This window comes from Callospermophilus lateralis, unplaced genomic scaffold, assembly GCF_048772815.1.
Source record: "Callospermophilus lateralis isolate mCalLat2 unplaced genomic scaffold, mCalLat2.hap1 Scaffold_113, whole genome shotgun sequence".
Lineage (NCBI taxonomy): Eukaryota > Metazoa > Chordata > Mammalia > Rodentia > Sciuridae > Callospermophilus > Callospermophilus lateralis.
In genome coordinates, this window is record NW_027511570.1 from 2,512,334 (window position 1) to 2,800,691 (window position 288,358).

Below are 288,358 nucleotides of genomic sequence, written 5' to 3' on the forward strand. Positions count from 1 at the left end.
GGGGCCTGCCATTGAGCTATTGTTCCAGGGGAAGGCTCTGGGTCACTTTTGCTGCCTTCTTCAAGTCACAATGACTTTTAACTGGCAACATCTGACAGTGCGGGAGCCCCTTGCAGCCCTGGGTGAAATTATGATAACAAGAGAAAAAAGCTATTACTGCCACCATGCTTTCATTATGCAAATGATATGAAGATAGGCTGCGTGGATCGCCCCTGGCTAGGCTGTAATCTCCATGCAGTGATTATAATGTGTCAAACTTAGTCATTTTGATTATGACATGTTAATTACATGCCATCCTCATGTAGACATGAATATTACTCCCAGTCAGACAAAACACAAATTGGGGCCATTGTTAGTTGGTTAGTTGTGTGTATGTGTTTTAACTTTTTTTCTTTTATTAAATGGATTAAAAGATTTAAAAGATATATAATATTGCAAACTAATTAAAAACTGGCCAGATCCTCTCTGCTCCACTGGGTAGAGACAGTCTCACTTGGAATTTTTGTCCTCTGGGACTCTTGGCAAAAATAGTGTTTCCTGGGAAATAAGAACCTTGGGTTGTTGGGGTGGGGATAGGAGGGGATCTGAGCTGGGGTAGGAGGGGTGGGTTAAAGGTTAGAAGGATGAAAAGTTTAAAGGTTAAAGGTATCAGGGGGTGTTGAAAGCCACAGGCCCAATATGGACTGGTAGAAAGAGTGGAGGAGGCTGTGGGGATGATTGACAGGGATGACTGGGCCAGAAGTGTCCCTGAGGTCACTTCTCCTTTCACAGAGGATGAGAATTGGACCCAGGGAGTAAAGGGTTGTCCAGGGTCACCCAGCCAGTCTGAGAAAGATCTTGGACATGCCATTGCTATGTGCTTCTGTTCCCAGAACTGCCGTCTCCTGGGGCAGAGGAAGGGCTGGTTTGGCTTAATGGGAAATACAATATCACCTCCAAGTGACTACTGAGAAGGAACTTTTTGGTCCACATATTCATGGTCAAAATCAATTACAAACTTCCCAACAAGGCACCCATGCTCCACCATAGTAGTTTCTATTCCACTGGTCTTGATCTCTTCTCTGCTCATCTCACCTACTCCTTTACTTCTGTAAGAGTATTTACTACATGAATGTCCTCCAAACACACCCAGAATCTGCATTCTTTTGGACTGCCACAAAACCTGAAATAATAATAAGAACCAGCACGCACCTAGTATATTTTTTATGGATATTTATTTAGTGCATTCCAGGTACTATTTCAAAAAATATATTACTATAATTAGCTTCACAAAATTTTGATCAAATATTTTTTATTAGTATTTTCATAAAAGAGATGAGAAAACTGAGGTACAGACAGCTTGATCCAGAGCAGTCTGCCTCCAGAGCCAATGCTCAATTTTTAGAATATGCTGCTTCTCTGGATTAACATTTTCTTTCAATCATATTTGTCTCTCAAGCCCACATCACATGGTTTCTCCCCCAGGAAGCTTCCCCTTCTGCAGGAGATTGTGTTATTATTCATAAAAACTTTCTGTACTCTCCTAAGGAGATTTACTCCTCCCTGTTCTGGTGATGGTGGGTCTGGCCATGGGTCTTGCTTTGGTCATCAGTGTGCAGAATGCCACTCAGGATAGAGCACACTCAATGAAACATGAGGAGACATGACAAGGATCACACATAAGCCAAAGCTTTAACAACCAGTTCTCTCTCTTCCCTCACTCATGACAAACAGGGATGGCCTAGGTAGAGATTGACAGCTTGGGTTCCAGAATGAAGATGATGTGGAGCAAAGTGCCTGTGCCCTAGGTAGGGTGAGTTAGAAATAAGTCAGATATATACCCATGTTACTCTGGCAAGCCACAGAGAGTTGGGGATCATTCATTACCCAGCATGACAGAGCCATTTCTGACTGATACGCTGGCTTATGGATCCCCAAGGAATCTCTCCCTGCAACCGTCACTCCTGTACCTCCTGGCCTGCCCTAGCCCACATGGTTAGCTACCCTGTCACATCTTTTCCCCTGATTATCCTGTCAATGCCTTGACATTTCATTGAGTACACATGCAGACAGACCAAGGGCTCTGGTGGTTCTTTTCTCCACCCTTCCTCACCTTCTTAATAACCATCTCTTCTCAAAGATGCTCTCGTGATTTTCTTCCTCTGTACATGGGTTGCGGGGACAGTGGGAAGTTTTGCCTAGTGTCAGTCTTCTCAAGGATAGGGGTAGATATTAAAGAACAAAGAACCCAACCACCAAATCCATTCCTAAGTCCCCTCAATGTCCCTTCATGGCACCCCGACCAGGTCCATATCCAGCCTTAACATCTAGGGCCTATCTGCCTCATGCCCCAAAGACAGAAGCTGGGCCTGACCTCTCCAGGTGTCTCCTGGACTCACAGGTCAGGCTTGGTGTTTATAGTTGAGGAATGATCACTGAGGAGCGGGAATGGGGCTGAGACCGCTGATATCTCTGCCACCCGCTTGGGAGTGCTTGAATCCTGGATCAGGACTAGGTAACAGCAGGGAGATGCCCAGGATGCAGATTTAAGAAGAGGCCACATAAATGTCAACTCTGTGTTTTCTGAAGTTTGGCATGCTAGGTGCTTCTCCTACCTCTCCCTAGTCCCAGCTCTGTAAAGGGATGCTGGAAAGCATAGGGCTGCCATCTGAATAAATAAAATAGGAAATAAGATGTGGATTGAGGGATGAAGCTAGGACTTCCTGTCAAACACCTCCCCCAGCATCTGGGAGGCACAGGCCACCCACTTCAGCTTGTTTGGTTGATATTGGCTTTGGACCTACAGCTGTCTCTGTGGACATGCATAGGGCTGGCCATAGCATGACCAGCTAGCACTTTATGGAGGGTGGTCAAGGAGTGGTTTGAACAATAGGGTGCAGCCTAGGGCTCCTTAGGGGAGTTCTGTGGGATAAGAGAGACTCTGAGAGGGAGAGGCCTGCAAAGCTCAAATACAATGATATTGTAGTTTGGGGGGCTGGCTTCGGGATTCAGGTCATTGGTCACCTCCCCCAGAGTTGTTTTCCAAAGGATACTCCCTGATCTAGGGAGAGATGACAGAAGGTCTTTCACAAACTGAGAGACCTTCTGACTCCCATCTCAGGCCAAGGCCTCTGGTCCTCCCAACTGCCGCCTCCGGGTGCTGAGCTCACCAGCCACGCCCACTTGAGTGGGCACTCCCTGGGGCAGGCGGTGGCTCTCTCTTTCAGAGCTCTGTCTTCAGGGTCTAAATCGGAGTCCCCTGTACTCGGAGCCCAGAAGAAGAGCTCCCTCCCAGCCCCTCTGCCAACACCTTCACGAATGTTTAATATCAAGTTAAGATCGGGGAAGGGAGAAGGGGAGAAAAGTTAATTTAAGGGGAAAATTATCTCTGTTCTCTGCTAATGGAACCTGTAAATTAGGGCATTTAATTACCAGAGACAATTTGTTCATTTTGGATGCTAATATTTACATTAGCAACTGCTTTGAAAGCATGAAATCTGATGAATTGGCAAAACACGTTTACTCTTTTTCCCCAAATCAATCAAATGAGCTGGGATCAGGCTATTTATAAGTCTAGTTAAGTCTATCTCCCCAGTGAGGGGTCTTCTCCTCCCACAGATGCTCAGCTTCTCACCTAGATACTCGGTACCAGAGGACCTCAGTGGGAGGGTGTTTGATCTATTTCTATATTTAATGACACATTTCATCATAGTGGAGCAGAGCATTGCACCACCTCTTTGAAATTCTATTTCCATGATAATCCCTTCCGTTTGTGCAACCCCTGGTGGCTTCCAAGGTGTTCTGATGGAGAAGAGCTCACCTCCAGTTCCCGTTGCTGAGAGCCCCTGCTTCAGACTCAGATACTGACAGCTGCCAGGTTTGGATGGCCCTTTTCCTAAAAGAACCTGGTTGGTAGGGAAGCCTTCATTCAGGAGGAGAAGAGGTCAATGATGGACCCAGCATGGGCACCCGAGTCCACCTTTGGAGCCAGGACCTATCTCCACCTTCTCTGAGGCTGGCCTTCCGGCTCTGGGTCTGGCTAGTGACCTTGACGGTAACCTATCCTAGTCTGACTTTTACTCACCTGATTCTCAAGGGGTCTCCCCTCCTCGGCTCTGGACATGGAGAGAGGTGGCAGAGGCCTAAGACTCATTTCCACCCCCTCACTAGTCATTTCTCTACTGCAAACCCTGAGCCTGGACTCACTGGTCTTAGGGCTGGGAGGGGGCTGGAGAGCTCCTCTGCCCCAGCCCATGATGTTTTGGGGAAAGTTCCTGGAACCCAGGGAGGTCAGGAGACTTGGTTCATTTTGTACATCTGCATGGGTGTGGGGGAAGGAGTCTGTGGTCTCCTGTTGTCATGGATCATACACACTCCCTTCAAAAGGCTGAGCCCCTGTCCTGAGATGGGTGTAGACAAAGGCTTTCTATGCAGAGGATGTGACAGACTCTTAGTCCAAGCTGGGGTCTGAAAGTTTGTGTCTTCCCAAAACTCATGTGTTGAAATTCTAATCCCCAAGGTGATGGTGTTAGGAGGTGATAAGGTCGTGACAGTGGAGGCCTCTTGAGTGGAATTCGTGCCCTAATAAAAGAGATCTGAAGGAGCTTATTCACCACTTAGCCATGTGCATACACGGTGAAAAGATGGTGGTCGGGCTGGGGATGTGGCTCAAGGGGTAGTGCGCTCGCCTGGCATGCGTGAGGCCCTGGTTCGATCCTCAGCACCACATACAAACCAAGATGTTGTGTCCGTCAAAAACTAAAGACTAAATATTAAAAAAAAAAAAAATTCTCTCTCTCTCTCTCTTTAAAAAAAAAAAAAAAAAAGATGGTGGTCTATGAACCAGGAAACCAGATACCAACAGGAACTTTGATCTTGGATGTCCCAGCCACCAGAGTTGTGAGAAATCAATTTCTGTTGTTACAAGCCACTCAGTTTATGACATTTTTGTTATAGCAGCATGAATGGACTAAGGCATTCTGCAAGGTTCGCCTCCCTTGGAGAAGCTTTCACTGCAATTACTGCCACCCTTTTCTTTTCTTTTTTTTTCCTTTTTTTTTATTGGTTGTTCAAAACATTACGAAGCTCTTGACATATCCTATTTCATACATTAGATTCAAGTGGGTTATGAACTCCCATTTTTACCCCAAATACAGATTGCAGAATCACAACTGCCACCCTTTTCATGCTTCGCTCCTAATTTGGTCACACAAATCCCCTCTTACTTCAACAAAGTCCCACTGATATATTTAGATGGGACTTGGTTAAAGGTATGAGAATAAAGAAAGGGGAAGAAGGAAATGAAAATGAGATGATGTAGATATGACTCAGTTCATTTATCTTCACTTAGGTCCCTTGACATGGGCCCTGGTCTCCCTCCCAGCCACCTCCATGCATCAGAAACTGGACACAAGTTTGAACATGCCTAGATTCCTGAAATGTTATACCTAGGAAAAGGAAAAGCCCAGAAGTAGTGTTAGGAACTTGCTCTCTGACTTAGAAATTGTGAATCCATATCTACCAGGGATTCTATCCTCTTTGTAATGCACTTTTCTGAATTTCAGAGTCTGGAAAGCTAAAACCTACATTTCTAAGATACCCTGGCAGCTAGGGTTTTGGTTGAGAATGACATTCTGTCCACTAGACATACTTGTGTCAGGTTTTGAAGGTGGGACTAAGGTCAGGGAAATGTTCCTGAGGTTTGGCTAATGCTTTAGGAAACCTGGAGTAGAGGGACACCTTGGGCTGCTGAGCAGAGTTGCAGGTGCAGACACTACTAGCTCTGAGGGCATAGCATCTGCTGCAAAGGCAGTGACGGCCTCCTTGGCCTGGACTGCAACTACCTAAGTGTGCACTTACATTCAACTGGCCTGCTGTGGCCTCCTGGCTCCCACTTTCCATGGTAAGTTCATTGGAAATGGTTGTGCCAGCTCAGGGTATAATTTCTGGAGACCCAGCCTAAAGCACTCTTTTGCCTAATAATGTGCTACATATTTGTGTTCCAATTCATATTTTCACACTCTAAGTGAAAACACAACACTCCAACACTGAGAGGCTGTGATAACAAGCATTTCTCATAGTATATGCAGTTTTGAGGGTTAGGAATCCAGGAGCAGCTTAGCTCAGGTCTCTCGAGGTTGCGGTTAAGGTGTTGACCAGGGCTGCAGCCATCGGAAGGTGTGATGGGCTTGCAAGTTGTACTTCTAAATTCACTCCTGTGGCTGTTACAGGAAGCTTTAGTTCCTTGCCATGTCAGCCTCTCATGCCAGCTCTTTCCTCCAGAGCAAATGGCCTGAGAAAGACAGAGAACCGAAGGGGAGGGGACAGACAGGGAGGCTATAGTGTGTTTTATTATCTGGTCTCAAAAGGACCATACCATCTCTTTGGCCATATTCCATTGCTCACATGGTACAACCTTGGTATACTATAAGAGGGGATCACACAGGGCGTGAACTCCAGGAGGTGGGGTCATTGGGGACCATCTTGGAGACTGCTCCCACTCATACTTTACCTTTTGGGGGCTGTGTTATTGTGCACATTTTATATACTGTATGGACAGCACACCTTACCCACAACTCTCCTGACCCCTAGGCTAACAGTGTGGGCTGACCAATAGATCCAAGTATAGAATTCGGAACTTGATGACCAAAGAAATGACAGATATTTCCATTCTTTAAACTTTACAAATTAGATATTTTAATTGCTTTTGTGACAGGAAGAAAAAAAAAATTCTAAATCTGAAATAATATTTAAAATACATTCTTGAGCCCAAGGAGTGAATTGTTTCATTCTGACATGTCTGTGCCAGGTATTGAGTGACCCATTGTACCCTGTGACCTTGGGTCTCTTCTGCCTTTTCCTCAGACCAACTCTGTCCTCTCTGTTAGCTTCTCCAGGAGGCAGAGCACAAGTGATCAGTCCATTAAGATAACTTTGGAACCACTTAAGATGGACTATTTCAAAAGGTACCAAATTCCCTGATCTTATAACTGAACTATTTAACTAGATCATCTTGTAAAGAGAAAGTGCGTTAAAAATACCAGTTAATTACTTTTTTTTTTAATTCCCAAGGCACAAATAAGTCCTAGTTAACTGTCTTTGCACATTTATATATTTAGACATCAGGGTAAGACTCCATCAGTCACAGCGAGCCAAGAGGCACAGCAGCAAAGGACAGCAGGCTCCAAAGTAATGAGACTGGCTTCTTTAGCAACTTGGAGATTCTCACCTGAATTTTGTGCCACTTAACATCACGTATTTATGCTGAAAAACCCAAGGAAGAAAACGCTTGATCCAGAGCCTTCACTGTTCTTTCTTGGACATTGTTGATCTAAGTAATATGGTGCACCTTGGTTGGAGGTGTCAACACTTGAAAATATTAATTAAGCCTCTGTCCTGCCTTGGTATGCCCAATCAGTCAGACTCCATGGTGGGTTCAATTTACTCCTTGGAAGCAATTAGCTTTAAAGAAATCCCAGGGAGTAAAACTTCAATAAAATCATATAATCTTAGAGCTCAAAAAACGATACTCTTTCCCCCTCTCTGCATTTGGACTTTAGAACTGACAATATGACCAAGGGCATACATTGAAAGGGCCTCTAAAATCCATCACATTGCATCAAGTAAGTCAGATGGAACTGGTTTTGATGGACTTGTCTAGTATCTATTTCACTTTTAGAGAGACATTTTACTTTTTTGAAATCTAGTTAGCTAGGCATCCAAAATATTTGGAAACCAGTATTTATTGAATTAGTGAGTAAATGGTAAGACCAGCCAAAGTAGGTTTCACCTATTGATGCACAGAAATTCACGCCCTTGGTGGATGAGAAAGACTTAGGTCCTACCTCAGTTTCCAGGTATTTTTTAATTTTTATGCCACTGAGGGAAGATCCATTATCTGGTTTCTACATAATCTATAGTTGAGAATTGGTGAAGTGGGAAGAGAAGTCACTGCCAGACGTAGGCATAGACAGCAGTAAAGCAGAAAGGAGATGTCCACACGGAGGAAAGAGGCAGGACGCCACCTCAAAGACACATGGGCATCTAGGTTTGGAAGGCAGGGCCAAACAATATCAGCCAGTTTCTTGACTTTTGAGGGAGCTCTGCAGCTCAGTACTCACAAGTCATTTGTTAATTTTCATCCAAAGAACATTTAAGTGCCAAATAGCCAACACCATGGAAATGAGGCTTTGTGTCAGGTGAAATCCAAGGCCTTCTAGCTCTGTGGTTCTGCAAATGTTGAGCATTCATGTGGAAAGCCCAGGGCTATTGTTCAAGTGCGTTCCTTCCAAACTCATGTTGAAGATTCAGTGATTAGGCCACAGACAGACTAGTGCCTTCTAAAAATGGCTTCAAGGGAACACTCTCCCTCTCTTTTGCCATGTGAGGACACAGTGTTTGTCCCCCTTTTGACCTTTGTATTAGAGATGCTCATCAGCCACAAATAGTTTTCCACCTTTGGGCTTAATCATTTCATGAATTTTTCTTGGAAAATTCTGCCATCTGAAGGTGCCACTGTGAGAAGGTACCATGGATGGAACAGACCCTTCCCAGATTCCACACTTGGCAGCCCTTTGATCTTGGACTTCCCATCCTCCAGAACTGTGAAAAGAGAAAAGTCTGTTCTTATGAACTCCCCTGACTCAAATATTTTGTTATAAGCACAAACATTCTTTGAATTTATTTCCAAGTGCCACTAAATTAAAAGCCCAACTCACGTTTGTTCTACTCTGAAAAGGAGGCAAGGATGCTTCATCTGCTTTAGGAAGATTTCCTCTCCATGAGGGTACCCAAGTGAGCTGTGCTTCTCTGGACCCGCACTCATGGAGCAGCAACTTCCTGGAGAGACAGGAAGTGAGACAAGGTCATTTACGTCTGTAGAGCACCTGGAATAATGTAAGCTGAGGAACTGAGTTTCAATTCCAGGGTTGGAGAACAGGAAGACAGTGGGAGAGTCAAAACCTCCTGGGAAGACAGGCAAGAACCTTCCAGAACAACAGTGGTAGCGCAACTCAAGGCCTTGATGGAATCAAGGAAGTGGCAGCCCATGAAAATGGAAGCACCAATAGAGGTTCACACCCCTTTTAATATCAGGGAGAGGGTTAGAACCACTTTCCATGTGGTAATCCAACCTTGTTATACCAGGCAGCATAATTTGACCTCTGGAACTTTGAATTTGTGTCATTATAAACCTTGGGGCATGATATTCTCTTGAAGTGTCTAGATTTCTAGATGACTGAATGCAGTTTGGGTTTTCCTGAAAGATTTTATGATGCACCTCTGGGTCCTCCACAAATGGCAAGCTTCTCCCAGAGATAGAAGATCTCTAAATTGGAAGAGGTGACCAAAAACAATTGGTGGCCCCTTGGTGCACCTGTTATTCATAACACCTCCATGGGCACATGCCTGGGTCCAGCACTATCACCCTTCACCAATCAGAACGAAACCTCTAGGTGTACCAGGGAGAGCTAAGGTTAATGAGTCAGGACAAAGATGGGATGGATATTTAATCTCCTAAAGAACAGCTTTCCAATTTCAGAGGTGGAACCAAGAACTGGCTCTCTTCCTCTAAGTAAGGGGGTCTTAGAGTACCACCTGGCCAATGGGGATGAGGGCAGGTTTATTGCGTTTTCCTGCGAGCCTGGACTTGTTCAGAGGAGGAGGAGGCAGGGTCAGGCTGTGCTACAGAGCGTGGACACTGAGCCAGCTGACCACTCACAGGCTATATATCCTTGGACAAATTCATCTAACTTCCCTGTGCTTTAATTTTCTCTTCTGGACAATGTGGCCTGTAATAGGATCTATTTCATAAAGGTGTTGAAAAGGATTAAATGGGTTAATGCCTGTAAAGGTTTTAATATAGCGTTTGGCACAGAGTGAAGTGTTAGCTGTCACGCTGTCACTTGGCCGAGGGGATAATAAGAGCTATTACAGCTCTCAGTCTTTTATGGAAGATGCGGAACTCTTTTTGCTTCTCAGTATAAGATGGAAAAGGAAATGAAAATTGATCTCTATTCAGATGTTTCTATACAGGTGACAGGAAGCCCAGAAATAAGCAGAACCAGCAATCCTCTGTTAGTCACTTGAATTCAAATTCAGATTCAAGACTCTGACTGGAATTTGGCCAATACATCTAGCCTTTATGACGTCAGGGTAGCTCTCAGAGCTCAGTACTGTAACATGCAGTTCATGCCCATTAGTGGTACTGGCTTTACAGATTGCACTTGGCCATGGCAGAGACAAGTGGTAGGTGACCATACTTTTTATTAAAGGCAAAAAGTTTCCCCTCCAAGTTCTAAAGCTGAGCCCCAGGGTCAGGACCTGAGTCATATCCCAATTTTACTCCTTTGCAAATCAATCTGCTGATGCTTACATCTGTACTTAGTTCAGCAGAACATTTTCCAAGAGTCATTGAATATTAGACCTGGGGACTCAGATGAATGAGACACACTTGCTCTCAAGCTAACAGCCTATCTGGGGGAGATATGAATCCAGAGGAGGGGCACCTAACCAGCCAGAAGAGATGGAGGAGTTTTTCAGCTTCTCAGTCTTCAGCCCCTTCTACTTTCCCTCCCTTAACTGTACCATCTCTCTACAGAAAAACTCTTTAAAATCCTCCTCTATTCTTGGTTTCCAATTCTCTCCTGTTCTCACTTGAATATGCCCCACAAAAGTGTTTGCCTCTTCTTTCCACTAACTCTTTTGGTCAAGTTGCCATCTCTCTAGATCCAACAGCCAGTTCTCGGTCCTCAGTTATTTGAACTCTCAGTCGCATTGAATACAGCTGATCACTCTCCTGAAAACACTGTATTAGTTAGACTTCATCACTATAACAAAATACCTGAGGTGGGTAAACTTATAAAATTGTGAGCTTATCTGGCTCACAATTCTGGAAGTTCAAGGGCATGGTGCCTGCATCAACTAAGCTCTGAGCCCTCTCAGCTATATCACATCAGGGTGGATGGCCATGGTGGGGTGTGGTAAGAGGAAGCTGTCACACCTGCAGATAGGAAGCAAGAGAGAGCTGAGTGGGACGGGACTCCGGCATTTATTACAACCCTTTTATGAGAACTACAAAGGGGTTGCATGTGTACCACCTTATTCTCTTCTCAGGGCAGGACCCCAGTGACCTTGCAGTGTGTCCCACCTCTTAAAGCTACCATCACCTCCCAATATTGCGACCATGCTCCCAACCTCATGAAACTCTGGGGGACAAAACACATCCAAACCAGAACAAACACGTTCTATACTTGGCTACCAGGACACCCTGGGTTCCTATTTTTCTTCCCACTGTACTGACTGTTTCTTAGCCTCCTCATCTCTGTGAGCACTTGGTGCTGGGACCCCAGGGCTCAGCCCCTGCAGCTGTCCTCCAGCTACCCGTACTCCTTGGTGGTCTCACCCAGTCTCATAGATATGCTGAGAGTTTCCATTCATTCATCTATTGATGGACACTTTGGTTGTTTCCATCTTTTTGTTATTATAAATAACGATGCTATGAACCTTAACATATGGGTTTGAGTCCTTGATTTTAATTCCTTTGGGACTATATCTGGACATTGAATTACTGGGTCATTTGGTCATTTTGTGTTTAACTTTTTAAGGAACTACCAAACCACTTTCTGTAGAAGTTGCACATTTTTACCTTCCCACCAACAATGTTCAAAGGTTCCAAATCTCCAGAACTCTGCCTACACTTATTTTATGGTTGTGACAGTCACCTTCCTTCTTGCTTTTCCTTGAAGTGGTCAATGTTCTCTGGTCAGGGTCCCAGGCACTTCCTGTTCCCTTCACATGGAATACCATCATCAATCTTCTCATCTCCCTCATATCTTTGCTCAAAAGTCTTCATGTCTGCCCTCCTTACTTCCCCATCCTGTGAAGGCAAGAATTAAAAATACTAAATATATATATATATATATATATATATATATATATATATATATATATATAGTCATCACTCTATCCCAGCGTTCAGAATAGTACCTGATCCTTTGACAATCACTGTTGTCAAAAATAGTTACAAAAGGAATGAATGATGTCTGAGCTGAGACTTAAAGGAGGAGTTGGGTAGGCCAGGCAGAGAGGAGGGGGAGGGAAGAGGTTTTCCATGGAGAAGGAACATGTGATCGCCATGAATTGGATTTGCTTAATGAGCTGGATGAGGGTCTCCTGGAGACAGAGACCCCACAGTCACCGAATGTATCATAAGATTTTCTTTGCTCCCTTTCAGTTGCTGTTTGCCTCCCCTACAAGCACCATGATTTGCATATATGCTGATGAGTAATCACTAGATTCTGCTAAGTCGTAACAGTGTGGATGTTGGTAATCAAACGTACCCAGGCAATCTTGCGACAGAGGAGAAAGTCTATGGAGGTCTATGATTCATACCTGGGAAGAGACCCACAGGACAATGTTATCCTCATTGCTAGCTTTATTTTTGTGTGGTGCATGCAGTGAATATTCCCTGTGTTCCCCACCATACAACCCACTCTCTTCAGCCCTGAATGTAGGAAGTTTAAGCCCAAGATCCTACACAGTGCTAGCCTCCTGTTGCCCCCAAATTAGAGTGAAACTCCCCATCAGCACATGGACGTCTTCCTGACCGTCCTGGTGCTGCTTGGTGCCTGTGCCTTGCTCTGCTGCTCCCCAGCAATGTGGAGCCCGAGGGAGGCGTGTGGGGTCATGGTGACGTGGGTCAGGGTAAGAGTAAGCCGGCGATGATGCCAAGGGCTTGAGGGAGGGTCCTGCTCCCTCCTGATGTTCTTTGCTTTCAGCTCCACCAAGTACCAGCTGGGTTGGGGACTTGGTCAGACCTAAGGACAGGTAGAAAATGGTGGGGGGAGGAAGGGAGAACAACTGCTATCTCCAGTCTGTTATCTGAGCCCAAACCTTGTTGGAGGGTTCTCTGGGCTTCCCGAGGTGCTTCCTGAGTGGAGCTTCTGTGGGTGCAGGAGCGTTCCCTAGGATGCCCAGAGGTGGCCCTCCTCCTGCCCCTCACACTCCCACAGACAGGGCAGAGCACGGATCAGAGTGAGTTCTTTCTCAGCAACCTGCAGCCACCCCTACTTCTGGCCTGACCCATTTTCTCCACCTACAATGTGACTCTAATAATCCCTGCTCTGCTCTCCATCTTGCCTAGAGGCTACTGGAGTTCATTAGATTAAAAAATCTATAAACTACTTTGAGTACCTTGGAGGTAAGTGCTCTATAAGTACAATGTAATAATAATAATGCTACAATAATTACCTTGATTAATTTATGCATAAGACAGAAAAAAAGATTCTTAATTAAGAAACATTTCAACAGCATGAACACAGGCCCCATATATTGGAAAGTAATACCACCAGCAGGGACTCTAACTCCGGGCCAGATCGACAAGGATAATGAGCCACCCATCCTCACTCCAAGTGCCCTCTGAGTGGTTTGTGTGATGGGGGCCTGATTGCTCCCTAGCCAGCAGCCTGCAGAAGCAGGTGAAGGCGAAGGGTTTGGTGTGGTAATTACATATAACGGGAACTAGATCACCTGATGGGATACTTATTGGACACTGAGTAATTACGAACCAAGGGTAATCTGGTCAGTGACGTTAATAAAATGAACGAGTTTAAAAATCACAGTCAAAACAAACATATAAGGAATCATCTGTGAGCAGAGGTAGATTGCAGGAGGAAGTGACCCTCCATTCAGATCCCCATGAGCTACCTGGGAAGAGATGTGTGCTTTCGGTGCTGCAGGTATTTGGCAAGGATACACTGGAATGTGGATTGGATCCAGTTATGTCCTCGTTGGCCATAAAGTTCTCCCAGGATATAGCTCTTCTCAGATAAGGACAGGCAACATACTTCTAGAGAAACGAAAGAGTAGTTCAGTTTCAGGACAATCCGCACAAAGCCTATGACCCATCTTCTCTCTTTTTAGCCAACAGTCAGTCTTCCCAGGCAGAGGAGTGAAGTGGGCCAGTCTGCAGCATTCAGCATGGAATGCCTCTGCATAGCAGAATCAGAACCAAGCTGCTTTAAGATCCCCTGGTGCCTGGGTCATCCATGTTTGCTGCAGGCGGTGCCCTGGACCTGGATCAGATTTACTATGGCTAGGGCAGCAAAGGTGATTTAACCCAACACAGTGTGCTGCAGGAATTCAGATGCCCTATTCTAGGAGAAGGAACTTCTTGGAGGGCAACCATGGGTGGTGGCTGCAGCCCCTCCTTCAGCCTGTCCCATGCAATCTCCAGCCCCTTTCTCTGGGGAAAACTGAGGATCATTTGGAGGCTGAGATGAAAGAAATGATATTCTTCTTTTAACAGCTAAGCAGAAATAGGCAAGTCTACCTACAGGGGGTCAGAAATGGCTGGTGTAGGGAAAAAAGAACTATGTGCAGTGTGTGTGTGTGTGTGTGTGTGTGTGTGTGTGTGTGTGTGTTGTATAGTCTCCTAGGTAGAGAAAGGATAGACATAAAGCTGCAAGATAAGATTCAAAAAAATAATCTTGAGGTCACACATATGTGCTGTTTATTTGGATTGCTATCTTAAATATTTTCACTGAGAAAACTGGCATTTCTGTATTTAGGAAAGGGGTCATTTTGAACCTGGAAGAACGAGCTGGGAATGGGTCCAAGCAGGATACAGCAGTGGGGGTTTTCACAGACAGGCCCAGCAGGAACGCTCTGTGTGAAAGGATCAAGCAGCATCACCTGAAGGTGAGAGGAACACAGGATAGGAAGGTGAAGGTAGATCTGTCTTTTTAAAATTTAGGAGGGCCAGTTTTCCCTTTTCCTCCTAAGGGACAAGGCTTTTGATTACTCATGGCCCAGAGTAAGTTGACTCCTTGGAGATGCTGCAGCATGGACACTCCCCCGGCCCTGCCTGCAGCTTGGTGGGTGGGGCCCTTTGTGCAGAGCACTCACACCAATCAATCCAACAATCGATACATTTCCTCTGTGCCAGGCACTGCGCTGGCCAGTAGGTTACAGGAATGAGATGCAGCACTGATCAGGGGGCACTGTGCAATCTATTTGGTGAATATAAGCCGTGAGTGGCGGATTTCAATAATGTTCCCAATAGTTGGCCATTCCCTGTAGCCACAGCTTCCCTGTCTAACTTTGCATGGCCCTTTTATCACCTGCTCCACTACTTGACACTAGGCTCAATCATGTGGATAGCGGTGGCCAAGGAGTTGCTGAAATGGATTTTGGATCTTCTCCCTCTGTCCTGACAACCTACCCTGCTTGGTCTGATGGAAGACAGAGGTGTGTGGAGAGGAGCTGAGTTGTCCACGTCATTCAGGTTGAGGCCACTAGGCATCTGGCCTCCAGATGAGAGTGCTCAACTGAAGCCAGAAGAATCACGCGCTGAGCCCTGTCTCAGTCTTTGACCTGCAAATTAAAGAACCTGGCAGGTCAAGTTTGGTTGTTTCAAGACATTGAATGTTGGGGATGATTTCTCATCATTTTTGTGTGATTATACAACTATGAGATGATGTAATGACTCTAGCAAAGACGGTGAGTCTGTACAGCCCACAGAAGTCACTGCGCAGGAAGAAAGGCAGCTGAGCTGGCCCAGCTGTAGCTAGGGTGTGACCTTGGGCATGTTACCTCTTAACTTGGGAACCTCTTCTGTTGGAAGAAAGGATAGGACTCGATCTGATCTTACTAACTGGGGCTTAAGAACTGGTCCCAGGGGACCTTTGAACTATATGAAATTTCATGTGCTTTGGGGAGGGCATAGTTTTCATGGGAGAAGATCAGTCCATGGCTTTCATGGGATCCATAAAGGGACCATGAGCTCAAAAGTCATAACTCCTGGAGGAGAGGCCTTCTTTGGGTTCTCTGGCTCTGGCTCCCCATGCTGGGCTCCCGTGTGGGCAAAGCACCCCAGAAGCTAGGACTGAGCTGCCCTGTGAGCTGGGGCAGGCAGGGAGACTTCCCATCCACCAGCCTCTGGTCTGGACTCCAGCCACTGTGGCTAGAGGCTGAGTCTTGGCCCATGATCCACTTAACACTTTAGCTCAAGCGGAGGCCCAGTGGCTGATGTGACACTGGGGAGCTGCCCTTGAGATCCAGGTCCTTCCCACTGCTCTCCTCACTTCTCCCTCTGCCTGCCTCTGGTGGACCAGGGCTGGATGGCCTCTTCTCCACGAAGCCTTTCTCCCTAGCCCTCTTTTTCTGCTTCCCCCTTTGGGCCTGCCTGCTGCTCTGAGCCTCCATGCCCTCCAGTCTATGCTGACTCCTGTAACGTCACAGAGCCCAGCTTGATTATAAGCTCGTAGCCCCATAAGAAAGCTTCTCAGGGGACCTCACAGTCCTGAGCACAAAACAGTAGCTGGCCAGGGTCCTGGGAAATGCTGGTGCCAGCGTCGGCTCTCAGAAATGAAGCAATCTGTCCCCCCTCACCACCTTCAGAATACCCTCACCACTCTCTAGACGTTCACTACCCAGCTCTCATTCCAGACTGGCCCTTTCTTTCTTAGGTGGTCCTCTGGTCAAAGTTTCTCTATTCTTCAAGGTGACAGATGAACTGATTCTAGCTAAAGTGTTAATGGTTAATAACTGTAACCCTCTCCTGAGTACTAATTTTGCATATGAACTCTAGTTTTTAATGTTCTCCTCCATAGCAGCGAGCACACATTGTGATTCCTGACACAGGCTGGTGGGGATACAATTAGGGCATGGAGTTCATGGTGCTCCTTAAATCACACTGCCCAAGCCATTTGGCATTCTGTTCTACATGTGGTCTTGGAGAGGCCGAGAGGCACTCCATTTTATTCTATAAAGACCACCTCCAACTATGGTTCAGCTTAATCCTTATATTTTCTAAGTCACCTAGAATGAATGAGTCCGTGATGTGGACCTCTACTGCAGAGCTGGCGTGTGTATGAGCATGTGTGTACTCACGCTAGAACCAGGCCACAAACATTCTTTGTCTTTAGTTTATTATTGTGTTTTAAAAATGGAATAGAATCAAATCACATGGCCTGAGGAATTCCCTAAAATCATCTGGCCCAGGGTCCTGTCTTTGATCTATGAAGTCAGTTTTATCATTTAAAGATCAGGCAAGTGATGCTCTGAAGGAATGCAGGACTCGTCCCTCTCCCACTGCAGGCAAGAGATAGCATTGGACCTGAATCCAGGACACTGCCTTCTGTCACAGGGCTTTTCTCGTCACAGAGATGTGGTACAACTAAAGGCCTTCATTGCATTTTTTCTACTTCTCAGCTTTAAGCCATTAGTAGGTACCCATGAATTTTCCTGACCAGTGTAGAAGCCTGACACCAGGCAGGTACGTCCAAGTGTGGCTCGTATTATGCAGTGGGGTGTTGTGAAAGAGTTATACACACGTTGCATCTTTATAACCTGCATTTTATCTACACAACCGAGAGAAGACAGCTAAAGAAATCCTCTAGTGGCCACCCCAATAGGCTCATGTGTGTACTGTTCACGGTGGTTGTAAGAAACCTATTGTGCTTTAGCTCACACAATCAATCTGGGGCATATTCAGGTGTGCAGTTTATATTTTTCCAGGATGGCAAAGCTCATGAATTAACATAGGTATGCACCAGATCCTCTGGCTATAGGATACATCCTGGCAAAGGGAGCGTGGCGGCCTGGGGTCAGCATACCCGGGTTCTCATTCCACCTCTGACCCTGACCTGGTGACCACCTCTCCCTCTCCAGCCCAGGTTTCATTATCTGCTGAGTGAAAGGGCAGCCTTGATTACTTTCTAGGTCTTCCTTCCTATTCTGACATCACAGACTCCATGAATATGCATGTGTACAAAATGGCCCTCAGCCACAGGGATAGGGACTTGGCTTGTGGAAATTTGCATGGAACTGAAATCAAAGCTTCAGCTAGGGAGCCAAAGCTCCAGGAGTGGAATTTCCAGCGTCATCTTTGTGACAAGAAAGGGGACAACATTTAGGGGGTGAGAGAATGAGATGTGCCCTGGAAAGAGGCACATCCCTTGGGTTTGCAGTCTTGCCGAGGCCAGGTGCTCTTATCCACTGGATGTCTATCCTGTGCATGTGGGGTCTGCACGTGGGCGTGTGTGCACGTGGGTCTGGCAGGTGCCTAGCACCCACCTTGGGCTCCAGGTATAGACTTATGGGGTCTGTGGGCTCACTTTTGGCTGGCTATTTAGTTTTAATGCCCAAAACCAATTTTAAATAAAATAAAGGAATCCCCCTAAATATTCTATATGGAGTTTTCTTTATTTTAGAGGGACATTTCAAGACTAGTTTCACACAAGTTTAGCCGAAAGGGAAATTAAACTCTACATTTAAATGGAGATTACGCACAAAGGAATCCATTAGTTTCAATATTTCTCAGCAGGAGGGCTCAGAGTTATTTAAATAAGTTTAGATATTAAACCTAAAGTAGCCATTAAAGCAATGTGGATTTGTTTGTCTGTTTTTTTTTCTCCCCCAGAAATCTTTTTTTTCCAGGTGACTGAAAAAATCTATTGCTTAACCGATTGAGGATATTTTTAATGCATTAAAAAAAAATCCAGGGACTTTTTAATATCACGCTTCCTTTGAATTTTTAAGTACCATACACAGTGTACTTATTATAGCCTAGTGTCATCTTTTGGACAGATTAAACTGTGTGTGTCTTCCCTTCCCCGCCCCCGTCCTCGGCAGACCAGCGCTGTTATAAACACCAGCATTAAACACTATTGGCTATGGAAGAGTCTTTGATTGTCATTGAGATTATTTTAAAAGTTATTTAGGTCCCCCTGTTACATCTCTGCAAACCACTGAGAAAATGTTGCGCTAGGTTTCTCTTTGCGACATTTCTTTGGGGATTCATAAATATTGATTGTACCGTAAAAAATTGATGGAATCTTGAAAGAGACTGCAGTCGAGGCAGCTGGGGAATTCACTCAATTTTTCTCAATCGCTGCAGTCTATAAAAAGAGGAGATTTTGCAAATTGTTTCTCACCTTGTCTTTTTAGTATTTAATAGCTCTCAATTCTATAGCCTCCTGAACCACGTGCCAGGCATGTTTTCTATCAAAATGGAATCAGGCGTATTCAATGGGAATTAAAAGGTGGGAGTGGACTCTGAATGGCTTAACCTCCATCCAGTTCATCCTCTTCCCCCTTCTTCCTATCTTTCTCTTTTTAGCATCCTGCTGTTCTGCTCCTATGTCCCATGGATGTCCATAGGATGCTCAGGAACATCCCTTCTTACTTCCCAGGGCCCTGATGGAGATGTCTCAGAAATAGACACCAACCTCCAGACAACCGTTAAGCCAGGCTGCATCAAATCACACCTAGGTCTCTCTCGCTTATACAGCAAAATCCTCTCCATCCTGGCATTCAAAGTCCTTTGCCCATTTAGACCCCAATTATCTCTCCACAACTTTCCCTCTGGAATCTTCTCCCCTTGCTCACAAGGGAGAAGATTCTTTCACACCTACCCCATGCATTTCTCCTTCTGAACCTTGGTTCATATATTTCCATCATAACTGGAACATCCTCTTTACATTCCACGTCCTGGAATGTCCTCCTTCTGTGGTCGGCAGAATAAGCCCCACCAAATGTCTCCAGTCTAATGTTCAAAAACTGTTTATATGTTAGTTTATATGACAAAGGGGATTTAAGATTGATAATCAGCTGACCTTGAGATAGGGCGCTAACCATCACTCTCTCATTGGTCTACTATAATCACAAGGATCCTAGAAATAGAAGAGGGATTAGAAGGGAGAATGAGAGACGGCAGTAGGAGAAGAACATCGCCCAATATTGCTGTCTTTGCAGGAAAGGGCCATGAGCCAAGGAAAGCAGCTTCCTTTAAAGTTGGAAAGGAAAAAAAAAACAGATTGTCCCCCGAAACCATTAAAACCAAGCCCTGCCCATACCTTGACCTTAACCAGGGAGCTCCATGTTGGACATTTGACCTACAGAGATGTAAGGTGATATATTTGGGTTGTGTGAAGCCACTAAGTTCATGGTAATCTATCCTACAGGCAATCACCCTTCATCTCATTTGAAAAGTCCATTTTTCCATGTTAGATAACAATCACAGACTCCTAGGATAAAGGACCTTCATATCTTTGGGAACCAGTATTCAGTCTAGCGCACCTGATTACAAAAGAAGGGGACTTTGCCAGATCCAGGCCACAAATAATCAAAGGCTGGAGAGGAGATGAGCCTGGTGCCAAGTGACATTGAAACCATTTTGTCAGGTTCAGTGTTGGGGTTTCTCTGGGGACAGGGGACATGACATTGATCTTATTGATCTTGAATTAATCAGCCATGGAATCAAGTGCAAACTCTCCTTTTCTTGGCCACCTAATTACTTTTCTCTTTCTGTAATGAGGAAAGTGACTTGTCCAGTGACTTGCCCAACATGATAAATGGCTAGTTTATAAATCACATGTGGCACCAGAATGTCCTGGAAATGATCACATCCTCTTGATTCTCCTTGGAGGGGAATATCTATGACCTCTAGTACCATCTTTGATGGGAATCCATCTTGATGACAATTCCTACCCTGCTCCATCAAAGAGACACATTATTAAAGAGCTGCTGCATGTGATGTAGAATACTCTGGTCCTATTACCCTTCAAAAATTCCATGCAAGATTTTTTGGCAAATGAAGAAATCCTTTTTTTTTTTTTTTTTTTTAGGGAAAGGCTTTGGATTCCTGAAGAAGTCCACATTCCAAAAGTTAAAATCAAGGTCCAGGTTTTCTCTGAGGAAAATAAGGAGAAGGAGGCTCTGAGTAGTTCGTTTATAGAGATGCCTGGAAAAAAATAACTTCATTCATTCATCCCTCCATTCATTCATTCATTCATTCAGCAGTTATTTTCTGTGAGCAGAACTCCAGGAAATGAGGAGATTGGGAGAGAAAAGAGAGGATGAGGCTGAGTATGGAGGATTGCTCTGACCGTGAGTACTCACATACTTTGCCTCTTCAGAATGCCATAGTCATTATCTCTCTCCTCACCCCAAACATCATGGATTGGGTGTATGTTGGTGCAGACCCCTGTCCTGGGGTTAGGGTTAGGGTTAGGCCTCTGTCCTCATGGAGCTTAGAGTCTGGGAGAGTGGTTGGGACTGCCCTTGGAGGGTCTGAGCAGCAAGCCCACAAGAGAGCCTGTGATTAGGAGTAAGTGGCCCTGGGTGTTGAAGTGGGAGGGCTCTTACGGGACACCCATGGCCCACAGGGTGGTTGGGTTCGTAGGAGAAATAATGGGCTGTCAGGGGAAGTGGACTGGTTTGGAAGGATGCTCCAGGCAGGAAGAGTGGGATAATAAGCAGAGAAGCAGAGTGGAAGCCACACAGATGCAAGGCCGTGAGGAGTCCAGTCAGGGAAGAAGAGGCCAGGCTTCCGATCCCTGGGTTTTCCTTGGAAGTGGCCTTGCAGTTGCAGCCCATCTCTGCACCAAACCCTCTGGGCTCCCAGCCCTGACTCATTAAACCAGGACAAGTACGTCACTTCTAAGGTACTCCAGGACTAACGCTGTCCACCTGAGCTCCAGGGAAAGGTGGTGTCAAGACAGAGTCCAGGTGTCCAGCCCTACCCTTTCCTGGGCCGTGGCACCCAGCAGGGTGTGAAAAGGCATCATCACAAGGACCAGAAGCCCAAGGCCTCACCCCACCTGTTCTGTAGAGATGGTACAGCAGGGCGATCTGGTAGGGCATTTACCAGGCGATAAAAGGCCGTGAGATCAGAAGCCCATGATCCCAGAAGCCCTGCTGTAGAGGGGAGATGGCACCAGTAGCCACTGGTGCATGGCACTGCTCTCGGACTCCTGCTGGCTGCAGAATCAGCTCACCTCTAAATTTCCTCACTATCCAGAATCTTGGCCCCTTCGGTTCTCATCTCCCCAGCAGATCGCCAGTGCCTTCCGACCAGTGCCTTCTGGATTGTGTTTGGCCCTTCTCGCTGTGCTTGGCAGGAAGTTTGCTCTGCCTCCAGCTACTGCCGCCTCCCACCAGGAAGCAGCAGACGCTTTCCCATCTTTGCTTTTGAAGGATATCTCCATTGCAGGAATGTTGTGTTGGCAGTCGTTTTCTTTTAGGATTTTGAATATACTGTTCCCTGTCTTCAGGCTTACATTATTTCTGCTAAAAAGTTGGCACAAGTCTGTTGCTCTTTGAAGATAATATTCTTGCTTTTTTTTTTTTTCTTTTTCTTTTTTGCTGCTTTCAAGATTTTCTGTGCTCTCGTAGGCTGGTTGCAGTGAAGTGAATTTTGTCACCATGTCCCGAATGGCTCCTGTGCTCTGGTCTGCACTTTCCATCCTTTTGCATCTCCATGCTGTCTTCTGACCCAGCCAGGCTTCCTGACCCCTCATTTGGCACCCTCAGTGTGGCTACCAGACTTTGTGCTTCCGGGTCTCCTCTAATCCTTTCCTCCATCCTCAGATCCTTCTGAGCTTTCTAACGCCACATCTGACCATTGTGCTCCTCTGCTTAGAATGTGGAGGGATTTCTTATTTTCTATGGTGTAAGTAAATTCATAGCTTTTGAAGGATATCTCCATTGCAGGAATGTTGTGTTTTTTCACTCTGTCTTAGGACTTATTTTAGTCTGTTTTGTGTTGTTATGAGAAAATACTTGGGGCTGGATACTTTACTATAGAAGAGAGAGAGAGAGAGAGAGAGAGAGAGAGAGAGAGAGATGTATTTAGCTCACAGCTCTGGAGATTCAAGAGCATAGCACCAGAATCTGCTTGGTTCTGGTGACAGCCTCTTGGCAGATGGCATCACGATGATAGGAACACATGCAGACGATACACGTGGTAAGGCAGGAGGCTAGAGGAGAACTGGCCACCCTTGCTTTATAGCAACTTGTCCTCCTGAGAACTAACTTGGATCAGCAATAACTACATCAGTCTCTTCAGAATGGAGAAGAGACTCTTGAAGTTTCCACCAGCTCAACATCACCACACTGGGGACAGAGCTTCCTATACATGATCCTTTGTGGTCACACTCAAATGACATCTAAACCATGGAGGACTTTGCATCTCTTTAGTCTCATCTCTCGTTTTCTAAGTTGGGCCTCATACTCCGAGAACTCTGAAGGAGTTCCGATTCTTCCACGCCATTGCTCTCTCTCCTCCATGTGTTCCCCTCCCCCATGCTCATGCCTCTCTCTGGAGGGCTCTTCTATCCGCTTTACCTGACTAAGCCACACGGGGCTGCATTCTTTCCACCCAGCTCAGTGGTCCTCACCTCCAGGAAGCCTTGCCATCTCCCCTCTACTCCCCGTCCCTCCTATGTGCTCCCATAATACCTTTGGATGCCTCTGTCATCATAATAAACACAAAAAAACTCTTTGAGTGTCTGCCTTCCCCTCTAGAGTGTGGTTACTTTGAATCACTCTGTCTTATTCATCTTTATAATTCTCATGCCTAATGCCTTGCCAGGGACATAGAAGGTACTCAATAAACATTGAAATGATGGCTAATAAATAAATTTGTATGGCAATTCCTTTCATTTCACATCCTTGTTTGAGTCAGTAGTATTACTCACATTTTAGGACTAATTGTGAAAGATAAAGTCCTGCAAAACTCCTCCTCCAGACCACATCTGTCCAGGGAAGCCCACACCAATTTCTCTCTTCCTTCTCTTTTGCTCGTCAGAGTGCTCACACCTAATCTAGCCCTTGATGCTATGTGGCCTCCTACTGTTCTCTAACTGTAAAACAGGCAGAAAAAAAAATCAATGCGCCAAGTGTTTTCTGTGACATTTTTTCATGGGTGTAGTTCAATACTATAGCTTTATTGATTGAAGGCATAGAAATGAGTCATTAGAAAAGACTGTTTTGACTAAATATTATTACCCCATTGTTGTTCTAGACTGCACAGCCTACACCTCCCTGGAGGGGCTCTGTGGGTGGGACATGGACACCAGTTGTACCAATGAGAAGGCAGCGTGCAGAGCGCCTGCTGAAGATGGGCTGGCCAGTCAAGCAGCACAGCCCAGGGGCGGTTGGGAGGTTGGGTCTAGCTTACTTGGGAACTGAGCAACAGGAAATGCAGTCCCAGGCATGGACAGGAAGCCTGCTGCTGCCTAATAGCAAGGCCCTGAATGCTTAGCCAGGGTCCAGGCTTCATGGTGCAACTGTCCTGAGGGGAACCAACAGCCAGACTGCCCAGGACAGTCCTGGCAACTGACTTTGTAGTGAATGCATTGTTGGCAGAAGACATCTTGGCTTGAGGTTGAACGTGTGAGGCTATTGTCCAGTGGCCCAATCAGAGGATCTAGGGGATGACAGAGCCACTGTGGGCAGACACTAACCACAGCGAGTTGTGAAACAGATGAGAAACCAAGAAAGAAGGAGATGGGGAAGGTCAAAACCCCAGAAGAGGAGGCCAAGATGAGAGTGAGGGGCTGATGGCTGATGTGGAGCTGAGGGCTCTGATCCAGGTGAAGGGCAGGTGGACGGTCTGTGGGCAGTTTCCCAGGAAACCCTGGGGCAAGGGAGAGGCAACCAAATGCTGCATAGGCCAGCCTCTGGTCAGGAAAGTCAGCAGATGGCCAGATCCCAGGAAGCCACAGAAAGCAAATGGGCAAGAAGCAACAGACACATGTGCCCTTGCTGACAGAGGTAGCTCTCCCCAGGCCTCAATTCCAGAGCTCCCGGTTAACCTCCCAAGGGGCAGAGACCAGGCCAGAGTGGTTTTGTAAGATCCTCCCTTCAGATGGCAGCAGGTAATCCAGGCAAATGGCATCTGAATGGGGAAGCAGCACAGATCCTGCCACCCACCTGTGGCTCGGGGCCCACGCAGCACAGCCACCTTGGAAATCTATGGCGGATGCTATCTTCTCTCTAGCTGATTGAGGGGCTTTGGGCTGTTCTGCAGCCCAGGGACCAGGAGAGCGAAGGCTTTGGGGGAGTGTCTCTTGCTGATAAAGCTTCTTGATTGCGTCTTAGTGGGCGCCTTCCTGCACATCTGACCAATTTGCTAATTCCTGGCCTCACTTGGAAAGCTTCCAGCTCATTTTCATGCTAGGCTGCACAGTTCTGCCTTCTTAATGTCGTCTTAAAGTTGTATTAAATAAACAATGGGTATAAAATCAAATTAATTATTGGACACTCCATGCTATTTAATTTTAAGGCTCCCATTTTGCTAGTATTTCTTCTCAGGACAACAAGGCGTGGAGTGCCAGGCAGCTGGACGGGTCCCCTTTGAACATGTCTGTAGAGGAAGGAGAAGAGGAAAGGGAGGAGGATTAAGAAGACTCTAAGAGGAATGTGGGTAGAAGGAACCTGCTCTTTATTATGGGAAAATGGTTTTTGGTCCGATTTCTTGAGATCCTCCAATCATGTGGACAGCCAGGTGGGGAAAGGATGAATTAATTGTTCAGAGAAAAAAGACAGTGAATCATCCGTCAGGCATTCTGTCTGAAGAGTCCTTGAGTGCAGCTGCTGAAGTTCCTTTCCTGAAGAGACACAAGCTGGGCTATTTCCACCTGCACCTCTCCCACCTTCTCTGGTTCTCAGATTCAATCTCTGATCATTTTTCATTGAGTGAGCATTTCCTCTGAGCTGTGCTGGGGATGTCTCAGTAAAAAGGCAGACGGTGCTTCCTGGCTTTCTGGACCAAGCCTGTCATTTTACTCCCAACAGGACCCTGGGCCTTCATCTTTATTGTGGAAGATCTATTTGTGATCTTGTGTTTATGTGTCTTGAGTATTTAACAAATGTCTGTCTCCTCTCTTTAAACTTCAGCTTCCAAGAGGAGGGAGGCCCTTTCTCTTTCCCTTGCTGTTGAGCTCTAGCCGTTGGTACGTGACCTGGAATATAGTGTCATGTGGTAATTATTGGGAGCGGGGGAAAGAAGGGTGAACACAATCAACAGGGAGGAAGCAAAGAGAAGGGCCTTTTTCAGTAGGCCATAGCCCTCCTGGAACTTGGTTCTTGGTATTCTATAGGAACCAAGGAGAGCTTTCCCCAAGAATCTGGAGAGAGTTTGGATTCCCCAGTGGCCCACCATTTCCAGCATTTTCCTGTGCAAGGTTCATGTCCCATGAAACCCATTAGTTGAGTTGGCTTTGTAGTCTGTCTTCCTAATGAGACCTCTGCTCAGGACTACAATTCTGTCTTCCTCCCCAAGGTTCTAAGCTTCAGGGGCAGGAATTCACTTCCTTTTACACCTGAAACTCACACAAGTATAATTCTGTCCTGGGAATATGGTTCCTTCTGCTTCTTCCATTTGGAGAAGACTCTTTCCCCCTCATTCAAATTCTCCCAGCTTCCCAGGCCCATCTTAAACTCTACATCTCCTTTGAAGTATTCCCAAGATGCTCTAGCCAATAGTTCGCCCTTTCTTCCAAACTGCAAGGAGCACCTTAGTATGAAATGTTCTTGCACCTTGTCTTTAGTTTTACTATGATTGGTTATGACTTCTCTGCTTGCCGAAGTCATGCGTCTCTCCTGTCTAGAGCAACCAACTCTTCCTAGTTTGCCCTGGACTTTCCCATTTGAGCACTGGAAATGCTACATCCCCGGAACCCCCTCAGGCCCGGGAAAACCAAGACAGCTGGTCACCCTTACCCTTCCTCCATTCTGGACTACCCACTTCAAATCTTTGCCGAACAACAGTCAACTTGGGATGTAAGTCTCAATTCAAGAGTCACTTCCTCCAGAGAGATGTCCCCTCCTGGGTACTGGAGAGGTCTACTTTGCTTATGCAGTCACTGTTCTGCAGTGTTCCTCCCAACCATGAATTCCTCTGGGTCATGTGTTTTGCATCTCATGTGCCCAGAGCAGCATCTGGCACATAGCAGGAGCTCAGGAAGGAAGGGTTGGTTGAGAAACAGGCATTATAGGTTGTGTTGTGTCCCTCTCCCACCCCAAAGATGCTGAGGTCCTAAACCTGATACTTGTGAAGGGGACCTTACTTGGAAACAGTCTGCGGGTAATCAGGTTGAAGATGAGGTCATTCGGGTGAGGTCTAGTCTAATATACTAGTGTCCATTAAGAAGGGGGACATCTGGACAGAGAGACAACACACATAGAGGGAAGATAGCATGAAGAGGCTCAGAGAGAAGATGGCCTAGCCCATGCTAAGGAACATCTGAGAAGCTAGGGGAGAGGCTTGAAAAGGGTCCTACCCTAGCGCCTTCAGAGGGACTGTGGCCCTGTTAGCACCTTGAGTTTGGACTTTTAGTCTCCAGAATTGGGAGATAATAAATTTTTGTTAAGCCACCCACTCTGTGGCAACTTTTAATTACAGCAGCACCAGGAAAAGTTCACTAGAGTTCAATAAGGAAATAATCGCATCCTCCTTACAGGCACAAACCTGCAGGGCAGGACTCCAGCCTTTGCTGCCCCTGGGTGAGATCTTTGGAAGTCAGTCTTCACTGAGTCAGAATGACCTAATTAAAGTGTTCAGTAAAATGATGTTTAAACACCCCAAATCTTTCCATTTTAGGTGGCTGAGCACCCTGGATTGGAGGCAAGTGGAGTCGGGATCAGCTTCTCTGGTTCCTTCCATCCCCACCCCCAACCCTCACCTTGGCCCAGAGGCACTACCTAAAAGGTAGGACAGGGTGAGGGGTGGTCACACTCAGAACAAAAGTTACATGGCATTTATTTTTTATTTTATTTTATTTTTTTTTTGCTGTCTGGAAGCTGTTTCATACTGACTTTCACTAAGTTGCACCAGCTCTTCACTTCCTGCTCCCTGCTGGGCTCTCAGGTGGTTCTCTTAGGCAGAATCTTCTCTCTCCTGCTCACCCACACCTGGTCCAGAGAGTGCAGGGGCTCTAACCAGGTATGCTTCTCAGCTTCCATTACCCTGCAGGAGACACAGCATCTTGTCTTGAGATGGCTCTGGTGTGTGTTGCCCACTGGTCCAGTGTTCGCCACTTCCTGGGTTTGCAGCAGGCTCGAAGCCCCTCTCCCTAGCCCTGCAGTGAAGGGGAGACACCTCCCGCCTGCCCCGTGGTGTGGGACTCAGTGCATAGCCTCAGCTCTTAATCTCCTAAACAACCTTTGCCACGTCAAGGCCTCTATGCCCTTGAGAAGTGAGAGGCTGTGTTCTGCATGGAATAGTCTGTGCTTCCCTTTTAAATGTGGGGCCATGTCTCCTGGGCAAGTGGGCCCCCTAAGAGACACCAGACTGGGTGTGGACAGCATGAGATGCATCAGACGAGCCTGCCGCATCTCATGTGGAATGTGAAAAGGGATCCAAGAATAAGGGGAGCTGCGAGAAGGTACAGGAACCAGGTGGAGGCTCTCACTGGGGCAATGTGAACACAGAAATGACGGTGAGTGGGATGAATCGTCATCCATGAATATAAAAGGATGCGTGGGTCCAAGCATGCTGAGACCACAGAAACAGAGTGCTCAGAAACGTGTCCCTAAAAAAACCAAAGGCAGAATGTTTTCGCTGAGATGTGGATGGTAATCCACAATAAGGGAGAGTAAGATTAGAAGTTCATTGGACTAGACAAAGGGGAATGAAGAGAAGGAGGGGGGATGGGAATAGAAAAGACAGTACATGAATCTTTCCTATGTGCACAGCCACAGTAAGGGATCCTCATTGGAACAAGTTATACTGATTCTATGTATGTATAATATGTCAAGATACACTCTACTTTCATGTAGAAAGAACAAATCAATCAATCAATCAACCATATGAGGGTTAAAAAAAAGAAAGAGAGAAATGTGTCCCTAGTATTTCAAGTCATTTCCCAAGTGTCTTGCAAGAGAGGGACTCTCACTTGATCCTGTCTTTACCATTGGAGAAACTGAAAGCCAAAGATGTAGTGACTTTTCCAGAATTACTTAGTCATCTGACTACCCAATGACAAAATCAGGAACAGACTCCATGCCTTTTGACCCAGGTGCTCATGGCCTTTCTAGGCTGGGTGGAAGTGACCACCACAGTTGGCTTCCACCTGCCCACCTCTCCTGGATGTGCCTCTGCCTAGTGGGGAAGCCCCATCTCCTCCCCTGAGTCAGGTCACTCTTCTGGGTAGAGCGAATGCCCTTGGAACCACCCTCAGAGGATCTGACCACTCTCCCACCTCCTGGTCCCCATGCCCAAAACTTATTAAGCAGCTGCCTGTCACCTCCACCTTAATAAATAAGAATCTCTTTTCAGCTTCTTTGTCTTCCTCACCTCAGGGCCCACCTCCTGTAACCACACTGTCAATTACACCTCATGTCTTGCAAGGCCAGAGCTAATGAAAAGCAATAGAGAATTCACTGCCTTTTAATGAGGGAAACATGGCTTTTTACAGGGAACAATTTATTGGACCAATTCCCCCCATCCATCACCCAGGGGAGTTGCTGCCTTTTTGTACCCTGCGTTTGTTACCATGTCAGGCACTGTGTAAAATTGCCAGCCAGGCACCGAGGGTGAAGGCTCTGACTCAATTTATAGGGTGACATCTCTAATCTCCCTCCTCAGATCAGTAAGTGATCCTGGCAATGATATGCATAGAAATTAATTACTCTACCCCTCCTGCTCCCCCTGAGTATCCAGGAGTAGGGCAGCCTCCCAAGGCCATAACAGCTGGGCCAACTGTCCATTGACCTTCATCATCCCTAGCTGTTTGTCCTGGCAGGAGGACCACATTGCCCTGAAAAGATATGGGAAAAAAATGCTTGGGAGGAGACCAGCTTGTGCTGTTTTAAGTCTTGTTGAAGGTCAAGGGCAAATACCAGGTCCATCACCATTTCCAAGGGAGAAGGAGAGGCTGGGGCTGCAGGAAGAACACCCAAGGCTGAGATTCATTCTGCCAGCAATTTTCTTTGTGACCTTGGGCGTAGACCTTCATCTCTAAAGTGAAGTGTTGCAAACAGCTGCTTGCTCTGATGCTCTGCAGAAGTGAAACTCCCCTCCACATCCAGTACTACCTTCTTGGAATAATATATCAAACTACTCTAAGTCATTGGATTTTAGGTTTGGTGGACCTGTGTGACCTTGACGGAAACCCTTTAATTCTCTGCACTGAGTCATGTGGTTAAGATCTAACTATTTCCAAAGGTGGCTCTGGTGGGGAGAGGGTCAAATGAAATACAGCTGTATTAACATATAAGATCACATACTTTAAGTTCCAAATGCAGGGTTGACTTGGAAAAATTAAGAGAAATGGCCATTTTGTGACGTACTCACCAAGAATCCTTACTTTCAAGTATTTTCCAGTTTTTGTTACTTTTATGTCTCCTTATAAAAAGATTTGGAAGATATTCCTTTTTCTTTATTTTCTGAGGGTTTATGGAACAATGATATTGTTTCTTCCTGTTTTTTTTTTTCATGGTGAGAAAGTTTTGTTATACTACTGCCATTAGAGACCCATCTCTATGTGTCTTTAAATATCACTTAGTAATAATGTTAGTTTTACTAAGCACTATTAAAGTACCATAGCTGGATAGATCACTATTACACCTATAGAGATTATCAAGGCAAAATATGCAAAGTAAATACTATTGTCATTTTATGGAGCTAAAAAAATAAATGAACTATTCTAAGCCACTCTGTAAGTGAGGAGGACAGATTATTTTTTAAATATCAGATTTCCTGAGATAACAGTTTGCAAAAACTGCATACATTTTAAGTATACAATGTGATGAGTTTTGACAAATGTATTTGTCAATGAAATTACCACCACAACCAAGAAATGGAACATATCAATGAGCCCCAAAGTCTTCTGCTTTTCCCCACCCAGGTTCTACTCCATCCTCAGGAAAATACTGATCTCTGTATTGATCACCAGTTAGACTGATCTTTGTATTTCACAACATGGAAATCATACTGTGTATAAATATTTGTGCCAGATTTTTTTTTTACTCGGCATGTTTTAAAAAGTTTATTCATTTTAAAATGTATTTTAATGGTTTTTTTCTTTTGATTGCTGAATGTTTGTCCATTCAACTCTTGATGGAGACTTAGGTTTTCGTCAGTTTTTGATAGTTGTGAAAAAAGTTAATATGGACAATTGTGTGTAGGTTTTTGTGTAGGTTTTTGTGTAGATATTGTAACTTTTTGAAAAATGTCTCAGGGTTTTCCAAGTACATGGTCATGTTCTCTGCCAATAAAGGCACTTTTACTTCTTTCTTTCTAATCTGTAAGACCTTTATTTGTTTTCCTTACCTTATTGCATTAGCTAAGCTGTCCAAACACAATTTGAATAAGGGTGATGAGAAAAAATATTTTTGCCATATTTCCATTAGTGGGGGAGAATCATACATTATTTCACTATTAAGTAGGATGATAGCTCTAAATGTTTCATAGATACCCTTTATCGTGTTTCTAGTTTGCTGAGAATTTTTAAAATCATGAATGGGATAAATGAGTGTTGAATTTGATCAAACACATTTTCTGTATCTGTTTAGATAAACATATAGTATTCTTTCTGTTAACATGATAAATTATACTGATTTACTTTTGACTGCTACATTTCTGACACAAAGCTCACTTGGCATGATCTATTGCCCTATGTTGCTGGATGCAATTTACTCATAATTTATTAGGTATTCTTGTAACTGTGTTCAAGGCAACTTGTAGTTTTGTTTTCTTTGGTTTTGGTGTCAGGTTTAATGGTTTTCTCATAAAATAATTTGGGAAATATTTTTTCCTCCTGAATTTTTGAAAGGGCTTGTGTTGAATAAGTATTGTTTCTTCCTGATATTCTCTTTGTGTTTTGTTTGATCTTTCAAATTGCTAATTAATCTCTTTGATGGGGTATAGGACTCCTTAGACTTGTCTGTTTTTTCTCTTCAGTCAGTTTTTGTCATTTGTCTTTCAAACAATTTTTGCATTTCATGTAAGTGGTTGAATTTATTGGCATAAAATTACTTCTAATAGTCCCTTATTATCATATGGGTGTGTACAGTATTGGAGCAGGGATTTTAACACAATGCAGTGTGATGCCAGAATTTATGCTATTTGTGCTTTGCAGCCCTACTCCTGCTATGAAATGCAGGTTGTCCGGAAGGGTCATATATGAAGTCTTTCATATATAAAGAAATATCTTTACTAACAACTGGAAACCAAAGGAAAACCAGGTTTCTGGAAAGAAGCTTGTGTATATGTGTGCAAGAACTTGGGATCAAAGAAGCCAAAGAATTGAACTGAGTAGCTCAGGAAAGGCAAGGAGAAGGAGGGAGTAAAAGTTTGTTTATTTAAAGTACTTGAGGCATACACTTGGACCACATAAACATTCTAAGGTCTTATATGCTGCCATAGTTTGGATCTGGGGATGGGAGGGGGAGAGGAGAAGATACTGTTCTGCTGAACTCTGCCTAGTGCCCTGGGTTACACTTGCTCCTGTGGTATATGTCCTGGATGATGACTGAGTTTCTTTCACAGTTTCCTCTCTTGTTTCATTGCAAAACTCTCCTTTTTATAATATGTGCTGATAGCATGCAGCTTTAATTTGACACAGATACATCATTTCCTTACCCAGAAGCCATCTCCTTCTATCAAGCTGCAGAATTTGCCTTCTACCACAGAAAAGACCACATTTGCTTTTCCAGCTTCCCTTACAGCTAGGAGTGGCTCTTGAGTAGTTTAAGTACAATAGGCCCCCTTTACCTGTGGGGATATGTTCTAAGGCCTCCACGTATGCCTAAATCTGCAGATAATACCAAACCCTACCATTTAATGCCTTTTCCATTTTAATATTCACTGTGGCTGCAACTTTTGCAATTTGAGGTGCAACAGCAAAACTAGCACAAGTTTCTTTTTCTTAACAATTTCTCAGAGAGATTTATTTCTTCTATAGATCTTAGCAACCTTAGCATACAATTTTTTTCTTTCCTTATTAAATGGAGAATTTTCACCTAAAAGAAACACTTCACAGCTTTTTCTTTGTCATATTCAAATTGCAGCATTACTACTCTTATGTGTGGGCGTCTTTCCTATATAAAATAAGGGTTACTTGAACACACACAGCATACAACAACTGATAACTGAGACAGCTATCAGTAAAACTCATAACTGAGACACTCATAAATGACTAACAGTGTGGATATGCTGAATAAAGATGGATGACCTGGTTAGGAAGGAATGAGATTTCATCATGCTACTGAGAACAATCTAAAACTTAAGAATTGTTTATTTCTGAATTTTGAAAAAATATCTTGGATTAGATAACCACAGGTAACCAAAATCCCAGAAAGTTATACTGTGGATAGGGAAAATTGCTGTATAAAGAAGACTGTTGGGAGACTTCTAGGGGAAGATTTCTTTCTTCTTCCTGGTGAACCATCTCACAGTCCACTTTTGAATTCTTACACTTCAATTTGACTATATGAGGATGGAAAACCTTGGAATGCAGCAGTTCTTTTGGGACAATGAGCCTACAAAGTTGAGTTTGAAAGCCAATATACATCATGACAGACAGAAGGACAGAAAGAACCTGGGCACCTGATGATTTTATTGAAATCTCTGAACCAGCCCTGGAAGCAGTTACCTCTGGGATTATTGACATAAGATGGTAAATTTATTTTTAAGCCACTTTTAGGTAGGCACCTCTCTTCAGCACCAAGATGTTTTTAAAATCTGAAATATAGGTACTTTGATCACATAGCAATTCAAAAAAAAAAAAGATGGCCCAGAAAATGCTTTTCTTAATATAATTTTAAGATTATGAGCACAATGAAAACATGAATTTATGTGTTCTCCTAGAGATCTTTAGGATCCCACATAAATATATTCATGATCCTGATACAAAGACCCCAGTACCAGAAACATAAAGTGCAGGTTTTGAAAGCAAGAATCTTGTAAGATGGTGGGACATTTGCAACATGCCTCCATTTGTTATTGATATCATCCCTTGCCACTTTTTCTAGAGAAATTGGCAGAATAACCCCTAAATCACAAGGGGATTAGCACTTGCAGTGAGGTGGTAAGAAAGAATGACGACTTTCTCTTGCAAAGGCAGTCTTCTAGAGAGAAGATGAGCACAGAGGGCGAGATGAAGGTGGAGAGCTGCTGCTACTTTGGGCAAACCAACAACCCTGTGCAAAGGTTTGTCTGTACAGCCATCAAAGTAATCAGAGAAATGCAGAGAACTGAAAACTAAAACTGCAATATGATACTATTTCAAAATAATGTTTAAGAAACTAGTACAAAAATAAAGAAGTCTGATAAAATCATGTTTGGTGAGAATGTGAAGCAATCCTAACTCACACACACTGCTGGTAAGAAGGTAACTTGCCTAACCACTCTGGAGAACAATCTAGCAATATCTAGTAAAGCTGAAGACTTGTGAACATTTCCACCTAGAATCTCATCTCCTGGGTCTACACTCCATCTATTGCCAATTGTGTGTAAGGACAAGTGGATAAGAGGGTTCATAGAAGCACTGTTCATAACAGGGGCAGTTGGAACTTCTTGTTATTCTTCAAGAGGGAAATGGATCAATAAACTGCTGTGTGCTTGCACAGTGGAATAGTACACAGCACTAATGATGAACATGGCACTTCCTGGCTGTTGTGCAATGGTGGAGACTGGCAGAAGATTGTGCATAGCATATTGCTATTTATACAAGTTTAGGAACCTGAAAAATTAGATGGTGCACCTTAATAGTGTAAAGGTTTACATGAACATTATAAAACCAATTTCAGGATAATTCCTACTTCCCTGGTGGAGGAGGCAAATGGGACTAGGAAGAAATACACAGGAGACTGCAAATGGACCTGTTTTATTTCTCAAACTGGGCAGTGGTATTGGACTTTTATCATCTCTACAACTTTCTGTGTAGGTGGATTTTTTTCATTAACAGTATTTTGAAAGGAACAGGAAGCAGAGAAGCAAAGGAGATTCACACGGGGAGAAGCCCTGATGCTTGATGTAGAAAGGTCAGTGGCCAAGGCAAGAGTCTTGGAATGGGAGACCCACGTCTAAATCCCAGCTTCTCAGCTTGCCAACAGTGGTGTGATTTAAAGGGCAAGTTAATTAACCTCCCAATAATCTGGTTTTCACAGGTGCAAAATAAGAATAATGATATTTACTCTTACCTGATTGTGGTCAGTTCAGTAATTAAGTAAAATATTTTAAGTACCTAACACAGTTCCTGGCACAGTTTTAGGGAAACTCTGTATTTTCTGGCTTATTTGGGACACTCTTTTAATCTCAAAATGCCCTGATTTGGAGGATCAATAATATTTTCACCTTATGCATTTAAATACTCAATGCAACCCATTTAATCCCCCTTTTGGTTTTCAAGTCTGCAGAAATAGCAAGCAAAAATCCCCCTTGTCTTTCCAAATGCCCTTCTTACCCTATCTATTCAGTGGGAAGTCCCAATGCCCCTCCTTGCTACAAGCTCTGAGTACCCAAATCCACTGGATTCAATTACTATAGAATTCCTGCTCAAGTTCTATTAAGCCCTAGGAGTGGAATAAATGGTCAAGTGTAGAATTTAAGAGTAAAATAGAGCAAAAGTTGTATGACAAAACAGCAAAAAGTGTTGAAGAAATCAAATGAAAATTTTTATCGAGTACTTACTATGTGCTGGGATTTTTTTCTAAGTCCTTTGTAGGTAGTAAACTCATTTAACCCTTACAGGTAAGGAATCTGAGGTCAAAGATTTAGTAAGTGTCATGAACCAAGTTATACTGACCCTGGAGTCTATTAATTACCATGATCCATTGCTAAAATCTCTGTTACAAGTAGCAGGATTGAGTGATGATAATTTAAGAATAATTACTCTAAAATGCAATGTTCAAATAAGGGTTGTCCTTCACAGTAGCCTGATGGAAGGCTACATGTGTAGATATAGGATGCATGTGTGTGTGTGTGGACTTTGCTCAATGTAACTAGAATCTTCTTTGGGGGTTCTCATCAGTATATGGGCACACACCACCAAATCTCCTCAGTTTTCTTGTTTTTAAAGATGGATTTGATTTGGGGGAGGGAAGAAGACAAGTTCATATGGAAATACAAATGAAAACCACAATGAAATACTACTACAAATGCATTAAATAGATAAATTAAAAATACTGATGGACCAAGTGCTGGTAGAGATGTGGAGAAACGGGAGCTCTCATGCATTTGCTGGTTAGAAGGAAAACAATGGAAAAACAGTTTGAACGTTTCGTATATAGTTAATAAGCTTATACTTACTAAATGATGTAAGAAAAAGGAAAACTTATGTCTACACAAAAGACTGTGAAGTTTTACAGCTGCAAACTTCCCATCAACAGGTAGAAGATTAAAACATCGGTGATCTGTTCAGGCAGTGGAGTACTACTCAACAAGGTGAAGGAAGCACAACAGACACAGGCAGCAGTAAGGCTACGTCAACAGCCTGACGCTGAGTGAAAGAAGCCAGACACAGAGGGCTTCAAATGGTCTCATTTTGTCTTTCCATAGGCTGCTGCTATCCCTCTTTGACCTATGGGGACACTGAGGCAGAGAGCACTTAAGTCCTAGTCACATAGGTGGGCAGTTTTAGAGCCAGGATTTGATGCTAGTGGCCTGACGTTGAAGGCTGAGTTCTCAGTCACTGTTCTACGACCATGAAGGCTTCTGCCTGCCACCGCCCCTGTGCCAAACACGCAGACTCCTCTCCAGCACCTCCCCACCCCCAAGACACCTGGCCAGTTGTAACGGAGATGGAATCAGATTTAAGAGCCTCTGCTGATGGATGAAGGGTGCAGAGCGCTTCAAGCCGCAGTGCCAGTGGGATGAGCCCACTGCCAAGTGCTGGCAACCCAGCCCGCCCTGCAGCTGAGCCCACCCGAGTGATCCACCTCCACTTTTAAATTCCATCAGGCAGGAGGGGATCAGTGACTATGCCTTTTAGAATCTGAGTTCTGATTGAAAGGACAATTGGGAGCAGGCAGTTTGTGTCCTTCTCTGTCTGAGAACCTTTCTGTTCAAAGTACCCCAGGCCTGAGCGAGGGACTCCTGTCTATGAAACCATAATGCCACATGCTTCTCTCTGTCATAGCTGTCCCTTCACCCAGTGCCACAATTCCTATGTGTCTGTTTTCTCTGAGAAGTGGTGGCAAAGAGGGGTCTTACTTCAGTGTCTGGCACATCATAAGACAAACAACAGATATATATATATATATATATATATATATATATATATATATATATATATAACAGATATATATAAAATAAAAGGAACAGATATATCTAAAATAAGAGAGGTATACAAAATAAAAGGAAACAGGATCTCTTCACATGTTAATCAGGTTTGTGTTACCATAACAAAATACCTAGAAAATTAACTTAGTAAGGGAAAAGGTTTATTTTAGCTCAAAGTTTCCTGTTGTTTTGGGCCTATGGTAGCACAGTACATCATGGCAGGAGCATGTGGTGGAGGAGAACTGTTCACCTCAGGGAAGTTGAGAAGGAAAGACAGAGAGGAAGGAGCAGGGTCCCATCATTCCCTTCAAGGACACGCCCCCAGACACCTGACATCCTTGCACTAGGCCCCACCTCTCAAAGTTTCCACCACCTGATAATTGGCTGGGAATGGAGCCTTCAATAAATGGGCTTTTGGGAAACATTTAAGATCCAAACTTCCACCTTACTCTGTAATTGGCCAGCCAGTTAATAAACAGATTGTTTATTAATCAACTGTTTACTGTTGTGCAGTTCTGTGGAGGATATATGTTAAGGAATTGTTCTTGTTCCTAGAATCTACTCATATATCTTATTATTAGGAAATGAAAACCAGAATGTGAAGTGGGGGCACGTTCAGTACTGAGAGTGGCCCTGCCAGTAAGTTCTAGCAAAGGAAGGAGCAATGGTGCAGTCTGAGGAATCCAGGAGGTTTCCCTTTGGGACATGCCTGTGTCCTGGGCACCAGGGATGGGATGGGGAAGTAATTCAAGGAGTGATTTCCCATTTCTTCAGCCAGAATAAGTCATTCCTAACTGGATATAGGAGAGCTTATGGGCATTTACTGTGTCTCCAACTTCTGCATGGTGGAAACTGAAAGGTCATTACTCTGGTCAGGCCACATGGTGACTTTGGAATCTGTCCAGGAAGGTTTACAAATGAGTGAAAGTTCATGGAGAGTGACTTTGTATTGACCAGAGCAGGTCAGGCTGCTACAGTGTTCCGACCCTGGAGCCACGAATCATTCTTTGGTATTCTTTGTTCTACACACCAGCCCCTGACCAGGAGAGAGTACCTGAAGTCTGTCTAGTTACTAAGTTCAGATCCAAAACCAGCATCTTCAGGTGACAGACAGTTATTATTGCATATGTTGATATGATTGTTTGGGGCTGGTTACAAGTCATCTCTTCTCCCCATTTCCACAGAATTCATAATACACAATGACAAGTAGGGATGAGGCTAGCACAGCAGTAATTTTCACTCAAAGAATAAAAGATACGTGGCACCCATGATTGTCTGGTCTATAGCGATGGTGGACTCTTGCCTGGTGGGGCTGGAGAAGACACCCACCTCCTCCTGTCCTGGAGGAAGTTCCCTAATTAGAACTTGGTTTCTCTCCAAGGGAAGAGTTCTTTGTTCTCCAGTGATCTTGACTTTACTTTCTAAACTGTCTCTTCTTGTTACCCTTCTTTGTTACCTTCTTATTCATGGCTGCTTCTGAAATAGGAATGTGGGAACACCTGTCCCTTGGGTGTTGTCTAACTTTCATAGCCCTCTTTCTTATCATGTGAATTTAAAGACTGCTATAGTTTGGACATGTCCACCAAAGTTCACGTATTGTAAGGTTAAAGCTCAGTGTAGCAGGGTTGAAAAGAGACTTTTTATAGGTGATTAGGTCATGAAGGCTTCTCCCTCATTGAGGATTAATGTCACTATTGTGGGAGTGGATTTGTAATCTCAACAGTGAATTTATTAGAAAAATGAGTTTGGATCTTTCCTGCTCTTTCTCTCTCACACATGCTCTTTTGCCCTTCTTCTTTCTGCCATGGGATGATGAAGCAACAAGAAGGCCCTCACCACATGTAGGGACTAGGACACCATCAAGGTCATTGGGACTGAGCTTCCTATTTAGATGGACCCACTAAGAGTCTCCAAGTATATTCACTAAGTTTAATAAAACTTGCTGCTCATAGTGATGCTTAGTCCAAGACGTCCTTGCAGAATGCTGATTTTGTGGGATCCTGTCCCTCCTCCCTTTGGGTAATTTTATCCCCATGCAAATGAGTGAGATCCTACCATTTGAAAACCCTTCCAATTATGTTCTGTATTCCCCCATATAGTTCAGGCTGGCTTATTTAATAACTAAAGCCTCATGCAGGTTGTTTTGGAGACTGAGCTTCTCTTATAATTTTGGAGCAGTTGAAATCAAAGTCTTCATAATAAAAATAATATATGCTTTTAGCTGATTGCTTACTACATGCCAGGTGCTTAATAGACAAGTCATTTAATACTTGAAATAATCTCATGAGGTAGCCATGCAATTAGATGAATAGTTGAAGAAGAGATGATTTAGGTATGCATAGTAACTATTTTAAAATAATTAAGCAACAGTGGGCTGTCATATGGGAGAGAGATATATTCACTCTGAATTGCCCCTTAAAACAGAACCAGAACCTCAACAGACTTGGGCTTAGGAAGAACTTTATAATATTGATGACTAAGGTGGTCCTAGCCAGCTCACCAGGAGGCAATACCACCCCAAAGAGTATAATATCACTTTTTATTCTTGAAGGGCAGAGGATGAGGAAATGCAGCTACATATCCATCCAGTTTTGCTGGCATGTTTTCACCAATTACTTACTGAGGCTCAGGAATTGTACTGGGTATTATTTAGGAAGGTGACTTCAGATCCTGTGAGCCTATGATCCTGAACTTTATTGTGGACCCTCACATTGGGACCCTGGTACTCCCTATCACAATCTTCTTAGCACATCCTCTAGAAAAGTCTATTTTGATCAGCATTCTTAAAAGAAGCCACATTTTTAGGTTTATCTAAATTACAAAAGAAGTTCTATTAACCCACAAGTTTCTTCCTCTTGGATGAATGACAAAAAAAAAATGGAAATTTGGACAAAATAAGAATATCAGGTTATTCTTAAAGACATTACTAGGGACTAAGGATGCCCTGAAGTGGACGTCCTCAGAGATCTTACTTAATGAACTTAGGAAGTTCTTTGTAGCACATTCTATTCACAAACGGGCTTAGACATTTCCAGTCCTGTTGGTGGGACTTCTCTCATCAGCAGATCAGCATCTGTAATTGTTTCTTCTATTCCATGTCCTCGTATATTTGGGAAAGCCATGCTTCCTCTATGACTACAGTCTCCTCGTCTGTGATACAAGGGAACTGGGGGAAAGGATTTCTAGGAACCTGCTCAGCTTGAGGAGACCATGACTCTATGATTCTAGTTACTCATTCAGCAAAGGCTGAAAAACGAAGTTCGTTCTGTTTCTGGATCATTACTTCTAGTGTGGGGGAGGCTCAGGGTCACATAAACACATCCTTTTAGCGATGGTCCTCAGAGCAGCATAATGTTCAGTTCAAGGACGTGCATTGGAAGCAGTGGTTCTTTGGTCAAAGTCTTGCTTTGGGGACCAAGGTATGGTTGACCATCTGGGCCAGACTCCATTTCCATGAAGAACCCTCCTTAGACAACTTCTGTCTTCATCAGCCAATGGTATTGACTGGAGAGGAGCAGAATTGGAGAAGGCTCCTGAGAACTTGACGGAGGTGCCATTAAAAAGCTGACCAGGAGGGAAGAGGAAGGCTGAGGCAGGAGGACAGGCTCTGGCCCTTCTCTCCCATGAAGAGCCTCTGCTTTGACTGCATAACAACCACTGTGTTTGTGTGTGTTTTTTTTACTTGTTCTCCCATCAGATCCACTGTCTGAAAGGAATTCTACAAGCCTCTGTCCACTGGAGCATCACATGTACATGATTCAATTAACCTTTAAGGTGACTCGGGAAGTTTGTGCGATGGGAGAGCCATACCTTAATTGGCAGCCTGACACAGACAATAAAGTTTGATCAGATGAAGAGGCATTGGGGATGTCATTAGCATCCTCTACTGAAGAGTATGTGGTGTGTAAAAGTTGTTTAATTTCTGCTGGAGAAGGAAAGAAAGGGGAAAACTGGTTCATGTTTCCTGCATTTTTTGCTTATTAAATATTACATTTTCCCATCATAAACATCAAAAAGGCTTAGTATTTTGGTGTGCATATAGCTCCCAACTTCATTTTTACTGCTCTGTAATCCACCAAATGATCATTTTCCTGTTATTAAAACTTTGCATTTTGCAAGATGTGTTTTGAAAAAACAAATATAAATAGAGACAGATGGAATGATTCCTTTTCAAGAGTTTCACGTGGAAGAAGTAGACAGAAGATTGTGTGCTGGAGAAAGGTTGGAGAAAGGCAGCCAGGATGTTTCTTAGACCTCTCCAAAGGTAGAAGGTGGGGAAGAAGGACTCTGGAAACCAGAGAATGAACATGAAGCCAAGGTTCATACTCTTATTCATAAAAGCCTTAAACCTCAGATTTTCCGGGGAAAGTTCCCCAAGTGAGGAGAGCGGAGGAGAATATTACATTTACAGAATTTCTGTCATGCACATGTCTCCTGATTCTGACAATCAGTCCTAGGAGTGAGATTTTATAATGCCACTTTTCTAGATGAAGAAATTAAGACAGAGAGAGTTTGCAAGTCTTGTTGATAAAGCCAGTCAGGGGGCAGCAAGGCTTGCATTCCATTTCAACTCTGTCTTTTTCTGTTCCACATTAGGAAGAAGAGTGATAGACGGCTTCAAATGCAATCTACTCTCTGCTTAGTGAAAACTCTTCGCTATTAAGTGTATCATTTTCCCATTTCCCTATAAGAGACAAAAATGCCTACCAACTTAATTTATGTATTAACTAATGTGCATTTAGAAGAGCTTTGAAATGAGTAACATGCTAAAAATGAGCAATTAATTTTCACTCATGCAAAGACACTTAAAATTAAATAGAGACAGACCAATGTAGGTATGATTATCACTGCTATGCTATAAATTCTTCTGAAATCAAACAAATTGTCATCAAATATAGAGCAAATGTTCATTCTGAACAAAATACCCTATTGAGAACAGGGATGGGGGAAGGCAGAGGAGGAGAAAAACATTGTACTTCTCAAGCAGGGAAGCAGAGCAAGAACATATGAAGAGTCGATGCATGTGTGATGTCCACACCAGTTCACACGCACACACAACCATGTATGCATACACTCCCAGACATACACACAGAGGCACCCCTTCCTTTAGGCCCTTGAGATACACACTAAACCAGGAAGGTAGGTCTGTGTACACTTACTGAACTAACAGACTTGAAGGGAAGATAGCCCCTAAACAAGTGTAGCGAGGAGGGAGAAATCAGACCAGGAGGGCTTCTTGGAACAGGAGGGACTTGGGAGTTCTGGGTGTCTCAGAGTTCTGGGTGTCTCCAGGCAACAACTAAGTCTCAACATTTAAGCCTCTAACACCAAGAGTGAAGTTCGTGCTCTCTACGGCCTTCTCTTTCACTCCATGACACACTGGCTGTGAGCCTCATGGGGTGCCACTGACCAAGGAAAAAGGGGGAATGAACGAACTTCATGTGTGGGGTTCTCAAACCAGAGAGCCACTGTCCTATGTCCTTCCCTGTCTTCACCACCCAACTCACTTTCCCAGCTGGACAGCTCCCCAGGTACCTGGGACAGCTCCACAGGTACCTGGGACAGCTCCCTCAGAGACCTGGGACAGCTCCCCAGGTACCTTGGACAGCTCCCCCATGTCTCAGCAAGCCTCAGGGAGCACCCCTGCACCCTGCATGCAGTATGTCCCTCAGCCCACCCCTGCCAGGCTTTTGGGGCCCTCTCACACCTGTGCCCATGGGACAGAGGGCTGCAGACACCATCACCTGACCCTTGACTATTTCGGCTGTAACTTCTGGAGACAGTGCTTCAGTAAGAAAGACAGATGAATGATTAGAAAGGGAGGGATTTAAAGGAGAGAGGGACAGAGTCAGTGCTAGAGGATTTGGGGGTGGTTTTGGGTTGAACTAGAAGGGAGGGACCATAAATTTTTACTTTCATTTTAAAAAAATTCCAGGGTGAATTTGATGGGTAAGGACAGAAAGCGCTCTCTCTACTCTTAGATACATAACTTCTAAATCCTTAATTCTCAGGTTCCACTCAGATTTATTCTCCCCTGATTGAAAACACAGGAGCAGTTTGGATAAGCAGTAACTGAGCAGAAATAATGATGATGGTGATGATGATGATAATAAAAATGATGATAACAGAGGAGAGGATCATTTATAGAGCTTTTATTTTCCATTTTTTGTCTTCTGTCTCAGATGCACATTAGCTAATTGCTCTTTCTGGCATCTCTGAGAGGTAGATAAGAATTAGAATCCCTTCTCAGGAAATACCTAGTTTATTAATGACCAAGAAGGTAGGAGATAAACTGTTTAGTCACTGGCTTTTCCCCTCCAAAGTCAATGCTGGCCCATCCCTTGTAAGAGTCACACTGGAGGGGGACAGGGGATATAGCTCAGTTGGTAGTGCTTGTCTAGCATGCATAAGGTCCTGGGTTCAATCCCCAGCACCCCCCCCAAAAGAGTCACACTGGAGCCTGATTCCTGTGGTCTCTGAGCCAACTATGGCACACAGTGGGCTCTAAATGGATTTTTTTTTGGTGACTTGGCTAAAATGCTGACTGATAAAATGAATTAAATAAAGAAGAGCCCAAGGGGCTTGGCAGATGCATCCCTGGGTCTTTCAGATACTCAATACCTAGTTTTGGGATGTTTCTAATCATCAAGGTTTTAGGGTTAGCACATGACACCTCCACTAGTCAGTCTCTAAGACTGAAATGCCATCATTTTCAATAATCCTCATCTTCGCTTTAGTTGAAAGGGCAGGCCCTGGGCAGAGGGAGATTAGGAACAATATGGTGATAACAGTGTGTAGTACCCAGTGCTCTGATTCTTCATTTCTCATCTCTGTCTACCTAAGATGAATCTCTAACCACTTTGGGAAAGCCAAAATGTCCCGGTCTCCTCTTCCTCCTCTCACAGCCTACACCCACCTCCTTCCTGAATCCAGAAGCTCAGCTCTGTTCTCATTGCTCTCATGATCAACACACAGGAACAAACAACCCAAAGAACCCTTTCCAATTGTTGGCGTTGCTCCCAGCTGTTCCAACAACAGAGCAGACGAGGTTCTTAAAGTTAGCCCTTATTATGTCCCATCTGTGAATTGGGAATAATGAAAACTGCTCTTTGGGAATTCTGCTTGAATCAACAACAAATATGCAGTTACCTTTTTTAAATAAATCCTTAAATAGAAGAAAAAAAAATAGAATCTAGGGTCTGCAGGGGAATAATAGGGGAAATATTTGCTCCTCAGAAGCCTTGAAAATATCTACAGTCTGCCCTATTAGGAGTGTTTCTTATTCTAGAGTGCCTTCTCCTCTATTGTGTCTCCTTCTCTTAATGACCCACTCTTCTTTCAAATAATATGATTAGCTAATCATGAGCTAAGGAATTAATGGCTATAATCAAACTAAGATGTAGCTCATCCAAGTAATCATTTATGTTTGAATGCTGTGTTTCCATAAAAAGTCCATGGCTTTTTATTTATTTATTTTTAATTTAAAATTAATGTTTTAATTTTAATTTGTAATATATGACAGAAGAATGCACTACAATTCATATTACACATATAGAGCATTTTTTTATATCTCTGGTTATATACTAAGTATATTCACACCATTCGTGTCTTACTACATGTACTTGGGGAAATGATGTCCATCTCATTCCACCATCTCTTTTACACCCCTTGCCCCTTCCTTCCCCTCCCTCCCCTTTAGCCTATCTAGAGTTCATCTAAACCTTCCATGCTTCCTCTCCCAACCCCACTATGAATCAGCCTCCTTATATCAGAGAAAACATTCGGCATTTGGTTTTGGGGGAATGGCTAACTTCACTTAGCATTATATTCTCCAACTCCTTCCATTTACCTGCAAATGTCATGATTTTATTCTCTCTTTTTTTGCTGAGTTATATTCTGTTGTGTATAAATACCACATTTTCTTTATCCATTCATCTACTGAAGGCCGTCTAGGTTGGTTCCACAGTTTAGCTATTGTGAATTGTGCTGCAATAAACATTGATGTGGCTGTGTCCCTGTAGTATGCTGTTTTTAAGTCCTTTGGGTAAATCGTGGTTCCATTCCTAATTTTCCAAGGAATCTCCATACTGCTTTCCATATTGGCTGCACCAATTTGCAGTCCCACCAGCAATGTATGAGTGTGCCTTTCCCCCCACATCCTCACCAACCTCATTGTTTGTATTCTTAATAGCTGCCATTCTGACTGGAGTGAGATGAAATCTTAGAGTAGTCTTGATTTGCATTTCTCTAATTGCTAGAGATGTTGAACATTTTTTCATATGTTTGTTGATGGATTTGTATATCCTCTTCTGAGAAGTGTCTGTTCAGGTACTTGGCCTATTTATTGATTGGGTTATTTGTTATTTTGGTGTTTAGCTTTTTGAGTTCTTTATGTACCTTAGAGATTAGTGCTCTATCTGATGTGCAAGTGGAAAAAATTTGTTCCCATTCTGTAGGCTCTCTATTCACCTTACAGATTGTTTCTTTTGCTGAGAAGAAGCTTTCAGTTTGAATCCACTCCATTTATTAATTCTTGATTTCAATTTTTGCACTCTAGGATTCTTATTAAGGAATTTGTGGCCTAATCTGATATGATGGAGATTGGGGCCTACTTTTTCTTCTATTAGATGCAGGGTCTCTGGTTTAATTCCTAGGTCCTTGATCCACTCTGAGTTGAGTTTTGTGCATTGTGAGAGATAGGGGTTTAATCTCATTTTGTTGCATATGGATTTCCAGTTCTCCTAGCACCATTTGTTGAAGAGACTATCTTTTCTCCAATGTATGTTTATGGCACTTTTGCCTAATATAAGATAACTGTAATTATATGGGTTAGTCTCTGTGTCCTCTATTCTGTACCATTGTTCTACCAGTCTATTTAGGTGACAACTATTGCTCTGTAGTGTAGATTAAGGGGTCTGGTATAGTGATGCCACCTGCTTCACTCTTCTTGTTAAGAATTCTTTTGACTATTCTGGGTCTCTTATTTTTCCAGATGAATTTCATGATTTCTTTTTCTATTTCTATGAGGAATGTCATTGGAATTTTGATTGGAATTGCATTAAATCTGTACAGAGCTTTTGGTAGTATGGTCATTTTGACAATATTAATTCTGCTTATCCAAGAGCAAGGGAGATCTTTTCATCTTCTAAGGTCTTCTTTAATTTCTTTCTTTAGTGTTCTGTAGTTTTCATTTGAGCGGTTGTTTTGGGGATTACAATATTGATATTTAATTTTTCAGTCCATATAGAGTTAATATTTTAAAACATCAAATAAAACAAAAAAATCTTATAGCCACCTGGGTTCCCACCTTACATTATACTTGTGATGTGAAATAGAGGTGCATGGGTTGAAAACCCCAATTACTCTTATGCCCTTTGCTTAATGATCATACATATTTTAAAGAACTTAAGGGAAGGTCACTAATTTGTTATATTTATCCAAACATTTTCCATTTCTATTGCTCTTCCTTCATTCCTCAAGTCCCAAGTTTCCCTCTAGTATAATTTTCCTTCAGCATGAAAAACATTTTTTAAAGAAGCATTTCCTTTAGGTAGTCTGCTGGCAATGAAATCTCTTTAACAATTTCCCTTTGTCTGAGAAGGTATTTCTTTCACCACCATTCCTGAAGGATGCTTTCACTGAGTCGGCAGTTCTTTCCTTTCAGTCCTGTAAGGATGTTTTCTTGTGCTCATGGCTTCTGATGGAAATCTGTTTTTATTCAAATCCTGGCTCCCCTGCATGTGCTGCTTTTCTCTGACTGCTTTTCAATTGTTTCATTGTCTCTGGTTTTTAGCAATTTGCTTATGATTTATCTGAATGTGGTTTTCTTTTCTTTTTTTTTTTTTTTTTTTTTTTCCTGTTTGAAGTTTCCCTGACCTCTTGAATCTGTAGATTTATATCTTTCATTGAACTGGGGCAGTGTTAAAGCATTGTTTCTTCAATTTTTTTCCTGTTCTAATCTTGTGCTCTTTTTAAATTACATTCTAATAAATGTCAACATTTACTATTGTTCCACAGGTCCCTGAGGCTTTGCTCATTTTTTATTGATACTTTTTTCTCTTTCTGTTTTTAGATTACATACTTTCTATTGTTCTGTCTTCAAGTTCAGTTGTTCTCTCCTCTCTTCTCTCTATTCTGCAACTGAACCCATCCAGTAAATTGTTTATTATAATATTCTATTTTACAGTTCTAAATTTTCCACTTGTTTACTTTTTAATAATTTTAATTTTTCTGTTGGGAACGTCTATCTTTTCAATCCTTTAATAAGCATGGTTATAATTACTTCTTAAAAGGTTTTGTCTCATGGTTTAAGGGTTTATGTATCTTGGCATGGATTGATGATCTTTCCCTTGAGAATTGATTACATTTTTATCACATTTTTCTGGTTCTTCATATGTCAAGTAATTTGGAATTCTGCGTTTTATACTGTACCTCTGGGATATGTTAAAAAAATCCTCAGAGAATGTTGATTTTATTTATTGTCTGGGTACATAATTGAATCAGTTGTGTTCAGACCCCAAGTTCTGTCTTGCCTTCTATGGGAGAAGTTCTAATGTCCGCTGGATTGTCATATACTTCCTTGGGTCTTCCCCACATGTGTACTTCCAGGGAGAGTCTGAGACTTGGTGGCAACATATCCACTTCAGTCCTCACTTCCTTTGAGGTTTTTTCTGTACCTGTGCAGTCACTCAAGACTTGTGCAACATTGTGCCCAGGATTCTGGCATTCTTTTGTTGAGTTCTCTTCTCTCTGTGCTCCACACTATTCTCTTTCATCATTTGGTAACTTTCTAAGCCCTCTGGCTAGACAGACATAGACTGTCTCAGAACTCGATCTGCCCATGGTACTGCAGAGTTCCCAGCAATGGAGGATAGCCTGACGGGCAAGCAAAGAAAAAGAGAATGAGATTTTCTTTATATCTTTTAGACCACATGGCTACATTTCTCTGTTCTTCTCTCTAAAAAGTTGGATTTTTAGAATTTTAGATGCCCCAGCTGCTATCTTTTTTGCAGTGTAACTCTTAGACTGGGGTTCCTTCCAGGGAAGAACCAAGAAAGAAAAAGAAGCACAGAGTTCTTCCATACTTTCCTGGCTGTCCTGCCAGAAAGGCAATCATGTCCTGGGTCCTCACCCAGCATTCAAGGCCTCCAAGATCTAGTCCCACCTTCCTATTCAATCTCCTGAAGCTCCCATAGCCTCACATTCTTCTCTAAGCATTCAGTTGATGTCCATGGAGGTTAAGGTCTTATGCAGGTCCTGTGGGTCAAAGCTCCCCAAACCTAGCTCTCATCTGAATCTCCTGAGACCATCTTAGAAATACAGATCCCCTACACCCCCACAGTCTAATTCTTATTCTTTTTTTTTTTTTTGTACTGGGGATTGAACCCAGGGGTACTTTACCACTGAACCACATTCCCAGCCCTTTTCATTTTTTATTTTGAGTCAGGGTCTCACTAAGTCATTTAGGGCCTCACCAAGTTTCTGAAGCTGGCCTTGAATTTATGATCCTCCTGCCTCAGTCTCCTGAGTGTCTGGAATCACAGGGGTGCATCACTGTGATCAGAGATAGGAAAGTCTAATTCTTAAGGGGGCACTAGGAATCTGTATTCTGAACAAGCTCCCCAAATGATCCAGAGGCAGCCTTTATAGAGTGGAGGGTGGCCATTTACAGAAGCTTTCCTATGAACAGCAGTGGAGGAATGGGGAAGTAACTGGAGGAAGGGCACAAACAAGGCTGAAAGAAATGGCTTTTCATGACAAGGGACATTTGTGGGATCCAAGGAAGGAGTCACGAAGGGAGAGTTCAGGTGAGAGGGAGCTCCTGATGGTGTAGATCTGGGTGTGGAGGCTTCTTAAGGAGAGGAGGTGGGACTGGAGGGAAGGTAAGGAGGGTGGGAAGACCCCCAAGAAGCCTGAGGTGAAGGTGAAGGTGAAGGATGGGGAACAGGGAGCTGAATTGGTAGCCAGAAAAACTCAGAATGGCCTGAAATGAGCGTTTACTAGGACCCATTAAAGAAAATGCCAAATAGCCCTGTGGGCAGAGCTGAGACCGGCAAAGAAATCTGTCTTGTGAATTTGATAGTCTGGAGCCTTTACTGACTCAGGCAACCAATGAGGCAGCGGGAGAGATTGACTGCGAAGGTCAGAGGGAAAGAGTGCGCCGGGGTTGGGGTGGAGCGGGGAGACCAGGTTCCCATGTAGAACCTGGTTGTGTGACCTTGAGCAGGTCATGTGACCTCTGGCCTGAATCTCCTCACCCTTCAAATGGAGACGCATCTTTACAGGTCTCTTCCCACAGGGATCTGATGGGAAAGTGGGTTAAAAAGTTTAAAAATTAGCCTATTGATGTCAAGTTCATAATTTTTGTTGTTAATACTCCAAGAAATCCAGTGTTATCTCCTAAAGGTTTGGGCCATGTCAAACAGGGCATTCTAGGGCAGGGAGAAAGCACTAAGCTGTCATGTCCTAAGACACACTATTTCTGGTGACAGTGATCCATTTGATACATAGCCTTCCTGAGGCAGGGTTGCTCTGTGATGGAATTTAAGGGTGTTTGTCAGAGTTGAACAGACCTTCTTATAAAACTGGTTGGGGGAAATGTGCTCCGGAAACAGCAGCACCAAGATAAAGATGTGTGTATTGGTGGTGGCCTTTCCGTAATTGTCACGTCTCTGATTATTGTTTTATAATACCTTGCACGCTCCCCCCATTACCGTTCCATTTTATGACGATGTTAATATACAGATGTTACTTTAATCTGTTTTTTAATTTATCTCGCTTATCCCACAAGTACATTTTCAAGTGATTCATTTATTGAGTAGCACCTCATTTATTTTAAAAGTATTTTCTTTTATCACTGTGAAAGTGCTAATGACATTTATACATGGCTTCTCTTTCATTTCTTGGAATACTTGTTGTCCTTCTCCTCGGGGCCAGGATTACATTCCTGTCTTCTGTGGTCGAATTGCCCGTGACCTTCTGCAATCACCACAGGCTGCAGCGCATCTATGCTCTTAAAGCCCCCCTTTGGTGGAAAGTGTGGATCCCGAGACCAGGTCAGGTTCCACATCTGATGAGAGTCAAACTCATGTCAAACATCAGCCCCTGTCAAGCATCTTCCAAGTGAAATGCACTTTTAGCCAGTTTCTGTTCTGAGAATATTCAATTGTGAAGTTGAATCTTCATTGCGGTGCAGGCCTGCACGTGGGAGCTGAGTATTTGGGGTGTATTTACCCATAAGGGGACCCAGTGGTGGCCTCCACAGAGGCCGTGCAACCCTGTGTATCCTGTAATCACTACTGGCTCTTGCTCTCTTAGGTCCAGGGTGACATTTCCATTAGTAGCTGGAAGTTGTGCCATAGCTCTTGGCCAGGTTCAAACTGATATTCCAAAAAAATGAATCATTGTCTTTTCCTCTTCAAGACCCCCAGCCCTCTTGGTGTCTATCCTAGTCTCTTTTGTGCTGCTTGAACAAAAGATCAAAGACTCTTCTCTTTTTTTTCATGCTGGAGATTGAACACAGAGCCTCATGCATATCAGGTGGCTACTGGAACACTGAGCTGCACACCCTCAGGCCTTTTTATTTCAAGTCAGAGTCTTGCTAAGTTGCCCAAATTTCTGATCCTCCTGTCTTAGTCTCCTGAGTACCTGGGATTATAGATGTGCACCATGGTTCCTGGCTAAGAATAGATAATTTAAAACAAACAGAATCTGTTGGCTTGTGATTGTGGAGGCTAGGAATTCAATATTGAGGAACTGGCATCTGGTAAGGGCCTTCATGCTGTGTCATCCCATGGTGGAAGGCAGAAAAGCAAGAGAGCAAGATGAGGCTGTTTTGAATTAGTTTCTTCATGTTTTTCTATCAATGCAGTTGGAAGCCCCTGTCCCCAGCCATTACCTACAACCCAGACAGAATAGCACCAGCAGGGCTGCCTGCCTTGTTGCCAGGGGTAGGATTGTGGGCACAACTTCAATAGCAACCACACTTTGAGAGTTGAAGAGTTTTAGTATTTACAGATCCCATAACACCTGCACATCTGGAGGCCACACACTTGGAGGCTGGGGAGTGCAAGCAGGAAAGGCTACACGCTAGGGAATAGGATGTTGTCACTTTAAGTTCCAGGGTAAAATTATGAATGGTCCTTTTGTAGGAAGAAGCAGGAAAGTGGAGAGAACATTCTGCATGCAGGAGCGATACCTTGAAATTCTAGTCTCTGGCCATCAACTTGAGACATTTGAGTGTGGTGTACAATTGGAAAATGTCAGGGGCCTACTTGTGGCATGAGAAAGTTCAATTAGTATTTGAAAATATATTTGGAGGCAACATGAAATGATAGACCTTCATTACAAGAGCCAGATTCATGCTTTTTTATGGAGCTCACTCCTGTTTTAACCCACGCCGTGGCAACGGTATTGATTCATTCATTTCACTCTTAGGGCCTAATCACTTCTCAGTTCCCAACACTATTGCCTTGGGAATGGAGTTTCCAACACATGCTTTTGAGGGAACATGTTCAAACCACATGAATGGCCCTCTGGGCTTTCCTTCTTCCTCCATGCCCCAAGTGATACCATATTCTGCAGACCCCTCCTGCTCAGCCCCTTGGCTCTCTCTCTTTCCAATTTCTCCTGGCCTTGACCTTGGCCTCCCCCTGCATGACTATGGTGGCTTCTTACTATTCCAGCATCTCTAGCCACCAGCCTGGCTCCTTTTCCTCCCTCCTACAGGCCAGGGTGTGGTTCTGAAGGAACGCCCGGTCCCCCCTATTGCTCACCAGCCTTCAGCAGCTCATTTTTCTTACAGGAAAATATTCAGTTCCTTATTCTTCTATGTGGAGCCCCCTAAACACACCAGCTCCCCTTCTTTCTTCTCTAGCTTTGCATCTCATCAGGATTGGCTTGCTGTTCCCACAAGCAAGGAAGAGAATCGCTCAAGCCACCCCAAGTTTGTTTGTGGTTCAGGTCACAGTGGGTCAGTAGAGGTGGTGTCAGGAGCAGTTTTCTGGGTCTCTGGCTCCCAGGTTTCTGGGTCTCTGAATCCTTCATTTCCAGGCCATTGGATTCATCTCTTCAGACACATGAAGGGAAAATAGAGTGTGAATTATGTGTGTGTAAGGGTGTCTCTCCTAGAAGTGGCACTTATGCCTTCTGTCACATTCCATTGGTGAAGACCAGTACATGGCCACCCCCAACTGTCCTGGCCACTAGGAAATGTGAGTAAGCCCAGATGACCAGCAGAACACAGAAATGGCCAGCAGCAGGGCCTCTGTGCACTCCCCACAGCTGCCACATCCACTCATGTCTGCCCTCTGTCTCAAACATCTGGAGCTTTTCTTTTTTCTTTTTCTTTCTCCACCTCCAAGTCACAACCTGGCCCTGGAAATGAGTGCAGTGAACTGACAGCCTGGGGACAGCCTTGAGGTGAAGGTGACATGTGGCCTGCAAACAGACCCCAAACCTCCAGCAAGACCAGACAGGCGGCAGGTACTGGACACTCAGGACTGCTCTCCTCCTGTCCTCATTTATAGCTCACCTGACCTCATTTATTCCTCCCTGATGAGGAATTTGAGTTTCCCAGGGGAGGGACAGCCTCCCTCAAAGCTCTTGGATGGCCAGTGACTTGGGTCAGAGCAACAGAGTTCTCCGTACACTGAGCACAGTGCTTGATGAACCTCAGTGGACTGACATCATGAGTTCAGTGCTTAGAATAGTTGCATGGTGAAGCCCAAACCAAAAATGGCTCTATCAGCCTAGATCATGCTGGAAGAACTCCTAGTGGAATTAATTCCCCTGAGATCAATTCCTCCGAGAGTTTAAGATCTCAGTGGCATTTACCAGGTTTCATTCCCAGTCTTGGGGTCCCTGCTCATGTGCTAGGGCCCTACCATGCAGGTAGGAAGCCTGCTGTGCTGCACATCAACATTTTCTGAAGTTCTTCTACTCTCAGGATTCATTCAGCAACTTCTGGCTGCAGGAGCCCATGGCATCTCTCATGCTGTGAACGAGACTCTTTGCTTGGTATTGGTGAGCTCACCATTATCTCTCCTCATAGATCAATGGCTTCCACCACCCAAGCAGCAACCACCCAATTGCATAAACCTCATAGTTGCTCTTACTTATTCTTCTGAAGCCTCAGATATTTCTCCAGTCTATCTGTCCCCTTCCACTGGGATCCTAAACCACTTCACCACTGGTGTGCAGCTGCCCAGCCACAGCATGCCAGGGGCAGTTCATGCTCCATTGATAAGCAGACAAGAGGTCCTTGTCACAAGCCAAATAGTGATGCACCTACTCCAAAACCCTATTTTAGATCTAATCCTGAGGATTATGGCTGCTTAGGGTGGATAGCCTGTGTCTGAGGTGGATAATGGCATGTGGGAGGCTGATTGGGGCGTGCTCTTGGGAGAAGCGAGAAGGCAGAATCAGGCAGAGGAAGTGGCTGGCCTGGAATGTGCTGGCAATGAAGGGAAGTCTCAGCTGACCCCATAGAGATGGCCCTTTGAGTCATCCCAAGTTAAGGCAAGGGGGCTTTTGTGTTTCCATATTAGCCAGTTATTCACTGCACTCCCCCAGGAAGGAGCATAGCCTTGGGCATGGTAGCACCCTGCACCAAGGTCAATGCCCAGCGAGTATCATTGAGTATCACCGTTGTGAGCCATCAGTCACTGATGACAGCTGGATGATGGACATGTCTGTCTTGCAAAGAGCATCTGGGCAAACCAAAATGTCCACTACAAATACCATTTCATGGTAAAACAAATGGGATGGGTGACCAGGTAGGCTCACATTCGCAGGACATTTGAGCTAAAACATGAGGCTTGGAAGACATTTCCCAGCGTCGCAGCTCCTCTGCAGCCTTCAGACCCTGCTGACCCAGCCAACAGTTCTCTCCTGCTGACACGCTGACACCTTGGTTTAATGGGTGAGAGACACTAGCCTAAGGATGGCGGCTTCCTAGAGGGATGCAGAGACACCCACTGACACAACCAAAGCAATGTGAGGACCAGAGGCTTCTCTCCCCAGAGAGTTTACAACTTCAGGCTCATTTCTCAGTATGAAAAGAAAGATGCTGCTCTCTGACAAAGGGATTCCAAGCATCATTAAGCTGGTGTGTGAGGGTTATGGAGGGATACGGGGGCTGGGGGCCCTCCCAGTGCTTCTGGGGTCACGCCATCTGCACTACCCAAGCAGAGAGCAGGGCTGGCAGACAAGGGTAGAAAGAGGCCCAGACGGTGCTCAGTGTTTGAGGCTTTGGTATATTAAAAATGAAGGCATGCCAAAACAGGGTTACAGAAAATGTGCGTATTTAACAAATTATTCCCTACCACACACACCCCTACACAGATAAGCACAGTGACTTTGTATATGGCCATGTTAGGAAATACTGTGAGAAGCCTTAGTTTGCGTTTGTGTGAGAATACAAGGCCTAGGCCAGGCGAAGTCCTGCCTGTATTCAAGGAAGGCAAAGTTCAAATCAGTGGCTTCCAGTTCAACATGGGACACACAGAAGTCCCATTTGAATGCCACCATTTCTACAATTGCTTTTTTTCTTGCTGTGTGTATGTCTAACTCTTCTTTTTCCCCCCTGTCCACTCACCCAACCAACAAACAAAAAAGCTTAGTGTTGAGCATTTGAGTCTGAGAGGGCTGAATACAGGCCCCAGGCCCTAATAGAAACAAAAGCCAGGGGGCCATTTGGTGCCGCCTTGATCTTGCTGTCACTGATATCTTCCAAATGTATTTGCTATTTGCTCCCGTGTCCCTGCAAACCCCTGCTGTTCCCAATTGTCCGTTGCCTATTAGGAATGGTTCCAGCCAAGGTATTTTTCCCCTATTTATTTGCTTCTTTTTTTCCCTGGGAACTTTACTATGCATGAGTAACTGGCCTGTGATGCTGCTTTTGTTTGGCATTTTGCATTTGTTAAAAACCAGTCATCTGCATGTTTTATAAAGCTGTGGGGGTCTCTTCCCATGATCAAGGCTGGAAGCACTCATTTACATCTGGGGAAGTGATGGCCCCAGATAGGGGGGACCCATCAAGTGTGGGTTTAGGGAATATGTCTTCAAAAAAAAAAAAAAAAAAAACCAAAAAACAACAACATCAAAGCACTTTATATTCATTGCCAGGGTTGTTCACTAATAGAAACGAGCCTGCCTGCCTTTAGTACCTCAGTGTATTCCCTTTTCCCAGCCTGGGATGTATTTTCCCTTCCACTCTGCTTGTCAAAGGCGATTTCTCCTCTGGGAAGCTCTTCCCAGTCACTTTCTTTGGAAATTACAAGCCAGTCAATTCAGCCAGCTTTCAATGATCTCCTCCTACGTGCCATGGACAGTGCAAGATATTTCTGGGATTTATTTGTAAATAAGAAAATTCCTCAGCTCTCAGGAGCTAATGTGGAAGAAAGACCCACATTATTAGGACGAATCATTAGTACACTTGGAGGACATTGTGCAGGAAGATTAGAGGCAGGAGAGAAGCAAATGCCAACCTCTGTCCTCATTGTCACAAAGGAACCAGACAAGAAAGAATGTGCGGTCCTTCTGAAGGTGCTCCAATCTGCCTTCTGTCACTCTTTCTCAAACATGTGGCACCTGGACTGGCCATACCAGAATCATGAGAGATGGTGGGCACAGTGCATTTCCCTAGATTCATGGGGTATGCATTTTCTCCATGGGTAATTTTAAGTTTGAGAAATGCTGCTGTGAAAGATGAGCGCCATTGGAAGGTTTGATTTGATTTACACTGGTACCTGTTTATGGTTAATACTCAAAATGTGCACTGATATTCAATATGTGCAGTCCCTACCTCCACAATTGCCATCCACCAATCCTCTTTCTACCCTGGAAGCAGCCATAAGTACTAGCTTCTTGGGTGTTGAAGTATGTGCTTGGCATCCAGTCACTGGGTATTTGGTCTCAGATTCCCTCCTTGCCTTCCTCTGCTCTCCCCAGGCTCCCCGGGCTATTGCCTTTCTGCTAACTTTCGTCCATGGAAGACTCTGGAAAGTGCTTGCAGGGCAGGAAAAGCAGACAAGGCAGGGAGCCAGGTTACCCTGCTCTCCCCCTGCTTCAGGTAGCACCGCTGGCCCTCTGTTCCTCAGTAGTTGCTGCTGGGCATGCCTTTGTTCAGCTCCAGACCATGGCCCTGCCTCCTGAGCTGTGATCCCTTCATCTCCTCCATCTGTTCCTCTAGTCCTCCTGTTCTTGACCTCATTGGCCCCTACTTGTTCTTTTGGCTCATTCTACACACTCAACATGAGTTTCCTGCATTAAAGCTCCTCTGCTAAATTGTCTGGATTGGGAAGCTTTCCTGGCTGGATTCGGCCTGTGCTCCCCCTCCCCACTTACACACACACTTAAAAATATATCTGGTGGATGGGCACTAAGTTGTTTCCAACAACTCTTCCTATGAGAACAACTAAGAGAGTGAAACAAAGTATTTTTTAACAAAAAAACAAAAGCAAAAATATATCTTTAAAGATACTGGAGAGAATCCAAAGCACTGAGGAATTCCAAGGCCAAATTTTAGGAAAGAAGAGCCGAGAGAGAGTCCAGCAGACTAATGATGCTTCCCAAAGTAGTGATGATGAAGAGGCCAAGAAGCTGAACAGAGCTTGCAACAGACTCATGGGGCTATGAAGTCAAAGGGGGAAGTTCAGAGACCGTCAAGGAGGAAATGTCTGGGTTTACACTCAGCTTTCAGGTTGAAACCCTGAAGGGCCATATCTTAGGAGTAAAGGTGAAATAACAAATAGGCCAGTTCTCATAGAGAATGAAGTCCAATTCTGAGTCATCATATTTCTTGTTTGCACTAAGATGATTTGGAATTGCTAATGCTTCTTCCCTAGTTGCCCATCAAAACAAAACAAAAGTAAATCCTTTCTGGAAGAAGATAGCATCATATAACAGATCAAATTACCATCATAAATTCTCATATGCAAGTCTGACACTTATGAAACATAACCAGGCATATAAGATGAAAAGACATGACTGAAAAATCAAGATAAACAACAGACATTAGAAATAGACTCAGGCAGCACAATTACCAGACTTGGATTTTAAGCCATTAAGAACAATGTGTTTAAAGAATTAAAAGATTATTTTCATAGAAGATTAAAAGAATCAAATGGAAACTCTAAAACTGAAAAAAATGTATAAACTTGTTAAGGTCTGTAAACAAGTCAGGATGGCACCTGTTATTTTGCCAGAGAAATGTTAGAGTCTGGCAAAATGCCAGAGGGAGTGGTTTGTGAAGTAACAAAAGCGAGCCATTAAGTGTGGAGATTCCTTATTGGTTGACTGCTGTATCTATTCAAAATATGGCTTTTATTGAATGTGTATTACCTTCAAACTATTGTAGAATCAAAAGATTGTAAATTGAACCATCATAACTTGGGCACAATATGTGTTTTTACAGTAGCAACAGAAGACTAAATACTTGGCTCTCCTCTGCCCCTTCTTCAACTGCTTTATCCAATTCGGTGTCACTCCTTCTGTAAATCTTAAATTCCTTCAAGAAATAGGAGTGGCTTCGATCTCCAAGGATTCCTATATCATATCATGTCTTTGCTTATCTCTTTGCTGAGCCAACTGTGCTGAAATTTACATTATTTCATACCTCCCTATACCACTAACTAGAAAAGTGTTTATTAGAGTTGAGATTGTCTTTGATTTATTTTTGTTTCCCCAGAAACAAAAACAGGACCTGGTTCTTAATATGAAAAGAAAGGACAGATAATAGGTCAAGTGAGGTTATGACTCTGGGTTCAAAAAGCCACATCTGGTGAGAGGAAGCACTGGGGCCAGAGCCAAGTCCAGGCCTCATCCTTAGAGGCTGACTCAGAGGAAACCGGATACTCCCTTGAGTTGAGAGCTTTGCAGTCCTGTCTTCCTGCATTTCTTTTGGTGCATTCTGCGTCTCAGACCCTATTTTCTTTGAACAATTGGAGAAACACCTCCCATCAGCTCTAAAGCATTAGTCACCACCTGTCTGTTGCTTAGGTGTTCAGACCAAATGGTGAGCCTCAGGCTGATGGATCCATTGGCACATATGTATTGAGCACCTGTTGGTCCTCAGCAAAACCCTACTCTCTGGAGGGGACAACAAAACGAAGTCTTGGCTTTTAATTACTGTGACTTTATTCCCCAGGTATAGAGGCATATTATAACCAGACGAAAGCAGATGACCAAGCAGGAGATAAATGACATTTGAAGTCAATAAGCCAGAGGTTGGAGTCAAATGTGAGTCCCAGCCATGGGAGATCAGAGTCTAGAGGGGCAGAATTCTGAAGGCTTTTGCAAAATAGGTCAGACTGGGCCTGGCCAGCTTTTTCTGGGAGCTCACTGGGGGCTGCCATTGCTACAGATCTTGAACACTACGAGTTCAGTTATGCTGTGACAAGAGAGATAAGGTGTCTGATTTTGCAGCTAAGTGCATTCATTCATTCAATCAATAAACATTTTGGAAGCCCCTAATATATCTAGGGATGGGGGAGGGGTAGCTATAAAATGGGAACACAAGTTTGCAACAAAGCTAAAGGGCACTGTGTGGCCACTCTGTGGAGCTCACACTGTCATCCAATCTGCTTATCATCTAAATAAAATCCTACCCTAGGTGTTCAATAAATAAATGTCTATGGATGGTTGGAGGGGTGAGAGATCCATCACCCCCAGCTACCAAGGATCAAGAGAAGCTGCTTGGAATAAGAGGCCTCCTCACTTGGCTTTGAAGGACAGCAGAGCTAGAGACAGGCAGAGATGGGGAGGGTGGTTTGTGGTTCTCCTTTGCAATTTGGGCAGAGAACTCAGCTCTTCAAGGTGCATATATTTTAATGAGGATTTATTTTCTGCATTGTTAAAGCTTAATGGTTCCCTCAAATCATACTGACACAAAGGGAAGGCAAAGCAGTTCACCAAACAACAGATTTTGCCCTGAGCAAAGGCACTTCTCCATGCGTGGAGACAGTCCCCCACTGTTTCCCAAGAGCCAGCGCTGGCTTTGCAAATCAAACAGGAGCCCTTAAACAAAGCATTTCCCTTCCAGCAGAGGAGTAAGGAAAGGATGGGTTACCCCAGGACAACACCTGCAGGAGTGTTACACTAATGGCAGCTGTCGAAGCCATCTTGGGCCCACTCCCAGCGAGCACCCAAGGCCAGGAGGGTTTTAATTACCTTTATGCTCTGGTTCCTTGCCTGATACCCTGTAAGTCAGATGTGTGCTACTTACTTATGAGATGGAAAAAATAGATAGACTAAATGGACAATTGAACGGAAAGATAGATGAAGGTCTTTCTGTTTTGCTGCTAAGTGATTGGCAGGTTACAGGCATTGTAAAATGTCCAGTTCTTCTGCTGATGGAGGTGTGGTGATCCAGGTATCACCACATGATACCCGGATGTTTGAGCAGATCATCAGTTAGTGACTCTTGCAGGAAGCCTGGAGTACTAGAGTGGTCTGATGCCTGGAAATCTGAAGTTTAGTTCTGTGGATTGTGAATGAGAAGCCCGACATCAAGGGATGCAATCCAGGTGGCCGGCATGTGGCTCTTCTCCCAGAAACTGATTCTACAGAAGGTTACTGCTGCTTCCCAAGACTGATATTTGTTGATGGGCAGCGGCTGCATTGTGTTTTGGTCAAAGCTCAGTGGGTTCTTCTCGGTAATGGCAGCAGCATCCGTTCATAAAAACTTATAAAGCAAACTAACATGAATTCATTTACCCAAGAGCTCAAGTAGTGTCATTGTCAAAAGTCAGCAGCAGCAAGAGTGTGAGGATGTAGAGATCTGAGCCTCTTTCGCCTTAGCAGTGACACCAAGGGTCCTGCCCTTGCAGAGCTGAGTCTATGTGAAGGGATGGGCGGGGGGTCTCCAAATGAATATCCTTCTTTCCCAGGCTGCTCTGTTTTGACAGGGGGTGGGTTGTGGCACAGAGAGAGAAAAAGGAGGTAGCTTTTATGTTCTAAAGAATCCTACAGCATTTCCCCAGTCCAGGCAAGGAGGTCCTGGCCCTGGACCAATTTGGGTAATTACACTTTCCCTTTGCAAATTGATCCCTGGCATTTGCATAGATGGGGTGGGTGGAAGCCCAGCCACTTTGGCAGGCTCTGAAGGTTCCCACAGGGCCTGGTTCATCCCCCTCTTGGCTCTTCTGCAGAAGGCCCTGTTCCCAGCTACCAGCACCAGCTGCTCTGCCCATGGTGGGTCACCCTGTCAGCTTAGGGAGGTTTTTAATCTAATGGCTTTGATCAGGGATGAGATGGCACAGGGGAAAGACCAGAAGTGACCATAAGGAGACCCTGACCACAGTCATGCACTAAGTGCTACCTGAGCCTTCCATGGCTCAGCCTCTACTTCCTCAACCCTAAAGTGTAGAATTGACTCAGACCAGTGGTTTCTACACCTGTTTTAGTTGTGCTTTAAATTTTTTTCCAATAAATATTGTTTTAAATATTTACATTTAGAAAGTCATTATTAAACCAGGGGTCTTTTTAGAGCATGGTGCCCATGTCCTGGAAGCCCTGGAGGCACCACGACAGATGGCCCTTGCCTACCTGAGAAATCGGCATGGCCTTTCAAGGCAGAATTCCTGGGTTCAAATCATGGTTCCTCCATTTACCCATAGTGCTACCTTGGAAAAGCAAATTAGCCTCTCCCTCCCTTCGTTTCCTCATCTGTGAAGTAAGTATATGTCCACGTTGAAAGGTTACCATGAGGATGAAATAAATTCATATACTAGGAGAGTTTGGGACAGTAATAATAGCTAGCACTAGCTCTTGGAGGCCAGTTTGGTGTGATTCAGTTATAATTACTCATTTAAGCCTCTCAAAAACTCTAAGAGATGGGTGCAATTGCTGTTCTCAGGGTGAGAGAGGTTAAGTCAATTTGCAACAGTCACAACGGAGCAGAATGGGACCTAAATCCAGGCAATCTGGGTACCAGAGCTTGGACCTTAATCCTGTCCTATCATAAACACTCAGTATTATCAGAAGTTCTTTCTAGCCCTGGTTTCATGGAATTCTTTACCCTTTAAATGATATTTAAATATAAAGGTCTCAGGATGGTGTCTGTCATAAAGAGGTGAACCAAAAAACTTAAATTGAGACTCCTCCTCGATCTCCTCTTAGTCTCAATGCATGTTCACCTGTCAAAGCCAATCATACTATGCCTTTCTGCAAAAATATACATGGATAACTGCTATGGTTTAGATATGAGGCACACCCCAAATGCTCATGTGAGAAACCATGCAAGATTGTTCAGTGGTGAGAGGATTAGATTATGAAAGTCATAACCTAACTGGTGGGTTCATCACTGATGTGGATTAACTGGGTGGTAACTGTAGGCAGGTAGGGCATGGCTGGAGAAAGCTGCCGGTCACTGGAGGTGTGCCCTTGGCTTTATATTCTGTCCTGGTGAGTGGGGCGCTGTCTCTCTGCCTCCTGCTTGTTATGTCCTGAGCGGCTTTCCTTCTTCATACCCTTCCACCACGATGTTTGCCTCACCTTTGGACCAGAGCCATGAAGTTAGTCATCTATGTCCTGAGACCTCTGAAACCATGAGCTTCCAATGAATTTTTCTTCCTCTAAAATTATTCTTTAAAATTTTTTTAAATTTATATATGACAGTGGAATGCATTACAAATCTTATTACATATATAGAGCACAGTTTTTCGTATCTCTGGTTGTATTCATAGTACACTCACACCAATTCCTGTCTTCATACCTGTACTTTGGATAATAATGACCATCACATTCCACCATCATTAATTACCCCATGCCCCCTCACTCCCCCTCCAACCCCTCTGTCCTATCTAGAGTTTGTCTATTCCTCCCATGCTCCCACTCCCTATCCCACTGTGAATCAGCCTCCTTATATCAAAGAAAACATTTGGCATTTTTTTTTGGGGGGGATTGGCTAACTTCACTTAGCATTATCTTCTCTAACTCCATCCATTTACCTGTAAATGCCATCATTTTATTCTCTTTTATTGCTGAGTAATATTCCATTGTGTATATATGCCATATTTTTTTAATCCATTTATCTATTGAAGGGCATCTAGGTTGGTTCCACAGTTTAGCTATTGTGAATTGTGCTGCTATAAACTTTAATGTGGCTGTGTCCCTGTAGTATGCTGTTTTTAAGTCCTTTGGGTATAGACTGAGGAGAGGGATAGCTGGGTCAAATGTTGGTTCCATTCCCAGTTTACCAAGAAGTCTACATACTGCTTCCATATTGGCTGCACCAACTTGTAGTCCCACCAGCAGTGTATGAGTGTGCCTTTTCCCCACATCCTTGCCAACATTTATTGTTGTTTTTATTTTTGATAGCTGCCATTCTGACTGGAGTGAGATGAAATCTTAGAGTGGTTTTGATTAGCATTTCTCTAATTGCTAGTGATGATGAACATTTTTTCCTGTACTTTGGTCACAGTGATGAAAGCTGATTAAAACAATAACTTAAAAGATATCATCTCACAATTTATTTGTGGGGAGCCATTCATTTTCCCCCACCTACATTTTCTTTCTCTTTCTTTCATCTCCTCCTCCATCTCGAGAATTTAAAAGATCCCATGATGTCTTAATAGTCGATTTTCCAATCTGTGCCCACCAAGGACTGTGCTCCCCTGGAGGACAGACTGTGCCTCCTTCTACATATCCCTGCAACTATGTACAGGGTGGGCACAGTAGATGTCCACTAAGCATGAAAGAAGGGCATTGGATTTATTAAGATGGTGGTAGGTTTTAGATCCAGTCTAAATAAATGAGAGGGAATCATGGAGACCCTCAAAAGACTCTAGCTGGATGCCACAAGCCTGGGAGCGAGCCTGTGGGTTCTGAGAGGGAGGACAGGTGGCCAGAACAACACCTATGAGAGCCAGGCTGTGTGCAGACCCAGGGGGCGGTGAGGGACTGGACCCAAGAGACTGGACCCAAATGCCAAGGGAGGATGACAGAGATGAAGTGGCAGCCAGGAGCCCTTGGAAAAGGCAGCAGCTTAGATGGGGGGAATATGGCAGCAGGAGGCATGGGAGATGGGGCACCAGGCTTTTCCATCTCTGAGCCTAGAAGTGTGGTGGCTCCTCTGCCCTGTGGGGGTGGTGGTGGTCCCACCAGGGATGGGAGTGGGAGCTGAGGGTGGAAATGGGAGAGGAGCAGGGGAGTGCTGTCCATCTTCAGTCCCGCTGTCAAGAGAGTAGAGAACGGCCCATTTTAGACCATGCACAGACAGAAGGGGAACTAAGGATGACCAGACCTGAGATGCACAGGGCCCCGGGAGTGGCCAGGGAGGAACCACTCAGGGAGAGGTTTCGGGGCACTTGGTGACCAACCTCCGCTGGCCTGTGTGAATGTGTTTAGGGAATTGTGTTGGGGATACTCTGATTTGTACCAGACTTATCCCTCCAAGGGGTGGTGCTCATCTGCCTGGCTAATAATGGAGTCCATACCTGATTTGAGTGTGCCCCAGCACCCCCAGGGTTGGCTCTGGGGCCAGGCACCGGCCACCCTCTTTCCAAATCAGCAGTTGGCTGTGTGATGTGCTGTGGTTGCCCAGAAGCTCCATTGGACAGGCCCTGGCAGGCAGCTTCAGCTCCAGCCCCAGGATTCTTCACTTTCCATGGCGGCACCTCCTCCAAAAGCCCACCATGTCCTGGACTTGGCCCTCCCTTCTTTGGGTATGTGCTGGCTCCGCCTGACTCTTGTGACACGCCTCCCTTCATCCAGATTCATGGCTCCAGCACCTCCGCCCTCTGCTGCCTGGTTGTTGGAGGGCCAAAAGCCCTAGAGGGTGCTTGGGCAGCAGTAGTAGCCCAGTGCCCACTCACCTTGGAGTCCTGTCCCCGCTGTCAGGAATGTCACTGCATGAGGGCCCAGCTTGCTCCCATCTCTGCACAGTCTCACAAATGACCCATCCCCTCCGTGATGAGAGGAAAATAATAGGGAGCTGACATACGGTCTCCTCACAGAGGCCCTTGAATCAGGGCCGCAGAATGGCTGTCTTAATGTCGCCTGTGTGTCACTCGTGTTCTGCGGTATGTCACCGTGCGCGCGCACACACAGGCTTTCTGCGGGAGCCCCCGACTCAGTCTGTCTATTTCCCTTTTATGATCACTTTCTTTCCCTCTGTAAAGCGGTAGGACGGGCCTGGCGTTCCAGGAACTGCTAGCAAGTGGTCCTCCAAGCCTCGGAGCCGGCCTCTGCTGTCCCCATGCAGTGCGAGTAATGGGTCCTCCCAGGGACAATTTGCATAAAGGATAAATAAGAGAAACACAATGTGAAGTTTATTCATTTTTAAATCCTGCAGCGTTTGTGATTGAAGGCCCAAGCTCAGATGTTTGCCGGATGCGTCCCATTAAGACTCGGGGTTTGTCTAATGCCTGCTCTGCTCCTGCAGGGGGGGGTAATGTGCCCTCCTCCTCCACACTGGAGGGCCGTTTCCACAGCCTCCTGCGTGACAAGGGACGGGAACAGCGGGCTGTGTTCCCTTCCACCAGGCCCCCTCGCTTTAATTTGTTGTAACAGAGCCAGCACATTAAATACACAACATATTGATGTTCTTGAGAACCCTGGAGGGTCCTTACCCTTCCTTGTCAGAAGAGCCTGGCACGCTGGGAGAGAGAGGAGATGTGTTTGGCACGCATATGAGGTGGCGCCTCAGGCAGGCAGGTCACAACCAACTATCTGTCAAGAGCTGTACCTTCCCAAAGGCTGAGAGTGGGCAAAGGGGCAGAGGTGCCATTGGGCATGTCTCAGAGCAAGAGGGGACATGTACAGACAGGCTGGCACCCTCAGCTTCAGGGACCTCGTGGGCACAGTAGTGGTCTATGGACTAATGACAGGGAATGGGAGGAAGGAAGGAAAAGAGGGAGGATGGAGGGCGGGAGGCCACTTGCAAATGGTACTTACCTGGGCCTGACCTTCCCAGGTCAATGTCAATCAGCACATTCCCAAGACAGTGCATGAGTTAGAGGAAGCTGGGCAGCTCTAACTTTTGTCATCTTTCTATTCAAAATGCTCTGGGCTCCGGGAATCTGGCAGGGCAGATCTGGATGTTGTGTTGTGCATATTTGCTACAACAAGAGATGCAGGAAGAATAGAGGCATCTCCTCCAGCAAATCTACCATGTCCCTAACAGCACGTCTCCCAGGATTGGAGGAAACTGAACAGAGAAGCAACAAAGCATTCAGCCCACTCTGGAAGGTCAGGGCCTGACATTAACTTTACATTCTTTTCTTAAGGTGGCAAAAATGCTCCAAAACTCTGGGGTGAAATGAATAACTGTTGAGCACTTAATTTAGTCTTCTCTTGGCAAATGTATCCTTCTAATAGTAGCTACCATGCACACAGCAGTTCTCCTGGGCTGCTGCACAGGTATCTTCCAATTGTCACCGTTTGAGGAGTTATTTTCAGGAATCTGAAAATCGGAGAATTTAAATAAGTTTTAGAAAATCACAAAGCTAATGACTGGTTGGACTGTAATTCAAACCCAGACCTGGTTTAGTGATGATGACTGGGTTGTGAGTGGCCCCAGTGAAGGTGATGGTAGTTGTATTGATACTGGTGATAGTGGTGGTGATGGTGGTAGAGGTAGACTTGGTTGTGAAGTTTGTGTTGTTGGCTCTAGCAATGATAGTAATGGTAGTGGTGCTGGTGGTAGTTACAGTGATGATAGTGGTGGTGGAGGTGGTAGTGGTAACTACAGTGATGGTGGTGATGGTTGGTTGTAGTTACAGTGATGGTAGTGGTGGTGGAGGTGGTAGTGGTAACTACAGTGATAGTGGTGATGGTTGGAGGTAGATATAGTGATGGTGATAATGGTAGTAGTGGTAGTTATGGTGGTGGTGGTGGTGGTAGTGGTGGTGGTTGTAGTAGTAGTTATGGTGATGGTGGTGGTAGAGGTAGTAGTTTTGCTGCTATTGCTAGTTATTGAGATGATCTGAGTTCTTCTGAAGAAAACATTAATAATGACTTTAAACTAATTAGTCATAAGATTCCTATCAGCAGCAGACATTTGCACCTGGCCTCTCAGGGGTGAGCAGGGAATTCACCATGATCTAGAAGAGAATCACATGTCTGAGTTTGCCCTGGAATCCAAGAGAGCTGGGCAGATTGGGCACATGGGCTATGACCCTGTACAGTGCCACTAGGGGCTCTCAGAATTTTTCAATAAGATCTGGCCAAATAGAGAGTTTGAGAAGCAGTAGGAGAGACCCCTACCTTCTGAGTCTGGCCCCACCCATGACCCCAATGTCATCTGTCAGCCACTATGTCCTGGAAATTCTACTATTAGCTCCTGGTTTTAGGTGCTTAAGCATTTCATTTTCCCTGTTTGAAATGCAAATGTCTTTCTCTTGAAAATTCTTTAGGGGCATTAATGATAGAGCAAATACTTGGTCTCTGATCAAAATCTGTGTCAATTCTGATTAGAATACAGACTTAGAGACCTCTGGCTCTGGCAATCCTAGTCCACATCTCCAGGGAAGGATTGCAGGTTAAGTTCTTCCTGTCTGTACAGGGATGGATTCCTCACTTCCAGTGAAATCAGAGAGATGGGCTGGGGACAGGGAGGAGGGACATGGTAAAGATGGTGCTCAGAGCAAGGGGAGTGAGCCCAGGACATATGCCTCTGTCAGTGTGAGCCAACTCAAAGATGGTTGGACCGTCCAACACTCTCTGTATCCAGGGTGAACCTCCTGGTCCGTTGCCCTGGTTTCTTTATTTCATTGCCTTAACAGGCCGAGGCCTTTGGTATCAGACCTACAAGCAGAAGAACAGACTGCTCCCACAAACCAGTGATATAGGGCACAATCACAATCTTTTTACAAACTAAAAATTAGTTACCCTGCATAGCACTCTTCAGTTTGCAAGCACTTCCAATAAGAAAACTGTGACTCGATTAATTTGATCCTTTAAAGAGCCCTGAAAATAAAATTGTTGTTACTATTAGTCTTCCCATTTTACAGATTTGAAAATGGAAACCCAGGGTTTGTCCAAGGTGAGGCAGCGAGAATTAGAAACTAAGTCATTTTATTCATCAAGTAATTACCGACTTCCTGCTCTCTCCCAGGCACTCTGGTAGGTATGGAATAAACACTAGTGACAAGAAAAAGTGGGTTTTCATAGTTCTTGATTCCTCAAGATTTCAGTTCTTTTCAAATCACTGTATATCCATTATAACAAAAAGTGTCAGGCAAAAGTCTAAGAGCAAATAAAGAAATACAGAATTGCTCAGCCCAGACCCAAGAACACTAAAATGTTCTCCTCCTGGGCCCTCTCAGTGTGGAATGAACAGCTCAAGCCTCTCCATTTTGGTTTCCTAAGCCAGCACAATCACTTTGGTGATAATTCCAGCAAGAAAAGGTTAAATTATGCTTGGCAAATATTATTTGTTATGACAAGCAAATATGAAATAAATTTTGATAAGACTTTTATAAATGAGTATTGAAAAATGTATCAGAGTTGAAATATTGGTCCTTGAGCAAAGTCATCTGCAGGGGCCACTCTGTCCTTGGGAATGCCAAGGACAAAACTGGGGGGTGGGGATTAGAGCCCCATCCCCATGGGCAGCATAGGCACCGTCACTCTGGAAAATAACGCAGTCAGGCTGACTGGGGTATACAGTTGTCCCACCATTGCCTTTCTCTAATATAATCCTGCCCATCCCCCGAGAGCCAAGGGCTGAGGTCATGCAGGTCACACAAGGGAGTGAGCTCTGAGGCTCTCCTCCTCCTGTTTTAGGCCTTAGCAGCTTACAATAATCTGTGGTGGGAAGTGGAAGAAGCGCAAGATGTTGATGAGTGGTCAGAGGGAGAGGCCATTTATCTTCCCTGGATAAAAAGGTGTCTTTAACTCTCTATCAAGGAGAATGCATTAATTCCCGGATGGAATGAGAGCATCATTAAAAATACAGTTCCAATTAATTCACTGTGCATGCTTTCCTGAGTCAGAACTGAGCTGATTTGGGCTTTTTTTTTCATGGGCCTGGTGATTGTAGGGGATGGTCACTCACTGATGGACCTACTAATTGTTGGCCCCTTGCCCTGGTGGGTTGTTAATGCAGTCCCTGTGTGTTCCCATGCCAAGGAAGTGGATAGCCACTTTACTAACAAGTTGATTGAGAGATTAAGGGGAGGAAAGTACTTGCTAGGAAGGGGCACCGATGTCCTTCCAGGTAGATTTCGAGCTATTTTGGGGGTCTCATCACTGATTTCCTCAGGCTCCTGAAATCATCTTCCTCATTAGCAGATTTGGGAATGGGGAGCAGGGGTTCCCACAGAGGTGTGCAGACAGGTGCCAGATCAGAACGGGTGAGCTTCGAGTCTGAGGTCTCCATTCTTGGGATGAAGGATCTTCTTCCTGCACCCATTTACCCACTCCAGGCGGAGATACTCTCAGGGAGTTGAGCAAGTAGTCAGCCACTGATGCTCAAGTTAACATTTCCAGTGTCTCTGAGTGTCACTCAGCCAGTGATGACTTCAGATGACATGTGCCAGGGGTGCTACCTCCCCACTGCACTTCTGAGCGAAGGAAACACATCAGAGACAGGAAGGATGGGCATGGGACACCTTTTCTAAGAGACACAGCAAGGACTTGGGGCAGCCTCTCTCATAGGTCTTACTGCAGTAAGATCCCCATCACAGCAGGTGTGACAGGCAAGTGAGTGACCTCCCTGGAATATTAAATCATCCCTAAGACTAACTATGACTCATGCAGTACATCACAAGTATGTGTGTGTGTGTGTGTGAGAGAGAGAGAGAGAGAAACACAGAGAGAGAGAGAGAGAGAGAGAGAGAGAGAGAGAGAGAGGAGGGAGGGAGGAGGAAGGGAGATTGAGTCAATACCCAAAGCCCTCTGGATACCTGAGGGCTGTTATTTTATAAGCAACCATCAAAGGTGTCCATTTCTAGCTTGCTTTCCAGGAATCAGGATCTGTTATGGTTTAGATATGAAGTGTCCTCTAAAAACTCATGTGTGAGACAATGCAAGAAAGTTCAAGGTAAAATGATTGGGTTATGAGAGCCTAAACACAATCAGTGCATTAATCCACCGATTAGGCATTGATGGGCAGCAACTCTAGGCAGTAGGGTGTGGCTGGAGGAGAGAGGTCACTGGGGGTGCCTCGGAGTTTATATTTTATCCCTGGTGAGTGGAGTGCCCTCTCTCTCTGCTTCCTTATTTCCATGTCCTGAGCTGTTTTCCTCTCCCACAACCTTCCGCCATGATGTTCTGCCTCCACTTTGTACCCAGAGCAATGGAGTTGGCTGTCTATAGACTGAGACCTCTGAAATTTTGAGTGCCAAATTTTTCCTCCTCTAAAATTGTTCTTGTCAGGTATTTTGTTCACAGTGATGAAAGAGCGTACTAAAGCAGACCTCTGGCCTCAATGCTCACTTCTATCTCTGGCCACATTACCTGAAACAAATGTCTTCACCCACTGATCCTCAGCTTTCTCATCTTTAAGATGGAGACCACAATGATATCCTTAGCGTTTGTTGGATTGTTCGGCTCCTAGTCCTTTTGAGGTAGAGGACAAAGGCTACCAGCTTCCCCAGCTTGCCAGAGTCCCACAGGGTGAGGGAACCATATAGACACTTGACAGTGAGCTCCTACCTGGTCTGGAAGGAAATGTGCTCATGAGAGGGCAATAAGGAGCAGAGTTTCTATATGAAGATGTATCCATTGTAAGGTCCCTTTTACATTTAAATTTCTGATATTGTGGATATCAGGTGATATAGAAAGCTTCAAGTTCATTTGTCTCATCATTAGCACCCCAAAAGTGATTGTGCTTCTTGGGACAAGATTATGTGCTCTGCCTACCTCACAGAAGGAATTAAAGAAGCAAATGAAACTGAATATTCGAAAGTGCTTTAAAAAGTACCCGACACTACTCAGATGCCAGTATTGCCATTTGATCAGTAATCAGTTTGATTTCTGGAGTCTTTTTTTCTTTTTTGGTTGACTGAAAAAGATTTAACAGTTTCTAAAACCATTTTGTTTTCCTCAGCCACCCTTTGCATTGTGCATAAGTCACACAGTCTGTATTTGCTAGATCAGTAGTTTTCAAACATGAGGGTGCATTAGAATCTGGTATGCATGTCAAAACAGATCTGAGTTTCTGATATAGTAGGTCTGGGATGGGCCCCAAACTTTGCATGTCTAAGTTCCTAGGTGCTGCTGCTGCTACTGGTCCCAAGACTATACTTTGAGAATCACTGGTCTTTTTATTTGATACATTGAATAGTTATACAGACTTTTCATAGCTTGATCACTTCCAAGATACCTCACAATATCTCTATAAGATGAGCCCAAGGTCACACAAATTAGGGGTGCTTTACAAACACCAGTCAAGGGCCTAGAGACTGGACTTGGTGATGTACTGAGGGCCTCTCAGCCAATCATGGCAGAGTGGAAATTAAACCAGGATTTTTCTGGACTTCCATTTCAGTGCCCTTCCCATTGGGCTGGTCTGCCCCCTACTGGCTAGTTGATGGAGGCCACTAGTCCCCAGAGTTCAGGCCAATGACAAGCTGTAAGGATGTCCCCATGGTTCAGTGCTGTGGGCACCCTCTGGTAGCAGGGGCTTCTGAGGCAGCTGCTTGGGCAGAGGAGTGTAGTCTGGGAATGGTTCTTGCTGTCTTGGATTCTGCAGGTGGAACTGTGCTATCTCTTCCCTTCCTAACACTAAACACCATGCCAGGCACTTTGTCTAAAGTACTGGTACTGTGCAGGGAGCCTAGGCCCTTGCTCCATGGCTTCCCTGGATGGCACCTCTTTCTGCCTCTTCCAGCCCTCTTCTCCACCAGGCCTCGTTCTTGGTCTGCAGAGCCCAGTTTTAGCACAGAACCTTGCTAAGCCAGTTTATTGCTCCTCCTCTCACATTTGCTATCCAATCAAGTTTCTTGACACCTAACCAGGTTCTTCCTAATAATCTTCTATCCTTTTCTCACCCTGTCCCCTGGCTATGCATCTCCACTGGTCTCTGTTCTAGTGGGCTTGAGTTTAGTCTCTCCCTACTGCAGTAGTCTTGAATAAAATCTGTCTTGCCATTTTTAACTAGTATCCAGGAATTATTTTTCTTTCTTTCTCCTCCTCCTCCTCCTCCTCCTCCTTCTCCTCCTCCTCCTCCTCCTCCTCTTCCTCCTCCTCCTCCTCCTCTTTCTCCTCCTGCTCCTCCTTCCTCTCCTCTTCTTCCTCATCCTTTTCTTCCTTCTCTCTTTCTTTTCTTCTTCTTCTTCTCCTCCTTCTTCTTCTGATTCAACCCAGGGGTGCTTTATCAAAAAGCCACATCCCCAGCCTTTTTTATTTTTTATTTTGAGACAGGGCCTTGTCTAATTTACTAAGGGCCTTGCTAAGTTACTGAGGCTGGCTCTGAACTTGTGATCCTTCTGCCTTAGCCTCCCTAGCTGCTGAAATTACAGGCATGTGCCACCACGCCCAGCTATGAATTATTTTTCTTTAACATCAGAGATGCACTTGCTGCTTCTCCTCTGTACCCAACCCAGGCACCACAGAACAGGAAAGTTGATAATTTCAAAACTGTCCTGAAAAGGTAATGACTTATCCATATAGTCTAAGAATCCTCAGCTCTGAGGTGATGGGCATTTTGTCTACACCATTCTAAAATGGCTTTTTGCCAACACCCAGGTCTGCAGGCCATGCTGGCCCTGGTAAGGGGCTACAAATCTTCAACCTTGGTTAAATATCCCCTTCCTGTGGTATATGGAGATCCAACTCTTTCCCACCTACTGAGATCTAGGGTCCTGAGAATCCTGGGTAAGGCCAGCTCAGGTCCCAGAGAGGGGCTGGCAGAGCTGAGTCTCTGGATGAGATGAGTCAGGATGGCTTTGAGCCTTTCTGAGCTGCTCAACCAAGAACGGTAGGCAGTGTCAGGCCTGAAAACCAATGAGTGAGCCATAAAATCAGCTCTAAGCACTGAGTTTTCTCTGCAAAGGTGCAGAGAAAGGCTTGCTCTTTCAGCTGTAATTTTTTGTCTTCCTCCCTTCTCCTTTCTAAATTCATAGCAGACTCCCTGGGCTGAGCAGGTTTGTCTGCTTCGATTATTATGGCGCCGGCTGCTCCTGGATGCGTGTGTGTGTGTGTGTGTGTGTGTGTGTGTGTGTGTGTCTGCGCGCGCACGTGTGCACGCGAGCGCGTGTGTCTGAGAGCGTGTGTGCGTGTTTTCTCCAGAGTGACTGGTTTGTGCTGTCATCAGCCGTTGTTTTGGTAAATGGCGAGTTAAACAGATATATCCAAGCATAAAATCTAAAAAATGTTCCCTCTGGGCTCCCGGGGGGTGTTGTTTGAAATCAACTACATATCAATTGAGCGGCGGCGAGCGGATCCGATGATAAATTCCAGTCCACAGACGCCTTATAAATTACATTTTTTTGTTCGCGATCTTGCCTCATCTCGGCTCCCCAGAGGCCCTTAGACTGAGGACTCTGATTGTGTTGGAGGAACGTTTGCTCAGCTTGAGCGAGGCCATTAGCATTGCATGTGCCAGTCCGTCCCTGCGCTCCCCACCTCCCCCGGCCCCCCCCACCCGCCCCTTTAACAAAATACAATATGTGCCTGGTAATTTTTCTGTTCATTATCTCATTGTTTTCTGTAAGTACAAGGTTAGATTGAATTACTGCGGGCTCCGCTGTCTATTTGTAATTCTCCTTCCATGCCGAGCTGCTAATGAATGGGCAATTTAGTCAATTCTTTGTAACGGCTTCTTCTGTGCGTCAGCCACTTAATTACTCTGAGCCTTTCTCACTGCTGCTTTATTGCACGGAAAGTCGGGGCTGCTTGGAGGGCTTGGCAAGGGATCTCCAGCTTCCGAAAAGAAAAAGGAAAAAAAAAAAAAAGGGAAAAAATTGTCAGAGGCAACCAGGATTCTGCATCCTCAATGCTTTCCGCTGCACGGGCTGGAGGAACGTTCTGTGGCCTCAACCTGCAGAGCCCTGGCTCATCGGCAGGAAGGGGTTTATCTCCCTCCTCTGCTGACAGCTCTGCTTAATCCTGGCTGTGGCAGTCCCCGTCAGGATGGCAGGAAGGTGTGGGCTCTTGCTCAGAGAATAGCCTTCTAGGGGGTGGCCCTGGTGTTTGGAAACATTATGATTATTAGTCAGTTTGCTACTTACCCATCCTCAGCATCTCCAAGCTGAACCAAGGGGCCTGTTCCGGTGTTGGCCTCTTTGCCTGGGTGCAGAGCACCTCGCCCTGGTAACAGTGGGAACAGGGTATGTGTTTAGCATCCTCATTCAACAAAAAGGGATGCCCAGTCTGGGCACGTGAAGGGCCTGACTGGGGTCAATGAACCAGGTGTGGCAGAACCAGAGCTAACACCCACGAGTCCTGTTTTCCTCCCACTCCACCCTGCTGCCCAAGGGGACACTTCAGATATTGTCCTTCAGTGGGGGTGACATGTTGCATGGTGGATATAAGACTAGATTACGCTTAAAGAGAAGGGAACAGATTTCCCCACAGTTACTGGGAGGCTAAAAACCTCAAGGAACTGGGGACTCATGTAACAGAGCATCAGGTTATCAAGGGGTACCTTTGGGGACATTTTCCATGCTACCAGGATATTTCCTTGTGACCCCGAGTTAAGATGCATGTATCATCTCTTGTCCAAACTAGGACACATTTGAAAATGAAACACAATGTAGTGGGTCATCACACTGGGGCCACAGGAGTAAACTGGGACTGTCCAGAGCAAACCCGGTCATACGGTCACGTGCTCTGGCAAAGGAGGATGTTTGAGGCCAATGGTAGCAACACTGGGATGGCCAGTGGGATCCACCCGCTGAGCTCACAAACATTCCCTGCTCTTGCACACCATGGTGATGTATGTGAGCTGCAGAGAATCTCTATGTCCAGAATATGATGGATTCAACACACCCTGAGTGTGCCCTGCCTCAGGAGCAGACACGTGAGGATGGGTGACAAGTTCCCCTGGTATTTTGATCTGACTATCCCCGCAGAAGGGAAGTGAACAGTTCTCAATGTTGCCAGTCTCCCCAAACAGCCTCCCGAAAGTGCTGGACCCCCTCTTAGGAAGCTCTCGCCCTCCTTTGGGGTTGGGCTGACTTCTACCCTTCTTTTGGATGTCGGCTTCAATGCTTCTCCCTCTGGGAAGCCTTCCCTGATCTCTCAGATCACATTAGAGCTCCTTGTTATTCTATCTCATGACATCCTGTGCTTTTCCTCTCCATCACTCACCACAGTTATAATTGAATTATTTGTGTGATTATGTGCTTGGTGTATCTCCACCCCGTCCCTGACCTGTCTGCATGAGGCCCTCGATAAACATTTGCTCAACATTTTTAGCATTTAAACAGCGCTGTGGTTTACAGAGTGTTTTACAAGCTTCATTCATGGAACCTCGCAACATTTTATGTGACAGGTACTATTGTCATCCCTGTTTTAAAAATGGAGAAACTGAGGCCAAGAGGTTAAATACCTTGTCCTGGGGAGGCAGTCTGGATCTCTAATCTGGAAAGGGCAGATTTGGGAGCTAGATGATGTGACCTCCAGGTTCGGCTCTGTCTCACATCAGCAGCATGCCTTTGGCCAAGCCACTGAGCCTCTGGGCCATGCTTTGCTTACCTATCCCATGGAGCCTCGATAAACCTCAGACTTCTCACCATTCTGTCACAAGTGGCAAATGAAATAATGTTTCGTGCAACTGTGTAAAATGCCAATGGGCTCTGTGAATGACAGGTGTGAGTGTCGGTTGAAAGCAGCCTTATTGTCACCTTCCACCTGGTCCCGCTGTCCCCTCATCCCCACAGACACGAATTGCTCCCATCTCCACAGCCTCCCTCAGGGGCTCCAAGTTGGGATGCCCACTTCCTTCCCCTCTGTTGGTCCCCCAGGGCCAAGTGTGGAACCTGGCACATAGAGATTTAGGGAAGCTTGCTAAATGGAATGGAGTCGGCTGCCCTCCGGGGTCTAGCTCAAGCTGCCTCCTCTGCCTGAAGTCTTCCTGGGTTGCTCCAGCCCTTTCCAATCTTGTCTCTGAGCTCCGTGCTGCTCATACAACCCACAATGCATCATGTGGCACTGGATGCTAGCCGGGCTGCACCTGTTTTCTCTGTCAAACTGCAGGGTGGTGAAATCAATCTAGTGGGCTTCGAGTAAGAGGAGGAGGAAGGAAGGAGAGGAATAGAAGTCACAGGAGACAATGCCGGGCCGGGGGAGGTGAGGGAAGCTCAGGAAGCGCTTGTTTCAGTGGGATCTGGGTGAATACCCGCAGATGCACACAGCTGCCCTGCTGGATCAGTGTGGCATGTGTCTCCATCCAAGGCTGAGCCCACAAAGGCCTGTGAACCCCGCTGGGGCGTCACCCTGGTGTGAGCATGCCTGGAGGGGCAGGGGCAGCCTCTCTTACACGGTGGTTGCTCACCCCTGCTGTACTTTTCTTACCCACAGATCTAGGTTGAACCATATATATAGTCCCTGCAGCCCACCTACCTAGGTCTCTGGAGGGACAGAGGGCGTTAAGATCCTCAGTCCTCCCTGGCCCCAGCCTCTCACTACTTCCCTGGTATCTATCCACTCCAGAGGTTCCCAGGAGGATGCTGCTGCCACACCTTCCACCCTTAGGTGCTTTGGCTCTGCTATGGGTTCTCTTCCAGAAATTTCCTCACCTCTCCCTTGGGTTTCTGGGAACCCTGCTGCAGGCACAGACAAGCTATTCTCTCTCTCTTCTTCCCTCCCCCTGCCACAGGGGAGCACTGAGTGACGTCCTAAAGCTTGCTGGGTTTTGCCACTCTGACCTCAGTTTCCTCATCTGTTGCTGTATTCTCCCAGGATCTTGGGAGATTCCAAAAACAGAAAACATGCAACAGGCCTGGCACAAAGGGAACACTCAGGACTATGACAATAGTGCCTGTCCTCCCTGCCTCTACCCGGGCCTCCTCTCCTGGCTTCTGGCTGTAGCTGGGGTGGGGCAGGGAGGGCTGGAGGGTTAAGGCCTGGGCTGCTGTCGCCTGGCCTCCTGGGGTCCAGCCTAGCTCTCTGTGTTCCCAGCGTCCTCCCTGGGCCCTGCACACAGGACCTCCACTCTTCCTAACCACGGGGGCTGGGGGGTTCAGTATGGACTTCACAGGAAGCAGTGCTGGACACATTCCCAAGTCAGGGGGCAGATGTGTCCTGTCCTTGTGCTGTTTACTGTCTGAGGCTCCTTAGCCATGGGAGAGGAATCAGGACCAACTCTGGTCCTTATTGAGCTTTCCTGTGGGATGACTGCAGTCGACCACAGAACTCTCCTGTGCAGGAACGCTCTTCTAAGCATATAATGTATATATATTGTAAATTAACTCACTTTATCTTCCCCCTGACTCTAGAAGGTGGATAACTTTTAATCCCATTTTACAGATGAGGAAAACTCACAAAGTTCAGAACTCCTGTAACATTTCCAAGGTCACCCATTAGTAATCAGTGGAGCTTTGATTCACACCCGGCCCATCCAGCTCCATCCCAGAGCCCAAAGGGAAGGAAGGCCCAGCCCCCTTCAATCATCTTTTAGATGGAACTAATCCTTCAAGAAACACCCTGGCAAAAAGCACAGACCAGCATGTTTTCCAAATGTTCCTTCCCTCTGACATAATTTTGAGACTCTAAGGACACAATGCGGAGTGGACACCACGTATGGGGAAGGCTTTCTTCACAGTAGTGTCCTAATAGAAGGAAGGAGAGAAAATCCACCTGCCGGCCAAAAGTTGTCCCATGTCATCCTGAACACTGCTTAGCTCAGTGTGGTGCTTGTCTCACCTTATGCACAGCTTACTGTAACAGCGACTGTCTGTCTGTCTGTCTTCCTAATGGGCACTCTGGTTACCGAGGACAGAAACTCTGTTTAATCCATCCCAAGTCCTTATACTTAACAAGGACTCACATATGCTGTGCCCTTGATAAATATCCATAGAAAGAAAACGTGACGTGGCCGAGTCTGGATGGTGGATAATGTTGTCTGTAAAATTCTCCCACCTTTGCTACACATTTAAAAGTTTTCATGGTAAAGTGTTCGAGGGGGAAAAAAAGAGTAGAATCTGAAGGCAATGTCTAAACTGGTGATGACAATATGGAAAACACGTGGAACATGTTTGTATACCTGTGGAAAGAGTCAGGAAACAAACTAAGATTACACCTGCAAGAATTTATCTGGAAAAAGTGGAGGAAGGGAAGGAACCTAGAGAATGTTGGGGATAGGGACACCAGGCACAATTTTAACACGTCTTATATTTCCCCTGTTTTCCATATCCTTTGCACTGAACAAGTTTTATTTTTATAATGAAATATAAGCTATTTTTCTACTGCGTGTCCTCAGCCCACATTTCTAGAAGAAAAACAAAGGTCCCCATCTTCAGGAAAGCCAGCACATAAAAACAAAGGCAAACTCAAACTCCACGGAAAAGTCAGTTTACGGCAGGATTTCCAGCAGTGCTGCTTTCAAAGGTCAGCCCTGCTTAAGACGTGACAGAGGAAAGAAATACTTTCTCATCTGTTGCTGTATTCTCCCAGGATCTTGGGAGATTCCAAAAACAGAAAACATGCAACAGGCCTGGCACAAAGGGTGATGGCAGGCGGTGCCAGGGCCCTCTGGTTGGCCTGGAAGGAGCTGCTTCCTCCTCAAGGTGAGTCAGCCCTCCCCTGCCCATCCCCAGGTTTAGAGCCAGGTGACCTGAGTGAATGGGTGATGGATGGTCCAGTCCTTAAGAAGAATTTCAGACACAGAGGGTGGGTCACCAACTCATCCTATGTCCAGGGATGACCCTGGAGGAGAAACTCAAAGGTGCTGTCACTCACAGGTACCAATCTTGTCTAGAAGTTGTCCCTCCCTGCTCTGAGCAGGCTCTCCCTGTCTCCCTCTCGAAAGCAGAGGCTGCATTTGGTCATTTTCACACTCTCGGCTCCTTCTGTCACATTGATGCTGTTGTTGCTCATTGCAGGTTTGTTGATAAATAAACAAAAGAATGGAATACTCGTATACTAGAATCCATATCACCAGGCTCTGTTTTAAAAATAAAGAGATGTCATTCTGGGAATGGGAAGACTTGAAGCTTACATCTAACCCAGGCTCTCTTTTCATACCCTTTCCTTATTTACAAGAGGCAACTCCCACTTTACAGATGGAAAAACTGAGACCCAGAGAAGGGATGTAACTTAGAATTTCACATATGGAAAGCATGAAGGACCCAGAGATTCCCAATCATCTTTTAGACTCTCTATTATTATATATGAGGAAACTGAGGCCCAAGGAGCCCGAGGCCCAAGGATGATGGCACAATTCAGCAGAGGTGGGGACAAGAATCCAGCTCCTAAATCACAGTTCAGGGCAGCTTAGCAAACAGAGCTTAAGCAGCCCTGGTACCCAGCTCCAGGTTCCCATGGCAACTATGCAGAACAAACCATCCTCTTGGAGTAGCGTTGACTCATTCTTCATATTGCCTTTCTTTTTCTTTAAGGGAAAAAAATCACTCTTTACTCTCCCCAAATAGACTCATTATGAAAGGAAGAGACTAGGAAACTTTCCATAGAACAGGTATCCAGGCAGGAAATAACAGCCTGGCTGACCAAGGCCTGGGGAGGTCTCTGGATTGTGTATCTGAATGGGATTAATGGCTTGGAGAAGATCACTCTGGAATCTCTGGGATTCCTTGGCTTAACGAGGCTGCCCCTTTCTGCATGTCTTTTCTTGAGTAATAACCGCCCTTAAATAAAAATATTATATGTATCTGGCAACTCGTGTTTCCCAAATATTTTATCCTTACTTACTTTGTTTGATTCTGGGACAGGTAGTACCATTTTACAGGTGGGGAAATTGAGGACTAGGGAGGTGTAGGTCACAGACCTAGCATAGTATCCTCGGCAGATGGAATTCTCCATCTCTGAAGAGAGGCCAAGGGGCGCATAACTGGTATGTATCAGACATTTGCAAGGCACCCCGGAAACCTCAGTGGGGGCTCAGCCACCCAAAGCTGGGGACAGTAAGCACTAGTTAGTGATGAATTGAAATTCTCACAGGTGTTTACAATAGTCAGAAGAAGCACATTTAGTGTAGGGTGCAGGGCACCTCGAGGGTGGCCAGGGTGTCTCTCTAAGGGGTTGGCATTGACCTTGAGAACCAAATAGTAGGAAAGAGGCAGGATAGGAAGAGTGAGAAGAGGAAGTACTTGGAAGGCAGAGCATGTGTGGCCCCCTGAGGAAGAGGATGGTTTGCATCCTCAAGGGGGTGACTGGAGGCTGAGGAGCGAGCAGCTTGGATAGGGAGGGAGAAGGGCCAGAGGGGAGCCTGGAGGGGAGACAGGGGCATCATTATTTTAGCCTGTACAGGCCACATAAGATGTGAGCAAGGCATAACTACTCTTTCTTGTACACCCAACCTGGGGGCATTCAGGCACAGTCATGAGTGTGCATGACACAGACACATAACCACACATGGAAATGAGTACATGCACAAAAGCACAGATGTGCCCTTCCCTTAAACACCTCGCCATCTGCGCTGAGACACACTGCACACACACATGCGCACGTCTACATCTGTACACGCACATTCACATTCACACCAAGGCACAATTCACTTCCTTGTGCCCAAGCATGCTGTTTCATAAACACACGTGTCGATACACACATGCTCACGTGCCTGTCACACATAGGTACTGCATTCGCACATGTACAGCCCACAACAGGCCCAGCTCAGATGAGCCCTTGGCCACAGATAAACTTCTCTGCTGGTTGGTTCTCATCTTTCATTGGAACTGACACATTGATAGCCCCAGTTTTTCTAGGAAGTGACCTTCACGCTGGCTATTGATTTCCAGTGGCTATCAGGCGCCTGCCACTGGAGTGACAAGCCCGGTCAGAGGTCAGCCCTTAAATAAAGCTTTTGGATTACTAAGCGCCAGCCACTCCAATGAAAATGGAAATTGGCAGCCCTGGCTGCCTTTTATGGGGTGTGCTCCCGCTGGTGGTTTTCAGTCCTGTGTGACCCTCTTGTTCCTGCACCACAGGTCTGTGGTGCTGTAGATGCCCACAGGTGTCTGTTGTGCAGGGAGGCTGGCCTGCAGGCTGTGGCGGGGTTGCCAGGGTCTGAAGCGTCCTGCATTCTGCTTTCTAGCGATGCGGGGGCTGTCCCTCCAAGCCTGCCATTCTCGTAACAGACAATTGCCGCAGGTGCAGGTGAGTCACTTCAAGGTCTCTGGCTGGTGGTATCCATTCTCTGGGCCTCAGATTCTCCTGCCCCTGTCCCATCCACACATACTAAATGTTCCCTTTTGCAAGGCCATGGTCCCGATGAGAGAACTGGAGGCAGTGGACATGCGCTGGGTTGTGTACGACCCATGCAGGAAGAGGGTGCTGCTGGGATCCGTGTTCTCACACATCACAATTACTAACCACAGGGCGCCACTTAATTAAATCACATGCTGATTTGATGACCCAGGCAGTCCTCCAGAGTGTGGCAGCATATTGGGGTCATATGGCAAGCAGAGGCATGAGCTTTGAAGGGGCTGAAAACTTTTTGGCTCTCCAAAGTTTTGTCTCTGTCTCTCCTGCCAGATGGCGTTCACCCTGTCTTCACATCCTGTGATGGCCTCGCAGCTGGACCACAGTAAACTAGCAGCCAACTACCACCCAGAAACCTGCCCTGGGCTCCCACTCCCATCAGAATCTTCTTTTCCTGAAGTTCACCTTCTCCCCACCTCCTCGGACCCCCATCTGTGTAAATGCCAGCCTGGTCTGGCCTTGTCCACCAACCTCCTCCTCCCACAGCCCTCCCAGATCCTTAGCCCACACAAGCCAGAGGGGTCACCCGATACTTTCTGTTGGGCTTTGGAATGTGTGTTTGGCTTTACTTCTGAACACGGATGTGAATAAATTCCACTTCCAATCTAAATTACCAATACAAAACCTTTCTTTAAAAATCTGGCTTGGGAAGAGCTAAAAAGGCAGCCAGCTTTCTTTTTTTTGGGGGGGGAGGGTTCCAGGGATTGAGCTCAGGGGCACTCGACCACTGAGGCACATCCCCAGCACTATTTGGTATTTCATTTAGAGACAGGGTCTTACTGAGTTGCTTAGCATCTCACTGTTGCTGAGTCTGGCTTTGAACTCTGGATTCTCCTGCCTCAGCCTCCTGAGCCCCTGGGACTGCAGGTGTGCTCCACTGCGCCCAGTTTAGCTGCCAGCTTTTGAGTACCTCCAGTGCCCCTTTCTGGCTCTACCTGTCATTGGATGAGCTTTGTGGACTATGGACAGTGTGTTCCTCCAGTACAGGGGTCATTAAATGAAGTTTGTATTTCCTGGAGGGAGGATAAACAGAAGTTGAAGACATCTACAAGTTGGCAAAGGAAGTGATCCGTTCAAGGAGCAAGCGTTTCTGATAAACCTTGAAACTCAGATAAACTGCCATGTTAAGGGAGGAGCCCAGGTAATCTGGTGGGTCCATAAACCAGGCCCTTAGTCACAACTCACACCCAGAGCAAGACCTACTGCTAGACGGCAAGTGGGGCCTGCGATTCAGAGAAGGGGATTGAGAAGAGCTCAAGGTCACACAATTTATGTGTGGGTGGACCATTTTACTGGCTTATATATGACCTAGGATTTCATTCAGAAACCACAAAACAGATCTGGAGATAGGCAGTCTTGGGTTGGGCTTATTTTGTATAACACCATGAAAGACCTTGGGAAATGTGTCACTTGTTTCCGGAGAGGATCTGGGGTGACATAATTAAAGACATATATGTAATTGTTAAAATAGCAACCATTTGACCATATTTCTAGTCTTTTTAAATTCAAATAATTCTCTTTTACAGTGACGGATTCTCCTGGCTTGCATAGGCTGGGAAACACCTTACTTAAAGAGCTCTACACCAACCTGGTAAAGTAACTTAAGTGTCACAGAATGGCATTGCTTTGGGTTTCTCGGCCCAGGATCTTTGTACAATGAAAGCATCCTGTGGAGGCGCACTAAGTTCTCCCACCACCCTGGGTCCTATGGATAAGATGCTATGGTGGGGTGCAGGGGTTGCTGGAGAGCACTAGGTGGGTTCCTGAGATTAAAACAACAACAACAAATCAGGCATGGGGTCAGTAGAAACAATAGGACGACATAATCTAAACACCCTTTGCATCAGACCAAGAGTGCAATCAGGAAACTCTCAGGACCAACCAGCTGGGTGCCCAAGTGAACCAGGACACAAAGTATCACTTTCAAGAAAACTGGATCTTAAACCCAACGCTGTCACCTCCCAGCCAAGTGGCCTTGAACAAATCATGTCCCCATTCTGAACTGCAGTTTCCTCACCGGCAAACAGGGGCCCACCATAAGATAAATGGTGTTAGGGTTTGGGCCACGCGGTGTGCGTGGGCCTCCTGCACTCTATTTGCACTGCTCAAAAAATGGCTGTTGTTCGGGGGGGCTTACAGGTCTGCCAAGGTTTACCTCACTAGAGCCAGCCATCATTTTTCTAAGGGGGTGATTTTGTCCCTCTCTCCAGGGAACGATTCGTCCATGTGTGGAGTAATATTTTGTGGTCACATCTGGGACAGGCATGCCACCGGTGTCCAGAAGGTGGAAGCCAGGCTGTTCAACATCCTAAAATGCACAGGACGGCCTCTTCTGCCCAGAATCATCTGCTTCAAATGGCATTCGCGCCAGTGCTGAGAAACCTGAAGCTGGGCCGCCCTCTCTAAAAGGTTATTTTCTAGTCTGGCTTCCCCTTGGTGGCGCAGCACAAGGGCTTCTGCAAACCTTCCATTTCCCGAACACCACAAAGGCTGGGGGGCTGCAGTGGGAGCTGCTGCCTGCCTCCCCTCACCCCGAGGCCACTCAGCCAGATGGCAAAAGGGTCAGCGGCAACCAAACATCTAATGACGTGTGACAAGTGTGGCCAGACAGCAGGCCCAGGCTGGGCCCCCTTCGAGGCCACTCATTGGGCAAGGGGGACTCATAAATAACAGCACAGTGACAGCCCAAGTCTTGCTCAGTGGGAGCAATGGCGCTCTACCCGGCTCTCAGACCCTGGGGCAGGCTTTTATGGGACAGGGTTCCAGCAGGAGGGCCAGGGCTGGGAACAGAGACAGGGCGGAGGACCCATGTATAGGGAATGTGCTGGTGAGACATCCAGGGGCTTGTCCCTGCCACATCTGTCCTGACAGTGACTGCATTAGCTTTCTCCTTGATGGTGAATCTAATTTCTGGCCCATTGCAATTGGAGGCTCCAAGGCAATCAGCCAGCAAAGCATTGCCATGGGAGGGGAGGATGGTGCTGAACTTGCCCATCATCTGAACTTGAGTCCAGAGCCCCCTCGATTTACTAAGTGCACTTGAGCCTCCATCTCCTCATCTGTTAAATGGGGGTAGTTGAGCCGCAAATATGCTAATTCATAGGAAATTATGTTCCAGGCAATGCATTAATGGAAGGGATGATCATGATGGTGATAACGATTATGATTATGATTATTCAACCATTGGGGAGAGAAGAATTTATATTTGAAGATAAAGACATACCTTCTAATGCCCTAAAAATATTAATCAGTTTTTAGGTTTTTAGGCAGTTTCAAATAGGCTCTTTGCAATAATAATAGTAATAATGATTCCTATATTAAATAGCACTATCATTTTCACATTTATTTTTCTCAAGCCTCATGTGGCTTAAAATGGGACCTGTTTCCAATGATGCGTATTCTTCTAAAATAAAAGTGGAAAAAAATGAGCAGCTGGCATGCAGATCAACTCTGCTTTGTTATGTATTAGCACCCCGGTTTACATGGCAAACCCCAACAGAAATGGGGCTGGTGCCTCAAGGCACAGCATTAGGGTCCAGTTTTGTTCTTTAAAAATTGCAGACAATAATTCCTGACCTGAATCTACGCCATGTCAGTGAGACAGTGCTCTGGGAAGCTCCGGGGTAAGATTCCTGTGTCACTCCACAAGGGAGTCTTGGCGTTGAGATCACTGACTTCATCACCATTATTAATTACTATTCTTCAGGATTACGACACGGCAACCTCTCTGTGAATGGTGTTTGCATAACTTCTGTGAAAGTCTCTGGCTAAAACTGTTGAAGACACTGACCCACTGGTCACTCCTTCTGGAATCTACGCTGCTGCTTAGTCCCTGCCCCCTTCTTTTATTTCAGGCTGGACTCGAGAGCGGGCCCCTCCTGGACCAGGCCCCTCCTGGACCAGGTCCTGTGTGTCTTCTATAGAAATAACTCTCTTGGCCCAAGACCTCGGATGCCAGTTTACAGCCAGGAGCACAGTTTTGCAGAGAGGGTTATAAATCAAAACCTGGGTCCTAATGAAACTGCTGACACAACGTTAACTGTAACAGAATGTACCCAGGCACTGCTCAGAAGAAATCACAGGCACAGAGCAGCATTCGAGGTACCAGGGCACTGAGGGGGCCAACCTCAGCCTCCCCTTCTTCCCTTCATCTTCTGTCCTCCTCCCTCCCACCCTGGCCCCCTTTTTTTTCTTTTCATAATTCCCATAGAATCTCTGCTGCCTTACTCTGCCAGTCTTCTGGGCTTGAACCTCTTGGCTGAGTGGCAGGGTCTCCCCAGGTGGTTCCTGAGGCAGACACCATCTCTTGGTCTCCACAGAGGGCCACTGGGGAACAGGGCAATGGGGCAGGGCTCCACTGTTCAGGCAGCAGAGGATGTTGAAGACAAAGCCCTGGGTTCAGATAGAGCCCTGTTCCAATCCTGGCTTATCACTCACTGACTATTTAACCTTGGGCAAAATAGGTACCCCCTCTAAACCTCAGCATTTCAATCTGTGAAATGGGAATAACAACAGCCCCTGCAAGGCTGTTGAGAAGACTAAGTGAGGTGGAGGATGTTGGGTTAACTGTCCCAGTCCAGTCGGGTGAAGGGAACAAAGGATCAGTCAGGACCTGTGCTGCTGAGGACCTTTCTGGCTAGTTTCCAGGGGAGTCCCTTACCCAGACTGGATTTACATTGAGGCACAGAGAGTCACTCCTACATTATCATTTCAGAAACATGAAAAAGGGATCTATCTCAAATATCTTTGCCACTGATGTCATCAAACCCTTGGCAAGTCCTCTGTACGGAAGTCTTCCCAGGCGTGTCATGATGCTAGGGTCGGATTGCACTCTCTCCGGCTCACCTCTGGAGAGGAATGCCAAGAGTCTTCAGTCCCTCAACATCAGAGGCTGAGCTCAGTGTGCAGGGACTTCCACAGGCAGATCTTAAAGTTACTGAGATCCATCCAGCCGAAGTGAATCCTCAAGCCACTGACCAAGTGGAGGAAAACCCCACCTCCCCTAAATCTTTTCCCAGGACCACCCGGCTCATTGTTAGCTCTCCTCCTTTGAACTCCTTAAGATTTTACTATTTTTATGACTTATTTGGCCCAAGAGAGAGACAATACTTTCTTCAATTAGACTGTCAGCCTCTTGAGGATGTGGAACATGCCTGTGAGTTCTCGAAATCAGGTCCTTACGTCATCACTTTAGCCCAGGGCTGATGATCTGCGTGTCTTTCTAAGAGCAAACTTCTTTGCTGGTTCACGTTCAGTGTTCACGGAAAGTTAGCTGTTGGTCTGCTCCACTTTCTGCTCACATTTCATTGTCCAAGCAAGTCACATGGTCAACAGGGCAGGAATATATCATCTTCCCACCTAGGGTAGACTCAGAGAGAGATGGCAAAGATATCAATCAATACAATACAACCTATCACAGACCCCAAATAGAATTTTCTACAAAGCTGTGGTTCTGTAAATATTTAATTGGGAAGATAAGACAGAAATATTTGAACACATTTTCTGGTGTGGTTGTTAGGTCTAAACTAGCCAACCAAATGTTGGTATAATGGTTCTTATAACCAGCAATAAATTGAAACCAAATAAGCAATCTGTCCTGAGCATGGTTGAACCATACTAGACAGGTCTGGTTCCCTTGTGGGAATGCTACCATGGTAAGCATAATTAGACTCATACACGATCCCTCTGAAAGGCAGGTCTAGTGTCAAAGAGTGGGGTGGTATGCTGGGCGGGATGACACACGCCCGTAATCCCAGTAGTTTGGGAGCCTCAGGCAGGAGGATCTCAAGTTCAAAGCCAGCCTCAGCAACTTAGTGAGGCACTAAGCAATTCAGTGAGACCCTGTCTCCATATAAAATATAAAAGAGGGCTGGGGATGTGGCTCAGTGGTTGAGTGCCCCTGGTTTCAATCTCCAGTCTCCCCCCAACCCAAAGAAAGGGTGGGGTGATGCTATAGGGAGGAAGACTTTGTCTTTATAGAAGAAAATGTCCTTAGGCCTGCTCCACGGGACAGGAAGACAGTATCTGGATGTCTTTGGGAATGTTGGGGGTGGGGTAGGTGGAAATTCCTTCAAAATTTGGAGCAGAAGCCCAGGGTTGACTCTTAGAGGAATATACATTTCAGCTGTGGAGGCAACACTCACGGCCAAAATGAGCAGGAGTCAGGTGAGACAAAAATGTGTGAAATAACCTAAAACACGTGCAGTGAGTGACAGGCAGGGAAAGGAGAGGCACGGGTTTCCTGGAGGAGCTGAGACTGCAGTCTGGTCCTAAAGGGCAGGGTGTGCAGGGATTGGGTGGGGGGTTGGAGTGTGGGAATTGGAGAGCTCAGGACAAGGGCCTGGGTTGGCGGGTGGTCCCCCCTCCCCCTCCCCCCTCTGTGGTGCACAGGGTCCCTGGGGGAGGAAACACAGAATCTGCACCTGACTAAAAGGAGCCAACGTCTTCCAGACCTTTCTCCATTTCTGGTTGGCATCTTATTTTCCTGCAAACTTTTTTTTTTCCCTCTTCCTTTTGACATTCTGGCTTTTGTTGATATAACCTCAACTTCTTGTTTCCTTTCAAAGGTTTTATTCCCCAAATGAGGGAAGGAACTTTTTCCTGTGACACTAGGTCCTCAGCCAGTCCAGTTGTCTTTCCAAATCAGGCAGGAGCTGGGGCGGCTGGGGGCGGAGGAGGCTGGGCAGAGGGCAGGAGCATCAACCACAAGGAGGGAAAGCGGCTGCAACTGATGAGGGTCCCCGAGGTGATTTGCAAATCTGCTGAAATCCTGAACAAGCTTTGACAGAATGGAGAGCTCCGTGTTAGGGACATTTTATCCTCTTGATATCAAAGGAGATATGCCGGGGTGTGTTATTACAAATAGAAAAATCAATGCTGAGACACACACATCTGAAATTTCATTTTCGTCCAACCACATTTTCAAAGAAGAAAAAAAAAAAAGAAAGAAAGAAAGGCAATCGCTAATAAAAATGACTCCAGAACTGGAGGATTTACCAAGCCTGAGCAAAGGACCGGCTGGGACCCAAGCCCTGACAGTGAATAAATCTGGCTGAACCTTAGAGCCATTTCCTGCTCACCTTCCCAGACCGTTCAGCCTGGCCCCACAGCGTCTGCGGCACAGCCTCCTGACCTGACCCTCTTACCTCCAGGGTCCCCAACCCATTCCCGCCCAAATGCCGGTCAGGCTCCCAGAAGCTGCCTTTCTTGCTGACTCCAGTCCCCCCACCCCAACCACACACCACACTGGGCCACAGACCACATGGAAAATACCAGAAATATCCAGAGGCCTCTACCATCTTAAAGGCGGGGACTTAGGAATCTTCTGAGTAGGGTATAAAAGTCAACATCCCATAGACCAGCCAGGAAAATCAGTCAGATGCCAAGGAAAGACCCCCACCCTTTCCTCATGACCTTGGAGCTATTTCCACCTACCAGGCCACTGCTTTCAGAGATTGGCAGGGGACAGACACTTCTAGCAGCTTTCCATGAAATTTCTTAAAATCACCATCCCCGGGACTCCTTCCCAGGTGTAACCTTGTGTTGCTGATTCTCTGGTTTATGGTCCTGTTTCCCATAAGGCTGCAAGCTCTATGGGGCTGGAGACAAGGCCTGCTGTTGTTCTGTGCTTGGCACATAAAATGCACTTAATAAACATGCAGGCTTGTAATAGGGTGGAGAATGACCCTGTGGCTGTGCTTGAAAGCAACCCCAGCTATCTGACAAGAAACAGCCCAGTTCTGGACAGCAGCCTCAGCCTTGGGGCCTAAACTAGACGGAGTTTGCTGGTTCACATGGTCATTTGATTCAGGAATGGCCACCTCTTCTATTGGTCAAGGAAAATGAGCCAGTAGACTTTGCTCCGTTTTAAGGCTTCCTACATGAAATTCTGGCTTGCTTCCTGAAAAAAAAAATCCCCCAAAACCCCAAACCAAAACAAACATTGGTCAGATGGTGGATAAGAATGGACAGCCAGGCACACATGCCCACTCCCAGGGGAAAAAACACAAGACTCTGAATTTTGCAACTGACAGAGTGTCAAGGATCAATTCATGTCAATTTCTTTAAAGATGGAGAAAGGGCAGCCTAGGGTCACAAGCTAGGTTATCCCATAGAATATTGTGCCCATATGTGGACCAGTGTTTGAAATCCCTGAACCCCACTCCTGAACCCTCTACTGTGCCTGAAAAGAATCCTGGAGCAAATTCCCAAGAAGGATCGAGCCTGACTGTCATGCAGGCTCTTCTCAAGAGGTTCTTGGAGTGGTCTTGGGTGGGAAGAGCAGAGCATCCGTAAGCAGTATTTTGCCGTCTTAAAGAAGTATAGCTTGCGGCTGGGGATTTAGCTCAGTGGGTAGAGCGCTTGCCTCATATGCACAAGGCCCCGAGTTTAATCCCCAGCACTATAAAAATAAAATAAAATAAAATAAAAAGAAGCACAGCTCTTGTTTTCTCTACTGACTTTACTTGGTTAAAGGCCACTAGTCAGAATTGGGAAAGGCTGACTCCTAAAGAGAGAATTCCCTGTGAGCTGTGTCCCATGTTCCCACAGATTTCTTCCCCAAGTATTTCATAAAGGTTTGAGAAAACAGTCTAAGCCAGCCAATATGTGCAATTCTGCCTGGCACAGGTGACAGTATTTAAATAAGCTTTCAATAGGAAGACAGAGTCTCTTCGGACTCAGTCTGTGATGTAGTTATCAGGAGGAGAAATTTGCAGAACCCATTACCTGCCACTCCTTCCCCCAGGAAATCCCTTGTTTGTGGAATGTGAATCTCTCTGGCTTTCCCCGGCTTTTTCTCTCTGGATTGTCCTGGGTAAACATCTGCCTCGCATTGCGTGCTTGTAAGAAGAGGCATTTGTGCCGTTGATTGTTTGGAGGTTTCTGCAGAACATGTGTTCTCTTTCTTCTTGCCCTCTCCTCTCCACCCTGCCAGCTCCTTCCTGAGCAAACAGCCCCCCATGTGGATCCTTCAGGGAAGAGATTCACCACCACCCACCTGCTCCGCCTTGGGATGGAGAGTTGTTCATAGTAAGGGCATCATTATATATTCCATAAAAATTCTCAAACACCCCTCGCATGCAGAATGTTAAATTAGACATGTTGAACTCTACAAGAGGCCCAACTCCTGTCTCTTGGAGCTCATGCACTTAGAGACAGTCAGCAACATTCAGCATAAGGGCTTTACCTGTGTAAGGACCAGAGGACTTCTGAGAGGCAGGGAATTAGTCACTGATCTTCTTACTTAGTCAAACCAAGCCCTCATTTTGAGACCTCAGGTAGTTCAACCGATCCATGCACCAAGTCTTTCAACTGTCTGCTCTTGGAAAAGAGTGTGGTATGCAATTTCCTTCCATTCTCACCTGTTACTTTATCCTGCCTCCTTGCACGGTTGACCCTGAGTATCAGGTGTTGAAGTCTTGGTCCCCAAAGCAGCAGCATGATATCATCACAGTGAACCTGCTATTAACGGGAACTCAACACAATTCCTGGTAAGTTGGGAAAAATTTTTTTTTTCATTACTCCAAATTAGATTAGAAACACAAGAAAATAAGATTATAAAGTACTTAAAATAAAATTTAAAAAAAAAGAATAGCAGGACACCATGTCTTGTAATCCTAGTGATTTGGGAGGCAGAGGCAGGAGGATGGCAAATTCAAAGCCAGCCTCAGCAATTAAGCAAGGCTCTAAACAATTTGGCGAGACCCAATTTGGGGATATCTCTCACTGGAAGAACCCCCTTGCTTTCAAACTCTAGTATTAAAACAACAACCACAACAACAACAAAAAAAAAACCCACAAAACCAAAAAAACAAAGATTACTTCTTAGTAAGATTTTTTTTTTTTTTTGAGATAGAAACCAAGTTGTTAGTTTTCTGTCACTGTGATGAAATACCTGAGAAAAGCAACTCAAAGGGGAACGTTTTATTTTGGCTCACAGTTTCAGAGGTTTCAGTTCATGGTTGCTTGGGTCCCTCCCTCTGGGTTTCTTCCCCAAGTATGTCATAAAGGTTTGAGAAAACAGCCTAAGCCAGCCAATATGTGCAATTCTGCCTGGCACAGGCGACAGTATTTAAATAAGGTTTCAATAGGTGAAGCTGAACATCACAGGGGGGTGGGTGTGATAGAGCAAAGCTGTTCACCTTATGGCAACCAGAAAGTAGACAGACAGAGGAAGGGACCAGGGACGACCCAGACCTTCCAGAGCATGCCCCAGTAACCTACTGCCTCCAAGGGATCCCACCACCTCCTCCCGATAATGTCATCATACTAGGAACCCATTAATGGACTAATCCATTGTTAAGGTCAGAACCCTAATGATCCAGTTGTTTCCCCAAAGCCTAGCCTCTGAACATTGCTGCTTTGGAGGCCAGGGTTTCTACACATGAGATTTTCGGGAACATTTCACATCTAAATTACAAGGAAGCCTGACTCCAAGGCCCTCAATTTCTTCATCTCCAGCCACCACTTAGACAGAAAGTGCTTCTGTCTCCCAAGAAATGACCAGAAGGCCCATGGGCAGCCAGGAAAGGCATGTGACATGAAGAAGCAGAGACTTCTGGCCAGGGGAATGGGCCCAGGTAGCTAAGAAATGCTTCTCCACAATCTGAAAGGGCTTTCTCCTTTATCTTCAGCTTCCAGGAAGCCCAACCCACAGTTCCACTGCTCTCCTGGGCTGTAAGATGGAGAAGATTCTGATTCAGATGATCTACTGGGTGACAGCAGAGCACATCTTGAATTCGGCCCAGGCTCTGACACTGCTGGGCTGGTGACCTCAGATCTGTGACTTAGCCTCTGTGTAACTGATTTCTGACAGCATTTCCATGAGTAAAGGTCAAAGACCCCACAAAGTAACTAGGGCACACTAAATGATGGCTATTTTTTTTAAAAAATAATCTGCTGATTTCTTTTCTGGATGTATATGCCCTCTGAGTATCTCTACAGTACCTACTGGGGCCAGTGCCAGCTGAATTGCTGGCTTTCTCGTTGTCATCTGAGGTTACACTAATGCCTTGCTGTGGAAATAGAGCCCGGCAGGTGGGAGGGAAGCGAGTTTGCAGGCAATTCAAAGGCAGCTCCAGCATTACCCATAATGCCTTCTCTATTTGATTTTTAAGGAGAAACAAGCAGCACAACTGGTTAGCAGGGATTAATGCCGGACAGTTGTACACAAGTGTTTGTTAGGTGTTTTTTGGTGCCATCTAAATTTTTTAATAATTCCTCAAAATAAAAATTATAATTTAATAAGTGCAATGGCAATCACTTCCAATCAGGGATAGAAGGGGATGTGGTCAGAGAGGGGAAATGATTCTTTCAAATGCAAAGGGTATTTTTAGTGCTAAACTGGAGGGTGAAAGGTAATCATTTCACTGTTTTTAAGATGCACTATATATTCTATATACTGTGTGTGTGTACGCACACACATATATTTCATTTTAAGCACCATTTTGGAATAACAAGGGAGAAACACTGCTGCTAGTTTAGTAAGTACCTCCACTCAAATAATTAAAGGTCCCACATGATACTCTGGTGGCCAGTAGACATTTTCTAGTCGTCACAACTTACAAGGTAAAACAAGTAAAATTTATTTAAATACTATATTTTATTTAATGTAGTATATCCAACTAATTGTTATTCCAACATGTAATCAAAATTTAAAATTTTTAATATTTTACTTTTTTGGCAGTATGTCTTGGAAATCCAGTGTGTGTTTCCCAGCTGCTGCACATCCCAGTGTGAACTAGCCAGTGAGCTGGGTAGGCAAACCGGGGAGCTCCGGACCCCCTTTCCTGGCAACCCCTGGGCTGACAGCTGCAGTTCTCCTGCTGCATCAGGCCTGAAAGATGGTCCCAAGAAAACTTCCCATCATCCCATCTTGCCTCTCCTTCCTGCTCTGGGGGGGGGACCTCAGTCACACAGAGGGGCACCCACCTCCACCACCAGGGGCCAAGGAAAAAGGACTGGGGTTGGGGCTGCTATTTTTCGAAATTCCAGGGCGTTTAGTGCTTTCTGCAGGTGGAGAAATGGCGTTTGGCTCACAGCATCCTTCGCCCTGCCCATCGGAAAAGACCTGCCCGCCAGGTTGCTTTTAAAGGAATGAGGTGTCCGCTGTCTGGGGGAGAATGACAAGCAATAAGAAACAGTGCTCGTGGGATAAAGAGGCCAGCTCCATAAACCCCTCGCTGGCTCTTTGCTTCAGAGACGGCCTCATAAAACACCAGCAGACAGGTAATGGGTGCCCTGGGACCTCTCAGCCAGGCCCACGACAACCCTGGGCAGCTAGAACCCTGGCCAGGGAGCAGAAGGTGGGACTCAGATCCCACCCGAAGAGGCTGCTCCCTGTCACGCTGACAGATCCATATCCCGGGCAGTGAAATCAAGTCCACTGGGCTGTTCTGGGCAGTCAGGAAAATATCCCCAATCAGATTTGAAATATGACATCACTCCTGGAGAAGGGCTGGAACTCCTCAGGACCCTGGGGAGTCGCCACATGTGTGGGCTCAGGACCCAGGCCCTGAGCAGTATCACCTCCCTGCCCAGAGTCCACCCCACTCCTGCTGTGCAAGATGGTGGGGGGTATTTGCACCAGGATCTTATGCCTTAAAGGGAAAGCACAGTGGTACCTAGGAACAAAGATGCTACTCAGGGTTTGGAGGCACAGACACTTAATAGGACTTGCAGGACATAAATGGGATACATATGAAGAGGGATACACAGATCCTATTAGAAAGAGGTCGGGTTACGTTGGCAACCACAGAGCTTTCCAGTCCACACGAGCGTGAAGCTCTATTTGGAGGCTGCGAAAGATGCAATTTACCTTTGGACAGTGAGGCTGGGATTTCTGTTTAAAAGTCTAAGCCAGCTGATTATTTATTGATGTCTCTATCTCCATAGCTGTCTGACTCTCACTGGTTGGAAGAAGCTCCTGTGTGCCTAAAGGATCTTTTGAATTAAGTTCTCTTCAGTCATTTTCCCCTCAGGTGTTAACCAATGAGACTGTACTTTGACAAAAGTCAGCTTCCCCGCCCCCACCCTCCCCCTGATTTTATGTCATGAAATAAAATTAAGTACCAGGAAAGAAGCCATCAAACAACTGGGCCTGACATGGTTATTTGGCATTTATTTTTTATTTACAGTGAGTGAAAATAATGCATTGGAAACACTCATATTTTACAGTGAATATGTCCCCAAATCCTCTGGGACACAAACAGGCACTTTAATGAATAAGTGGAGCTCATTCCAGATGGCTCTGTCCAGGGCTCTTGCCACTGGCCCAGAAGTGGTCCTTGAAGCTGTACATTTTCCTCAACTGCCTGAAGTTAGGAAGCGTTGGCCTCCTTTCCACTTTGGTTGACTCTGGTGTGAAGTAGAATGAGAGTCCCTTGCTGGCCGCAAGGTAGCGAAATGAGGTCCCTTCCCCTTGTAATACTCCACTTTTTATGAGCTGGAAACTTCCAAGATTGTCCTACAAATAACCTCAGTCTGAGCAGCCAGTCGACTCTGTATTTTGGCAGGAATTCCTTCACCTGTCACACCTGTTCTCGGCTCCAGCTGCCCCATCTCATTCCATTACTCAGAGGAAACATAAGACTAATGAATCCCTTGGAAATGGTGGGCTGATGGATGGGAAGCACTTGGCAAGGCTAGTTGAGCAGGACTAGGAGCCAGCAAGGGGTTTCCCCGAGGGTCTTGGCACCCCCAGAACTGAAGGCTGGCCTGGGGTGGGCCTGGCTGAACTGCACTGTGGAAAACCCCCACCAGATGTAGCCAACCCAGGCAGTGGACTCTAGCAGGGCCTCCCCAGGCAGTTTTGTGCAACATTTAGTTCATTACCTTGAAGGGATTTGGAGTAACAGTTTGAGAAGTACCCATTGTGGATAGGCATGACTCAGTGGCTAGCTAGCCCTGCTAGCCCTGGACACGTTGATAGGCCTTGGAGACTGACTGGTTCGAATGTCAGCCCCTTGGGAAGCTACTTAACTCCATGGAGCCTCAGTTTCCTCATCTAAAAAAACGGGACAATGTTACCTACCTCAAGCAGCTGTGAGGATTAAAAGGAGGTGATACCTGGAGCATCCATAATAGAAGCCAAGCAAAAGGACTTCAGTTTAATTCAATAGGCCTTACTCTGGAAATCTTGCTGTGGACAAAGCAGTCTCAGGAAAGTGAATGAGGACAGAAGTATGTGATTGAAAGTCACCCAAGGAAGCATTCCATGTAGGTTCTAGGGATTGAATTAAGTCAAGTTGTTCCTGTCTAGAGTAGCTACGCTCCAGCCTTCCTGGTTTTAGCCCTTGGTCACCCTAGTCCTGCCCTCTGGAATACTCTTGGCTCTCTGCCATCAGTCAGGCACACTGGTGTACCCCAGGCACCCTCTTCCACCCTGGTTTCCTTCCTTTCCTTTGTATCCCCCATCTGACTGCCCCCCAACATTCAGGTGAGTCCTTCTGGATCAATATTCTGATACCTATTTAATTTACCCCATGCTCCGGCAGGAAGTTCCCCCAGATAAAGTAGAGATGAGACCACTGGGTGGGATTAGAGTAGGCCCTCACCTTCTGGCCCTCCAGAGGGACGCCTAAAAGTTGACAGGAGGTAAGGCTTTTGTTCCCTAGTGCTGGGGACACAGTGATGACTCTCATGGAACATTCAGTTTCTTGGGGTGTGAGAGGGGTGTACTTACTCCCTGCTTGGGAGGGAAACACAGCCCTGGTCCACATCCCCAGGCAGCCACTGGCTGACCTTGAGTGGCCTTTTCCTGAGAGCCGGTGTGGAGGGGGCTGGAACAGACAGTGCTGAGGATCCTCAGTAACAGGAGGAGGAAGGGGACTAGGCATTTCAGGGAGCAACTTTTAAAATCCAAAGTATGAAAAATAAAGGATTGGTTCAAACCCCAGCATCCGGGGCAAGATCCTTCACTTCCCTGAGCCTTTGTTTTCTCATCTAAGAAATAGAGACACAATTGACTGGTTGCCTGCTTCCCACTTTCTCTGACAGACAGACAGCTGAATCTGGGACCCAGCTGGCCAGGGCTGGGGCCTGGGAGGGTCTGGGAACAGAGATGCTAAGGTCTCAGAGCCCTGTAAGCCACTAAGCCTGAGCCCAGAGGCTGTTCTCTCTCCGGGTCCATCCCTACTCACAGAGCCCAGTGCCACCCAGAGGCGCTTCTCTCTCTCTCTCTCTCTCTCTCTCTCTCTCTCTCTCTCTCTCTGTGTGTATGTATGTGTGTGTGTGTGTGTGTATGTGTGTGTGTGTGTGTGTGTGTGTAGGACCTTTTCTAAGGTCCAGTGCTTCTAATGAAAAGGGCAGGGTCAAGTCCAATTGAGGAACGTGTTATGTCCATTTTTGTAGACAGAGAAGGTAAAATATAATACTTCACTTGCAGAGCATTTTGTTGCCTTCCACACAAACACTTCTTCATAAGAATTTTGAGGAAGTCTTCCATGATCTGCTCTTGATGAAGCAATTGTCCCTTCTTTGAACACTCCCTGAACCACAGGTAAGTGCGCATGCCATGATCTCCCTGTGTTATGACTGTTCCTGCTCTTGTCCTAACAGGTCGCCACTCCCATCTTTTACTGGGCTGATCTATGGCTTGAACAATAGTGATATTGTCATTGAAATAGCTTGGGTGAACCTTAGTCACCTTGTATTGGTGACATTATTAATAGTGACAGGCTCCGGGACATCCCTTATGTGCTGGGTATGGCTGTTTGGTTGCCAAAATGGAAGGTTAATAGGTAGACACCTCCCCTGGCTGACCCTGTTACTAACCCCATGCTAATTCTGAATCTCTTCAAGTCCCATGAGATGAATACCTCTGTTGAGTGGCTGAGCAATGTGTGACTAAGAAAAATACAACACGTAATTGAATTGGTGGCTGTATTAGAAGACTGAACACTGAAGGTAACAACGTGTGGCCCCAAAGGCAGTCATCTGTGTCCACTGACAAGCTAGGACACATATTTGGTGGCCTCTCAGGGGAAGTGGGCTGGGCTGAGGAAGGTTCCTCCCCCTGCTGAGGCTGCTAGACCCGGAAGTCCACTCTGCTTTGGGTTCTAGCGAGGAGGGAGAGCAGGAGGTAGCTCGGGGCTGACATTCTTCACACCTTCGGCTAACAGGGTGAAGTCTGTGGACAACTAGGGGAAGCAAATGAAGCCTGAGTTTCACTCCCCAGGGGCTTTCAAGCCTTATTTGTCCAGATCCTCAGATCCCCCCACTGCCCTACAACCCCATGCTAACAAACCTCACAAGCAGAAATTGCTGACCTTAGTGAAAACTGGTTGAGAATGACAGTCATTTCATGAAACTCAACTCCATGGTTGAAAATTTTAACAGAAACTAACCAATATTTGAGATTTTCCTCCTGCCAGCAAAGAACCACGTTTGCATGGAGGGATATAAAAGGGGTGGTAAGCCAGAATTAGGCACATTTGTCTCTCTGCAAGAGGCTCCCATTCAGGGGAAATGCAACCAAATATGAGACATTTCCTCCTCACGGTGAGCCAGATCACCATGGCTATAGGCAGGTCAGACCCAAATCCTCTAGCCCTGTCTTAAAGCACAAAGCATCTCTGTGTGTCTTACTGTAACACCATGAGGATTCTGAGACCACCTGATTTATGCCAAGGAGCCTAGACTCTGAACACTTGGTTTCAAACACAGGGGCCCTTGGTTTCACATATCAATCCCACTGCTTCCTTCTGCAGTTTCTTGGTAAGACTGTTTACTCTCTTAAAGTTACTGTTCTCTCTCTATTAAATGGGATAATAATGTCTTCTTTTAAAAAAATATTTTGTCTTAGTTGTAATTGAACACAATACCTTTATTTTATTTTTATGTGAAGCTGAGGATCCCAGCGCCCTGCACGTGCTAAGTGAGTGCTCTACCACTGAGCCACAGCCCCAGCCCCAATAATGCCTTCTTTACCAGATTCAGCAAGAAAGCTGAACAATAAATCCCTAGTAAAATGACTGATATGTAGATGGTATCCAGTGAATCTGTTTCTTTCCTCCTCCTTCATTGGCTATACAGAATGACTAAATAAAACCTGTACAGCTAATTGGCTCAACTATAAACAGATAGTGCTACCTGCACTTAGGACATGTAATAGCACAGAGTCGAATAGAAGAGCTGAAGGGGATTGTGAAGAGAACTACTGGTGATGGAGGCCATCTTATTTACCTTTGCAGACTTAGCATCTAAAACTGAGGTTGGTAGGGTGGGTTGGATGGATGGATAAATGGATGGGTGGGTGGGTGATGGGTGAATGGATGGAAAGGTGGATGGGTAGGTGGACAGGTGGTGGGTAGATGGATAGATGGATGGATGGATGGTCAAAAAGGTAAATGTTCCACTACTAGAACGCTCTTTTGCACCCCCAACTTACCATTAGGAAACTGAAAGGGATTAAACACTCTTGCAAAGTGTCAATGTCCTATTGTCCCAAGAACTTGCTACCTCATTCCGGTCTCTTTTTTCAAGTCTGTTTTGTTACCCAGAAGTTCTGCCTTTTTCCTCATCTATATTAAATCCTTCAAGATCCTACTCAAGTTCCACTTTCTCTTGAAAGTCCTCTCTGATCAGACTGGCTCACATTTCTCTCTCCTTCCCCTGACCTTGTCAATACTGAGTCTGACCCATGTCATTTGACGTCAATTGCTAATTGCCCTACGTCTGCATCTACCTCCCCCACCTGATAGCAGGGGATGGGTTTCAGGAGTCCCTCACAGCCTTAGGATGAGGCTGGACACATGTGCCTACAGTGCAAAGGCTTGGCCAAAGCTACTCCTAGCTATGAAGGTTGACACTTACTGAGTTACTGGCAGGTAAACATATTATCTAATTTAAGCCTCACAACAACTTACAGGATTGGCATTGTTATCTTTCTTTTACAGATATGGTAATTGAGTGTGGGGAAAAGATGTGGTGCTTTTAAAACATAGACCCAAAGCTCTTTGGAGTGTCTTTCATTGACAGGTGAGATTTTATAACCCCTGCCCTTGAATCTGCTTCTGACTGTGTCCACTAATAGAGTATGGCATGAGTGATGTCATGTGACTCCTGAGGCTGGGACACAAAGTACCAGGCATCTTCCACTCTGTGGAATCCGTGCACTTAGAGAACCCAGACTCAATGCAAGAAGCACCACTCCTCTGAGGTCGCCACCTTGTGAGAAAGCCAAGGAGCTGGCGGAGACTATAGACACAAGCTGTGGACACTGATCTAGTCTTTGAGTCACTCCAGCCCAGGAGCCAGACATGGGAGCCAAGAGCCATTACCTGATTGAAGCCCTACTTTTTTGGGATATCGCCAGCTTTCAAATCTTCACAGTGAGGCCCTAAATATCATAGAATCGGACATGCCATTCCTGTGATGCACTGTTCAAAATTCTGACTCATAATTCACGAGCATAATACAATAGTTGTTTGAAACTGCTGCATTTGGGGTAATTTGTTGTGCACCATTGATAAGTAGAATAGAAATTAATGGACTTGCCCAAGGCCATCCAGATAGTAATTGGCAAAGGTGGATTCAAACTCAGGTGGTCTGACTTCAGAGCTCCTGTTCTGGAATGTAGTTCTGGACCTTCCAATATGTGCTTAGGACATGCTGGTAGAGAGTGTCCTGGTATGGCTGATCTAAAGTCTGGAAAGCGGAGCTGAACCCTGAAGGAATAAAGTTTGGTCAGGGCAGCTCCACGTCCAGAGAAGAAGGAGGCATGTAGGGGTGGAGCCTGAGGCTCTGCCTCAAATAGAGGGGCTCCCATCCCATCAGATGAGAGGGCCGCAGAAGAAATCATTTGACTTCCCCAAGGAAAACATTTGCAGGGAAGGCCGAGTTCCTTGTGAGTCTCAGGGGGATGCTCTACTCAGTGTCTCCAATGCCTGACCAAAGTCCCCACCTTAGTGGGGGGTCATTTTAGATTTGTTGACTTATTGTCCCTTGTGAGTTTACCACGGAGTGGGAGAAGGCCGGAAAGCAGCAAGCCCCAGGACCAGAACAGCCAAGATTCACAGGATGCTGAGACTATGGAATGCATTCTTACACACCCAAAGAAGAAAATAAAATGAAAGCTGGCCAGAGCCCTTCCCTCTCTGTCCAGTGCAGAGAGCATCTGTCCATCTGAGACTTTTTATCGTTTCGACTTGGGCTTCCTTGAATCAAATCCTGTGCAGGACCCTGCTCAATAGCTCCCTTTAAAATGCTGCTTAAAGAAAGATGTCTCCTTGTCAAGATGGTTTACTGGGCCTGGATCTGCCTTCCCCAGGACCACATCCCCATGCCATCTGCGGGAGGAAGTTTAGGAAAAGTTAGTTCTCTGCAAATTGGTCTCAGGAAGGGAGGGGGAGGACTCAGGAAGGCCCGGCTGGTGGCCGACCTCGGAGGAGACTAATTCTGCAGTCTAGTCACTCGTCAAACATTTAGTGTATCCGGGTGATTGTTCCCTGGTAGGCCAAGCTGGTCTATCTGCCGGGCCTTTTGTCATGTTAACTGCAGCCGATCAATGGATTGAGGTCAAGACTTCTGATGTAGGTGCAAGCTTAGAGGGAAAAAAGTCTCAAAGATTCATTTTTTCTCGTCTGATAACACTCCGGTCACTTATTTTTTCTCAGTTAGCCTCTGCCGCTCTAAAGTGGATATTGATCAGTGCTTTAATGCAAACCTGTCAAATTAATTTTGCAGACCTGGGATATGACTGGCCTAAAATTGCTTCTGCATCTATTCTCTGCAGCAAGCCTATGAATTTTAATCACGGCCAGAATGGGTTGGTGGCTTTTTTTGTTAGAAACTTGAATAGGAAAGGTTTAAACTGTAAATGCCAGGGAATGATGCTGTTTTGTTCTTTTCAGAAACTCATGTGGTGGAGGTCAAAGAAATTATTATGTCGGGTGTATTCTTGGCAGATGCTGTGGGGAGCTTTGCGGCCGGCTTTCCACCGAGCTGCGCCCTGGGAGCGCCGGAGCCTCCTGTAAACGCGCAGTTGCAGGGCCAAGGCTCTGGGGAGCAGAGAGCACCTGGATGCCTGCACAATTTTCCACTCTGGCCTGCCTGTGCTGTCCCCAACTCCTGTTTCATTGTTTTCCAGGACACTTTTGCCTCTGGGGTGAGAGAGCCTGAGACATTATCTCTTTTGAAGGTTACAGTCCCAGAGCTGGTTCTGCCTGCCCCATCCCTTGTACTTCAGGGTAAGGCGACGTCTTTCTGGGGGACCAGACTCATGCCAGGGAGGGGCTCCTCTCACCTGAGTTACACCTCCTTCTTGAGCATCCCTGACTCAAGGTCCAGAATAGAGTTCTGTCAGGGCAGGGAGGCCATCAGCCTCTGCCCACAGCCTTCTCAACTTGCCTGCAGCAGCCACCACCCTGAGCCCTGGCTGGAGGTCCCTCCACCCTCCAATTCTGGGAATGGAGTCAGGGCAGACAATCCTGCTGACATGCCCACTGTGGACCGCCACTGCCACTGCCCACCTGGGTTTTTTTCTGCTGCTTGTGCGCCTTTGGCATTTTTCCAAGTTGGACCACTGCGGCAAGTAGGATCTTTTGCTGGGAATGGTGCTCTGGAACCTAAGCATCCCTGAGAGGGGCGTGGCATATCCCCACAACTGCCTACGGGCTCTGTGTCCTCCCCTCTGGGGCAGCTCCCTACCGTACAGAGGCTCTTGGCAAATTTTCTCTGCACAGAATCCATGGCTGGCGACCCTAGCCATGTTTGGCCATCATCTTCTGTTTATAGAGTGAGGACCTGCACCAGGCTCTGTTTCCAGTGCTTTCCTTACATCGCCTAACTTTATCCTCAGTAGGACCACGTGAGGATGGTGCTGTGATGGCTCTCCCCATGGTATTGAAGAGGAGACGGAGGCACAAAGAGCTGAGGCCAACTGCCTGGCTTGCATAGCTCGCAGCAGCAAAGCTAGACTTGCCCTGGGCCCTCTGTCTTTCAGCTGACTTTGAGTGCTGCTGGCTCTGCCTTGACATTTGGGTCCCTGATTGTCGCATCTGTGTTACTTTTACTTCCCCAATAAAACTTCCTCACAAGTGTAACTCTCTCTCCTTTTTGAATATTCAAATAGATAATTGAAGGTGGAGACCCACAGGGTCACACAGAATGGGCTGGGAGAGTCTTTGGGGACAACTTTGGTGGAAACTCTGATAGATTCAACTTTATGAAGCACAGAGGAGAACAAGGGAAAGAGAAAGAGGGAAAAGAAAGAGAAGAGAGAAAGAATCATTTCATTTCACATGGCTGTATCTTGTCTCTTCAGCTGTGAGGGGCACCAGCAATAAGAAGCTTGGAGGTGGCCACCCTAGGTATACAAGATCTGCAGCTCAGAGCTAGAACAACACTCCACTCCCAGGTCAGAGAATTGTGTATGAAGAGGCCCCTCAGGACACCTAGAGTGCTCCCAAAAGGGCCTGCGAGACAGCAGTGTTTGGACACTAGCTACCCAGGCTTGCCACTCAACTGAGGGCTAGCAGAGAAGCAGGAAAAACCAGTAGAACCCCAGTACCTGTTGTCCCTCTCCCTGTGGCCCTCCTAGAGGAGCCAGTCACTAGAGAAAGGCCTGGTGGTCTCAGAACCAGGACAACCACCTCTATCCCTCCCAACACCCCATCACTGCTGCTCCAGGAACCTCAAGGGAGTCAGGGTCTCTCCCACTCAGCACCAGGGAGAGGCGAGGAGAGGTGGTTCAGATCCCAGTTGAGGCTACATTTCCAACTAGGCAGAGTGCTAATAATTAAAAGTGATCAGAAAGCAATGAAATCTAAACTGTCATTGGGAAATGGAGACGGGATATTGAGGATAGTAGGGCTGATGGTTAGAGAATTAAGCCCTCTTGCATAGACATCACACTGAGCTGAAACTCCTGCATAATCTGGAGGTAGTGAGTACGCATTGTGGGCACGGTGCTCAGCCCAGATCAGAAGCTTCTCGTGGGTAAGCAGAACCAGAAGACCCTTAGTCGCTTATTACAGGTGAATGGGTTCCTATTTCTAACCCTGTTCCCCTGAACTAGGAGAAGCCTTCCCCCTGCCGACCTTCACGAAGTCCTCATGACTTCACAGCCAAGTGGACACCGAGCCTGGTTGGTCATGGCCAGCAATTCTACAGAGTTAACAAGAGCATGAATCATATGCACTATTGGGTGGGTAACGACAGAAACCCTCAGGATACCAGTGCAGGGACTCTGTCACCATTGTGACTCTCTCTACATTTCTTGGTTCTGCCTGTTGACTATATCAGTTCCTTGGTTGCATGAATGTCAAGGATATGACTGTGGGCAGCCTATCTCACTCCCCTTCAGTGAGCCTAGTCCCCTGATCCCCAAGAGAGATTTCTGTCTCACATGTAATTTTTAAATCTCTTGAAAGGATCCCAATTGCCCAGGTTAGGGTCAGCAGCCCTCCCCTTGAACTGGCCACCAGAGGTGAGGGACTATAGGCAGAGAAGCTCAGGGCAGGACACCGCCCAGCCCTAGGGGAGAGACTTCTCTCACTAGGGACACAGGAGCAAGTCGCTTGAAGCAATGGTATGGAGAGAGTCAACTCCAAGTTGAGTGTTCTGCAAGGAGTTTTTGATGATTTGTGACTGAGTTCATCAATTTATCACAAAGGAGCCAGTGCCCTGCCTGCAGGAACACCCTTTCCCACCCAGCCCCATCACCTCCCGCATATGAGCTGAGTCTGGTGGTGAGAGTGGGATCTGCCAGCAGGCCCCCACCTCCTTCCCCGCACCCTCCTCTGTGCCAAGCAGAAAGCGGAGGATGTGGGAGGCCCTCAATGAATGCATAGGGAATGAGGGTCTGCCCCGGTGAATGAATGACTGTATGAATGAAAGAAAAGGAAATGAAAAGCAATTAGACACACACATGCCCAGAGCTCACCTAACCACACGGCTTCCTGCCCTCCACTCAGCTGCTAAAAGCTTTGTGCCCATCAAAACAACCTTGGGCTCCTGGGTCCCTGAGGGGAGGGGCAAGAGGAGGCCACTCTGTGGTCTGCAGGAAGAGGCACTGGGCTAGGGATCAGGGGAGCTGTCCTGACATTAATTACCTGTGTGACCTCGAGCAAGCCACTTAACCTGTCTCTGCTCCAGGTTCATCATCCATCAGATGGGGGTAGCTCTCTCTGTGTTCACCCTACAACATGGAAAGTTAACAGCACTTAGGGAAATGTAAAGGAAAAGCACAGTGCAGGAGAGAGCAGGTGATTATCCTGACCTTGACCTCCATCAGCGGTGCCCACTCACTGCAGAGCTCTGAGTGCGGGGTCAGGATGGTGGGCGGGACAGCATAGCCTTACACACGGAGGAGCGCACACCTAGGAAGAAAATCCCCCGTGCTCAGAGGTGGTCCTGTCATGAGCACAGCCCTGGGAGGGGAAGATAGAAAATGAAAGAACACTGTCTGCCTTTAAGAGAAGACACACACCAACAAAATAATCCGAGACTGTAAAGGGCTCCGTTACAGAAAATGGGTCAGCCAGTAGATACTTGTTGAGCACCTAAGCTCTGCCAGGCACTGTTCTAGAGTTTGAGGGGAAGAGGTGCACATGAGCATCCCTCCCAAGGAGCTGCACATGAGGGAAGGAAGGAACACACAAACAGGCAGATCAAACCTGATCTTCAGGCCCTGCTCCACGCCGACAAGAGAATACAACAGGGTAAATCATGGCAAGCGGCTTGGTTAGGAGTGGAGGCTGCTTTAGTGAATGACCGGGGCAAGGTCCTGGAGGTGACGGCATAAATCTCAGGCCCGAGCAAGGAGAAGGAGAAGCATGGAACATGCAGATGAAATGGCAGGGGACAGCCTGGGGGTAGGGTCCAGGAAAGGGCAGTGGGCCCTGAGCACTGGGAATATGGGACAAGGCGGCCTTGTAGATAATGGAAAGCCACTGGGGGTTTGAGTAGGGACATGACATGATCCAAGAGAGAGAATGACCAAGTACATCCGCACGTTATCCACTGATGAATTCAGGGGGTGAAGGGGTGAGAGTTTTTGTATTCTTCCTATAGCTTTTTCACCTGTTTGAAATTATTTCAAGATAAAAAGTGGAAAATTAGAAGGACTCCCAGGTTCCTGGTGGATGGTTGGCTGCAGCGGGTTAGGAGTGAGGGGTTGAGAAAGCCGGCCACGGTGAAGGAAGGTGCAGGAGGCTCTGCACGGGCCAGGCAGCGGGGAGGAGGTAGGGGAGGGGTCATTGCAGGATGTGCATTTCCGGAGCCCTGAATTCCTTTTGTATTGCTGTAGTGACAAGTTCACGAACTCAGTGGCTCTAAACAATATGAATTTATCATCGCACAGCTCTGGCGGTTAGAAATCCAACATGGCTCACCCCGAACTAAAATCAAGACATGGGCCATGCTGGGCTTCTTTCTGGAGGCTTGAGGCAGAAGCCATTTCCTTGTCTTTTCCAGCTTCCAGAGGCGTCTCTGCAGGCCTTCCTCATAACCCCTACGCCACAGAACCAGCAGAGCCCGTGAATCCTCACCGGTGTCTATCTCTGACCACAGCCTGGAAAAGTCCTCGCTGGTAAGGACTCGTGTGATTGCACTGGGCCCACCCAGATAATCCAGGATAATCTTTCCAATCTCAAAATCCTAAACCTTAATCACATCTGCAGAGTCCCTTTTGCCACGGAAAGTAACATATCCACAGGTCCTCGGGGATTAAGGTGTAGATATCTCTAGGGGGTCATGACTCTGTCTGCCATGAGCAGGAACCAGGCACATTGCTAATGGACCGGATCTGAGTGTGAGGGCAAGAAATGAACGAGGCCAGGTTTCTCCCTGAGCCTCTGAGTGAAGGATGGAGCCACTACTCGGGTCAGCAAGCCCCTGGGGAACAGAAAGCCGGGTAGCAAGAGTTCTGTTCAAGATGTGAGAAAGTTTGGAGTCAACATAGGACACAGTTATTGGGGGATCCTCATGCTGGGGCCTCAATGTCATCAAAGCCAGGCCTGAGGGTGGTACTGGTGGGAGCCCCGGATGTACCCTTAGGGCAATAAGCAGGCATTGACCCATAAATAGTCACCAAGAGCTGGAGACATAAATACCTACATACAAAAAATGATTCTCCATCTGGAATGGAAGGCCAGATGGAGAAGTGGCTGGGCAGACAGGTTGGGGCCTGGTTTATAAAGCCTAGTGTGGTAGGCCCTTCCAAGTGGACATGCTGCAGGGGCTGGGGGAGCCCCTGCAGGGCCTTAGGGAGGCAATGGCACCATGCAGAACACAGGCATGAGGGCACTGGCCAAGCCTGCATGCAGGCACCCTGATGGCTGAGATGGCTGTGAATCCCCAGAGAGGGCGGGCACCCTGGTGGCTCTATCCATCTGGGGAAGTCCTAGCCAAGGCCAGCCCCCTCCTGCTGCTCCTGGGGCCTGCAGCTGAAGGGATGTGCTCTTGCACAGGGAATGGGGGAGGTGTGGAATGAAGGGAGGGGCGTCCCTTCCTCTTTTGGAACTGCTGCTCTTAAATCAAACAATTCAATCCAGGTGGAAGAGGGTTGGCAGCTGGGAGGGGAGAAGAAGGAGAAGCAGACGATAAAAAAAAATCAATAACACTGCCCCATAAAATAAATTGAGATTTGTGGAATTCACTTCCACTTGACATCAAAGATGCCGATTTGGTGAATTCGTTTAAGGCCAAATTGAAAACGTATCATTTTAATCCAGGTCCCCAAGCTGCCCCCAGCTGCATGGCAAGGGCCCTTGGGGACAGGGTTTATAGCAGCTTCCAACACTCATTTGGGGCCCCTTGATCACCATCCCTTCAGAAAAACTGTGCTCAGGGTGGCAGGAGAGGTGGATGGTGCTCCCTCCCCAGGACCAAGGTCCTTTCAGCCAGAGACACCCCAGGAACCCAGGGGCAAGGTGACTGAGAAGCAATCCAAGGCTGACTTCCTGGGCTTGGGCATTTGGTCTCATGTAACAACTTCTAGTTGTCTGGGCCTGAATGTTCCCTCCTGTGAGCAAGTGTGGGATGAAAGCGAAGGCAGAGTCGTGGCATTGACAGACTCCCGTCCTGAGCCCCTTCCCTCAGAGCAGGGATAAAGTCCCAATGCTGGTGTGGAGCGGGACAGAGCAGAGGACTTTGAAATCCTGAGGAAACACGGCAACACAGCATGAGCTTCCTTGACCCAGGCCTCAAAAAAAAAAAAAGAGGTCAGGTCCAAAAAATGCTGGGTCCAATGACAGAAGACATCTTAAGTGCCGTTAAGAGTCAGTCCCACTCTGGGGCCTCCCTCAGCCCAGGGCATGGACATGAGGGCAGAGGGCTGGCAGATTAGGACAATGACCACCCCAGATAGTGGGGAAGCCATCTGTGACACAAGAGGGGTGGCAAAGGCTAGGGAGGATGTGGCTAAGACAACTCAGAAGTGTGGACAGACAATACAGTCCAAAAGTGTAGACAGGTGATCACCACGAAGTGTCTGGAGTGAGCCTGGCCAGGTGCAAATCCCAGCTGCGTGATGTGGCGAGTGAACCCCTGGACCCCAGTTTCCACATCTATAAAGTGGGACAGGGTAGTGATGGTCTTATCACAGAGGATTGCCCAGGACCCTTCCATGGGGAAAGGTGAAGCTCAGCATAACACGTAGTGGATTGATGACTCAATAAATATTATCACTGTGATGTTTATGATAATGGGTAGGGGACTTTGGGTAAACAATTGAACCCTCACCCAGGTCTCAGGGTCCTCGTCTGTGAAGTGAAGGGGTCGTCTGCTCTCCACAGTCCAAGCTGTACTGAACTTCCTGAGGCTCTGCCTGGGAGCCATTCCTCTCCCCTAAGTGACTGTAGCTGAGCAAGTGCTGTCACCAATGGCCTCTGGTGTTAGCAGCTTCCAGCCCAGGCTCCAGGAACCTTGGACAGAAACATTTGGGCATCTGGAAGAGGCCCAAGGGAGTCGGCCTAGCAGGAGAGGCCATGGCTACTGCAGGACCAAATCCTTGGCTCCATCCATCCAACTCCGCTTTGCCAAGCCCAGGCTTTGGGGTTCGGGACTTGAGCTTGATTTGACCTCCTCAAATTGAATGTTCACTTTAGCCTAGATTTGCAAAGCAATTTGTTAATGCTCCTGTGCAGGGGCTGTTTTCTCTAGGGTTTTAAGGAAAAACCTCATTTCAATGTAAAATTCACAGCACCAAATTGAAATGTATTCTGAGCAGAGTGAGCTGTTCAGAATTTCCAGGTCCCTGCGATCAGCAGCACGTCACGTTGTAATTACACCTTTCTTTGTGCGTCAGCTGCAGGCCTGGTGAGGAAAATAGAAGATAATGCTGACCCTTTCGAGAAGAGAAAGGACTTTTGTGCCTGTTCCCTTTCAGAGAGCTCTGCCAAGATGATAGGGGAGAGGGACACCTGAATCAATCTATCAAGGGGAACAAAGCCATTAGTATCTTCAGCCTCCTTAGCCAAGATTGGTTCCACTCAACAGTTCCTGGAGTTTAACTCTTATTTCTTCAAATGCATTGGAAGGAAAAAAGGCTGAGGCATCTACTTTCTAGCACATTTGGGTTCATTTTGCTCAAAGATGATCCCTCGTATCACCCTCCTCAATATACACATGCACACTCATACATGTATATACACACACATGTACATAAATACGCACACACAGCAAATATATTTGTAGATATATATGCACATGAATCCATGCTTACACATGTCACACACAAACACACACATATATACACCACATACATGTATGCATATTGTACTTCATAAGCTTAATAACATATTCCATGTTTTAAAAACAATACCAGCAGACCCTAAATTGGATCATAATTCCCAAACAGAGAAATTTGAGAAAGGCCTGATTTAGATGATCCCAAGAAATTCTTGTTAATTTTCTTAGGCACGATGATGATATTATGATTAAGTAGAAAAATGTCATCATACTTAGGAGATGCAGGCTGGAGTATTTAGAAATAAAGTGTCAACCGGTCTGTGATGTGCTTTCATGTGATTCAGAGAGAGAAAAAGACACACAAACAAAGAATATAAATATGGTAACCTGTTAACAGTCATTGAATCTGGGTGCAGGACAGAGAAAAAGTCATTTTACTATCCTTTAAATATTTTTGAAAATATTATATAATATAGGGTAGCACATATGTTATGACTATAGAGCAATATTAAAACTCCTTTGGCAAGCCCCAAGGACAGATTCTTGGCCATGGCATTCTGAAATATTTTCTGGAACTAGTCGGTGTACAACCTTTATTCCCTGAGTGAGAAGCCGGACCACTAACACCTTGCTTTGTCAGAACCTCTGGATTGAGAACGAGAGCTACTTAGGTCTAGGGTCTAGCTCCTTTGCCCTGCAGCTCAGCATGAGGCTGATCATGCTATTCTTCTGCTGAGAATTCCCTACATTCCCTGCTTAAGGAAAAAAGAGAACAGGCTGTCACAGACAAGGCCAGATCAGACCCCTTCTCCTCCTGTGCCTACTAGGGGAACCTCACGTTCCTGCAGTGTGGGCCATGATTGTGGCCAATTCCCTTCCAGCATCCTTTCCCACCCTGCCTTCTCTAGGCACTGCTATTTTGTTCACGCAGCCCCTCCTCTCCCCTGAAGCCTGGGGGTAAATGTTGTTGGGTCTGAGTCAGTTTCAGTAGTGACCTTCCCGTGGGCTAGGGGCTGGGGGCTGGTCTAGGAATAGGCACAGAACTCTGCAAGTCCACACCAGCTGCCCAGCTCACTTTGGGACTTCTGAAGAAGGTCCCTCAGGGGGCACAGAAGCACCCCCATCATCAGTGATGTCCTACTTCTTCCCTGGACAAACTGCTCTGGCTAACCTGCTGTCAGCTTGAGGACCATGCCCCAACATACTAAGTGGGGCCAAGGACAGAGCACAGCAGCAGATACACGCTGTGCCTAGGGCTGACTGCCTCAGGACTTCCTGTAGGGAGATTACAAATCCCCATTTTGAGTTGAGTTTTCTGTCATTTGCAAGCCAAAGGACCCTGACTGACAGTAGATCCACGTGGTTCCGTTCTTAGCACACCGGATTGCAGTCAGTCGTGTGGGGGTCTCTCTTCCTGCTTTGTTCGTGTCTGGACCAATGTTGTTGTGTGAGGACAGAGATTTTGACTGATTCAGTCTTTCCTCTTAGAATCCCCATCTGTGACTGGCATGCAGTAAAAGAGAAAGCAGGGTGTTGGTGGTGTCCTAGTGGCTCCTGGGTGGTTTCCTCTGAGGATAAATCCAAGGGATTTATCCTGAGGTGGGGTATAAACATGCAAGTGGGAAAGGAGGGACAAAGGATAGATTAAATGTATCTATTAAAATATTGTTTCTTTGAAAAAAGGTTGCCAAGGAAACCCCTGTGGGAGAAGACCCCATCTCCTAGGGCAGTGGGAGATTAAGGTGTGGGTAAAAGTTTACATGCCTTCAACCTGTTCTTCATCTGGACCCTCCTTTGATACTTTAACCTTCTCGTATCCCCCAGAGATTTCTGTAAGGCACCCATCGGGGAGAAGGACAACTTCTCATTCTTGGGAATTTCTATCTTCAGCAGTTTTCTACCATTCAGAAAGATCTTTCTCAGGCTTTCATTTCTATAGTCCATACTGCTTAAAAATAAGGCTTTAAGAATATCTTCCCAAATAAAATCACAATAATACAATTCTTCATTTTCAACCTCTTCTCCAAGATTCTAATATGACCCTCCCCTGGAAAGGCACTGGCCTGAGGCCCCAAAGTCACATACAGAGATCAGAGGAGAGCACCAGAGTCTTGGCACTGGGCTTGTTTGACTTAATAGCACACTCTGCTCACTGATGGTTATAAATAGCAGAATACCATACTATACCTGCCTCTTCTTCATCTTTGGCAAGAGGTTTAGTTGTGTAGGTAAGTTGTTTCAATGCCTTTGATAGCTAGACACATGCATCAGGTCCGCAGTCCTTAATTAAGTGAACCAAGTGTTCAGATAGAGAACGAGAAGTTTCTAGCAGTCTCACAGTCTGCTAAGAGCCCAGGGACTCCAGTCAGTTCTGCATTTCACAGAAGGCCATTTTTTAGGAAGGATAAACAGTGCAATGTTGGAAACCAGGAAAAGACAGGAACCCAGATCAGGAGCTCAGGCAGAACTGTGCCTGGTAGGTGATAAGGGGAAGGATGCGGGTTCCCCCAGTAGGTCCCGTCCTCACCATGGGCACAGTTCAGAACCACAAGGGCTCCAGTTTCTAGCCTCCTTCAGCCCATCCTGCCAGCTGGCAGACCCTCTAACAATACTTCACATCACTACGGATAGTTAGTCTCATGCAAAAAGTAGCAATGTTCTGTAACAGGTCCCACATTGTCACTGTGCCTCAGTTTCCATGTCTACAAAGTGGAGATAACAAGAGAACTTTCCTTGAGGAGCTATTGTGAGCATTAACCTAATGAATACAAAGTGAAATGCTTTGAATGGTGCCTGCCACATCAAAAGTGCTTCAGGAGTGTTTACTGCTGTTATTTCCCCAGCTAAGTCTGGGAGTAGTGTGGGGTTTGTGGTTAAATGGGGAGTAGGAAGTGGGTTGCCCATGCTAAAATAATTAAATGGGAGGCCATTAGGTTGAAGTGGCTCTAATGCCCTGAGTGCTTATATAAGCAAACCAAAACCTAGATCAGAGCCATTTCCTGTAAGCTGCTAATTTTGAAGAAACTCAACCAATCCCATGCAGCCAACTTGGCATTAGTTAGATTGTATTGAAACTTCCTACTGAGATTAACCAAATAAGGCAATTAATTTTAACCAATCACGTAACTTTTTCATTCTACTTCCACATTCACTCTCTAACAGCTAACTCCCCACCCCAGAGCCCCAAACCACGTCCTGTCCAGAGCTGCTTAATTCATGAATCTCTATCCACTCAAATAAACTCTTTAACATTTTTACGTGCCAAAGTTTATCTTTCAACACCTAAAGAGTGTTTAAGTGATGTAGCTGAGCCTTTAGAGTTCTTAGCTCTGAGTTAACTTGCTCAGCCTCCACTTCCAAGCATAAGAGCTGGTCACAGACAAGAAGGCCCACCTCTGTGCTCTCACCCAAACATACCAGGCATACACTCTTCTCTGTGGGTGCCTTCCCCTCCTCAGGGTACATCATTAAGTCAGAGATTGCCAGGATCTCCCAGAGCTGAAAGTTCCAGAACAGCTGAGCCCCACCCATATCCAGAGGAAGTGTCTATCACTTTGGGGCCAATATTGCTGCCCTCCTGAATTAGGGCAGGGCCTCCACCAGATCATCTTAGCCCCCCAGGGAGCCGTGTATGTAACTACGTGGAGATGAAGTCCCTTTCTCAATCTACGTGTCTACATAAGATACATCCCCAAGTGGCAGAATGCATGGCAATCTTGCATCCAGGAAGCCACCTGTGACCAGCTCCACTCCCTTTAAACCTCCTTCCTTGGTCCTTTATCAAGATCACTTGGTGGATGGACAAGGGCCGCATGAGTGCATTACCTCCTTGGCTCTCAGTTCTAGAGTCTGTGCTCTGATTCCTCTCTCTAGTACCAGTTCTTACTGCAGGGAACAGGTGCTCAGGGAGAATGAACAAATGAGATGTTTTCATCCAAAGGAATGTACACAAATGCAGTGTGTGCCTCCGAGCACACCCTGAGTCTCGCATGGGGCCATCGGCTCAGTGGAAGTGCATTTTCTTCTGCTGGGATGTGCTGCTCAGCAGTCATTTGAAGAAGAGGTAGACAACCGAGAGATTAAATACATTCATCCTTTCTGATCAGGTGGATAAGAGGTAAACTTTGGGTAGAACTGGTGCAGCATCAGATATCACCTGTCCAAAATAAAGAACTTCCTGGCAATAAAGCATGACTTACCACGATGCCTTGTAAGGGGTGAACTCCCTGTTTTGGAAATTCCTCCTGCAAAGACTGACAAGGATACTAAGTTTCCCATATGATCAGGACCTGTCTATGGAGGACCTGCTCCAAATACTCCAAAAAAGCTGATTGAAAACACAGCTCTCCTCAGTATGCAGTGGTGCACACCTATAATTGCAGTGGCTTGGGAGGCTGAGGCAGGAGGATCTCAAGTTCAATGCCAGCCTCAGCAACTTAGTGAGACCCTCAGCAACTCAGTAAGAACCTCTCTCAAAATGAAAAATATAAAGGGCTGGGGATGTGGCTCAGTGGTTAAGTGCCCTCAGAACCCCTCCCTCCCCCCAATAATAAACCACAGCTCTCCTAATTTTACCCCAGAAATCTAACTCAAACAGTAAGAAGTAAAGCCTGGAAATTATGTATTTTGCACAAAGCTCTCCAGGAAAATTTTCAGTACCTCTCAGGTGGGGAAGCCCTGCCTCGGAGGGCTTTCCACCTGGAGTGCAATATGGGACCTGAAGATACCCGAGAACGCCACCAGCTCAGAAATGTGTGTTCCTCCAGGTTGGGTGGGGACACCCCCCTGATGCCTGACCTTCACTTCGGCTCCTAGTCATTGTTATTGTTTTCCCAGTAGGGAAACTGCTTTCTTCAGACAAACCCAGGAAGCCTACTGCTATGGACTGAACATCTGTGTCTCCCCCAAATTCAAGTTGAAGCTGTAGTCCCTAGTGTGATAGTATTTGGAGACAGGGCCTTTGGAAGATAGCTTAGTCCCTTTTCTATTCTATATCTGTACACCACAGACTGGGTAATTTATAAGAAGTCAAAGTTTGTTTGGCTCACAGTTCTAAAGGTTGGCAAGTTCAGAACTGGGTGGCTGCATCCGGTGGGTCCTTCTTGCTGGTGGTGCTCTCTGTGGAGTCCCGAGGCAACGCAGGGCATCAGACATCAAGACAGAGCACACTTGCTTGCTCGACTTTGTCTTTCTCTTCTTGTAAGACCAAAAATGCAATCCTAGGAGTCCCACCCGAATGATCTCAGCTAATCCTAATTACATCCCCAAAGCCCCACCTCCAAGTAACATTAATATCTGACTTTGGAGACAAAATTTCTAACAAGAAGCCTACTGCTATGGACTGAACATATTGAGGATGACACATTCAAACCATAACAGGAAGTAATTAGGTTTAGATGAAGTCATGAGGGTGGATCACCTGTGGACGAATGAGAGCCTTTAAAACAAGAGACCAGAGCTCTTCCCCACTCCTGTGGCAAAGCAGAAAGAAGACTCTCACCAGATACTGAATCTGTTGGCACTTTGATCTTGGAGTTCTCGGCCTCCAGAACTATGAGAATAAATGTGCTGTTTAAGCACCACCCCACTCCCATCTCCATCTGTGGTATTTTGTTATAGCAGCTTGAACTGACAGAGACATACTCAGCACCAGGGAACACTGTCCAAAATGTCTTTGAGAACAGGAGGCAATTGAATTTATTCTTCCCGTGGTCAGTGAACTTCCTGATGGCAGAGGCCTGGGCCATGTGTCATCCCTTCCTTTTCCTCCTTTAACAGGTACCACAGCTCTTGTCTATGCTCAAATCCTTGGGTGATATGAAGGGAACAGTCATTTTAATGCACTTGGCTCATGAATATGTCACGTCCTATTTTAAAATGACCTCCCTATTGAATCCAGAAACTAGAACCCCCATAGCACAGCAGCTAGGAGCCTGTTGAGTCAGTGGCTAAATGTCTGTCAAATTTATTTCCATGTGTCCATCTCTGCATCACACTAGATTGTGCATGTCTGTCCCCTGCTCAGGACTGTGTAGTGACTGTTTGGATCTCAATCTGAACCACCCCAGAGCAGGGCTCAGGCCCCACTGGAAGTTGTATGCAGGCTGGCAGCTTGCTTAGGTCTCAGGTAACCCAGACCCACCTCTACCTCTTTCTTCTCAACTTCAGAATTTTCAAATGGAGACCTGAGACCCTGAAGAACAATGAAATATTTTCCCTTCTCCTCCCCATCTGGAAAGTTGGCAGGGAGAAAACAGAACTTTCAGCAGCTTGAATCAGGACTAGAGGTTCCAGCCAAACCACAGCAAACACAAATCTTGTGCTTATCTCTGTCCCACTTCCCTTCTCAGGGTCTCCTCTACCTTACCTCTCCCTACCCCATCCTGTGCCCCAGTGCCACCCCTGACCCTGAACTCAGCTGACTTTTAATCAAACTTCTCCTGATAGAATGTGTCATGGCTGGTCTCCCACATGCTTAGAGAACACAGCAGACTACAAACTGCTCCTAATGGAGAGGAGGCTCAAGACCCCAGGAGTCGGGCTCTTCTGACACCCCTCAGGTCACCCAGCTCGGTGGCCACTGACACTCTAACCCATGGGGTCCCCTGCATTGACTCTGCTTGCTACCAAGTTGTTGGTTTTTTCTGTTTCTGACAGTGCAATATTGCATATAATAACAATTACCAATGACCTCCACTGGCTTGTCCAATCTCATTATTGCCGATGCATTTGGTACCTGCCACTGCCAATTTGCCTCAGTTGAGGTTTTATTCAGTGGGATATGACAGAGCAGTACAGCAATCTTTTTCCATTTAAATAGTTTAATTGAGGAAAGCTATCAGATGTTTCCAAATTTAATGTATACAACAATTTGCTTTTCCCTATCTCTTTTCAGAGTTGAGTTGGAAGAAAATGACATCTGATTCTTATAGAAGGAAAGCAATTACATTTTGGCGTCTGCCTTCCCCGGCTTGCATATGTTTTTAAACATAAAAAGAAATTCTTAATATGTAATTGTCAAGTAATAAAAAGGGAAAAATATTTTACTTTGTGTTTATGAAGTAATTTTTCAAAAGCATAAGGGAATTACATGTTAATGTTTTATGTTTAGGACTGCACTCTAATACTGCACTATTTCTTCAAGTTTGGGTCTTTTTTTTTCCCTCTCCAAAGATGAGAGCTGAGATGATCAGGCCTAGCTCAAATCCTGCCTCCCTGCTAGAGATGTCCTCATGTACTCAGAGTTTCCATCTCAGGGCTCCCTCTTCGGAGTGCCTGCCTTTTGCACCATGGGTCACAATAGTTTTCTGTTTGGAGATTGAAGGGTCCTCCTGCCTTGATTGCAAGCTTCTTGAGAATAGAAAGAATTTCTTTCACATTCTTATATTCTCCATGTCTCTCAGCAAAGAGCTGAGCTCAAAATAGTTGATGCTCAACAAACACTTGTGGAACAAATTTACTCACTGAATTCCCAAATAATTAGTCATCAAATAATTGGAATGATGTTATTATAGCATCAAATACATGATTCAGAGAAGAGGCCCAGAGAATGCAATGTGAATGGGTGGATGGATGGATGGATGGATGGGTGGATGGATGGACTAATGGATGGACAAATGAATGGATGTGTGGATGGCTGGATTGAAGGACAGTTGGACAGATGGATGGATAGGTGGACTTCACACAACTCATCTAAGATTGTTCTGACTCTTTGACCAAAAGGATTAGATATGATAATTCCCTAAAGATCTTTCTTAGCTACAAGACTTACTGACTCCAAATCAAGTCATTTTCCAGAAATGACTACCTAGAAATTCATAGGGTATCAGGAGGGTCCGAGTGTAACTATTTCTATTTCTCAGAGGAGAAATAGGTGGCCTAATATCTCATTACATGGTTTTGTAATTACAAACTTGAACTTGTCCCTGACAAGGGTCATCTAATCTTTTCACAATCTTTTCTCTTTAAATACACTGACCAGCTCTTTTAGATAACTCTTTTCCAATATCCCATACCACTCACTTCCCAGTTGATGAACTCACCTCACAATTCCACCAGAAAAGAGAAGCAGTTGTGGGTACTCTCTCATCTTTCCTCCATAAAATTGTCAATCTGATCTGCACCAACATTATCTTCCCTTCCTTTCTGTCTTCATGAAGAGCAGCCCTTTCCTATGGAAGCTGATCCCTCTGCTGTGTGCTGGTACCAATGCCTGTCTTCTGTTTCATTTCTGTCTTGTCTCCTGTCCACCATGCATGTCTGCTTTCTCCTGTGTCATCCCCATGAACGCATCAGTAGAGCGCTCTCGTTTTGTCTCTAAACAAATAAACACTACTCTGTCCATTGTTCTTCCCTCTCTAGCTGCTGTCTGACCTTTCAGCCCCCCTTTCCAGAAAGACTTATGAATTGTCCATGTGGACCATCTCTCCTCCCTCAGCTCCTGTCATGCATCCCAGGTGGCTTCGGTCCTCACATCACTCTCAAACTGCTCTTGTCTAAGTCCCCAGTTTTACTTTCCTGCTGCAAAGCCCAAAGGACATTTTTTTTTGGTCCTCCTCTTGCCCTTCTAGCAAGAATGTAGCACAGGAAGATTCTCACCCTAGCACTTATTTATTTCTTTGTTGCCTGTCTCCCACTCTAAAATGTAAACTCCCTGAGGGTAGGAACCTTGTGTATCTAATTTTCTGGTATATCCTTGGTATATTTCTGATATATCCCTACTCTGACACTTGTCATTTGGCAGATGTTGAAGAGATGTTGGGGTTGACCAAAGCAAAGATCTCAAATCTCCTCCTTACCATCAGTGCAGAGAGTCACAGACTATTAAATCTGGAAGGAATCCTAGAAATAATTAGCTCCGGTTATTGGTGATCCAAGTGGTGAAGTAACTTGCCTGATCTCATACAGTTAGAAACTTCTGGAAGAACCAACCCTGAGCCAAGTCCTCTCGGTTCTCTGCCCAGGTCTTTTCTGTAACATTTTGCCCTACGCTGTGTGAAACAGCATGTATGACAGTGTCCACTCATGACAAGGGCAGAGGTATGGAAGGTTCACCTCTCAAGACAAAAACAGATTCGACAACTCAGCGTGGAAGGAAAACATGCACATGACAGTTTCTGGTCTTTTCAAAAAATTGACTTTGTGGTAGAGGTAAGTGAACATGCTTGTATTTATGGACCATGTTTAATTATTTTCACAATTAAAAGACACATATGATTTTCTAGATTATATAAACAACACATATGTATTGTATATAATTCAAAGAATAGAAAAAATGAGAGTGTGAAACTTACTTAAAATTCCATCACATGAGGTGAGTGCTGTTAAAACAGTTTTAACCTATTTATTGAAATAGAACATACATAGAGAAAAGTGCACAAATCATACACGTACATCTCAGTGAATTATTATGAAATGCATATCTATGCATCCACCACCCAAGAAAATAAAAAGACAGTGACCAGCTCCATAAGTGCCCTCTCCCCAGTCCTCAGTGGTCATTACCCTGCTGGCTTTCAATGCCATGAATTAGTTTTGCTTTTTGACCTTTATAACAATGAAATAATTCAATAGGTTTCAACATGCTTACCTTTTTTTTTCTTAATAATATTACACGGAAATTTTTTCACATTGTAGTATGCAGTTGTCACTTATTCATTTTAATCCTGTAAATATTCCATTTTTGTAAGAATGTGTCATTCTTTCTCTCTTCTTTCTTTCTTTCTCCATTCTACCATTGAGGGGCACTTTGTGCTTTTAGTTTTAGAATACCACACATTGCTGCTACATATATTGTACATGACTTGCTGCACATGTGCCCACATCTAGCAGTAGTGCTGCTCCTTGGTGGTGTCTAGGTGCATTAACTTTGTCAGGCAGTCTCAGCTCTCCAAAGTGATACCCACTTACACGCTCACCAGCAGTCTTGAACACTCCCTTTGTTCCATTTTGGCTAAAAGTGGACACTTTTCATTTTAGCCATTCAAGGAGTGTGCATACCTCATTATGAAGTATTTTTCTGACTACTAATAGGATTGAGTACATTTTTGTATATTTGTTGACTATTTCTGCATCCTCTTTTGTAAAATGCTTGTTCAGATTTCCTGACAGTCAGTCTTCTATTGGATTGTTGGTCTTTGCTTACTCATGCATAGGAGTTCTTTGTAGATTCTGGTTTTGTGTTCTTGTGTTATTTTTTATATGTTACAAAATTCTTCTCCCACTTTGTGACTTGCTTAAATACGTTTCTTTTAAGGAGCTGAAGTTCTTAATTTTTATGTAGTCCAATGCATTGTTTCTTTTACAATTAGTGGGTTTTGTATCAGATATAAGAAATCTTTCCCTACCTGAAGATTGAGAAAAATGTTCTTCAAAATATTGATTTACCTTTCACATCAACAGTGACAATCTGCTTGGAATTCATTTTTTAATTGTTATCAGTTACCTGCATTGAAAACAATTACCCTCTGTATTAGCCAATTTTAAGTTACTATAACAAAATAACTGAGGCTGTTATGGCATGAGCTAGGAGTCAAGGTTTTCCACTTTTTTTCATATGCAAGAGATCCAATAGACTCACTGCCATTTACTGCAAGCTCTCTTGCCGCTGCTCTGCAGTTCATCTTTGTCATAAATAAAGTTTCTACACACATGTGCACCTGTTTCTGAACACTCTACTCCACTACACTGACCAATGATCTTTCTTTGCCCCAGTGTTTTATCATCTTAGTTTCTAAATTTTAAGTCTTGATATTTGACATTGCAAAACCCTTCCATCTTGGATATTTTTTTAAATACCAAGAGTGTTTTAGACCTTTTTTGCCTTTTGCGTTATTATGTAAATTTAAGAATTACCTTGCCAATATGCACATGCACATACATACATGCCATGTGTAGACACAAGCAGACATACACACAGCCTGCTGAGACTTGTATTAGGATTGTATTGAACCTACAGATTAATTTGGGGAGAATTGATATATCTACAATATCCAGCTCATGAATATATCATCAATATTTAGAGAGTATCTTTTATACTTTTCTCTCTCCATGCACAGTGATGCACACACACACATATAATTTTACATTTATTGAATCATATAATTTGTGTATTTATCAAGGTCAATATTCTTTCATATTTTGTGTGTTCTTTTAAATCTCTCTGTTTCTTTGTCACCATCTCCATCACATCCTCATCATGTCCTTCCTCTATTTTCTGATATCAATCTTTTTTGAATCTTTCCATAATATTCTTTATAATCACACAATCATTTATATACATACATATATGTATGCACTTTTATGTTGCTTATCACTACAAAAATGGGTCCTAAAAATACCCCCTTCTACATTTTGCTTTTTCACTTAAAAATATAACATGCTAGTCCTCCTAAGTCAACAGGAAATGATATGCAATGCAATCTTTTTTAAGAGCTGTGTAGTATTCCTTGGTAGAAATGTCTCACAATTTATTCAATTATTTCTTTATTGATGGACATTAATTTTGTTTCCAAATTTGTTCATGCAGTGCAAACAATGCTGACATGAATATCTTAAACAAATATTTTCTTACTAGAGTTTTGTTTTTAAAGGAAGAATAACTGGAAATGGGATTGCTAGGTTGAAGAGCCTGCATATCTCACATTTTAAGAATCATGGCAGGGTTTAATTCCAAGGTCATACAATGAGTCATAGTCCCTCTAATCATTATGTAGGAGAAAACTTTCCCCTAGTATTTCTGTTAGTAGTAAGAGTTCTCACTCTTTTTAATTGTTATCAATTTGTAGTGAAAATGATATCTCATTATTATTTTCACTTTTATTTATCTGACTTAAAGAAGTTAAACATCTTTTCATATTTTTATTGACATTTGAATTTGATCTTTTCTGACATGTTTCTTCATATACTTTGTGTATTTTCTTGGATTTTTTATTTTGTGTGTGTCGTTCTCTTATTAATTTGTTAGAAAATTTTAGCATATTTTGAATATTATCATGTTATCAATCACCTGCATTGAAAAGTTACCCTTTGTATTAGCCAATTTTGAGTTACTATAACAAAATAATTGAGGTTGTGTAACTTTAAAAATAAAAGAAGTTTATTTTGATTTGTGGTTTTGGAGATTAAAGAATGAAGGCCTATATCTGGTGATGGTTTTCCTGCTGGCAGAATCTCAAGATGGCATAGGGTATCACATAGCAAGAGACAGGGAGCATGCATGTGTCTCTTCTAGTTTCTTTCCTTCTCTTCAAAAAGCTACTGGTCTTCAGTCTTAGGGCTCTACCCTGACCTTATCTAATCCTAATCACCTACCAAAACCCCACCCTTAAACATAGTCAGATTAAGTTTTCTTCATACTTCAAAGTAGGGATTACATTTCAGCACATAAACACTTGGGGATACACACTCAAATCATATCCAAACCATAGCACCAATGTATTATTTGCCCTTGTTTATAACACCGTACACCATTCTACCATTATGTTAACATTTACACAGTTAAATGTGCCTTTTTCTTTATGGCTCCTAGGCTTCCTGACTTGGTAAAAATGTTTTCTGTTCTACACTAGCTATCCCCTCACCCATAAGCGTTGGGAGACCTATTTATCTGTCTATCCATCAGTTTTCCTACCTAGACATTATATGTGTGTATGTTAATTTTTTATAATAACTTTATGGCTTTATTTATTTATTATTTTATATTTAAATCCTCAATACAGGGGGAATTTTTTTAAATAAAGGTGAGGCAGGGCATCCTAAACTGATTATTAGCACTGGTTACTAAACAGTCCACCTTTTCTACGGGGATCCAATTCTGGGTTCTCCCTTCTATATGTACGTCTGTCTTATTTTTCATATATTGTTTTTATACCTGGTAAGCAATTCAGTTACTCTCCCCAATTAGTCTTTAATTTTTTTATTGGCCTTTCTTTCGCACCTATGTTTATATTAATTTTTAGATAATTTAATGCAATAAAAAATTCAGTTGAATTCCAATTGGAATTTCATTACATTTATACAAATTGGGAGAGAACTACAACTTTTATGATATAAATCTTACCATTCAGAGTATGTTTTCAACTTGTACAGATATAGTTTTATTTATTTCAAAATTATATAAACATTTTTATATTGGTTCAATTCTATGTGTGAGTCTACACTTGTGTGGCCCTTATCTGGGAGTCAGGCTCAGCCAAATATCATGGTCTAAACCTTCATTAAGTCACTAATCTGGAGAGGTTTTTAGGGTCAGTATTTCACATCCACTTTGGAGTCAGAGATCCCGTTTCAAATTTTGCTCACTAAATGAGCCCCCAGTTCTGAAGTCTGTGTGATGATACCCACCTCCTGAGTTAAGGAAAGAATTAAAGAAGACGCAGTTTATAGAGCAGATGACAGAGGCTGGCACATAGTAGGTGGTCAAGAAGTGCTCAGGGAAGGCTTTCCCCTTCTTTTTCTTGACGGTTGGATCCTTTAAAAGGGAACCCTACTCTCCATGCACTGTGTAAGACACACTTGGAAAACAGGAAGTGGCCTCTGGTCTTCCAACCTGAGCCACTTGGAGGCCCCCTACCCTCCAGGCTCTCCCTCCACCTTCCGAATCTGGGCCTCCTGGGGACCGTCATTAGCAATGTTTTTTTCAGCATTGTGGGCTCTGAGATTTATTGGTTTTATTTTGTGTGACATCTTTGCTATTTTTATCATCTTACTATTGTCCCCATTTCTTTTTATTTTGAGAAGGTCAGAAAGACCCAGAAGGTCAGAAGACCCAGAAAGGTAATGACAATAGTTCTCAACCCAAAAGACTCCAAAGCCCCGGCAATACGTCAGAACAACTTAGTGTAATTATGAGGACAAAGGAAAAGAAACTATTTTGTAATAAAGACTGTGCATTTCTGTTAAGGTCAGGCATAGCTAATAGCCAGTGAGTCTCACTCCCACACAACAAGTAGTGTGTATTTAAAAGTAGAAGATATTTGAGTGTGATGGAAAGTTCGTTATGCCTGATATTTTGAAATAACAGTAAAAAAGTATATTTGGCCTCTGGGTGTGTATGTGTGTCTACCTACGCATCTCTGTGCAGAGCGATCTCCACTAGAGAGATGGATGTCCACGTGTTACATTATGATCATTCAAAGGCTGTAATGTGGCTCAACGGTAAACGACTTAAGACCAACTGGAAAAAGAATTGCATTTCCTTTGATTTACGTGGGAGTTTTTTTCTTGGGAACATCAACGGATATTACAACGGTGCAAAAATTCTTTGATTCGTGTGTAAAACAGTGAGGGCTCAGATGATTATAAGCGCATTGTCGCTCAGATTGGAGGATAATGCCGGTCAAATGTGGGGCTGCCCCGCACGTGGCGGGACGCCTAGCACCTCGAGCTCATCCCCACTGCAGGCACCATAGCACCCCAAATTGTAAGGCCCAGCAACAGGCCCCCTTGAAATGACCAAAACGCCCCCTAGGGGGCAGTGCCAGCCCCGCTGCGAGCATCCCCTCCAGTTGGTGACGGGTTTGGAAGGGTCGGGGCGCCGCGGGCGGCTGGAGGAGGCACGAGGCACGCGAGCGCGTGCAGCTCCGGTTCCCAGCCAGGATTTCCTCCGACCTCCACGTCCCCTGTGCTGGCGGACTGAGCACCAAGCTCCCGGCTTACGAAGGAGGTCAGGGAAAAGTGATTTCAATTAGAGGGGGATCACTGAGGTCTCAAGCCAACACAGACAAGTTGTGTAACACGGGCAGCCGGCGACCCAAGCCATTTATCCTCCTGGGAGCCAGTCAGCCTGGGCTTTGCGGGAAGCCTCGGCGCACACCCCAATCTCCCTTGTCTTTCTGGCTTTTGAAAAGGAAGAGAAGAGGGAAACGGAAAGAGGCCTGCTGCTGAATTTCTCATCTCAGATGAAGACAGAGGCAGCTGATCCCGAAGATAAGAGCAGGGAGAGGGTCTGCCCGAGGGTCTGCCTGTCACCCCCAGCCCAGACACTTTGGAAGCTGAGAAAAATGAGGAGCGGCAGGCCAGGATGAGTGTGCTGGCCTCCTGCTTTTCCCCTTCTTTCTGTTTGAATCCTACTCATTCTCAAAGCCCATCTCCAGGTCACTTCAGTCACTAAGTCACCCTGGCATCCATCAGAGCACCCATTGTCCAATCCCACTTTGCCTTGGTCTCCCAATGATCCTCGAGGTCCGTCTGTTTCTTCAACTACCAGTTTTAGACCCTGGTTCTGTGTTATATTATAATTTCAAGTTCATTTCCAGGTACCCAAAATAAACACTGACCAATGGGTGTGTTCAGGGGTAAAGAAAACAGAGGGGTAGGAGGCAGAGTGGCACAGAGACATGCCAGAGGACCTGGCAGCAGCTGGTACAGACAAAAGGAGAGAGGAAGCTGGGATGGCTGTCAGCAGATGCCTGAGTATTGTCCATGGAGCTGGGATAGCAGCACCTGGGTGCAGGGCAGCAGGCAGCTCATCCTGCAGAGTGGCTGGTGTGTTAGCTGTGTAAAAAGTGGCAGCTACACCATACATATCTATATCAGCGCTCAGTGTGAACACTGAGTGTGAACATTGAAGGCCAGTTTTTAAGATCAATCCGGCCTGTTGGAGGCTTTGCATGATAAAATTCTTTGATTCTAAAATGTCCTTCGCCCCTCATAGAAATGGTTTGGCTACTCTAGCAGGGAAGGAAAGAGCTCAACGTGGAAAGTAATTAATATTTGTTTTAAAATGGGGGATTCACAGAGGTGTAAAAACACAGACTTTGCCCTTAAGGATTTGCAATCCCCAGCTAGAGAGGAGCCTTATTTAAAAAAATAATAAGTTGCAAAATCCAAATTATGTGTTTATATGGGCATGTGCGCACGCATGCACGCCACAGTGGTGTCCCAGATGTCCTAGTCCAGAGATCCAGACTCTAGGCTGGCCCTGCTGCTAGAATATATGACCTCAGCAAAGCCACTTAACCTCTGCCAAATGGGGCCTCAATATCTTTCCAACTCACCTCACCCGGGTATTGTGAGGATCAACGGAGATAATGGATGTGGAAATACTTTGAAAGAAAAGAACGTGCCTCAGGTGCCAGGACTTATGATTTCAGGAAGGACCTCTCTCTACCAGGATGGATGGCTTGCAAACTTAAATAATGACCTTGCTGCTTATGTGCCTTCTACTACTATTCACATTGCCAATCCTCTGTTTTAATTGTTTTAAAATTATGTGTGCACCACAGAACTCTGGGTAGTGGAAATCTAAACTATGCCTAGCTATTTTTTTTTTGCACTTAGTAGAAAGAATTCAGGGTTCTCCCATCAGTGTCAGATGGAGCAGGGGTCTACACCTGTCTCTTTAGGGGAAAGTCCTTTAGGTTTGGAGGTAGAGGAAGGCTGTGGTCCAACATCTGCTTTGCCTTTGTGTACTGACCATCTGCCCTAACCACAGGGCTACTTGTCCTCAGCCTGGGCTTTCTGACCTCTGAGCCTCCTGCAAGGCAAAGACCATACCTCGTCTAGTTCCAGCCCATCCAGCTGGAGATACCTCTCACTTTCTCTTCCTGACCACTGCCCCAGCTCAAAAATATTACCCTACGTCCCATTTTATGGAAACAATCTTCTCCATAGAGAAATGTTGAGTGATTTTATGCTTGGACAGAAAGAAGGACAGGTTTAATACCTCACTCCTGGGATTATGAAAATTCTAAGGCATGGGAGAGAGTTCAAAGGTGGAACTCTGTTACAATGAACTATGAGTCAGAGAATAACACAAATGGACAAACTCAGCAAGGCTTAAATCTGGCTCCATAACTACTATGTGTGTATATTTTGCCCATGAGAACTGAGTTACAGCTGGTTTTACTGAGTTGCTTCAACCATACTCCTAATCACACTATCAGTGAACCACACCCTTGTATGTTTGTGTGTGTGTGTGTGTGTGTGTGGTGGGTACATGGATACACAATAAAGAGGACACTGGCAACACGTGTATGGATATATATACACATATATACACACACACATATATATGTACACATATGAACGTGTATGTGTGTGTGTGTGTGTGTGTGTGTGTGTGAAGACGCAGAGTAAAAAAGCGAGTTGGCCTGTGGTATGCACATGTTTATAACAATCAAAGCCCAATAGACAGTTTCTATCCAGAGCTCAGCAGGACAAGTTTACTATTCAAGAATTATCCTTTCACCTCTCTTCTTCCAAGGTCAAGAATTTAAATTTCTCCAGATGTGGAGGTGCATGGCTGTAATCCCAGTGGCTTGGGAGACTGAGGAAGAAGGATTGTGAGCTCAAAGCCAGCCTCAGCAATTTAGCAAGGCCCTAAGCAACTCAGCAAGACCCCATCTCTAAATATTATAGTAAAAAGGGCTGGGAATGTGGCTCAATCCCTGGTACAAAAAAAAAAAAAAAAAAGGATTTCAAATTCTGCTTTCAAGTGTAAGTAAATAAAAGCACATTTGTATTTCTGACCCTAAAGCTAGTGCAGCAAAACCAAGATGTGTTTTACTTCTGATTAAAATAGGCTATTTTAATATAACATGCTTTGTTAACAGAGATGTATATAGAAGCATGAGTATATTCCACTCCCTACTCATTGGATTTTCAAAAACAAATTAAAATTTACTGTGGGGAACAATGTAAATTAGTTTACCCATAAGTCTAAAACTATACGTTCCCTGGCTCCCAGAAGCTCTCAGAGATTCCTCCTCTACTTTTGTACATGTGTGCAAGGAGTAGTATAAAAGGCACTCACTGTGACAGTGCTATGACAGGAAAGAATTCAGTATTCATGTGACAGCCATATTGCAGGTGTAAAGACACTTTCACTAACACCTCATTCAGTACAAAACAAAGTTACAGTACAATGTGTCCACTCTGACACCACTTATATTCCCAAACACTGCTATTTGTTCACAGATATGTGGATGTTCACAAAAGTATTTAAAATGAACCAAAAGAATGCACAACCAAATTCATGATGACAGTGGCCTGGTTGTGGGTCACAGAAGAGACTCACAGGAGGAGAGAAAGTAGAGGAGGAAAAAAAAAAAGGATGTCAACCACACTGAAACAATCATACATCCTGTATTTAATAAAATGATAAAGACGTGACAAAACACTAATAAGTGCCATGTGTGGCTGGTGAATGCACCCATCTATGATGTTATTCTCTGGATTTTTCTATAACTTCTTTTTTTTAATTGCAGAAAATGAAAACATAAATAAGCAGAGGAACACAAATAAATAATTAACTAGAAGCACATGTGCCATCCACCAGCCAATTACCACACGTCGTTTAAGGATTAATCAGATCCTATAGTGCCCGTAAGCCTCACCCTGCTCACCCACTGCAGAGGTTTGTTTCTTGAGTGTCCACAGTGCTGTCTGTGTACACATTTGGCCCCTAGATTATACTGGGTTTGGCACCTCCTTGTTCTTTGTCTCATGACATTTCCCTATTGTTGGTGTCATGGTCTCCTAGAGGTGTCAACATCCTTTTCATGCCTCCTTCAAGCCAGGCAGGCCTCAGGGGACAATCAGGAAATGCTAAGGACCTACCCACGTGGGCAGAGGTGTCTTTTCAATGACTGCACGTGGGAAACTTCAGAATGACCAAATCAACTAAGAGTGGGATAATGCCTTTAAGTGCACTGGGTATTTATCAATCACAAGTACCCCAAAGCACGTGAGACAGGCCAGCTTCATGTGTGGAGAGTCTTCCTTTCATGCTCCTGACCCTGACGGGTCATTAAGCATATTCTGCCCTCTTGAAGCTAATTCTCACTTCTGTTGCTGTTCCATGACCCTCAGTAGAGCACTTCCTGCTGGAGCTGTCCCTGCCCCAGGTCACCTGCCCCCACCCCCTTGCTAACTGCTGTGGCCCAGCCTCAAGAATCTTTTTTTTGGTTACTAATTCACAGCACATTCTGACTTTACTCCATCTTCTACTGTGACTTACCCCTTTGCAAAAACGCTCCCCTTTCTTCTTCCCCAAGGTACTCCTCCTTTACCCAGCAGAGAGGCCTCCTTCTCTCTCAAGCCTTCCCTGACATCATGAGCTGGAAGTACTCTCTCCTCTTTCCACGGTTTCCCGTATCTCTGCATGGCCCCTTTCCTCCTCCTCCTGTGATCATCATGCTAGGTCTTGATTTCTCTGAGGATGTAAACTCCTTCAAGACAAGACTGCTGGGAAGAGTCAGGTAACTAGGCACCTGGGATTTGGGCCACAGCCCATGCCAACTGTGATCCATGTAAAACTGCACACCAAGAAAGATGTGGAGTCACATCCTAGTGTCCCTACAGGGCAGGAAAAGGCCCACGATGCCAGGTGGCACAGTGCTGGCATCAGATCAAGAGAATCTTAAGTGGAGCCGCCCTGCTTCTCACTGCCCAGGCTGGCACAGTAGTGAGAGGGGACAGACATAGGCAAGTTATGCAAACATGAAAGGGATAATTCTATAAAATGTGCTGACCCTCACGTTTTATCTTTAAAAAGCAATTCATCTGTAGCCCTGTCTGGCTTGCGTGTACAGGAAATGTTACATTCCACAGCAAAGTGCCCATTATCTGCAGTAGAAATGTAGACTTGAAGTAATTCTGATAAGAATAACACAGGTTGTTCTGAAGGGGGAGATTTTGTGAACTTTACACAGACCAGATCTCAGAATTCAGGGAGATAAGGATCATTCCTGGTAACCATAAAATCTGTAAGAATAGTTTCCAATTAGAACTGGTCAGTATGGGCCTAATTGACCTAGAATGTTCATGGGAGCAGGGACTCTGAAGTTATCCTGTTGTTAGTCAAAAGTCAAAGGTGGACCTGGGCGGGACTCTCTGGAAACTTCCCTGGGACCCCCCACTAACACTGGAGGGCAAGAAAGGCACACTGTCCCTCTCCTCTCCAAGAAGAGGACCCTCTCTCTACCTTGAGAGCGTCCACTTTTTGCCTTTCCTATCTCTTCTAATAAACGCATACTCCGATATGTCTGAAGTCTTTCTGACTTGATCATAAGAATTGGGGTTTGCAGGGGGTGGTTTGTGCTACCTCAGTATCCAGGAAAGGTCCAGCCCTGTAACAGTAGAAGCCTCTAAACTAATCATACTGCCTATATCTGATTTTGCATCTGAGCAGCTCCCTGGAGGGTGCTAGGCACTATTTCTTTCCTGCTGAGCCTGTACCCAGTCACTAAACTTTGGTAGATTACTAGGGTCCTTGCAGAGTGGCTGATTGATGCCCTCATGCACCATAACCTTGACCCCAGTTGCAGTGGTCAGAGCTAATGAGGTGTCCAGAGGCCCTGGGCCTTTCCTTTATGGCCATGTCATCTGTGAAATGGGCTGGTGACACTTTGGGCAATTCCTTCAACTCTGAAGTTCTCTAAGTCCCTTTTCACTCGGGATGGCAATTTACGAAATAATACTGGGCAACAAAAGTCATTGACAAATTCTAAAATGGTCTTAGTGCTATCTATAGCTGTGTGATTATGGGTGAATTTTTAAGTTGGGGCTGCTCCATTATCTTTTCTATTAAAAAGGGGGATGAAATGGCTTGCAGAGATGCTACCTCGGGGCTTGTATTTCCCACCCACCCAGAAGCCCCTGGGGCTCCATCTATCCAGGTACCTCCTCTTCTTTCTAGTAACCCCCCCCCCCCCACACACACACACACTGGTAGGTGCATCTTAATCTGCCCATCTCCAACCAGCAGCAACTGTCCAGGACCCCTGACGTAGAAAACGAGCGCCCTTCATGCCACTAAGGAGCACTGGCCAGACTGACTCTTGCTCTTGCGCTGGGGCAGCGCAGGGCAAGACGCTCACCTCCAGAAGTGAGCGCTGCTGCAGCAGGAGTGGGCGCCCTGAAGGACGTCGGGGCTCCCCACGCAGTGCAGAACTGTCGGAGACCAGCTCCAACAGGGGGTCTCAGGAGACGAACGGATGGTGAGGAGTCGGCGAAAGAGGGGTGGAGAAACAACACAGACACCAAAGTGCAGGTGTTGATCCCAATCTTTACTTGTGAACTTGATCATATATACTTTTCATTTTGGCAGGCTCACAGTACTTTGTGGTTACAAAACAGGAATCATTATTCAAAGAAACAAAATATTACCTAGCTACAATCAGAATAGAAGAATGTATCTTGGCTTATACATAAGCAAACATTTGTACTTTCAGTTCGTGTTTTGCTTTGAGCTGTTTTTGCTTAGTTAACTTTTAATAATAGTTACAAATGTCCCAAACTATTGGCCTATACCTTGACTATTCTTTCTTGACTTACTGACTGGAACCGGTGCCATGGTTATGGCAAGTGGTTGACTTGTTATTAGTTTTAATCAAACAAGAGTAAGAGCACAAACCATTGTGCACAGGAACAAGAACAAGTTGCCCAGTACTAGGCACTAATCTGTCTTCTTAACATTAATTTTTCTTCTCTAGATTTTAATTTAATTTCTCAAAAACTTCCTTGACAGGAATACAGGGAGTTTTTCATTAGACATTAACAATTTACACTCCACAGCTGAATCATTGCATTTAGAGCAAACAGATCCATTCTTTAGAAGTAGTTGTATTAATTGGGAAAGTCATGTTTTTTCCTTCATACTTAATGGTCATATGAGAAGTCACAACTATACTTATTAAAGGAATACAAAAACAAATCAGCCCATTCCCAGAAACATACTGCGCTCCTCCAGAGGATGGACGCCTTGCGCCATCCACCTCAGTAGGGCCTTGCCATTGCCTGAGTCAGGGGAGGGGCGCAGCATTTCCCCCTTTTTTATTTTTTAATTTGAGGTGTTCGATTTGGACGGAGATGCTTCTGATTGATTTCCAGACAAGTCTGAAGAGGACTGGAAGAATGAGACAAACAAGAACAATGAATAAAAAGCCAAAACCAATATTAATCATATATGACCACCAAGTACTATTGGAAATAGTTTTTTGTACATTTTTGTATAAATCTGCAGCAAAGTCAGCTGTAGAGTCAGTAGATAAATAAGCCTTACTTATATATTTTACTTGTTGTTGTAAATCTTGTATATTGGGGCCTATTTCAGTTTTATTCCAGATCCCTAATAAATGAGTTTGTACTTGATTCCATCCATATTTAGTTTGATTATATTTTAAGGGAGTAACACAGATCCATTTGAAATTAGCATGACATTTGGTTGTCATTTGAGTTTTTATATTTTGAATCTGGTTTCCTACATATAATAAAGCTTCCTCTAAGGCATTAATTCGGGCCTCCAATTTCTTATCTATTTTTTCTTGAATAGCTAATGCTAATGAAACATTATGAGATAAATCATTAACATGATGAGCAGTATGAATTTCTTTAACTAAAGCTGTAGTAGATAAAGCTAAAGAAGTAATAATTCCTATTAATGCTGTAATTCCTAAAATTAATGTTGCAACAAATCGCTTAGGTCTAATTAATTCATTAAAATTTTTAAGAATTTGTGACCCTTCATCATCATACCAATCATCATTAAGAAGGACAGGAATCATTACATAGGAAGGCTGATGTATAATTATAAAAGTAGTGTAGTTTTTTGGAAGATTAGCATGTATACAATTAGTTAACATACATTGATCACAGGAAATAGAATAAACACTATTATTACGATTAATTGTCAAGGTATTATTATTACCTACTAAAATAGCATGAGGAGCATTAATGCAAGCACGAACATTGAAAGGTTCTGGAGTTTTACCAGGTCTGGTTAAAAGAACCATATTAGTAGCTGCAATTAATCTAAAAAGATCTGGGAAGTATGAAACCTTTCCATTAGGGAGCTCACTCTGAAATATGGGAGTGACCCAACCAGGTGAGAACCATCTATGAATAGGAGAACTTGTATACATTCCTTCAGTATGATTAAATTTTTGAGATTTAGTCTTAAAATAATTTTTATAATCAAAATGAGGGGCAGAAGCAGACCAATCATAGATCTTAACATCTGAAGACTTAGGCTGAAAGACTTGTGCCCTTTGTATAAATCCACATTGAAACCAATGAGGAAATTCTTCCCAAGGATCAATCATATTATTCCAATAAAAATCTTTTTTGTTATTCTTTAATCCACATGGATCAATGGCTTCAGGTAATGTTTTATTAACATAGGTTTCATTAACTATATAATATCCTAAAGAAACCATTTCGAGGAGCCAAAGGCTCCTCTTTTTATCATCCATGTCTGGGAAGCCAGGAGGGCAATCAGTAAAATATTGTCTATAATTAATAGGCATACATCCTTGAGGGATGAATTTATTATCAGTAGCAAAGCAAATAGGAGTCTCTTCTATTAAACCCTTGAAATTAATATTATAGGACATCTTATGAGGAATAAGGGAGTCAGAAATCCCTCCTAACAAATCAGGATTATCAGTAAACACCTTAATATTAAGTTTTCCCCAATCAGTAACTCTTAAAAGAGGAGGGTCAGGAAAATAAGCCCAATAAGATTGATTAGCAGAAATCAGTGATACCTGACAGGATAAGAGTGCTAGCATAGCAAGAAACACCTTTTCAGGAGAGGCAGAGGCACCTTGGTTAACAACCAAGTTTTGTGCCTGACTGGTCAGATGTTTTATTTGACCCCAGGAAGGTAATTTTGATGTCAATGTTGCTCGTGCCTGTCGGGGGGAATGAAGGTGAAGATTAGTCATGTCTTCGGCAAGTTCTTCATCCTGGGTCGATGGCATCCTTGGGTATGGCTTGGGGAGGAACCTCCGCCTGCGATATGGGTGAGTCATAATGTCTGATGAGTCGATCTGGAATCCACAAAGGTGAAGTAGCGTCCTGTGGAAACACACAAGCATATCCTCTCCCCGATGTTAAGAGAATATCAGGTCCTTTCCACTGTCCAGTAAGAAGATCTTTCCATTTAACTAAAGGTTTTTGCGTTACTGTTTGCTCAGACCAATGACGTTGCATTGGAGTTAATTTAGAATCATTTACATTTAAATGATTAATAACAAATAGAGCATGTTGAAGAATTTGATGAGGAGAGCTATAATGTAGTTCCCCCTCTTTTAATTTATTAATTTGAGATTTTAAGGTCTGATGAGCTCTTTCCACTATGGCTTGTCCTTGTGGGTTATAGGGGATGCCTGTGGAATGAACTATGTTAAGTGTCTGACATAGGTGTTTAAAGGTTTTTGAAATATAAGCAGGAGCATTGTCTGTCTTAATATGAAGAGGTAATCCCATATATGCAAAGGAGGCAAAAAGATGTTGGGCAATATCCTTATAAGCTTCTCCAGTACGTGCTGTAGCAAAAATAACATGTGAGAAAGTATCTACACAAACATGAACAAAAGATAACTTTCCAAACTCTTGAATATGAGTAACATCCATCTGCCACAATTTGTTAGGTAATAAACCCCTAGGGTTGACACCCATCTGTGGAGAAGGAAAGTGAGTAGGACAGATTTGACATTGTTTAACAATTTGTCTAGCTTGTTCTTTAGTTATATGAAACTGTGCTCTAAGAGCAGCAGAATTTTGATGATGTAATTGATGATCTTTAGTAGCTTGTTCAATAACGTTATAAACAGTCCTAGTTAATAAATCAGCTTTAGCATTTCCTGCCACTAAAGGTCCAGGTAAGTCAGAATGTCCTCTAATATGTCCAATAAAAAATTTATAGGATCTCTGTAATATTAATTTTTGTAACTTTTGTAATATATTAATAATTGATGAATGAGAGGACAAAGAAGATGTTTCTATGGCTGGAAAGAGATTAACTATATATTGGGAATCAGTATAAAGATTAAAAGGCTGTGTAACCTTTTCAAAAGCAGTTATAATAGCAATTAATTCCGTCCTTTGAGCAGAGGTTTCAGTTGTTTGTTGAACTATTGGCTCTTGGTCATCTATAATAGTAACAGCTATTCCATTAGAGGATCCATCTGTAAAAATTAGAGAAGCCTCATCGAGGGGCACATGAGAAAAGTTTTTAGGAAAAATAGTATTTACCTTAGTCATAAAATGTAGTAATGGGTGGTTAGGCAAATGAAACAATATTTCTCCATAGAATCCCTGTAATGCTATAGGCCATTCATCATTAACATTTAATAAGAAATCTAATTGTTCCTTTTTATATGGAATAATAATTGAGGATGGATCTTGTCCAAAGAGCTCTCTACTTCGAAGTCTACCTTTACAAATTAATAATGACACCTGGGTGGGATACAAAATATTAATCTTTTTTGGAGTAGAAGGCAAATGAATCCATTCTAAAGGATCATCCTGCCACAGGCATCCAGTAGGAGTGTGTGAAGTCTGTAAGATTATTAACATCCAGGGCTTATTGTAGTCTATTTGTTGTAAATAATGATCTGAAATAGCCTTCTCCACCTTAAATAAAGCCTTCTTTCCCTCAGGAGATAATTGTCTAGGTGAATTTGGATTTGAATCTCCCTGTAAAATTTCAAATAAAGGTTTAAGGTCAGCAGTGGTTAATTTTAAGTAAGGCCTAATCCAATTAATATCCCCAAGAAGTTTTTGAAAATCATTTAAAGTATGTAAAGAATCAACCCTAATCTGTATTTTTTGAGAAGTTATATTGTTGGAATTAATTAATCTTCCTAGGTAAGAAAAAGGAGCCTGAGTTTGAATTTTATCAGGAGCAATTTTTAATCCCCAGTCTTGTAAACTTGTAATCATAAAATTAAGTATTTGTTGGAGTATCAAATAATCAGCATGAGCTAATAAAATATCATCCATATAATGAATTATATATCCAGATGGAAACTTACTTCTCGTGGAGACTAAGGCTGCATCAACAAACTTTTGACATAAGGTGGGACTATTTTTCATTCCCTGAGGCAAAACTTTCCATTGAAATCTTTGATAAGGTCTTTGTAAATTAGAGGAAGGCAGACTAAAAGCAAAATGTTTACAATCTTCTTTGGCTAAATGAATTGTAAAGAAGCAATCTTATAAGTCTATCACCACTATGTTATGATCTTTAGTTATAGCAGTAGGAGATGGGAGACCCAGTTGTAAGGCTCCCATAGTTTCCATAGTTTTATTTAAAGCTCTAAGGAGGCTCTGGAGACACAGAAACTAACAAATCGGGTGGCCAGTCAGAGTTATGATATCGAGCTGCAGCCTCCTCTAAGTCCTCCTGATCTTGAGGAGAAAGTTGTTCATCCTCCTCTTCATCCCCTTGTTCATCATCAGATTGAGACTGTTTTTGAGGGGATGTAGTTTTATAAAATCTAGATGTAGCAGCAGCCCCAATTAAGGGGGTTTGTTCAGACTCAGTCACTTGACGAGCCAAACAAACTGCCTCATGGGTCGGATCCAAAGCATCTTTAAAAACATTCCATAATGCAAAAGCATCTACAGGAATCTTTTCTGGCCCATGATGATCATAATAAACTTTCATCTCTTTACCTAGTTTTTTCCATGTTTCTAAATTTAAGGTTCCTTCCTCAGGGAACCAAGGAGAGCATTCTTGAATAAAATGAAAAAAATGTCTTAACTGCTTAGAAGAAACTGAAATGCCCCGTTTATGGAGTATATGCTTAGCTATATCAATAAAGAGTCCTCTTTCTTTAGACTCTTTATGGCCCATGACTTCTCAAAATAAGTTCTCTGATTACTTACCCTTCACTTACTTAGCACCTTGCTAAGGGGTCTGCAGTACCCTAGGTAAGAATCCTATCCTCACCCGAAAACTTCTGAATGAAATGAATGCATCAGACTTACGGATTACCGATCGTCCCTGTTCGGGGGGCGCCAGATGTCGGAGACCAGCTCCAACAGGGGGTCTCAGGAGACGAACGGATGGTGAGGAGTCGGCGAAAGAGGGGTGGAGAAACAACACAGACACCAAAGTGCAGGTGTTGATCCCAATCTTTACTTGTGAACTTGATCATATATACTTTTCATTTTGGCAGGCTCACAGTACTTTGTGGTTACAAAACAGGAATCATTATTCAAAGAAACAAAATATTACCTAGCTACAATCAGAATAGAAGAATGTATCTTGGCTTATACATAAGCAAACATTTGTACTTTCAGTTCGTGTTTTGCTTTGAGCTGTTTTTGCTTAGTTAACTTTTAATAATAGTTACAAATGTCCCAAACTATTGGCCTATACCTTGACTATTCTTTCTTGACTTACTGACTGGAACCGGTGCCATGGTTATGGCAAGTGGTTGACTTGTTATTAGTTTTAATCAAACAAGAGTAAGAGCACAAACCATTGTGCACAGGAACAAGAACAAGTTGCCCAGTACTAGGCACTAATCTGTCTTCTTAACATTAATTTTTCTTCTCTAGATTTTAATTTAATTTCTCAAAAACTTCCTTGACAGGAATACAGGGAGTTTTTCATTAGACATTAACAATTTACACTCCACAGCTGAATCATTGCATTTAGAGCAAACAGATCCATTCTTTAGAAGTAGTTGTATTAATTGGGAAAGTCATGTTTTTTCCTTCATACTTAATGGTCATATGAGAAGTCACAACTATACTTATTAAAGGAATACAAAAACAAATCAGCCCATTCCCAGAAACATACTGCGCTCCTCCAGAGGATGGATGCCTTGCGCCATCCACCTCAGTAGGGCCTTGCCATTGCCTGAGTCAGGGGAGGGGCGCAGCACAGAACATTAAGCCTTTGAATTTCCACCCCCACGAGATTGCTGATCAAAAAAGGGAGGCAAACAAAGGCGGGTGAATGGGAATCAAATTGAGTTGGGGCAGTGGACAGATGGGGCCTGCCAGGCGTCCAGAGCCCGTCCTATTCATTAAAAAAAAAAAAAAAAAAAAAAGATAATCCGCCTCCTCCCCGCGGCTTTGCTAGAGATGGGAGGTACTGGATGGGGGTGGGGCCTGGTCCAAGGGGCCCAGATGTTTTCCAAACCCTGGGATCCCAGCCCGCCCTCGGTAACCTCACCCCGCAGGCTAATTGTCTGGCTTGAGCTTGGGACTTCTGTTTTCATCTCTCAGGTTTTCTTCCAGCGGGGCATCTCCGTTCTGAAAAGCTGATGGCCCGCGCGGGGGGCACCTCGTGTAACTATGGGCACATGCGTGGGCGAGGGCTATATGTGGGCATATCTGCAACGTAACTCAGATATTTGGAGCTTTTTTTTTTTCCCCCTAGTAAAACGAATGTTCCTTCCATGCCCTTGTGTAATCCTGAAGTAAACTGCATGTAAACTGCATGTAAACAGCATGTAAACTGCATAAGACTTGGTTAGCCATTCCATATTAAAGATGAGAAAATTAAGTAACTGCTTAGAATCACATGAGTATTTGATTATGAACTCCTTGCCAAGCATTGTGTAGCACACCTGCAAGAATACTCGTATGTATCAAGCATAGGAACAATTGCACCAACATTTATTTGCTCATGCCTCTGCACACCCACCCTAGGCACACGAGTTATGCATCCTGCTGCATACGGACCTGCAGAGACAATTCGGCCATTCATGCTGCATCTTCCTACCTACATCTTGCCCCCACGCTCACAGACGCACACGTAGATGCATGTCCTGTGCACACACTGACCTTTGCTCTGGACCCATTTCATCCTTCAAGGGGCCAAACCAAATGAACCCTAAGATACCATTTTAATCCCCATATTTCTCAGAATTGGATTACAAATTTGTTCTTTGAAAGTTGTCTGCCAGAAAAGAGAAGGCTACTCCATTAATGGAAAGGAGGGATCAGGAAAGTAGCCTGAGAAATCAGATGTCAAGCTGACCTTTTGGAGAGCACCAAATACTCATTCTTACTATTGATTCCTTTCAGGGAAGACAGAAGGCACTTTATCTCCCAGCTGTTGAACTCGAAGCAGGGCCAGCAATACGGAGAAGCAAAGACAACAGTCTTCTATGCCATAAGAATACACAGGCTGAGAGTCCTACTGACCCATATCTTTTAAATACTTGTCACAGATTTTCCATTCTACCATCAGAGGTTTACTCCTTTAGGGTATGCATTGCCCTTCACATTCTTTAGAAATGTTGACTCATTTCATTCTGCCAGGGAAATACACTAGATCTCCTGCATGACATTTCTCAACCCTAGTTTCCTGAATATATTTAAAATCAAGATTTCCAAACTCTACTCCCAGAGATTATCATGCATTCATTTATTTGTTTGTTCAACAAATACACACTAAGCACCCACCTTGCATTTTCCAGATGCTAATCTAGAGACTAGAGATATGGGAGTGAATTAAGTAGAGAAGGCCCCTGAGTCCTGGGAGCTTTTATTCTTGTGATAGGTGAATAAAGACAATAAGTGAACAGAAGAGCATCAAAAAATCCAGATAAGGACAAGTAAATGTAGACTCAGGGTGATGTGAAAGACAATTGCAATTTGGTGGCCAGGAGGCATTTCAGAGAACATGACACTCAGGCAAGAGCACAACATATGAAGGTCTAGGGAATGGCCAATACAAAGTCCCAAGTCTGAAATGATTCACTTCAAGTAAAAATCCAGGAAAGATAGAAACAGGTTGGTTCAAGTAGCGAGATGAAAACTAGTCTAAGGAGTGTGGATTTTATTCTCTGATCTAAGAGATACTCTCTTGAGGGTGTTATTAAGCAAAGAAGCAACTTGATCTGATTTATAATTCTAGGGAGGATGGATGGGAGGGGGCAGGTGAGGAAGCAGGAAGCCTAGTCCGGAGGATCTTTCACAAGAGTGGGAGGCGCAGAAGCTGAGAGAAGTAGACTGGTACCAGAGGAGCTTGGAGTTAGTGCTGTGGGTCCTAGCTGATGGCCTGGAGGTGGGGATGAGGGGAGTAGGCAAATGTCCAGAATCATAATGGAGTCACCTGTGCCGAGCCCTACTCAAGTAATAATAATAGTAATATTAGTAGATCCAAGTTATGAAGGAGGGGGTCTCATTCATGTGTGTCTGGCCACCAGAACTTTCACAAAAGACTTCCAGAATCACAGTCTTGCACAAAAGGCATTGTAACTTTACACAAAGATGATTTCTACAAGGACATCTGTCCCACAGTCATCTGTTCAACTATGTTGGAGCCACCCTCATTATTATTCCTATGACTAAGAATGTGAGTTCAAAAATACCATACACAACTGTGTACCTCCTCATGGTGCCTTTAAAAACCTCCCCAGGCCTCCACCTCCTTGGCTATGCACACGGTTTACTGCAGCACGTGTATCCCCTCGCAGTGCTGCTGTTCCCACACAAACACTAGTCTTTGGAGAATTTTCCTCGAAATATTATTTGGGTTGACAGGAGAGAGAGGAGATTTCTAGATCTCTGGTTTGAACAGGGAATGGACGGTAATGTTATTTTTTGAGAGGAGAACTCGGGAGGAGCACTCTCAGGAAGAAACCAAGGCTATCTATAGGCAGTTCGAGATGATTGCTGGTTTTTCATCTGGAAAGAAGGAGTTCATATTCAGGTGACACTCTGGAGGGAGTCCTGCTGCTGGAGATACAGACTCGGTAGCCATTGACAAAAGGCAGGTGTTTAAAACCTTGGATTGGATGGGACACTTAGAGAGTGGATAAAGAAGAGAAAGAAGAGGGCCAAGGACTGCATCTAGAAGCATGCCAACCTCCAGAGCTAGTTTCCAGAAAAAAAAAATGAAGTGATAACTATATAAATGCCACTGGAAATTCAGGGAAGTAAAGAACAGGAAAAGGAGTTGCCGTTTGATTATGCAACAGTCATTGGTGAATTTGGCAAGAATTCTCTGCATGGTGAGGATAGGTGACCAAGTGGGTCTGAAGAGAGAATACTAGGTGAGGAGGAGAAGACGGACTTCATGAAACTCCTATCAAGTTTTCCTGTGAAAGAGAGGAAGGCAGGGTGGTAACAATAAAGAAATAAAGAGAAAATTTGGGGGCCCTTTGCTTTAAGATAAGAAGCAAGGAACCCACCCCCCACCCCGCCCCGAGGCAGAGACTCCTGTAAATCTGGAGCTGTGAGCTACCATCTGCTCTCACCCACTCGTTTCAGAAGTGGGAAACTGAGGCCCAGGGAGGAGTACATTCTGCCCCAGGACACAGGCTGTCCACAGCCGGGCGCTGACCACAGGATTCCTGCTCCTGGAATCTGAATGGGTCAGATTCTCCATGGTGCCTGCCCCGCTGTATCCCCTTAGGTCCAGTTTATATTTTCAGTCTTACCCTCTTTCTAACCAGAGCCACCTTGCCCAAGGATTCAATTTCTGCTACTTGTACCTATAAGGTACCAGACACACCCTGTCTGCTCTCCAGGCTTCTTGCTAGCAGGAGCCAGTGAATTGGCGCCTGAGACTTAGGCCGATATAGTCATTTAATATCTTGAAAGAGCAGCAAGCAGGCTCTTCTACTCTGTCAGGACCCACGATAGTTATTATCTCACTTGTTTTTGTTTCAGCTTTTATATATATATATGGGAGAGCAAAGGTCTTTTCCATTTCTCTTCCTAAAGCAAACCAAATAATATAATCAATTGGGCTGGCACAGGGCTGATCCTAAGCATTAAAGCAGATATTTGTGGCTGATATGACGGAGGAATAAAATGTTTGTGAAAACCAACTGATTAGTCCAGCAGTTGGGAATGAATTCACGTCCGTGTTCATCGATCTATCCTAATCTTGTCAACACCTGTGTACCCCAACTGTGCCCATGCTAGGCAGCATTGGGACCTGGAAATGGTAGCAGGGTGGGCACTGAGGGTCTTGAGGTGCTGGGCAAAAGGGGATGCTTTCTACTGAAAGAGACAGACCCAGTCAAGCCACCGGTGCAGTGAGCAAGCCTCTCAGAGGAGAAATTTTAGGGGTTAGATGGAACTTCCTGCTCCCACCCCAAATGTCTCCTCTCTGTTCCCTGACAGAGCTGCAAAGCAGGGTCTCTTGACCAATATGCTGCCTGGAGAAATATGATGCTTTGGATCTGCATGCTTTGCAAGTGACTGAAATTATTTTTGCAACCTGGAAAAAATTTTAAAAACGATGTCTCTAAAATCAGAAAACTGCAAAATAAAAATTAATTAAACTTTAATCAAATGTTCTCAAAGTGTATCGTCTTGCCAACTGTTCAACCACAACTCAACTCAGAGAGTTAAATATAAATGAGATCTCACATATTCACGTGTAGATGAGTTCATTTGCAATATTCCATACAATGTGGGTTTGAGTCATCCAAAGTGTTGGATGTTAGCCTGGTAGCCATGGTCCTTGTGTATGCTTCTGAAACAAGGTCTCTAGCACAGTGGCTTACACTGAGCCCCCTGTAGTATCACCAGGACCCTCTGATCACTAGAGACATGGCGAGGAGCAGGTTGAGCTACCACACCTAAGAAAGAGTTGTGTGGAAGGAGAACTCTGTGGGTATTAACTGCATCCACTTGTGAGATTCATCATTTAACATTTTGCCATAGTTACCATTTCTAAGTGACTGTGTGGACGCATTGGGGAATAGTTCTTTCTCTGAAAGTCTTCATAATCAAGGGGAGAAAGTGGTCATCAAACATTTACAATACAGCTACAATCAGGGATGTGTGCCTGTGAGCGGCAGGAATAGAGATGGGCTTCAGGCTACGGAGATTAGCACATGAGCCAAATCTAGTCTAAACCCACATACTAGCACAGGCAACCCTGGTGGCCTGGGTGATGCCTACCCTGTTGCTCCTAGGACAATCTAAAGGCCAAAAGCTCTGGAGCTGATGCTCAGTCTTCTGAACTGCACGCTCCCTGATGCTTACAGACACTTTGCCCCACGCCCCTCTGCTTCCTTTTTCTAGACTCATATATCATAAAATTCATTAAAGTGATTTTTATTATATTCACAAAGTTGTGCAACTCTCCCTACTAATTCCACAACATTTCCCTCCCTTTGGAAAGAAACCCCGGTACCTGCGGGCTTGTTCTTTCTCAGTTGCCAGCAACTAATTGACTTTTCTGTCTTTGGTGTTACCTTATTCTGGATGTTCCATATGAATGTAGTAATGCAATCTGGGCTCTTTTGTGAGCCTTTTTTTACACTGTGTACAGTGTTTCCAAGGTTCATCCATGTCAGCATATATCAGCACAATGTTGCTTTTTAATTGCCAGTAATATTTCTGTGTATGACTATGTCAACTTGTGTTTATCAAGTCGATCAGTAGAAATTTGGGTTGTTTCTGCTGGGCACGGTGGTGCACGCTTGTAATCCCGGTGGCGTGGGAGGCTGAGACAAGAGGATCATGAGTTCAAAGCCAGCCTCAGCAAAGGTGACATGCTAAGCAACTCAGTGAGACCCTGCCTCTAAATAAAATACCAAAATGGGGCTGTGGATGTGGCTCAGTGGTAGAGTGCCCCTGAGTTCAATCCCCAGTACCAAAAAAAAAAAAAAAGAAAAAGAAAAAGAAAGAAAGAAAGAAAAGAAAAAATTTTAAAATTTGGGCTTTTTTCTTCTTTTGGGCTATTGTGATTAACACTGCTGTGAATATTCACAGTTTTTAGTGTGGATGTGTTATCAGTTGGCTCAGAGACAACTGATTGAATGGCTGGGTCACACTTTGTTTAACCTTGGAAGAACTGACCAACTTTTCCAAAATGGCTGTCCTACTTTAAATTCCTACCAGCCATGAATGAGGAGTCTATTCTCTCCACATTGTCACCAACACTTGTTATTGTCTCTCTGTTCTATTCTAGCCATTCTAGTGGGTGCAAGTTTGCACCTTGTTGTAGTTTTTTACTTGCACTTGCCTCATGACTAATGATTTTTGACCCTCCTGTCATATATTTATTCACTATTTGTTTATCTTCGCTGGAGAAAGGTCTATTCAAATCCTTTGTCCATTGTAAAATTGGATTCTTTGTGCTTATATTGTTGAGTTGTAAGAAATCTTTATATATTCTGGAATCAAATCCCTTATCAGTTATATAACCTTATGTCTTTTGACTTTCATGATGGTGTCCTTTGAAGCACAAAGTTTTTAATCTTGTTGAAATACAACATTTTCTTTCTTTCTTTTTTTTTAAAATCATTGTGGTTTTTGGAGTTATACCTAAGAAGCCATTAACTAATCCAAGATCTTGAGGATTTTCACCTAAGTCTTATTCAGGTCCTTGATTTATTTTGAGTTAATGTTTCCATAGGATGTGAGGTAGGGGCCTAACTTCATTCATTTGCTTTTGGATAGCCAGTTGTCCCAGAACCATTTCTTGAAAAGAATATTCTTTTTGCCTTGAATTGTCTAACCACCCTATTGGAATTAAACTGATCATAAAAGTACAAGTTTATTTCTGGACTCAATTTTATTCTATTGATAATATATGTCTATCTCTATGCTAATACTACAATATTTTTTTTTGTACTGGGGATTAAACCCAGGGGTGCTTTACCATTGAGCTACATCCCCAGCCCCTTTTATTTATTATTTCGAGACAGGGTCTCACTAGGTTGTGTAGTTGCTGAGACTGATCTTGAACTTGTGTTCCTCCTGCCTCAGGGATTACAGGCATGTGCCACTGAACCCTGCTTAGTACTGCAATCTCCTTTATTGTAGTTTGTGTTTTGAAGTTGGAAAGTGTGAGTACTCCAACTTTGTTCTTCATTTTTATGAATGTTTCGGCGATTCTAGGTCTTTTGCATTTCCATCTGAATTTTAGGGTCAGCTTGTTATTTTCTGCAAAAATAGCAGTTGGTATTTGGATAAGGACCATGCTGCATCTGTAAACAAATTTGGGGAATACTGACATCTTTATATTAGTCCCCTGATCCATGAACATGGGCTCTTTCCATTAATTTAGGTCTTTAATTTCTTGCATTTGTTTCACACTTCTCTTGTTAAATTTCTTCCAAAGTATTTAATTCTTTCTGATGCTATTGTAAATGGAATTTCTTTCTTAATATTATTTCTGGATTGTTCATTGTCAGTGTTTAGAAATACAATTAGCTTTGGGGCTGGGGTTATAGCTTAGTAGTAGTGAGCTTGCCTCATGCATGTGAGGCACTGGGTTTGATCCTCAGCACCACATAAAAATAAATTAAATAAAAAAATAAAGATGTTGTGTCCATCTTAAAACAAATCTTTTAAAAAAGAAATAAAATTAGCTTTTGTATATTGAATTTTGAATCCTGCAAGTTTACTGAACTTGTTCATTAGTTCTTATATTTTTTTAAAAAAAAAATTGTTTTTAGAGTCCTTAGGATTGTCTACGTGTAAGATGAAGACTTCTGCAAATAGAGATAGTTTCAACCCTTTCTTTCTAATCTGAAGAGTTTTATTTCTCTTCTTCATTTAACTGGCCTGACTAGAACTTTCTGTATAGTGTTGAATAGAATTGGCAAGAGTGGATGCTTTCCTGGTATTCCTGATCCAGGGGTGGATAAGTTTTCTTCTAGTTTTTCACCATTAAGTATGATGTTAACTATGAATTTTGTAGGTATCCTTTTGGGGTTGAAAAATTCCCTTCTGTTTTTAGATTATTGAGTGTTTTTATCACAAAAAATGTGTTGAATTTTCATCAAATGCATTTTCTATATCTATTGAAATGGTCATTTAATTTTTGCCCTTTTTTCTAATAACATTGTATATTACACTGTATGGCATGTATCCCATTGATACACTTTGACATGTTACATCAATCTTGCATTCTTGCAATAAATTACACTTTCCAGTCTTTTATTTCTTTAAGCTACACATATACTTGCCGCTTGACTTGAGAGCTGGAATTAAGCCTGGTGACAAGAAGAGCTCCTTTAAAATTCCAAAAAAGAGACAGAGCAAATGAGAACACAGTCTCCCATAGGAAATTTCCAAATTTGTAAGCAAGTTTCACATTGTTTCTTGTTAGTGGCTCTTTGAATACATGTATAGACAAATGTCTATGCTTACACTCATGGATTATCCTCCCTAGTGACAGCAATAAACATACAGATATATTTTTCTCTTTCAAAGTTAATCAGAAATTTTCAGAAGTGGAGAAAGGAAAGGAATCACTCACATCTTATTAGATAATTGGGTTTGGATAGCCAAGTTAATGGAGGTATAATTTACAAAAAAATCACTTTTTTATAGCACTATTATTTTCTGAATTTCTGACAAATCATACAATCATGTCACCAATACCACAATCAAGATTTAGAATAATCCATAAAAAAACTTCATTTTCTGTTATTTTGTAGTCAATCCCTTCCCATTACACAAGACCTGTGAAAACCACTAAATCTGTTCTCTGTCCCTATAATTTTGTATTTTTAGAGTAGCCTATAAATAGAATAATATGATATTTAGTTTACTTATGTCTGGTTTCTTTCACTTAACATAGTGCACTTGGGAAATATGTTGTGTGTACCCATAGTTTATTTCTTTTTATTGCTGAGTAGAATTTCACTGTATGGATTTACCAATGCTTTCAGTCATGTGAGTAAAGCTGCTATAAGCACTGGCCTCCAGCCTTTGATAAGTGTGTGTTTCCATTTCTCTTGGCAAAGTGCCCAGAAGTGGAATTGCTAGGTCATAAGAGTAAGTAAATGTTTAGCTTGTTCAGAAACTGCCCAACTGTTCTCCAAAGCAACTGTATCATTTTGTAACACCATCATCCACCCTTAATGTGTGGGAATTCCACTTACTCACTAACGTGCCTGTGCCAGATGTGGCCAGTTGTTTGCTTTTTTGATATGATTTTAAGTTTTTCATATGTGACTGCTTTTCACATACTGGAAATCTGAGTGTACTCTAATTTTGTATACTATTTTTTTCATCTGATAGTAAAAGGAGCCTATTTCACATGGCTACCTTTTTTTTTGGGGGGGGGGGCGGGGGGAATACTGGAGATTAAATTCCAGGGTACTCAACCACTGAGCCATTTCCCCAGCCCTATTTGGTATTTTATTTAGAGACAGGGTCTCACTGAGTTGCTTAGCACCTCTCTTTTGCTGAGGCTGGCTTTGAACTCACAATCCTCTCGCCTCAGCTTCCAGAGCTGCTGAGATTACAAGCAGGTGCCACTGTGCTTGGCCATATGGCTACCATTTTGACTGACTAATATCCCATTGAGTGTATGTGACACAGAACCTCTTGTTAGCTTGGATCATTTTCAATTTTTGTTGATATATACATATGTGTATATATCTATAATGTGTGTGTATATATCTATATCTATATCTATATATCTATATCTATATATCTATATATCTATATATCTATATATATATCTATATCTATCTATATATATCTATATATATATCTATATCTATCTATATCTATCTATATATATATATCTATATCTATCTATATATCTATCTATATATATATATATATATATATATATATATATATATATCTCACACTGCAATAAAGACTTTTACAAGTTAACTTTTTCACCTTTAAGAGTAGTTCCTCAGGGTAAAATCCCAGAAGTGGGATTCCTTGGTCAAAGAGTATAAACAGTTTTATGATTTTGCATTGCTTTTTGAAAGTGTTTTATCTATTTATTAGATCATCAGGAATACACAACAGAAACAGTTCTAGGATACTGTTATTGATATAAGAAAAAAATTTTTAAAAATTATTTAATACATACAGTGATACTTTTAAAAACTTACATTTATTTGGTTTCTAGGGAAGCTGAACATTTTTCTTTATTCTCAGTTACTCATAGTCTTTTCTATTATATGAATTACATGTATTTTCATAGTTTTTTGAGACATAATATTAGTGTGATTATTTTGAATAATAAAGATATTAACCCTTTGTCATAGTAGATACAGTATTTTCCTAAACTATTGGTTTCCTTAAAAAAGAAGAAGAAGAAGAAGAAGAAGAAGAAGAAGAAGAAGAAGAAGAAGAAGAAGAAGAAGAAGAAGAAGAAGAAGTGTTTTGTTCTTCTATACACTCAAATCTGCCACTTTTCTCCTCTGAGAGTTTCTATATTGCTTCTAAGCTTAGAAAAATCATTTCATTCATCTCTCCTGAGGCTGGATAAATGGTCAATTTAATTTTCTCAAGGTTTAAAAATAATTATCTCCATCGCATATAGAGTTTACACTGACTTATAATGGAATATAAGACCCTTAAAAAGATATTTCCAATGTGATATCATAATTTGAATAAAGTATTCTATGAAGGCACTAAAAGAGTGAATCTAAATTCATCTTAAGGTGATGACATGCTTACTTTGTGTTTTTCTTCACCTTTCCCAGATATCAGTATACAGAATAAACAATGTCTGAACCCCAAATGTGGATGTAGGGAGGGTAGGAGGCTGATGGTCCCCATTTATTCTCAAGTGATCCCTGTGAGTCACATGTTACCTCCTTTCTCCCTGGGTCTTTATTCCATTTTTCCACATTTTTAGAATCCGCCCCCCAAAGTGGACACCTGCCAGCTACCACCAGCATCTACTATAACTCACTTGGGAACCCTGGTGTCCAGGTCTCCCAGTCTGTTAGATCAACCCCCAGGGCTGGCCGGAGCAGCTTCCCTGGCCTCTTTGGCTCATGGTACCCACTTTGTCCAATCCATTTTTCTGATGAAGTCAGAAGCAGGTAATAACTCTCTTGCCTTATTAACCCTGCAGAGGCGACTCTTCTCCCACGACTGTGCAATTTTGTAATTGACTATGTCCTTCCTGACTCTTTGTCAAGATCTTGGCAAATGGAACAAATTCCCTAAAATGGAAAAAGCCCATTCCTCAGACCAAGGACTCTGAACAAGGAGGGGCCTGGCCATTGCTCCCCTTTTGAACAGATAGAAGGATTCGTTTCATTTGTCACAGTTACGCTGGGACTGAGCCAGCCAACAGAAAATCCACTCAAACCCCGGAGAGTGAGGGAGTGAGAGGCAACAATTCACCAAGCCGAGGCCTCTCTCACCTCCATCCCAATCAATATCACCAGGCACGGGGCCTCAGATCCAGAGCTGACACCCTTCTCCTGGAGGATGTGGAAACGGGCCATGAGGGCAGGGTTTGGGAGAGGCCAGGCCCCTCCATCTAATTGAGGCAGGTGCTCCTCAGGGTTTGCCAGAACACTCGGTGTTTAGTTAAAAACTCTCTCCAAAAGGAAGAGCGTTAAGGCGGAAGGCTTGAAGTGGATCCCGAGTAATTAAGTGTATAAATTAATTCTTCCCCTAAGAAATGTTCCTCTCCTATTATTAGATTTGGCTCTCAGAGGAGCTACATCCAAGGAGTGGTTTCCAGTTGCGAGTGTGCATGTGTGTGTGTGCGTGTGTGTGTGTGTGTGTGTGTGTGTGTGTATGTGTGCATGTGCGTGTGAACACACATTCTGGGCTTTGCTGCCTGAAGCCTGCACTTAAAATAAGTGACATGAATGTGTCTTTAAAAGAGAGATCTGTGGAAAACTAACGGATTGTCTGTCAGGGGAAGGGGGAAAAAAAATGAAATATGGCTACCTCAGCCCCACTGAATGGATGAATAGGAAAGTACTTGTCCATCCAAGTACCCAAAGGGATAAAACCCAATGAGAGCCTTCTCAACTGCTTAGCGCATAATGCATGTGCTGTTTGGATGCTAGTAATGTGTTTTTTACTTCTTCCTATCTAGAAGGAATGAATCAAATATGAGGAGAGCTGGAACATGATTTTCAACCCATTGCTTTTGATTAAGTGCCCGAACAGGCAGGTCCTGGGACTTGCAGTAATACTAATGGGGCATAAAGTGCTATAAAAAGGACGGGGGCCCTACTTTTGTCCAAATGCCATTATCCTGGAATCAGAGACCCTGGGTGTAATATGTCCACGGTTAACCTTTTTTTCTTGACAGGAAATTTTCTCCATCCACTCACACCATCAATTATGCTGCATTTGGCCAGAGTGGTGAGTGTCACTTTATTTCAAATGAAAGACCCACACGTGCCAAGCTCCCAAATATGGAACACTGACTGCCAGGGGTGTCTGGCCTGAAGGAGGGGGCTGACAAGAAGATGAGGTCAGTTCTGCCGGCCATTAGAATTCCCACGAAATTGTTGTTTGGTTTTGGGGCTAGAATTTCTGTTTGCTTGTTCATTTGCCTGTTTTAGAAGGAGAGATTAAGTAGAAACAAAATAATTGTCACTTTGATCCTAAAAATAGTTAACTGATTCAGACTCTGGTTATGCAGAGAGCAGTCAGCAGCTAACAATTAACCCATGAAGAGGGTTAACACACAGAACCTGATGGTTGGGATCTGGAAAAGCAGGAGAAAAACAAAAAGAATGTTTTTTGTTTTTTTTTTTTTTTCTTTTTGGCTGATCTGCCCAAGGGAAGACTATTTGGTTACTGTCCCCAGGGAACCGGGCCTTCAGTTCTTGTCCCAGTTCTGCCCCAAGGACACTGCTCCCCAGGATCCCCTAGCTGCTTCTGCACCATTCCAAACTTTGCAATACATTTTTGTTTTCAATCAGCAAGTTGCAGATTGTCCAACTGTTCTGTCATTTATTGTAAACGGCTGCAAAAAGAAAAAAGAAAAAAAAAAAAAAGAAAAAAAAAATTCCACAATGCTATAACATAGTCCTGAGTGTAAATCAAACATTCCCTGTCATGTTGATAGCTTGTGTTAGTCTAATGTATTTTATATTACTCAAAAGCTTTGAAACCCTGCAGCTTTCTTCATATAGGCCATTATGCGGTTATCATTAAATTGTCTTGCAAAGAACATTATCGGTAATTATAGCAGACACTAAAATCAAATGATCAGAGTGGGACCTTTAACACCAAGAGTAACCATTAGAAGTTAATCAAATAAAAGGATGAGAATAATTATGTTAGGATTAAGCAGTAATATGCCAGAAGTTATACACTTTGCTGACTATATATCTTTACTCCCAGCTTCCTGAATTTCCTTTTCGTTGATGTGTTTTTATATAATACTTTGGCACAGAATGTAAACGACAATATTTTTGTCATGGCACAATCGGGCTCGAAGGTTCATAGGCGGTTCATATCTAAATGCCATCAGAGGCTTGGAGGTAATGATGAAGATAAAAATAATAATAATAAAAAAAAGTGCAAAGCCAGAAAAAAAAATCCATTGGTCAATGAAGCGTGGCAAAATGATAAAAATGGTCGCAACAGGCACAGGTGCAAGGAAAGTCGTTATCGGCTGGTTGCTCGGGTTGGAGCGGAAGGATTTCTCCTGCAGGCCTTGCTGTGAGCGGGGGTGGAAAGCCAGCGTCCTGCAGGTTCTCAGCTACCCCTGCTGCAGCTCAGGTTGAGGGACTGCTGTGGCATGGGAACACATGTGGCACCAGGCAGGAGGGGACCTCCATGCACAGAAGCCAAGAGGGTCTCTCCTGTCCCTCTGCAACATTCCAAAACACACGCCTCTGGCCCCTTGCAGATCCCCGTCCCTACATTGAAACGGGTGGCCTGAACATTTGTGGATTGGGCTCCACCGTGGGGAGGGTGCCTCCTTCAAAGCATGGTCCATTTTAGCTTCCAGATTAAACCTGAGCCACAGGATGAATGATGACATTGTAGAAAACTAGGGGGACAGAGAGACTCCCCTCCATTTTCCCCCTCTTCCCTTATGAAGACCAATTCATAACAGGTTTGACTTTGGGTCCCAGTTTTTGCTGCTGACTACGATAATAAGGATGAATAAGATGATAACAGAATGCTCTGCTTACAATGTTGCCGTTATGACCCAAATACTGTGTGTGTGTGTGTGTGTGTGTGTGTGTGTGTGTATAGTATGGGGATTGAATCCAGGGGGCTCATAACCACTGAGCCACATCCCAGCCCCTTTTTATATTTTATTTAGAGTCAGGGTCTCACTGAGTTGCTTAGGGCCTTGCTAAGTGGCTGAGGCTGGCTTTAAACCCGCAATCCTCCTGCCTCAGCCTCCCCAGCTGCTGGGATTATAGGTGTTCGCCACTGTGCCTGGTTTTTATCACACAAATACAAAGAGCAGAGTAGTTGAAAAGGTAATGCCCAACCGAACATTTCTATATTTTTTCATGGTTTTTCTTTGTTGGAGGCTTTGTGATATTTTAAAATGGAAGTATTGCTCCATTTCACAGCAGTCAAAACTGAGGCCATTTGGTGGTGACAGAGCTGGGAGTGGAGATTGAAACAGGTCTCTTTTGAGCATCCAGATGAGCTTCTCTGCTACTCTGACAGTGGACCTACTGGGGGGCATTGATTCCCACGTCCTCCCCTCTGGGTTAACTTTGGGTACCATCCATGCATCTTAGGGCAAGTGTGAGGAAGGAATGGGATCAAGGGTCTAGAAGGGCTTTGGAAGTTAAGAGGGGCCTCACGGAGTGCGTTGGGGCTGGTTTCTCCTGCTGCAAGTTGTCTTTTATTGCTATAAATGTTTTCACACCTTCAAGGCGCACCTCTGTGTGGGCTTGGGAAGGGAAGGCAGGGTCCATTCTAAGCAGTAAAGCAGAGGCTGAGCCTGTGGATATGAGTTGCTGGTGAGCCCTAAATAGGGAGTTTGAGCTTAAAATATGTCAATTATCCTCTGCTTCTCCAGGGAGCTGTAATAAGAGGACTCTTAGACCAGAAGCAGGATCTTGAAAGGCATTTTGGCACAAGAAGCAGCGGCTAGATGTTAGAACTGATCAAGAGGGCACTGGTCCCAAAGACAGACCATCTGACACACCCCCACCTTATCAAGATTGTGTGGTCTTGGGGCATGGTGATGTATGCCTGTAATCCAGGAGACTCAGGAGGCCGAGGCAGGAGAATGGCAAGTTCGAGGCTGGCCTCAGCAACTTAGCAAGGCCCTAAGTTACTTAGCAAGACCCTGTCTCAAGATAAATTTTTAAAAGGTGGATCAATAGCTTGTGGTAAAACACCCCTGGTCTCAGTCCCCAGTAGCTAAATAAATAAAGATCACATGATCCCTAGTGAGTCCAAGTCCAAAAACCAATTTAGGACCCCAGACCCAGGAAGCCAAGCTTCACCTATGGAGAGCATCAGTTCTAACTAAGCTTGATATTACTTTTAAAATTAACCCAACTAACAACCAAACAGAAACAAGTAGTTGGGGGGGTGTGTCTTTTCACGGCTCATAGTTGTGGGTCCAGAGAAAGAACATGGGAGGGACTGGCTGTGCCCTTCTTAACAGAGGGACAGCTCTGAGCAGTCATGGACAAATACCAGAAAGTTCCAAGAAGACCCCAAGCCCTAGCAGTTATTTCAACCCTAAACCCCTGCTAGCCTCATCTAAGCACCCAGTCTACTCAGAACCTAGTGGGCAGATCTGTAGGCAAACACCAGAGACTTCATAGACCAGGAAGAGCGACAGTCAGGGGAGCTGCCCTGGCCACAGAACAGCTCACTTCAGGTGAGGGGTGACTTTAGTGAGGACCTGTTGTCTGAATTGTGCTTTTTTTTTTGTCCCCTCACCCCTGCTCCGGCAATGGCTTTGATTTTTATTTATTCACCTATTTTTTTCTTTTTTAAAAAAATTTTCACAGTGACTAAAAATAAATTCCCATTTCTGTGTTTATTTAAGAGAACACAAGGAGAGGAACCCGGAAAATGGCCTCCATTTCTTGAAAGAAAAGGAAACCAGAGAGGGAATTAGTTAACCCACACTAGGGAAAGGTTGGTAGCTGGGGACAAATAAGCCAGAGTCCCAGAACCTACAGGACAAAAGGAAATCCCACGGGAGGGACTGGCCTTTGGTAAAGAGGTGTGCCTTGGAACCTGGCTGGGAAGAACCCATGTTTTCCTCTTCACTGTGGTTTCAAGCTCCTATAATCGAAACCTAAGGAGGGGGAGGTCGAGATCAACCAGAGTGTCTTATGAAGCTCAGCAAATGTTTGCGGTTGATGGATTTTGCGGTTGATGGGCATGCATAGAAGATACCGGGAGACAATCACAACTGTCATGTAACCACGAGGAACCTCCCTCCTACTCCAGAGACTAACACCTAACACCATATTTTACCCCCCAAAATGTTTCTGTTCCATCATTTCCTGTGTGATTCGCAATAACCACATCAGGATAGAAGCAGTGACATTTTTATCCCATTTTATAGATGAAGAAACTAACCTCAGGAGGAAAGCAGTCTTTCTCAAGGTGACAGCTAATTCGTGACAAAACAGGGACTGAATTCAGCCCTTCTGACCTGACTCTGACCACCATATCTCTGTTTTAGTGTGCATGCTCCGTGTGGCAGGGCCATGCCTATGGGGACAGTCTAAATGGGGACTGATTTGGGGCATGCCATGATTTTTTTGAAGTCTTACCAGACATAAAGCAGCATCAAGCTTCCAGCTAGTGATGTAGTCTTCGGTATCTAAACCTGTCCCTGACCACCAAAGACAGAAGCAAGGCTTGGGGGTGGACTTCTGCATGTCTTCTACGGGTTCCCAGGGCTAATAGTGAGGCCATGTGTACGTTTGGTTAAGCCACAAACATGTCACCCAGACTTGTGCTCTTTTCAAGGCCATGGCCTAGGAAGAGGCTCAGAATGTCCTATTATGCGGTAGGCTTTGAGGCAAGCAAGATCTCTAGGAACCTGGCCCGGGAGGGTCATCCCTGAGGATACAGAAGGAGCCAGAAGGTACCTTTTGTACCTTCTCCTATCCTTCTTATATTGAGTTTTTAAATTAGCTCTGAAAACCCAGGTGTCAGGCTTCCCCCTGGAACAACCCAGATGAGACATTAAAAATGCCAAGACAAAATGAATGCCTAAATCACCCTGTCTCTCCAAAGGTAGAGTCTTGCCTAATCATACATCAAATCATATTTTATCTTCTCCAGATTGATGTCTTCTTTCAAAGTCTGATGGTCACCGAGACAAAGAAATCGCATCAACCTTAAGTAACTGTTGAAGTTTTACCCCAATAGATTATTTGCTAGGAGTAACTAACATAAAAAAATGTCCTGTCAGATGACAGCTTGCTTTCCCTCATTTTTTTTTAAAGGGTAATATTTGGTTTCATCTTGCAACTACTTGGGAAAATTTAGCACTGAGTCAGAAAGGTTGGCCAACAAGTAGCACTTCATAAATTGCTGGAGCCCTAATCAATACGTATTGTCATCCACTTCAGTCCTTTGGGCAGATTTCTCTCTGCCCTGAGTCGTTGGTGTATTTTATGAGGTTGTTACAGGCTGGGCTTGCATGGCCTGGGCCTAATGAACCTGTCACCGCTGCTATTGATTGACATGCCAGTGTAAGTGAGACAGGCGATTCCGATTGACTTCCTAATTACTGCTGCTGGGCTGCTCCGCCAACTGCTCGGGCCAGAGGTTAATAGTTTTGATGTTCAGCCGCTCCTAGCTGCAGAGGCCGAGTGCGACTGGCTCCTTGGAAGTCAATACCTGAATCAAGTTCTCAAGGCTACTGCCGAGCCTGATCATTTAACGCCTCTGTGTTGCTCCTGGTGGTGGCTGACAAGGGGCTGATGAGTGGAGGAGATCAAAAGCAAATGGTTTAAGGGAGTTTAGGAGGCTTGGGAAGCACCACCCATGGTCAAGGATTGGCGATTAAGAAGGTCAGCGTCTGGGGGAGGAGTGTCGGCACAGGGAGAACTTAAATCATTGCACCAGGGTGTCAGCCATTGGATTTGATTTGTTTTCCGTTTTCCATCCCAAGGATTGAAAATTGAGTCTTTCTTTTGTTCCTCCAATGTCCAGAATTCTGCCAGGTGTCACGGACTTTTGGAGACTGTCTTAGTGTGCTTAGGCTGCCATAAGCAAAAACCATAAACCTGGTGGCATATAAATGACAGGAATTTATTTCTCAAAGTTCTGGAGGCTGGAAGTCCAAGATCAAGGCAGATCCATGTCTGAGGAGGACATTTCTGGCTCCTGGAGGGAGGCGTCTCACTGTCCTCACACGACAGGAGGAGGGAGGCAGCTCCCTGAAGACCTCTTTATAAGGGTGTTAATCCTTGTGACCTGACCACTCCTGAAGGTCTCACCTCTGAACACTGTTTCAGAGGTTATTAGGTTTCAGCATATTAATTTAGAAAATGGGGACAGACATTCAGATCATAGCAGAAAGGGACGACTGAAACTACTTGCCCTTCTTCATTCATTCAGCAGAGACTAATTGAATATTTACCTTATCCGAGGAAGGCAGACTGGGAGTGTACAGATTTATAGTAATTTTTCACTGATATTATATCTTAAGAATTGGCAAAGTTTGCATATCCATCCTTTTATTTGAAATTGACAATATGCCATGAAGTATGTGTATGTGGGGGGGGGGGGTGGTCACTATCTCCATTTTTTATAAGAAAACTAATGCCCCTCAGAGTAACCGACTGCCCTGAGTTCTACCCAGTTAAGAAGCAGAGAAGCAAAGCCTCAAAGGCTTTCTGATCTTAATCTGTTCTGATCTTAATCTGATGCTCTTGCTAGGATGCCTGATGCCTGCATCCGAGAAGCTTATGAGCCAATTGAGATAAATAAAACCAGAGCACCAATGTGTCAGGGATCTCCAAGACAGGACCGGATTCCTCTTCATTATCTTTCTCATCACTGTGACCACCACACCCAACAAGAACAACTTAGAGGAGAAACTTTTTATTTGTGGCTTATGGTTTCAGAGGTCTCAGGCCACAGAAGGCCAACTCCATTGCTCTGGGCCCAGGTGAGGCAGTTCATCGTGTGAGGAGGGCCTGGGGGAGGGAGGCACCTTGACTCATGGTGGTCAGGAAGCAGACAGCAAGAGCAAGAAAGAGGAAGGGGAAGGACTGGGGATATGGCTCAGTTAGTAGAGTGTTTGCCTTGCATGCACAAGACCCTGGGTTCAATCCCCAGCACCCACCCCGCCCCCCAAAAAAAAGAAAGAGGAAGGGGCCACAGGGATGCTCCCACACAGTTACCACCCAGTAAGTCCATTCAAACTAGGATGGACTGGTTAGGTCACAGCTCTCACAGTCCAATCACTTTGCCTCTGAACATTCCAGCAAGTAACCCAGGAACTTTTGGGGGGACACCTCACATTCAAACCATAACAAGGCTCAACGATTGAGAAGGACTCACAGAACTCTCATGGCTTTTACAGAGAAAACCATAAAAATGGGGCTGGGGTTGTAGCTCAGTGGTAGAGGGCTTGGCTAACATGGGTGAGGCACTGGGTTTGATCCTCAACACCATATAAAAATAAATAAAATACAGTTATAAAAAAATCAGAAAAGTGGAAAGGTGCTGGAATGAATTGCGGGAAAACATAAACTTCCATGAGTTCTCACCCAGTGGAGTCACACAGGACATATTTAATTCTTCCAGAAAAGAGTGTGACAATGTATGATATTGTCTGTCAGGTAAAGTGCCTTAGAGACTCAGTGCCCAAGGTTTTATTGGGGCTGGTCACATAGACAGCACTATGCACTCTGCCCGGTGCATATTAAAATTCTAGATTCCCAGAGGAAGGCCTAATACAACCAGACTGTTTGCAAGAACAGTTTAGGAAGAATTTGGGAATGCTAGAAACTCTTCTGAAATTCCAATTTCTGGATTCTAGCCAAGGGACATCCTTATAAGCAGGGCTTTCCAAAGACCAGTCTTAGATCTGCTGGGTCAGCCTTTTTCTGCACAACCAAGAACAGCAACGCAAGATAGCAAGGGCCTGAGAAAACTGCAGACCTCAGACACAGTGCTGAGGGAGCTCAGAGGAGGACTCTGCTTCAGAGCACTCACAGAGGATCCCTCCCCTCAATCTGCCACCCAACTGTATTCCTCACACCACTTTATTTTCTGTATGTCTGATGCTTTGATTCCTTGCTGATCCCAGAGGGACCGCCCTTCTGAGGGAGAGCTAACTCCTGGAGCTAGGAAAGGATATGCAAGGCACCCAATCCAGAGCCCACATCCTCCGCTCGCTGCCTTTCTTATTGGGCTCTTCTGCTGTGGGTCACTTTTCTTTCCCCCTAACCACCCAAGGGTCAGGAATCAGACAATGGGCAGCCCCTACACCTGAAGTTCACTGAAATCATTCAAACCAGCCCATCCTAAACCTGCTGGTCTGGCCCTGCCCACAGTCATGGCTTAGATATGACGTGTTTACCAAATGTTCGTGTGTGAGACAAATAATCAGAGGTGAAATGGTTAGGTTACGAGAGCTATGACCAAATCAACGGATCCACCCACTGATGTGGATCAACTGGGTGGGAGCCATAGGCAGGTAGGGTGTGAGGAGGAAAGAGATCATGGGTGTGCCCGTGGGGCTTATATTTTGCCCCTGTGAGTAAAGCTCTCTCCACTTCCTAGATGTCCTGTCCTGAGCTGCTGTCCTCCTCCACACCCTTCCACCATAATGCTCTGTCTCACTTGGGCCCAGAGCTCCCGCGTTGGCCACCCGTGGATCTGAAACAGTGAGCACCATAGACTTTTCCTTCTCTAATTGTTCTTGTCAGGACTTTTGGTCACAAAGGTGAAAATGCTGGCTCAAACAGCCACAGAAAACACAATAAAGGCTCTTCCCTGCATCTTCCTCTCAATCCCCCTGCTCCTGGTTAATCAGGGGGCTTCCCTGTGTGGCCCTGTATGGTGGACAGCACCCTCTTTGTCGAAAACCACAAGGAACAAACTGCCTTCCTAATGGCAGCCGTCTCCCGACCTACTGGCCTCACCATAACTGAACACCAGCCTCTGGTCCCACAGGTGATGGTGACATGGCTCAGTAGCAAAGAGGTGGACAAGTTAACATGGAGGAAAGAGGAGGAAAGAGACCAGCCAAGTGTGTGAGAGTCATTCATTCTCTAGGGAGTTGTTGAGAACTCATAATAGAGTGGCCTTGCGTGGTGGACGGGAACCAAGGTCACAAGCACAGGATTCTTCTCCCCATCCCCAGCACACACCAGCTCGGTGCCATTTTCTTCCCACCCCTTCCACCCTTCCCACCTGAAATGTCCTTCTCTCTGTTCTCTATTTATACCAGGCACCATCCATCTGAGGCATGGCCTTCCTGAAGAATTGCCCTCGGTGGGAAACTGCCTCTTCTCTGCACACCTAGCCGCATCAACTCTCGCAGACAAGACAGCTCCGTTCCATGCATCGTCTCAGCTAAATCATAAACTCCTTAAGGGTACATAGTTTAGTTCCCTTTATCTCCTGAAGCATGCCATGATGCCTTTCTCATTGTGGTTTCCCCTAATAATGACAACTAATTATCCTAAAAGAGAATCACAGTTTCAAAGAGTTTCTCTCTGAAATCAGGATAGACCCCTGAAGTTAAACCAGGGTTCAGTGTCATCTCAAAGAACTGTAAGGAACTTGGAGTCTTAAAATGTGATCTTAAACAGGAACTTTGGTTTGTCAAAGCTTCGATTCTCCCTCCACCCTCTGGCTGAGGACACCCTGTGTGACCCCGATGACTGCCTACGCACTTCCCTCCACTCTCCCATCCTCTGCATCCTGCTGGGTCCTTATCTTTCATCTAGTTTCATTCTTGGATTTGTAACTAGGGAAAAAAAAAAGTTAAGAAGAATCCAGAGCCCAAGGATAAAAGTAGTCTTTGCATGGGTCTAACAGGTGGGAAAGCTGCTAAAACACCCACAGAAACCACAACGAGGGCTTTCCTCTGATTTCTATGTGCTTCAGGATGGTCATTTTAGGGGTTTAATCAAATCCAAAGTTACCAACTTGTCCTAGTTTACCTGGGATTATCCCCGTTTTTGTTGTTGTTGTTGTTGTTGTTGTTGTTGTTTTTAATTTGTTCTGTTTGGATATACATGACAAGGGAATGTATTTTGACATATTATATACATACGGAATATAACTTAGGATCCCATATTTATGGTTGTAGATGAGGTGGAGTTTCACTGGTCAGGTATCAATTCATATAGTCAAGCTGTGGAACCAACCTAGGTGCCCTTCAAAACAGATGAATGGATAAAGAAAATGTGGTATATGTACACAGTGGAATATTACTCAGAATGAAAGAAGAAGGAAATTATGGCATTTGTCAGTAAATGGATGAAACTGGAGACTATCAAGCTAAGTGAAATAAGGCCAAATGTTCTCTCTGATTTATGGATGCTAACCCACAACAAGGGAGGGTAGGGAAGGGAAGAATAGAATTCATTGGGTTAGACAAAGGGGAATGATGGGAAGGAAGGGTAATGGGAATAGGGAAGGAAAGCAATATGGAGATTCCTCAAAAAACTTAGAATGTAACCACCATTTGACTAATTATCCCACTCCTCAGTATATATCCCAAGGACTTAAAAATCAGCATATATAGTGATGTGGCTGCATCAATGTTTATAGCAGCTTAGTTCACAATAGATAAGCTAGGGATTATGCCAGCTTTTAAACTGAAGTCCCAGATCCTGGGTGTCCAGGGTAATTGGTCACCCCAACCAAGTTAAAGGCAGAGTAAGTCTAGAGTTTGTTTTCCAGAAATTGTGAGGAAATGCAGGGGATTTGCTTTTTGCTCCTGAGAAGGATGAGGCTGTGGATTGTCATATGCTTATTTTGAATGCTAAGTCCAGAATGAGGGCATAATACCCTCATCTAACTGATCTCACACCATAAATAAAGCACATAAAGAACTGGAGGCATGGAGGGATAATTTGCTTGAGATCATCCTATGAAGTAGCCTGGTTAAAACAGGAAATTAATTGATCCAAGTGGTAGATCTTTCATTTCCACTGCTGTGTAATATTCCATGGTACGAATATACCAGAAAGTATATATCTATTTTATTATTGGTGGACATTTGGGTTCTTTACAGTTTTTGACATATGTTCTGGAAAGTGCTATGAGCTTTAGTGTTTAAGAATAGCATTACCTATCTTTACCTTTACTGGATAATGTCAGACATATTCCAAATCTTCTGTAATGCCTGATATTCCCACCAGGAATTTTCATTGCTCTTTATTTTTGCTCTCAATGTTTTCTTTGTCACACTTTTCACTTTCTGCCAGTCTTACAACTGAGTAGTGGTATTTCATTGTGGTTTTAATTTGCATTCCTCTGATTCCTAATGAAGTTGAGCATCTCTTCATCTGTTATTGGCCAAGCACATTTCTTTTATTGTGAGGGGCATGTTTAAGCCTTTTGATAGCATTCTGCCTTGACACCGTTTGCCCTCATGGAACACACCATATTCAATATTTCAACTATATTTAGTGCATAATAGGTACTCAGAAATGTTCGATGACTACTTATTCAGTTGCATTGAATTAAAAGAGGTTCTTACTCATTTTGAACCCCTCCACTCATTCCAGTGAACTTAGATTTTGCCTTCTTAGTTCAAACAGACTGTAAGCATCAATCAAATTGAGGATTACACTACCAGGAAGACACAGGTAAGAACATAAGCACGTGTTTTTTGCCTCCTATGTAGTACATATTCAGACCTGGGCTGGGACCTGATAAATGAGACAGGACACATGGTCCCAACTTCTCAGAAGCTGAACACGCTAACACTGCAAGAGAAGCAGTCATTCATAGACGCCACTCATACTTGAGCACATGCCCAGCAAATACTTGTATGAGAAGCTCTATGAACCTCCCACATAGGTTCACTCTCCATCTTGAACCTGGGGCCCAATCCAAGTCCACAGAGAGGGGCGGGATAAGGTCAATGGCTGGTCACCAGATAAGAAGCTAGGGTGGTGGACCTTTTGAGATCACATGATTTGCTTTCTTCTGTCTCCATTTCTCACTGTGTCTGTGGGGATGTTTTTGGCTGCCCTTTCAGACGTGCCTGAAGGACACCTATTAAGCCTGCTCCCCAAAAGTCTAGCTGCCAGGTTGCTCCAGGTTACAGACATCATGGGTGGCAGAGGAGAGCAGAGTGCACTCCATTCACCAGTGACAAGACATAAACCCCGTAGGCACATCCCTGTGACCTCTTTACCCTAGCCACACCCTACCTTCCACAGTTACATCCAGTTTATCCATATATGTGGGTTAATCCATGGATTTGGTTACAGCTCTCATAGTCTAATCATTTCACCCCTGAGCATTTTTGTATGGTCTCACATATGAGCTTCTAGGGGACACCTCATATCTAAGCCATAACACCCTCAAAATCTTCAATGTCAACGCAGGACTGTTCAGAGGTAAATGATGGGATTAGGAGAGCTGTAACCTAATCGGTCCACCCTAGTTTGATGGACTGACGGGGTGGTCACTGTAGACAGGTGGGGCATGGCTGGGGGAGGCAGGTCACTGGGATTGTGCCCTGGAAGAGTTACCTTCCTGCTGCCCCTTCCCCTCTTTCCCTCTGGCCTCCACGAACAGTGCAGCTTTCCTCCACTGCTCTCCTCCACCATGTTGTTCTGCCTCATCCTGGGCCCAGAGCAGTGGATTTGGTTGGCCAAGGACTAAATCTCTGAAAACCTGAAGCCAAACTAAACTTTTCCTCCTCCAGGTTGTTCTTGTCAGGTATTTTGGTCACAGCGATGAAAAGCCGACTAACCGTGTAAGCCCCAGGAAACTGTGAGCTCAGTGATGATCTCATTCCAGCCAGAGGATGGACCACGAGGTCCATAGCAGCACCTGGACGGTGCCTGGCACAGACTTATTGAGGAAATTGCTGGCGGGAGCCTCCATGCTTTCTCCCTTGTCCCTCCCCTGCACCTGGCTTGGAGAAGAAATTCAAGATAATCGTTTCCAAGGAAGTGATCCTGGGGCTCTCCTATTGTAGGGGCTCTCAACTTTGGAAGCACTTGAGGAGCTTTCAGAATATGGATGCCCATGTCCCAGGCCCAGGGTTTAACTGGTCTTGGATGAAGTCTTAACCAAAAGGAGGTGAAAAGATCCCCAGCCATCCTAAGTGCAGGGAATCCATCAGACACGGTCCACCAGGCTTTCCAGCCGCTGCTCCTCCTCCTCACATCAGGGAGAGAAGAAGGAAAGACAGTCACAAAACTGCCTCCCAAAGGTCATGTACGTCTAGGGCAAACCCCTTGCCATCAAAGGAGATAAAGAGCCTCTGTCTTTACCAGATGTCTCCCAAGAACTCTCTCCCACCATGCATTAAGAACTCAAGCGGATGACTATTTTTCCTGTTTTTTCTCCTCCTCCTCCTCCTCCTCCTCCTCCTCCTCCTCCTCCTCTTCCTCCTTCTTCTTTTTTAAGATGCCACCAAGCAGCCATTGGCTGGTAATGATTTCCGGTCAGATGCAAACAATTAAATTAGGGAGAGAAGAATGCTCGTTCCTTTACCAACCCCTGCTCAACTCACTCCCTGGCCTAATCGCCTTCTGAGTTGCCCAGACAACTGTGGTTGATAAGGCCAGTGCTCCCAAAGAGCCCAAAATTGAACCTAGAAAGAGGGGTTTGGAGTAGAACTGAACGCCTCGACCATTGCAGGGTCAGCCAAGAGAACTGCTGGCCCTACGGAGAGGAAGAGATCACATATGTCAGTCACCAAAGTACCTTCCCTCCCCACCTCCCCACCTCCCCTTTTACAGTTCCTTTCCAAAAATCTCAAGGCAACGGCAGCCTGATTGTTGATGGATTGGCCACTGCGTTTTATTCGACAATGTATATCACTCTGCCAATATGAATTTGCAAAATGGTAAAAATACAACCCCCTGAAAAGATTACATGAAAGGGGAAAAAATCATTAGGCAATTAAGAATGGCAATAATTCACCCATATCTATGCTTTGGGAAGAAATATTGCCCCAGGGAATTAGCTGTGCTTATCACTTTGTCATCTGTCTGGGGTATGAGTGAGCGGAGGTTTTGTGTGTACTGCTGATGACTTTCCACAGTATTTCTAAAGCGTGATCAAAAGGAATGCCAGGCTTTTAATAGAACCGTCTCTCTTGGGGTAGCCATAATTTGTACATATGAAGCTGAGCTGCTGAATTAAATAAACATATGCATTCTTTAAGCACCTCCATATAAGTCCCTTTTGTAAATTCTAAGTAATGGGATTCGGGGACTGGATGAGACATTAGAGGTCACTGGCCACTCTGGTCATTGTATGGATGAGGACATTGGAGGCTCAGAGAGGCAAAGTGATTTTTTTAGGTCACACAGCTCAGAGACACAAAGATACAATGAAAGTTTCAGTCTTCTGAACTCATGATCTAGAAGGAATGCTTCTATTCTATACCCCATCTGCTGCTAGGCCAGCTCATTTTCCAACCAGGGGCTAGAGGAAAGGATGTGCTAGTTTTTCAGGGCACTAACTTAGAAATAGCCTTTTCTGGGATACCTTCCTTGGCTCCCCAACCCAGGCTGCAGTGAGTGAGCCTTTTATGTTCTGTTATCTCCTCCTTGAACCTGCTTCCTTCCCACACCATTATCACATCATAGCAATGGCCCACTTTCTGTCATGTGATCAGCAGACTGGAAGGTCCTTGAGGTCAAATCAGGGATTATATGACACTCACTTTAAGCACCTAGAACGTATGAGGCATTCTATAAGTGAGATTTGAATAAATAAGGAAAGTACGGTCACCCTGGCTGCAAGGAAGAAGGGGGGGACTATTCTTTGTTCACTTCTTGTGCTTCAAGTGACAAACGGATCTCTCATCATTTTAGAGGGACCCAGAGAGAAGATCATCTGATGCTACGAGAAATTCTGCATCCACCGTCCTGCATTTCCTGTCCCTCACAATGCAATGCCTCCCTCCTGACTCCTGGCTCCCTGGAAGAGCCAGCTGTCTAATCCGCCCCATTGCCTCCGTGTTTATGAACACACCAAGTTCATTCTTACTTCTCTGCAGGGTTCTCATTGAGCCCTTTACCTAGAAAACACCTTTCCCCTTCCCTATTCCATATGCTCCATGGAGCTGTCCCTGATTAGCCTCAGGCCACACTGATTGTCCCATGGTTTCATCATCTCTAGCACTTTTTCTGCTTCACCCCTTCTACTGCCAGATTACTAACCATTGCACCTCAAAATGCTGTCTTTAAAGAGCCATCAGTAATCCACTGGTCGTGGTTGCTGACAGCACTGTGGACCTCATAGATAGCCCAGAAGACATCGGGGAGGGCGAAGTGCTCACAGGGAATACGCCATCCTAACGACCCCAATTAGAGCAAGGAGGGACTTCCCTCACCTGTCCGTGCTGCAGGTTTAAGAACAAAATAACTGTTGTCATTGTTTTAAGCCATGAGGTGGTGGGGTGGTTTCTTCCAGGTTAGAGATCCCGAACAAGCACTTAACCAAATGTTATTTTTCTTTTCTTTTTTTAAAATTTATTTATTAGTTCTAATCAGTTTTGCATGACAGTAGAAAGCTCTTCAATTCATTGTACACAAGGATGTTATTTTTCTTGCATTACAGAACTCAGGGTAGAGAGAACAGGTGCAGTGCCCAAGGAGCAGGCTCCTTCTTCCTTCCTAGCATGAGACCTTGGTTCTTAAGATTGTAAGTTGGATGCTCTACCGATGGGCATCCTCGTTCACAAGCTTTCCTAAGAACCCCACGAAAAACTTCCTGTATCTTTTGCCTAGAATTACGTTCCATGGCTGCCCTTCATTGCAAGAGCCTGGGGAAGTCAGGGGTATATGTGTTCAGGTCTGGGAGAGGCCTGCCTCACAGGCACATGTGTGCACAGGTGTGCAGCTCCCTCACAGGATTCTATTAAAATGACATGAGACATGGGTTTAGTGCCTGGCACAAAAATCATACTTAATAAATGCTAGTCATCTGTTATTACTGTTCGTATGCAATTACATAGTGACGTTACTTGGACTATAGCAAACATTAAGGCATGACAAATGACGGAAGAAAACTGCCCTTCCCATGTGCACTTCTGCTCCCTGAACACTAAAATACGGACAGCATGGACAATTCTTTTGAAAACATTGAGTTTATGGTGTCAAATATACTCTCTAATAACTTTTTCTTAGTTATTTTGTTCTGTTAGGTGTTAAATATACCAGTGTGTTCCTTCCATCATATATTTATCACTAAGACTTAGATCTTAGTATTCCTAATGCCCGATCTCTCTGAGGCATAGAACACAGACCTGCTAGTCTCTTATTGATGTGAAAATACCCTCAACGAGATGGCACTTGAGGTGTCTTTGAGTGGACACATTCCATGCAGGAGAAATTTAAATTTGCTGAGCAAGAAAAATGGGAGAATGGACATAAGATAGCACCCAGTAGGGTCTGCTCTAACTAGTGAGCTTAACAGAAAACTCTGGAAAACCTAATTCATGTTCTTTTCTTTTCTTTTTTTTTTTGGAAAACTGTTCCTAGTATGGGATTATACATAGCTTCCAAATGGTTTTCTCCCTCTCCAAGAAGGTGAAATGTTTATGGACTTACATCATTTTTCTTTTTATTTTTTCTTTCTTTTTCTTTTGTTTTTGTTTTTTGTTTGTTTGTTTCAGCATAAATTTCTTTTCCAATGCACCAAAATAGGGTTCTGGGAGAGGCCTGCCCCACTGGCCCTTGGCCAGAATGCCCAGATAGAGGCCACCTCATCTCCGGGCAGCCTGGCGACCTAGGGAGAGGCCAGGCCCCCGCCTGCATGGCATGCTGGTGTTCCTTATTCACCAAAGAGTGGCTCCATGGCCCAACATCAGGGTACAAATAGGCTTGAGGCTTCTGCTACCACAAAAGTGGGATACTGCCACTTCTATCAAGGGACAATAAGGACCTGGTAAGATGTCACCAAGGTCCCTGTCCCTTGCTGCACCAGAGGAATCTCTTCTCGGGTTGCTGACAGTTACCCTGTTGCTGAAGTAACAGGAAGTCTTGCATGGGGTTGCCTCTCTCTTGTTTCTCCTACTAACAGCCAACTTCTTATGATTCCCCATTCACTAGTCATATAATCTAATACCTCCATATTCTCAATCTTACCTCATAAACATTTCAGCCAACTTCCAAGCCTACCCACTTTTACCATTAAAAACTGTAAACCATTACTCAAACCTATTGACTATATGGTAGAAGATAACCAAACTCATCATTTCTGATTATAGCGACAAAACTGTAAATGTAAAAGTAGAAGCTAACTGATCTATGGTTGCACATTGGGTACATTGAGCACTGTAATATTGATCTCCCCCTTAAAGGTGTGACATTGGTAACCTGTAGGGGCACTATAAGACAATAGGGCAGAAGCTCTAATATCTCGGATCTACACTGCAACAGAGGAAGACACATAGACATGAAAAAACAAGGGAGTAAAGTGCCCCAAATATATGAAGATACTACAATAGAATCCATAGATAGCGCAGTAGATGACATGTCAGAGAAGGAGTTCAGAACATACACAACTAAACTGATATGGGAATTAAAGAACGACCTAAGTGAGATTGATCACTCCAACAAAGAGATAAGAAAACAAATACAGTTTGCAAGAGATTTCTTCAAGAAAGAGATAGAGATTCTGAAAAATAAATCAAACAGGAATCCTTGAAATGAAAGAAGCAATAAGCCAAGTCAATAGAAAGTGTAACTCACAGACTAGATCACTTGTAAGACAGGACCTCATAATATTGACCTCACAGTGAAGATGGTAAGAAACTATGAACAGAATATCCAAGAGTTATGGGATACCATCAAAAGACCAAATTTAAGATTTATTGGGATAAAGGAGGGTTCAGAGATTCAAACCAAAGGAATGCACAATCCATCAATGAAATAATATCAGAAAATTTCCTAAGCATGAAGAATGATTTGAAAAATCAAATACAAGAGGTCTGTAGGACACCAAATGTACAAAATTACAACAGATCTACACAAAGACACATTGTAATGAAAATACCTAGCATACAAAATAAGGATAAAATTTTAAATGCTGCAAGAGACAAAAATCAGATTACAATTAAGGGAAGACCAATTTGGATCTCAGCAGATTTTTTTAACCCAGACTCTCAAAGCCAGGAGATACTGGAACAACCTATACCAAGCTCTAAAAGATAATGGATCCAACCAAGAATCTTTTATCCAGCAAAATTAAACTTCAGATTTGATAACAAAACAAAATCTTCCATGATTAAAAAAAGCCAAAAGAATTTACAGCAAGAAAGCCTGCACTACAGAACATTCTTGGCAAAATGTTCCATAAGGATGGAATGAAAAACAACTATGAACCTGCAAAGGGAAGAACTACAATAAAGGAAAAGCTAACCAAAGGAGAAATTTAAATACCAAAAATAGATTAAAATGACCAAAAGTACAAATCAATTTTTGGTTATCTTCTACCATATAGTCAACTCACCAATAAAAAAACATAGACTGGTAGATTGGATTAAAAAACCAAAAATATGCTGCCTTCAAGAGACTCATCTCATAGGAAAAGACATACATAGACTGAAGGTGAAAGGATGGGATAAAATATACCATTTACATTGTCTGCATAAACAAGCAGGAGTTTCCATCCTCATATTAAAAAAGTAGACTTCAAGTCAAGGTAAATCAAATGGGATAAAGATGGACATTTCATACTGCTTAAGGGAACCATACATCAACAAGACATAACAGTTATAAATATATATGTCCCAAACACTGGAACATCAATCAAACTCTTCTCAAATTCAAGAGTCAAATAGACCACAACATAATAATTCTGGGTGACTTTAACACACCTCTTTCACCACTGGATAGACCTTCTAAACAAAAGCTAAACAAAGATACTACAGAACTCAATAATACAATCAATAACTTAGACTTAGCTGTCATATAGGGAGTATATTATCCATCAGTGAGTAAATACACTTTCTTCTCAGCAACGCATGGATTCTTCTCTAAAATAGACTATATATTATGCCACAAAGCAACTCTTATTAAATACAAAAAAGTAGAGATTCTATCCTGCATTGTATCAGACCACAATGGAATGAAATTAGAAATCAATGATAAAATAAAAAAATAGAAGCAACTCCTATACCTAGAGACTAAATAATACACTATTCAATGAACAATGGGTTGCAAAAGATATCAAGGAGGAGAGTAAAAAAATCTTAGAGGTAAATGAGAACATTGATACAACATACCAAAATCTCTGGGACACTATGAAGGCAGTGCTAAGAGGAAAGTTCATTGCATGGAGTTCATTCCTTCAAAGAAGAAAAAGTCAACAAATTAATGACCTAACATTATATCTCAAAGCCCTAGAAAAAGAAGAACAAATCAACCCCCAAAGCAGTAGAAGACAGGAAATAATTAAAATCAGAGTTGAAATAAATGAAATTGAAACAAAAAATGAAAAAATTAACAAAACAAAAAGTTTGTTCTTTGAAAAAATCAATTAAATTGATAAACCATTAGCTATGCTAACAAGGAGAAGGAGAGAGAAAACTCAAATTACTAACATTCATGACGAAAAAGGAAACATCATGATGGACACTACAGAAATACAGAAGATGATTAGAAATTATTTTGAAAATTGTACTCCAGTAAATTAGAAAATATCAAAGGCATCAACAAATTTCTGATATGCCCAAACTAAATCAGGATGATATACATAATTTAAACAGACCAATTTCAAACAAGGAAATAGAGGACACCATCAGAAGCCTACCAACTAAGAAAAGCTCAGGACCAGATGGATATAAAGCTGTGTTCTATAAGATCTTTAAAGAAGAACTAACAGCAATACTCCTCAAACTATTTCATGAAATAGAAAAAAAAGAGGGAACACTTCCAAACGCATTCTATGAGGTCAATATCACCCTGATTCCAAAACTAGACAAAGACACATCAAAGAAAGAAAACTTCAGACCAATATCTCTAATGAATATAATGCAAAAATTCTCAAGAAAATTCTAGAAAATCAAATACAAAAACAAATTTAAAAGATAGTGCACCATGATCAAGTAGGGTTCATCCCAGGGATGCAAGTTTGGTCCAACATATGGAAATCAATAAATAAAATTCATCACATCAATAGACTCAAAGATTAAAATCATATGATCATCTCAGTAGATGCAGAGAAAGCATTTGACAAAATACAGCACCCTTCATATTCAAAACACTAGAAAAACTAGGGATATCAGGAATGTATCTCAACATTGTAAAACCTAAATGATGTTGCTAAGCCCCAGGCCAACATCATTCTAATTGGAGAAAAATTGAAAGCATTCCTTCTAACAATTGGAACAAGACAGGGATGCCTCTTTCATCACTTCTATTTAACATAGTTCTTGAAACTCTAGCCAGAGCAATTAGATGAAAGAAATTAAAGAGATATGGATAGGAAAAGAACTCAAACTATCCCTATTTGCTGACAATATTATTCTATACCTAGAAGACCCAAAAAAATTCCACCAGAAATCTTCTAGAACTAATAAATGAATTCAGCAAAGTAGCAGGATATAAAATCAACACCCATAAATCAAAGGCATTTCTGTATATCAGTGAAAAATCCTCAGAAAGGGAAACTAGGAAAACCACCCCACTTACAATAGCCTCCAAAAAATAAATAAATAAAACACTTGGGAATCAACTTAACAAAAGAGGTGAAAGAACTTGACAATGAAAACTATAGAACACTAAAGAATAAAATTAAAGAGGATATTAGAAGATAGAAATATCTTCCTTGGTTTTGGATAGGCAGAATTAATATTGTCAAAATGGCCATACTAACAAAAGCACTATATAGATTTAATGAAATCCCAATCAAAATCCCAATGACATTTCTCATAGAAACAGAAAAAGCAATCATGAAATTCATCTGGAAAAATAAGAGACTCAGAATTGCCAACAAAGTCCTTAGCAAGAAAAGTGATCAAGTGGCATCACTATACCAGAACTTAAACTATACCACAGAGCAACAATAACAAAAACAGCATGGTATTGGCACCAAAATAGACCTGTAGAATAGAGGACACAGAGACAAACCCACATAATTACAGTTATCTCATATTAGACAAAGGGACCAAAAACATATATTGGAGAAAAGATAGCCTCTTCAACAAATGGTGCTGGAAAAACTGGAAATACACATATAACAAAATGAAATTAAACCTCTATCTCTCACCATGCACACAACTCAACTCAAAGTGAATCAAGGACCTAGGAATTAAACCAGGGACACTGCACCTAATGGAAGAAAAAGTAGGCCCAAATCTCTGTCTTGTGGGATTAGGCCCCAACTTCCTTAATAAGACTCTTATAGTGCAAGAATTAAAACCAAGAATCAATAAATGGGATGAATTCAAAGTAAAAACCTTCTTCTCAGCGAAAGAAACAATCAGTGAGGTGAATAGAGAGCCTACAGCACGGGAGCAAATCTTTACCATAAGCACATCAGGATAATCTCTAGGGTATATAAAGCACTCAAAAACCTTAACACCAAAAAATCCCCACAAATAACCTAGTCAGTAAATCGGCCAAGGACCTGAGCAGACACTTCTCAGAATGTGATATACAATCAATCAACAAATATATGAAAAAATGTTCATCATCTCTAGCAATTAGAGAAATGCAAATCAAAACTAAGATTTTATCTCACTCCAGTCAGAATGGTAGCTATTAAGAATACAAACAGGGCTGGGGATGTGGCTCAAGCGGTAGCGCCACATACAAACAAAGATGTTGTGTCCACCAAAAACTAAAAAATAAATATTAAAAATTCTCTCAGTCTGTCTGTCTCTCTCACCTCTCTGTTTAAAAAAAAAAAGAATACAAACAACAATAAATGTTGGCGAGGATGTGGGGGAAAAGGCACACTCATACATTGCTGGTGGGACTGCAAGTTGGTGCAGCCAATCTGGAAAGCAGTATGGAGATTTCTTGGAAAACTGGGAATGTAACCACCATTTCACCCAGCTATGCCACTTGTTGGTCTATACCCAAAGGACTTAAAAACAGCATACTACAGGGACATGCCACATCAATGTTTATAACAGCACAATTCACAATAGCTAAGCTGTGGAACTAAACTAGATGCCCTTCAGTGGATGAATAGATAAAGAAATTGTGGTATATATACACAATGGAATATTACTCAGCAATGAAAGAGAATAAAATTATGGCATTTGCAGGTAAATGGATGGAGTTGGAGAATATAATGCTAAGTGAAGTTAGCCAGTCCCAAAAAACCAAATGCCAAATGTTTTCTCTGATATAAGGAGGCTGATTCATAATGAAGTTGGAAGGGGCACATGGGAGGATTAGACAAACTCTAGATAGGGTAAAGGGTAGGAGAGGAAGGGAGAGGGGTGGGGGTAGAAAAGATAGAGGAATGAAATGGACATCATTACCCTAAGTACATGTATAAAGACACGAATGGTGTGAATATACTTTGTACACAACCATAGATATGAAAAATTGTGCTCTCTATGTGTAATATGAATTGTAGTGCATTCTGTTGTCATATAGAACAAATTGGAATAAAAATTAATTTTAAAAATAAAGGCCCTTTTATGTATGTTGAGAAGGCTGTCTTATTCTCATCCATAGTAAGCCACTAAAATCGTACTTCACATGCAATTGCTGCAGGTGAGTACTGTGTTCCACTGTCTTCCCTGTTAGACTGAGAAATCTTCAAGGCAGGATTTTTTGTGGCCAATGCCCAGCAGACACAGGGCACTCATTAAATGATTGCTGAGTGACTGAATAAGTGAAAAAAAAAAAAAAAGCATACCGGAACAGATATGGTAAAATTTTAAGGGCTATCCTTTATATTTAGATCAGGAGTTTATATTATCCCTTCTGATGGGATAAATTTATAATCTGAATTTCCCTAGGTCTCATCAGCCTTAGATACAAATGGAATAACATTCATAGCAATAGCTCAAATTCTGGCTGCTACTGTACGATACAGAAACTCCGGCTGCCTTCAAAGTCTTTCTCACATCTTTCTGAAAACTCCTGGAGTTGTCCCACGTGAAGTCAGTCCCCGCTCTCCTGCTGTGTCGGCCAGCCCTGTTCCTGACCCCAGGCATGCTGCTCAAGATGCCCTTCAATGCAGAATATTCCTGTGACAGCTGTTGCTGCTATGAGTGGTCCTCTTACGTTCTGTCTGCAGCTATGGCTGCGGCTATTCCAGGCAGCGCTAGTATTTGCACATAACCCCTGCCCCCACATCTCCTGTATACTTTAAATCTTTTCATTATTACTTATGATACCCAATGCAATGTAAATGCCAGGTAATAAGTTGTTGTACTGTATGATTTTGGAATGTCTGCCCAGAGAACTGCTCTCGGGGCTTCCAGAGCTGCGGACGCTCAGGCAGTGTGGCCAGCTTACCTTCCTACTCCTAAGACTTTCCTTCTTTTGCACGGTGAGTCCCCCATCCTAGGAAACTGCTCCACCCCGTGGAGGCCAAGACAGTTGTTCATCCTGGAGGGAACCCACTGCGTGCAGCCCCAGAGATATGATCTTCTCTGTGACACTCTGGGTTCCATGCTGCTGCCCCTCATTCTGTGTCTCAGGCCTGATCAGAGTGAAGGCCTGACTTCCTCTGAGCAAGAAAGAATTCTTCCAGTAGATGGCCTCTGGGCTGAAACTGCAGCTCTTTCTGAAGATGTTGGACTTGCCACGCCTTCCCAACCACATGAGCCAGTTCCTTAAAATGAGCACCCCCACTCTCACACAGATATCTCAGTCTCCTTTAGTATAATCCTGGAATCCATGGGCAATAGTTCCAGGACCACCCCCCACCCCCATGAATATCAAAACCTACAGATGCTCAATCCCTTATATAAAATTACATTAGTATTTGCACACAACCCCCACACACTTCTCCTTGTATACTTTAAATCATTTCTAGATAAGTTATGATACTCAATGCAATGTAAATGCTGAGTAAACAGTTGTTAGACTTTATTGTTTGGGGGATACTGACAAGGAAAAAAGACTGTGCATGTTTAGTAAAGATGAAAGTATTTTTAAAAACGTTTTTAACCATCATTGATTGACTCTATGGATGCAGAACCTGCTGATTGGGAGGACCTGTTGATTGTGTTCTCTGAGGAACCCTGACTAATGTATGTATCAGGACTCTAAGGGAGCCTCATGCTTGAGGTGCCCATAGAAAACAGAAAAAAATTTTCTCTCTACCTTAATTTTGCTCTTGCAGTGGACTGTATTGGGTACCAATGGGAACCAAAGACAAAAACTACTCGTGAATGGATTGAGTCACAAGGCACACCAGAATATATAATACTACCCTGAAGTATACTCCTTGACAAAAGTTTACTTGGTCTATGAATTCTGGAAAACACCACTTGGAGAGATTTTAATTAGGTTGATAACATGTCCTCATTGGCATGGGATAGTCCCAGTTTATACCAATCATCCTGGCACAATTTCTAATGGTGCCCTTTTTCTCTCTAATTGTCCGTAGTCATAAATCCTATGACCACTGTGGTAAGGTATTAAAGGCTCCCAATCATCCTGCTTTAAAGAAACCCATTTAAGCCTGGTGTTTCCCAAATGCACCTGAGAATGGAATCATTTTTTACATTAACATCTCTTAACTCCTTTTAGGATTAATGTTCTGAAGAACACTGGCATAGATAGAAGTCATGACCTAAGCACACAGCAAATAATAAGGGCCAGAGGGTCAGGGAAGGCCCCTAACTGAGGGGCCTTGAAGAATGTGCAAGATTTTGACAGGAAGAAAGGAAATAGAGACTCCATGTGGAGAAGCAGTATTGACCAAAGCTTGCTGTTCTACCCATGAGAAAAAAGAGAGGCATGGAACAGCTGCTCAGCAAGAGAAAAGGTTTCTCTCTTTCTATTTCTATTCTAATGCTCTGTTGGAATCATGACTGTTCACACAGCCTCATCATCTCATGGTGACCAGCAGGGCATCCTACCTGTGGAGTAGAGCCCAAGAAGTAGTTGCTGATTGATAGATGGATCAAAGAAGCTGCTGTTGAAGTAGTGAACATACTTACACAGGACTTATCAGCATCTATGAAGTCAGTCCCCGTCAGTCTCAACGTCTGGAATATCTTTATCAAATTGTAGGCTGATAGAGGACATGAAGCTAGGAACGGCCACATCAGCAAGTAGTTAATTCAATGCAGTGATTTGCTCATCTGGGTATAGCAGAGGACCCACTCTGGGATGCAGGGAGCTGGTCCTCACACTTGATTCTCCAAGAGCACAGGGAAGGTAGAGGCCGCAGGCTGTGACTCAGGAACTCCCCAAGGGACACCAGCAAGCCCAAGGGCAGCTTTGACTTTGCCTTGGCCCTAGAAACTACTTGAGGGCAGAGATCAGGGCACAAATGTGTTTACAAGGTTACTCACAATCTTAGCCTGGCACTTGGGAAAATGTGTTGAATTCACACAACTGCTCCCAGTCCTGCCTCTTTATTCCCTAGAATAGGCTAGCATGTCTGTCTTTCTTTCTGTATTTGGTAACCGAGATATAAGTTTAGGTCCCCATTCCCCGACCCCGTCCCCCAGCATCTAGGTAAAATTGGCCTGAGTTTTTTTTTTTTTTCCATAGATTTGGGAAAGTCCTGAGATTTTCCCAGGATTTCTACAAGTCCTCATCCTGAGCCCCAAATCCTCTGAATTAGTTCCATTTGGAGAAAACCTTGCATTCTGGAACCTACCATGTCCATTGCACACAGAGGTTAAAATTTCCATTAACTTCAGTCCTACACAGAGCACTACATGTCCCGAGCATTTGAAGGGGTAGAGGAATTTTTACCAGAACAAGCTATTCAGAAATTAATATCAGCCTTTCTTGAATAATAAGAAAATAATGACAATTATCAAAGGACCAAGGCCATTTCTCCAACTCTGACTCCAGACTAACCCTAAGCTCTTTCCCTACCTTCCCTTCCCTTCTCTCTGGAGAGCAAAATAAATCCATTTCTACAATTTCCTCATGCAGAATTGTTCTTCTCTTTTCTTACCCCAAACTCTGACCCTGGCTCCTTTTACAGTCAAGGGCTCCCTCGAAGCCAGAAAAAGGTCAGATAAGGGCCGGGCAGTCAAGTGCCCATATCAAAGCCCTCCTCTTCACTAGTCTTTAGAGGATGGGATAAAGTACATTAAGCCCCATGTTCCTCCTAACATCAAATTGAATTAGAAACCTAATTTCAGTAACCTCTCAAATAACAAGTTTCATATAATGATACATTTTCCAGTCTCGGATGGGCATGCTCACTTTCCCTTGACCTCAGCATGCAATGCAAACTTATTTTAATACATACCTAAGTTAATTCCACTATCTTTTCTCTTTTCCTACAATGCTTCTTCATCCCCTGTATTTTCAGTAGATATTTGCAAGCTCCTCCTCTCTGAAGACTTAGTGTCTTCGGGAGGCTCCTCCCAGAAGAATAGCCTGAGATAAAAACCTGGGTGCTGGTCATTTATTTGGAAGATGATCCCAAGAAAGGAGTAAAAGATCAGGGAGAATGGAGACAGGGAGGAGAAATGGCTAATGTAGGAGGTCATTGTCAAGGTCGTGGTTATAGGTAAGAGTGCTGCAATCTGCAGAACCTCTAAGAATTGTGGAGAATGCCAACTGAAGAATGAGAGGCTAGGGGATCATCCACCATGGGATGAAGCTCACCCAAGAGACAATAATACACCCACATTTCTGGGATGCACTTGCTAATTAAATTCCTTCTGGAAAATTCCCTGGGGTGTACTCTGTGTGTGCCTGAGATGAAACTAAGCCAGTGTGTATCCAAGCTCATCTGGAGCCAAACTTCAATGTTGCAGCTGCATAGAGGTGAGCCTGCAGGATCTAAAGCCAAGTACCAAAATCTTCTGCTGCATGTAGTAAGTGGCTTGCTGGAAGTCAAGGAAAGACATTTGTGGTTCATATTTCTTCAGAGACGCTGACCAAGACCTCAGAAACTCAACAAGATTGAAGTCACAGTCTCTTTATGTACTCTGGGTTTCTATGGTTGCCACTTGTTTTTTTCTCAAATGTTTGGTTCTTTAGTCTTGGATATATGGGAGAGTAACCCTTTCTTGCTACCTGGACTTAGCCATGGTCAAATGACTTACTTTGATTAATGCAATACAAGAGGAAGGAACTCTTCTGGACAATAGCTTTTTTAGCCAGTGTGTGATTCATTACCTCTCTGTTAGCCAAGTGCATGTTGAGATGAAATTCATAAATCTGAGATCCTGCATAACTGTGAGGCATAGAACCCTCACCGACCCCTGATGGACAAATTACTGAGAGTTTGGGGGAAATAAATAGAGTTTGGGGTTTCCATTTCTTACTGTAGCAGTACTAAACTTATCCTGACTAATACATCTGTCTGGAAACAACATGTATGGAATTTGCCTTTTGTATAATTTAGATATTAAAAAAAACACTTGTTGATTAAATGGTAATGATTGAGGGGGGAAAAGTGCATGTGGACAATTGAACCTATCTCACCAAAACTAAAAGTGCATTGTGCAGCTGGAAGTTACCTAAATCATTTTATTTGCTGCTTTGATCATTGTAGCCACTATTTTCTTTCATTTGCCATCAACGTATATCCACTTTCTTTGTCACTCTTAGAAAAGCCACACCCAAGAGAAGAACATCTCATGAATAAAAAACTACCCTCACACTGTACCCATCTTCTGGAAGGCCCTTCCCGTGGCCTCTGTCTGTTCATGCCCTGCCCCCTGCCAGCCCCCACCTGTTAGTGCTCTCAGGAGTTCAGCTGACCTGTCGGTGTCAAGTGGCTAATGAAAGCAATCAGCAGGAAATGAAGGAGTTAAGCCTTTAACCACTTCCTGTGGTGGTGTAAGCTGGATCTCAACCCAGAGGAAATGCCCATCTCTTGTCCCATTTCCCCATGGGATGGTGAGTAGTAGGGGCCAGGTAGACCCAGCACAGTCCTGGAGTTCATCTCACCTTTGAGGGAGCCCCAAACAAAATGCTCTGGAAGTTTTATAGACCTTGGGGCTGGGGAGGGTGCAAGGGAAAGGGTTAGGAGTGGGGAAGTCCTGGGTACTGAGTCAGAGAGGGGAAAATATCTTTAAGATTTTCTCCTCCACCCCCATAAGAAGCCCCATAGAGGAAGCTGAAAAAGCTCTGCCCAAGCCTGCGAGGAAGACACCTGGCTAGAAATACAAAGAGGTGAAGTGATGCCAGCCCAGGGTCCCGAGATCTTAACTGCTGCTTCCTGAAGAGGCTATGTACAAAATCCGGCATGTGGAAGGCACATTTCCCCATAATGCCTGCCAGGTAAATAGCCTTCATAATTGTTTGATTGGGCCTGAGACATCATATGTAGATTTTTAACCAAACAGCTGGATTCCTGAAAAGCTTGTCAAAATGTTTCCTTGAAGGTCAAGGTCCTATCCCTAGCCAGAGGTTCAAAGTAGGAAAATCCTTGAAACCAAAGAGTTGGAGCAATGGTTAGGTACCTCCTTTGTACCTACTACCAGACATAGGACACAACCAGTCAACCAAGGTCCTTCCACATGAGGAACCATGGCCATTCAACATTCAGAAGCCAGGGAGCCAAATGGTCAGTCTCCTGGACCCACAGTGGGATCCAAAGGCAAGTCTAATCTGGAGCCAAATTCCAAGGTGAAAATTGTGGGGATGAGGGGTAGGGATTGCACGGGGCTGCTCTGGGCCTGTTGGAAGCTCTAGGGACTAGAGTTGACTGCATAATAAGAAGGTTACTGACATGCTCTTACTCAGGCTCTGAGAGAGTATGAGAGCAGGGGTTGGCAGTGTTGGAATGGCTTCTCTAATGCAGCTAAGCTAGAGGACAACTGACCTCTATGTGAGTCGCCTTGCTCATTCATTAGAGACTGCCTGGCCAGATGTGCAGAATGCATCAAATTGAGCCCAGCCAATGGAGACCTCCCACTGGCTTTCCACACTCAACACAGACTAGTGGACACCATCCACATCACCGGGTGCTCTTGGTGTATGAGCTTCCAGTCTTTGCACACCTGGTTCCTGAGTCTACTCTCCCCAGGTGGAACTCCATCCACCAACTTCAGATGGTGGTCCACTGAAAATTGCCTGCCCAGCCCTGACCTCATTGAAGGTCGCAAAGCCCAACAGTTTGCTATGATGGCCCCATAGGCTGCTGGCCTGGGCCAAGTACCATAGCCAAAGGGATCCAAACTTCCCCTCTTGTGCAACCTCACCCTCCCACCTTCTTTCCATCCCCCCCAAAAAGAGGGGAAAATCAATTTCAATCAACGTGGAATGTAATATTATCAAATGTCAGCTGCTGAGGTCATGCGCTTTGAAAATTATCTTTGACAGCTTCTGGTCGACTTAATTAAGTGCTCCCCAAAAAGAGGGGAGGGGGGCAAAAATGCTCTGATTGCTAGCTGCTATGCCTTTGTGCTTTAGAGCTTCTATTGACAACTCTAAGCAAGATTGCCTTAGGGGGTTTTATTGATAGATTCTCGCCTGATATTGGAATGATTCTTGCACAGATAAATCACATTTAGATTTGTTGGTAATTGAGGAGAATTGATTGGAGCAGGAGGGAAGCCCCCAAGGGGTGGTCTCCTTGTCCTCATTGTAGGAAACTCTGGGGAAAGTGGGGAGGGGTGTCATCAAAGAGCTGAGAGCCTGCAGGGGAGGGGTGCAGGCCTGATTGTTTACCTGTCAATTCTGCCTTCCTCTGAACCCTGATCTACCGTATCCCCTCCCAAAGGAGAGGCACAGAAAGATGGGGACAGAGGCAGGGAAAGGTTTGCTCCCGTTGCATTTTGGAGGTGCTGTTTCAGGAGTGTCTTAAGTCATGTGGCCATTCCCTTGGCCTTGATTTCTCTGTCTTCATTCCAAATTTGACCATGGCTCCTTGTTTAAAATACTTCAAGGACCTCTCTTACAGGGCCAGGTTTAATCTCTATGACATGCTTCAAGTGGGATGCTCACATCTCAACCTCCTCCCCTGACAAAACTTCTAGCCTCTTTCTCAACTCCTTTAGGTCAGTTTCTCCCGGGGACAGATGGTTGAGACTTTTCCAGAAGCCAGAGACTCAGGCTGGGTGCAGCCAGGCGGGCTCAGAAGATAAAGCCAAACCTGCCTGAGCAGAAGAACCTTGTGCCCCTACAAATCTCTCATGGCACCCCAGGAAACAAAATGGGGAACGACAGAGCTGCTCTTGCTGAAAACACAAGAGTAACCACCATCCTGTCAATGGGGCATTTCTCCCTTCCACCTGCAGTGAGCCCCTGGGATTGTTGGTGAACAGCATTTTCCCAGTTCAACTTTATGATTTTACAGACAGCTAATTATAGAGTAGAAAAGAGACTTTTCCAAGGCCTCACAACTAGGAGTCAGGTTAGAGTTAGAACAGCACTCTGATCCACAGACTGTTTTGTTTGTTTGTTTGTTTGTTGTTGTTGTTGTTATCATCGCTTTGGGGTTATTTTTTAGACAAGGTCTCACAAAATTGCCCAGGCTGGCTTTGAACTTTCAAGCCTCCTGTTTCAGCCTTCCTAGTCACTAGGATTACAGGTATGTACCACGTGCCTGGCTCATAACCCCACACTGATGATACCTTATTCCCTCTCCTTTGAAGGTGTGGGTAGTCGCACCAGCTCTTAGCACCACAGTGATGGAGGCCAAGGTGGCCTTTGATTGCCTCAAGCTTTGGTTCTCTCCCTTTCTTGCCCACATCGGGACAACTGATTATTCCTGCCTAATTCCTGAGAGTGACTAGAGTAGAGAGACATTCTGGAGACACTTGGTGGCCTGTAGTCAATTTTGAATTGCGAATCCATTTACAGATTTGTGGTAGTCTAAATAATTGCTGCTCATAAACACTTGCTGCTCCTTCCCTTGGGAGAATTTAAGTCCCCAACCTGCTGAAGTCAGGTGTGGCCATATGGCTTGCACTAGTCATTAAATAGAGAGTAGGAATAATGAGTGTCACTTCTAGACTAAATTTTCAAGAACTGGGATGTTCTTGAACTTCATGGTGTGGTCTGTCAGAGGAGCCTGAACTCGTGTGTGAAGATGGTGCCTCTGCCAGACTGAGTATCTGAGTGACTTAAGACGAATAGAGACTTGCACCAAAAAGACATGAACTTTCTTGTTTAAGAGCACTTGTTACTGCTGCATAACCCATCCTGGCCTGGGTCTGAACAGGTGACTGTTCTTTTACGGGAAAGCGTGATTTTATGCTGAAGCCCCTCAGCCATTAGAATAGACACAGCACACCACAGAGCCTTCAGGGACCACAGAGAGCCGCTATGTGTGGGTCCAGCAGGCCCCAGAGGGGGGCAAACAGAAGGCCCCAAGCTTCCTTCCTCTGCTGCAGCTCCCCTGGGCCCAGCCAGTGGTCACTACCTGGAGGACAGGCCATGGTCACCACACTAGATATCTTAATTTTCAAAAAGGTACAGAAATCTTTAATTTTTTTAACAGAAAGTCACCCTTCCTTAAATATTAGCTTAAATTTCATGTAAGATGCTACATGAACCAAAGAAATATAGACTGTCTCCAGGTTGCAAGACACTGGTGGGCAACCGCTGATTTTTGGTCTTGCCACTGACATGGTATTTATCAAGTGCTAACCAACCTGTTTGAGGTAAACAATGATAATAATGATGATGAAGATGATGATAATAATATGCAAAATTCTTTTCTTTCATCATATCATAAAATCCTCACAACAAATCCAAAAGCAGAGTAAAATGCTGTCTCCTATTTCCAGATGAGAAGCCATCAACCACCTCCAACTCAGCCATAAGATCCAGGGAGATCTTGGCCACTATTTCTTGAGGCATTTCACAAAGCATATCTATTGCTCACTCGTCTTCTATTCACCATTGCTTGTCACCTACCCTGCTGACCCTCTCATTTTAAAATAGAGAAAACTGGTTCAAAGGCTTGAGGTGATGTGTCCAAGGGCACACAGAAAGCCATGGATATTGGTCAAAGTCAAAAGCAGAATGTCCCAGTCCTGGCTGAAGATTTGAAAAACAAGAGGCAACATCTCATCCATTCTCAGGGTCAAGGCCAACCTCCATCTTCCAGGTTGGTACTGTCAAAAGGTGGTGCTGCCTGCTCTCCACTGACCTCACCCTTCCAGCATGGGAGACTGAGGGGTTTGGCTCTTCATGGTTATCATTCAGCTGCCTGCCATATTCTTAGATCCTTTCTCCCACTTCTTGGTCTAGCCTGCAACAGGGAGCAATAGCAAACAATTAAATGCTCAAGAAATCTGGGCTCAGAAATGCAAGCACCTGTATCTCTGAGAACTCTGAGATCCCAGCAGAAGGAACAGGAAGAGGGTGTGAGCCCCAGGGAGAGGTTCTGAGCTGGGTCCCTGGCAACAGACAATGGCTGCTGCAGGATCTACAGGCTGAGCAAGGTGGAGGTCCAGGTCCACGTGGTTCTTAAAAGACACACATATGCTGGGTGCAGTGGTGCACTCTGGTGATCCCAGAGGGTCTGGAGGCTGGGGCAGGAGGATGGCAAGTTCAAAGCCAGCCTCAGCAAAAGCAAGGTGCTAAGTAACTCAGTAAGACCCTGTCTCTAAATAAAATACCAAATAGGGCTGGGGATGTGGTTCAGTGGTCAAATGCCCCTGAGTTCAATCCCCGGTACCACTAACCCACCTAAAAAAAAAAAAAGAGAGAGAGAGAGAGAGAGAGACCACATATGTGGTGGTAGCTGCAGACCCATTTGTTCATTTTTAAACTTTGATCTTTATAGTCAGGTGCCCTCCAGTATGTCAGGACTCCCTTCGGAAACACTGCCCACCTGCTTGGTTCCCATAGCCATTAAAATTGGCAAAGCTCAGACAGTGCATGTTATGTGAGTCCCAAAAGGGTACACACCCTTTCATGTTTATACCGTTGGCCCCGGTATGTGTAGGCTCCACATCTGTGGATTCTACCAACAGTATTTGCATTGAAAACACCCAAGAAAGAAGGAAAAAAAAGACTTCTTGACATCACTTCTTAAACAGTATTTTACAACTATTTACATAGCATTTACATTTTATTACGTATTATAAGTAATCTAGGGATGATTTAGTGTAAATAGGAAGAGGTATGTGCATTATGGCAAATACCACACCATTGTATATTTCTATTTTGGTATCTGCAGAGTTCCTGGAACCAATCTCCCACAGATGTGGAAGAACTACTACTATTCAAGAGGAATACTTCTGTGGATGTTCAGGAGGCACCATTTTGTTGAAGAGTAGGGTTGTGCCCTTTGTGTGTTTGCATTTCACCACTTTAAAGTTGTGGGCAAGGTCATTCTCTCTTCAACACGGGGAGGAGCTTAGCCCCAGTGAGGCTGACGATCTTGCCAAGCTCACGGAGCCAGTCAGCACTAGCCCCAGCTTGGACTCAGGCTTAAAGTTCATTGACCTTCCTCACACCTCTGAGACTCAAGAGAATTGTTCCCTGTCCATCCCAGGACCCCAGAATGTCTGACCTCAGCAACACAGGTGGCCAGAGCTGTCCTTAGGGTCCAGAGCCATTGCAATGATCAGGCAGAGGACCAGTGACCCAGGGATGCAGCCAGGGTAATGCCTGGAGACTGATCCCAAAGGATCCAAAGCTCAGACACACAACCGGCCATTCCCCCACCTCCCTGCCTTCCTGTCCCCAGGTTGAGTTCCAAGTTTCTTTTTGTGGAGGGTCACCTTCTCCAAGTGCCCCTCGGGAACACTCTATTCTGCTGGCCAGATGCAAATCAAGCTGCCTGGTCCCTGCCGCATTTTTCTCCCTGTTTGGATTTCTATTGGTTCCTTCCTTCCACCTCTGCTCTGTTCAAGGTTCCTGGAGATTCCCAGGTCTGGAGTCACAGATAAAGCATGAAGTACCTGAGAAGGCCCCCAGAAGGGACGGTGTTTTCAGTTTCCCTGTCCTGCTTCCAAGCTCTCCCTGGGCATCAGCTTCAGGCTGCTGAGCAACCGAACACCTGGCTGAGGGAGCCAGAGTGGGAGCTGAAATTAGGCCATGTCCCGCTGCTTCAGGTCCAACCGAGAGCCCTAGCTACTGGGCATGCCAAATGAGGGCAAGGGGTCTCTTTTCTAATTGGGTTCACTCGGTGGGGATTGGGGAGTGCTATTATCACAAACGCTTCTTGTGCATTAGCTTTGACCCTGATTGGACACAGAATGCCCTCCATGCCCTCTGCAGAAGGGCCTCCTCCAGGGGCAGCAGTCTCCTAGGCACCACCCCCTACCGCCTGCCTTCCACCTGGGAGGCAGACCCTCCTCTTTCTCACTCTGCTCTTGCATGGCCCCCTGAGCTAGAAAGTCAGTAAAAATGCACATGTGAAGATGTCTTAATATTAAATATAATTAGATATTATACCACATGCAGGGCTGTATGATTAGTGAAATATATGATCATTAGTTATTAGATTAATGTGTCTACTTGTGTAACTGAAAGCCATTTTCAAGCTGAAATGAAATAGCTCAATTTGCTGTAATTGACTGATCTCCCAGAGAGAGAGTCGTACATTTGCTTATGTACAAGGCGATTTCTTCAGATGTCGTCCCAAATGCAAGACAAAGAGCAGGTTTTCTCTGCACTCCAAATTGCAGGGCCAGCCCTGCCCCTAACGAGCTGTTTGGCAATAGCCAGGTCACTTACAGGTCCATTTGGGGGTTCTCAGGGAATAGAGTCCCAGGTTTCTTCTTGCTAAAGGGTTACCTTCGTCTAACTTCTCCAAGTGCCCCCTAGGGAACATTGGCATCCTGCTGGCCAAAGACAAATTGAGCTGCCTGGTAGACACTTTACCCTGGCCTCTTCCCCATTTTTCTTCCTGTTTGGGTGTATATTGGTTTCTAGGACAACCAAACTGCAACTAACCAATAAAAATGATTGCAAAGCACTCTCCAAATAAAAAGACACAACTGGAGTACTTATTATTGTGGCTATGATCTAATAATATCCAGATGCTAACAAGGGCAGCCCAAGATTAAATTAAAAATAGGCAAGCTGTTAGGCAGGCAGAGTTGGCTCACAGGGCTGCTTCCCCAACCTCCCTTTCCCCTGATGGCAGGCGATTCCTGTTGGCACAGGTAAGACAAGGCTTCATCTTCCAGTAAAATAGTAGGTGGAGCAGCAATAGCGAATGTGCTCTGTGGGCAGGAGCCCTCTACCCCTTTAATGGCAGCAAAGAGAGGAGCCATATCTGGGCAGGTGATGTACACCTGCGACCCCAGTGGCTTGGCAGGCTGAGGCAGGAAGATTGTGAGTTCAAAGCCAGCCTCAGCAACCTAGTGAGGCCTTAAGTAATTCATTGAGACCCTGTTTCTAAATAAAATACAAAAAAGAACTGGAGATGTGGCTCAGTGGTTGAGTGCCCCTGAGTTCATTCCCTGGTACCAAAAACCAAAACAAAACAAAAGCCCTGACTGGGAAATGAACAATTACCCTAGGTTGAAGCCCATCCTTTGAAAATTCCTTCATATCTCATTTTATCTTCACAACTTTCTTTGAAATCAGTGACCTGGATGGTCATTCACCCCATTTTACAGATAAGAAATCTGAATCAGAGAAAAGCCTAAGTATATAGGCTTAGGTAAATTGCCTTCCTCTCTGGATCCCAGATTCCTCTGGGGGAATAGGGTATGTTCAACATTCTGTTTTTTATCATAAGAACAGAATAACTAGTACCCTAATTTTGCTTCTAAAGATGTTTTCCCCTTTGTAGAGTGTTTAGTAATCAAGAGCCTTGAAAAAACTCCTTAAGAGACTTTAACTGGAGGTTTCACTTGCAATTTTATTTGTGAATCATGCAATCAATCAAATTAACAAGTATTTATTGAATATCTAACAGGAGCAGAGCTAATGCTGCAAGAAAGCACAAAACAGAAGCCTAGGATGCGGCCCTTCCACAAGGAGCTGCTGGCTGGGTGTGGAAGTCTCTGCCACAACCCGGAGGAAGGGCAAGGGATGCACAGGGGTGTGTGGTAGCGGCCACATGCAACAGGAAGGCTTTGGATGCCCTGGGGTCTCTTTAAAGGGGAGAGAAGTCACTGTAGGCAAAAGAGGACAGAGAAGGCTTCTGGGAAAGCCAGGGGAGGTGGAGTCTGAAAGGGTTTGTGTAAGAGGTCACCCAGCAGAACCTCAGCTTCTCAAAGCATTCATCATCCTCGGATGTGCTATGCATTTTATTTATCCATCTTGCTTTTCTCAACCAGACTTGTAAGTTTCATGGGTGGGAGGGTCAAGAGAAGAGTTTTATGGCTTCTTGTTTTGATGGGAAAGGGTTGGACCCTTCACAGTGCTAAAGGGGAAGATATGGGGCAGGGACCCATCAGATCCATGTTTGTACCTTCCCTGCTCAGCACGGTGCCTGCAGGGGTGCAGTAGCTACTGTCCCCATGCTATAAATTAGACCTGCCCTCGACTCTAACTAGCGTGTCCCAGCCCTGCCTTCAATCCTCAGTCTTTGGCCATCCACCTGAGTGTGTGTGTCTGCCTAGGTGGGGACAGACCTTATACAAGCTCTCCTCTTTGCTCAGATGGGCTCATTCCCAGGAACTTGGAATAGCAAAGAAGAAGAAGAAGACGACAATGTCCACTACAATCTATTCTTCAGGTTGAAGACCACTGAAGACTAGTTATCAGTGAAAATGTTTAAAACAATGGAGAATCTCTTATATGTAGTTTTATAAGAGATTCTCCATTGTAAAAAAAAAAAAATGGAGAATCCAGTTACTTGTTTTTTAAGAGCAAAACCTTTTCTAGAAGTAGCTGGTCAGACTCCCTTATTGAACATCGTGAATCACACAGCCATCCCTAGGATGAAGGAGGCTGGGGACACAGGAGGGTCTGCCATGGCTGGTTTAGACCAGTCAGATTTCACCACATTGTTCCCCAAATAGAACTGGAGTTCTGACAAACAAGGAAAGAGTGAAATGGCTACTTAGGTGAATGACTCACAGGATCTGCCTTGCCCAACTGATATGTGTGTGTGTCCATGTGCCAACTGATGCACAAACTGAGTTAATTACCAAGATTATAAAGGGCAGCCATTTTGAACCAACTTCCCCAGCTGGAGTTGAGCACTAGAATAAGGGTAGTTGGTGAAATCAGAGATAATAATAACATCTTTCTCAAAGGAGAAAGATGTGAGAATTAAATGAGCTCACTCATGGAAAGCAGTTAGAACAGAACAAGAGTTTGCTAGATGTTAGGCATGCAGTGTCATTATGAGACCCCACAATGAACTAGATACTCTAAATGCATTGTCTATAATTCTTGAAATAACCCTGTATGTTAATCTTAAGTCCATTTTACAGATGAAAGAACTGAGGTTCAGATAGGTTAAGTAAGTTCTCAGAAGTCACAAATCAGCAGCCCAGGAATTTGAAGCAGTCTGAATGCAAAGTCCAGCTCTTCCTAAGAGGATGTGCTCTCTTGCCACAGAATATTGAGAGTTCAGCCATAAGCTTCAGTCTCACAGAATTTCCCTCTGGCCTTCTGCAGCCCCTGAAGCCATAGTTGCCTCAGATGAGCAAAGCTGCTTCTGCAGGCTGTGTGATTTGTCCTGGATTTGCTCACAGAAGCTCCGGGCATGATCTTTCCCAGTTCCTCCTGTTCCCTGTGTGGCGCAGTTTCATACCCTCCCCCTTCCTAGCCACCCTCTGCAGGCAGCAGGCGGTGTGTGCGGCTCCTGCAGCGTCCTCTGTGTGAAAGGCATTTTGGCACATCCACCACCTGGGTCTCACAATCTGAATTTATCTTCGACCCTGGGTCCTCATGTATGTGTATATGACCTTGCCCACTTCCAGGAAGGACTTCAGGTGAGGGGTCAGAGAGCCTCAGGTCCTCCCAGCACCTCCACAGCCCTGTGCCCATCTCTTTACCTACCCAAATTCTATGCCACCATTGGGCACTCAGGCAGAGTCCCACCTCTCTCATCAAATGGACTTGGACTGCTGCTGACCATGTCCCTATCTACGTCTCTGCTCCTCTATGTGAGAAGAGACCATGCTTGATTCCTGTGTCTCAGAACTGGCAAGGACTGCCCTCCTCCATGCCTCCTCTAGGAACAACCGTTGGTAAAATACTAGATTTCTCTTGAGCCTCCTTTAGATGCAAAGTAAGAGGAGGGAATAGAGATGTCAAAACAAAACAAAAACCTTTATTATGGATACAGAGAACCTGGGCTCAACGCCTGGCTACTCTGGGGAGGGGCCTCCACTGTTTACCATCCCAATCCCCATGCTGAGGTAACAGCACCTGCCTTCGTAGAGGCTGCACACCTCACACCTCCAGCAGTTGGTATACACCAGGATGGCAGAGGAACAAGTGTTTGCTAGTAGAGAGGCCATGGCCAGGAAGCTGGAGCCAACTGCAAACCCACGCTAAAAATGTGTGTTGACAACTCAGGAATGCAGATCAACCTCCACCAGCCAAGCCTGGTGACATGAATGAATTTCATCCACCCACCCTACAAATAACAGCTCATAGATGAAGAAATGAGGTACAGCATATTTAAATAATTAGCTCAAAGTCAACAGCTAGAAGTGGGGAAGGGGAAAAGTCAAGTTCAGAGACCTCCCTCTGCAATGGTGGAGTGAAAGCATTTCTAATCAGGATTCCCCAACCATGGTGAGGATGGCTCCTGACACGTTCTCCTGCCAACACACACTTTTCAGTGTTTGTAAAACGACAAAGTTGACTCTTTTGTTCTTAAAGAACTGGATGTCGCCAGATCATCCCTATTCTGTTGAGAACCAAGATCTCCACCTGCCTCTCTCTCTCCCTCCCTCCCGGTCTGTCCCACCATGCTCTTGCTGCCTGTTACCATTGTGCATTCTGTACTCATCCCACCCGCAAACTCTCCTCGACATCGCCTGGAACAGATGCCGCATACCGAATCAGCACCCGCAGTGCAGCACCCTCCACCAGCCAGCCAAGGGCGCCTGCCTCCATACAAGCCCCATGCAAAGGAGCAGAGCAGGACCCAGGCCGGTCCCTGCAGTCCCCCGCCCACCCTGAGCCTTAAAAACTTCACTTTCAGGCCAATTTCTAGTGGTTTTTCATTCCACCAGATAAAGCTATCTGTGGGAGTACACCCATCTATCCACCCACCCATCCCTCCATGGATGTATACATGTTAGCCACGGCAACTAAGAAAGCCATTCAAATCGAGGCACCGAAATGAACAGAGATGAACAATAAGCTAAAACATGCCTAGAGCAAGTTGAGCAATAAACAGGTTTTTAATTTTTTCCCCTTCCGTCTCTTGAGTGTCTGTCTCTGATGGATGATGTGACAGAGGAAGGCAGCTCCATAAATTCTGAATTCTGAATACTAAATCAGTGAGTGGCAGCCGGGTGCTGGGAGCCAGTCCCCTTCTTCCTGGTGCGGCTGTTTTATGGGGACTCTGTGACCTAGCTTTGCTCCTCCTGAGCTCCATCCCCTGACCTGACCCGTGAACAGGCAGTGGGGACACAAGCCATCACACTAACCCAAGAGGACAACTTAGAATCCCTAACTCAGGAAATGAGGTTCAGAAAAGTCAGGTCACACAGAAATGCTGGGATCAGTTTGCAATAAAACAAGGTGGGTTTTTGAGACTCAGGCCAATCCTAAAAGTTAAAGCCATTTCCCCAATTTGAGCTGAGCTTCTAGTTAGTCATGTAACTTGCACACAGCTAGCCTGTGGCGGAGATGGGACTTGAGCCCTGGTTAGTTTGTATCCAGAATTCACATCCTTTGTAGCAGAACAGTGCTTCCCAAACATTTTTAGACTGTGGCACATAAACAAAATAATATTTGCGCTGTGTACTCAATAAACTGGAAGAGATTTGGGAGCTTTTCTGTGGGGCTTGATGGAAATTTTTTATTGCCTTTTCTTTATACCATATAATTACGATGAGAAAAATACGTATTGGGGAATATATTAAATATTGAATGTGTATAAAATTTTTGAATAATATATTTTCAAGTTTGTAATGAGAAACCAGCACTTACATCCATGAACATAATGTTTTCTTATTGCTTTATGTTTGAAATGACTACACACCAATTCCTGATCAATACCTTTTAATGATGGTCTCTTCAGATTCTCAATAACCACGACTCATAAGAAACTTTGTTCACACAAGTAGGTAATAAAAATTTTAAATCATTTTTACAGACAGTTAAAAAATTTATAACAATTGGAGTTATATTTTAAGAATCTAACAGCTTTTCCTTTTGCTTTCAGTGAAAATTGCACTGTTGAAATTTCCTGTGACATTACCTTTGGAACTGAAATTTGACCTATCAAATGTTTCAACAAAATGCCAATTTCAGCTCAATTTGTAGGATGCATGTGCAACATTGGAGAAGTCCCCCACCCAGCGGTTAACTTAGACCTCCCCAAAAGGACTTAGCTACAAATGGAAAAGAGTATCTAACAAACATAAAGCAAAGACTCTGGGCTCCATCTGTCCCTGAGCCTTCCAGAAAGTCCACAAAGTGACCCCCTTGGGCTGACGTGCCATGTAACTTGGATGTCTGAAAGTCCTCCAGCAGCTCCCAATGTCCCTTGCACTCAATGGGGGACCACTTGGAGAAACAGGCAGGTCACATAGCACTACATGCTGCATTCAACATGCCCTGGAGGGACAGTGTATGCACGATGTGCAGGTGTCTCACATTGTCCATGTTACAGGTGAGGACCACAGGGTGGCCCTTTGGAACCTGCTGCCTTCAGACTGCTCACAGCCAATGCTGAGAGCTCCAGGGGCTCTGGGTAGCCCAGGAGTCCCCAGGGCGGAGGGCACCACTATTTCTTTGCCTACTTACAAACCATTTGTGGCTGGCTACCTGTTGGGAAGCTTTATTCTAGACTGTGCTCCTGAACATAATTATTGAATAGAGTGGTTAATAATTTGAGGTAATAGCCGAGGTGTCTCCTCTCAGGACTTTGATGGTATTTCCTTTCTTTGCCACTTAGGCACCTTTCCAGGGAGGGCGGATAAAGCCAGAAATATGGAGCCATTACCTCACTTAGAATTTCAGAGAACTCTTTTGAAAGTCCTTAGCAAAACAAAAATTCATTATGTATCTCGAAATAGTTATAAGACAGGTATTTGAATGTTGGTATTTGAATGTATTCACTACAAAGAAATGACAAAGGTTTAAGATATGCTAATTACCCTGAATGGTCAATACCCAATGTACACATTAATCAAAACATCATGTTGAACCTCATGAATGTGTGCAGATATTATGTGTCAACACACACACACACACACACACACACACACACACACACCACACACACACACACACACACAAAATCAAAGAGCTAAAAGAAGAAAGCCCTTAGCAGAAATGGAGGTTTGAAAGCAAGTATTTTGTGAACAAAAATTTTATGGCATGTTGAAGGGGCATAGAAGTCTCTGAGCACAGATTTTTTTAACATAAGATAGAGAGGAATGCACAATGAGTAAGACTCCTTTTCTTAACCAGCTGCACTCCTCCCAGAGTCGGAGGTGAGGAGGTGACCTGGCAGGTGACAAAGATCAGAGGGTACAGGATGGGGGTTAAATGAGGAGATCCCTGCCATGGAGCCCAGAAGCGCTGACCCTTTGGAGCTGGGAAGTGGCATGGGGGTGGGGAAGGTAAAAGGAAGGCTGCAGAATGACTGAAACCCTGATTACAGATCTCAGATGGATGTAGGAAAATGTGAGAGCTGAAGGGAATGTCATTTGCCTTCTCATGGGTAGCCCAGTCCAACATGGTGTCTGAGTAGAAGACCAGCAACGGCTGAGAGTGCACATCCAGGTGATCCGATCCATTCTGGGAACTGGTTTGCCTGGTGTACAGTAAGGAAAGCCACCAGCATACCCAAACTCTCCCAAAAGAGATGTAGATGTGATCCAGAGGGCAGCTGTAAAAGAGGCCAAGGAACTATTCAGGTGGGACAGGAACAAGTCAAAACATAGACCTGGCATCTGGAAGTCACTGGAGACCAAGGTCATATGCTACATATGGATCAGGGGTGGAGTCAGTACCCCAAAACTAAAGGATAAAGTAACCTCAACAGAGCTAGCAAGTTACCCTTCCATTGTGGCTGCAAGAAACCCAAGCCCCAGAAATTGATTACCCCGGGAGGAAGAGAGTAAAACAGTGATTGAACCTGAACTGAATGTTTAAATGAGAAGTGGTGAGTCCTCCTGAATTGGTAAGTTTGTTTTCCACCTTTGGAATTGAAGGGTAGAGAACTAAGGCGAGTTCTGTTACATAGAAACATGGATAACTATAGTTTTGCACATTTAAGATTGTGATATATAAATAATCTATACCTGTCACAGAAATTATAAATGAACTCGTAACTATTCACTTTTGAGTAAAACCAACATAAAGAACTAGAAAATCCTGTTTTGGAATAAACCATTACTGAATCTCAATGGGCAAAAGAAGTAAGTATTTACTTTATAAAATGATTTTTCATTTTGTAAAACATGTTACTTCTAAAGTCTTTTAATTGGCCAGGCATCTTAATGTGGTTAAATAGTATTGAATTTTATAAAACTCATTTTTCTAGGCAATCATCCAGCTCAGTGTTGAAGGAATCTGAACTCATTTGCTTTAATTCAGACTTGACCCTGCTGGCTTTGCGCTAGAACCAATGAGAAGGGAGGAAGGGTTGATACAGACAGACAAATGGACCTGGGGGCCGTGTTGATGCTGGACACCATCTGCTGTACCACCAACCAACTATGGAACCCTCCAAAAGGCCCTCCTCTTGGGCTTCTTTTAGAAAGGGAAGATCAGACTCACATGGCTCTAGGGTTTCTTCCAACACTAACCCTATGGCTTTGTATTAAGAATAGACTTGGGTTATGAACCGGCCTGTTTGTGTTCTTGTAGAGCATAACACACAATGGGATCATGTCTAGGACTATGGGTACATGCTAGGTAGCATTTAATAAAGTGCATATTAAATGCCTTCTGTATACCAGGCACTGGCTAGGCACTGTTAAGGAAACAAAGGAAAGTCCCACTTCCTGCTCTTAAAGGAGCAAGACAAGGACCAATCGAAATACCAAAAGTCAACTAATTCAGGCCCAAGGGAAACAGAGAGCTAAATATCATAATTATGGTTTTCATCAATATGGTCAGCAGAATGATGGAAAAATAGGGGTTTAATTAGCATGGGAAGGATCTGGACCAATATTTTGGGGGTATGACTCTGAAAGCTTATTAGTTGACCTTAGTGTAGAATACATCATATAGAGATTTTCTGATTCCTAAGAGTAAGTTTAATCCCTATAATTTTAAACCTCTATCAGGATAGATTTTAATTCTATCAGGATAAACTATTTTGTCATATATATGTGCTTGTTTGTGTGTGTGTACATATGCATATATATGATATGTGTGTGTGTGTGTCTGTGTGTGTACGTGTGTGTGTGTGTGTGTGTGTATATATATATATATATATATATATATATATATATATATATATATATATATGCTAGGGATTGTACCCAGGTGTACTTAACCACTGAGCTGCATCCCCAACCCTTTTTTATGTTTTTTTTGAGACAGGATCTTGCTAAGTTGCTTCTTTGAACTCACAATCCTCCTGCCTCAGCCACCCAAGCCAATGGAATCACAGGCATGCGTCACCATGCCCAATGATTTTGTCATATTATTTTTATGTTTGAAGTAGAATACTTGATAATAAAATAGGTATTGAGATGTCATTACCAAGGCTAATATGAATGGTAAGAAATCTTTTCACAGGGACTGGAGTTGTGACACAGTGATAGAGCGCTTGCCTAGCATGTGTGAGGCGCTGGGTTCAATCCTCAGCACCACATTAAAATAAGTTAAATAAAATAAAGGTATTGTGTCCATCTACAATTTAAAAAAAAGAAATCTTTTCACAGGAGATGAGTAAGTTGATCATATCAAAATTATGACTATGATACTCAGATTTACAAGACTGAGACTAGAGAAGGATCTTACCAACAGACTTACTTGTCCAAACCACTGGTACAAGAGGATCCTGAAGTGCTCCTAGGAAAAGAATGATAGTTAGGGCATTTATAATAATGTTAATATATTCTGATAGAGAGAATGACTGAATAGGCCTGTGGTGACATTGAAGCCTGGTTTACTTTCTGGTAGTTGAGCTTGACTTGTTTCTGTGAATGTTAAAATAAACCATACTGCAGCTAAAGGTCACGATGATAGAGTTAGGCTTATATATTCTTGAGTAATAATTAAAATTAATACCATGAATGATCCATTTGTTAGTAGAAGTGCTGGCAGAGCCCTGGTTAGTGTTACTTCATATGAAATTATTTATGCTACTGCTTGCAGGGCTCCAATTAATTAATGAGTATTTTGAATTTGATGCTCTCTGAGCTGCAGTAATCAAGTGCTGAGCTGGATCCCACAGCACGGGCAGTTTCCAGAAGGAAGAGAGGCCATTGAGGGAAGGCAGGAGCAGGGACAGAGCTTCTCAAACTGCCCAGCAGCCGATGGTCAGCAACACAGTGACAGATCCTGCTGCATACCTGGGGATGGAGGGTGGACAGTGATAAATAGGAGAAGGGGGTGGAGTGAGCGCAGCTTCAATCCTCAAACACACCTGAGGCTTTTGCTCTGGTTCTGTTTTCTCCTTTCTCACCCAGCCATGTGCTGGGAGTATCTCCACAGGGCAGTTACGGATGCTATGGATGGCAACTCCCCCAATTCTCTCTTACCAAAAAAAAAAAAAAAAAAAAAGAAAGAAAGAAAGAAAAAGAAAAAAGAAACCCAAGCCAAGTTCTTGTACTTAAAACAAAACTCTTCCACTTCCTTAAGCAAGCCAGACTCCCCTTCTTTTATATACAAGTCTTACCTTACTGTTTCCAAAGGAAATTTTGCTTTGAAGAACAGAAAGTACAAGTCAGAAATAAAATCAAACAAATAGAAAGTCAGGAGCCATAGAGACATTAGTGGAAATGAGGAAGACAAAAACAAAGTTAGTTTTGGCCAGTGAACTACACTCAGCTGTGAGCTTCCTGGAAACCAATATCATATTGTAGAGCTAATAAAAGTAACTATATCAACTACTTATAATAGACTCAGTCTTCCTGAATGCCCAGAAAATGTGAAAGGAATTTAAGGGTGTTATGGAAGATTTCCAGAAATTTGCTTTGATTACCCCAATAAATAGAATATAAAATGAATTATGTATTTATCAGGCACCTACTGTTATATGGAGTCTTTACCAAACACTGCAAGGTAACATGAGGCATAAGACACAATTCGAAGGTAGCACTTGGAATAGTGTGGACTGACAAACAGTGACGAGGGCTTTGTCATATCATGACTGTCCCTTGAAACAAGGCAAAGGTAGTCAGGGTTGAGTGGAAACCCAATTTTGCCATCAGGAAGCCAGTCTTTTCCCACAACTTCCAAAATGGTGTTTAGCCTCACGCCTAGTTCCTCTTGTTACAATATGGCTGCTCTTTTATGCAACATGTTTCCATGTCGGATTCAAAAAAGGAGAGAGCAGCCACTGTATCAGGAAGGCAGAATCTTCCTCAAAATCAACCTGACTCTATCCCCTCCATAAAGCTTAAATCCAGCCAGAGAGTGTCCCATGTTCACCTCTAGCTACAAGGGAGTCTGGGAAGGAGTGTAGCTTTAACTAAACACCAGCCTGAACAAAATTGGGCCTCTAACAATAATTGTGGGTTTGTTTTTTTCCCAAAGACACTCTGTAAGTGCTTAATTTGTACCAAGTTCTCTGGGCAGCCCTTGCACACTGACAAGTTAGGTATGTCTCATGATTTCCATTTTAACACATAAGAATACCAGGCTCTGAAGATTGCATGTCCATCCACACTAGAGCTAGGCCTCGGATTCCTGGATCCTAGCCATTCCTGGGGTATGTGTGTATATGCTTAAAAATAATGATGCATTTATTTGGATACATTGAGGTCTATGCATCATCCTTTCGGGAAGTGTAAAATGAAAGTCACCTTCTGAGCAAGCCAAGGGCGCAGCACCAAGAGAAGTTAGTGTAGTTGGAGGATGAAGTCACGAGCAGTAAAGAGCAGGAGTTGGTGTCGTACAAATCATGCCAGACAAATTTAATTGCTTTTTTTTTTTAATCTGTGGAAATGCCAGATGAGGAGATAAAAGAAGTTCAGTGACTATAATAGCTTTCGATTTCAGTGTTTCATGATAGTGACTTGGGCAAAGTTCTGAGTCAAAAAATAAATAATAACAATTCAAATGAGCCTGGCAGGGAGCTGGGAATGGAAGAGCCCCGTGACCTGGGTGCTGGAGAGAAAGCACACAGGAGCCGCCACACATTGCCTAGAGCCTGATCTCCACTGAGGTCTGAGTCCAAGCCTGCTGGAACCTTCCCATTCAGAGTAGTCCGGAAGCAGCACTAGGCAAGGCCAGGAGCCTGCTGGGAGTGCAGCATCTCAGGCCCCACCAGAGGCACCCTGCATCAGCACCTTCTTGGGAAAAAAAAACCTCCAGTGAAGTCACCTACACATTGTATTCCAGAAACACTACCCCCAAACACTGGGAAGTTGAGGGGCACTCTCCACTCTCTAATCCAGTGCTGTCTCTCTCACCTGCACTCTGCTCCCCAGCAACACCATCATCTGGGAGGGACTGCAGCCCCCAGGTACTCTGCTCTGAATGTCACCTTCCCTACCTCCCCCACCAAACCCTCACCTCACTGCCCTGATGACAGGCTGTTCTCCTGGACAGTCTCAGTCAGACTAAGGCATACATACCACACAATATTTATCTTTTTAAAATAAGAGCCAGTTGATGAAATGCTGGAATTCCAGGCACTAAACATCCAGGGGTCATATCTGTGAGCAGAGGATCCCTCCAAACACACAAGGATAGAATGTTGAATGGAGTGCTGTTTGAGATGCCAGGGTCTAGGATAGACCATTTTCTGTACTTGGTATTATTTTATTTCATTTTGGTGCTGGGGATGGAACATGGGGACTCACGTGCACTAGGCAAATGCTCTACCATTGCACACCCCAAGTCCTCACCTTAGTTATTTCTCACAATCCTGGAAATTTTCATTATCTACCCCTTTTCAGGCAAAGAACCAGAAACTTAGAAAGGCTAACTTGCACCAGGTTACATGACCAGAAGGGACGGGGTGGAGCCTGACACAGACCCCTGCTGTCCTCCACAGGTGGGAGCCTCCCCACATGTGCCTCTCTCCTTGCTCTACCTACCTATGCACATCCCCTGGTCCCACTCCCCAGGTAACTGTGAGAGACGATTCAGCCACCAAGTCTCCGAAGCTTACACACTCCTACATGTGCTCAGCAGGTCAGGCAGGGAAGCTAAGGATAAAGGGGGAGGAAAGAAAAGAAAGTCTATGAACTGTGTAGATTTTGAAAATATTTTTTAGACCCTACTTATATACAAAAACACTTGTAACTTTTCAGCATAAATCCCATATACATTAGTCCCTTTATAATTGATAAAAGAGTGCCTCACACTGAGAGGGGAAGAAAATTTCATGGAGATTCAGGAGGAAGATGGTTGCATCACCAAACCCAAACTTAGTCTTAGGTTCTCTGATTGTTGAAGCAAAAAAGTACTTCGACATTTTCCAATAAAACCATGTGGGGCTGGACGAGGGTTGCTTTTTCTCTTGGCACTAGGGGAGCGTCTCATAAAACTGACCCACCCCTGTCTGGAAAAGGAGAGGAAAAACAATCTGTGGTCCAGAAAAGAGTGCCATTTGGGTAAGATGCCCCCAGATGAGATTTACTTTGGGGAGTCACAAGCATTAGCACAGGAAGGGAAAATAATCATAAAGACAGAGATGGGTTCAGTAAGTGGGGGGAATCTCAAAAGCAGAGACCCACAGAGAGAGACATAACCCCAGAGCAGAGCACAAATTAGATGAGTTTGCAATGGGAAGTGCAGAGAAATAAATAATAAAAAAAAGGCTAGATGATTTAGATGTGCATATGCAGGGGCTGGGACACAAAGCCAGAAGGAAATAGTCTCTGGGGGTGAGATGGAGCTGGGGATATTGCTGCCGGCTCTGGGCATCTCATTACCCGACAGAGGTAGGCAAAGTGAAGAGAGTTCAGGGAAGGGCACCAGGCATGATTAGGTAGCAGGAGAGATTAATTTATGAGGAAAGATTAAAAACTAAAGTAGGAGAGCTGGGCTAAGAGGAGTCTGGCTCCCCGTCAATGTGGAGGGGATGCAGGAGGCACTCGGGCAGGCGGGAAGGCAGCTGGGGTAGGGACCCTGGGCTGGATCAGACCCATGAGGGGATGAAATGGGCCAGGTGCATAAACATGGGAGTGGGGACTCTCTCTCACTTATTTACCAGGTATTAGGCACCTGCTGTGACCTAGGTGTTGTGCTAAGCATTGTGGAGACAAAGTCATATAGGACTCCATGATCCCTGATCTTGAGTGCAGACAAATCATTGCTTAGAATTCAATATAGCAAGTTCTTCTATTTGGAAAAACAGAAGCAGCAAGCCCCAGAAACTAGACGAGAGGCCAAGGGAGGTGGTATGTGAACCAAGTTCAGAGGATGGAAGTATTAGCTAGCCAAGCAAGCAGGGGGACGTGGGATTCCCAGGCAGAGGGGACAGTAAGTGCAAAGCTAGCGGGAATCTGAAAACATCATGACATGTTCAAAAAGGCTGAAAAACTCCAGTTTGCCTGGAAAAAGGGGAAAATGATAAGTTTGGTCATCTAGGTGAGAGGCAGATCACAATAGGCCTTGGATGTGTGAAGCTCAGCAACTTGAACCTCAAAGGGAAGGCTCTATGGAATTAGCAACTAAAGGTTTAAGAAGCTTTTAAGACAAAATCTTTTGTGATTTTTAAGAGATGAATCTGGTGGTCATGGAAAGGAAGAGATGCTGCAAAGACAGATAATCACTGGACAGCTATTTCCATTATCCAAGGAAGAATCTACAGGAGCCTGAATGAAGGCAAGGTGGGCAGATGGCCAGAGATTACAGACTTTTCTGGATGCCTGGCCAGGAAAAGTGGACAAGAAGGTAAAGTCTAGTGAAGAAGGTCCCAGTTGGTTCCCTGGATGGATGGTGGTTTCATCACAAGTGATTGTCAGACAGCTTCCAGCGATCGTAAGGGCTCTGTTTGGACAAGCTGGCCTGATATACTAGGGATACATCCCGAAGGCAGGTGGGTGACAAGTTGCTATTCAGTCTTGACCTAGGAATTCTGGAGTTATCACTTATCTTAAGTAAGGCCACAGACAAGTCCCTCAGAGAGGACAGATTGTTGGGATCTCATGTGTGAGACAGCATTTAGAAGTTCCCTTTCTATTACTAGGAACAAAACCCAGGTGGAGCAGAGCCAGAGATTGATCCTAACTACATTCTTGTTCTCTACACCCAACCAATCAAGATACTACTGAATTCAGATGTCTCACAGGCCTGAGCAAGAGCCATAAAAGGAGGCAGAATGGCTGCCTGCACCCCTGGAATTCTTACTGCCACCTCTCCCAGGGGACACCATCGCTAGTCTTCTCCATTATGGATACCACCAAGCCCTTCAGCCAAAGTTGGTGAAGTCTGATCTTTGAAAACCCATAGCCTCTTGTGGGCAGAGACTGCGTCCCCCTTGCTCTCAGACCCCACAAAACTACCTTTCTAGCAGGTACTCAAGCAAAGGGGATCAATAGTTTTGAAAGCACTTGGCGGATCCATGGAGCCTTAATTGAGCATTGGTGTTACCAAATCCATATTAAGACTTAACAAAAGTGTAAAAAGGGAGGCTGGGAGAGCAATCAGAATGTTTTTGTAAAATCTAATTTTTTTTTTAATATTTATTTTTTAGTTATTGGCGGACAACATCTTTGTTTGTATGTGGTGCTGAGGATCGAACCCAGGCCGCATGCATGCCAGGCGAGCGCGCTACCACTTGAGCCACATCCCCAGCCCCTGTTTTTGTAAAATCTAAAAAGGATTCCCACTCACTGAATCCAAATCCAGTCCCATTCTAAACACCCCCTTCTCAGGCATGATGTCATCTGCCTGGTTGTGTGAGCCAGCAAACTATGGATTCATTCATTCACTCAAAATGTATCATTCAGCTAGGGGCACCCCCCTGTAACCCCAGCGGCTCAGGAGGCCAAGGCAAGAAAATCCTAAGGCCAGATTCAGCAACTTAGCAAGGCACTAAGCAACTTAGCAACACCCTGTCTCTAAATAAAAAATATAAAAGGGCTGGGGATGTGTCTCAGTGGCTAAGAAGCCCTGGGTTTGATACCTGGCACCAAATGTGTGTGTGTGTGTGTGTGTGTGTGTGTGTGTGTGTGTAATTTAGGAGGCTGTGATGGGACAGGCAACTTTCTAGGAATGAGGACACAGATTCCTTGACCTCATGAAATTCACATTTTACTGGAGAAGACAGGCAATAAACAAATCAATACATAGTTCAAGGTCTTCAAAATTCTTGAGATGATATATCAACAGGGTAAGGAGAGTGTGTGGGGTAGATGTTTCATCAGAGCTCAAGTTAATGCACAAGAGGGCCACAGGCTGAGCCAAAGAAGGACCCCCAGGGAACAGGCTGGTGGGAGTGAGTTTGGTAGCAGTGAACTTGGCAGATGTTCTCCTTGCAGCCCTTCATATTCAATCCTCGTCCTTCCCACTTTTCTCTGTCATCTGCCACCACTTGATTTCAAGTCACTGGACTCTCCTTCTTGGATTCTGTAAAACACTTTCTTATTGCTCTCCCTTTATACCTTTCCAGTCCCTTCTCCAAGCTGTAGCTGGAGGATCTTTGCACATCTGGCCATGTGGCCTAACATCTCTCAGTACCCTCTCGCTGTTCTTAGAGTACAGACCAGCATCATCCCCTTGGCCAGCGAGGCTCAGCATGGCCTGGTTGCCCCCAGCCTCATCTTGTAACATATCCCACTCCCCAGTGTCTCTCAACCCCAGGCACCGTGACCTTCTTGCACACACAGCACACTCGCATGTGTCTGTTACACTCCCCACTCAACTTTCTCTTTGTAAGTCCTGCTGGTTTTTTGTTGTTGTTTTTTTTTTAAGATCTCAATGTCTGTGAGGAAACCCTCCCCTGAAATCCGACTTGTCTAGCATCCTCCGTTCTTTCTTGTTTAGAGCCATTTTTCTCCCTCCCAACACATACATGTATGCATTCTTTGTTGTGATTATTCAACCCTGTGAGAGTAGGTGCGGTATCCGCTTTTAATCACCATGGTAACCCCAGCATGGAACCCAGGGCTGGCGGGTCGTAGGCTCTCTGTTCTAGTTACTGAATGAATGAGTGATGCGTGAACACATGGCAGGTGTTTTTGAGGGAAGGAAAGCACAGCACCTCCCTCGTATGGGGAGACAGAACAAGCCTGGCACCTGGAAATAGCAAGACTCATGAGTAGCTGAGTTCCAGGGCCCAGTCCAGAACCCAGGATGGCAGAACTACTCTCATCCTCAGACCAGACAGTTCAGCAAGGCACAGAAGCCAACTTCATTTAAAGAGGCATAACACTTGAATTGTCCTGGTCCTCCAAAGTACCAAGAAAGCTCGGGAGCAATTGCTGATAGGGGCTGTCCCGATGAGGTCAGTGAGTGTTCAGAAAGCAAACCTGCTGTTACGAGGAGACGATGGCACTTTGAATTAGTATGCGAGAAACATTTGAAGCACATTCATTGTGTTAATAGAAATGCCTCAGTATATTAGACATTTTTGGGCTTATTATTCATATTAGTTATAATATGGAAATCAAATTTTATTTCTAAATTGCAATCAAATGATATTTTCTATTAAAACTTTAATAGCAAGCCAAATTAAGCAAAGCTATGGGTTACATATTAGTAATCCTGTTTGGTTATAACTCATAATTTTTTTATTTTATTATGAATCATCATGAGAATGAAATAAAACAAGACATTTTCCAAAATGAACTGAAAAGACTTTTTTTTTTTTTTTTTTTTGGTGGAACGGAGAAGCTGTGTAAGTGTTCAAATTAGAAATCCTGTCTTTGGCGAAATAAACAAAGAAAAATGTTAATAGCAAAGCTTCACATTTATGACAATAATTTACCTTCTTCTGTCACATGAACCAAGGACTGGAAGGTGTCCCTAACAGGTCAACTAAGTCTCCTGTGAGTATACATAATCATTCCTTAAAGGCTGACACCCAGTCATGAGCCATCTCTTTTTTCAAAGCATAATGGTCTTCCCTTAACATATCTGGGTCCCCTGCTACTTTTGCACATAGTAAGTGTTCAATAAATGCTTGATAGATGAATTTAATACATTAATCAGTCACAAGTTAACCACTGGAAAATATGTTTGGTGATTAGGTACACATATAAATCAACCCCAACAATGCTGGGCACACAGAAGGTGCTTAATAGGTGCCAGGTCTCTTTCTTAATAGATACAGTTCAAGACAGCAGTCATTCCCTGGTTCATCTAAAAATCACTGTTCATCTAAAAGTATTTTTAATAGTATTGATTAAGGCACTATGCCAAACTCTTTACTATATTATCACATGTATTGCTCACAACAGTCACAGATGCAGGTTCTTTTATTATCCCCATTGTCTAAATGAGGACCATGAGGTACTGAAGAGGAAGTACAAGGTTACAAAGTTTCTAACAATAGAGTCATACTGGCCTTAGCAGCTTGGAACCAGCACAGATGCTCTAACCACTTGGAAGCACTGCCTCGTGCACAAGACAGGTTTCAGTAGCACCCCACCTTCCCCTCCAGAGCTCTGACCAGGGCTCTCTGGGGTGCTGAGGGCAGGAAGAGTGATGGGTATTGCTTCAGGATCCACTTGCTCACTCCTCTGCACCCTCAGAAGCTGGAAGAGAGAAAGCATCACGGGGATTCCTTCCTGCCCCTGTAAGCAGCCTTCTCAGGTCACCATGGCCCAGGGGTATAAACACGGCCATGATTACAGGGAGCCACCCAAGGCACCCTTGCCCTATAGGAATTCAGGAATAATTGTCCCAGACCTTTACCGAGTCCTAAGTCCAAAGCTATTTCACTGGGTCCGTGTGTGTCATTTATACTAAATTAAACAGTATCATCCCCCACCCACCCCGAGACTCATGTTCACCTGGAACCCTGGAATGTGGCCTTATTTGGAACTAGGGACTTTGCAAATACAATCGAAGGAAGATGAGGTTAGCACCTCCCAGATCTGGATAGGGTGATGGGTGTCCTTATAAAGAGAGGGGTGCTTGGAGACACAGGCTCACAGAGAGGGAAGACAGCCAGGTGAAACAGAGGCAGAGACTGGGGTCAGGTGGCTACAAAGCAAAGAGCACCAACAATTCCGAGGAGCCACCAGCAGCTAGGAGGAGGCCTTAGGGAAGCAGAGAGAGCGTGGCCTGCTAGAGCCCTCGTTTTGGACTTCTGGCCGCCCAACTCTGAAAAATTTCTGCTGCTTCGAGCCACCCACTGTGGCAGCCCTGGAACACTGACACACGGGCTCCTACTCCCTCAGTCCCAGCTCAAGCCAGTCAGCTGCTGAATTGAGCATCAAGCACCTCCAAGAGCTCAGCACCCAGCAGGACTCAGTGGTCCCCAGGCCCATGCTGGGCCCCAAACTTTGATATCAGTCCATGAAAAATGAAGTCCAGAAATTGAGCATTAGCATTTAGAAGCTTCTGACAGTCAGACAGAGTAATTTTATGTTTGTTGGTTATGTGTTACGTGTCTTCAGAATATCATTTTTCTCATGATTCATTTTTATGGTATTTTATAAAAAGTACCAATATATGACAGGTTGAAATTTTAAATAAATAAAATAAGACCTAGTCCTTCAGCTTCAAAAATTCAAGAAACCGTGCAAGGGACAAGGAAGGGGCGTTTCCCCAAACAGCTCATACTCATTAAAAGGCAGGTGGCATCATAAATAGAATTTCAGTTTTTTTTTTTTCCTTTTATAGCAGCAAGTTCACTCCTTTTCTGGGATTGACCTGTCGCTTGTGTTAGTCAACTTTTCAATGCTGTGACCAAAGTACCTGACAAGAACCACTTAGAGAAGGAAATTTTATTTTGGATTTATGGCTTCAGAGGTTCAGTCCATAGATGGCTGGCGCCATTGCTCTGGCTTGAGGTGAGGCAGACCGCCATGGCAGAAGGGTGTGGTGGAGGAAAACCACTCAGGAAGTAGAGAGAGGGGGAGGATGGGACCAGGGACAGATATGGTCCAAGGGCACTCCCCCAGTGACTCTCTTCCTCTAGTCACATCCCATTTGCCTACAGTTACCTTCCAGTAGTCCATTCAGATCATTAATTCATGAAGTGGATTAATCCACTGATAAGGTTACAGCGTTCACAATCTAATCATTTCACCTCTGAACATTACTTTGTGGCCTAACTTATGAGCTCTGGGGACCAGTGAAGATCAAATCATAACACCACTCTATGAAACTGTTGCCACCTCAAATTTTTCCAGAGGCATCCCTGGGTATCTCCCCACTATAAGGCAAGGTTGGTCTCCAGTTATCCTCTCTCACCCATTCAGACCTCAGGCTCAGGCCCCAGAACATCTCCTCAGACCCGCCCAGCCTTGGCCAGGCCACATGCCCAGCTCCAAGGCAGGGGGGACACTGCCTGATGTCCTCTGTTCTTCCAGAAATGTGGGTTGGTCTCCAGATCTTTCAGTTGAAGCACATTCTTTGCTTCTCTGCAGCCCCCAGCCTCCCTAGCAATCAAACTGGGGCCCCAGGGACAGCCAAGGCAAGGACGGTCTGAAAACTAGACCTGGTACAGAATCACCACTTGTACAGACCTGGACCTACACACACTCTTGCCCTGGGAAGGGCTTCATCCCAGGAGGTCCCTCAGTGCCCTGTGTGGGCACACTAAGGATAAGCTGCCTCACTAGGCCTGCACCAGCAGGCCTGAGCTCTTACTGCAGACACGGGGGCAACTGTCAGTTGTGAACAAAACAGTCAGTTACAACGGCTAATATACCTAGAGCACATTCCATGTACTGCCCAATGTTATAAGTGCTGGGGCCATTTTAACTCAGTTAATCTTCACAACATCCCTGTGTAGCAGATGCTACCACCTCCCCATTTTATAAATAAGAAAAATTAGTTATACAATCATTCTGAAACTTACCCAAGGTACCAGAAAGCAAGTGGTAACGAGCAGAGCATGGTCACCTCTACGCATCTGGTAGTTCTAACAGGACACCAAAGCAGACCGTGTGCCTACTTCTAATAGAGAGTATCTTCTGTGGTTTCGTAGACTCTGCATCATGCCATGTTATCAAAGCCCAGCTCCTCTTTGTCTTGCAGGGAGACTTGCTGTCTTGCAAAAAACCTAGATTCTGCAAAGACTTCCCAAGGCCCAAGTTGACATCTGCATTTCGGTTTGCCCTCTCTCGGGTCCTGTTGACCAGCCTCCTCTTCCTGTAGGCCAGCCCAGGAGCACCTCCAAGAGAAGGCAGGTGACCTCAGAGCATCAGGACTGTCAAAGAGAAGAAAAGGCCACCTGTTCTGTCTGTCATGATAAGTGTCTTCTTTAGGCTTCGTGTTCATCGGCTTGATAGGAGACAGCAAGAATAAAATCGCACATCTTCACTGCAAAGAGTGTCAAACTATACAAAAGCACAGGAAGGAAATAATTAACACTCCTCCCCAGTCCTCCCACTGGGTTTAGAAAGGGGTGAGGAAGATGACTAGGGGCCATGGACCTGGCTGAAGTCAGGAGGCAGGGAGAATCAGATGGAATGGAGGGCAGAACAGGGAGGTCGGAGCACTGTAGATGAAATGGCAAGCCTCAGACTTGAGCTAAGGTCTGGTCCTTGGAGGGAGGGAGGGAAGGAAGGAAGCCTGCTGGAAATCCAGGTATGGACGGAGCTGGAGGGAAACTCAGAGGGCACACAGGGGGCTACAGCCCGGCAACTGGCAGCCCCAACACACCATGAGCACTCACAACAGCAACACAACACACTGAGGAGATTTTTGGCACGCTTTCTCTCTCTCTCTTTCTCTGTGTATCTCTCTTTCTCCCCCTTCTCTCTCTTCTCCTTTTCCCCCTCTCTCTTTCCCTCCATTTCTCTAATGCTGGCAAGTCCCCGCTATTAAACCCAGAGGAATGAGATCTGAAACCCATCCTGTCTCCAGGTTAGCAATTCAGCTGGGGCCGTGGAACTGTTGCTGGCCAATTCTCTATTAGCTCACCCGGGGAATCACTACATATAATAGATTCCCCACCCTCTGCCTCCCCCAAACAAACAAAAAAAAAACAACCTCGTCATCTCCTCTCCCCTGGGGTCCGCTGTGTTTCCCTTCAGAATCAAGAGTAAATTATCTCCAAAGAAGGGTTCATTAAGAATAAATAATAATTTGCACTTTTAGTGCACCTTTCATCTCAGCATCTCACTTTAGTTAATTTATTAATTAAGAGAATTAATTAATTTGGAAAACACTCCTGGAGGGAGGGAAGGCACGCTTCATGTTACCTGTTTTCCAGATGAGCAAACTGAGGTCCAGAGCAATGGGCTCAAGATCCCTACAGGAAAAGTGGCTGCATGAGATTGGGTTGGAGGTAGAACTAATGTCACCCCCAAGGTGTGAAGACTTCTACAACACAAGGGCAGGCAGGGCTGTGCAAGCCCAGAAGGAAGGAGCCAGGAGATTCTGAGACAAGCTGAAGTCAGGGGAGTCGAGGCCAAGTGCAAAGGTTCAACTCAGGCTGTGGGCACAAGCCCAAGTGGGCCTGAGGAGCTACACCAAGAGATCAAGTACCCTAGTCCCAACCTGGGCTAGGTGGGCTACTGGCAAAGGGTCTGTCAGGCCAGGTGCCCACACCAGAACCAGCTGGGTTTCAGTGACAGACACATGACTCCACTGGAAATGGGTGGTCATCGGCATGCAATACAAACTTTGGAACTTCCTGCTGGGATGAGAGCTCGTGGGAGAGTGGGGCTTTTTAGTCTGCAAGGGGGCATGTGGGCACTCCTGGGTAGATGGGGAAATGAGAGGCAGAGAACTGGGCATTTCTTGAACATGGTCTGAGCTTCACCCCAGGAAGGCCTCAGCTCCTCTTCCACATCCTGGTCACCTCCTCCACATCTGGGACTCAATTTCCTACATTGCCTGGCTGACCTGTGGCCACACAGGAGATAGGACTACAGGCACTTCCCAGCCATCTCCAAATCCTCTCCATGTCCCCTTTGGCCCAGTCCAATCCATTGCCTCAAACCTGCTGGCCCTCCACCATCAGCTGCTCCAGCCAGAGTTAATGAAGCCACATGTGTGCTCTCATACCCACACGTGTATGTGCATACAGACCCCCACCCACGCACACACGGCACTACAAATTAACAACCCAAGCTTGTCTTTTTCATTGTGTTTTTATTATGATGTTCCTCAATGATGTTTTTAAATGAATTTTGAATAGTCCCCGTAATTTGGTTTGTTCTATGCTGCGATGCAAGTGTGAGGGCCCCTCAGGAATTGCTGCTAGGAATACAATATTACGTGAGTACGGCTTCTGCTTGTCTTCCTGCTTTCTCATAATTAAGCTTTATTGAGTTGTAAAATGAATAACAACTTAAAAAAAAAAACCTGTTTATTGATCCAGGTGCGACATGCAGATAAGAGGAAAACCTTCTACAATCCCTGACCTCACCACGTAGAACTGGCCCTACACACCCTGGCTCTCTCTCTTTTCTGCTTTGGTCATGAGCCACAGACCACTGAGCTAGAGATAGAGCTCTCTTCGATGCTACAGAGGCAACTACTGGTTTCTGTGCTGGGAAGGAACTAGGGTCTAACTAGGGCTTGTCGGAAGGGCATAAGTCTGCTAAGGGACTTCTCATTTCCTCTTGATGTCTGAAATTCTGTTACTTATGATGTCTCCCATTTTAGATAAGGCACTGTCCTATCAACTATAATTAACCTCAAGTGGAAGGAATCACCATTAAAGCCTCATGAAAGTGTACAACCTCATAGGACTTCTCCTGATTTTTTTCAGGGAGAGATCCAGATGGAAATTCTCTCCAGAAGCTCACCTCCGTCAATTTGGACACTGCAGCTAAAGGCTGATTCAGACCACAGGACTGTTTGGAAGTGGCCAGGAGGAGATGATGCCAGGTGGTTTGGGCAGCAAGGGTAGGAGTAGATCCTCTGAAAGGCTGCCAGGAAGAGAAGAAGAAGGCTCTTTCCCAGCCTGCAGTCTTGTATATGACTTCCAGAAAGTCAACCAGCTTAGTCAGCTGGGGAATCCAGAGATTTCCATTACTCCAGGTCTGGAAACCAGTTATCCCAATCTTCAGGTCCAGATTAGATTTGCAAACTGGACCCAGCACAACCAGCACCTTGTTTAGTGAACAGTCACCCACACCAGAGAAACCACATGGAAGAAAGAGTTCTAGCTGATCAGGGAAGGAAGTACCATGCAGACCTCACACCTACGTTAGGAAGAACATGGCTCTGCAAAGTCAGGGGCTCAGGCTACTACCATGTCACAAGTCCTGACCAAGAAGTCAAAGGATCTTCCATTTCATGTGGCTCTGGGGAGCCCCCACCTCCCATCCCCACTGAAGACTGGAATCTGAATCTTTGTCCTCCCCACCCACAAGAGGAAGAACTGCTGAGATTGAGGCAAATTGCAGATTTGTTCAGATGCAAGTGCCTGGAGCTTTGGGAAGTTCTCTGCTCAGAGCAGTGCTTTGGGACAAAGCTCTGGCCCTGTCCTGTGGGACTCCTAGTAGGAAAAACATAAGGGTCTGGCTGGTGCCCAAGGAGAAGGCTAGTGCTGAATGTGGCTGACATAGGCACACACCTTCCTTGGTAGGTGCTGGCTGCTGTGACAGAACATTTATTGACAGCTTGGCCTCAATAACAGGCATCTATCACTCAGAGTCTGGAGGCTGGAAGTTCAAGATCAGGCTGCCCATAGGGTCAGGCCCTGGAAAGGGCCCTCTTCCTGGCTTGCAGACAGTGCCTCCTCTCCATGTCTTCATTTGGCAGAGAGAGAAGTGCTGGCCCCTTCTCCTAATAAGGGCACTAATCCCATCATGGGGACACAGGCTCATGACCTCATCTAATCTCATTTCCTCCTAAAGGCCCAACCTCTTAGTACCACATATTTGGAGTCAGAACTTCAATATAAAGTAATTTGGTGGGGGGCGGGGGATGCAAACATTCAGGCCACAGCCACACCCAGCAGCAGCAGCCCAAGAACACAGGCCCTAATTCTCTGCCCTGTCACTTCTCATTTTTCAAGACAAGTTGTTGGGGTGGGGGTGTTGCTCCTCTCCCTCCCCCTCTAACTCCTTCAGAGTAGACTTGTCACCTTTGGTGCCATTTCAAGGCTAGTAGCAATGCTTATTTTGCCTTAAGTGGCAACACTGAGGAGTGCAGAGAGGTTCACATGGTGAATTTAGAGACCCAAACATTCCCGCCCCCAGGGTGGCCCGAGTGCCACCTTCTGGGAACACCTAGGTTGACCTCATGGCATGGACGGCCTGTGCTACCACCTTTCCATCTCGCTTTTGGCTGGTTGGTTGGCCAGTCTGTTGAGTGTCTGGCTTGACTTTTAGTCAAGTTCCAGTGTGCTCACCCTGGTGTTACCAGTGTCCTGCCATCATCCAAAGCTGGTCTAAGTCTCCCTTGGCAATTTACACCATATTCTCCCAGAGAGAAGAAATTAAGGCAAATTGCAGTCCCCAAGAGGACAAATGATGGCAAAATAGACCTGGTCACCTGTCCTAACACATGTGGCTTTCCTAAGACCAGCAACTTGGCTGCTCGTCTGTGTAGAGAAGAGGCCTTTGGGGGAAGCCCTAGAAATCACCATCATTTCCAGCAATGACATCCCTCTCTACTGGGGCTCTCCAGCCCAAAGAAACACCCTGAGAACTTAGGCATTTCCACAATAAGGACCTTGTAACTTCACCAAAAGGGGTGGCCCCTCCAGAACCCACTGGCCCATGTTAGCATGAGTAAGAGCAGCAGAGACAGAAGGGCAAAGAAGCTAAAGCAACTCCTGTTTCTGTGGGCTCCTCCCAGCCCTGGAAGGAGCTGAGCCCCGCTGTGCAGACAGCATATTTTTGAACAATATCACATCTAATAATGAGAGCTACCAATCAAGGGGCACTGGCAGTGATAGGCTGTCTGCTAATTGCAACCTTCAAAACAACCCTATGAGGAAAGTTCATCTCGACCCCATTTCATATACAAGGACACTGAGGCTTAGAGAGGTTGATTAGAACTTGCCCAAATCAGTCACCTTGCTAATAACTAGAGCTGAGCCTAGACCTGGCTGTTTACGATCCTGGTGCTTTTCTCTTGGATGCGCTGGCCACTCCAGGGGGCACAAGCTGTGGCTGCCTCCTCCCATGTGTCCTTCTCTGCTAGCCAAGCTCAGTGCTCCACTAAGCAGTCATGAAAGGACTAGAGCCATTATCACTAGCACAAAGTCCTGCAAGGCTGATGTCCTGGATGACAGGGACAGGATACCAGTCAACAGCATTCTGTCTTAGCAGACCTATCCAACCAACACAAATGTGAATCAGGCACATTAAGCACGTTTATTTTAGCACAAAATTCCATGCTGAATTCCAGGGGCTTATCTCTGAGTGCATGTGACGAAACTAAATTCCTACAAGCAGCCACTTGCTGTGCCACGAGTCAAGGAAGGAAGGAACGTGCAAGAAAATGAGGAAGGGTGGAGTCCAGCCCTGAGATTAGGGTGTGCATCTGTACTCTGTAGCCATGCAGCATGCAGTCAAGTACCTCACACGGAGGCCTGCAGATGTCTGCACACAGGGAGTGCATCTGTCTTCCATGATGTTGAGATAGGAGGTGCACCTGCTCATGTATGGGCATGTATGTGTATAAAATGTTTGCACACATAAGGTTTATAAGCATGCAAACAAGGAAAGGGCCTCCAATATGGACAATATTAGAAAACCCTAAGCCTGTATTAATGTCTGTCTGTTGCTGATACATGTATGCATGCATCCCCCTGAGTGTGTGTGTGAATAGTGACCATGCTGCTGGCAGACGGGTGAATCTCTGAAGGGCTGCAGAGCACGAAGCCCTGTGTGTCCTGTCAGGATCACTGCTGGAAAGGGAGAGGGTGCTGGAGGCAGCACTAGAGTAAAAGCTCCAAGGGCACCACCGTGGGGCAGGGAGCTGACGTCAAGGCCATTGGAGTCCATAACCCTGGAGGCTGGGGCAGCTCCCGAGAGGAGGAGAGTTCACCAGCATTAGGCACAACCAGGAAGGGGGGGTGGCACTGAGGGAGGAGGGAAAGTCGATGCACAAATAGACTTGAGGGTGTGAAGTCTCCAGAGGCCCTTTCCCTCCTCAGTCACCAGATTTATCCCCTGGGAGCTTGACAGCGCCAGACACGTGGATTTATGTCAGCTGTGTCGATGAGGGAGACCATGGAGGATGTTTCTGAAACATAACATTCAGTTTATCCTGGTCCTGAGGACTCTGAGGCCTCAGAAGCGTCTTGTCTAGGTTAAACCGTGAGCAGGTTTCACCCAGCTTCTAGTGTTCAGTGAATGAAGAAATAAATGAGCAGATGAAGGGAAGGGAAGAAATAGAGAGGATTGATTGAATGGATAATAAGGACCATCCTGATTTTTTACCGTCTATTCCTTTATTCCAAAAAGGTGAAAGTTGAGAGAAGGCTAGTAGAGATAAAGTCACAAAATCGTGGAATACTATTTGCTGAAGTCAAAGATCTTCTGATAATCGGAAAGATGTAACATAATCTATGATTAGCCAGAGGCAGTGGTTCACACCTGTAATCCTGGCAACTTTGGACAATGGGGCAGATGAACTGCAAGTTCAACCAGCCTCAGCAATTGGGCAAGACCCTTAACAACTTAGTGAGACTCTGTCTCAAAATAGAAAATGAAAAAAGGGGCTGAGAAGGTAGGTCAGTGGTAAAGTAACCCTGGATTCAATTCCCAGTAACTAACTAACTAAATAAATAAATAAATAGATAGATATAAAAAGATAAACTAACTCATTCATTCTACACAACATACTCAACATGGAGCTGGGGACCATGGTGGATGCCACAGTAGATCAGACCCAGATTAGACCCTGAAGGAGCCCATGATGATCAGGCACACTTGTTGACATCAGAATCAATCGTGAGATGGCAGGTATCTAAGAGGGATATGCAGGTGAAGTGCAAGATTTTCCTAGAAGCCAAGAGGGGAGATCTTGCATGGTATAGTTTGGTGCTTAAGGGTCCCCTAAATGTTGCTGTGGTAGAGACGTGGTCTCCAGACTGGTATATTGGGGGGTAGTGGAGTCTTTGGGAGGTGGAGCCTGGTAGGAGGTCTTCAGGTCATTGGGGGTATGTCCTCAAAGGGAGTCCAGCTACTTCCTCTTTCTCCATTTTTACTTCTCAGCCATGAGGTGAGTGGTTTGCTCTGCCATGTGCTGCCACCATAAGGTGCTGTCACTGGCCCAAAGCAACAGGGCCAACCCATCCTAGACAGAAACCTCCAAAACTCAGAGCCAGAATAGACCTTTTCTCTTTATTATTATTATTATTGCAATGCTGGGGATTGAACCCAGAGTCTCATGCATGATAGGCAGGTCTTCTAACACTGAGCTACATCTCCAGCCCACAACCTTTTCTCTTTAAAAGTTGATCATCTTGCCAGGCATGGGGATGCATGCCTGTAATAACAGCAGCTCAGGAGCCTGAGGCAGGAGGATTGAGTTCAAAGCCAGCCTCAGCAAAAGTGAGGCGCTAAGCAACTCAGTGTAGGCTGGGGATGTGGCTCGGTGGTCGAGTACCCCTGAGTTCAATCTCTGGTACCCTCTCCCCCCAAAGTTGATTATTTCAGGTACCTGTTAGAGTGACAGGAAGGTAACTAACACACTGTGTATGTGCATATGCACATCTGTGCATGTGTTTGTCTGTGTGTTTGGGGGGTCGTGGTGAGGGGCTTCTGCAGTAGGATTTTCCCCCCAATACTAGGGATTGAATACAGGAGTCCTTTACTACTGAGCTACACTCCCCAGTTCCTTTTATTTTATTTGGAGACAGGGTATCACTAAGTTGCTGAAACTGGCTGAACTTGTGATCCTCCTGCCTCAGCCTCCCAAGTTGCTGGGATTTACAGACATGAGACCCAGCACCCAGCTCTGTAGTAGGATTTTAAAATCCCTACCTATGACTGTGTCTGAAGTCTATTATGTGAGGAGAGTTGCTATTGTAATTTCCTGTCTCCCGTGCAATTTTGCCCTCATTCAGAAGCATTTTATTCAAACTTCATGGGTGGGATGACCATACAATTTTTTGTCTAAACTGAAAGTCACTTTAATAGTGACACTTGAAAGTCACTGTTAATCATGCTGGACAAATGGCAGAACCTGGGACTATTCTGTGCAAACTGGAGCTTGTGGCTACCCTGGCCATAGAGGTGAGCAATGGACTATTCTTGAGTCCCCTGCAGCTGCAGGATGGATATGCTAGTTCTCTTCACCAAGGGAGCTTCGCTCCCCACCATCCCCCATCTAGAATGAGGGCCCAGCCCCCTCGTACTGAGCAGTGAGGCTGACCCATGAGGCAGGGACAAGCACTCAGGGAGGGCTGAGAGGGACAGCAAACTCCCTGGGCCTCAAATGTCCCACCTCCCCACAGTGGGGCTTGGCACTGAGGGCCCACTGCGGTCAGTGAGCCCGCTGCTCAGCCTGGGATTTTAGCACTTACTCCATCCACTTTAGCACCACTGATGTCCCTGGTGCCAGCCCAGGCAGGCGGCCCTAATGGATCCCTTGCATTATCTCCCTCATCACTGCTTAAATATTTATCAGACCATTATGTATTTAGTGGCCATGAGCAGGGAGGGGCAGGGCCAGAAGGCACTGCGGCTCTGGCCAGATGCAAGGGTTAATTACAGATTGGATAAATCCCCCGATTTAAAAATTAAATAAATAAGCAGGGTTCGGAGATTAAAAGGGAACTGTTACTTACATGTGAAGAAGCACAGAGCAGCTCCATCCAGGCCTGAGTGTCTCCCGGCGCTTCGTTTCATGATCTTTCTGTTCCCTTCTCCTACCTGCAAACCGGGGGGGCTGCCTGAGCCTTCAACCAGCTTCTAATTAAAAACCATACTTAGGTTTTGCTCCTGAAGCAACCAGTGTGCAGGAGGACTCCCGTCTCCTGCCACGGGAGTCAACATGAGCCTCATAAAGAAGTTCCGAAGGTAACTCCAGGGCTGGCGCTGTGAAATATTGTTCATTATAATGAAGCAGCTGAGATAATGCTGTTTTCTAATTTCCCTTTCTCAGTCAGAAATTAAATAAAAAGTCATGTCTAAATTACAATACTGGATTGAGATCAGACGAGGGCCCCATGCAGAGAGCTCATGATCTATCCTTCCCACATCTTACAGCCATTAAAAGAGATTATCCTCGTTTTTTTTTTTCTCCTCCCTTTTTTTGGAGGCCATTTACATTTGTTCTGAACTCTCACTGTGTTTTATTTGAATCTCTTAAAAGTGCCAGTATGCATCATAAGTCAATCACAAAGTTAAATTAAGAAAAAAAACAAAACAGGCACCCAAGCAAACTGGGTCTTTGAACTTCAGGCTGAGGTACTGAGAGCCCTAACTTGGCTGCTAACAGTCTCCTTCCTGGCCCTGTCACCAAGCCCACTCCCTGGTCAGCAAAGTCCTTTCCAGGGAGAGTGAGGGTAGGGAGGGCTCACTCTGAGCAAAAATAGGTCATGCTTTTATAACCCTCCCTTTAAAGAGAAACACCTGTGGACCAACTATCAGTGCTGGACGGCTGATAAAGGTCTTCTTTTTTTAATTTAATGCTAATGAGACTTTAATACTATATTTATTGAGCATTTAATACTATATTTAATCATTAAGTACTAGATATTTAACTGACTACTCAATTAACTAGGGGAAGAGGACATAAGCACATTTTTTTTTGGTCATAATTCAAGCATTCTCTGTTCTGAGAAGTTGTTGGTATTCCCAGAAGACAGCATGGGAAGTTGGTACTGAATGTCATTATTTTTGATGGATTTTATGAGATAGCATCATTATGAATTGTGCATGTTGGTGCCTATCAATCATTCACATAGTAGGAATTGAGCACCTACTATGTGCAAGGCAGGCACAGGAATGAACAAGAGATGGTCTCTTCTAGTGACATGAACTATCTACTTCAGTGCTCACTCTCCAGCCAGGACAAGAAAACATTTAGATTTTCAAATGCTGCACAAATCACTGTGAATTCTGGGCTGCCGGTGGGCCCAGACACTCAGAGCCCAAGGCAAGCAAGTTTCCGTGGGTCGCATTAGTCAGCCGGAATTAGGCAGGAGATGGGCTGGAGCCGGGCTTTGCATACAGCTAGAACTTAACTATGAGGACACATGTTGGAAAATACGCCAGGAAGTAGCCAAGTGTGAGCCTAGAGGTGGGATGCGCAGGGTGGTTAAGGGCTGTTGTGAGATCACGGGCTGTGCAGAGGGGTGAGGGAAGAGGCAGCCACCAGCCAGCCGTCCATTCACTGAACAAATATCAGATGAGCATCTACTGCGTGCTGGATTCTCTTCCAGGCTTTGGTCTGGAGCCAGCTGACAGTGACCCTGGATGTTTAACCATATTTTAGCCTTTATAAATAGGATGGTGGTGAGAGAGGAGGCAGAAGAACGAGAAAAAAAAAACTTGTAAAGGAACAGTTAGCGGGTCCAGGATACCGTGACTCCTTCACGAACGAGGTCTCTTTAGATCTTACATCTCTAGTTGGAGTGTTGAAGTCAAGGACATATCCTCATATCAATACACGACCAATGTAACTCCACATCATGGTCAACCACGATAACGGGATCCTAATCAGAACAAGTTAGACTTATTCTATGTATGTAGGATATTTTGAAATATATTCTACTGTCATGTGAAAAACTAAGATAAATAAAAATCTTTAAAAATAAAGTTTAAAAAAAAAGGTCGAGGACAACATCTCCTCCTCTTAAATACCCATGAAGAACACAGCACACAGAATGAAGCAAGGCCTCCAAGGAGCGAGGATATGGCGACTACAGGAACTGCTTTCATCCTTCCCTTGGGAGATCTTGTCCACAGCATGGAGTCTTGGCTTTGCCATCTAACAGCCGTATGACCTTGGGCAGTTTAAATAACCTTTCTAAGCCTCATCATTCACATGTCTAAAGTGGGACTATGGTTCTCGGCTTATTGGGGTTGTTACAATTACATTAGTTAATAAACACAAACACATATCCCACCACCTGACACCTAACTGTCAATAAACAGGACATACGATGATGGGCAACTGACTTCCCACGCCATCCCCTGAACCCTCTGTTTCTATGCTTTCAGGGATATCATAGCCTGCTTTCTGCCATCTCCAGACACAACTCCCCTGCTTGCTGGGTGCTATGTTTTGTGTATCTGGGAAAAGGGCCAAGGGACATGATGCCCTTAACTTTCTTTCTTTTAATACAACTCAACATAGGTTCCTCCCTGCCCAGCATCCTCCAGTCAAGAGTTGAGATCTCTTTCAACCATGTCTGATTTTCTGCTTCATGAATAGCTTCCTCATGTGGAAGTAACCAGTGAAATCGTTGATGAGAAAATGAAGTGCAGAGAGAAGGAACTTGTCTATCTGTGCTTCTCAACCAGTGTGCCACAAGTAAATTACAGTGATGTGGTCTCTGACCCTTTCAGTTTTAGGACACTGGGACAGGGCGTGGGGCAGGCAGAATACCTGGAGATGGATTCCTGTGGCCTCAAGAAATGTTGTCTGTGGCTCTTCAAATAGCCACTCAAAAAAAAAAAAAAGCCACTCATGGTGGCTCATGCCTATCATCCCAGTGACTCAGGAGGCTGAGACAGGAGGATCATGAGTTCCAAGCCAGCCTCAGCAAAAGTGAGGTGCTATGCAAACTCAGTGAGACCCTCCTCGTCTCTAAATAAAATACAAAATAGGGCTGGAGATGTGGCTCCGTGGTCGAGTGCCCCTGAGTTCAATTTCTGGTACTGCCCCGCCTCCAAAAGGCCACTTAAAGTGGATAAGGTCCAATGACATATGCTATGGTCCCCACTACAGTGAGCCTGACAAGTGGTACCTGACCTGTGCTGCTCTGCAGAGCTTCAATGAGCAGGAGATACTCAATCACCAGACACCTGTGAGCCAGCTTTGAGCCCCACTGGTCACCATCACCATCATAGAGACAGGGAATCTGAGGAGCTGTTGGAGCAGCTCAAATACTAAGGAGTGCCATGGGAACCCCCAAGCACAACAATCAAAGGAGAAAAGGTGCAGAAAGGCCAAGTGAGGTTCAATGGCAAGCATAGCAGCAATGGCCCTGGACTGAGCTTCATCTGCCATATGCTTTTTTCTGTTTGCAGTGGTTGTACCCTTGCAGCGTCACCCAAGCCAGTCACTGAACAAAGGCTCCAATAACACAAACACCACGTCCCCCAAATTAAAGTGCCTTCGTTATTCTGACTCCTTAACATGAATAAGTTCAGTTGGACTGGAAACCTGACTGTGTCATCACAAAAACTTTCAGTATTACATTTATCAATGAAAGAAAAGGGAGAGCTATTAAATTCTTTAAATATAATTTCAACTGCCATGAATATTTAATGGTTATAAAAAAATGGCTTTAAATTTTTTATCACTTGTGCAAAGTTTCTTATCAAGGGTGACTACCAAGAATTTGTAGAGATCATCCTTTAAAAAGTCTTAATCAGGTATTGTGCAAAACCATTTCAATCATCCACCCTGGTTTGAAACACTTCATTCATGGAAGGAAACAAGCTCAGGTTTCTCATTAAAACTAGGAAATGTTTTATTCTAATTCAATACATGTCTTTCTTAATATATAGTATTTAATTTTTCATTTTGTATTTCATAATAAAGAAAATGAAACAGCTTCCCCCCACCAAGTCCCCACAAGATGCCCCCCAGTCCCCTGCAGCGTACTCCAGTGTGCAAGCCAAATATTCCCATTTTCTTGAGTGTTGTGATGTTGAAGGTTTAGGGATCCTTTCTCTCTTAGATATGATGCTTGATCTTCATGGATCCTGGGAAACATCTGAGTCTGGCTGGCATCCAGCTGTCCCTTTGCCATTCTATGAGACAGTGTTACCACAAACCTTCCCTAGGACCAATGTAAGGACTTTCAACAGTCAAAGGTGACACTTTGTGACCTGAGGAAATTCCCCTTGAAGTTGTTCCCTGGTAACCTCTTCCTGTGGGTGCTTGCAGGACTGAACTCCCATTGGTAGCAAGATTCAGCTTAGTTAAGAAGGGGGAAATGTGTGTGGGCTGGGGAGGTGCAGTTCCCAGAGAGCATAACCATGCTGGCTGCCTGCCCCCATCCAATCCTTCCTCTCTACATCTTCTAGGAGGCTCTCTTCTCCACCTCTTGATTTTAAATAACTTCCTGAACTATAAATGCAAAGAGTTCCAAATGAAAACTGATTGATAGCCTCGTATAATTATATAATAAAAACACAGTGATATGCATATACATTATGTGTGGGCTCGTATGTCTATATGCATCTGTATCTATTCCAGAGGGAGGAATATGCAATAACGTCTTCTGAAACAAATTGTCAAGGTGTCAATAAGGAATCTCATAATGAATGTGTGGGTGTGATATGGGGTAATTTCATTGCAATTATGTTGCTCAGGCTGATTTCCCAAAACAGGTCTTAAAGGCACAAGTCCCATTCCCAAGCGGAAAACAGGAGGTTTTGCTTCCTATGGAGTCTTCAAAGCATCACATTTCCAGGCCAAAAATGCCTTCCCTGGAGTAGCCAGACCCATCTGAGCAAATCATTAAGAGCTTCAGGCCACAGCTTCAGGCCACTGCTACAAGCTTTTAAAAGTGGGGGGAATTTTTTGTACCTGACGCCCTCCCAATCAGAGCAATCAATCCTCACTAACAAATAAACAAGAGAATTGTTTCATAATGGAGTTACAAATCCCAGGAATGAGGACTAACTGTTCACAATGGTAGGGAATGCTGAAATGCAAAGATGGGAACTGGGCAGGCACATACTGCAGGGGCGAAGGGATCTATGCAGCTCCTGGCTCCCAAGGAAGTCCCAGCCTACCCCAAGGGATAGATGCACAAAGAAACACTGATAGCTTTAAGAGAAACGGAAGGCAATAGAGATCTAAGCCACAGGCACCTGGATCTAGGAGGTAGAATAAAAAGTGCAATTGTTTTTATACACAAAACAGTTCCTCCCTCCACAAAATGTTGTTGAATAAAGTACAAATTCCAATCAGGAACATTCTAAACAGCAAGGACAAATAACCCCAATCACCCATCCCTGAGGCCAGGCTACAGAATTTGCTGTCAAGAATTTCTGCCGTCCAGAAAATTTGTGCCAATGCTGGGCCCCAGCCACTGGGCTACATCTGAGCCATCCCTGTAGCCACTTCCAAAGAGCTACAGAGGACAGGCTGGAAGAGGAAAGCATAGGGGAGGTGTGTGGTGAGCTTCCAAAGGAAATGTGCAAGAGCAGAAATTCTTTTCTCTGCCTTCCCCACAATCTCTAAATCTAAACCAGCCAGCCCACACCAGAGACCAGTGACATTCAGAGATACCACGTGGCTCCTCATCTCTGCGGTGCCCCATTCCCCACACAGCTGACCAGTGAGTGGTATCATTAACATGGCCTTGGTGACATCTCTTAACTCTATTTCTCCCTTCTTTCCCCCATGTCTTGTTCAGTTCCTCCTTGGATAATCGTAATTTCTCATCTGGACCACTGTAGCCATGTCCTGACTGACCTTGAGCATCCAATCCATCCACACAATGCTACCGGCCTGATTTTTCAAAAATACTTAAAACTCTCCTCACTCTCCTCCCTTAAACCTTGCAAGTGCCCCCTTCACCTCTCAGATAAAGCTCAGATCCATAGAGCCTGACCAATGACCTGCAAATCCTTCCTCTCCCTCTGCCCTTCCAAATGTCCCTGTCCTCTCTATCACTAGGTTAATTTGTAGGTCATTTTGAAGACTCCACTTGGGGTTTTCTGCTGGGATCCACCATCTGAGGGCAATACACTCCTTCTTCCCTGCCCTTGTCCCTACCCCATACTCCAGAGCTCTTTGTGTGTGTTGACCTCTAGAGGAAACAGTTGATTGTATCTGTTATTCCATCAAGCCCCTGAGCTGTGATAACTTGCTACCAAGGACCATACTTATTTCCTGTGAAAACCTAGTACTCAACACCCAACACAGCTCCTGGCCCATAGCATGTGCTGAATCAATACTGAGAAAGAAAGAATGAGAAATGTTTGGACGGATACATAGATGGATGAATGATGGATAGATATGGATGGATGGATGGATGGATGGATGGATGGATGGATGGATGGATGGGTGGATGGATGGATTGGCAGTTTAATGAATAGTGGATGGAAAGATCAATTAATCAACTGATGGTGCTTAAGTAACATGAGGAGTAAAAAAAATAAGACTCCTTCTTGTCTGCACCCCACCAACTAGTTCAGTCTCTAGTATAGTACATCTGATTCCCCAAAGAATTTCAAGGCCTGAGAGATGAGCAGAAAAATAATAGGAGTTTCCATGTGGCATGGTAGACAGGGGTGCTCTAAAGCAGAAGCTTAACACAAAAGATCCCAGGAAGGAGAGGAAAGCAAACCCCACCAATGAGAATGAAGTGGCTTACAGTGTTGCCGCAGGCATCCAACCAATTGTCAAGGCTTTTCTTACCTATAAGTCAGACAAATGGCAGATAACTATATGAATCCCACTTCTCTTTCTGGGGTTTCTACTTGACACAGAATAAGTGAGAATAAGCCAGGTTATTTCCCATCACACTAAGATATGCATTCTTATATATAATCTGTTATATATATATGCATTCTTATATATAACAAAATGCTGTTGCCTCTGAGTGCACTCTTAGGATAACAATCTAGAAGCAAAATTACTGATTTTAAAAGCATGGAGATTTTGAAGGCTGTTAATAAAATTGATCATATTCATCTTTAGGAAAGTTGTATTCATATGCAATCTCATCTATATTATATGAATAGTTATTCCACCATGCTCCTACTAGCACTACAGAATCCATTTTTAAACCTACACCAGTTTGATAAGCAAAACTAGGATTCACATTGTTTTATTTTGCATCTTCTTCAATAACTACTGAAGTTGACACTTTTCATAAGGAGGACCATTCTGTGAACCTCATATTAATTTGCTTTGCCTGCCTGGTTTTCTCATCTTATATTACTGATTTGTAAAGGTATTTTAATCTATCGACATCATTAACCTCTTACCATACGGTGCAAATACTTTTTTCTGTCTCGTAAGAAATAACTACTCTGCTCACTCCAAGTTTGGAAGTGGATTAATAAAACTTTGTTAAGAACTTAGTTCAAGGTCCTATGCCAAGTGCTCCTGGGTGTGCAGGGATGAATACGACATGTCACTTGACCACAAGAAGCCTGCAATCGGGTTGACGAGTTGGGATGATTAGTCACAAAAACGTTTGTGGAGAATTAACAACAATACAAGTTGTGGTAAGCCATTGTTGTAGATTGTGGCTGCCATTAGAAGATGGCGCTGGCTTCCACTGTGGCCTGTGATAAACAAATTCTTTTGTGGAGAGTTGGCACGCTATCCCTTGCCACCCTATAAGAAAGATCCACGTGGCGGCTTAAGATTGGTACATGGGAGGCTTTATTAGGCTGTGCTTGGGCGCTCGGGTAAGAGGGGGGTCACTAAAAGATACTTTATTCAAGGCCTGAATAAACTGCTGAAAGAAGATTCCTGAGTTGCGTCTTCCTTGCGGGCAAGGGGTCGTGACAAGTGGTGCTGAAAACCCGGGAACCAGAACTTTCAGCAGTCAGGGGTGGTGCACCAATTAGTCCCAGGTAAGTGGGACCCGCTATCAAAGCGGAGATTAGTCCCAGGTAATTGGGACCCGCTATCAAAGCGGCAGCTCCTCTGTAAAGCCAGAGAGAGCATTACATCTTATTGCAGCTGCACTGTGTACTTTCGCTCTTACTTTCACTTTTGTTTTTTGTGTGTCTTTTGTTGTGTCATGGGTGCCGTATCTTCAATTCCGCTTCTCCTGGCCCTAGATAACCTGTTACGTTCCAAGGGCCTAGAAGTGAAACGTAGTACTTTACAGAGATTTTTACAGAAGACAGATATTGCTGCACCGTGGTTCGCGTTCTCGGGCAGCCTTACTATACCTAGCTGGGATAAGTTAGGCACAGATCTTGACTTTGCTTCTGAGCAGGGCATATTAGAGGGTGGGGTGATACCCCTTTGGAAGATGATCCATAGTTGCCTCGCAGATGGCAGATGTCAGGAAGCACTTACTAAAGGACAAGAAGTTTTAGAGCAATTACATGAAGAAAGATCAGAAATGGCAGGCAGTGACATATTTCAGGAGGATGGCAGTGTGCGGAGCGAGAAACAGGGGAGGAGGCGATTTTCTCTGGCACGGAGTGAAATATTTCAGGAGGAAGGGAATGTGCAGAGCGAGAAACGGGGGAGGAAACGCTTGTATCCAGATCTCAGTACACTGCGCACACTCCCATGCAAAAGTGGGTCAGAAGAGGAGGAGGATGAACAGGAGGAGCTCGGGAGACTGTCTCGGCAGCTAGGGAGTCTAACTATGGGAAAAGGGAACAAAAATAAACAGGAGCTCAAAAAAAAAAAAAAATGATCCTCCGGACCTGCCGCCGTACGGTGGGGGTGTTTCGAGGAGAGCTTTCCATGCCCAAACATAGAGGAGGGGGCTGTTAACATTTTTACTGATGGTTCCAAGTCTGGAATGGGAGCCTATGTAATTAATGACTCTCCCCCTATCCAGCATCAATTTGCTCCTGGAAATCCACAATGGGTAGAACTACAAATTGTTATTGAAGTTTTTAAACAGTGTTCTTTTCCTTTTAATCTTATTTCGGACTCCAGCTATGTGGTACAAGCACTAAAAGTCCTGGAGGCCGTGGGAGCTATTAGTGATGCCCACAATGTGTCTGTTTACTTTACTCAGCTTCAACAGCTTATCTCTAACCGCACTGCTTCTTTTTATCCAATGCACATCAGGGCTCACACCTCTCTTCCTGGTCCGTTATCCCAGGGTAATGCCTGTGCGGACTTAGCCACTAGAGGTCAATTGATATGCTTGGCTTCCTCCTTAGAGGGGGCTAAGTTGTTTCACCAAAACTTCCATGTTAATGCATTAACGCTGTGCAGGCGTTTTTCCATTTCAAGAGCGGATGCTCGACAGATAGTATTGCAATGTCCCCATTGTGTCACATTTCTTCATCCCCCTAATTATGGAGTAAACCCATGGGGATTGAAGCCATTGATTGTTTGGCAAATGGATGTGACACATATACCTGACTTTGGTAACCTTAAGTATGTGCATGTTTCCATTGATACGTGCTCTGAAATTATCCATGCTTCTGCTTTATCGGGAGAAAAGGCACGTAATGTCATTACTCACTGTTTAGAGGCATGGGCAACATGGGGTGCACCTGCATCCCTTAAGACTGATAATGGACCTGCTTATACTGGCAGACAATTTACAGCTTTTTGTTCTACTATGGGAGTGCAACTTACTCATGGTTTGCCTTATAACCCTCAAGGACAAGGCATTGTTGAGCGTGCTCATCGCACCTTAAAGGAAACTTTACAAAAACAGAAAGGGGGAATAGGAGCTGAACACACTCCTAAAGAACGCCTGTCCTTAGCTCTCTTTACCATTAATTTTTTGAATTTGGATATTCATGATCGCTCTGCGGCCGATAGACATGTGTCTCCTCAGCCCTCTGTAATTGGCTATGTTAAGTGGAAGGATGTTCTTACGGGCCAATGGAATGGCCCTGACCCCGTGCTGACATGGGCACGAGGATCTGTATGTGTTTTTCCCCAGGATCGTACGGAACCGTTGTGGGTCCCTGAACGCTTGACAAGAAGAGTCTCGACATCAACTGACCAGCAACAAGAGATACCACAACAATCCTGTGATGAGGATCTTCATTCTGCTAAGTGCTCTGGCTCTGGTGCTGGTGCCGATGATCATTCTTGGGAGAAACATCAAGTTGCTAAAGGTTTCTCCCTTTCCCCCTCTCTTAATAGGTATGTTTATAACTTTAACAATAGTGCCAGCTCCTCTACAGGAGTAGGTCGGTCCTGGTTTCAATGGCTGATTTCCAATGAAAAGGGGGCTTCAGCCGATATTTCTGCACTGGCTCAGTTGGTAGGAGCCAAAAGTTGGCTGGCTAATATTTCTGGTACTGTTAGGGAAAGTGAACAAGGTAATAGACTTACATCTGTTTCATTCAACTCTCTGTTGTATAATGCCACATTGCCTCCTGCAATGGTCTGTGTCCAATCCCCCTTCTTATTCCTTTTGGCTAAGGCCACCTCATCGGGGATGCTGGATTGTTCTCATACTACCTGTCTCTTATCTGAGTGTTGGAATGGTTCCTGGACTGTAGCAGTGGTTATAAAATTTCCAACTTTTGTCCCAATCCCGGTCACTGCGGATCCTGATAAATTCCTATTGTTGAGCTACTTAGAGTCCGCAGAGATTTTGGAATCACAGCGGCTATAGTGACAGCCGTGGCGGTATCTGCTGCTGCAGCGGTTACGGCCGGAGTGGCTATGGCCAATCAAGTACAAACTGCTGCCACCATTATTCAAGTTGTCCAACAAACTTCCACCATACTTGAATCCCAAAATACAATTAATCAACATATTTTGTCAGGGATTTTAGCTGCCAACCAAAGAATAGATTTACTCCAAGCTCAGGTAAAAGAATTGGCTGACTTAGTGCTTTTGGGTTGTGTTGACCAACGTGCACATTTATACATAACCTCTGTCAGATTTAATGATTCCAGGAATGCTTCCCGCATCATTGGCGAATATTTGGCCGGAAATTGGTCCATGGAAGCGGAAGACATGATCCAGTCTCAACTAACCCAGATAGCTGTCTTGAATAGCACCCGTGTTGATCCCGTGACTTTGGGTCAATTCACCAATTGGATATCTTCTGCTTTTTCCTTTTTTAAAGAGTGGGTGGGGGTAGGCATTTTTGGTGCAATGTGTTGCTTCGGTATGTTTCTCTGTTTGTGGTTTCTCTGTCGCCTCAAGGCCCGCAATGCTCACGATAAGGCTATGATCATCCAAGCTCTTGCAGCTTTAGAAAATGGCAATTCACCTCAAGTCTGGCTTGCGCAGCTTAAACAGTAAATCTTTGACATGGTCGTTGCACCCCAAGTTATTATAACATTGCACTGGGATTGGCATGTCCTCTTTCTTATTCTCCCCCAGTACTGAATAGCCCTTGCACTCTGCAGGTCTTGTTACCATTGCACGCAGATGGGTTTTAGGACTGGTCTTTCTTCTCGGCTACAGACTCTTTACTTTCCTCTGGGGCTTAGGGATTGTGTTGCCAACTAAAAATTTGTTATGTTACCAGGCTACCTGTGTTGCCCTACTTCTCGCCGTCGTCACGATGCAGGATGCGAGGCAAAGCACTGCACTTGAGTGATCCCTCAACGGACCTCAAGGAAAGCATGTCCTATTGCATGCGGGTTTGACGTCCACACCCCCGCCCTACGAAAAAAGGCGTCGGCTGATATGGGGTCAGGTCTGGGGAAGGCGCCTCCTTAGGACTGAACCATACATTGCAGCCGCTTCTGCACAGTGGGATAGGACCTCTACTTTCGCCTACATTGTTTTATAAAATAGAAGGGGGAACTGTGGTAAGCCATTGTTGTAGATTGTGGCCGCCATTATAATATGGCGCCGGCTTCCACTGTGGCCTGTGATAAACAAATTCTTTTGTGGAGAGTTGGCACGCTATCCCTTGCCACCCTATAAGAAAGATCCACGTGGCGGCTTAAGATTGGTACATGGGAGGCTTTATTAGGCTGTGCTTGGGCGCTCGGGTAAGAGGGGGGTCACTAAAAGATACTTTATTCAAGGCCTGAATAAACTGCTGAAAGAAGATTCCTGAGTTGCGTCTTCCTTGCGGGCAAGGGGTCGCGACACAAGTCTTCAGCAAGATGGAGGACTAGTGATGAACTTTGAGGACTGCATCATTTCTTGAAGGACAGAAAGAGAAGAGGGGACTGGGTACACCAGTTGCATGCAGGGTGGAGGAAGTGGGCAGAGGTATACATGTGGGAAAACCCAAGAGACTCTGAGAAAGCCCAGTGAGTTCAGGGCAAGCGTACAGAGCTCTGTGATGTGAACCACGGGAGGTAAGGCCAGCCAGGGAGGGTCTCAATGCCCAGACTTCCTCACAATTCTATTGCATAGACATTGTTCCTCTCTCCTGGATAGGGCCATGCAAGAGCCTTTGTCTCTTTGCCATCCTGATATGTGTACATGCTCTGTATGTCCCATTCTTTTATGATGGCTGTTTTTTTGTCTGAATTGATTAGCCTTTCTGGGTGGGAGCCATCTGCTGTCTGTCAGGAACCTTATCTCACCAGCATGTTGATTTCAATAAAATGTTATGGCACTTGGAGTCTGCTGGGGAGTTCAATGCGATGAGTCTCACGTGTCTAAATCAGATCTGAATTGAAAGCCAGTTAATGCTGTTCCCCCATTGTCTTCTCTCTTGGTCAACAGCAAGGTGAACCATGGTAGGTATTATCTTGAGCTTCCTAGAACTCTCTGTATCAGCTTCTTTCTTCTGGCCATGGGACAGAGCACTTGACTCTGGCCTTCCCACCACCATACTCCGTTTCTATCCATAACTTTATATTGTGCATATGAATCTGTTTACCCCCTCACCTTATCACCACGACCCTCAAGGTGAGCTTTTTGTAGGACAGGGTCTAAGTGTTGTGTGTTACTCTGCCCTGTACCAATGGAATCTAGCACTCACAGTATAGGGATTGACACAGGATAAGCTTATGACTCAAGAGGGCTTATGAATGAGAGAAGCTGTCTTTCTACTGCAGAGACTGGGGATGCATATTTGGAGCTATTCGTGGACATCTTTCCTGGCACATAGAAAAAGCCAAGCAGAGACCAGCAAAGATGAAAGAGACAGTTTTCTAGAGGTGCGGAGCCCTCTACATCTCTTCCTTCAGACCTAGAAGCTACTCAATTCCTTCTCAGGTACGCATGTCTTTACATTTCTTTTTGCTTAAGCTAACGAGAGTGGAGTCTGTCACCTGCATTACAGTGACTCCTGAGTGTAAAACATCATAACCAATCTGGTTGCCCAAACCAGGAATGTAGAAGACATCCTCACTTTTTCCCCGGCTCTAACCTCCACATCTAATCAATCACCAAAACCTCTTGATTTTACCTTTAAAATCTCTTTTCCGTTATTTGACTCTCCTCTCTAGCTCTCCTCTGGACCGTGCAACAGCTTCCTCACCAGTTGAGGATCTTGACTCCTCCCAAGTCTATCTTCCAAAATGCTACCAAGGTGGTCTTCCTAAAATCCACCTTTACTTCTAAAATTTCAGAAGCTGTACACTTTGCTCGTGAGACAAATCCAAACTCGGAAGCATAAGATACTGGTCCAAGCGACCTCTTCAGTCCCAACTCCCAGTGAACCCCCTCTTCCACTTCATACCTGTTCTTTCCCTTGGCTACAAGGCCTGCCCACCTTGCTCACCTGGTTATTATCCTGTCTTCCACGAGGCAGCCATATTATACTTCCTTTGCAAAGTGTTCACAGCCTGGCCCCTGACAACATGTCATGACCTTCCTTTGGGAATTCATGGCACGTTGGTATTTGAGTTAACGACAGAGAGACCACGTCGTAGTGCGGTGAAGAGGAGGGGCTCTGACCTCAGTCTGAGTCCTGGCTCACGCTTACCAGCAAGGAGAACCTGAACAGGCAGCCAGTCCTTCTTGATGGTAAACGGGGTGAAGAAATGAGGATAGCTGTAAAAATCAAATGCAAAGACTAGGTAAAAATTTTAGGTAGAATATAGCATATTCTCAGTACAGCTCTAATTGTTCTATTTATAATTTTACATTGTGTATAGCAATCTGTTTACCCTCTGAGTTGCCTTCTCACCCAGCCCTCAGTGGAAGCTCTTTGAGGGCAGGGACTGAGTGCTCTATCTTACTCTGCCCTGTATCCATGAAACCTAGCACGGTGTCTGGCACACAGTAGGCACACAATGAATATTTGTTTAATTGTTCTGCTCATCTCTCTGTAGGCACTTCCTCACTGTGGGTCTTGCTGGATCAGGGGGGCCCTGCTACGACTCCCCCATTACTACTGGATTCTAGTGGCTGAAACTGACTCATGATAGAGCCTCCACAGGAAATAATTCAGCAGTAACAGCCATGAGTCAACAAGACTCACAGAGGATACACTATTGGTGCCCTGATACAGTAATACCATTAATTGTCCAAAATCCCTTTGCCAGCTCTTCTTTGATAATTACACTGTATCTTATCAGTTCCAACTCTCAGGGAAGTTGATCTATTCCTCATCTGTAACTACATCCTAAGACACCTGCATCAGTGCTGATAATGCCATTACCCTTGCCAGAGCTTGGTTTGGGGATGAGCAAATCATCCTAAATGCCAGGGAGAGGAAAGCCCTCTGTGGAGATTTTGGGAAGGGTTTCTTCGTCCTTAAAAAAATATACAAGGCTGGGTGCCGTGGCACATGCCTATAATCCCAACGGTTCCGGAGGCGAGAGGCAGGAAGATCACGAATTCAAAACTGATCTCAGCAACTTAGCGAGGCCTTCAGGAAATCAGCAAGATCTTGTCTCTAATAAAATATTTAAAAAGGGCTGGGATGTGGCTCAGTGGTTAAGCACCCCTGGGTTCAATCCCCAGGACCAAAAATAAATAAATTTTAAAAAATAAAAATAAATAGGGAAAAGGCAATCCCTTTCCTTCTACTCAACATTATTGTGTCTACAAAAGATACCTTGAATAGTGACACTACTAGCTCATGACCACAAGGGAAACCTAGTAAGAGAACAAGGTGGAGAAAGGGAAAGAATACGAGTCCCCAATGGTACTGTCAAGCCCTAGAGCTGGCAGACCCTGGAGCAGCCCTACAGCTGAGCTTCTTACAAACTAAGAGAACAAATTTATCTTATTGTCTAAATCAGTCAAGGCAGAGATTTCTGCTCTTTAGAGCCAGACACATCTGAAAAGATTTGCCTAGTTTTACAGTCTTTCTCTCACCCATCCCCTTGAGGTCCCCTCACATTCTCACCGTACACCCCTTTCACGCACAGTGCACGATTCACCTTTCACTTCTTTCTGGATAGCTTTTCCTAACCTTCTGAAGTTCCATTCATCCTCTCTGAAGGTTGGATCTGAACGCAAGCACGATTTCTCTTAGAAGTCTTACCTGAGTCTTCTGAGAACAACTTGAATAAACCTACCACCCTGAAGTTCCTCTTCTGAACTCCACTGGCACTTTGTGCACATTTTAATTCACTTTTAGTTTTAATCATTGACCTTGTTGCTAGTGACAATGACAATCCCTCAAGGAAGAGCACTGAGTCTTGTTGTCTGGTGTTCCTCCATCTTAGCACAGTGCCTGGACAGGAACGTAATAAGCATACAATTAATGAAGAACAGATGGTGGATACATGGTAGATGCAAGGATAGTGGATGCACAGTCTCTACCACTAGTAGGCTTACAAACTCATCAGTGAAAGTAGAAGATGAACAGACTATGGAATAAAAAAGAATGATGTCACACTGTATGGTACAGATTTCCTAGTAATTAAAGAAATAGACACTCTCATAATGTTAAGGTATCGTTGCATGATATTAAATTAACCAAAATAAATAAAATGTAGAAAATCTGACTAGGTGGACCATGGAGAAATAGCATCCCTATAACTGTCAGTAGCATTGTAAATTAGTTCAATCTGTCTGGAGAGCAATAGGGAAATATAGAACAAAAACTATAAAACCGTTCATATCTTTTGACACTGTAATTCTTTAAAAGGAATATACCCTGAAGAAATAACCCAAGTCTCCCCCCCACACACACACACAAAAGCAATTTATATGAAGACATTTATAGCTACATAGAGGAAAAACAGCAACAATCTAACCTCTAATGGACAGCAAAGCTAAGCAGATTATAGCAACTGCAGACATGAACACTACATAAAATTTCATTTAGAAATCTTTGCCAGAATATTAATATAGATATTAAACAGAAATAAGAAATTGTATAATGTTCACTTGTTGCTTGTATTCTGATAGAATTCATCCTCCAACATCTGGCATTCATATCTTACTTAAATGTCCACAGTACATACCTCTGCTCTCCAAGTCCTATCAGCATAATGTTGTCAGTATGCTGAATCAGCCCTATTTCTTGTAGGAGGAAGAGATAATCAAATTTCTTTGTGAACTAAATTGTGACACAGAGATGGAGAACCAGAACAATAAAGTATACTGCAATCCTTACCAGGTGAAAGAAAATTGTGCCTTCTTATTGGAACTAAATATTTGAAAAATGTTAGCCATATAGATACCTGCAGATCAAGTGTCAAACACTAGGTTATTTGCTCCAGAGAGGTGGCTGTATCTAGAATCACGTTTGTAATAATCTATAGCCATTCACCAAAATAGCTCCACTTTCCACTCTGAACAAATAAGTGATTAAAATGACATGGTGATAGTACACCTGCATCTTTCAAGACTTTGATGGCTTTAATGTTTCTCACCAGGAATGGGTATTGCTTTGGATTTACTGCTCAAATCTTCCATTTGGAACTTTCTAACATGGAAACCTTTTAGGAAATCAATACGCTACTTCCCTGTACTGAAAGTGTCTATTCCAACTACACAGTCAAGAATTGAGAAAAACAACGTGGAATGGGTTTGGGGTTCATGGGCCAATTCTGATGTCAAAAAATATAACACTTGATCTTCAAAAGATCCCCTGACCAGTGGATCACAGTTGGATATTGGATCCCCAAGAATTATCTCAGAATCAATTAAAAAAAATCTTGTAAGTATAGAAGTCTCCTTTTCCCCAAGCAATCCTTACTAGATCTCTTGGAAGACAGCCAGGAGGAGGATTTGTAATATATGCATATGATATAATTTCAGGGTCCTTCCTCAAAGGTATCTGGTATCTTCCATGAGTTCTGGGCCTGTGGCTCAAGTTTAGAAGTTGAATGAGGATGGATGATCCTCTATATTTGGTGACTCAAAGGAGTCTTCTCTGTTCCCTGGGCTAGTGTAGGATGTTTGTTTGTTTGTTTGTTTTTATTTTGATTTTATGGGCCAAGAAGTTTCTTAGAAAACTGTTCATATATTTCAGTGCTAAAGACTTCATGATCAATTAGCCTTTCTTAAGATTCGACAGGTTCAGACCATTCCCATCAGCACACTGGTTCTGCTGCCTCTTGTGGGGACCATGCAGTGTGGGGCACCTCCAGCTGCTTGCAATGCCACTTGCTCCCAGAAACACAATTTGTTGCAGTGTTGTAATGTGCCCAGGTTCCCCTGCAGTCAGGATGAAGGTACGTGCAGATTTGCATCCTGACAAATCAGACAGGTCTGCTGGAAAATTGGATTCAGAAGTGTACAAAATGAAGAGGAGGCTAAGTGCAGAGCTGACATCTGGCTAGCAGAGGGGCAGAGGGAGCCAGCTCTGTAATGGTGAGAGGGCAGAGCATCTGGCAGCCAGTCCTGAGCACTACCAGAGCCAAAGAGCAATGGCATCTTACTACCGCTGCCCACAGCCCCAGTATCCGCTCTCCACCCATCCCCTGTCCAAAGGTATCGTGTATGGGTCCTGACATCCTTTTATACAGTCTCCTTTTTGCTTAAGCCATCCAGCATGGATTCTGATGCGATTAAGAACATTAAGTAATACAAGGCCACCTTGTCCCTAGAGATTTCTTAAACTGTCATTCCTTGGGCTCTTCCTTGAGGATTCTAGTATCCCCCCTGAACTCAGGGATCCCATTTCAACTACAGGACTCTCTTGTAAAAAGATAACAGCATTGACAGCACTCACCCAAGATGTGGGCACCCCCCTTTGCCATATTTCTCAATGCCTTGATAAAAGATGCTTCTTCTAGTCCTTCTTAGGGGATAGAGTTAAGGGTGGGTGAGCAGGTTACACATGATAAATCCATGTCAACCTCCGTATCTACTTAATTTTCTTCTTTACATTATTTTCAGGCATCTTCATTTCTAATGGGCCTCTATGAAACATACTTCAATCCCCTTTCTTGAGCAAATACTTTGAATCAAACATCTCTAAGTGCACCCACATCTATAAATTGAGTCTGATCTAAAATTATGCTCCCTCAAAATAAAAAAAAAAAATCAGCTGGTTTAAAAACAGGTCACCCGAATGAGTTACAGTCACCAATGGGGGTTCTAAACATGTTCCCAAAAAGCTCTAGCGAGTTCTCAAAGTTCTTCTAGCTAAGAATACAAGGTTCTGGGCTGGGATTGTAGCTCAGTGGTGGAGCACTTGCCCTGAATTCAATCCCAAGCACCACATAAAAATAAATAAATAAAAATAAAGATATTGTGTCTGCCTACAACTAAAATAAATAAATACATATATACATACATACATACATACATACAAGGCTCTGGGCATCACACTCCACTTCAAAATCAGAGAAACTCCAAAAATCCAACTTATGTACTTTCATTGGAGCAAGAGGTCTAAAGCTGAAAAATAATGGTCATAAAACCACTGAAACAGATCATCTTTGAAGTTCTTCTGGAGGACTCCATGGTCTTCAGTGGCTACGGGCTAGTTTGATGGCCCTCATTCAAATTCCAAGGGGAGCTTCCAGAAATGATTACGTTTCTGTTTCAGAGCTGTTTTTCCCCAAAATCCACTGGGACTGTCTAGAAGCTGCAACTTCGCTTCTACAAGTGTAGGGTGGCATTTACTTCTCTTGGCAAATGGCACAAGCTATCAACCCCACAAACTTCTCAAACACCTACCAGGACCTATGTGGTACTTTCCATGGTTCCTGGGAACTAGTGGTTAAAAAAAAAAAATCTGAGAAGGGTCATTAGGATCAATGAACATCACCATGTATCCACAATGTGCCCACCATGTGCTCTGTGCTGTGCTAGTCTCAATGGGGAATCCATGAGTCTCCCACCATCCAGCCATTCCTTCAACCAGCTGCGACTTACTCTCTGAGTAATTACTGTGTTCCAGACACGATGCTGGTGAACGAAACCCCATCTGTCAATTCTCTCACCGTCCTAGATCCTGGGGGGTAACAGAAACTAAACTCTTACACATTAGACTACTGGAGAAGATCAACAGAGTACAACCAGATTATAAGCTCCCCACATATATCAAAGGAAAAGGAGACAAGTGAGGGCTGAAATAGACAAATAGAACAGAATGAGGCTGAGAAAGTAAAAGGAAGATTTTCCAAGCAAGAGTCGAATGAGCCGTGGGCTGCAGGTATGCCTGTGTAGTGTATTCATCCTTCCTCAGCTTGGTCTGGTCCACTCAGTTACTTAAAATGCTTATAAGATGAAAGACTCTCACAGCTCCACAGCTCTGTGATCTTATAATCCTCAGGGAACTGCCGGTGCACCTAGAAGTCCACTAGTTCCATATAAAGAGAGGAACCCTCTGATCCCTGGCTCCAGACTGGATTTCCAGTCCTGAGCACCCATTCTTTGAAAGCAAGCAAGCCCAGATGGGGTTGAGAGGATGGATGTCCTAAATCAAACCTAACCTGAGCCCAGTGATGGGTCAATAGCATCTTTTCCAACAACAGACTCCATTAGCACCTGGCAGACAACTAGGTACTGAGTATTTTTTTTAATAAGTGCAGAGCACAGGGACTACATGAATTCTACAGCTGCAAAGTGAAGTTGGGGCCAGGGCCAGGGCCAGGCTGAAAGCACCGAGAGCTCAGAAACATTTGTGAAGGAGGTATGAGGCAGGCACAGCCCTAGACTCGGATGGTCTGGGTTCAGGTGTGGTTCTCTTGCTCCCCAGCTGTGTGGCCTAGAGACTTGGTTTCTCCAATTGCAAAATGTGGATGAACACTGAATGACAAAGTATGGAGCACCTGCCTAACAAATGTTAACGATAATGTTGAGAGGTTGATTGATGGTATTTGAAAATCACATTATCCAGGGGCAAATCAGCTTTGCTCACTCTTGCCTCAAACAGCTAAGGAAAAACAGTCCAAAGGAACCACTATGCAAAGAATCAGGCAGATCAGGAAACCTAGGAGAACACAGCCCCCCTAAAGATCACCCTCTCCTTGCCCTAGGTGTCCTTTCTTCTCTTGACACCTCCCTCCTATGTCTCCAGATACTTGCTTCATCTGTGCCCTTTTTACAAGATCCCCATCACTCTAAGTATGTAATATAATCAGAAAATCTCAGTGTTGACAGGGACCACAGAGGGGTCTGGTCCACGCTACATAATATTAGCGTTGGAGCACCGTCGGCACAAAAAGGTTTAATGCAGGGTTTTTATTCCCATCCAAGTGTCTGAGTTTTAAGCATTGGGTGGGATGATTCTCTGCTACAGGAATCTCAGACCTATAATGGAAACGAGGACAATTGCTATTTAGTACCCACAGAATCTGTTCCACATACTAAGTAATTTAGAGGCATTCTCTTGTTGAATCCTCACTGTGTTCATCTGTTTTGCATTACTATAACAAAATATCTGAGAGAATGAACTTACAAAAAAGAAAGATTTATTTTGGCTCACAGTTCTGGAGACTGTAGTCCATGGTCAGTTGGCCTATGTTTAGGGGCCTGTGGCAAAGTAGCACATTATGACAGGAGCACTTGATGAAGAAAGCTACTCACTTTGCAACAGCCAGGAAGTGATGAAAGAGGAAGAGGCTGGGGTCCTGACAGTCCCTTCCAGGGCACACAGTCATGACCCAATTTCCTCCCACTAGATCTCACCTCTGAAAAGTCTATCACCTCTCAATAGAACCACAGGCTGAACTGTAAGCCCTTAACACATGGACCTTTGGGGATCATTTAAGTCCTAAACTATCATACTCACATTAACCCAAAGAGACAGGTTCTCTTATTCCGACCTCCAGCTGGCTTTCCACAAGGAAACTGAGGGTAAGAAAAGATAAATAAGTCATACAAGACCTGAACCCAGTTGGTTGACTAAATGCTCTTAGGGCTTGATTCATTTAGATTTATTTAAGCGATAATTAATGGCTCCTAGATTCTTATGTGATTAATCCAGGCTAAAGGTATACATAAAGGCCGGCAATAGCGTCGGAAGAAAAGACAGAAAATTCTTCTTGAGAAAATAACACTCTTGTGTGCACACCTGAACCCTGAGAAAGAGAGAAAGAGATGGTGGCATGATCCTGGCATCCCTGAGCCCTAAGAGTCCAGTCAATGGAGAGAATAGAGAATAATACCTCCCTCTCGGGGCAGTTGTGTGGCTCCTCCATGAATATGAGTAAACCTTATCAAAACTTAAAAAATAAGGCAATCAAGGGGTTTTTTGCCTATGAGCTTCTGAGGAATGAAAACCCTGTTTATTCATAGTCTCGCGTGCACTGTTGACACCATCTGGATGGGATGCACCAGGTCCACCTGGACCAGGGCCCATCCCACCTGAAAGCACAGCACATCCTGTGGTCAGGCTTACCTTGCCCCAAACCAGTATAGGCCATCTGTCTGCCCCTCCTGCTTGGTCCCTGCCCTGTGCCTAAGGCCTGAAGCCCTGGGTGTGGAGCCCCCTGCATTCCTCTGCCACCCCAACATTCCTGTGCAGAGAGGAGACCTCTTGGGCATCGTCAGATGGATCCTTGTGGGCAAAATTGCCTATTCTGCCATTTTGTAGGCTGCCACCCCTGCCCCCAGAGTTGCTCTAATCCTAAAAAGAGGCAGCCAGGTGTGCGCACAGATAGGACCCCTTCCTCTCCCACTTTATCCAGAAGGATAGAATGAAGTCAGATGGAAAAATGTTCAGGGGGTACAGCAAAGCCACCAGCAAACAGAAATAAAACTAGACAGAGAATACCAATGTCACATATTCTATAGTCCTCTGCTTCCCAGGCTGGCACATACCGCATCCATTCATAGCCAGACTGGCCAACGATATCAATCCCATTTGACAGACAGGAACAAGTGAGCAGAATGGAAGACCCTGGGCTGAGCCGGGGCCAGAGCCCCCTGCCTCCGAGTCCTCACCCAATGCTCCTCTCCTGTGAGCCTCGGGGTCTCTCTAGCAACTCACGATAGCCTACACCTTGTTCCCAAGCAAAGGACACACCAGGCCTGATGCTGGACAGGAGCCACTGAACTTGAGTTCTGATGCAACTCTTCCTTCATTGGAGTAGCCCTTTCATTTCTTCATCCAAGGGACTTCATTCACCCCTGGCAAGAACCTGGCACTATTTGTGTCCCTTGAGAAAACAGCTTAACAGGATTACAAACGCAACTCTGAGAAATCTCTGCCTGGAAAGCCCAGAGGTCTCACGTCGTCTGTTCTGCAAGGACCTTTGTGTGGCCTGGACTTGAATGGAAGAGGTGACCATTCACTCTGTCTCTTCTGTGTTAGAATGGTCAGGGACACCGTCAATCTTCTAAATCACTGGGGAGTGAGGGAAATGGGTTCCCTGTCACTGGAGGGTCACTGTCACTGGTAGGGGGGGAGAGGTCACTGTCACTGTCACCCATTAGAGTCGTTCAAGTCTTTAACTAAATCCTCTTCCAGGAGGACATAATGCAGCATCATCAGGCTGGTCTGGGCTGAGCACGGCCGCTGCAAGCACGCCAGCCCCGGTTCATCTGGCTTCAATCTGCCGCGGATGCAGCTCTGCCTTCTTAAGTGGACACAACCGTAGTACAGGCTTCTGTGGTGATGTGGGACGGCAACGAAGCTCCATTTTACATTCTTAAATATTCATAAGGAGCTTTGCAGCATTAATATCTTAGATGGCTTACAAGAACACTTAAATACCGGGTCTTCGCTCCCCGCCCCTCGCCCCAAAAGTCCCAACCTGTTCTAATTTGTGTAATGCATTGGGCCATTTTAATAATTGTCCAGGGATTTATTTAGTGGTTCTGCTGCCCTGTTGCATAGGGTGTAATTATGACCCCGGCTTCTCTTATCATGCGCTAATCCTGCTTGTTTCACCAGCAGAGAAGCCAAGATCGGAATGGGCAAGCGCAGGCAGGGCTAATGCGGAAGAGCTAAGTCATGGCCCAGCCGCCCTCTGCCCCTTCCCTCTCTCCTCTGCTGCTACAGAATGGGGAATGAGCAGCCGCCTCGGTGCTGGAGGATGTTTTTAATTAAGAGTGTGTTTTAGCAGATTCAAAGATTGGGAGACCAGGAGCATCAGTGAGTATCCAAACAATAAACTTTTGGCACACACCACTTGGAGACCGCGGCTTAGAGATATACGTTACCCTAAGGTGGTCTGAAACTCTTCTTGGTGTGATTTTGCATAAAAGCAAAATGGACTAAAAGCTGCCAGTTGTCACTGAGAAGGGAGGGGGATTCTTGATATCGTAGAACTCGTGGAAATTTTCTGATGGTTCAAACATCAAGGAGCTTGGGAAATGGTGAAATGAAACTGCTGTGAAACCAGATATTCTAAAGAAACACAATTATGGCAGGTCACATGAGAGCTGGAATGACATTATTTTGTGAGAGTCACCAATTTGCCTGATTACCTCTTGATTGCAGGCCTAAACTCAGGAGTCTTAAGCTTGGGCCAAGCAAGAGGAGGGGGGAACTGGGTTGTTGTGGAATAGCGTGACATGCAGAAGCCAGGTCCATGCACAGAAGAATCTGAGCAGCAACATGCTGGACCAGACACGTGAAGTTTACAGAACTCCAACCCTGAATCATTTCAGCAGGGAGATAAGCCAAACACACACAAAAGACTATGAGACCCTTTAGAGGTGGATGTATAAACACATACAAATAAATACAAAGCTGATTAAAAATATCCGTACTCTAGGAATATGCTCATTGTCTCCAAGCAAGGCAATACTCCTATAGGTCTAATTCAAGTTCAAAGCTCTGAAGCTGGCAAAGTTATGAGCTACCCTGGAGGTTCCATCAATCCTGTCCTGTCTCTCTGACCGGGACTGCTTCCTTGACCTGGAATAGTGCTGGCCTTTCATGGAGGCAATAAGGTCAGCCCCAGTTGATGCCTGGGGTGGTGAAGTCCTGTCCCCAGAAGCACTGGTCAGAGGAGGCTGCTGGCAGGGGTGAGATCTGAATGGATCTGAGCTGGGTTAGTGAGAAGGGGCCTTTGGAGATAGAATCAGGATAGGATTAGGGGGGAAAAAAGACAATCTGTTTTTAGGATGACTCACTGGTTTGCCTGTTGGGGATAATTTTTCCCAAGAACCTGTAGGAGATATGGCTGGAGAGAAAGATTGAGGACAGTCTCTGTCTTCGAATCTCAGACCTCAGGGGTCTCCCGCTGCGGTTGGGACGTGGCCTCACCTTGTAGACAGATGCCTCACACAGACTGCGGAGATGGCTTTCCCACGCAGCCCTGCTAGCACTTAATTAATCTCAGCATCCATCTCCATCTCATTCACACAAGATCCTGAGACCGCGAGGAGGCCAGCGGCTTCCACAACAGGCTCCCGCGGGCTCCTTGATATCCCAACACCAGGCTCCCGGACCCTCCTAATCAGGACATGATTGACAGCTCTTGGAACAGTTACGTAAATTTCCATAAACATCAGCAAATGCCCCAACATCACATTCCGGGAACGCAAGAGGGGGAGCAAAGTGGGGTGCTGGGGGTGGGGGGCGATGAGGTAGCTCCATGCACGGGTGCCACCCCAGCTTCCCCAACTTCAGGGCACTGAAGCTAAATTGGACTAATCGTGAGCAGCTCTTCCTCTGCTGAGCACCTGAGCGCTAATTACATGCCTGGTTAATTCGGTAATGTACATACATGGCAGAGCTGCGCCGGCTCTCTTCCTCCACTTCACCAGATTAATGAGGGAGGAAGGAAGAGGCTGTTACCAACCTGGTTCTAGGGACTCTCTTTACACCTGCTGCGAGGACGACCAAGACTCTGTCTGAGCCTCTTGGCATCTGCCTTTCCCGCCACATCTGGGCCCAGAATCCTCACACACCCGGGGGCACCCCTGGTCCAGCGGAGTTGGAAGGCGGGCACAGTGGACATCCTCCAACATGGCTGAACTTGGAAGGGCAGTGAGTGTGGGAGCATTCTGAGTGGAACTGATGGAGCCAGTTCTTCCATGGTGTTCTGATACCATAGTTTCACTAACTAATGGCCATCCCAGGGCTACTGGCTCCCAGCATTTCTGCTATCCCCGGAAGTTTCTTGTCTTCCCACCTGCCAGGCCTGTGGTATGGGGGATGCATTCCAGGCTCAGACCTGGCCCACAGGCAGGAGCTTAGGATTCGGAGGGCTTCTGGGCCCCAAGGCAGATCAGTGGCTCAAGTGGACGGAGAGTTAGGGTGGCATCAGGGGGAAGCTGGGAGCCTTGTGGCATTTAGGAGTCCAATCAGTCTGCAGAACTAACCCTGCTGTCCTTGCATCTGTCATCAGGACCGGAGCAGTGAGTGTCCCACACCACACAAAAGATGTTCTTTTTGGTTCTTTGCCCCCAACAAAACTTGTCTTGGTATTTATAATCTGATTTTTGTCCTTTTAAAAATGCTTACGGAAGGACAGGGTGCATAGGTTATTTAATCTGGGCCTGGCCTCTAATGCCCCTGAGCTTCTGTCCTCACTTACCCTCAGGAGCCAATCTACCATTTCTGGCCTGTTTACATGTGACTTGTCACCCAGGTCTTCCTGGGCATCCATGGAATTGAGTGGACCCAGCAGCAGGCTGCTCAGCCTCCACGCAGGTGGATAAGTATTTACTGAGACCTTCTGTGGGGAATCTGTGTATGGAGCCTCAAGGAGCTCTCAGGCCAGTAGGGAGTGGAACAAACTGACCCTTCCAGTGTAGCCTGGTACATGTGTGTCCACAGCCCTACAGGCATTCAGAGTGCAGGAGCATTGGCTGCAAGAACAGTCTATAGCAGAGGGAGAGCTGGGAGAAGGCCAGGGGTTTTCTGGAAAGACAGATGGAAAGGAGGAAGCAGGAATGGCCAAGGAACATCATGTGCAGAGGTACAGACTTGTGAAAGCGTCCCAGGCTCTCTTTTCCTACACCCTTCATTCTTCCCTCTCCACTCCTTTATCTCTCTCCCTTCCTTTCTTTCTCTTCATTTTTTCTTCTCTTATTTTTAAAGGAAACTTGCTAGAGGTTCACGGCCAATATAAAGCCATCAGGGACCCTCAAGTTTAACCAGTGTCCCCTGTCAACACTATGGCATAGAAGATGGTCAGCCTGTTTCTCCCTCTTTTTCTGAACCACTCATCACCAAACTGATCATCCTCTGGATGGTAGACCAGTAACCTGCAGGGAAGATGTGCATCTTAAAGGAAAGACGATGTGATGTTCAATAAAATGAATGTGCATCTAATAGTGGAATTTCAGGCACCAAGAGGCCCACACTGAAAGAGATTATGGAGCTTGGGAATGCCTTTTTTTGATACTGGGAATTGAACCCAGAGGTGCCTAGCCACTGAGCTACATCCCCAGCTCTTTTTATTTTTTATTTTGAGACAGAGTCTAAGATTCCCAGGATGTCCTCCTGCCTCAGCCTCCCGAGTTTCTGAAATTATAGGCATGTGCTATTGCCTTGGGCATGAAAATGCCTTTTTAAAAATTTTTGTTCTGTTTAGATATACATGACAGTGGAGTATATTTTGACATACACAAGTACAACTCAGGCTCTCCTTCTTATGGTTGTGTGTGATGTGGAGTTTCACTGGTTGTGCATTTATACATGAACATAGGTAAGTTATGTCTGATGCATTCTACTGTCTTTCGTTTTCCCTTCCCCCCTCCCTTCCTTCTTAATTGCCCCTCACATAGCAGAGTTGGACCAGCTTGGGGGTAGTGAGTTGGGAAATATGTTTTAGAACATCCCATTACATCAAAAAACCCCAAAGTTTCGTATAAGCAAACTCCTCTTAGGATGAAATACCCTGGGACCTGGTGTATCTTGCCTTTGGAGTCCAGGCGCTAATTGGTCATGAGGTGCCAGTGATCAGAAGCCAGATCTTAGCTTCTAATTCAGGTCCAAGGCAGGAGCTGGGGGAGTCCCATGCCCTCCCTGGGTGGGAAGAGGATGGGGGTTTGTGGGGTCGTCTTGGCTGGGCTTACTTCACACTGCTCTGGGTCAGCTGCTCCTTCTACACTTGCCACAGTGCCCACTCTCCAAACCTTGGTCCCTTTCAGTCTTACAAAGGGACATGGGGAAACCCAGAGAAAGCCCTCCACTTCCAGTTGTGCAACCGCCTTGTGATTTGGGGGATCCTTGCTTGTGGGCGGGCAGAGGTCCAGCCTCCCAGCCCCACAATAGCCCCACAGTGAGATCACAACCTGCCCCTCCTCCGGGCCCCGCCCGGCCCCTTGTCAAGCAGGTGATTCACAGTGCTGGCCAAGCCCATTTCCACTTCCCAGAAAAAGGGAAGCTCTCCACTCAAACCGCATTAATGGGGTTCCACCGCAGCTGCCCATTGACAACCCAGAGCTTCAGCAACCACTTGGTCTTTTAAAAAGAGGCCAGTCATCCCAGAGGCTCTTGATGACATCAGGGGTTGTCGCCGCCAGGCCAGGCTTTTACAGGGGCCCACAGGAGAACTCCACCGGCACCCCGCCCGGGCTGCCACTGGGCGGCCACCAGCCATAGATTGCATCTGTAAGCAGTGGAGTTCATTATCCCGCTAATGCTGCCTTCTTTCTTACATCATTAGAAAGAAACTTGACCTGACCTGTGAACTCTGAAATTGATTGTTGCCTTGAAACGGTCAACAGCCCATTTTCTAATCGATACATAGAATAATTTTATACATATTTAAATTATATATTAACTTTAATGCTTGTTAAATTTATCTCCCACTCTCCTCCTGTGCTTCTTTTACATTCGCTCGAACTCGGGCGGGTATATTTACCATTGGGTGGGAGGAAAAGGGGGGACCTAGGCCAAGATCAAGTAAAGGAGGAAAGGGAGTCCCAGGGCGGAGCCTGAGGGAGCAGAGGACCAGGTCCTGAGTGTGTGTGTCTCTGTGTATGTGTGTGTGTGTGTGTGTGTGTGTGTGAGAGAGAATGTGCCTATGTATTTGCCATGTGCATGAAAGCATATGTGCACCTGTGAATATGCACATGCTTTGTATGTGCATAAAATATTCACATATCATGTATGTGAGAGTATGTGTAGATATGAATGATGCACATGGGTGTATGATGAGTGTGTGTGTGTGTGTGTGTGTGTGTGTCATAGCTGGGAATATATGTATGAATCTCTCTCCCAACTTGTCAATCTGTCCAGACACCTTGCCTGACCTCCGATATTGAGAATTAGACCCCGTTCCTCCCCCTAGTGCACATTAAGTGACTATTGATGCAGCACTTTTTGCCTGAAAAGGGTCGGATTCAGAACATTATGGTTATCCCGAGTGTGGCCTGAAATTTCCAGCACGGAAAAGGTTCCCCAAAGTGCTAACTATCTGGAAAGACCAGAACTGCTAATGGTCTCTAAAGCAGAGGTTCTTAACCTAGTGTTCATAAACCCCAAGACCCCTGTGGATCAATGACTCCCTTGAAATTGAAAACTGTGTGTGTGTGTGTGTGTCTGTGTGTGTGTGTGTGTCTGTGTGTGTGTGTATGTGTGTGTGTGTGTGGTGTCCAGGGAGAATCTTCTTTGAATTCATTAGATTTTCAAAAGGTTTGACTGTGGATGACAGACCCAGTGCAAAGTAGATGGTGGTGTGTCAGGGCAAGGGTGACCTTTGTGTTCCCCCAGTATCTAGGACTTTCCAACACAGACAGCCCCAGCTCCCCTCCCCTTGCTTCCATCTGGGGCAGGGTCCAACTTGTGCCAGGAACAAGAGCTTAAGAGAGTCACTCATACTCAGAGCAGAGCAGCCTCAAGCAGGCTTTTCACAGGCTCCAAGTTTAGAATCAGCATGCAGATGCCACATGTCCTGGCCCAGACCTTCCAGAGTGCAGGCACTTCCCAGACTGACATTATCTGCACATCCCTGTGGGTGGGATGTAAATGACTGTAACCAAACCTGATGGAAAGCAATACCTTCTACCCCAGTTGTTTTACTTCCAAGAATCTATCCTAAGGAAGTAATCATACACAAAGATGTGTGCACCAAGATGTTCCTCAGAGCATTCACACCAAAGCAAATGACTGAAAACAAGCTGCTAGAACCAGCATTAGTGAAATAGCTAAAGAAAAGCCCTGAACCACTGCTGGCTCTTCCCCTGGAACTTACTTGCTTGCTCACCAGTCATTAAACTGCATGTTACATTCAGGAACTATGTAATTAGATGAACTCGAACTAATTTTAATTGTTCACCCTCTACTTACAAAATATGTTTGAAAGAAGTTTTTTTTTTTTTAATGACATGGGGAAAATGCTCGCAATACAATTATACTGGAAAATCCAGATATGGTAGGATTTAAAGTTTTTAATGCATTTAGAAACAATTAAAATCAAAGCACAAAATAATAATAATACTTCTCTAAGGTGAAGTGATTTTTGTGGACTTTTCAAACATTTTTGTACTTTCCCAATTCTTGTTATCAGCATACATTAACTTGACTTTTTAACACTCAGTTAAAAAAAAAATATCTGCTTTTCAATTCATCAACCAAAGTCTTCCCTACTCCCAGACCCCAAATGCATGGATTCTGCATTTCTGACTCCCTCCTTCTCGGGAGCAGTACGAGGAAAGTAAAATGCCTCACCAAGACTGCATTCCACCTCAGTGGTCATTATAATAAAAGCAAAACTGTACTCACCTCTCCTATTCTTTCCCAAATCCACATTCATTGCTGACTCCCAGAATCCTGTCAGGCCATCTGCCTTAACTTATTGCCCTCTCCTCTGTTCAAGAACATCCCAGTCCCTCACTTACAAGTAAACATCCAGTTTGTATGAAAGAGCATCCCCTGGGTTGCATCTTCCATGGGAAAGCAAGAGGAGGGGGTTGGGCAGGAGGGAGAACAGAGGACGTGGGTGAGGAGGAGGCTGGCTTGCTTGGGTGTGCTGCCGGCCGCTTCCCACTTTCCTGGGAAGATCAAGGTCATCTAACATGCACTGCCCTGACTTTCTTCCTTCTGCCTCAGAGACTCCCTGCATCATTATCATCCATCCTTTCATCCTTCCTCCCGTCTCAAAGAAGACGTATCCTTCTACTTTGCTAAGGTGCACCCTCCACCTGGACTATTGATCCCATCCCTTCCCATCTCTTCCAGGCCTTTGCTAGATCAATCATCCCCAAGCTCTCTGGTATCTGCCATCTCCCCCTCCCTGGAAGCTCTTTCCCCTTCTGTAGAGTCCAACGGTGCAGATTTCAATCCCTTCTCTGCTCCTTGGGAGCTGGGCAGCTACCGACCCTCCCTCTGCCTCAATCTCCATGTCTGGAAACTGGAATTATAGCAGCACTTACCACACAGATACCCGGATGAAATGAGACACCCCCATAAAACCCTCAGCACAGGGCTGTCACAGCAAACCTTAGCTGCTTTTGTTCTTTTTATGGTCCTAAAGCGTGCTCAACTTGCTCCATCTTGAAAATGCCTTTCCTGGCCTACTTCCCCACTCTTCTAACACCCTCAATCACTCCTGCCTGTCAGGGGAAATTTTTTTCATTGCCTGGAACATTTCAGCTTCGATCAGATCTCAATACCTTGTCATCCGGGTGCCACCTCCCCACTAATCAGACTGCTCTCTCTGACATGGCCAACGGCGGCCCCCGGCCATGATGAGCACCTCCTCCCAAACTGTGGTCTCCTGGGCTTCCTGACGCTGTCCAGCCCTTCCCATGAGTGACCCTGCTCAGGCCACAGCTCCAGCCATTGTCACTTCCACAATGATCACTTCCACTGAGCACTGCATTAGAAAGGGACTTTTTTTTTTAAGCAGGAAAGAAGAGGGTGCAAATAAATAGCTGCTGAAAGGGAAGCAGACAGTGTTGGCCAGAAGAAGGGAAGGAGAAGGGGGAAGGGAGGGGCCCTCGGGGCTGGCTTCACATACGGACTGGCACTGGAGTGATTTCCCAGGGCTCTTGATTGGCTCTCGGTGCTGCCCTTGGAGAGTCACCGCTCGAGCTTAGGGCTTGAATTCCTGTTTTGTTTTACTGTGTTTCTCTTCTTCTTTTTTCATGTAGTTTACATGTGTGGCTCCCAAGGGGCTGTGGAAATGAACAGGAACAAGCTAAGCCTTTCGGGGGGCTGTCAAGACCCCAGCTCCACCAATGAATGCAGGATACTCTTCCTCTCCGTGCACTGCACCCGTGAGTCCAGGCCATGATTCCAGTCCTGGAGAGCTGTGGGAAGTACTGTGGCCAGTGGTTAGTTTTCCCCTCTTTTCCTTATTTGGACTTGGTTTCTTCATCTGTGAAATGGGGGTGACAGCGTGGATGAGCTCTGCATGTAAATTCCCTTTGGCATTTACTCTGCTTTGAAGAGTTGGATGCTGCTCTCTGACTTACTGAGGAAATGACTCCTGATGAGACTTTAGAGGTCAATAAATAATCCTCCTCTTCTGATGACTCAGAAGAGCTGAACCCAGCAGAGAAAGAACTGGCTTCATTGATGTCAGACTGCAAGACGCAGGCTCAGATCCACCACAAAAGCGAACTTGCTAACTTGTCATCGCAGAAACACAGCCTCCCTCCTCTTTGGGACACCAGCCTCTCTCCCCACATACTGCATGCAGGAGGCTGCACTCCTGCTGCTTTCCCCAGCAGTGACAGTGGGATGGGGGCTCAGGACAGTCCTAAAGATTCCCAGCTGGGGAAGAAGGAGTCCGAGCTGAGGTCCACATTTCTTGCCACTGTACTGAGACAACCACATGTGTAATAGGGAGCGGTGCCTATTATTCAAGCAGTGACAGAAGGGCAAATTACCCAGGGCCTGTTTCTGCAAGGGGTATACATTTTAAAGACTTGACCCAGAAACCCTTGGGTCAAGCAGATGGCCTTCCCTACTAAGAGTGGTCTTACCTGATCATCAAGACTTGACAGAACAAAACGGCTGACCATGGAGCTGGGATCTTGGTCTTTCCTGACCTTCCAATATAGACTGAAATAGGGGCTCTCCTGTGTCTCAGGCCTGCTGACTCTCCCACTGGAATTTACACCATCCACTCTCCTGGGTCTCCAGCTTGCCAACTGCATGCAGATCTTGAGACTTTTCAGCTTCTACAGTTGCATGTCAATTTCTGGTAAGAAACACACACACACACACACACACACACACACACACACCTGATTCTGCATTGGTTCTGTTTCTCTGAAGGACCCTGACTAATATACTCACTTCAGCTAACATTTTAATGGTTTGCAGTTTCCATTCAGATGAGGTTAAGAAGAGGTTCTGGCCAGCGCTTCCCTGCAACTGAGAATACTGGAATTTTGACAGGATGGCAATGAACCACTGGCTACCAGGAGATTAGAGGAGGCCACCAAAAAGAGATTCCAGGGAGAAAGAGGGATGACAGTCATGGGATTGTCAGGGAGGGACACAGAGAGGGTACACTCAGCCCTGTAGTCTGAAAGCATCCATGGGTTGGCAGACCTGCTAAGAAGGAAAGAGGGTAGTGGCTAGAAGGGAAGAAAGGGTTTGAGGAGTCCCCTGTCCTGTACAGCCTCCTGTAAAAGGTGTCACTTCCTCTCCTGGGTCCCATATGCTCCCACAGTGTGCCACAGCTGCCTCTTGGCTCCCCCGCTGGTTCACGGAATCCCCAGAGAAGAAACCAGTCCCCCTTATACCTAGCACCTGGTGCAAGTAGGTGCCCAACAACGGTGGAAGTGGGTGTTGCTGGTCAGATGCCCAAGGAGTGGGCCACTCAGCTCACTGTGTATTGTGGGTCTGCTGACAAATAAAGAGAAAGTCACCAAGGATGAGCAGGAGTGAGAGATGGGAAGTGGTTCCTGATGGCAGCAACAGGAATCCTTGCAAGACAGTAGAGCATCATGGGAGACAGTGCTCAGACCCAGATCCAACTGGGTGGCTGACTACCTCTGTGGACTTGGGCAAGAGTCTTAACCTCCCTGGTCCCCAGTTTTATCCTCTGCAAAATAAGGGTGAAAGCAGCACTCACTTCAAAGGACTGTTGGGAAGAGTAAGTGAAGTAGTGCTCAGGACCAGTCCTGGAGCATGGTAAGCACTGGACATGGGATCCATCCTTGCCACCATCAGCACTTTGCCCAGGTCCATCAGGCATCTCCAGTTAGCCTTTCCAAGCAAGCAGTGTGAGTTTTTCTGCAAGTTTGAGCCTCCAGGAGGTCTCTCTTATGGAGACTACAGATGTATCACCGATTCTGACCCATGGTCCCCCCTCAAAGGAAAGACCAAACCCAAATAAAGACTGTAACCACAGCATGGAACCTCAGATGTCTCCAAATAAAGCTCCATGTATCAAGAAACTAGAAAGAGAAATACTAAGTCACCAGAAACATTCAGCTTTTTTCAGGGGGGAGGGGGTGCTGCTATTTGTTTGTTTTTGCAAATATTAAACTTTCCAATTTTCTTATAACAGTGGTGGCTCCATCAGAAAGCTGGAATTGGATGCCCAGATTATTATGAGACAGGCTGTGGCTTAATCTTCTCGATGTTTTTATATTTGAGAATAAAGAGGCATTTGGCACTTATCTAAAATTACAACGGCAGAGAGGGAGAAAAGCCCTTGCAGGTACACAGCTGTGATCTGCATATGGACATGCTTTTGAGTTCATGATGGAATCACAGAATCAAGACCTGTCAGAGTTAGAAGCAGCATCCCTCTCTTCTAACCCTTTCCTCTTACAGATGGGGAAACTGAGGCTGGAGGAAGGATATGAATATTAATTTCCCAATATCACTCAGTAACAGGCTGACTCTACTGTCTGTGGGGAGGTCTGTGAAATAAAATGGGTGGGCAAGGAGAAGGCCCACCTTCTGTTTTAACAATAAGGTGCCCTCTACCTACCTTCTACAAATTCAGGAATGTTCTAGAATATTCCTGCTGGGCAGGGAGAGGGCCCACTTTCTGTTTTAATAATAACAAACCCTCCGTCTTCCTTCCCTTTTGGGACAGGAATGTTCTCCAGCCTTAATTTTGAGCCCTGCCATGACCTGGCACAATCCAACCTCAATCTCCCACCTTGGCCCTCCCTCCCCAGGACCCAGCTTGTCCCTGCTCTCTGGGGCTCACTCCCCTCCTACTCCCACACTCTCCCAAGCCAAGTGAGAGGCAGCTTCACCTTTGAAGCTTCTTCTTATCAAGACAGGCACTGTGAGCTCTATGGACCTGTGAATTCACGGAGGAAACTCAGTCTTCAGAACAAGGCTGAGAGGTACAGGGTGGAGGTGAAAGGGCCCCAAGGGAGCCTGAGAGTCCCACGAGTCTGTCCCATCTCTGCTTCGTGACTCTAAATTTCCCTCTCTGAACCTCAGTTTCCCCTGCCATAAAATATGCTTACCATATATAGTTGTTTTGAAAACTAAATGCGACCACATGTAGCATAGTAGGTACTCAGGCACTGGGAATTAACATTTCAAGATATATTATTTAGTTATCAATTTTTGATACCCCCCCACCCTTTGTCCTATATTTTGTTCTTATGCATGTTGATTTTGTCATCACAGCTTAGATTATAAGGAAATTCAATGAAATTCCATGGGGTCAGAAGTTTGCTCTTTTTATTCCTTAAACTAACCCCTCTGCTTTGTGCCATGGCTGGCACATAGTAGGGGCACTCAGTATATATTTGTTGCATGACATTTTTTCCTTTCATCTCCTATAGAATTTAAATCCACAATCATAAGAGCAAGTCTTGAATTGGCATCATTATTTACATTTTTTGAAGCATTTTCACATGCAAAAAATTTGTTTGCTCCTCAGACACCCCTATGAAGAAATAAGGTTGACTGATATCATCTGTCCCCACTTGATAGTGGAAGAAACTTAGCTGCAAAACTGAGAGCTTGGGGGACCCCCTGTTTCATAAATCCAGAGTCTGTCCATTTCCTGTCTGCCATACCCAATCAGTGCTCACGGAAGGACTGATTAATTTGGATTCTGATTTTGATCAACCTGGTGAAGCATTTGATGACTGTATGAAGAGCCCAGAAGAAAAAAATCTCTCTGGGAGTGGTGGCCGGATAAAGGGATGCCCAGGCAGGGAAGCTGGGGCATTGGGAAGGAAGTGAATGAGAGAAACTCTTCCTTCAGCAAGACAAATTTGTGCAGGGAAATCATGCTTGGCTGGGGAAGCCAATTGGAAAAGAATGATAGAGGACCGGCTCCAGAGGTTCATCAAAGTCATTTGTTGCAGGTAAGCTCATTTTTCACAGGCCAAGGGGATATTTACCTGGAGTACACCTTTAAGGAATAGCCGACAGATTGAATGGTACAATGCTTTATTATATTTCACACCCTGGTGATTCAATATGATGGAGGCAGAAGGAGGGGGATGGAGCTCGGGAGGGAAAGCCAAGAGAAAGGCAGAAGAAAGAGACATTATAATGGCCAGCCATGGTGTGTCCTCCTTCCCAGGTTCCCTGGGGCACTCCTCAACTGCAGTGGAAGGTACTGGAAGGTGTATAAACAGTGGTACCCTGGTGGGGGATGCTGACCAAGGAGTAGGGAGGGGACATAAACTGACCTCACCTCTTCTTCTTAACCACTTGGCCTATTCCGTCTCTCCGCCATTTTCAGAAACATGTTCGTACCATTTGTGTAAACCCAAAGACCCGGGTTCTAGTCCTGGTTCACCACTACTCTGGCTGGGTGAGTTGAAGCACCCATTTCACTCTGGGCTCCAGCTTCCTCATCTGTAAAAGAAAGAACTCTCTACTTGTTTTTAGGTTCCGTTCTAGCCCTTATATTCCATGATTCCCAATCAGCTCCAGAGACCCACTTCATCAGGGAATAGCTGGCCTTCCCAGCAGCCCCCTCACCACCCTGCCACGGCCAGCTGTCTCCAGTCTGCTCTGGCCATCACGGGAGAGGACGTCCTCCATCCACACACTGCCTTTGTTCCCATTTCCAAAGGAAGAAATGATGGTCCCTTTGCCAACCGGCGTCCCTCAGTAACTCTCTGTAGTTCTGTCACCCAAATATTCATCTCAACCCTCTGGGAAGCTCTTTAGCCCTTCCCACCATTTACCACCTTGTCACATCTCCAGTCTCTCTACGGAGACTTCTTCATCAGCTCTCATCTCCTCACTCAAGATCTTCCATTACTCTGCTCTTGACCCTTCAGAAACAGCCCCCTCCCCACCCCAAAGTGTCTTTCCCTTTACTCAAATCAACCTGGTTCACAACCTCAGCTAGGAAATACACTCTTTTTCCCTTTCTCCTTTCTGCTGTCTAGAATGTACATGTGATGGCTGGAGCTGTGGTGGTTATCTTGTAACAAGGTCACCTTGAGGATATAACCCTGATAGTGGATCAGGAATCATAAAGGTCTGAATTCTTGACTAGGGAAGCAGAGCCATTTGACCCACCTGACCTTGCCCACCTCTGGACTTCTTCCAAATGAAAAAGGAATAAACTTCTCGCTTGTTTATGCTGCTTTTCTGTTCTTGGACTTTCTATTGTGTGTAGCTGAGCCCAGTTCTTAATGGCTCTAACACCCTTCTTTAAGGATCTCTCCACTGCTTCACAATCACACATCCATGAAGACGAATCTTCATAAAAGAAGGCAAGAGGGGCTTAAAGTCTCCCCACTGGTTCTTTCTTCATCCTTCCCTTCTCTCTGGCCATGGCCAGATGCTGAGCAAGAATACCCCAGGGATGGATACCTCCACAGGCACATCCATAGCATGGCAGGCTTGTGTTTCCCAAGCTCCGATGGCCATTTCTATGTAACTATCACCCCTGACTCATAGGTATTTATGGTATAGGGTACACAAATATCTAGAATGCAACATAATTTCAAGAGCCCAAAAGATGAATAAATGAAGGGATATGGGGGCACCTAGGAATGAAACCAATGAGTTCTGCCAGAGAGTGGAAAAGGCTTCTCAGGGGAAGTGGCCTTCAGACAGCATTTGGCAGTCTGCAGAGAGCCTGGCAGGCAAGGATGTGGGGGTGTTCCAGGGAGTGGGGGGCAACCAGCGAAAGGAGCAGGGTGGGGTGGGCACAACTGGGACAGTCAATGGGGGAAGCTGTCTCTGACTTCCAAATTGTGTCGCTGGGATGGGGGGATATTATTTGGACACAGCCTCCCACAGAGAACCGCAGTTTTACCGTCAAGGAAACACTACTTTTCCCCTTGCCCACAAAGATGGTACATGGCATTCCCTGGGAATGGGTCTATTTATGGAAAGGGCTTTGTGAAACTCAGGTGGCTGTGAGGCCAGCAGGCCACATGCCCATGTGCATTCCGGTCTGCCCCCTGAATGTTACACCTGTGACGTCTGGCCTGCCTGTACCTTCTGGAAACACAGGCTAGATAACTAAATGCTTGAGTGACATTAGAACTCAGCCTGTGCCTGGTAAAGAACCCTGGGATGCTAGAACTTTCCTTCTTTCCTTTCTTCCTTCCTCCCTCCCTCCCTCCCTCCCTCCCTTCCTTCCTTCCTTCCTTCCTTCCATCTTTCTTAGAGGAAGTAGCATACACTTTTCTCTAGGCATTGGGTGGCTCTGAGATCTTCTACATGCCCAGCTCCTTCTATGACAAAAGGCCTGTTAACCCTGGTTCAGGCCTCCGCAAGCTCACAGCAGAGCTGCCAAGGTAGGCAGGGGATATGGCAAAAGAGCACACCCATAGCGCAGCAAAGGTGAGTCGACGAGAGCTAGTGTGGCCCAGAGGGGATGAGCAAAGGGATCTGGGCACGGTCAATCTCACAGTCACTTGTCCTGAAAGAAGCATCTACAGATCCTAAAGGAAGGAGAAAATGGATCTCCTGCCTCAGCAGCTGTGTCAGCCACCTGTGACCACTAACTGTGTGACAAACCATCCCACAACTCAGTGGTTTACAGCAGCCGTCATTCATTCTCACTCAGTGGCCACAGGACCCTGGTTGGGCTGGGCTTGGTTCCAAGCTGGAGGGGAAGTCCAGGTGAGCACAGTTTGCTCAGCCTCTTGCCCCAGCAGGCAGATTGGAAGTGTTCTTCTCATGTCCATAGAAGAAACACGAGACACGTTAACGTTCTATCTGCTGGCATCCTGTGGGTCAAAGCAGGTCACATGGTCAAGGGAAGTGAAGAACACACTCATCTACCATGACATCAAAGCCAGTCACATAGCCAAGCCCAATATCAACAGGGTGAGGAAGTATGAGAGGAAATTAAAAAAAAAAAAAAAAGAACAGAATAAGCCAGGCACCGAGGTGCATCTGAGCCTGGTATGAAAGGCAATCCAGGAGATACCCGAACCAAGATGGCAGGATGGGCAATAACGAGAGGGGAGACTGGGTGCGTGAATGGGTGGCCACCAGCCAACATTCTCCTCCTGGGCCCTCGTCTCTTCTGCATGAATTAAGAAATTATGAACTGGAAGCAGGAGAGCTCACCCTGTGGGATCTTCTCTCTAGAAAATTTCACAACCCATGGAGCTCCCACCTCTCCCATGAGGACTTCCAAGGTGTACCCAGCCCCAGGCCCTCTCTCTCTCAGCAATGGGCACACACAGAGGCAGTGCCATGCAGGCGCCCACAAGGCACTCCCTTACCTGGAAGATGGTATGAGCCCCTGTCTTGACTTCCCAACTGGGCTTGAAGCTCCAGGGACCTAGGTCTGTGTTTCTCTTGTTTTCTGTGGTCTCTGAGCAGTAGGAGCTCCTAACCACACAAGGAACAAATGACTGAAGAATAGAGAATCCGGCAGCACCATGTCTGGAATAGAAAACTGGAGGAAGTAGGTCAGATGGACCAGCACCATCAAGGCAGTCCTATTAAGAGAAAATGCAAGCATTATTTAGGGACAGGAGCGTGAAATGGGAAAGGGGAAGGACACTTGAAGGTGGATGGAAAGTCAGTCTTGTGTGAAAACACAAACTTGAGCAGAAATGAAATTGCTGGGCAAGTTGTCTATTCCTAAAGAAATAACATCGCAGGTAATGGCCCTGGGGAAGGCTTCCATGACAGATCAGTCTATCAGCCGCCTCCTGCAGAGCCCACTTGGGAAACACTCGCTGAAATCTTGCCAGCCACACAAGGGGGGCTACCCGGCAGCCACCCTGCTCTGTGCCAAGATTTGCTCTGCCCAGCGTGAGATGAATGCCTTCTATCTTGCCTCCTCCAGGAAGCCTTCCAGGGTCCATGCCACCATGACACGGACTCAACTCTAAGTAAATAAACAGAGGAATTCTCCACTAGTAATCCACTTACTGTATTTTATGTATTTATGGCCACAGTGTTTTAATTATGTCTCATAAATTGGCCTTATACCTAAGTGAAGCAAGGAGTCCTGGTGTTTCTTTGCTACGTGTGTGTCCCTCCTCCAGGTTGGGCACATGCCTAGTTCTTGTTCAATCCCCTTCATCAGAATGTGGGATAAATGTGTGATGAGACTGATGAAGATCAAAGGCACACATCAGAAATGCAAGCGGAAGCAAGAGAGCTAACGTGGAAAATGCTGTCTGAGCAGGGACAACGTGAGGGAGGAGACTGTGTGGTTGGTGTCACAGAGCTGGCCGGGCCAGGGCCCAGAGGCTCTGGTCTGTGTGTTGCCATTTCAGGACTTTGCAAGGCCCCATCCAGACACAATGTTCTCCAAAAAGCATTTCCTGGCTACCAGGCCCCATGCTAGTGTCACCAGATCATCACCTGGCATAGGCTTTACCTGGTAGAAGATTCTAGAATGTAACTCTGGATGGTCAGCTCCTCTTCCCAGACCCAGGTCCAGCCCTCCATGCAGGAGGTGATCTCATTTGACCTGATGTCCCTGCCCAGAGATGCCCCTGCATGTCACAGCAAGGTCTATATCCAACCACAGCCTGGGCAGGGACGCCCCTCTGGGAGCCTCAGGACTGGCCTGGCCCTGCCGTATAAGGGCAGGGGAGGATGGGACACCAGACACATTTCTAGGTGGTGCCAAATGTCCCCTGGGGATGGGAGCATAGCCTGTTCTACGTCATGCTCTGCAGCACAAGTACCCCAGTTGGTGGACTGACTGGTTATTGGTTTTCCTGACAAGCTGACCTCACTTTGGGGTTGAGAAGTCAGAGGCTGGTGGAGGGCCGTACGTGTGGGGTCCTGGTGGAGGAGAAGCTGCTGAGTGGCTGACCTTCATTCCCAGTACACTTGTTCGTCCTTTTTAAAGACGAATCCTTAGGCTGCAAATCATTTCCCTGGGGATCAATCCAGAGGAGTTTCAAACCAGCCCCCACCTCTGCCCACACGTCCTCACCTACCATGTGCAGTTTCCCAATGACTGTCACTTTGGCAGAGGGTTTTGGATTCCTTAGGGACAAGCGGTTGCTCTTACAGTGACATTTACTGCACACACGTTCCCAGCCATGTTTTTAGACGGGAAGTGGAATGGAGGATTGCTACTTTTGGCTTTGCAAGGATTCCCATAGCTAGTATTTTTTAAACCTTTTATTTTTGTGACTACCTTCCTGAGGTAGGCAGGCAGCGCTAGTTACTGCCAATTGAAGAAACAGAGGCCCGGAGACCTTAAACAGTTCACTGCTGCCTACAATAAACACTCTACCATGTGCGGGCTGACCCTGTGGGAAACCCAACCCCACATGTCCATGGTGCCAAGGCTGAGCAACCTGCAGTAAGTGCAAGGAGTGTGGAAGCCAAGTATTCAGCCCAAGGCCTCCATTAACTTGCTGATAGACATAGGCCAAGTACCCTAACCTCTCTGGAGTTTGGAGTCCATGCTTTCTGGGGCCCCTTGAGAGCCAGGTGCAGAGACAGCCATCTCTGTCCACTCACCCTCTTTCTTATCATGAATGTTGTTCTTCTACCCACTTCCCACCTTAGGGCCCCAGCTTCATGACCCTACCACTTAGACCACAGCTGCACTGCTCCCTGGCCAGGCTGAATGGCCCAAGAGCAGGGATTTAACCCAGATCAGGCCAGAGAATTTCTCTGAGATTTTCAGCCTGGGATTAGAGACAAAGCCCTCTCTCTGGAGACCAAGTCATAAGGCATAGATTCAGGAACTGTGGGGATTCCTTGGCTCAAAGGAGGGAAAGACTGCCCAAGAGACAGAGAGATGGAAAGTGGAGCCCTGTCACATGCTAGAAGCAGCTGCCTAGGGCCCAGACACACTCTGGCCTTCTTGACCTTTGGCTATGGAAGCTGACTGACTCCCCCTTTGGCCTATCCTAGTGTGGACGGGGTTTCATGACTTGCAGTCAACAGGTACCTGATTAAGCCCCACACTGTTCCCTCCCCACTATCAACTCCAGCAACAGCACTCTCCGGCCTCCTTTGAGGCCACCATCCCAAGACACATTCTAGACAATGAGCTGGCGGCAGACACCTGCTGTGACTTCTTTTTCTTCACATCCTTGAATGGTGCCACTAGGGTCTAGAGTCACTGACTAATTCTGGCTGGTCACGATGTCTCTTATTTGCACAGGATGGTGGGAGAGTGGGTGGGAAAATGCTTCTTGTTCAATCCCAGCTACTCAGGAGGCTGAGGCAAGAGGATCACAAGTTTGAGGTCAGCCTTAGCAACTTAGGGAGCAAGGGCCAAAGCAAATTAGTGAGATCCTATCTCAAAAAAATAAAAAGGTCTGGGGGTACAGTTCAGTGGTAGAACACTTGTCTAGCACATGCAAGACCTAGTTCTGAGGGTGGGGGGAGAACACCTTGCGTGCAGCCCAGACTCCCATAGGCCTCACAGGCAGCCTGAGGGGGAAGCAGGCAGGAGGATTGTTCTGAACACATCGCATCAGAGAATTGAGTAGCCTCCAGTCTACAAACTATGGTCTACTGGGAAGTGTTTTCACAAACCTTGACCAAGTGTTAAAGTTAGAGATGCCCTTCAAGATTGTCTAATGCAACACTTCATCCCAAAATGGAGCACCTGAGGTCCCAAAAGGGACCCAGAGATGCAGGACCAGGTCAGGAACCTCCTGGCTCCTCCTCTTAGGCATTTGTCTTCCTCTGGTTTATTGAATTATTTTTTTAATTAAAAAAATCATACTAGAAGATACTCAAATGATCATGAGCATCCCATCTACTTCTGTGTAACAGATTTACCCACAACTTATGGTAGAATGCAGCAAGCATTTGGTGTCCTACAATCTGTGCTCCAGGGATCTGGAAGCTATAGCATCAGGTGGCCCTGGCTCAGGGTCCTTCATGAAGTTGCAGGATGGTTTTCCTGGCATGGAGAAAGCAGGGGAGAGCAGGGATCCAGTGAAAAGGGGTGATGGATCTGGGATTGAGAAGAGTTTGGTGAGGCCAAAGTGAAAGCAGGGGACAGGCAGGAAGCAGGGAGAGGTGAGGCCAGGCAATCTCCAACCTCTGCTTCCACATTGCTTCTCCTGGAAGCTTCCTGTGACCTCCCCCAAATCTGCCCCCTGCTTGCTCCTCTCCTCCCCAAACTTGCCCATCCTACTAACTGTGCAACTGTGATCTCCCTTGGCTTCTCTCTCTTGCTCAGCAATAGAAAACCATGGTGGTGGTGGCTAACAAGGCTGAGCTCTTACCAAACTAAAGCCAGGCCAACTCCTCAGCAACTGCCACAAGCAGAGGGACAGTATTTTGAAATAAGAACCGCCTTTTTCTTCCCTCCTCACCCACCCATTTTGTCCTTCTTGCTCTGGGGTCCCCCTCTCCTATGAATCAGGGACATAGAGCCAATTTAGAACAAAGAGGTCAGAGAGTTGCAAATAGAATACTTTTTTTTTAACCCACTGAAGAAATACTAGTCCTAAAAGTATTTTAGTTTGAGGAATTAGAAACTTGACAAAGACATGAGGGTTTAAGGCCAAAAGCCTGACTTTGCTCCTTGGTATCCAAGAAGCTGAAGCACTCAGTGCCCAAAGCTTCCTAGGAACTTCAGTGTGGGAAGCAGGCTGCTGACCGTGGCTGTCACCCACAGGGACAGAGTTGTGCAGCAGCAGGGGGAGGAAGAGAGGACAGCTTAGCAGTCACTGCCAAGGTCTCTGAGAAGGGATGGGCAGGCTGCAGGGCAGGCTAGATAACAGAAAGCCAAATTCCTCGGGATGCTGGAGCCTTTCAGCTTGTCTCACCTGGACCTTCTCATCCAGGTAGCCAAGGTTGGAGGGGTATGGGGTGCCTGGGCCTGACCTCATAGCAGTCAGTGTGTGTTGGGGGGAGAGGCATGTGCACATGCACCCCCTGGATAAGGTACACACACACACACACACACACACACACACACACACACACTGCCACCCCTTCCCTCAGATGAAACTGACCCTTAGGAAAAGGGGAAGGAGGGAAAGCCAGAATTTACTGATATTGACCCCCAAAGTGGCTCTGTTTCATACCAGTAAAGACAACCTAGAGTTAGCAGAATTTAATTTTCTGTTCCTATGTGGTTAGAGCTCATGAGCTAGGTCCCACTGGGGAAAATGGAGTTAATTCTGCCTACCTTGCCACCTCCCATCCTCATCTCCTCAAACAGTGGGCCCCCGAGTTTCCCTGAGTCCAACTCCACGTGTCTCTGGCCTCAGGCATTTGCTTTCTCCCAAGTGAGCATCCCCACCTTACCCCTCCTGGGTACCTGCAGACCACAGAGAGTGGAGAACATGCCAAATGCAGAGGGAACAGCCTGGGTTCTGGAAGGCTCCAGTACTATGAGCCATGAGACCATAGTTCATCAGACTTCCCAAGCTTCATGTCATAAAGATGGGAACATGGGTGATAAACCCTATTCACACACAGTTTCTATGAGGCTCACAGAAAAACAAGAGCATACCACCATATGCTAGACACTCTTCTCAGACCTTATATGAATTAGCTCATTCTGTCCTCAAAACAACCCAATAGGGTGATTCTTCTAGTAACCTCAATTCACAGATGGGGAAACCAACATATAGAGAGTGCTTGGTGAATTGCCTCGACAGCATCATTCTAGACTGCCAATTGCTGGCCCTGATTTATCTGCCATTCTCCAGGGAGAGGTAGTGTCCTCATTTCCCTGGGACTCACCCCAGCCAGCAGATCCATCGACCCAGCAGTTCATGATGGTAATTGACCACCTTGCATTTTATACCTCCAAGAACCCAGGAGAGCTCAATAGTGTAGATAATGTCCCCCCAAGTCCTCAAGTCCTCCTGCACTGTAATGTGGACAAACCAGGGGTAAAAATCCACTAGGATCAAAGCTGGCTTAATACAGGGGGAGGGTCTCCAAGGCACCCAGGTGTACAGGTAAAGAAGGGGGAAATGAAGAAGTTCAGACAAGAGAAGAGCTGTGGCCAAGGCATTCTGGGGTTTGGGCAGCTAACACGGAAGCACTGGGATTATAATATGTTGTCAGCACAGGAGCCCATGAAACCCGCAGCTGGTTGTTGGTGCTGGACTTGCACTTGGTGAAGGACGAGCTGATGTAGAAGCTGGCCTGCTGGTGCCCAGCACAGTTCCCCAATCAGTCTTCCTCGATGGGAACCCTCTGAGAAAAGGTGATGGCAATGCAGATGGTGTTTCTTCCTGAGCTGCTGGCTTTCCTGCCATTCCTCAGCTGCCTCCCCATCTTGCCCAACACCTCACAGTCTGAGAGAAATTATCCAGCAGCCAGTTCAACCTCCAAGGGTGCAGGCCGGCCCTAGACTCACCCTTCCCTGGCTGGAGCCCAAATTTCCAGAACTCATCTGTCCTCCCGGTGCTGTGCCAGTACACGACTCCCCGGGGGCCTGATGTGGAGCATTTGCTGATTCTGTGGTGAGACTACTCCAACTGTGGCCAACTCCAAAATACTAATGGTTAAACAACATTCCTGAATATTTAACAATCCACTGTTGCAGGTTTATAGGAGCAGATCCAGCACACCCTTGCCAACCTGCTCAGAAGCTCCAGGTCTCGATGGCGGGAGGCTTCTGGGAGAGGACAACTCACCCACCATTGGGTCAGAACAGGATGCACTCTCCTTAGGCACCCACCACCACCTCCGGATCAGGATACCCTGAAGTTAAAGCAATGAGTCTTTCCCCCCTATGCCCGAGGATGGAGAAAACAAGCTGCCACCAACCTCAACCAATATTACATATAGATGCAGATAGAGAAATTTCCCCTGGGTCTTATGTATTGGGCAGCCTAATCAGAATAAAGAATGGGCACATGATAATTACAGTTACTACTGCCATATTTATTATGTTCTATTATATTTAAGATTGTCCCTGGGAGAAGCATCTGGATTATACCCTCAACTGTGAAAAAGTTTCTAGAATCAACGCCATCATGAAGGGTGTACCGCTTCCCCTCCCTTGGTGGGGATCCCTTCCCCAAGCCCATTAGCAGGCAGCCAGTGTAGCCACTGACACGTACAGACGGTGGCCATTGGGCCAATGGTGTTTTTGCTTTTCCTCAGCGTGAAGGTTGACTTGAGTCATTTTGCACCCAATTACTTTGCAGTAAATTTGCCGGATGGTTCTTGTCCTGCCGTATTGATCCAGCATCTCACCTTGAGCTTGTTTATTGACACATCAAATTCAGAAGTCAGGCCCCACTCGATTGACCACTTCCCAATTAGGGCATTTATATGATGCTACCGAGGCTCCTTGTCATGTTCCGATGAGAGCCATTTGTCCCCCCAACCACCACTGCCACCCAATCGCCTGCAACCAAGTTGCCATTTTTCTTTGACCTTTCTGGAGACAGATGGCAGTCCATAAAATACATCATTAGCAACGTGTCATTTTATCTTGCCATAGTCTCCCCACGTGAAAGGTGCTTCGTTCAACAAAAGATTCCGCAGCCGCATTCTCCCCAGAGAGAAGCCCACTTCTTTGCTGGGGCAAGGGGGTGGGGGGAATGGAAACCAGTGCTTCTTCTCTCATGCCTCCTTGGGAAGGCAGCTTTGGGGCAGTGACCCAGAACAGGCTGCCAGGATGGGGAGAACTGAGATGATGATGTGGGTGTTAAAACGCCCCAGATGTCAAAGACACAGTGCCCAGAGAGTGTGACCCAACTCCTTATGACACTTCCTAAATGGTTTCTAACCATGGGCACCTAGTGTGACCGTGGGTGTGTGTGATGGTGGCATCAGGTGGGAACAAAAAGGCAGAATTCCATGCCATGGGTGCTCCTAGGATAGCACCCAGGTAGAGTTTGGGCTTTTCACACAGTGGGTAACATCATGGCCCCATTTCAGGGGTAAGCTTACAAGTGGGGGAAGAGTGGGGTCAGAGGAACAGAGGCCTCTGCTTCCTAAGGTGAGGCTAGAAAGAGTAAGACTGAGAATGGCATGGGATGGCATGGGATGGGATGGGATGGGATGGGATGGGATGGGATGGGATAGGATGGGATGGAATGGATTGGAATGGATTGGATTGGATCAGCTCAGAGTACATGTGCCATAGAGTAAGAAGGACCATAATACAGCGCTTGCTCACGTGTGGAGCCGGTATCCTAAGTCCCATTGTAAAATACCTTTCTTTTTTCTTTTCAGGGTTGTGGCCAAAACAGTATAAAAGAAATCATTGTGAGAAATCATTAATTTCTTTCATCCTCTTCTTTTGCCAGAAAAGATCTCTGTCTGTCCAAATCCTTGGCCAAGTTTCATGCAATTCAAGCCAAAAAACACCTTATTGAGCACTTACCATGGGCCAGGCCTGTAAGGGATGCAGGGACGAATCAGACATCATGCCTGAACTTGACACAAGGGAATCAGTCCATATTCAGCATTCAACGCTTGTTCTGTCTGCTCTGTCGGTGAGCAGGGAACACAGCCATAAACAGGAGAGCCACAGGGCAGTGCCCAGAGCCTTGAGTTTAATAGGCAGCAGACACATGAGCAGACAAACTAGCACCCATGGGGACTTCAGGACTCGGGGTGGGGCAACTGGTGCAGGCTGGCGCAGGGGATAATTGAGACAAACTTGTCTAAGACTTCAGGAGGCAAACAGGTAATGTCAGCAAGAGCAGGCAAACAGGTGATGACAGTGGCAATTGCAGGCTCATGTCCTATCCCCAGGGGCAATTCCTACTCAGTCTCAGCTAGCTGTTGGCCAGAGGAAATGTTGCCAAATGTCTTGATATTCCAAAGTCCTATATTAGGAACTTTTTAAGGAGCGGTCTCCTACTGTTAAAATATTGGCAACAGATTTAAGATTTTTAAATATATATATATATCATCAAACAAAAATACTCTTACTCTATAGCTATTCATTTTCACCTCTCCCATTACCATTTATAGCACCTGGTCAGTGAAACTATTGCCCCCTTAGAGCAGCATGGCCAAATTGCAGGGTATTCTCTGAAGGAAACACAAACCCCTCCAAGTGCCCCAGGGTTGAACAGTCATGGCTTAACTGGGTGTTTTCCGTTGCCTAGGGAGCAGAAGTCAAACCAATAAAGGGAAGCAAGGCTGAGCAGAAGTCATCAAAGCTAAGCTTTGCCAGTGTCCCAGTTCAGGACAGGACTAGGCCAGGATACATTACAGGGAACGAAAGTCAGCCAGCAATTGATCTTGGGTTGAGGTCTTGAATACTCTATCTCAGCAGTTGAAGTGGCTGTCTTACTGACTAATTTCTAAAATCCCAGCAAAAGTCCTCAGGGCACCCATCACCAAGGCAGTCAGGCCCCTGGGAGAGCAGCCATGCCGGTCTCTGCCTCTGCAAAGCTAAACTGCCCTTAGCTCTTGTCCCTGCTTCAATAGACCCAGAAGTCCTGTGTGTAGATTTTTTGAACCTCCTAGCAACAGGGTCCCTCCACAGCAGCCATAGCTCCAGGTGTCTCCTTCCTCTTCTGTTAAGTTTTTGGACTCTCTGTCGCTCTATCTATCTGTCCCTCTCCTTTTCCCTAATTGTCAAGAGACAAGTTCAGCCGCACTGTCTGGCTAGGCAGAGTACGTGTGTACCCGTATATTAGGATTTGGGGAATATTCTCTGCTTCCAGTTTCCTGCAGTCTCTACTCCTTTATAAGAGAGAAAGGCTGCACTTACACTGTGTGAAATGAGATTCCAAATGAAAACAGCAAATGCGCATGTGCATGGTGTACACACAAATGCACACACATGCATACCTTGGGCGCATGTGCACACACACATCTGGCTAAGAGTCAGCGGTCCCTGGCCCCCTTCCCTGTCTGTCATTGACTTTCTGTACAAGCTGTGAGATATACTCCTCCTCTCTGGGCCTCAGTTTTCTTTGTGAAATGAGAGGGTGGGTGAGTTCCATGTCCTAGGTCCACGATTCTCTATAAAGTCATGCTAAGCTACAAGCTCACTTGTAGAGGGTATTTTCTTGAGATCAGGGTTTCATAAAGCAGAGAAGATGCACAGGGCAGGAGCAGCGGTAAAGCAGGTGGGAGTCCACTGAAAAGGACTGGGCAGGAGCAGGAGGCTGAAGGTGCTGGCGACCACCACTGCCATTTCCCTTCTGCCCCAGGCTAGTGCCGACTGCTAAGTACCTGTAATACTCATCTCCAAGTAGAATCCCACATCTGACCATTTTTTCTTGGAGACCACTTTCTGGGCCTTCTACTTCCCTCCCCTCACAGGGAGCATTCTATGAGGCCTCCCTGTGTGCAAAGCCATGTGTCAGGGGCCAGGTGTGACCCTATGTTTGGACATTTGCCTGCCTGATACAGCCTTGCCCCTGTCTTACACATGTGTCCTTCCTCCTGCAGGGGACACAGATGAAAGCTGGAGCTGCAGCCACCTTGCAGCCATCAGGAAAAGGCCAAGAAAGTAATAGAGACCTTAGCTCTAACTTGCACAACCACCTACCACAACCAGACTTCCCGTTCACAACCACAGGTTCATTGCGGCTTCTCACTTGGCTACACACATTACTTAGATCCTATGTATCTAAACTTAATTCCCAGCTGGCACAAATGTTTAGGGTGCTGCCGTGCACCCAGGAATCTCCGAGGACCTCTTTCCACTATATTGGTCTGGTCTGTGTGCCTTGCAGAAGGAGAAACGCAGAGGACTTCAGCACCACATGGCAGCTCTGCGACTCTGTCATGCTGTAACTGTGTGAGCTTCATGTATCTTTTGCTCTTGTTGGCCTTCCGTTTGCTCATTTTGGGGTTGAACAGGAGGATCCAGGAAGTTCCTTCCAACTCTGACCATCTATTGATCCATGAAAGTCCACAGGGTCCCCCAGGTCTACCACATGGAATCTGGCAATGGCTCCATCCCTATCCCCCCAACCGCCCAAAGTGTTTCCCTGAGATCCTGGGAACCTTCCAGAGAGGGAACTACTTCAATCAAAGGTCATAGTGTTTTAGTTAACTTTGCCACCTAAAGAACACCAACAGTAACATAAAGCCTCATGGAATTAATAATTTACTAAATAATTTTAGTTACCTTTCACATTAAGGTAGCACGAATACTTAATTAAAAGCTGATATGTAAATCTTCCCATTTTCTTAAATTACACTGGAATGTAGAGAGGCACAAAGCATTGTGTGCGCTACTGCTCTGGAGCACCTCCTCAGAAGTCGTGAAACCATTTATTAATCAGTTTGCAATCATTCCGACAGGTCCCTGTGCATCTTGGAATAATTTACTTTGCAGTGCGACTGTGATGAATCATTGATTCATCATTATTAAAGTATTTATAAACTGTTTCCTCTGCTTCTTCATAGTATATTGACCCCAAATAGGAATGCTTAGGGAGGTATTTCTGTTTTACTTCATAGTTTTACTTTAACCAGGAGAGTGCAGTGGAGGCACGTGGCCTCTTGGCCCACATCATGAGCCCATCCCCATGCTCCGTGGTCCTGGGTTCAGTGTTTTCACTACCTGCCCATCAGGCCAAGTGAAGCAAGTGCAGGGATTCCCTCTCCACACACGTAAACAGGGGAGAAAGAGAACTAACTAACACTCACTGAAGGCCTCTCCTTTGTTCCAAGTGCCTTGGCAAATAGTTGTGAATGTTCAGTATCTGCCCAACATTGTCCAAGTGACTTTGCATGTAGCATCTCATTTACTTTTTGCAATGATAACTTCTAAAACTAACATTATGCTTTTGAGATGTCAGCGATGCTCCAGGTACATTGTCTATAATTCAGTCCCCACAACCCTACACCTTGGTACCATTATGGTCCCTGTTTTGTAGGAGCGGAAAGAAAGCCCAGAGAGATTGAGTGAAAGTCACAAAGCTAGAAAATGACAGAGCTGGGGTTCAGATCCTAGTGTGCATTGTGGTGAAGTCATGTATGGAGCATTAGCAAAGCCAGGCCACTTAGTGGGAATCTTTATTGTAATATTCATTAGCTTTGGGGAAATCACCACAGTGCACACAGTAGGTGCTGCTGCTCCCTTTCAAGGTGAGGAGGTGGCCCGAAAGAGCCGATGTGATTTGCCAAAGGATCACACAGTTGTAAGTGTCAAGGCTTGGAATCAGTCCATATCGATATATTGACTCAGTTCTTTCAATCACAGCATGATAGAGAGAGAGAGAGAGAGAGGAATTCATTCATTTCAGCAAGACTTGGTAGAGGGCTGCCCTTATTTTCCTCCACCCCTTTCATTCAAGGTTCAGATGCCAGTCCAAGTACTCAGACATCACTAAACCAATGGAGAGGGGCAAGAAAAAGGAGGCTTCCAAGACGCTGTGGGGTGGGACAGGGACTGGGGACTCTGAACTCAAGAATTTCTCCACGTAACCTTCTTTACGCATTTATACTTCCCATCTCCCCAGACCCAGGTCTCTATCTCCATCATCACTATCCTGCACATATCAGGCCAGAAAGGAAAACAAGTTACTTTGAAGTGCAGAAACAGCATCTTGACTGAATTTTTGGCTGAAAATCAAGTGATTATAAAATTAGATGAACGCTCGGACCAACAAAAGGTCTCAGGCCAAGGAATACAGACCCCAGAAGATGGGAGAATCATCTCAGGAAGGCTTGAGGCCTCTGAATGACTTAATAAAGTCCAACACAGAAGCGGGAGAATGCACTGAATGTCTTTTCAAAGTCCTTCCAGAACTTTCTCTTGATGTTTCAAGGAAAATAACTTTAAATAAGAAGTTGCCCTGAAGACAACTGGATCCCCACAATCAACTTTGCTTCTCTCTTCTTTCTTCCCTCAAGTCCCCCCCAAATGCCAAAAATAGCATAAATGCAACTAACCAATATCATATTTGAGAGATTCCAATTAACCTTTACACAAGTTGGCTTCTTAAACCATAAGCCCCAGCCTTATTCCTGGGGCTGGATTATTAATTATTAAAATTCAGACGTGAATAAAGCATGCTTCTCAAGAGCAAGAATGTCTAACTGACACTTCCAAGACTTTTATAATGTGACACTTACCTGAGAAGTGGTTTTTTAGTCTATCCTATTGCACAGGAGAGGAGAGGAAAAGGAAATAAGAAGATCTTAGGAACTCTTCTTCAGAGATGAACTCTTCTTTAGAAGAATGTTGCTAAAGGCAACAACAACACCAAAAAAGTCAGGCCTCGTACAAAACTTCAAGCTGATTGATTGGCAGTCCTTTGACTTCAAAACAATATTTTTTGTTAATTATTGAAAAAGAGAAAAGACATAAATAAAATGGGAAATTTTTTATATGTATGGGGTATCAAGCCAATATAGAAATAAGTAGGTAATCCAGGAGGCCATAAATGAGGTGCTGGACTCAGAGCTCCACAAATTATAAACCCATCCCTGCCCTTAAATGGCTGCCTGATGTGGTACAGACTGAGGACGTCAGCCCCAGGGAGTGCTGGGGTGTGGGAATAGACACACACACCCCTCCATTTCATCCATTTCACAAACGTGACCCAGGTGAACCCCGAGTGCCGTGGGCTGTGGTCACACTGAAGAAAAAGACAGAAATAAGACATGATCCTATTCCCAAGGGACTTTATAAGTTAGGAGATCAGTCTATGACACTTAGAAACTATAAAGTTTTCTTACAGTTCACTGATCCCCCCACATAAGGGTTATTCTGGGAGTTAAAGAGATGCCCAGATGCTCAGCCCAAGCCATAGAGATACTATGTGGACAGAGAAAACTGGATGTCCAAAATCACATGTTGGTCTTCACTCCTGCACCCCTACTCCTTAAGGGCCCCTAGATCCAGCCTTTAAGTCTTCAAGTAGCAGTACCTGCCACTTGAGCATCCCAGCATCATTTACTACACCCACACAAATAAAAGTGGACAGCAAGGCTGTGCCATCTTGTTTGCTGCTATTGGATTTACGGCATGTCAAGTTTAAATAGCATGTACAAGGCTTACAATGGAGGGGACACAGAATTCATTTTTCAAGCCTATAAAATGCTCTGAGACCAGTCCCTTCTCCCGGCTAGGGCCAGGAGAGCAATCTCATGAAATCCTCATATCAAGAAAAAGCCTCCTGGATCCCCACAATCAACTTTGCTTCTCTCTTCTTTTTTCCCTCAAGTCTCCCCCAAATGCCAAAATAGCATAAATGCAACTAACCAATATCTGATAGGTACCAATTAACCTTTACACAAGTTGGCATCTTAAACCATAAGCCCCAGCCTTATTCCTGGGGCTGAATTATTAATTCCTTAGGAACAACCACAGCATGCCAAATGCTGCCCAGCCGGTTTAACTGCCTCTAATCCAGGCTCCCTCTGCCTATCTTTTGTGCTTTCCTTTATCGGGATGTGAGAACCTTTTCTCCTGTCTTCCCTCCCTGCCCCCCACCAGCAAATTAAATTTCTCAGTTTCCCCTAGCTTTTCCCAATAATGGAGGCAACTTGGACTTGACCCATCAAAACAGAGAGCCCAGAAATACTTGCTGCAATACCCAGCCAGTCTCATTTTGATAATTGATTGGTAAGACAAGCATTTGGGTTGCAAAGCAGCCTTGGTCAGGTTTCCATTTTGCAACAAACCCCCAAATTAAAAATCACCTCCAGGGGATAATTCTTTTGCAAATAACATGAGCTGGGCTATTTCTGTTTTTGTCAGGCACACTGTCACTCCAGGCTGGTGTCTCATATGTTATTCTGGCTGCACGAGAAAGGCCCAGAATAATAGCATTGGCAACAGAAATGATGGCAAGAATGCGAATGTCAATTTACAATCATGAAATAAGTTGAAAACCATACTTCTCCACAAGAAGTTGAAGCCCATTTTATCCAAGAGAAAATTACAATATAGAGCCCCTCGATCTGGATGGTTTAATCAATAGCAAAGCAGGTAGCATTTTGGGTGCTGCATTCAGCTATGGTCAAACCTGAGTTAGGCTAGACCCACCCAGGAGGCAGGGACCTTGAACTCTTAAAAATGAACAAATGTTCACCTGCTGCCCCACTACTTTGTGCTCAGGTTGTACTGAACTGTGGCCACATGCCTTATGTCTCTGCCTTTGCCCAGGAAGTCACTTTTGAACATTATGCACTCTCCACCATTGGCAAATGGATCACTCCGTCTCATCCTTAGAGACTCACCTCAAGTGTCCCCTTTTCCAGGAAGTCTTCCTAGGTTTGGGCCAGATTTTATCTCCCTCCTTTCTCTCATGACACAATAGTAAGGACTTCTGGTTAACTTTCAATCTCTCCTACAACACTTCAAGTTCTTTGACAGAATTGAACACATCCTCCTCTTTTTAATCTCCAGCAGGTAGAATGGTGCATGGTACATGGTAGGTATTCAGTGAGTGCTTATTGAATGAACGGGTATGTTTACACCTAAATGCCAGTATGAGATGAAACAAGGGGTTGAATTGGAAAGAACCAAGTATTCAGAAGTCAATCTGTAGAATGCAGTAAATGCTTGGCCTTGTACTAAATAAGCACTTAGTATAGGGGATATGATAGGAGGAAAGGACGGAATCTCTACTTGCAAGAAATTTAAAACTAGAGTTGTCCATTTTCATATAAGACCAGTAGAGAACAGTCCAAGATGGAATTTTATGGCACAGTAGTATGATTGTGCTGGAACCCCGGGTTGAGGGTTTAAGAACCTTATCTCTGTCACAGTTCTACCCACTGAGTCATTCTATGACCTTGGGCAAGTCCCTCCACCTCTTTGGATCATGGGATTGTCACATGTAATGTGGAGGAGCTGAAGCAAAACTGTACAATTAACCTCTTCCGTGGAGAAACAAACTTCTCTGCCTCATGTCACATAGAAAATAAACTCCACATGGATTCAAGATCTAAATGTAAAAAATGGCAAAGCTCAAACTTTTCAAAAAAAAAAAAGAAAAGAAAAGAAAGAAAAAACTTTTAGGCCATATATCTTTATGGCATTAATTTAGGAAGAATTTTCTTAACAAAATGTGAAAAGCAAAACCTAGAAAGGAAACATATGACTAATCAGAGTACCTGAAAGTGAACACATGACCATCCAAATCAACGGGAAAGGTGAACGGAGCGGCAACCTGGAAGCAGAGATGGACATCTCTTGTGATGAAGAGTGGAAGTGCAGCCAGAATACAGAAGGACCTGTACCAATCAATTAGGAAGCGATGACGACCCAGCATCAAGATGGTCAAAGTATATGAATCACAATTCACACACACACCAAAGGAGAATGACTGATACTCATTAGATGTCCACCCTCACTAATAACCAGGGAAATTTCAATAAAATGGACAGCAAGATACCAGTTCATGCCCATCAAACTGGGGGAAAATGAAGAACTTAGTTTTGTCAAAGACATGTTGCCGTGAGGATGCTCATGAGCCCTGAAGGGCTGAGAGGGCTTTGGATATTTTGATGATGACGCAGAAGTTGCAGGTGGATCTGAAGTGGGCAATCGGGAGAAACCACAGATTTCCAAAAGCAAACCTGCTCTTCATGCAGGGGTTGAATGGTCTTTCCAGGCCACGGCCTGATCAATGCCCCTGGTTTCCTGCCTGCTCCTTATGAAGGACCCCTCTCTGAGGCTAGGCAGAAATCCTGTAATTACAGTAATGCCTCAGAGGGGCTAGGGGGCTGCTGCAGCCTGATATGAGCTGACATCTAAAGAGATGAGCCCTCCTTACCCAAGGTCCCATGGTGGGTACAGAGCAGAGCCTCAAACAGAGTAATAAGAGTGATGGCAGCAGCTACCTCTCACCAAATCATGCTAAGGCCACCCCCATGCTGTCCCCAACCTCTCATAATGCCCTATGAGGCAGGGACCAATAATATCCACCTTTCACAGATGAGGAAACTGAGGCACAGAGAAGGGAGGTTTCCCAGGACCTCATAGGTGGCGCCTGGGCTGCGCACAGCCATCAGGAACCACAGCAGGGTCACCAGATTCTCATCCTCCTCGTGCCAGGTGCTGCTCCTCCACTAAGTTTGCTAAAGCTGATCCTGATCCCTGGTCCTCTCCAATCTACAACCTCTCTGGCCCGGCAGGTTCTTGAGGCTGCCCTTCTTACCCTCCCCTCCTCCACCCTCCCCCTCCACTGAAAGTGGGAGGCTGTGGCAGACAAGGTGTCAGAGAAAATGACAAATGAAGTCTGACCTCAGGTCAGAGGTCACGTGGCCTGACTCCCACCCCCATGGAACTGCCTTGCCTCCCTCGAGCTGAGCTGACAGGGCACAGGGCCCCAGGGTGTGAGTGGGGACCAGAGCACATCCCCTAGGGCCACCTCCCATATTACTAGGGCAACTGGGCACAGGCTGCCCTGCCCCACCTACTCCTGCCCCAGCGTCCCCATTCCTGCTAAAGCCCCTTCAAGTCATCCTTAGGACCAGAGGACAGGTGCTCCCCCTGTGCAGCTGACAAGTGCCAAGCTGAAAAAATGAGGGACTGTGTGGCGAGAACAAAGTGCTGGTTTTCCTTCATCAAAAATGGCAGCTGTGGAGGCAGCAAGGGAGGGGCGGTATCCTCACAGAGACATGTGTACCTTGTGACACTTGCTCTATCTCTCATACACACACACACACACACACACACACACACACACAAGTGCTCACTCAAGTTGCATGAATGGGACCCAAGAAGTAAATCTTAGCTCATGGGTGGGGGTGGGGTATCAGCTCAACCACATCACTCTCTGGGAGATGAATGATAACAGCAGCAAAAACTGGGGCGCCACAAACAAGCTACTGTGCCTCTTTTTGTGCATCTATATAGTAGGACTAATAATAGCACCCGATGAAAACCACAGCCACTGAGGAGTTAGGGCAGCGCCTTGGAAAGCCCAGAGGAGACCATCAGCTCTGCTCCTGTCCATTCCACATGCTGATGGCTGCAGCTTCCCAACTGCCCAGTGCTCTAAATTTACCACCCTCCACAGCAAGCACCCTTGCAAGCCCCCTCAGTGAGCTCCTGGGCAGAGTGACACCAGCCTGGGAAGAGATGAGGCCGAATCACAGGGGCATCCGCACATACCACACAGGTGTGGCCACCACAGGCCCAGCCTGCTTATGCTATTTGCTGGCTCAGCAGTGGGCTTGGCTCTGAGCAGAATCTCCATCCAACCTCCCACAAAGACTCCTGGGAGGCAACTGAGAAGAAGTAAGTCCACACTGTGGAACTGCCAAGAAACAAACCCACAAGACAGACAGGAAGTGCAAAAGCGAGTGTGGAGTGGTCAACACATGCTTATTCAGTCCAAAGTCCATTCAGCAGACTCAGTTTACACTCCCCAAATACCTGCCGCCTGCCCAGCTCTGGGATGGGTAGAACAGGATGGCAGGCCCTAGACATAGACGAGGGCGATGAGATCCTCCCCAACCCTCCCCACGAGAGCCCGAGACTGCACCATCAGGAGCAACTGATGGCTGTCCACGCCCATGTCTGCACATGGTGGAGACGTCCATGCCTCCTAAGGAATTGCTCCCTTTTTTATTTGGTTATCCATATGAACAGGTTCTTGGAATGTCAGAAATGCATGGGACTTTGGAGAGCTTCTTCTAGTCCTTCCATCTTCAAACAAATTCTAAGTCAACATGTAAAATACACAAAAGTAGCACGGCCACCATTGAGTTGGGATGGCAGAAGCTAAGAGGGCTGGCCCTGCCCCCTTGGACTCCCTTTGCTCATGGAGGTTCCTGACATCCCTTGAAGAGTCAGGAAAGCACTTCTCAAGATGGAGTCTCAGGGTTAGACTCAATTGCAAGCAACAAAGATTCCAAACCTAGAGGCCTAAACAGGATAGTTGCTGCTTCTCTCTCACATGAACAAAAATGGGTGGGGTTAACACATACCTGTTTACAGTTGACTCCACATCTGCTCCACATCCTCATGGTCAGAGATGTTGGCATGTGATTCCAGGCAGCTGGATGGAGGAAGGGACAGAGAAGAAAGTGCTGAGGACCCTTCATTCACATCCCATTGGCCACAATTTCGTCTCATGGCTACATGCAACTGCACAGGCTTCTGGGAAATGGATCTTGACCTCCAGGAGGCTGTGGGCTCCACTAAAAGCTCCGTGACTATGAAATAAGGCGAGAAGAACTACCAGGATAAGCAATTGATGGGCATTGGCCTATTGTTCAATCTTCCGCTTTCAAAGTGACTAGCATGAGATGCCACAGTGATTACAAGATAATTGGTTAAGGCCCTAATGCCCAAGAAATTTTCCCCAATACCCCCAATAAGGGATTATGTTACATAGAAATGAAAATATATGTCTAAGTGGTGAGGAAGATGTCAAGCAACACTTAAGACATGACAAATGATAAAAAGTTAAGCAAAAAATAGAGTGGGAGCATAATGCACCCACATTTGTTTGTAAGGGTCCAAGAAGGAGTCAGCAAGGAAGAGCTTCCCAGTGAGGCTGGTTTGGAGAGAAGGTGTCTGTGGAGTGGAAAGGATGGGGAAGAGTAAGTCAGGGGGAGGGAACAGCATGGGCAAAGACCCAGAGGCAGGACCCTATGTCATTTGAAGAAGCCAAATAGAGATGTGATGTTGCCAGAGCATAAAGGGCAAAGGAGATAGGATGCTAAGTTTCACCTGCAACTTATAAAATATCCTTGGATAATATTAACATTTAAATTGGTAAATGAGATAAACTGCCCTCCACACTGTAGACAGGCCTCATCCAATCATTTAAAGGCTTGAACAGAAAAAAAAGACCAGCCTTCCCAAGCAAGAGGGAATTCCGCGCCCCCTCCCCAGATTGCCTTTAGACTTTATCTGCTTTCTTGGTTTTCCCAGGTCCCCTGCCTACCGGCCCACATTGTGGATTTTGGACTCCCCCAACCTCCATAATTGCATAAACCATTTCTTTATAATGAATCTTTTGATAGATTTGATAGACAGACAGACAGACAGACAGACATCCTATTGGTTGTTTCTCTGGAGAAGCCTGACTAATACACAGTGGAATTGCAAAAGATGAGGTTGGATGGATTGGCAGGGACAAACTCATGAATGTCCTGTGTGCTATTCAAAGCCATTTTCATGTTATTCTGTAGAAAATGGGGAGTCATTGGAAGCCTCTAAGCAAGAGAGAGGTCTGACTTATGTATTCAACCATGTTTCAGAACTGCATGGGGACGAGGCAGACCTACATATATTGAGGACCTATACATAATATATGATAAACGCTGTTCTAGTAGCTACAGATTAGATGGGCCAAGGCCAGCGGCAGGAAGACAGGACATGGTAACTGGATGTGCTGGTGTTGAGGAGTGTTGGTATAGGAGCAGAGGCAGGGAAAACTCCTAGCTCTCTGGTCTAGGCAACCCTGATTGCCCAGGGACTGATTCTCCGGTGCCTCCTTGCATCCCCAGCAATAGTACAGGGTCTGGCACTGGATCTGCATGCTTCTTTGTGTAATGAAGAATAAACAAATAAAAAAATGCATACCTAACAAAGTAGAGTTGTGGGCCCATAAGGATATTATTAAGAAAAAAGGTCTTTAATTCAATTAAAATGCTTGTTGAATCAATGAATGGATGGATGGATGGATGGATGGATGGATGGATGGATGGATGGATGGACAGACGGACAGACATGGCCCAGCTTCTTAGGTAAGGCTACCTGCATTGGCCCAACATGCCCTCCAACCAGATGAGACACTCTCAGTGACACCAGAGGTAGAGAGGGTCGCTTTCAGATTTCATAAAATATCACCCTCTCTCCCTTTCTCCAAATATCCTCTCTCAGCTATAGGCTGAATGACACTATTCAGAGCTTAACATCCTTGAGCTTTAAGTCCTAGGAAAGGCAAATCCCCACAAATAAGGATCTCCCTTAAAGCCATTCTAAGTCATTGACACCCAAGTGTGGATGGCAACTCTGGGAACAGGAAGGGGTGAGAGGTGGAGAGGAGGGAATAGAACATATTGGAGAGCAAAACAGAGTCGAGGAAGGAAGGCTGAGGTCGCCAAGGCCAACGTCATCCCTTGACAGTTTCACGAAAGATGAACAGTTCTCGCAGAGGGAGAGAGGAAGAAAGGGCTGGTGGGGTGGGGAGGGGCAGGCTGGAGGCCATCAAAATCTTTGTTGCCCCTTTGAAGGGGACCCAAGAGCTAAGGATGGGAAGATTAAATCCAGTGACTAAATCTGGTGGCAGGCCGTTACTGTTGACACATGGGAACCTTTCCATACCACGTTTTAAATATATTTCTGCCCAGAAGAGGCAGTTGACAGGCTTGGAAAGACCTAATGGAAAACAGCAGCTAATACTGCAAGTCAGCAGAGCCTGTCAACCCAGGCGCCATCATCCCTCACCTCCTCTTTCATTTTTATAGAAATGGCTCAGAAACAGAGAAGAGAAATTTCAAAAGCCAAACAAAAAATCAATACTGTGGGAGATAACCCAGCATTAATACGAAAACCGGAGAGGGCTTCTTTGTCTCGTGCCTCCGCGGCGCCATCAATCACATTCCTTGGATGGATTTGGGAGGCCACCTTCACTGGGAAGCCAGCAGGATGTTTTAGTTAAAGGGCCCATGGAGAGTGGGGGTTCCTGTGGAGTGAGACTGCAGCAAGGGAGGGAAGGAGGATACACAGTCCCCTGCCCAGGTGGCCCTTCTGGGACTCATGGGTCATAATCCCCAGGCCAAACCTAAAAGACAGGTAGACAGTGCAGACACAGGAAAAGATCTTTGAGTGAAAGAGTAGATTGACAGAAAAAAAAATAAATAAAGAGGAATGTGCCTTTTAGACTTAAAGGAACCACTACTTAAGTGCAGAAGCTTATATCAAGGCTTCACCAGATGCAGAGCCATCTGGTCCAAAACCAGCCATCAGCAAACTCTGACAGCTTGATGTGGGACAGAGGAGGCTGGACACCAGAGGAATTTTCAGGAAACAGGTTTATTGACTGAAGGGTCCAGAGGGGCTATTGCCTGAAAGATTCTCTGGACCTTGAGTCTGGAAATTCTTGAAACTTTATACTCAAGGAGTGGGTGGCTTGGAGGTTTACATTTTTATAGGAGTCTACATAAAAGTATTTTTTTTTCTTGAGCTCACAGAAAGTGTTTTTATCCCATTTTTTAGATGAGTGAGAGGTTTTACAACAAAAGTAAAAGTGACATCAAGTCTGCAGCCAAACTTAGTTTTGGCAAGACAGTGTAACTTTGTCCTCATAAGAAACAGGAAGTCCTATCCCACATTTTTTTTTTGTAGAGATTTTTGCTGATATTCTGTTATAAAGCTTTCTATGAAAAGAGGAACTTATATGCTACAAAAATGGTTGGGGGTCCTGCTTAATTATGATAAGGGTCATCTGGTAGAGGGTCTCTGGTCTGCTTCAAGCTAATTATAACCAGTTGTGATCATAGCATCCTAGAGCCTGCCATTCACAAGGGACACAGAGCAGGCACAGTCCTGGCCCATTCTTCCCTCCAATCCTCATCCCCTCTTCTCAGGACTCAACTGAGCTGCCTCACGGGACTCCATAAAGCCTGGGCTAAAAACATCCAGGACAAGAGGGACTCCTCTTTGCTCAGGTTTGTGGCCTCCTCTTCAGCCTCTCAATCTGAATGAGACCAAGCAAGCCCTTTCCATTCTACATGACTAAAGATTGTGGCTATTGGTTTGTCTCTTCGCAGATCTATCCACAGAACCAGCCCAGATAGAAATATGTTACGTGAACGAAGCCTTGGGAATGTGGATCCCTTCCTCTGCACCTGTGTGCATATAGCCACACCTGGAATGGCTTCGCCCTCCAGGTTACTCCATATAAACCTGCTAACTTCCTCCAGGAAAGCCCAGACTCCTTGCTCTGTACTAATCCTTCCCTTCTCTGGTATGCTAGAGTCTAGCAATCTAAGGGTTCTGTGGGCAATCTAAGAGTCACAAAGACAATCACAGACCCATGACCTGGGGCGCACTTTAAGAATCATCCCATCTCTGAGGAGCATTAAAATATAAGACAGGCCAGGCTCAGTGGCACAGGCCTGAAATCCCAGTGGCTCAGGAGGCTGAGGCAGGAGGATCACAAGTTCAAAGCCAGCCTCAGCACAAAGCAAGGTGCTAAGCAACTCAGGGAGACCCTGTCTCTAAATAAAATACAAAATAGGGTTAGGGATGTGGCTCAGTGGTCAAGTGCCCCTGAGTTCAATCCCAGGTACCCCATCCCCAAAAAAAGACAGATGCTCAGGTCAGGGCTCAGCTATTAGCATTCTAAAATCTCAGCCGATGATGGTAGTGTGCAGCCAAGGTTAAGATCCACTGCCTGCTCCAGCCCCTTCAGGAGCTCAGCATGTGTTTGGGCAGGTTGTGTGCTACATGATTCTGAAGGGAACTATTGTCCTCGGTAAGAGAGGTGCCCTTGAGGCTCTGTGCAGCACACAACCTAACCAAAGAAACCTCTTGATTTTATATGAAAAGAAACTGAGGCTCAGGGTGAAGTGACTTAGTCAAGGTCGCACAGCTAGTTAGTGTCACAGCTTCATCGAGAGCCTGTTCTTCCCCACTCTTCATTCAGGGCAATATGTAGCCGTCCACCAGAGGACTCAAAGCACATCCCCCGAGCAGCTTGCTAAGAAGAGGCTCTCACGCACCACCTCAGTCCTATCCTGAACCAGAATCTGCTTTTTACCAGGATCTTCAGGCTCTCCAAGGTCATGTTATAGCGAGGGAAGCCATGCTGGTCACACTGCAACTGCAGAAAGCTTTGTGGAAGCTGAGCCGACTTTACATCTGCTGCTCTTCGTGAATCTTCCTTGCACGTAGTAGGCGATCAATACATATATGCTGATTGATTGATTGAAAAATCTGTGGTTTGCATTAGATACAGCTCCCCTGAGAGTGGCTGTATTGGAAATGACCAACTTCTCAAGTTCCTGTAATCAGTGATTATTGAACCAAGGGACTCCCTCCTCACCACACCGGAGGTGGCCTCTTGCAACTGTAGAATGAGTGACATTGATAACCAAAGGAATGTCTTGCTGAGTACACACAGGGTCCAGTGGAGGATTCCGTCTGCCCCCAGCCCTTTCTGTAAATAACATCTAATCACCTTACCAAGCCTCATTTGGATAATGGCTCCTATTTAATCTCTACTCAAGAAAAAAATATAAAACTAATCAAAACATAAATAAAAAAGAGAGAGCATGAGGGTTCTTCAGGGATTAGAGACTCTTTTGATTAGAGATGATTTACTGGCTCTGATTAATCCACCTGATCAGAGGCACTTTGTTTCCATCTTCCTCCCTCCCTGCTGGCTCCAGTTCCTCGTTGGGTGGCAACTGAGTCCAAAGCACTTCGTGGTCAACCACCTGAATGACTGCTTGGTTGTTCTCGTCCTTGAAGGGCTGCATCTTCTGTTTATTTCTTCCACAAACAGTGAGCCTCCCACATAAACATGCAAACCTACTGGGCAGCTCAACACTTGGAGACATAAACTCCAGGCAATTCAACTGGCTGCCTGGATCTGCAGCATCATATCACTGATTCCATGGACTTGTTAGATAGTATCACTCCAAACTCCTGGCCAAAAACCTACAGAGACAAATACTGATGGTTAAGAAGTGATCTGTGGAGGTCTGGTCTAGCTGTTTCTGTAACTGAGTGATTCTGAACTTTGAGAGAAAAGTTATATACTCTCACCCCAGAAAAAAATGCGTATAAACATCTGTTCAAAAATTTACATGCAGCTTTAAGGGTCCATAGGCCTCAGAAAGGCCAGTTTAAGAACCCTGTTCCAAATGTTCTGAAATGTTTACTGGGACTGAGCTGAATCGTCAAGAGATCTGGGTGCATGGACCACTTGTTTTGGTGTCATTGAGGAAACATTCTAACTAAAATGAACTTAGGTGTTGGCCACCAGCTACCATTTCAGGACAATTCCAATACGTGTCCCATTGTTCATACGTGTTCTCAGATGTGGCTGAGATTATCATCTACTATGTTTTTTGAAAGAATCCACAGGAGAAGTTTCTTCCTAGCCTCGGTGCCAGGAAACCTTGTAGCTTGATTTTCACTGGATGGACATCATAAAACCCAGAGCACATCACCTTAACTTCTCAGTGTGTCCTACCAGGGATTTCAGAGTCAATTCATGGCCCCAGTGTACACATATTTGAGGGGAGGTGGTAGGTAATTAACTTCATTTGGAGTATTAACCTCATCCAAAAGCCAAATTATCTCATTTACTGATTTTTTTTTGAGATTTTGTGCCATATATTTTTTCATACACTTATTTTGGAACATGGTGGTATAGAAATAAGACAAACATATGAATGTTTGAATGTTACTGCTTTCGCCCTCTAGGATACATGGGAAGACAAGCCAACAGAGAAAGTTCACCACAGTTTTTATAAGAATAACCAATGCCCACCAATAGCTAAAAGAGCTCTCCAGCTGGTGAGCCAGAGATAGAGTGGAATGGGATGGAGGGGATGATCCAGACCTGGGAATCATCCAACAACTCCTCCCTTCTCGCCAGCTCAACAAAGGGTTTGTCAGGCAGTTTCGTGCCTGACTTCTGATGATCAACCAGGCTCCCTCTGACCTGGTCAAGGTATCTTAATTCTCCTAGTTGATGCACATCTTCCCTTGTCAGTCACAGATGGCCATGTGACCCAGTGGCCACTGAGGAGGTGTAAGGGAAAGTCATGAGGGAGCTTCAGGAAGGTTCTTCCTCCCTACTAAGCCTACCACCCACCCATGGCTGCCATCTTGGGGAGGGGTATTGTTGTAAGAATGTGGAGCCCAAAGCACAGGGCTGTCCTCTGGCCACTGGACAGCAAACATGAAGACCAAAGGGCACCACATAGAGGATGGAAAGGGCCAGGCACGAGGAGCCTAGAACTGCCACCCTCCAGGTCTCTAGGCCATTTACCAGTGCTCAATAAATGACTGTGCTTTGAGTTACTGGGGGAAGGGTCTGTTTCCTGCTGCTGGAGACATTCCTAACAGATACACAAGGGAACTTGGATGGAAAACTCGTTCTTCGTTTGATTATAAGAAGTAGAATGAGGTAGGAAATGGAAAATGGAGCCCAAACCACAATGGCTCAGAGATGATACAGAGGAAAACTGTGCAATGAGCAAAATCTATTTTTGATATCTTCCCAATTCTGCCTTTAGATACTCTCTCCTCCCCTACGCCATTAGCAAACAAAGCCCTTCTCCCACCAAAAGCCTGACTTGCTGAGCAAAGTCCAAGACTTTGGACATAGGACTTTCCCCTTTCAAATTCTGGTTTCAAATAAGGGTCAGGAGGAGAGAGATCTGAAAAATTAATGCCCATTATAGAGGCTAAGTCTGGTGATAAATTGTAGCTCCACCCAGCCATGTTCAGTTTTAACCAGGACCAAACATCTTGGCTCAGCTGAGTCTCTGGAAAAGAAACTTCATTCATGTCCATCTTCCGCTACAGCAAACCAGCAGAAGACTTGGAATGCTCTTCCATTGGCACCTTGGAAGCAACAAACTCTCAACAGGATTTTTGTCCTTTTAAAGTGTCACAGAATTGCTGAGTGACATGGATATTGCTCATTTGGGTGTGGGGCAAGGAATGGATGGGGGAGACAAGACTTGCTCCTGGGAAAGCTGGTAAGAGGTGGCTGAAGTAACCCACCTTAGTTAGGTAATGAACTAAGGTCAGGACAGGTGAGGACAAGTAAGATATCTATCCAAAAGATACTAGAAGGTCTGCATTAACTGGCAGGAGTGTCTCATCGGAGGAGACACAGGAGTGAAGAATGGAACCAAGGCTTCTAGCTTAGAGAAATCCCTAAACATCTCACCCACCACATATCCAGTAAACACTAGCTCCCCTTGTGTGGTAGAGTGAAATTTTCCATAACCTGGTAAAAACACGACTTGCCTAAGTGTACTCCTTTGACAACAGATTTCAAGGAGTCTGCCTTACACAAAGTCAGGGAGGAATTTCCCATGAGCAGGCTGAGACCTTCACCTAAGGAGAGTCTGTGCTAAGGAGGGAATTGGCCTTGGTCAGTCCCCAGTGGCTGCAGGGTTAATGGGAGAAGTTTGAGGTTGCTGAGGACTGATCAAGTGCTATGAACAGGCAGTGAAGAAGGATCCTGGGGCTAGTTGGGGTCTGGGGCTAGGATTGAGTATAATTTTCCTCGAGCCCATAGAAATTTTTTTGTACAACCATGAGCCTTCTATATAAGACTAACAAGAAGTCCCCCATATTTACGTTGCCCCTGCCTGAAAGCTTTCCCTGGGCACCCTGCCCCTCAGGTCCAAATCTAACTATCAGATCCCACCCATTTCTCTAGCTTCCTAGGTATTCCCCTGCTCAGCACCGTCATTCCCATCAGACCCATCTTCTTGTAGCCTCAGACATGTGCCATGTGTGTCCTGCCTCACTATGACCCTATGAGTCAGGAATTATTCCTGTCTCTATTTTTAGGATAAGGAAAAAGAAACTCAGAAAGTCTGAATCACTTTCCATGGTCACACAGCTCCGGGGCAGAGTTGAGACTCAAAACAGATGGTCTAGGTGTCAATCCCATGAAGCACATGGGTTTCCTGGGTTAGTTGTGTCTATTTCACTGCTGTGTGATAAGAAATCATCTCCCCAAAGGCTTAAAAGAGGGGAGAGCCCTGGTTTATATCATTTGGTATGTGGATTTTGGAGAAGGTAAATGTCAGATCAGGTGGGGCAGGCAGCGGCCAAAGGAGGCAGATTTAAAAGGGCCACTGAACAGGCTTTATTGAGATATCACTCCCTGGCGGAACTCGATCAGACCCACAGAGGGGACAGGGGAAGGGTCTGAGGAGAAACCTCTTGGAAGCTGGACCGGACTGGACTTTTATGGGGCTTACAGCAGGAAGGGAAGGGCTTGGGACAGGAAAAGGTGTTCTTAGAGTCCCTTGCCCCCTTGGAGTTGGTCAGGGGGGTTGGCTGAACTCCAGGATTGGCCAGGGGGTCCTGCTGATTGACAGGCGTTAGTCAGGAGATCTGGCTGATTGACAGGCGTTTCCGCTGGCATCTGATTGATGCTCTTTTCAGATGCAGGCTGCTTTGTTCTAAGTTGCCACCAAGTCGCCACCGACCTAACAGTAAATATGCAAAAAATTCCTGTATTGAAGAGTTTCTCTCATTCTCAGCATACTGCTATATCTGCCTCCCTCTCTCACCTATGAGGTTTGAAAGAAAGACCTGCGTCCCTTTTCTCTTTGCATTCCTAGTACAAAGAATTGTGCTTGGGAAGCAGAGGGCTCACTAAGGACTTGTGAATGAATGAGTGGATGAATGAATGAGTGAATGAATGAATGAATGAATGCAGAATCAAGGGGTAGTTTTGTCCTTCTGACTAGTTTAACTCCTGAGAGTTATTTCTTAACAACACCTAGCTCAGAGCCCAAACCTACTCTTCTCCAGCTTAGAAGCTGTGACCTGCCCTCCTTCACATGTTAATGCCAGAGGTTTTCAGGGCGCTGCAGACGCGCAGGCACAAAAGACATAAGCCGAATCGCTGCTGAAATTGCCATTGACTGGAGAAGGATGTAGATCATTCAGGCAATGCCATAAAGCCATGTTCCCATAGTTAACACTGGAGGCATCTGCAAGAGCTGTTACCTGATTGCAATGAGCCCTTCAGGTGGAGGTGCGAAAGCCATTATGCCTGTTAGGGTGGTTTATAGCCTGTGGGCCGTGTGCAATGTTAACCACCCCAGAACCTGAATTACCCTGAGGGCTGGGTGGAAGCTCCCTCACCCTGTTAGATTTCACTTCCTCTGCCCTGGTACACACCAGCTCGCGGAGCTATGGTGAGTTTTTATATGGCTGGCCTACTGTGAAAAGGGCTATGGCTTATACATTTATAATATATAATTTTGAGATTTTGTTCTGCGAGATGATGTAATATATAAATTTGAAAAAATCCTTTTCTGCTTTTAAACCATTGTGTTACAAAGAGAGAGAATTAAGTATTTTAAAAAGCTAACGTAAACTGAGTACATTTATAAACCTTCTAAGAGAATTAGCAGTGAACCCATGAATTTTTTATTGAGACGTATTAATTATACAGAATGGTGGGTTTTGTTGTGGCAAATTTGTTCATGTATCTAAAAACATAATTTGTTTAGTTTCACTCTCTTTTATATTCCCTACCCTCTTTTCTGTGTCCCTCAATGCCTTCTGTCCTACTGTTCTCTTTTCTAATATCCTGAAGTCCCCTTCAGTTAAATCGCATTTTACACATTAAAAAAAAATAAGAAACTGAGCAGTGAAACAGATTAATGCACAACCAGTAAATTGAAGAGCTATCTGGAACAGTTCCAAGTATTAAATCATAAAAAACTTTTCATGTGAATTCTTTGTAGTATTCAGAACTCAGGGATGCTGCAGCATAGACAACATCTCTTGACCTCTCTTGGTAAAGTGAAGGAAGTATTACAAATGGATAATAATTATTAATGATTGATTAGCACTGTATTGGTATCCTGAGGCTAACATAACAAAGTAGGCCAAACTGTGTAGTTTCAAGGAACAGAAATGCAGTCTCTTGCAGTATCACACACTAGAAGTGAATTAAGGGTGTTGGCCACACTTTCTCTAAAGTTTTCAGTGAAGCATCTTTCTTTGTCTCTTCTAGTGTTTACTAATTTGGCTTGTGGCATAATTTCTTCCTCCTTCACAGGTCTATTTTCCCTCTATGCCTGTGTATTTTTCTCTTCTTTTAAAAACATCAGTAAATTAAATTGGGGTCCACTTTAATTCAGGATGACCTCACCTTAACAGAGTTATATCTTTGAAGATACTATTTCTGAATAAGATCAAATTTGCAGGTTCCAAGAGATGGTATTTTAACATATCCCTTGGGGGTTTATGATTCAACCCAAAACAAGAGTTTTCACATGCTTTTGAAGTAATCTTCAGAGCTTTTGACCATATTTCTGGCATTAAATATGTCATAAGGGGTTGGGATGTAGGTAAGAGAGAAATGCATATGTAGTATGTATGAGGACAGAGGTTTGATCCCTAGCACTGAAAAAACAAACAAAGAAGCAACCTGTTGTGTTTTAGATTTGTGCTATCCCCTATAAACTCATTTGTGAGACAGTTTAAGAAGGTTTGGAGGTGAAATGATTGGGCTAAGCCACTTTAGTTCAATCAGTGATTTAATCCCCTCATAGGGATTAACTGAGTGGTAACTGAGAGCAGGTATGGTGTGGCTGAAGGAGGTGGCTCACTAACTAAGAGATGCCTTTGGGATTCAATTTCATCATGGTAAAGAGAGCTTTCTCTCTGCTTCCTGATGCCATGATGTCTTGCTTCCTCTGCCACATTCTTCTCCCATGACTTTCTGCCTCACCTGGAGGCCCGAGAAATGTAGAAGGTTGTCTATGGACTGAGATCTCTGAAATTTAATCCTTACCCTGGGATTCTTCTAGCCTATTGAAAGGTGAGCACAAATGAAGTTGTCTCTTCTCTGAGTAAAGCTTAAGAGCTGTGGGACAGACACGTTCCCTCTTTTCTCTTGGAGATCACAGGAGAATGTGATGGAACTTCCTATTCAAAATCCATGATAGTGAATTTTGTCAGGGTTTCTTAGCAAAACCACAGTGTGCATACAGACTGAGCAATAATAAATATTTGCTTTGAAAGCCACTGTAATTTTGAGAGCTATCTGTTATTACAGCATAACCAATCTCACTGCAACCAGTACATAACTATCTACCAAAAGTCATAGGCTTTCTTAAAGAAAAAAATATAGCATTAGCTTAAGACAAAGAAATTTTTTCAGGGTCTCAAAAGATGGAAATCCACTTCAGGAAGAAGGATAATATTTTGTAAAATTATAACTTGTGATAACTTTGGAGGAAGATTCTGGATTCTGTAAACTTGCACTAGGAGAATATTGAGAGGAGAATATTATTAGTTTGCACTTGTAACTATAGCAATATTTTTGAAGTATTATATAATAAAGGGATGTATTCAGAAATGCTTTTGCTAGATTGCTGGCCAGAAGGTAAGGGGATGAAGATGAAGAACACATGGGAAACTATCAGGAAAAGGAAATAGGGCTACTCTTTCTGATACTTTTTCTAAAACACATAAGGATACTTTTTGTGCATAACTGGCTATATCATTTAGCACAAGGGCAAATATTGAATGATTCTGCTTCTATGCAGTATTACAAGTAGTCAAACTCATAAAAGCACAAAGGAGAGTAGAAGTTTCCAGGGGGCAAGGGCATTGAGAAATAAGTATAAATGCTCTTCAGTGAAGTTACTTTTTCGTTATGCAAGATGAAGATACTCTGAAGATCTTCTGGACGACATATTGCCTATAGTTAATAAGAATGTACTGTACAATTAACAAAAAAAATGTTGAGATAGATCTCATGTTATGTGTGGGTGTTTTTTTTTTTTAATATCACAATAAAGTAAAAGGAATACCTTTGTGTTAAAATGGGTTATTTGAAATCTTGTAGCACAGAGCAATTCAAGAGAACAGCGATTGCATCTGATTTTAAACTTCTAAATGTATTACATAAGCAAAATGAAGGGCACTGCTAATGGTTCAGTTCCCAGTAAAACCTTTTCATTGTACAAAATTTCTCATGTTAAGGTTGTGACTTGTCCAATAAAGCTGAGGAGTGGTAGTAAAAAAAATAAATAAATATAGAAAACCTAAGAAGTATGCTTAAAAAGACATTGTCTCTGTGGTGTGTCTCTTGATATTATGAAATTAGAATCAAATAGAGAAAAAGCCATGGTTTTAGAGAGTTGTCTTGCTGAATAAACCATCAAACAAACAAAAAAATGTCTGATCTCATTGAGCTTAAAATGCTGTGAAGTCCATCAACTTTCACAGCTAGTGTGTGCATAATGTCTGTGGCCTTCCACAGGTGTGGCCAATGAGGCTACTGAAACAATTCCAAAAGGTGAACGAAGACAGAGAGCCCTAGACAGGGGAGCCCTTCTCAGTTAGCAGAACTGAAGACTGAACTCTGCTCAAAGCTTCATTCTTCACTCCTGGGTTACAAGGGCATGTAACAGGTGTTCAAAATGGCTGTAGCAATGAGAGGAGTTGAGGAGGAGGGAGGTTGATCAGTGGGGACAAAACTCTAGTTAGAGAGGAGTGAGAAGTTCTGGTGTACTGTTGTAGATGAATGGTGTGCATAATGGTAGATCATGATAATGTATATTATATTTTCTTTTTAAAATCTAAAGAAAAGATTTTTAATGTTTTTACCACAAAGTAATGATGCAGTTTGAGAGGATAAATTATGTTTAAACTGATTTTAACATTGCACAGTAAATACATATGCTGAATATCACATAGTATCTGGTCAATACATTTATTTATATGTTTTTTACAATGTCACTTAAATAAATTCAGTGTACATATTGCTATGAATTACCCTGTGTTTCTCTTCTCCTTTCAGAAGAAGGGTACTTATGGTGCTTACAGTGCCCTTCTGTCACCACTGTTTATTGCTTGTGGGGGAAAGCAGGTACACTGTCATTTGGTTCATAAATCTTTTGGTCAGGATCTTTCTCTGAACTTGATGCAAAAATTATTGCCTCTTACATATCCCTGCAACTCCCCCTCCCACTCCAAACACATTGAATCAATATACAAACTATCAAACCCTTCAACTTGCACTTGAGAACAAACCTGAATGTGCCTCAGATGATATTTTAAAATATTTTCTCTAAGATGAAGAGTCAGCCTCATATTTGCTAACCAGGAATTCAGTGCCAGGATCATCTGTGCTATTTACCAACTATTTCTATATCTGAGGGCATGATGGGAAGATACTTCACACATCTTGGAAGTTAGACCAAGAAAAATGATCTTATCATTTTTTTAATTTGATGTGTACTTATTCTGGGTGGAGTTATTATAAAACTTAGTCCAAATTGCAAGACATTTGTTTCCTACCTTATCAAAGTTGAAAAACATGATACTTGTAATTGTATCACACATGATGAGCTTTGGTGATCTAGGTCTTTAGGTTTTTGGATTGACTTCATAAGTAGGATCTGAATGGAACAAAACATCATCTACTACATTTTACTATCTACTATAAATGTGCTTATGCCTTTAAAATGATTAATGTAATAATTTATAATGACCAGCTTCAATTTCCTTTGTAGTTCCCTGGGTAACTGTAATTAAATTAACTGTATTTAAAATTCATTCTATTCAAAAGTTTTATTTAATCATTTTATAAGGTAAGGTTATGATTCCCAGTTTAGATAAAATGGGGAAAAAGCCAGTTAATAAATTCACACAAACCCATGAAGAGTGTAGCAAGCTCCAAATGTTGATTTGTATCTACTTACTACAGGTTTACTCTTTATTCCCCTCTTCATTCTGCATGTCTATGACTATATAAAATTAGATTGTTTTCAAAATGTAAGCTTTTTTCTGTATTATAGAGTTAATATAAGGATTTTTAGGACTCAAAATTTAAACTAAAAAAACAAAAATTCCACCAACATTTCTACCAATCTTTTAAAGTGACATTTAGTGTATACCTCAGTTATAATTATGAGTATCCACATCTGTATTAGAAGTGTCTAATAAGACTTTCTCATCAGAAGAATTTACATATCCTGCTAAGTGCCTTGTGTATACAGTCCTTCTCTGAAATGATGGCAATGATTAGTTCTTCTACTGGAGCTTATTATTTACTACATTAATTAGGAAGCACATATATTGTTTTATCACAACTATTTTCTAAAAATACTTTTGTAGTTCTATGTTAAAAATTTTTTATATATAATAGCATAAGACTTATTTCTTTTTTGTGCTTTGAATACATTACCCTGTCATCAGAATGACAAAGCACGATTAAAACAACAGGAAAAATCTATATTGAATATTGAATTAATATAGTGCTTATAATTTACATGTCTATTGAGAAAAATATCATAAGTTATTGCATGTTTATTTTACAATGTATCTTTCTATAGTTATTCAGTTCCCCTTGCTCTACTTAATATTGCCACAAAACTTGGCCACCATTCCAATTTTCCCCTCCCTAAACTATGGATTTCCAAAACTGACTGATAAAAAAAGCCCTGTCAAATCCAATACAGTTTTAAATATGAACAATTTTTTTTAACACTGAGTCTTTTCTTATGTGTGAAGTACTTAGTGTAGGCTGACTCATATAAGATACTCATTAACTTGCATCTGCCAGCCTCTAATGTTCATTTCTGAGCTAAAAGTTGACATGAAACCACAGGCTGAAAATTCATTTATAGCTTTCTTCGCTGATTAAAAGTTTGGCATATAAATTCAAGGTTTTCTTTCATTTTCTCAGGAGATTAAATATTATTCAGTAAATGACTTTTAATGGCTGTTCTTTATTCAGAGATATGTTATAAACACTCCCTTGTTATGTATATGGATTATTTTCCTACAATATAAACTCTTCTAGAAGTGAGCCATTGTGTTCACCTAGAAAAATGCCTAGAAAACAAGTAGGCATTTCGGATATATTTGGTGAAGAAATAACTATTTAAATTTCTGAATGATTTTATATATTTCATAAAATTGGCATGATTTGTTTACCTTTCTGTTCTTAGACATTTACTTTATTTTCATCCTCCCCCTGACATTTTCAACAGAGAGCTTTAAGAAAACTGGTGATGTACTCAAATGAAATACAGGGGAAGGGTTTAGTGTAATATGCAGGCATTCTTGAGGGAAGGAACACTTGGGATGCTGCCAACAAGAATTCTTAATGGCAAAAATCCTTCTTACCCATCTTGGGCATGAAAGTCACAGGATTGGTGCTGACATTATCCCAGAAAAGGTACCTTGTTATTTTAGCAAAGTGTCATCTGTAAAAAGCTGTGGCTCACATCATAGAAAAGCAATCAAATCATAGATATGCAACATGAAGGAAAAGATACCCCCTTATCATCTCCCTAGATATCCTGCCTGCACTTCCTGCTCTGGAAAACCAACTTAGGAGTACTGGGCCAACAAATTCAATTCTTGGATGTTTATTTCCTGTAACACTGAGGGAAGTAAAGAAGAGCTTGGAGTTGATCTGAAGGGGAAAAACTTCTAGCAAATCTAATAATCAAATGTGATATAATAAACAGGCTTCTTCATAAATATATCTCTCAAATGACTAATTTCTTAGTAGACCTTCTAAAACTTAAGTTACTTTGTCAAACATTGTAAACAATTTAAAGGTCTTTTTTTAGTGTATATTGTTAAATTACATTGGAAAAAAAAACCCTCAAGTTATTTTTCCTTTCCACTTATAATATTCAAATAATTATTTTAGTTTCCCTCTTTATACAAAGAGCTATGCCTTTCCTATAAGAGCTATGCCTGTCCTATTTCATCTAGCTATGTCTGTCCTATTTCATCTTTAATAACTATATTTAATATAGTTATTATTATTATTTATTTGAATACTATACTTATTTGTTTTTTGTTGAGGCATTTAGATAAAATATTTTGCCAGATATTTTATCTGGAGTATCTTGCTAATATCGAATCTCATAAAATCAAACTTTCATTTTACCATGTGTATTTTCTCAACTTCATTGCAAATAAAATTTTATTACTGTGTTTATTGTATACTTCCAACCATTTTGATAATTTCAACAACTGTGGAATATACTGATGGACTACACTAGTATTATTCTACTCCCAACAACTATAATTTCCAGGCTTGACTTTTCAAAAACATATTTGAGTGATGATATGTACTTGCATGTCAAATAAATACTTGATTACCTTGATGTAGGTGTTAAATGTAACACATGGCTCTTCACTGTTAAAAATCAAAATCTTGGCCAGGCACAGTGACCTGAAATTCCAGCAACTTTGGAGGCTGAGGCAGGAGGATAGTGAATTGAAAGCCAGCCTTAGCAATTTAGGGAGACCTAAGTAACTTAGTGAGACCCTGTTGCAATTACAACATAAAAGGGGGTGGGAATGTAGCTCAGTGATTAAACACTGATACCAAATTTAAAAATAAATACATAAATAAATACAAAACTTGACTTTCCACTCCCACATAAAACCATATTAATACATCTAGTGGCTCTTCTTAGTAAATGACAACTTAATTTGCTGTTCAAGACAAAGTCATAAATTTATCCCTATTTTTTCCACTTCTGTTTTTTAAATTAAATTAATGATTTATTTTGAACAGATTATTTTATTTTAAATCCATTTTTATCATTTTTCTACCTTTTTCCTTATGCTGTAAAGTCCTATTTTCATATAGCAGCCAGAATTACTAATTCAACATTTCACTTGCATCATGATCCTACTCTTTCACAAACCCTCTTGAAGGTGAAAACAGTGTATGATTTTAAGGACTCTGAAGCCTACTGCCAGTTTGTTATGAAAGCATAACATCTACAGAAATCACATCTCCACATTATAGCCAGAGGGGCTCTATGGAGAGGATGCACCAGAATTATTGATTGTTTTCATGGAGTTGTGTATCAGACCCAGGACCTTCAGTACCCTAGGCAAGAACTGGACCACTGATCTACATTCTCAGCCCTCTAGAACTTACAGTCCTCTAGCGGTGGATATACAGTTGCTTTCTAGTGTTTTGCTGTTAGTGATGGTGCTGCGGTGAGCATCCTCAGGTATCCATTTTTGTGTTCTTGTTTGAGTATTTCTTAGGCTGGACTCCTAGAAGTGGAATTGGTGGGTCTAAGGGTATCACTCAAAAAATTTGATACTTTTTTTGTACTAGGGATTGAACTCAGAGGGTACTTGGCCATTGAGCCACATCCCCAGCCCTGTTTTGTATTGTGTTTGCAGACAGGGTCTCATTGAGTTGCTTAATGTCTTGAGGTCCTGAGGCTGGCTTTGAACGTGTGATCCTTCTGTATTAGTCTTATGAGCTGCTGGGATTACAGGTTTGTGCCACTGCACCCAGCAATTTGGTAGATCTTTCTGAGTCACCTTGTGCAAAGGCTATGACAGGGAACTCTTCAACAACAGGGCCCAGGTGCATCCCACGTTCCCCTGAACCCTTGCCCACCTAGGAGGTTTCCTTTCTTCTCTATGTTTCTCTCAGTCCCCTTACTTCCACCCTTTTTTCTTTTTGCCCATCAGGCAAGCAAGACATTGCACATTGGTTTTGTTTGTACTTCTTTTATTATTATTAGCAAAGTTTACCACTTTGGTTTCATTTCTTCTCCGGGCACCTGGGCTTCACTGGGTTCAGGGCAGGCTGCACCCAGTAGGCATCTCTTTCCTTCAGTGAGTCCTTCAGTCCTTCCCCCACGTCCCTTCCATACATCCATTCTTCCATCTAAATCTGGAGCATCTCAATAGCTGAGCTTAGCCTGGACTCCCAGGAAGATGCCTGAGAACCAAGAGGAATCCATGTGTTCAGGGAGCTCATAGACTGGAAGCGTATGAGGTCTCAATCCCCAGACCAGACAGAGCAGTCCAGCATTGAGGTCCAGGTTTAGGGCTGGGGTGGTGGGGGAGTTGGGAGAGATTCTCTTTGATAGGGGAAATCAGGCAAAGCATAGGGAATGGCATTTTGTTTGGACCCTGAAGGGTGAAATCAGACCACAAAGAGCAGCTAACATCAGAAGAGCACACTTGGGTACAGTTGCTGGCCTGTGTTCTTTACAGGTAGGGTCTCATTTAATATTGGTACTAATTGATGCTTATGCGGGGCCTCAAGCTTTCTTTTTCATGAGCAACAATGGATTTTGGAGAATCCTCAGCTGAGCATTCTTCTCATATGGATGGTCAGACTTGCCCAGAGAGATGCAAGTCAGGTGTCCAAGGTTATACAGTGACCTTGAGGCAGAACTGTGCATAGCGGAGGGGCAAGATGTGCTGGGGGAGATTGCTGCGGCCACTGACCCAGGCTAGGACCCACTTTGGAGACAGCCTGGAGACCCCTAAGCTTCTGGAGTGTGGGGGAATTCTTAGCAGATGGGTCTGGGCTCCCATCCCGGATCCCGCACACCCTTGCTGTGTTACTGCTGAATCTTAGTTTATTTTCCTCCCTTCCAGGGGAAGTGTGAGGATTGCTCCCTGGAGCCAAATGCAGTGGTGCAGGCCTGTAATTCCAGTGATTCAGGAGGCTGAAGCAGGAGGATCGCAAGATCAAAGGCAGCCTCAGCAACTTATTGACGTCCTAAGCAACTCAACAAGACCCTGTGTCGGAATAAAAAAATAAAAGGGCTAGGGATGTGGCTCAGTGTTTAAGCATCCCTGGGCTCAACCCATGGTTCAAAAAATAGAAAGAAATTTAAGGGAGAGAGAGCTTTAAGCTGAGTAGCCATACAGAGGAGGGTTAGTTATTTCTTCTGGTGGGATCCCACTGCAGACTCTCCCATTCCTTCTCATCTATATCTATGTTCAAAATGCAGCCCTGGAGATAATGGGTAGGAAACAACAACAGACTTTTAATCTGTCACTTGCTGGGTGACACCTAGCCCTCTTGGTGATGCCAGATGGGGCATTCCTCCTCATGTCCATCCTCTCACCCCACCAGAGGACTGCTGCCC